General features: G+C 42.9%; 1 protein-coding gene, 1 long non-coding RNA gene and 3 other non-coding genes across 6 annotated transcripts; 3 read left to right on the top strand and 2 right to left on the bottom strand.

The window, feature by feature from the left end:
• The first annotated feature begins 4,770 nt into the window (after window positions 1-4,770).
• On the top strand, window positions 4,771-4,842 carry trnap-ugg (transfer RNA proline (anticodon UGG)). Its single transcript has one exon. It is a non-coding gene; the product is annotated as a tRNA-Pro (tRNA).
• Window positions 4,843-5,151: 309 nt separating this feature from the next.
• trnap-ugg (transfer RNA proline (anticodon UGG)) lies at window positions 5,152-5,223 on the top strand. The gene has a single exon. It is a non-coding gene; the product is annotated as a tRNA-Pro (tRNA).
• Window positions 5,224-5,450: 227 nt separating this feature from the next.
• Window positions 5,451-5,522, bottom strand: trnap-ugg (transfer RNA proline (anticodon UGG)). Its single transcript has one exon. It is a non-coding gene; the product is annotated as a tRNA-Pro (tRNA).
• A 13,502-nt stretch (window positions 5,523-19,024) lies between these two features.
• Window positions 19,025-221,148, top strand: LOC137380181 (calcium/calmodulin-dependent protein kinase type 1-like). Its single transcript, XM_068051945.1, has 12 exons — window positions 19,025-19,170; window positions 19,487-19,607; window positions 145,703-145,834; window positions 165,352-165,426; window positions 193,833-193,971; window positions 194,558-194,684; window positions 196,730-196,805; window positions 200,751-200,863; window positions 204,579-204,657; window positions 204,999-205,086; window positions 207,480-207,618; window positions 210,226-221,148. The coding sequence occupies exons 2-12, from the start codon at window positions 19,525-19,527 to the stop codon at window positions 210,336-210,338; spliced, it is 1,164 nt and encodes a 387-aa protein (XP_067908046.1). The 5' UTR covers window positions 19,025-19,170; window positions 19,487-19,524; the 3' UTR covers window positions 210,339-221,148.
• Window positions 122,656-157,105, bottom strand: LOC137380182 (uncharacterized). Of its 2 annotated transcripts, XR_010976990.1 has the most exons (4): window positions 156,984-157,105; window positions 154,931-154,976; window positions 125,668-125,799; window positions 122,656-123,767 (listed from the first exon to the last, which is right to left on the bottom strand). It is a non-coding gene; the product is annotated as an uncharacterized lncRNA (long non-coding RNA). The 2 variants fall into 2 exon arrangements; XR_010976991.1 differs by lacking the exon at window positions 125,668-125,799.
• Window positions 221,149-238,735: the final 17,587 nt, after the last annotated feature.

The raw sequence follows: 238,735 nt of genomic DNA, 5'->3' as shown, positions 1-238,735 counted from the left end.
GGCTCTCCGAATGAACAATTCACCCAGTGCCGTTCCCCCGCCTTCTCCCCGTAACCCTGCACATTCTTCCTATACAGATAACAGTCTTAATTCCCTTTTGAATGCCTCGATTGAACTGCCTGCACAACACTTAGGCAGTGCGTTCCAGACTTTAACCACTTGCTGCCTGAAATAGTTTTTCCTCGTGTCGCTTTTCCTTCTCTTGCGAATTACTTTAAATCTGTGTCCTCTTGTTCTCTTCTTTAACAGTTTCTCCAAATCTAGTCTGGCCAGACCCCTCATGATTTTGAATACCTCTATCAAATCATCTCTCAGTCTTCTACATACATACGCATTAGGAGCAGAAGTAGGCCATAGTTCTAGCCTCTAGCCTGCTCCGCCATTCAATAAGATCATAGTTGATCCATTTGTGTCTCAAATTCCACACTCCCTTCTACCCCCGATTCCCTTGATTCCCTTGCCTAACAAGAATCCATCTACCTCCACCTTAAAAATATTCAGTGACCTTGCCTTCACCACCCTCTGAGAGAAAAAATTTCTCCTCATCTCTGTCCTAAAAGGGCGACCACTAATTTTAAAACAGTGCCCCCTAGTTCTGGACTCGCCCACAAGTTGAAACATCCTTTCCACATCCACCTGGTCAAGACCATTCAGGATTTTATAAACTTCAATCAAGTCTCCCCTCACTCTTATAAACTCCAGTAAAAACAAGCCCAGTCTGTCCAACCTTTCCTCATAAGACAAACCGCTCATTCCAGGTATCAATTTAGTAAACCTCCTCTGAACCACCTCCAACGCATTTACATCCTTCCTTAAATAAGGAGACCAAAATTGCACACAGTATTCGATATGGGGTTTCACCAATGCCCTGCATAACTAAAGCATAACATCCTTACTTTTATTTTCAATTCCTCTCGTAATAAAGGATAACATTCCATTAGCCTTCTTTATTACTTGCTGTACCTGCATACAAACTTTTTGTGATGCATGCACTAGAACATCTAGATCCCTCTGCATCTCGGAATTCTGCAGTCGTCCTCCATTTAAGTAATATTCTGCTTTTTGATTCTTCCTGCCAAAGTGAACAACTTCACATTTTCCCACATTATATTCCAGCTGCCAGATTTTTGGCCACTCACTCAACCTATCTATATTGGTCTGCAACCTCCTTGTGTCCTCTTCACAACGCATATTCCTACCTATCTTTGTGTCATCTGCAAATTTACCTACCATGCCATCGCTCCGTTCATCTAAGTCATTGATATAAATTGTAAAAGTTGAGGCCCCAGCACAGACCCCTGCGGGACTCCACTCGTCACATTCTGTCAATCAGAAAAGGACCCACTTTCTGTTTTCTGTCAGCCAGCCAATCTTCTATCCATGTTAATATGTTGCCCCCTATACCATGAGCTTCTACTCTGCGCAATAACTTTTTATGTGGCACCTTGTCAAATGCCTTCTGGAAATCCAAGTACAGTACGTCAATAGGCTCCCCTTTATCCACAGCGCATGTTACTCCTTCAAAGAACTCCAATAAATTGGTTAAACATGATTTCCCTTTCACAAAATCATGCTGACTATTCCCGATTACCCTGAGTTTTTCTAAGTGCCCAGCTATAGCCTCCTTAATGATCGATTCTAACACCTTCCCCACGACAGATGTCAAGCTAACTGGCCTATAGTTACCTGTTTTCTGCCTCCCCCTGCCCCCCTCCCTTTTTGCTACTTTCAAGGCTTCTCCAAGGAGAACAGACTCAACTTCTCCAATCTATCTTCGTAACTAAAGTACCTAGCCCCGGAACCATTCTTGTGAATCTTTTCTGCATTCTCTCCAATGCCTTCACGTCTTTCCTAAAGTGCGGCGCCCAGAACTGGATGCAATAGTCCAGCTGAGGACGAACTAGTGTCTTATGCAAGTTCAACATAACCTCCTTGCTCTTGTACTCTATGCCCCTATTAATAAAGCCGAGGATAACATATGCTTTATTAACTGCTCTCTCAATCTGTCCTGTCACCTTCAATGACTTATACACATATACACCCAGTCCCTCTGCTCCTGCACCCCCTTTAGAGTTGTACCCTCTATGTTATTTTGTCTCTCCGTGTTCTTCCTACCAAAATTAATCACTTTACATTTCTCTGCATTGATTATCATCTGCTACTTTTCTGCCATTCCACCAAATTGTCTATGTCCTTTTGAAGTTCTACACTATCCTCCTCACAGTTCACAATGCTTCCAAGTTTCATATCATCCACAAATTTTGAAATTGTGCCCTGTACACTAAGGTCTAGGCCATGAATATATATCAGGAAGATATACACTGACCCCTGGGAAATTCCACTACAAACCTTCCTCCAGCCCAAAAAACATCCATTAATCACTACTCTCTGTTTCATGTCACACAGATAATTTCATTACCATGTTGTTACTGTCCCTTTTATTCGATGAGCTATAACTTTGCTCACAAGTCTGTTATGTGGCACTGTCTCAAATGCTTTCTGGAAGTCCATTACACCACATCAACAGCATTGCCGTCATCAACCCTCTCCGTCACCTCTTCAAAAAACTCAAAGTTAGTTAAACATGATTTTCCATTGCCAAATCTGTGCTGGCTTTCCTTAATCTGCATTTGTCCATGTGCCCATTAATTTAGTCACAAATTATTTCTAGAAGTTGCCCCACCACCAAAGTTAAACTGACTGGACTGTAGTTGCTGGGTTTATCTTTACATCCTTTTTTGAACAAGGGTTTAACATTTGCAATTCTCCAGTCCTCTGACATCACCCCCAAGTCTAAGGAAGACTAGAAAATTATGATCAGTGCTTCTGCAATTTCCACACTCACTTCCCTCAGTATCCTTGGATGCATCTCATTCAGTCCTGGTGCTTTATCAACTTTAAGTATAGGCAACCTATCTAATATATCCTCTTCATCAATCTTAAATCTTTCTAGTGTATTAATTACCTCCTCTTTCACTGTGGCCTGGGTAGCACCTTTTTTTAAAATTCATTCACGGGATGGAGGCGTCACTGGCCAGGCCAGCATTTATTGTCCATCCCTAATTGCCCTTGAGAAGGTGGTGGTGAGCTGCCTTCTTCAACGGCTGCAGTCCATTTGGGGTAGGTATACCCACAGTGCTGTTAGGAAGGGAGTTCCAGGATTTTGACCCAGCGACAGTGAAGGAACGGCGATATAGTTCCAAGCCAGGATGGTGTGTGGATTGGAGGGGAACTTGCAGGTGGTGGTGTTCCCATGCATCTGCTGCTCTTGTCCTTCGAGGTGGTAGAGGTCGTGGGTTTGGATGGTGCTGTCTAAGGAGCCTTGGTGCATTGCTGCAGTGCATCTTGTAGATGGTACAGAATCGATCATTACTATACACTAACCATTACCAAGGGCTTATTCATTGACAATACCCTATGATAGATCTCCAGAAGGAATAAGGCAATTTGGTTAGTAGTTGTTGTATTTGGGCGAGCAGTACAATAACCCAGAAAGGAAACAATGAAACTGTGGAATAAAAACAGAAAATGCTGGAAATACTCAGCAGGTCAGGCAGCATCTGTGGAGAGAGAAACAAAGAGAAATGGGGGGATTGGCTATGATCTCAAATTGTTGAACTCAATGTTAAGTCTGGAAGACTGTAAAGTGCCTAATTGAAAGATAAGGTGCTGTTCCTCGAGCATGTGTTGGAATAATGCAGGAGGCCGAGGAGAGAGTAGGAATGGGGCAGACAAGTAAAATGCCAGGTGACCGGAAGCTCGGGGTCACACTTATGGACTGAATGGAGCTGTTCCACAATGCGATCACCTGATCTGTGTTTGGTCTCCCCAATGTATCATGCACACTAAATTGAACGAAGTGCAAGTAAATTGCTGTTTCATCTGGATGGTGTTTTTGGGGCCTTGAACAGTGGGAAGGGAGAAGGTAAAATAAGCAGATTTTGCATCTCCTGCACTTGCAAAGGAAGGCGCCATAGGGAAGGGGAATGAGTGTTTGGGGAGATGGAACAGGATTCTGCGAAGGGAACAGCCCCTTCGGAATGCTGAAAGAGGAGGGTAAGGGAAGATGTGTTTGGTGGTAGCATCATGCTGGAGTCTAACTCGAGCAGGTAGTGCATTGTTCCTAGCAGTTTAAAAAAAAAACTTTTCATCTGTCTTGGCAGTATTTTTGTGCCAGTCGTGCCATTTACATTCCTGTTAATGTCAGAGGCAATCGTTTTCAGGTTGCTAAGCCGTTTTGACATACAGGAATGCAAATTAGATAAATTATTTTCAGAAAATTACATTTTGGGATACAGTTTATGAGTAATTTGATGTGGTAAGTGCAGCATGACTTTGGACCCACGTTTCCAAAGCTCTCCATGTCATTTCTGAGTCTGTTGTGGACTAATGTGATAGAGATTGATTGCTATGATTAGCTAACAACTCCGCTAGGATTGCACCAGGGTGGTAGAAGGTGAATTAGATGGACCTTGTCCAGCAATTCCTGTTCCTGTGAACGTTTCAATGTGCTTTTTCCTGACCACTGTCTAGCATTCCTGTTTTTGCACAATTGTCTGAGCTGAGAATAGGGAAGACAAGAAAGGTTGTCTCGTCGGTGCCCTATATGTCCCAATAATTCCTGAGGTGGATGTCAGTAAAACGCAGGTGGGTAAGCAAAGGAGTACATTACAATAAAACTATGTAGAATTCAATACAATCCTTCGATCAAAATAGTTGCTGAAGACAGTAATCAAAGTGAAATGTTGCGTTTTCTATTGCTGTAGCATTGGCTCGTTGGTCTAGGGGTATGATTCTCGCTTTGGGTGCGAGAGGTCCCGGGTTCAAATCCCGGACGAGCCCACTTTTGTCATGGAGAACTGTTGGTTACACACATGGAACTCCATGTGCAGTGACCCCCAAATCTGCTGGTGGGGAAGTTAAATTGGGGATTTCACAGAGTCATATGAAAGGTCACAGACCTGAACGTTGACTTTGTTTCTCTTTCCACAGATGCTGCCAGACCTGCTGAGTATTTCCAGCAGTTTTTGTTTTGTTTTGTTTTAAACTGGGGATTGTTTGGCATTGGGAAGAAAAGATAAACACTTTCTCGTGGGAATTTTGTTTCAAAATTGTCTTCATATAAACTAGTGTTTGTGCGTTTCTTGTGGCGGCTCGTTGGTCTAGGGGTATGATTCTCGCTTTGGGTGCGAGAGGTCCCGGGTTCAAATCCCGGACGAGCCCTCTTTTTTTTCTTAACACAGGAGAAGCAAAACTACGTTATTTAATATAATATTCTATGCACCCCGTCGTTTAATTTGGGAGTCTTTGTGGATTATAGAGAGTTGCAGCTTCTAATCCATCCATTTAAATTGTTTGCAAACTTTAGTAATAAACTCAATAATAATGATAAGTTTAATCAAGTGAAGAGTTGGTGTAAAGTAAAAAGTTTACGCTTCGAGATTAAAAAAGGGCTCGTCCGGGATTTGAACCCGGGACCTCTCGCACCCAAAGCGAGAATCATACCCCTAGACCAACGAGCCGATATTGTGATCACGTGGCACAAATTCATATAAAGTCAATTTCGAAATTGTAAATTTCTTTCAATTTTCTGTTTCCTTTCTAAGTTCCTGCCATTCTGCATTCATAGACGATCTCCTGCAAACCTGCCCGGAACATTTTGGGTCAGTGTAAATCTCATCAGATATTTGACTGACATTTTTTCACTTCCAACACCATTTGCTCCCTCATAATCAGGAAAAAATAAAAAGCAAGGGCTACAGATCAGTAAAATAAAGCACTTTATGTAAAAAAGCAAAATACTGGCAAAGCTTGAAATCTGAAATAAAACAGTTTTATTTCTAAGCTTGAAATCTGAAATAAAACAGTTTTATTTCTACTTTTAAAAAAAGCACAGGCAAGGGATCCATACATTGAACTGCAGCCTGATAGCTCCAGCCTCACTGAGTGAAAGGCTGAAACTGCAGCAACTTCACCAGGTAATGCGCCATTGTTCCCAGCAGGGGGCGCCCTGCTGCAATTGCAACATTTCATTCAAAAAAAAGGACCACGCTGGAGTCTGTCTGAGTCTGATTGGTTAAACGTTAACCAATCGTACTGTGAACCTACCTCTTATTCAAGAAGAATCTCACCTACCGTCTGCTGCAGATTTAAGCCCCTTGAAATCCCTACAAAACCATTTCATCTCATTCACCTACCTGCTTAAAGATTTCATTGAACTATATTTAGTTTCAAAAGGACAAGGTGTCCCGTCTATTAAATCTCATTCATTGTAAATGCAAATTGCAGTAAGGTGATGGGCATTGGAGTACAGAGCAGTAACAGCAAACCTCAGACAGCAATAAGGGGCGTCCTAGATCGTCCACATTAGACATCTGACTGAGCAGTTATTAATAAGTGTGTAAGATAAGTTCACTGCTAGGTTCTTTCTTTCTTTTGGGCCTCCTTATCTCGAGAGACAATGGATACGCGCCTGGAGGTGGTCAGTGGTTTGTGAAGCAGCGCCTGGAGTGGCTATAAAGGCCAATTCTGGAGTGACAGGCTCTTCCACAGGTGCTGCAGAGAAATTTGTTTGTTGGGGCTGTTGCACAGTTGGCTCTCCCCTTGCGCCTCTGTCTTTTTTTTCCTGCCAACTGCTAAGTCTCTTCGACTCGCCTCGCTAGGTGTAATGTCTTAAAATGTATAAGCTTAATTAGAAGTGATTCTGATAATTATGATAAGTGATTATGATAACAAGCGCATGGGAAAGGCTTCCACTGCTATGTCCAGACTGGCCAAGAGAGTGTGGGAAAATGGCGCACTGACACGGAACACAAAAGTCCGAGTGTATCAGGCCTGTGTCCTCAGTACTTTGCTCTATGGCAGCGAGGCCTGGACGACGTATGTCAGCCAAGAGCGACGTCTCAATTCATTCCATCTTCGCTGCCTCCGGAGAATACTTGGCATCAGGTGGCAGGACCGTATCTCCAACACAGAAGTCCTCGAGGCGGCCAACATCCCCAGCTTATACACATTACTGAGTCAGCGGCGCTTGAGATGGCTTGGCCATGTGAGCCGCATGGAAGATGGCAGGATCCCCAAAGACACATTGTACAGCGAGCTCGCCACTGGTATCAGACCCACCGGCCGTCCATGTCTCCGCTTTAAAGACGTCTGCAAACGCGACATGAAATCCTGTGACATTGATCACAAGTCGTGGGAGTCAGTTGCCAGCGTTCGCCAGAGCTGGCGGGCAGCCATAAAGACAGGGCTAAAGTGTGGCGAGTCAAAGAGATTTAGTAGTTGGCAGGAAAAAAGACAGAGGCGCAAGGGGAGAGCCAACTGTGTAACAGCCCCGACAAACAAATTTCTCTGCAGCACCTGTGGAAGAGCCTGTCACTCTAGAATTGGCCTTTATAGCCACTCCAGGCGCTGCTTCACAAACCACTGACCACCTCCAGGCGCATATCCATTGTCTCCCGAGATAAGGAGGCCAAAGAAGAAGATGATAAGTAATAATGCTTTAAAATATTGTTAAAGTAACGATAATATGTGTAAGCTGAGCTAAACATGGTTTGAGGCTGAGAAGCGAGCCTAATGCTGAGCCAAGGTTATGCTAAAAAAAACTGTCAGCAAAAAACAAACCTTGAGTTAAATATGAAAAGAATGTATGTTCGAACCCAACAGATAATGAAAAACAGCATTAATTAAGTGACAATTAAAGCAGGAGGTTTAAAGCTTCTATGATCTGTTATCACTAGAGTAAAAGACATTGCTGTAATTCATGTAACAATTGTTTGTATGAAATTCCTACATAAGGAATAACTAAGTTGCAAGAAAATGAAACAAGGTGATAGCAGAAAAATAAGCATAAATTTAATGTTAAAGCTTTAAAACTGACGATTAAAGGTAAATCAGTGTCAGAACAGTAGGAGGCTTTCAAAAGGCAGATTCAAGGGGTTCAGAGTAAACATGTTCCCACAAAGAAAAAGGGTGGGACGGCCAAATCTAGAGCCCCATGGATGTCAAGGAGCTTACAGGGTAAGATAAGGCAGAAGGGCAAGGCTTATATCTGACACCGAGAGGAGTATAGAAAATGGAGGGGTAAAATCAAAAGGCAAATTAGGAAAGCAAAGAGAGGGCATGAAAGAATATTGGCAAGCAAAATCAAGGAGAACCCAAAGATGTTCTATCAATACAAGAGTAAGAGGATAACTAAGGAGAGAGCAGGGCCTATAAAAGACCAAAAAAGTAACCTATGTGTAGGGGTGGAAGATGTTGGTATTGTTCTTCACAGAATCACAGAATCGTTACAGCGCAGACGGAGGCCACTTGACCCATCGTGACTGCACTGGCTCTCTGAAAGAGCAACTCCCTCAGTTCCATTCCCTTGCCTTCTCCCCATAACCCTGCACATTCTTCCTTTACATATAACTGTCTAATTCCCTTTGAATGCTTCAATTGAGCCTGCCTCCACCATGTTCTCAGGCAGCGCATTCCAGACCTTCACAACTGCGTCAAAAAGTTTTTCCTCATGTCACTTTTGCTTTTCTTAATGAATACTTTAAATCTGTGCCCTCTCATTCACGATCCTTTCATGAATGGGAACAGTTCCTCTCTGTCTACTCTGTCCAGACCACTCATGATTTTGAATACCTCTATCAAATCACCTCTAAGCCTTCTCTTCTCCAAGGAAAACAGTCCTAACTTCTCCAATCTATCTTCATAACTCAAATTCATCATCCCTGGAACCATTCTCATGAATCTTTTCTGCACTGTCTCCAATGCCCTCATGTCTTTTCTCAAGTGCGGTGCCCAGAATTGGACAATATCTGCATCGTCCCCGTCTTTTTTTCTAGAAGTATTTATTTATTTAGAGATACAGCACTGAAACAGGCCCTTCAGCACACCAAGTCTGTGCCGACCATCAACCACCCATTTATACTAATCCTACATTAATCCCATTACCCTCTCACATCCCCACCTTCCCTCAATTCCCCTACCACCTACCTATACTAGGGGCAATTCATAATGGCCAATTTACCTATCAACCTGCAAGTCTTTAGCACCCGGCGAAAACCCACGCGGTCACAGGGAGAACTTGCAAACTCCGCACAGGCAGTACCCAGAATCAAACCCGGGTTGCTGGAGCTGTGAGGCTGCGGTGCTAACCGCTGCGCCACTGTTCTGCTGTGCTTTTAGTTAGCTGCAATTGCATTTATTTACAACAGGCCTTTGTCCTTACTCAGAAAGTGACTAAATTATGAGCTAAAATGCACTGAAATGATGGCTCTCAAATTGGCCTTCCAGATCAATCGTCTTCATTAAAATGTGCTAATCACGAGGCTATTTATTGTGACTCATTTCTGCAATAGCACAGCCATTCCAGCTCCTTGAATACAGAGAGGCACTGGACTAAGTGAATTACGGCATCTGATTCCTGAAAATGGCCAGAGAATTTTTCAGGAGGATTAAAATTCTAAAACATCAAACTTATTTGTGCATGAAAAACTTCCCACCACCAAAGTTAAACTGACTGGCCTGTCGTTGCTGGGCTTATCTTTGCACCCTTTATTGAATAAGGGTGTAACGCTTGCAATTCTCCAGTCCTCTGGCACCACCCCCGAGTCTAAAGAAGACTGAAAAATTATGGCCAGTGCCTCTGCGATTCTTAATGAATACTTTGCGTCTGTCTTTACAAAAGAGGGGGACGATGCAGATATTGTAGTTAAAGAGGAGGAATGTGAAGTATTGGATATGATAAACAGAGAGGGAGGAAGTACTATGGGATTAGCATCCTTGAAAGTTGATAAATCACCAGGGCCAGATGAAATGTACCCCAGGCTGTTAAAAGAAGCAAGAGAGGAAATAGTGGAAGGTCTGACCATCATTTTCCAGTCATCACTGGATACAGGTGTGGTGCTGGAGGATTGCAGAACTGCTAACGTTGTACCTCTTTTTAAAAAGGGAGTGAAGGATAGACTGAATAATTACAGGTCAGTCAGTCTAACCTCAGTACTGGGCAAATTATTGGAATCTATTCTGAGAGACAGGATAAACTGTCACTTAGAAAGGCATAGGTTAATCAAGGATAGTCAGCATGGATTTATGAAGGGAAGATCTTGTTTGACCAACGTGATCGAATTTTTTGAAGAAGTAACAAGGAAGATAGATGAGGGTAGTGCAGTTGATGTGGTCTACATGGATTTTAGCAAGGCTTTTGACAAGGTCCCACGTGGCGGACTGGTTAAAAGAATTAAATCCCATGGGATCCAGGGAAATGCAGAAAGGTGGATACAAAATTGACTCAGTGGCAGGAAACAAAGGGTAATTGTTGACGGGTGTTTTTGCAACTGGAGGGCTGTTTCCAGTGGTGTTCCGCAGGGCTCAGCAGGGTCCCCTGCTTTTTGTGGTATATATTAACGATTTGGATGTAAATGTAGGGGGCATGATCAAGAAGTTTGCAGATGACACAAAGGTTGGCCATGTGGTAGATAGCGAGAAGGATAGCTGTAGGCTGCAGGAAGATATTGATGGTCTGGTCAGATGGGCAGAAAAGTGACAAATGGAATTCAACCCGGAGAAGTGTGAGGTGATGCATTTGGGGAGGTCAAACTAGGCAAAGGAATAAACAATTAATGGGAAAATACTAAGAGGCGTAGGGGAAGTGATGGACCTTGGAGTGAATGTCTACAGATCCCTGAAGATAGCAGGACAGGTCGATAGGGTGATTAAGAAGGCATATGGAATCCATTTCTTTATTAGCTGAGGTATAGAATATAAGAGCAGGGAGGTTATGCTGGAACTAAATAACTCATTGGTTAGGCCACAACTTGAGTACTGTGTGCAGTTCTGGTCACCTCATTACAGAAAGGATGTCATTGCTCTAGAAAGGGTACAGAGGAGATTTATGACGATGTTGCCAGGACTGGAAAAATGCAGCTAAGAGGAAAGATTAGATAGGCTGGGGTTGTTCTCCTTGGAACAGAGAGGGCTGAGGGAAGATCTGATTGAAATGTACAAAATTTTGAGAGGCCTGGATAGAGTGGATGTGAAGGACCTATTTACCTTAGCAGAGAGGTCAGTGCCTAAGGGGCATAGATATAAAGTGATTGGTAGAAAAATTAGAGGGGAGATGAGGAAAGACTTTTTCACCCAGAGGATAGTGGGAGGCCTGAAACTCACTACCTGAAAGGGTAGTTGAGGCAGAAACCCTCAACTCATTCAAAAGGAGTCTGGCTATGCACCTCAAGTGCCGTAATCTGCAGGGCTATGGACCAAATGCTGAAAGGTGGGATTAGAATGGGTGGATCATTTTTCGGCCGGCACAGACACGATGGGCCAAGTGGTCTCTTTCTGTGCCTTAAACTTGCTATGAATCTATGATTCTAAACAGAATGAGTGAGATAGCCCAAGCGATATGTCAGTTGCCACGTAGGCTTAAAGGAGAAATCCAAGTAAGAAAGAAGAGAATCTTCAGTCAACAGAACACAGCTAGCGAAAGAGAGACTGCGCCACAGTCACTAGGAGGGCCACCACCGAGGTTCTGCAGAACAGACTGTGACTATTGTCTTTGTTAAGTATTCCTTTTTTGCACTGAATGTAAACTATTTAATAAATCTGCTGCACTTATAACCAACATATACCTGTACCCACAGTGGTTTGTTGTAGTCACTGACAAGTCATCCTTGTTGGATTAAATTGCATCCTGAAAGTAGTAGAAAAGCTACGAGTGCAGGAGTCTAGAGGCGAGAATTTAAAAAAGGATGCAGTTACTTCAAGCTAAATAAAAGTCACATGCAATTACATTTTCCTTCCCCCAGCAACCCTGCCATCAAGATATATATAAATGTTAAATATTTACAATAAAGTTTAATGTTGGTTACAAACCTTATTTCAGATCGGTTAGCAAGTTTGGAACCAGCATACCAAATGCCAACACAGAATTGTTACGGCACAGAAGGAGGCCATTCAGCCCATCATGCCTGCACTGGTTCTCCAAAGGAACAATTTACCTAGTGCCACTCCCTCGCCTTCTCCCTGTAGCCCTGCACATTTTTCCTTTTCCAATTCCCTCTTGAATGTCTCAATTGAACCTCCCTGCACCACACTCTCAGGTAGTGCATTCCAGATTCTAACCACTCGCTGCATGAAAAAGTTGCCATTGCTTCTTTTGTCAATCACCTTAAATCTGTACCCTCTTGTTCTCGATCCTTCCACTAGTGCGAGGCTTTTCCCTATCTATCCTGGCCAGACCCCCTATTTTGTATATCTCTATCAAATCAATACCAACCACCCTCTTGGGGGAGGGGTCACTAATGAAGGATTATATAACCTGTCCAATCTAAAAATAAGATAATTCCATATTTTCCATCATCACCACACACCCACAAAAAAAAATCAACCAATGACCCCACCATCCTTGCAAACTACTATCCCATCTCTAACCTCCCTTCCCTCTTCAAAGTCCTTAAACGTGTTGTCGCCTCTCAAATCTGTTCCCATCTTTCCCGCAACTCCGCGTTTGAATCCCTCCAAACAGGTTTCTGCCCCAGCCACAGTACCGAAACAGCTCTTATGAAAGTCACAAATGACATCTTATGTGATTGTGACAAAGATAAACTTTCTCTCCTCGTCCTTCTCAACCTGTCTGCAGTCTTTGACACGGTTGACCACAACATCCTCCTCCAATGCTTCTCCACGATCCTCCAGCTGGGTGGGACTCCTCTCGCCTGGTTCAGTTCTTATCTATCTAATTGTAACCAGAGAATAACTTGGAATGGTTTCTCCTACTGCTCCTGCACCATTACCACTGGTGTCCCCAAGGATCTATCCTTGGCCCTCTCCTATTTCTCATCTAGATGCTGCCCCTGGGCGACATCATCTGAAAGCACGGCATTAGTTTTCACATGTTTACTGACGACACTCAGCTCTACATCACCACCACTTCTCTCAACTCCTCCACTGTTGCTAAATTATCAGACTGCTTATCCACATCAAGTGCTGGATGAGCAGTAATTTCCTCCAATTAAATATTGGGAAGACTGGAGCCATTGTTTTCAGTCCTTGCTCCAAACTCCATTCCCTAGCTACTGACTCCATCCCTCTCCCAGGCAACATTCTAAGATTAAGCCAGTTCGTTTGCGACCTCAGTGTCACATTTGACCCCGAAATAAGCTTCCGCCCTCATATTCATGCCATCACTGAGACTGACATTTCCACCTCTATAACATCACTCAACTTTGCCCCTACCACAGTTCATCTGTTGCTGAAACCCTCACTCATGCCATTGTTACCTCTAGATTTGACTATTCCAACGTACTCCTGACCATATTGTACCCTCTGTAAACTTGAGGACATCCAAAATTCTGCTGCCTTTGACTTAACTGGCACCAAGTGCCATTCCCCTATCACCCCTGTGCTCACTGACCTACATTGGCTCCTGGTCAAGCAACATCTTGATTTTAAAATTCTCATCCTTGTTTTCAAATCCCTCCATGGCCTCGCCCCTCCCTATCTCTGTAATCTCCTCCAGCCCCACAACCCTCCGAGATATATGTGCTTCTCTAATTTTGACCTCTTGAGCATTCCTGATTTTAATCCCTCCACCATTGGTGGCTGTGTCTTCAGTTGCCTCGGTCCCATCTCTGGATTTTCCTCCCTACACCTCTCTGCCTCTCCACCTCGCTTTCTTCCTTGAAGACACTCCTTAAAATCTACCTCATCTGACCTAATATCTTCTTATGTGGCTCAGTGTCATACTTTGTTTTATAATGCCCTTGTGAAGCGCCTTGGGACGTTTTATTACATTAAAGGCGCTATATAAATTTTGTTGCTGTTGTTTGGATCAAAATTCTTCCATTTGGGTCAATTGTGCATCTGACGCCAAGTTCTATTTTGTACCAACGCTCAACATTGCACTCATTTTGTGCAACCCTGGTGTCAATGGCGTTACCTCCCAATGTAAATGGGGCTGAGTTAAGAGCGATGTTGATACATGAATAAATCTGATCAATGCACAGCAATCAAGACACAGCAGTTATAGATCTTCCCACTTAATTGTATGATGCATACGAAAGTACTGTTTATTTAACGTTATATAAAACAAGCCGAAGAAGTCATAATCATAACATGATTGTGCATTATGCAACTTGATTCACGTATAGGCTGGAACAGGGTTTGATTGGTAGGAGTTGATGTCACTTTGGCTGGATTTTGGGACTATGGATCAGTTTGTTTTGCAGCTTATTGTGTGGGTATGCGCTTTAATTTATGCAGCGGTGCAACATGTTTTCGCGATCAAGTTGCAAATTTTACGGTCAGCGAGTTGATCAGTGTGGGAGCATAAAAGTTAACATCACTGTGTCTGAGACAAACAAACTGAAAAAAAAAAACTAAAATAAGTTCTAACAAAACTAAAACAAAGATTTTGATACATTTCTGTAATAATCGGTTGAAGTGGCTTCACAATCGAGCATAACAGATACTGAAGTTAATATATGGAGAATAATAATACCGAAGCGCCAATCACAAATATAATAACAGGCACGTGAGATTGAGAATAATAGATACTGGGAGTGTAATGTACAGAGAATAGATAGTTGGGCTGATATTGATATAGAATGATAGTTTCCCAGGAGTGAGATCTACAGAAAATAATAGATACCTGGGAGTGAGATATGTACAGATTGATGGATACCTGGAAGTTAAATGGATAGAAAATAATCGATATCAGGGAGTGAGGTATAATTCGAACTACGAAGAATGCTATAGGTGCTGTTTAAGGAGAATGGTGTCTGTGTAGGTGCTGTTTACAGATGTTGGACTTTGCGTCGATATTCCTCGTTTATAGTGGCCTCTATGTAAGTGCTATTTGCATGTGCTTAGATACTACTTATAGACTGTGGTCTGTGTATAGATGCTGCCTATATACAGCGGTCTGTGCATTGGTGCTCCTTACAGCTAGTGAGTGATCAGTGTTGATGCTATGTACAGACAATTGGAAAGAAAGACCTGCATTTATATAGCGCTTTTCACCACCACTGGACGTCTCAAAGCGCTTTACAGCCAGAAGTACTTTTTGAAGTGTAGTCACTGTCGTAATGTAGTTGTTTGTGTGAAGGTGCGGTTTATAGTTAGCGATTCTGGGTAGGTACTGTTTAGGTACAGACTCACTGTGTAGATTACTTATGTATAGTACCTCACTCTTGGTGCTATCTAAATACAATGGTCTCTGGTAGAAGCTATTAACATACAGTTGTCTTACTGTAAGTGCTACTTACCTAGAGTAATCTCTGTATGTGCTGTTCAAATACAGTAATCTTTGGTAGTTGCTTCCTAAAAGCTATTTATAAAAATAATGGTTCCTGTGGGGCAAAGGTGGGTATATGGAGTTAGGTCACAGATCAGCCATGATTGTATTGAATGGCAGAACAGTCTCCAGAGGCTAAGTAACTTACTTCTGCTCCTATGTGCTTGTGTAAGTGGTATTTACATATAACAATCTGTATATCAAACAATCATAGAAGGCCGTTCAGCCCTTCATGCCTGTACCACCTCTTTGAAAGATCTATCCAGTTAGTCCAATTCCCCTGTTCTTTCCCCATAGCTCAGCAAGTACTTATCCAATTCTCTTTTTAAAGTTATTATTGAATCGGCTTCAGCCACACTTTCAGACTGTGCATTCAGATCATAACAACTCTCTGTGTAAAATTTATTTTCGTTATGTTACCTCTAGTTCTTTTGCCAATTCCTTAAATCAGTGTCCCCTGGTTTCTGACTTTCTGCTACTGCAAACCGTTTTCCCTTGTTTACTGTATCAAGACCCTTCCACATTTTGAATGTCTTTATCATATCTCCTCTTAACAGTCTCAGAGAAGGTAACCAAAGAGAACAACTCTAGTTTCTTTAGTCTCTCTATGTAACTGACGTCATTCATCCCTAGTACCATTTTAATAAAGCTACTCTGCATCCTCTCTAAGGCCTCAACATCCTTCCTAAAGTGAGGTGGCCAGAATTGGCGACAATACTTTAGCTGGGGGCCTAAACAGTATTTTAAAAAGCAACTTCCTTGCTTTTGTACTCTATGCCTTTCTTTATAAAGCCAAGTATCCTGTATGCCTTTTTAACAGCCTTCTCAACTTGTCCTGCCATCTTCAGAGATCTGTGTATGTACAACTCCAGGTCTCTTCGTTCCTGCACCTCCTTTAAATTTTGTTTATACTTGGATTATTTTGCCTCGTCTCTTTCTTCTTACCAAAATGAATCACTTCACACTTCTGCGCATTAACTTTCATCTGCCATGTATATGCTCATTCCACCAGTCTATGTCTTCCTGACTATCTCTTCACTGTTTATTACATTTCCGAGTTTCATCTCATCTGCAATCTTTGAAATTATGCCCTATATACCCAGGTCCAGGACATTCATATATATCAAAAAGAGCAGTGTTCCCATCACCAGCCCCTGGGGAAAACCACTGTGCACTTCCCTCCAGTCTGAAAAAGAACTGTTCACCACTACTCTCTGCTTTTTGTTCCTCAGCCAATTTCATGACCACACAGCCACTGCCCCTTTAATGGCATGAACTTCTATTTTGCCGGCAAGGCTAGTATGTGGTACATCATCAAAAGCCTGTTGAAAGTCTATATATGCAACATCAACTGCGCAACCCTCGTCCACCCACTCCTCTACTTCATCATAGACCTCAATCAAACATGATTTGCCCTTAAAATTCCATGCAGGTTTTCATTTGTTTACCCATTTTCCAAGTGCCAATGTCAATTAATTTTGTGAGGGATTATTGTTTGTAAAAATTTCCCCACCACTGATTGTTATGCTGAATGACCTGTAATTGCCAGGTTTATCCTTCACTCCTTTTTTGAACGGGGTTGCAACATTTGCAATCCTGAAGTCTTCTGGCACCACTCCTATATCTAAGGAAGATGTAGGCAGTATATGCAAACAATAACTTCTCTGGCTGCTAGTCACATGCAGTGGTGTCTCTGTTATTTACATGCTGGTGTTCTGTCTGTCTGTGCTTTTCATGCACAGATGGTACAAATGCAGGCGATCTTTACATGAAAGGTGCAGTTTACAGATGGAAAGGTGTAACTTTACAGGTGTTTTTTTTTAGATTTATTGGGCTGAATTTTCATCCCGAGGTGGAAGGGGGCTTGGAGGGGTGTGTGCTGGCAATTTTTCACTACATGCTAGCGTGCCAGTCTGCTGGCCTGTTTCCACCTCCAGCCTATTTCCAGGGGCTTCTGTGGGGTGACGACTATCCTCCCACTACTGGTGCATCACCCATTAGACCAATTACAGAGCCAATTGAGGGAACTCTTCACATTCCATCTTCATTCATCACATTCATCCATCACATTCACCCTGATGATGGTCTAGCAGGTGACCACTGTATATATATTTTTTTACCATTTACAAGTCTTCACAGCACGCCTCCATCTTGAGTCACCCTCGCATTCCCCCACCTGCAAGGGCAGTGCCCACCTTTCCCAGGGGGCTGCCAGTAGCCCAGAGGCTTGGGCACTCCTATTGGCCCTCCCGGCTGTAGAGCCCACCTGCCATCGTTAATTGGACAGGACTCCTGGAGGGACCTCTTAATTAGCCACCTCCTTGAAAATCTCCTCCAGGGTCCTGCCACTTCCAGGTTCCTGATCCGGAATGCAGATCGGCATTGGGATCAGGACCCTGGAATTAAAGTTCAGCTCATTGTGTTTGTTCCAGATAGGTGATCTTTAAGTAGAGGTGCTTGCGAAAGATGTAGAGGTGCTTGCGAAAGATGTGTAATCTCTGTTGCTGGTGCTTTATAGTCAGGGGATTGCCCTTTCCAAGAGTTTTTTAAAAAATTAGATAGTCATCTCTCTGTACTGTTGCTGATTGTGGACAGGTTGCCCACCTCCCGTACAGATGTTTTGAACTGGCAGAAAGTTTCCATACAACTGTTCTTTATGAACTGGTGATGTGCATTACATAGCTCATCAGGTAAGTGTGTATGTGCTCAAATATGACTATTGCGCTTTTGTGTAAGACTCAAAATTATACCTGTAATTTCTCATGTAGTAAATTGTTGATCTTGGCTGGGGCCAATGTGTGGGCCTTTGTACGGAGAGAGGAAAACTCAGGAGACAGTTTCCAGGATTGGTCTCCCACACTGTTCAAGTGACTAGTTAAACGGTGACAAATCATGCAGAGGCACCTCATGATCTTGAGTAACATTAAGGGGGATGGAAGACACCAACTTAAACCAATGAGGATATTAAAATAAAAAAGCAAAATACTGCAGATGCTAGAAATCTGAAATAAAAACAGAAAATGCTGGAAACACTCTGCAGGGCAGGCAGCATCTGTGGAGAGAGAAATAGAGTTAATGTTTCAGATCAATGACCTTTTATCAGAACTGAGAAAAGTTAGAGACGTAATAGGTTTTAAGCTAGTGAAAAGAGTAGAAATTCTTCAAGGTGGGAATTCCTGGAAGAGAAGTGGCAGTGAATCAAACACTAATACAAAAGCAAAATACTGCAGATGCTGGATATTAAAGTATATAAATCTTAAAGTTTGATTATTGTGATGTATTTCTACTCATATTTTCAGATTGGGACTTTGTGAAATGAATGGATGAGTATAGTTTACTGTGGCTCTTCAATCCTTCTTCCAGCAGATATTTAGATGAATATATTCGTTTATCTGAAATAAAAACAGAAGGTGCTGGAAGTGCCCAGCAGGTCAGGCAGCATCTGTAGAGAGAGAAACAGAGTAACGTTTCAGTTCGATGACCTTTCGTGAAAACTGGAAGATTCATGAATGAGACTCTCAGCCTGCAATGATCAATTTCACTCCGATGCCTGCGCCCCGCCCCCAGCTCCCTCCCTCTCTTTCAATTGGTCAATCCCTGCCGAAGTCCCGCCTTACTCGGCTCACCATAGGACGGAGCCGTCGCCAGGGACCGCCTCCCCGATTGTCTCCGATTGGTCGAGAGCGTGCACGGAGACTCCGCCCACTTCGCCTGGTGGGGCGCTGACGTCAATGCGGCAGCAGCCGAGTGCAAGCGCTGGATGGAGTGAGAGCTGTATAGAGCGATCCGAAGACTCCCATTGACACACACAGCGACCGAGAGACAGAGGCATCAGGCTACAGGCAGTCACCGTGCATCACACACACATAAACGCACCGCAGGTAAGCGACATGGAAGCTTTTGGGCTCTGAGTTGTGTTTTTCTTTGATGACCACGACAGCTTATGTGTATTGCATTGAGAGATTCTTGACGTTTCTTTCTTAAAAGAGCATTATTGTCTCTACGATTTTGCTTTTATCTACAAGCGAAACTGAGCCTGTAGTGTTTTATTTTTCTCCTTTGCTTTGGGCAGTGGTAATTGACACCCAGGCAAGATAACATGATCTTAATGCTGAGCCGCTGTTTCTGTTTTGAGGCGGATTTTTTTTTCTGTGCATCGAAAGTGAAGCCAATGTGATTCGTCTCCCTGTTTTTCAGTGGAAGAAGCTGCACTCTTTGAAAAGATATAAGATAGGATGCCTCTAGGAGAGATGGACAAAACATGGAAAAAGAAGGAGGAAATTAAAGTGGCGTACGAGTTCAAAGAAGTCCTGGGGACGTGAGTACCATTGTTATATTTGTGTTTTTCTCCCCCGTGGGAGCTGATTATATTTATTGGCAGAGGTCAGGACACCACACTGGGATCCGAATCGAATCACAAAATGGCATTTCTTAAAAATGCATATTCTGGTGGTCTGATAGCATGAAACGAACATTTCATACTCCTGTAATTTGGGGGTTGCTCTTTTGCTGGTTAATGACTTAAATCTGAAAGAGGTATACATGTGAAAGTAATTGTATGTGGTAAAAGAAGTAACATGGGACATCCCCAGATCTGTAACAGTCTATCTCTCCCTCTATGTGGTAACCAGTTACAAGAGGACTGTGCCATGCTGTCTTATGAATGCGCCTGTATGAGAAAAATGGAATCAAGCCTTGTCATTGCAGTGGTACTTCTGGAGATCTTCAGAAGACCCTGCTGTGGATGATTAAGCATGTTTTCCAGAGCTTCAGGGTAGATTACCGAAAAGTGTTTGAGAAAATTGGAGCATTTATTGTAAATAATGATTGCTTTAGCTGCACAAACCCTTATTTGAGTGGCAATACATTGACTTGTTGCTTTGTGCTGCAACTGCTTTTTCTGATCCTTCCCTCCCCCTTGCCATCCTTTTGACGGCTCAACCTGAGATATGGTTCCGTAGGGTCTTCACTCATTCTTAATGTGTAAGCCTAGTTAGTTAGCATTATGACTTTATTCTGTGGGACATTATAACCAGACCTAAAATAAAAGCAAAATACTGCAGATGCTGGAAATCTGAAATAAAAACAAGAAATGCTGGAAATAATCAGCAGGTCTGGCAGCATCTGTGGAGAGAGAAGCAGAGTTAATGTTTCAGGTCAGTCACCCTTCATCAGAACTGGCAAGTGTTCGAAATGTAATAGGTTTTCAGCAAATAAAGCGGGGGTGGGGCAAGAGATAACAAAAGGTAAGGTGTTGATAGGACAGAGGATCACAGAGAGTAACTGACCAGAGGGTCATGGAGCAAAGTTCAGGCGGAGGAGAGTGGTGGTGGATGGGGACTGGTTGGGCCTCAAGGAAGAAGCGGAGAGCCCTCAAACCATCCTGGTGGGGGATGGAGGTGTAGAGAGATTGGACATCCATAGTGAAGAGGAGGCGGTTGGGGCCAGGAAACTGGAAATTGTCAAAATGACGTAGGGCGTCAGAAGAGTCACAGATGTAGGTGGGAAGAGACTGGACCAAGGGAGAAAAGATAGAGTCAAGGTAGGAAGAAATAAGTTCAGTGAGGCAGGAACAGGCTGAAACAATGGGCCTGCCAGAACAGTCCTGTTTGTGATTTTGGGAAGGAGGTAGAAGTGGGTTGTCTGGGGTTGTGGGACTGTGAGGTTAGAAGCTGTAAAGGAAAGATCTCCAGATGAGATGAGGTCAGTGACAGTCCTGTGGACAGTAGCTTGATGTTTGGTGGTGGAGTCATGGTTCGGGGGAAGTAGGAAGAAGTGTCTAGGAGTTGGCGCTGAGCCTCTGCAAGGTAGAGGTTGGTGCACCAGACAACAACAGCACCACCCTTGTCTGCAGGATTGATGACAATGTCGGAGTTAGACTGAGAGAACAGAGTGAAGCAAGTTCAGAGGGGGGCAGAGAAATTGAGACGGCTGATGTCTCGCCGACTGTTTTCAATGAAAAGATCAAGAGCGGGTAAGAAGCCAGAGGGAGGGGTCCAGGAGGAGTGAGAATACTGGAGGCAGGTGAATGGATCTGCTGGTTGTTGGGAGGACTCCTGGTCAAAGAAGTGAGCCCGGAGGTGAAGGAAGAGCTCAATGTCATGCCAAGCATGAAATTCATTGAGGTGGGGGCATAAGGGGATATAACTGAGTCCTTTGCTGACTACAGAACGTTCAGCGTCCGAGAGGGGAAGAGGATATAGTGATCGCTTAGCTCTGTCTATTGGATGCTGCCTGTGCAGTTTGGCATGCAAGTAGTCCTGTGTTGTAGCTTCACCAGGTTGACACCTCATTTTGAGGTATGCCTGGTGCTGCTCCTGGCATGATGTCCTGCACTCTTCATTGAACCAGGGTTGGTCTCCTGGCTTGATGGTAATGGTAGAGTGGGGGATATGTTGGGCCGTGAGGTTACAGATTGCGGTTGAGTACAATTCTGCTGCTGCTGATGGCCCACAGCGCCTCATGGATGCTCAGTTTTGCATTGCTATATCTGTTCGAAATCTATCCCATTTAGCACGGTGATAGTGCCACACAACACGATGGAGGGTATCCTCAATGTGAAGGTGGTACGTCATCTCCACAAGGACTGTGCGGTGGTCACTACTACCAATACTGTCATGGACAGATGCATCTGCGGCAGGCAGATTGGTGAGGATGAGGTCAAGTATGTTTTCCCCTCTTGTTGGTTCCCTCACCACCTGCTGCATACCCTAGCAGTTATGTCCTTTGGGACTTGGCCAGCTCAGTCAGTAGTGGTGCTACCGAGCCACTCTTGGTGATGGACATTGAAGTCCCCCACCCAGAGTACATTCTGTGTTCTTCCCACCCTCAGTGCTTCATTCAAGTGCTGTTCAACATGAAGGAGTACTGACTCATCAGCTGAGGGAGGGCAGTAGGTGGTAATCAGCAGGAGATTTCCTTGTCCATGTTTGATCTAATGCCATGAGACTTCATGGGGTCCAGAGTCGATGTTGAGGACTCCCAGGGCAACTCCTTCCCGACTGTATACCACTGTGCTGCCACCTCTGCTGGGTCGGTTCTGCCGGTGGGACAGGACATACCTGGGGATGGGGATGGTGATGGCAGTGTCTGGGACATTGTCTGTCAGATATGATTCCGTGAGTATGACTATGTCAGGCTGTTGCTTGATTAGTCTGTGGGACAGCTCTCCCAACTTTGGCACAAGCCCCCAGATGTTAGTAAGGAGGACTTTGCAGGGTTGACAGGGCTGGGTTTGCCATTGTCGTTTCCGGTGCCTAGGTCGATGCCGGGTGGTCCGTCTGGTTTCATTCTTTTTTATTGACTTCGTAGCGGTTAGATACAACTGAGTGGCTTGCTAGTCCATTTCAAAGGGCATGTAAGACTACTTGAATACTCCAGTACTGTCCTGGCTGGTCTCCCATCTTGCACCCTCTGTAAACCTGAATTCATCCAAAATTCTGCTGTTTGTATCCTAACTAACACCAAGTCCGGTTCACTTACTAAGTTGGCTCCCAGTCCAGTAGCATCTCGATTTTAAAATTCTGACCCTCGTTTTCACATCCCTGCAACCCTCAGAGCTCTACTTTCTTTCAAATCTGGCCTCTAGTGCAGCCCTGATTTTCATCACTCCACCATTGATTGTTGTGTCTTCAGCTGTCCAAAGGGTAGAAAAGAGTATAACTACAGCAGGAATATGTTTTATAATCATGTGATTTGCCAGGAAGTTCCATCACTTTGCATAATTAGCCATTGAGTCTAATTTACTTCTAAGTAGGCATTGCAAATTGGAGTGAAACCAGTTTGTGAATTATTCCTGTTTTTTTTTTGAAAAACTACACAAAAACAACCAAGGCTTAAGGTAATTTTGTTTATTTACCATGTCCGTTTGCAGAGATTCCTTCCTGTCAGTCTAGTTGTGTTGTACCTACATGCATCTATTCAATCTGCCTTTTGCTATCTATATCATGTAAATCACCTGTTTTTTTTTATTTTATTTATTTTTATTTAGAGATACAGCACTGAAACAGGCCCTTCGGCCCACCGAGTCTGTGCCGAACATCAACCACCCATTTATACTAATCCTACACTAATTCCATATTCCTACCACATCCCCACCTGTCCCTATATTTCCCTACCACCTACCTATACTAGGGGCAATTTATAATGGCCAATTTACCTATCAACCTGCAAGCCTTTGGCATGTGGGAGGAAACCGGAGCACCCGGAGGAAACCCACACAGACACAGGGAGAACTTGCAAACTCCACACAGGCAGTACCCAGAATTGAACCCGGGTCGCTGGACCTGTGAGGCTACGGTGCTAACCACTGCGTCACTGTGCCGCCCATAACCACATTCAATTTTCCAAGAAATTTACACAGTAAAATCAGTCCAAGTTTTTGCTTGCTGTTCTAGGATAAGCTCCTTTGACAGAGTTGTGGATCCTGTACAGCGAGTATATCCCATGAGCAACTTCAATACCATTTTTATTCCAAGAATCTGCCAGATTTCACAAGAAGGGATTCTTGTTTTCAGTTACCAATGTACAATGCTCATTGTGTATTTAAATTAAAGTAAAAACAACTGATGCACCAGCACAAAGGTGAAATAAATATTGACCGAGGGAAAAAGTATGCTGATAGGACTTGCTCAATATGCATTTAACCAACAGCCTCTCACTCAATCTGGAAATAAGCTTCATGAGGTGGAATTGCCACTCCAGGTAATTTAGAATAATTATTAGCACTGACATTTGGTACAGTTCTGAGAGCAACAAATTTTAAATCTTTTAAAATCCAGCTTTAGGTTAAAAATGAAAGTTATAAATATTTTCCTCATGAACAAGATAATTTTTATTTTTGCACAGTAGAGGAAAATAGCTTTTCTACTAAAGTCTATAATCTAATGTACTCTTAATGTGGTATTTACCAGTATTTAATTTGGTAAAAAGCAGGCTGTGTAATATAAAAACAGCATCCCATCTAGGGTAGGTTTGAAACAAATGTCAGCAATTTTAGTTGAATCTTTGCTGTCTATCATTTCTTAGATGTTAGGTTAAGATGAAAATCCTAGGGTGCATGAGAAAATTAGATTGAAATCTGATCAAAAAATTGATAGTTGAGAGCTGCTGACATGCTTTGCAAGTTTATTTTAAAACTAGCTTCTGTCTTTGCTTGATGAAGACAGTTGAAAATGGCCTGCAAATGGACAGCTAAACCGACAAGCTGGCATAATTAAAGGTTGCATAAGGCTTATGTGCATTCTTTAGTACGCAATTCCAGGCATTAGCTGGGGAAACATACATTACAAGTTAGAAGTCAGAATCTGGAGTAAAAATAATGTTTTCAGCAACTACTTTCTCACTGGGAATGTTTACTTGGATAGTTTGTTAAATGTGAAGGATTGCTAAGTCTATGAATAGATTGTCTTTGCCTGTTCCCAGTGCTAAATGTTTCCAAAATTCCTTTTATTTAGATCATATCTCTGTAAAAATAGAAAACTTTTCACTTGATCTGCATTAAGTCAATATTCTTAACATATCTGGTAATTTAAAAAAAAATTCTCTCCCTCTTTCCTGTGCACGTGCTTTTTCTCTCTCTCAAAATAATCCAAGTGATAATCTCCCGTGTTTTAAAAAAAAATAAACATCTATAGGACTACAATATAGTCCAAAACAGAATCTGATGTTTACTTAACAAGGGCATCTGATAATTTTTAAAGATTATTTTCTTTTTCCCCTTGCTTGGGTCTTGCTGAGCTTACACATCCAAAGACTACCATTATTGTTGTGCTCCCAGGCTTCTGGCATTTCTGGTCTTTGGCTTGCCACCTGGAGTAATATGAGAACAGACAGGCAACAACTCGCTCACTGTTCACTCTTCCCTCCTCTCAGCATGTTGACCAGGTAACCTGGTTCCACCTAGTTTCCTCACTCAAGATGGCTGAGATCAGGAACTCACCAGAACATGTGATTAAGTCTTCACTATTCTGCTGTGTGCAACTGACGAGTAGTACTCCACCTTGACTAATTTGAATTTTGATAAAATGAATTTGGAATAATAAACTTGTTTGCACTTTGATCAATATTTTAGTGATACATATATCATGGACATTGCTCTGTTTCTGAACTCTGATCTAATTTCCTGTGCATGCTCAAGAATCATAAATCAAGATGGGGGGAGGGATCTACAAGAAACATAAGCAGCCTAAATGTAAACAAAACAGGGAAGGAGAGAATAGGAAAGAATAAAGTAAGGGAGGACCTTGATGGCAAGGAAATAAAGAGAGTTATAGAACAGGAGTCTAAAAAGATAGTTAAACATAAAGTGAAAGGAAATTCTATTAAAAAATAGTTAAAATGTCTGTACAGCAAAGCACACTGTGTCCATAATAAAACAGGAAGCTGGAGGCAATCATGCATTTGGGAGGAACCAGACATAGTGGGGATGGCTACAGAAAACTCAGGACTGTGAATTAAAGAATGCAGGGTGTAACATATTTAGAAAAGATAGAGATGGAAAAAGGGGGATGTGGAGTAGCTGTACTTATTAGGGATAACATAATGACAGTAGAAAAAAGGGACGCATCTATTAGCAAGACAAAAACAGAGTCCACACGGATAGAGATTAAAGATGATAAAGGATCAATCACACTAATAGGTGTAGTCTACAGACCACCTAATCGTGGAAGGGAGGTGGAGGAAGAAATATGCAAACAAATTAGGGAACTGAGTAAAAAACATTGAATAATAATCATGGGGGATTTCTACTACCCCGGTATTAATTGGACAGAAGAGGTAGGTAAAGGGGATAAGGGAATGGAATTCCTACAATGTGTACAGGACTTCTTTTTAACCCAATATGTAAAAAGCCCAACAAGGGAAGATACACTGTTGGATCTAGTAATGGGGAATGAACCAGAGCAGATAAGAGAAGTAAAAGTAAGGGAACATCCAGGCAGTAGTGACCGTAATATAATATGGTTTAAGATGACAGAGGAGGACGTAAATATGACAAAATCAGCTTAAGATTGGAAAAAAAAGCTGTTTTTGAGGGACTGAGAATAGAACTTGGGAAAATAAAATGGGCAACAATATTGGCAAAGAACCATGTAGAACAACAATGGGAAACATTTAATACACTGTTCAACAAAGTGCAGGAAAAATATCCACTAAAAAGAAACAAATTACACACTTGTGAGACTCCATGGATGAACAAAGACATAAGGGAACAATTGAGGGTTAGGAAAGAGGCATACATTAAGTACATAGATAGCAGAGGAGTGCATGATAAGAGAGAATGCGACAAGGTTAGGAGAGAAGTCGGAACAACAGTTAGGAAGGCAAAGAGGAACTATGAAATTAAATTATCAAGGAACAGAAAACAAAATAGTAAAATATTTTACAGGCACATCAATAAAAAAAAGGAAGGCTGTGATGGGAGTAGGACCATTTCGGGACAGATAGAATAATGCGACAGATAACAATAGAGAGATGACAGAAATATTAAATAATTATTTTGCTTCGGTATTTACCAGGGAGATGGACATGACATTGAATGATGAGCTGAGTAATTAGATAAGTACATTTAAAATAAAAAAGGGATGTATTGAATAAACTAGTATTATGAAAGTGCTTCTGTTTTTGATTAAAATATATTTTTTAGAATTCATAGTCAAACTGAAGAAATGTTGGAGCATTTCTTTTTTCAAGAGGATCATCAAGAGGACACTGAAAAAACTTACTTGACAATAACATTTACTGGTTGTCACATGACTCAAGTTAAAAATAGAACAGAAACCCTGGTAGACTGGGAAGGATGTGTGCAGAGAAGTGACAGGTCAGAAGTTGGACTTTCTGTTTCTGACTTCACTTTTGAATTGTTTGAAGTTAGGAATGAACTGTTTAAAAGGAGTTGGAGTTTTATAAAAAACTGAAGGCCTGTACCCCAGCTCAGCCCAGCCTGTTCCAACTCTTTAAAAAGCCTGCAGAAAAAGAGAGAACTTCCAAGGAGAGAAGAGAATTCCCAAGGAAGAAGAGGACACCACATCCCAGCTCAACTTTCCAGCACCTTTCTAAAAGACCCTGAGAAGTCCACTGTGTCAACTCATCTCATCTCCTGTCTTTGAAGAAAAGCCTGCTAAATTAATTTTCAACGCCGCCTGAAAAGAACTGTTCTAAAAGATTCCAGTGACTCATCTATGTGTACTCGGAGGCCAGACTATATGCCAGTTTTGGAACACAAGACAAAGGTAATGCAGTAGATGTAATTTATCTGGATTTTCAAGAGACTTTTGATAAGGAGCCCCATAATAAACTAATGAATAAGGTCAGAGAATGTGGAGTCATGGGACAAGTGGCTTCAAGACAGAAAGTAGAGAGTGGGAATAAAGGGTAATTATTCAGTGTGGCAGAAGGTGGGAAGTGGTGTTCCACAAGGATCAGTGCTGGGTCCACTACTATTCACAATTTACATTAACATTTCGGATTTTGGAATCAAAAATGCAATTTCTGAATTTGTGGATGACACCAAATTGGGGGGCGATAGTCAATACTGAGGGGGACTGCAACAAATAGCAGGAGGACATTAATACATTTGCAGAATGGGCAAATAATTGGTAAATGAAGTTCATCGTGAATAAATGAGGTAGTACATTTTGATAGGAAGAATAAGGAGGTCACTTATTACTTGTAAGGTGCAAGTTGAAGTTGGGTAGAGGAACAAAGGACTCTTGGACTACAAATGCACCAATCACTACAAGTTGTGCCACAGGTTAGCAAGACCATAAAAAAAGCAAACCAAGCACTAGGCTTTATTTCTAGGGGGATATAATTGAAATGCTAAATCTGTATTGAACCTTGGTTAGACCAGACTTGGAGTACTATGTGCCGTTCTGGTCGCCATAGTATAGAAACGATATTGAGGCACTGGAGAGGGTGCAGAGAAGATTTTCAAGGATGATACCAGAAATGAATGGGTATACATATCAGGAAAGGATTGATAGACTGGGTCTCTTTGTTTTTTTTGAGATAAAGAAGGCTGAGAGGTGACCTAACAGAGGTGTTTAAAATTATGAAAGGTTTTTGATAGAGTGGATACAGAGAGATTGTTTCCTCTTGTGTGGAAAAGCATCCATCAATAAAAGATGGTCACCAAGAAATTGAAGAGGGATAGAAGAATTTTCTTTACCCTAAGAGTGGTGAGAATGTGGAACTCGCTACCACAGGGAGTGGTTGAAGTGAATAGTATAGATGCACTTAAAGGGAAGCAAGACAAGCATATGAGGGCAAAGGGAATGGGGGTTACGATGATAGATTTAGATGAGGAAAGATGGGAGGAGGCTCAAGTCACACATTAATGCCAGCGTAGACTAGTTGGGCCGAATGGCCTGTTTCTATGCCATACATTCTATGTAAAGTACTAAGAGAGGCAATTAACTTAAAATAAAATCACATGAATTTTAAAATTGAAACTGAGGTGTTTCTTGCAACTTTTCTTCAGATCTGGCCTGAAAATCATTATAAACACACATTTTTAGAATAAATGGGTTGCAGTTGCAACACAATAGAAGCCCAGGACCTTAACGCTTATGTTTTAATTTCAAAACAGCTTTATCCAACCCATAGCTCCTTGCTTTCTTTGGCAATGCATTTTTATTTTGTGTATATAGGTTTTATGGAGATTAGTGTAATGGGAGTTTTATTGATGTACAATTCTCTTGTGTATTTTATACGGTACCCAGGAACATAATAGGTGCTATATAAATGCAAGTTTTTTTTAAACAGAAGAGGATGTTGTATTCTCTTCATACCTCCCCATATCCTGTCTAAATGATAGAATAATGTATGTAAAGTTCCCCTCCAGTAGGCCACATTGCTTATTACCTTCACTCTACTGTTGTTCGAGACGAAGTTGGGTTTCAGATTAACAGTGAGGCGGTGGCATTTTTAGTCTGAATTACAGCTTTGTGATTCCACTTTCTGTTTGCTTGCAGCTGGTTTGTAGAGTTTAGTGTCACTGTCCAGCCGGACAACTGATCATTTCTTGAGGTGGGGGAAAGGGATTGAAGAAATGTTGTTTTATTAATTACGACTGGTGTCTTTATTTAGAGTTATGCATGAGCATTTCTTTGAGGAGGGAAATCTGAAAGGAATTATTGAGCTTATTTCACAGAGACAATTCCAGGGAGCTGCAGCCAATCGATTCAGAAACTCAGTGGAACCAATATCAATGGATTAATTGAAGACGTTGCATTGGATTATTATTAAAATGGTAGTTCTCATTTCCTAAGGTGCTGGGGTGCATGTGTAGGTGGATGAAATACAATGAGTAATAAATTTGGACCAGATGCTCAGCAGTAACAGGTGGTAAAAGCACATGTAGCTGCTTGCTACAAACAATCAAGCATGATTTTCCCCCCTTTAGATGATTGAAGCATTTGGTCCTGAATTTCATGTTCAAGGGTTAAACTTTCTAAATTCTAGTACCATACAACAAGGATCATTTTATTCCAGATTGACAATTCAATCTGCTGTGGATATGGAAGAGAATTCAAAATGAGTATCTTTTTCTCTTGCCTCTTGCTGAGCATCTCTCGACATTCACAATTAACTGAGTAAAGAATCTTCCTTCCAATGCACCTGAAGGTTTAGTGTTCGAGCAGAGTATGTTGGGGAAAGGATTTCAGACAGGGACAGTAGCTGTTTAAAGGGCTCATAAGTCCTGTATAATGCACGAGTCACAATGGATGAGTGTCCCAGTCATTTGCAATGTGTGCTGTTCTTTCTAATGTATTGTGAAATTCCTGCAACATGCAGCTAAAAATAGCTCCAGTGTAAAAGAATGATTCATAAAACCATAAAATATGAATTATAAACAGAAAATGCTAGAAATACTCAGGTCAAGCAGAATCTCCTCTCTCTATATCTATGAGAGGCTTTTTTTAAAAATATGTTTTAAAGGACTCGTATTTAAATTGTGGAAATGGATTCATTTGGAAGCCTGAAGAAACACTGGACTTTGTTTTTCTCACTGGAATCATTGAAAGGGTTTGACTGAAAATGCTTACTGAAAGAAACGAATCATTCTAAAATCAACCTCTACTGGAGATTACCTCCTTTAAGATAAATAAACAACAGGAACCTTGGACTAAGGGGAGATGTTTATAGAGAAGCCACAAGTCAAGGTTTATGGAGGTCAAGAGGTTGACTTTCTGGGGTTTGGATTGTTTTCAGTTCAGTTGGGGTGTGAACTGTTGATGGTTTAGCCTGCGAATAAAAAAAGAAACCCCCAGCTCATTTTACCTGCACCTCTCTGAGACCCTGGGAAGACCAGTGTGTCAATTCCTCTTTCCTCCTGTCTTTGGAAAAACCCCGTGATTCAAATGTGTGCTGCAGAAAACCTCAATGCCACATTTCTTTTGGAAAGCCTACCAGCCAATTTCTTGATATCTCCAGAATTAACTGCTTCTGAAAAGATCCCAGTGATCCGTCACTGTATACCTGGATGCCAGACCAAAAGGGATAACTGACATTTTTCCATATCTTCTCTTTTTTTCTTCAAGAATTACCAAGTATTTGGCCAACATTTTTAAAAATCTTTTTCTTGTAACAGACCTCTGCAGAGAGAATTTCTGTATTTTTTTCAGTGTGTGAGTTTGTGTGTGTGGGATTTTAAAAGGGAACTTTCATATTTCAATCTGTGTGTTGATGCTATGCTCTTGTTTTATAATAAACTGATAATTTTATTGTTTATTAAAGAAACCTGGTTGTGTATTTTATTCTGGGATAAAGAGTATAGTATATGATTGATCGAATTGGTAACTGGGTAAAATTTTGTGAAAATATACATTGTGACCAGTGGAGAAGTGGGACAAGAAAAGACAGTGCACTCCTCTCACCTCGTTCGTAACTATATGTGTTTGTATACATATAAAACCCTCCGCTGGCTGGAGTCATACCTAGCACAAAGGAAGATGGTTGTGGTTGTTGGAGGTCAATCATCTGAGCTGCAAGACTGCAGCAATGTGTACCATCTACAAGATGCACTGCAGCAATGCACCAAGGCTCCTTAGACAGCACCTTCCAAACCCACGACCTCTACCAACTAGAAGGACAAGGGCAGCACATACATGGGAACACCACCACCTGCAAGTTCCCCTCCAAGTCACACACCATCCTGACTTGGAACTATATCGCCGTTCCTTCAATGTCGCTGGGTCAAAATCCTGGAACTCCCTTCCTAACAGCACTGTGGGTGTACCTACCCCACATGGACTGCAGCGGTTCAAGAAGGCAGCTCAACACCACCTTCTCAAGGGCAATTAGGGATGGGCAATAAATGCTGGCCTGGCCAGCGATGCCCACATCCCATGAATGAATTAAAAAAAAATATATGCATGCATGTGTGCATTTATAGATTAGAACCTGGACTGAAATGGTGGTATTTGGGCTGCTGTACATAATTTGATTTTTTTTGCACAACTTGGTTTGTGCTATGCTCACTGTTCTCACTTTTTAATATATATTTATACACACATCCATTCATATATTAATATAGAATATTAATGTTTGTTTTATAACCAAATGTAACAATTATTCAAACAGTTTGAAGATTTTGTTCTAAACATACTTGGTTAGCAATGCCAGTCTTCAGGAGAGTAGATTGTTGCACACTCTCCGAAAGGGGTTCTAAAGCATCTTTGTTGGAGACAGGCCTTTGCTATAAATCTCCAATTGGGCTTCAGTTAAAGTTTAACGGTTGTCATGGAATTAGTACTGGCCTGCTGGTCCCACAAGTTCAGAAGGAATTAAGATAGTTAGAACAAATATATATTATATTATTAGAACCATCTAAACAAAGACTGGTTGGAGGATGGAGGCAGGAGAAAAATATAGAAAGACGCTAAGGCCATTATTGTTCTGTACGATGCAGAGCTGGATTAGTGAAGTACAGTCCATTTCATGATGTCTTTGTCCAGTAGTCCAAATTATCACTAACCAACTGATAAGTGCATTTGAAGTTAGCAATCTTCTATATTGCTGATTTCTTGATTGGCTGCTTGGAACTCACAAACACTTGCAAGTCACCTGTGGCTCAATGGGGTGCACTCTGAGTCAGAAGGTAGTGTTCAAGTCCCAGTCCAGAGACTTGATCATGAAAATCAAGGCTGACACTCCAGTATAGTACTGAGGGAGTGCTGCATTGTTGGAGGCACCATCTTTCAGTTGAGGTGTTAAATAAACCGAGGTTCGGTCTGTTATCAGATGATCCCGTAACAGTATTTTGAGAAAGGAAAGGGGAGTTCTCCATGTCCATGCCAAGAACAGCGAGGAAGGCAATATAAAATAGAGGATACAATTATAAAGTAGGTGCATGAGCAGAGAGGCCTGGGATTTTATGTGCACAAATTGTTGAAGCAGATTGAGAAAGCAGTTAATAAGGCATATGGGATCCTGGACTTTTTAATAGCGACATGGAGTAAAAAAGCAAGCAAATTATGGTGAACCTTTATAAGACATTGGTTTGGCCTCAACTGGAGTATTGTGTCCAATTCTCAGAAAGGATTTGAAGGCATTAGAGAGGGTGCAGAAAAGATTTACGAGAATGGTTCCAGGGATGAGACACTTCAGTTACATGGTAGATTGGCGAAGCTGGGGCTGTTCTCCTTACAGAAGAGAAGGTTGATAGAAGATTTGATAGAATTGTTCAAAATCATGAGCGGTCCAGACAGAGTAGACAGGGAGCAACTGTTCCCATTGGCGGAAAGGTTGAGAGGGCACTTATGTAAGATGATTGTCAAATGAACCACGGACAACATGAGGAAAAACATTTTTTATGCTGTGAGTGGTTAGGATCTGGAATGCACTGCCTGACAGTGTGATGGAGGTAGATTCAATTGTGGCTTTCAAGAGGGAATTGGATAATTTTCTGAGGAGAAAAGAATGGCAGGGGAGTGGGACTAGGTGAGTTGCTCTTATAGAGCTGGCAAGGATACAATGGGCCAAAAAGCCGCCTCCTGTGCTGTAACCATTCTAAAGATTCAACATTTGTCCCTCGATCAACATCACAGAAAACTGACTATCTGGTCAATCCCACATTGCTGCTTGTGTGAACTTGCTCAGCACAATATGGCTGCCCCATTTCCTACATTATAACAGTGACTGCACTTCAAAAGTAGTTCATTGGCTGTAAAGCACTTTGGGACATTATGAGGTTGTGAAAGGAGCTATGTAAATGCATGTTTTTCTTTCTTTAAACAATTGATTGAATTGTTGCTTGGCTTCTTCTCCAGAATGCTATTGCTATAGAAATAATGGCAGTTCTTTTGTTTTGTTCGATTCATTGTTCTTGAGCCCAAACCAACATTGAGTGCAGCACTGCGCAACTATTTAAAGTGCTGGTGAATTTTGAGCAGTGCAGCTCAATCGTGCAGTCATGAAGTCATCCATGGAATCCTTCAACAATTAACCAGTTAAGGATAATGAGCAGCTTATTAATATCATTGTCCATTCTTGTGCTGACTATGATGCTGTAGCTGGGCCAATTATCTTCCAATAATGGGAAGCTGTCACTAAATTAACCATGACAACTGAACTCTGCACTGATCACTGTAAATGATTGCAATAACATAGCATCGGATGGGTTGGGGTTTGAAAAATCCATTTTGTTATAAACAACTGGCTACTACAGATGGTGATCGATATAAGAAGACTCCATAACACTAGGATGGTTCTGAGACTGGATACTATATTTGGTGTGCATATGTGCCTCTGTCTGGATTCATTCTGTGCCTCTCTGAAGGCCTGGAGATCTTGCGCATGAACCTAAACAGCTATGGTTTTACTTCTGTGGGTTAAATGCCATTTGTTAGTAAGACTTGGGTAGTAATTCCTTGCTCTTATTTTATCCTATGCTGTGGGTTTAATAGATCAGCTCTATTTATATTGGCGAGCAGCTCAACTAATGGAACTACGGTATTTTTCATAATAAAAATGCACATGAGTGTGCCTCTGAAGTTGCACTACACTATAACAGCTATAGCCACTTAAAACTGTTAAGTGGTTATCTTATTCATTGAGCACAACTGTCAGTTTAGCCCCATTCATTATAATGAGAGAAACAACAAGTTAATTATAAACCTTTTCATTCAAGGGTTAGTGAATGTGTGCTTTACTTTCATTTATACTAGCATAGCTTATTTTCAATTTATAGAAGGGTCCGTAGGCTCAGAACGTGGTACAAATGGGCAGGAAAAAGAAATGGCAACCAATTTATATCTCTGACCTAGATTGTAATTCGGAGGCATGAGTTTGGATATATCTAAATGTGCAGAAATTATGAGAATTCTCGAGTTCTGCAGGAGGAGGGTGTGGTGGTTCAAAGAGATCTTGAGCATGATCCTAAACAGCAAGATGACTTTTATGGGCTAAATGCCATTTAGTAAGACTTGGGTAGTAATTCATTGCTCTTATTTTATCCTGTGCTGTGGGTTTAGTAGATCAGCTTTACTTACATTGGTGAGCAGTACAACTAATGGAACTATGATATTTTTCATAGTAAAAATGCACATGAGTGTGCATCTTTTAACATCTCCTTAGTGAAGTGGTAGGGAAGCCTCTGTAGGAGGTTGGAAAGGATTCAGATGGTGCTCTGTGATGGATAATGCATGTTGGTGATAGTGCTGCAAAAATGGGAAGTTTTGAGACTGAATTTGCTGCACGCATCCCTCAGTCTAAAGTTGGCAACACTTTCTGTGATCATTCTGAAGTCTGGAAATTTAGGTTGTCATTGAATTATTCATGAATATTCGTTAATACTTTGTGTGGAGTGACATCTATTGACATGATTTATCCCAAAGTTTCAGTAAATTTAACAGGTTGGGGGAGCTTTCTGAAGTCCTACTGTGGGCGTTGAGGTGTCTCTGATCTACTAATGGACAAAGTGCAGCTACGAGATATTTTCATGTTTCCGGTGGAGGCAAGAGCAAGGAAATCTCTTGGGTCCCTGGAAGGAGGGGGTGTGGTGGGAGAGTACTTTACTTCATGGATCATTCTGTACCAGGAAAGTTTTTGACTTATAGGGTTTCCGTGGTGAAAACATAGACTTATAGTCCTTATTTTGCAAAAAGTGCATAGAAAATAACCAAAGTCAAAAGGAAGGTGATTCTCCCTCTGTCAGATTTCAAAATGGATGAAGGGTGACAATCTGGGAAACCAGGCAGGTTTGATTTGGAAATGAGCCAAGACTAAGGGGCTTAGTTCTAAGTAGATGCTTGATTGTAAGCTGTAAAGGCCCGAGCAGCTGCTTGGACATACAGCAATCTCTATGTATTGTGCCTTTGATTATGAATGAAGGCGCATGGGGTCCAAGGTGTACTAGCTAGATGGATAAAGAACTGGCTGGGCAACAGGAGACAGAGTAGCAGTGGAAGGGAGTTTCTCAAAATGGAGACGTGTGACCAGTGGTGTTCCACAGGGATCCGTGCTGGGACCACTGTTGTTTGTGATATACATAAATGATTTGGAGGAAAGTATAGGTGGTCTGATCAGCAAGTTTGCAGACGACACTAAGATTGGTGGAGTAGCAGATAGTGAAGGAGACCGTCAGAGAATACAGCAGAATATAGATAGATTGGAGAGTTGGGCAGAGAAATGGCAGATGGAGTTCAATCAGGGCAAATGCGAGGTGATGCATTTTGGAAGATCCAATTCAAGAGTGAACTATACAGTAAATGGAAAAGTCCTGGGGAAAATTGATGTACAGAGAGATTTGGGTGTTCAGGTCCATTGTTCCCTGAAGGTGGCAACGCAGGTCAATAGAGTGGTCAAGAAGGCATACGGCATGCTTTCCTTCATCGGACGGGGTATTGAGTACAAGAGTTGGCAGGTCATGTTACAGTTGTATAGGACTTTGGTTCGGCCACATTTGGAATACTGCGTGCAGTTCTGGTCGCCACATTACCAAAAGGATGTGGATGCTTTGGAGAAGGTGCAGAGGAGGTTCACCAGGATGTTGCCTGGTATGGAGGGCGCTAGCTATGAAGAGAGGTTGAGTAGATTAGGATTATTTTCATTAGAAAGACGGAGGTTGAGGGGGGACCTGATTGAGGTGTACAAAATCATGAGAGGTATAGACAGGTTGGATAGCAAGAAGCTTTTTCCCAGAGTGGGGGATTCAATTACTAGGGGTCACGAGTTCAAAGTGAAAGGGGAAAAGTTTAGGGGGGATATGCGTGGAAAGTTCTTTACACAGAGGGTGGTGGGTGCCTGGAACGCGTTGCCAGCGGAGGTGGTAGACGCGGGCATGATAGCGTCTTTTAAGATGTATCTAGACAGATACATGAATGGGCAGGAAGTAAAGAGATACAGACCCTTAGAAAATAGGCGTCATGTTTAGATAGAGGATCTGGATCGGCGCAGGCTTGGAGGGCCGAAGGGCCTGTTACTGTGCTCTAATTTTCTTTGTTCTTTGATTTGGCTGCACCATCTTTGAAGGCTGTTACAACTGTGTTCGGTAGTCCTTAGTTCTGTTATTAAAACAATAAACTTCATGTGTGACCTGAGACTTGTAGAATCCCACTACAGCTTCTCATCTTGAGTAATAAAGTAGTCAATTGCTTTCCAATAGACTGCAAGAAGTCGATTATTGAACAAAGTACAAAGCTGAATCTGCTAGATGCTAAAGCATCTGAAGTGGAAGTCAGTCATGGAAGTGCCAAACAAAACCTAGAGGTTATTCCAGGGAAGGCCAAGGTGAGAAGGAGTGACAAAATGACAGGAAACCAGTGGCCACATGCTCACATCTCCAGCAGGAGTGCCATATCTGCAGGGATGGCAATCACTCATATTATTCAGGGAATTAACTTACTGACTTACACCACTGAGATAGCTATAACCAAAGAGGTACCGAGATGTAAACTCAATGGGCCGATTTTGGTTTTGGTACTGTTCCTGTTTTCATACTTCCTCCAGCATCATCTTGAAAGTGCTGACTTCTTCAACTCAGGTAAAACAAGGTTTAGGAGAGGGAGAAGCACCTTTGACAAATTGCTGTGACTCTCTGAACACATTCTCTGACATTTAACAAAAAACAGTGTCCATGGTGGAGTTTCTGTATGTGGAAAAGATAATCACAGAATTGTTCCAGCACAGAAGGAGGCCATTCAGCCCATTGTGTCTGCACTGGCTCTCCAAATGAGCAATTCATCTAATGCCATTCCCCTGCCTTTTTCCCGTAATCCTGCACATTCTTCCTTTTCATATTACTGTCTAATTCCCTTTTGAATGCTTCAATTGAACCTGCCTCCACCACACTCTCAGGCAGTGCATTCCAGACCTTAACCACTCGCTGCGTGAAAACGTTTTTCCTCATGTTGCTTTTGCTTCGTTTACCAATCACTTTAAATCTGTGCCCTCTTGTTCTCGATCCTTTCATGAGTGGGGACAGTTTCTCCCTATCTACCCTGTCCAGACCCCTCGTGATTTTGAATACCTCTAACAAATCACCTCTCAGCCTTCTCTTCTCCAAGGAAAACAGTCCCAATTTCTCCATTCTATCTTCATAACCGAAATTCCTCATCTCTAGAACCATTCTCGTTAATCTTTTCTGCACCCTCTCTGATGCCTTCACATCCTTCCGAAAGTGCGGCGCCCAGAACTGGATGCAATACTCCAGCTGAGGCCGAACTAGTGTCTTATACAAGTTCAACATAACCTCCTTGCTCTTTTACTCTATGCCCCTATTAATAAAGCCCAGGATACTGTATGCTTTATTAAGGTTTGATTCAATAGGTTATGATATACCTTTTCCCAGATCAACATCTGCAGTGAATTAATTCAGTAGATATCATATTTCCAGGCAGAATGCAGAATCGGTGCCTGAATAGACACAGCAATCTCCATCAGGATTTGCCCAATTGCAGGAATTCCTCAAGTCTTGATCCTCTGCCACTTATTCCTGACTTATTACAATGATATTCTATTTTAACATCTGGTTAATGGACTAAGTCTTGTTTGCCTCCATGAACGAAGCTGTAGCATTACAAATGCTGCAGATGTGCCTGGATGATCTGCAGAAATGCTGATGGCAAATTCTGCAGAAACCCCGAAACTCCACAGCTTGTTATTCTCCAGAATAAGCAAAAAAGGAACCGGATGTGAGGATTGAGCAGCTGTCAAGACCAGCAGACAGCAGAAATTCCAGGGAATATATTTCTGAGTAATATTTCTTGGATACAGCACACAGGTTTCAGATTTAGGATATCGGCCAAGCTGTTTAATTATCTTCCTTGTAAATTAATTTGATTATTAGCTTTCACTGGAACACAATGGCCTGATAACATATTTTGTGCTTTTAAAACCGGATAAGCAACCCATGTGATCTCTAGTGAGTGATGCCATGGTATGATACTTGCTTGCTCTGTGGCTTGCTGTCTCATTCATGCCGCACCCAAAGTTGCACGTTTGGTATTTGGATTCTGAGCCTGAATTACTATGAACAGTAGTATTGGGAGAGGACTCAAACTGTAGCGCATCCCATGTATTCTCCAGTGAGCAATCCACCATGATGGGAGGTTAATAGTTAAACCTGGGCAGGCTAACCAGTACATGTCAGGGAATAAAGCAGCATATTTCTGTTGGCAAGGGTCTTGGTTTACTTATAGAAGTTGCCACCTTGGCATTAAAGTAAATAAATGTGATGGGGAAAAGCCCTGGAAATTCTGTCTGAAGGGCCTCCATTGAGCCCAGTGGGACTCTGGTCTGCTGAGAGAAGGTATGAGTCCAATTCTGGGCTTTAAGTAGAGTCTACAGTGGAGACGACAAATGTTAATTGATTCTAGATTTTAGAAGGATTAATTGTCCTTTTATCCCCTTCAGACGATCCAGGCTTTTGGCTCCTATTTTCAGAGGACCTCCAACAGCAATGTGGGATTGGAGCCTCTGCTGTACCTATGAACATTGTAGCTGGCAGACTGTTTCGGTCAGGTTTTTGAAGATGTAGGCATGCTGCATGTGGGCGATTTGATACAAGAACACTCTAGAATCCAAATGAGAAGAAATAACACTTCCACAAAAACCCAAACAAACTTGAATAGATAAATTTGTTTCTCAGATTGCACAAGTCCAGTTGTACCTGAGACCACGCTGAATAGCATTAAATACATTTTGCAATAAAATTGAACTTGAAAGTTAGAAGAGCTGTGTCTAACCAGTTCCTTTAACAAATTCTTTTTAAACTACTTTGAAGAGTGCATTTGAGGGAATAATTTAAACAGAAGGCAGCCCCTTTCTGTTTTCCTTCCCATTTAAGTTAATTTCCAAAGTGACCCCCAGTTACTTTCTTGTAGGATGATGGCAAAGTAAGATTTCAGCTGCTATGTTATTGTAACATGTCTCCAGAGTGCCCAATTTCCATTTTCATTTAAAATTTCTGTTTAGGGTAGTTTTCCCCTGTTCCTGGTTCTTGGTATTCCTGTGCTACACACCATCCCTAGGGTGGGTGACTGTGTCCAGGTTAACCAGTGTATGTAACCACCTGGTAGGAGGTGCCATGGACATGAGATCTGATTATGAATGACTGCCTTTCAGAGTGAAGTGAGTCTTTTGGTTGGTGCATCTCTCAAGTGATATGGGGAAATCAGTTGGAATTATGATGATGAACCTGCCTCTTACTCACTTTATGACACAATAATCTCATCGTCATCCTCCAGAGTTAGGATATCAGCCAGGCTGCTTATTATTTTGTTTGTAAATAAATTTGATCATTAGCTTTAGCCTGAACACAATGGCTGATGATGTATTTTATGATCTCTAATGAATGATGCCATGGTATCAGGAGACTTGCTAGCTCTGTGGCTTGCTGTCTCATTTATACCCCACCCAAAGTTGCATGTTTGATATTTGGGTTCTGAGTCTGTTTATAGAAATTGCCTATTTTACTATGAACAGTAGTGCTGGGAGAGGTCTCAAACTCTAATACATTCTCAGTATTCTCTAGTGAACTATACACCATGATGAGAGGTTAACAGTTAAACCTGGGCAGGCTAACCAGTACATGTCAGGGAATAAAGCAGCATATTTCTGATGGCAAGGGCCTTGGTTTACTTAAAGAAGTTGCCACCTTGGCATTAAAACGAATAAGTGTGGCGGGGAAAAGTTCTGGAAATTCTGCCTGAAGAGCGTCCATTGGTCCAGTGGGAATATCGTATTTAAGTATTAAATCAACAGAGTTTCAATGTAAAGTGAACTATAGCTAGTGCATTATTAATATTTACTTAAGTACTTGCTTGGCAAGTGCGGCATTGCTGAATATAAACTAGCTCCATTGAAGATTTGACCTTTTCTGTTTCTCTCGAACGATACTTTTTTTTTGTTTGAAGTGTTGTTTATTTAATTTGAGATAATTCAATTGCCTAAGTTGTGATATTTGGGGACCGTAACTTAGTGACTGATCAGCTCGAAGAATGATTTCAAATCAATATATGTGCCCTGAACTGAAGTATAACTATCAGAAATATCCACTGATTGCACTTTTGCAGTTGTTAGCTTAATTGTGTTTCCTTTTTTAAAGTCAGTCTAGTTCTTTTTTGGGCACCAAGACAATTCCAAATAGACAGTAACAGCTGTTTGTTGAACGGATCTGAAGATCTTTAATAAGAGAGAACACAGTTTAACATGGTTTGACTCCCAGATGATGTCAATTCTTCCAGCTGTGCTAAGATTACAAAGTAAGCAGTTTGATAGATTTTAAACCTTTTCCCACATGCAGTGACCATTTAAATTCCACGCACGACTTTCTTTACCAGATTAAAAAAATCTATGTCTGATTGGTTTGAAGAATTATCAGTGAATGGAACTGAACATGATCAGTGTGTTTTCTTCATATGCTAAATAAAACTTTGATATTTTAAAAGGCCAGTCAGCCTGTCTTAGCTTGGTTCAGTAGGTATTCTGATGTCAGATGTGAGGTGTCAAATTGACTTATGATTGTTTTAGTAACTTGGTAGAATTTTCATTGTTGAAAATGATTTTGACCAGTGGAATCTCAATGATGATCGATCATTGCAAGTTGTCAATTAGTAGTAGCATCTCTCGACCTAGGGTAGCAGGGTCATTTGAGACCTCAGCGGGTGGTCGACCCTGCGCTTTTGGAAGTCTCCCCAGGCCCAGGTAAGGGTCCCATTCGCAGGGTTACGAGCCATGGCCAATGGCGGAAGCAGGGAATTTTTGAAGACGATAGTGGAAGAGCTAGAACCTCGAGGGACAATGGGCGCTTACAGGCAGAGGAGACTTGTGTTTCATTTAAAGGACGCTTGAGGAAGGTAACAGGAAACTATCTCATACCTTTTCCCTAGCCATATTGCTCATTTCTCATGGAAGTTTAAAAGAAAATGGGAAGCTCATGAGCAACTGAAGAGGAAAGTGCAGGACTGTGAAGTGTGGAGAAATGAGCAGAGGATCTACCCTTCAGCAGATCACCACTACAATCTCTCGACCATTAATCTATAAGGGCAGAAGCAATTGATGAACTTTCCAACATAGCTGGTGAACTTTCCATTTGGATCTCAACATGTGGGGAATTTCCTAAGCTGTCGTATTTGGAGTGCCATATCTTAGTGACTGATCAGCTAAAAGAATGAGTTAAAAACAAAATGTGTGCACTTTGATCTTGTGTTTCTTGAGTGTAATCTCTGATTAAAATAGGGCAGGTTGTGTCACATGATTTCTTAATTGTTTGCTGTAATATGCATCGTCTTCAAAGTGATTGATATTGGTGCTGGGAAATGGAGCACTTTACATTTTTGTTTAGTTTAGTTTAGAGATACAGCACTGAAACAGGCCCTTTGGCCCACCGAGTCTGTGCCGACCATCAACCACCCATTTATACTAATCCTACATTCCTACCACATCCCCACCTGTCCCTATATTTCCCTACCACCTACCTATACTAGGGACAATTTATAATGGCCAATTTACGTACCAACCTGCAAGTCTTTTGGCTGTGGGAGGAAACCGGAGCACCCGGAGAAAACCCACACAGACACAGGGAGAACTTGCAAACTCCACACAGGCAGGACCCAGAATTGAACCTGGGTCGCTGGAGCTGTGAGGCTGCGGTGCTAACCACTGTGCCACTGCAATAGTAAAAGGTAGTGAAAATATAAATGCAAAACTTCAAATTATATCTAGTGTTAGCATTAAGCACTCACGGGTCAGATGTGGTACAGTTCAAAGTAAAACTCCCTCTACTTTGTCCCAACAATATACTTCAGTCTCAACCGAGAACAGCATCCCCTAATACACCGGTGTGGTGGCAGCTTTCATTTCTAACACCGGTCGTGATAAGACCACTATTTGTAGGAGTCAGAAAAAAACCATTACCACAACAAATCTAGCTCATTTTCATAAATCAACCCATGCTTTCACCTTCTCACCAAATTCTTCAATTCCTTTGCTTTTCAATAAATCATGTTTCACTTTCTTTTAATATGATATATATCCTCTGCTTCAATCACTATCACAGTTAACTTATTAAACAAAGGTTTTGCCTGATTTCCCATCTTGTTCATAACTTCTTAACTTTTTACTTGTGTTCTCTGGTATTTGAAACCTTCACAAAAATGAAATAGTTTGCCTGGGTCATTTCTCTTTATAAGCTGGAAACTTTAATTAGGTCACCTCAAAGTCTTGTCTTTTCCAAAGAAAGCAAGTCCTACATCCTTAACCTTTACTTACAACTCAAATTCCTGATACTCAGAATCATCATTTGGCTCTGTACCTTTAGTTGACCAGAACAGCACACAATATATCAGACTGAGTTTGGCCAATTCCTTATATAGCAACAAAATCACCTTTTTTGGCTTGATGTTCTAGTTTTGACCTTTTTTTTGTCTTTTGTTCTTCAGTTTTTTTCCCCGACCTCTAACATGTTGGCGCAGTTGCAATCTCCATCTGCTTTTCCTGCACTCATTGAATATCTTGTTTCATTTTCTAACTTCTCTTACGAAGTATCAGGCTCCACTGCATGCCCTCCCTCACTGGCTGTGAAATATAAACCATGCCTAAGAAATATTTGGAGCACTCTGATTTCTGAGTTTGACATTATTTCATTGAAAGACTTCCAAATTTGCTACCATTGGTAACTGGCATTTTAATACAGCATAGGGAGGAGTGCTGTGGAGTACTCAGTCTGTGTTCAGTAAGGTTATTGTTCACAGATCTGTGAACTAGACATAAATGGAGGCCAGGAAACCAAACGTGTTGAAAGATTTATAAGTATTTGCATCAAGCTAGAAAATGAGAGATTAACTTCTGCCAGCTGCAGGGATCAGAAATTGCGTTGGCTTGCTGATTTTTGGATCAGTGAAATTTTGTGAATATGTATGTATATGTGCTTGTGTGTGTATATATGCGTGTGCATATAATTCTAAATCTTTAGGGTAACTTGCCTTAATGGCTGAAGACACCATTCTTCATACCCTGTAGGTTGAATTCCATCACTGTCTGAGGTTTTTCTTTTTCTCCCCTTACTGCCTGCTCTTAGAGCCAGAATGGGGAATCCATTGAATTTGAACAGATATGAGTTTAAATATTTTATAGATGGGAAACGTGGGAGAAGGATAACTGAATGCAACAAATTTCTGTGTAGAATCAATAATTCAGTATCCGCTTTCATTCAGAAGAAGTTAACATTGATTTTTTTTCGACTATCATGAGAACAGAAATGTACAGTGATAATATACTGAAAGAAAGTTATGAAACTAACACGCTGCAACAGGGCCAGAGTCTCTTTATCCAATGCATTAGTAACAGCTGATTAAATCAGAATAGGTATAGCATTGTTTACGTTACTATGTACAGTCTTGGTTAGGTCCTGTAGTGATAGGCTGCACAGAAATAAAAACAGGGAATGCTGGAAATACTCAGCAGGTCTGGCAACATCTGTGGAGAAAGAAACAGAGTTAATGGGCTGGATTTTATTCCCAGCCTGACGTCGGGTTTCATGCTGGGGAGGGCCAGAGAATTGGAGTGGCAGTGGTCCGCCACGGAGCCCGATGTCGGGATTACAGGGCCCGATCTTCCCGGTGGCGGGGGAAGCTCCATGGCGGTCTCTATGCCACTCTGCGACAGGACCCTGGTTTAAATATTTAATTTACATGTTTTCATTCATCAAAATCTAATCTGCAACCATCTTATCTTTGGTTCCCGATCCTCAGCATGATGTGCGGCACTCGCACCTTCGCTTTCCCATCCAGGGAAAGCTGGCACCACGGAGGTGGGGAAGGGGGTCAACTCTACACTATATGTATAGGGAAAGGGGTCAAGGGATCAAGTCTGCACTTTGTTGAACTGTCTGTGAGGCTGGAAGGCTTTTAAAAATGGCGGCAGCACCTGCTTCCGCATCGGTGATGCTGTGAACGGTATTGCCAATGCTGGCCCCACAACATGATTTTGGGGTGGGGGGGGGGGGGGGTGCAGCTGCTGTGAATATGTAAAGTGGCCCCCCACTGCAGCATTGCGGCAGAGCAGGTCTCGTGGGGGATGGCCGCCATTTTCCGTGCCTGCCACAGCTCCCAGCAGCAGGACTACAAAATCCAGCCCAATGTTTCAGGTCGATGACCTTTCATCAGAACTGGTCCCAATGGTTATCTCTTCCCTCCATTCCCCACAGCACCTATCTCTTCTGCCCAACAACCCCCCAACAGATATCCCTCTCTCTCTCTCTCTCTTCCCCTCCCTGCCTCCACTCTGCTCTCCTGATGCTGCAGGGTTTTGCACTCCTGTCCAATCAGATGGGAAACTTGGTTCAAAAACATTAAAATATTTCCTGCTGTTAATTTTGACAGGATATCCAGGAAATCCATACTTCCGGGTTTTGAATCTGGGGCTTCTCCCTCCCCATAAATCTGGGGCCTGTGCACCTGCACATAGATTAAGAGACGTCCAGAAATGCCTGCACTTTGGCAAAAATAGTAATGTAACTGTGAGAGGAAGGACTCTATATGGTTTTTGTATGGGGGCAGTTAAAAGGTCAGGGTCCTTTTTTTTACCCCTGTTTATGAACATACCAATTAACAGAAGTAGGCCATTTGGCCCATCGAACCTGCTCCGCCGTTCAATAAGATCATGGCTGATTTGTTTGTGTCTCAAATTCCCCACTCCCATCTACCCCTGATAACCCTAGATTCAACAAGAACCTATCTACCTCCACCTTAAAAATATTCAGTGACCCCCACTTCCACCACCTTCTGAGGCAGAGAGTTCCAAAGTCACACAACTCTCCGAGAAAAAATTCTCCTCATCTCTGTCCTAAAAGGGCGTCCCCTAATTTTAAAACAGTGCCCCCTAGTTCTGGACTCACCCACAAGAGGAAACATCCTTTCCACATCCACCTTGTCAATACCGTACAGGATCTTATAAACTTCAATCAAGTCTCCCCTCACTTTTCTAAACTCCAGTGAAAACAAGCCCAGTCTGTCCACCCTTTCCTTATAAGACAACCCGCTCATTCCAGGTATCAATCTAGTAAACCTCCTCTGAACCACCTCCAATGCATTTACATCCTTCCTTAAATAAGGAGACCAAAACTGCACACAGTATTCGAGATGTGATTTCACCAATGCCCTGTATAACTGAAGCATAACATCCTTACTTTTATTTTCAATTTCTCTCGTAATAAAGATTAGAATTCCATTAGCCTTCTTTATTACTTGCTGTACCTGCATACTAACTTTTTGTGACTCTTGCACTAGAACACCTAGATCCCTCTGCACCTCGGAGTTCTGCAGTCGTTCTCCGTTTAAGTAATACTCTGCTTTTTGATTCTTCCTGCCAAAGTGAACAACTTCACATTTTCCCACATTGTATTCCCTCTGCCAGATTTTTTCCCACTCCCTCAACCTATCTATATTGGTCTGCAACCTCCTTATGTCCTCTTCACAACGCATATTCCTACCTATCTTTGTGCCATCTGCAAATTTAACTACCATGCCATCGCTCCCCTCATCTAAGTCATTGATATAAATTGTAAAAAGTTGAGACCTCCGCACAGGCCCCTGCGGGACTCCACTCGTCACATCCTACCAATCAGAAAAGGACCCATTTATGTATACTTTCTGTTTCCTGCCTGCCAGCCAGTTTTCTATACAAGCTAATATGTTAGCCCTACGCCATGAGCTCCTACTTTGCGCAATAACCTTTTATGTGGCACCTTTGCTGTATTCATAACCATCATGACAACGAATGACTGACTAAAAGTTCAGAGTATCTGGGATATTCTGAATACACTGAGACACCAGACTATCTATGGTGTGTTGAACTTTCCTTTACCTTTTGGCCTTCAACGCCATTCCAACATTTTATAATGAAGTGATGGCTTGCACCAAACATATCTGTTCAAAACTACTTCGTTTAATGACATTTTACCTCAAAACTGGGTTAAAATGCAGCCCAGATGAATTGACAACCGTCTTCTTTTCCCCTTAATGGTTTCCTTGTTCTCTTCCCTCACTTTTCTGCCATTTCCTGAATACCAGGGGGCCTCAACATTTCCTGCTGCCTCGCAAAGTGACCATTTATTGTCCTTGAACCTTGGCATTAGTGTTGACAGGCAACTTAACCACAGGGAGAGAGAACCATTACAGCAGATCTTAATCTAGCCTTCATTTGGTTTTTAATAGTCATGCTGATACATACGAATATACAAAATTGATGGATAGGAAATATCCAGCTGGTCCATCAAGCCTGCCCCACACCATGATGGCTAGACGATGGCCATCACAGCTAAACACATCTTCCATCCCCCGATCTCTTCTGTTGCACTACCACTCCATCACCTCCCACCCTCCCCACCCCCCTACCTCATCCCTGCAGCCATGTAATGTACTGGGCAAGGCAAAAGAATTTAGAAAAAAACCCAGTGCCAGTAGTTTTAAACTGCAGATTATTGGCTAATTATAATTGGCACAATTCTGTGTCTCTGAATGTCTTTCCATAACCATTTTGATTATTAGCTTTTGAGATTGTCCCAGTTACAATTTTGTTTGCTAAGAAACTTGTAGCAGCACTTTCCGTAAAGTGTAGATTCTGCACAGCCATTTCTTAACGATCTTTATCACTAGTTAAACAGTTTCCCACACAGTTTAGAGCCCAGTTTAGTTACCCATCTGAACTGGGGTGATCTTGTGTTTGTTTTGTTATTTAGCTTCACACTTTGGAACTTGTAATCAGTTTTAGGTCCCAGTGGTGCACACAGAAGCTGAGTTGTTCAGTTTGAAAAGCATAGTGACAAGTGTTGTGGGCAAGGCGCTGTTTGCTTTGTATTCGAGTAGCTTTCAAATGTTTTCCAATCCCATCATGGCCTCACCCCTCCCTATCTCTGTAATCTCCTCCAGCCCACAACCCTCCGAGATCTTTGCTCTCATCTAGTTCTGGCCTCTTGAGCATCCCTGATTTTAATAGCTCCACCGTTGGTGATTGTGTCCTAAGCTGTAGAATTCCCTCCCTAAAACCCCTCTACCTCTCATTCCTCTTTTAAGACACTCCTTAAAACCTACCCCTGACCAAGCTTTTGGTCATCTGTCCTAAAATCTCCTTATATGGCCCGGTGTCAAATTTTACTGTATAACATTTCTGTGAAGCACCTTGGAATGTTTTATTGCAGTAAAGGTGCTATATAAATACAAATGGTTGTTGTTGTGGCTCTCTGCTGCTGATGCATTCAAATTCCACAAGCACTTCTGTGTCACTGATTGACTGTGGATGAGCAAGTGGTTGCTGGTGTGTGTCTCTAGGGTTTGAAGCTCTTTCATCACCAGCATTTAATAACATATTTCATGCAAACCGAATTCAAGGAGTTTCACAACGAGGTATGCTCTACGATGAAGAAAATGATTGACTCTCCTGTGAGAATATAAAGGAAATTATTTTGATATCGAGCAAAACAAAGCTTGATTTGAAGGGCCTGCAGGGTGGCAGTAGGTTTTGTTGTGGAGACCAATTTTTGTTTATTGTGTTGCTCTTGTGCTTCTTAGTTACTACTTAATTATAAAAGTGAATATTATGAATTTGTTTTTGGATGTGCCAGCTTTGCACAGATTTCTTGCTTAGTCTAAATGTGCCATAACTCAAGTTTACTAGCAGCTATAAGGATATGGGGTGGGGGGAAGAGGGGGTCAGTGGGGAAAGTCTCTGCAAAGGCTACTGTCGCTGTTTTGATGCTGAGATATGAAGTGGTCAGATAGTCCATGGGCAAGAACAGGAATTTGAATGGTGAAGGTGCTGAGTATCTGCAGTGCTCTGCTTTGAGGGTAACATCTTCCATTTATTTTTATTTCAAGAAGCCATCAGTTTTTGTGAAAGCCATTAAGTGTTTTATTCAGATTGGAGGATTCACTGCCAATATTACCATATTCCCAGGGATCTTCTTTCTCATCAGCATTGCAAAAAAAAAACATTTATTAGCATGCACAGAGAAAATGATGGGGGATAAATTAGAAAAATTCAGTCTTTCAGATGAGATGTTAAACCTCTCAGGAAGGTGTAAGATATCACACGGCAGGATAGTTCTTCTGATGTCCTGGCCAACATTTATTCCTGTGCAGAAATTGGTTGAAGCATTTTCTTTCCTACATGATGACAGTAACTACACTTCAAAGATTTTTCATTTGCTGTGAAATGGGACATCTTGAAAGACATTATTTAAGTATAAGGCTGTCTCTGTTATTCTCCAGAAAGCCAGGCGGTGAAGGATAGGACTGGAGCCAATCCTGACACACTTTCATAAGTATTTACAGAGATACACTGTTATGGACTTGTATTATTTTTTCTCCTTGGATAAAAAAAATTGCTTTCAAAACTGTTTTAAAAGAACAGAGCACCTTTAAGGGAGAGAAGATTCTAGAATTCTGGAGACACGGGGCAGAATTTTACGACCCCACCCAAAGAACGGGAAGATGGTGCGGGGGTGGGGGTGGGAGGGTGAGGGGGCGTTAAATGGAACGGGAGGCTAGGGAGGCCTTTCCCGATCCGCTCCCACCTCTGCCACCACTTTATGCAGGGCGGTGGCAGCAAAAAACAGCCCGCACACCCCAGGCCACTTAAGGGATTTTACCCTCGGCAGGCGGGTGTCCCAGGCCCGCGAAAAGCCACCTGACAAAAGCAGGCGGCTCTCTGATGGCCTGTGGGGCGGGGGGAGGGGTGCCCTCCTGATCAGGCACCCTGTGCCCAATGGCCGCCCCCGCTGCCCAAACCACCCTCGCTGCCCCATCCACCCTCAACATCCAACACACACCCTGTCTGCCCAAACGACCACCCTTGCCTCGCCGGGGCTCAACCGATCACCCCGGCAAGGAAACAAAAACTTCTGGGGCTCCCCGACATCACTATCTGTGTGCTGGGCTGCAGTCCCACCAGTGGCCACCGCTCCCGGTGGTGGTGCTGGGATTAAGAGCTGTCAGCCTGCTGATTGGCCGGCAGCTGTATTAGGCAGGACTTCCTGCCTCAAGTGGGTGAAAGTCCCACCTCAGAACTATTAAAGGCCGGGGACCCACAAAATACAGGTCAGATCTCCAGGCCAGATGGAAGCGGTTTGCCACCGACCTTTCAGTCGGTGGATGGCTCCTGTCCGCCAAGGGTAAAATCTCGGCCCCAGTGTATCCCAGCTGCATTTTTGGTTACCCTGAGCAACAGCAGATCACATGGTCTGATGCGTATATGTTGACTGTGTGTGGGGTTGGTAGGGACCTGTTTGAAGCAGTTGGTTCTGAGAGACCTTTCCAGCGAGGCGATCTGAAGAAGGGAGCTGTTTTATTCTCTCTCAAGAAAAATTCTACAAAGATACAAGGCAAGTTAATTCCCTGAGTAAGGAAGAAAAGCTTTTCTTTTTCAACAAATTATTTGTATTACTGTGCTTATCGTTGAAAGAACTGTTTAATGCTACTGCAGCCGATCTGTTTGCCTAACAAGAACAGAGTATTTTCATCAAATCCGAATAGAGATTTCGAGTGAACTTTGATTATTTTCACATCAGAAGACCTCATTCATCAGGAATGTAAAACGCAAAGACTTTCTTGTTATAATTATTTCTCAACAGACAGCTAATTTTAAAAACTCCACTTTAAAAAAATAATTAAGTGTTATTTCTGAATGTATGTCCGTGAATGTGGGAGTTAGATTAAATTAGGAAGTTATAAGATCTTTGGACATAGGTTTATTTTAATAGTGTTGAAGATTTAGTATTTTTTAATAGTTAATTTGTTGTCTAAAGATACCTGGTTTGGTCTATTACATTCTGGGGATACTAGAGTGTTTAATTTGGCTGTTTTTCTGACTTTGATAAAAATTAATAAATATGCTGTGACCTGTGGAGTGATGGAACTGAATTAACAGTGCGTTGCTGCCACCGCGGTCATAACAGCACATTACAAGCATGCACCTCCTCACCCAACAATCACAGTTTCAGTCTGTTCCTTTTTTGTAGGGGCACAAGTGAAACCCCAGTTAATGCCACCATCTGCATACAATCAACAGACCCTCCCTCACAGAACAGGATGACAAAAGTTTGATGACCTTTTTGCCTTCTTGGGATTTCCCTGTGGACCCTATTTCCTAAATGTAAACTTGAACCGAAATAGCATGGAAAATCTCAGTATTCAGTACTGACATCTCTAAGCCATAACAGTCCAAAGGAGCACTTCAACTTTTCAAGGGCTATCATCGTACATTATCAATAATGAGATGTGATGGAGTGTTGTTTGACAGTCGGAACAATCTTTCTAAGGGCATATCGGATGAGGGCATGGCTGTGATACACCAATCTATGGAAAAACAGCCATCCTCTAGTAACATAGGAGATTTTTTTTATTCGTTCATGGGATGTGAGCGTCGCTGGCTCAGCCAACATTTATTGCCCACCCCTAATTGTCTTTGAAAAGGTGGTGGTGAGCTGCCTTCTTGAACCGCTACAGTGTTTGGGACTGTTAGGAAGGGCGTTCCAAGATTTTGACCCAATGACAGTGAAGGAGAGATGATATAGTTCCAAGTCAGGATGGTGTGTCGCTTGGAGAGGACCTTGCAGGTCGGTGGTGTTTCCATGCATCTGCTGCCCTTGCCCCTTTAGGTGGTAGAGGTGATGGGTTTGGAAGGTGCTGTCTATGGAGCCTTGGTGAGTTGCTGCAGTGCATATTGTAGATGGTACACACTGCTGCCACTGTGCGCGTTGTTGGAGGGAGTGAATGTTTGTAGATGGGGTGCCAATCAAGTGGGCTGCTTTGTCATGGATGGTGTCAAGCTTCTTGAGTGTTGTTGGAGCTGCACCCATCCAGGCAAGTGGAGAGTATTCCATCACATTCCTGACTTGTGCCTTGTAGAAGGTGGATAGATATTGCGGAGACAGGAGGTGAGTTACTCACTGCAGAATTCCCATGGTAACCCCCAGGAGGTTGATAGTGGAGGATTCAGCCATTGTAATGCCATTGAACATCAAGGGGAGATGGTTAGATTACATAGAATATAGAGCATAAAACAGGCCATTCGGCCCAACTAGTGTATGCTGTCTTTATACTCCACACTAGTCCCTTTCCATTCCATTTACCTCATCTCAGCCTTTTTATTTCTATTCCCTTTTCTCTCATGTACTCGTCAATTTCCTTTTGAAAGCATCTAAGCTATTTGCCTCACCCCACTTCCTGTGGTAGTGCATTCCACATTCTACAATTCTCTGAGTAAAGAAATGTCTCTTTATTTCCCTATTGGATTTATTAGTAACTATCCTGTACTTATGGCCCCTAGTTTTGGATTCTGCCACAACTGGAAGCATTTTCTCCACAGCTGTCCTGCCCAACCCATTCACAATTTAAAAGATCTCTATCAGGTCACCTCTAAGTCTTCTCTTTTCTAAAGAAAAAGGTCCCAAACTGGTCAATCTTTCCTGTCAGCTATAGTCTCAGTTCTGGCATCATGCTTGTAAATTTTTGTTGCACTTTCTCCAGTGTTTCCTTGCCCTTTTTATAGTATGGAGATAAGACTTGTGCATGGTACTCTAAGTTCGGCGTGACCAGGATCTTTTACAAGTTTAACTTTGTATAAGTTTCACCTCTTTTGAATTCTTTACCTGTAGAAATGAATTCCAGCGCTTTGTTAGTATTTGTAATACCTATTCTGGCCCACGATGCTGTTTTGAATGACTTGCTTGTCTGTATCACTAGTCTCTTTGCTCTTCTTCCCCAACAAGTCGTCTTTATTTTCTAAGGCAGAGGTGATGTTTCTATTTTTCCTATCAATGTGCAGCATCTCGCATTTGTCAGTTAAAGTTAATTTTCCACTTAACTGTCCATCCTGCAAGTTTTCTCATGTCGTCTTGTCATATGTTGTATTCTTCATTGTTAGCTGCACCCTGCCTTCCCACCCCAGTTTGGTATCATTTGCAAATTTTGATATTCAGTTACTTGTGCTTAAATTTAAATTATTAATGTAAGTTATGAATAACAGTGGTCTCAGCACTGATCCTTGTGGAACTTTTGCTTTCAACCTACCTCCAATCTGAATAATTAACCTTTACCCCATCTCTCTGTTTTCTACTTTTTTAGCCAATTTGACATCCATTCAGCTATTTGTCCTCTGACTCTACATGCCCTAACCTTTGTTGTGAGCCTACCATATGCTACCTTATCAAAGGCCTTTGGAAAATTCCTTTTTATGACATCACATCCAGTTGACTTTAGGATGTGTGTCTAGGAATTAGACCAGACATTAAAAAAAAGACCAATTTATACATGGTTCTCCGTAAGAGAATGTTCTAGTGGGAATTTCATGGTATAGAGCCAGGCAAGTCCTATCCACAATAAAACTAGGATAGGGTGATAATTGACTGGATTAAACTTATCAGCAAAGTGATAAAGCAATCAATAGTTCTATCCCGCAGCACCTATTCATCAATAACTTGCTCACTGACGCTCAGCTCAGCTTTCACTAAAACCATGCATTTCAAGACCTCATTACGGCCTTTATCCAAGCACAGCCCTAAGAGCTGTATGCCCTTGAGATCAAAGCAATATTTAACAAGCATCAAGCTGCCCTTGCAAAACTGAGAGCACTGGGGGGTTGGAGTTATATCTGACACAAAGAAAGATAATGTAGTCAAAACAGCAGTCATCAGAGTCCCAGGATCTCACTGCAAGAGATCCTCAGGGAAGTGTCATTGGCCTAACCATCGTCAGCTGCTTCATCAATGGCCTTGGTTCTGTCAAAATCAGGAGAGGAACTGCTTGCTAATGACTCCACAACGCCCAGCTCCATTCACAGCTCCTCTGATAATGAAGCAGTCCATGCCAGCCTGCAATAGAACTTGGATAACATCTAGGTAACAAGTAATCATTCACCTTCATGTCTCATAAGTGCCAGGTAATAAACCTTCTTGAGCAAGAAAAAGTCTATCCATTTCCTCCTAACTTTCCAAAGGCATCACTAGTGCAGAGTTCCCCATCATTAAAACTTTTGGGGGAGGGAGTGGAGGAAGATTAACTGGACCAACCACATCATCAATGTGACTACAAGAGCAGGGCAGAGGCTGGATACTCGATGACTGATCTCTGACCCCTCAAAGACTGTAAAGTATCTACAAGATTTAAGACAGAAGCATGATGGAATATTCACCACTCACCTGGACAGGTGAAGCTGAATCCCCACGCGACACCATCCAGGGTAGAGAATTTTGCTTGATCAGTATTTCTGCCCCGAACTCAATATCCATCCCTGGCGCACTGTGGCTGCAGAATATAGGCTATAGCAATTTATCATGCTTACCTCAACAGTACCTCCCTTCCCTGAAACCTTTACGAAGCAGAAATGTGGGAATACCTTCACCTCCAAGTCAGTCATGTACTATCCTGACTTTGACATATGTCACTGCTCCTTCGTTAATTGTCCGGTATTCTGGAAATTCCTACCCAATACCATGGTGAGAGCACTATCAGCACAGAGGTGGCAGCAGATCAACGAAGAGACATCACCACCTTCTCAGGACAACTTGGCTTGGGGAATAAATACAATATTGCCAGGATTGCCCACACCTCAAGAAAGAAATGACAAAACTTTGAACCGGTTGACAAGTGAGAATGGTAGGTCAGAATGATGGCTGAATTTGAATTGACTGAATTCTGGGGTCATCCAAATCTTGATCACATCTGAAAATTATTCTTTACTGAAAAACAATGACACGGCTTGGTGCTCCTTAGATAGAATCTTTTTTGTATCTAAAGAAGGGTCTTTAAGACATTATCTGGAGAATCTGTACACAAACACGAGGGGCAGTGGGACATAAGAAATTATTTGAGTAATATTGGCCGGCTGCAGGAGAAGAGGATTCAGTAATTCCTGACATTTTGAGTTGGAATTATTTTCCCGTATCCTAGAGGTTCTCTTTAAGCCAGACTTGGTGATCTTAAATAAAAATCATCAGGGAGTGCCGTGTACAGATAACATTCAGATGGTGTCTGTCTACAGAAAGTTCAAATACCTACAGTGCATTCCAGAGCAAGTAACCAATCCACAGGAAATGCATATCTGATGTTGGAAGGTAAAAATTAAGACAAAATCTCAAACCCATACCAACCCACCCATTTCTGGTTTTAAGGGGGCGGGGGTGGGGTGGAGGTGGATCAGTCACTCAAATCTTTCAATAGATGCTCAGTGCCACTATTTTAACAGCATTTTTATTTTTAACAGAAGGAGGCCACGATTCCAGGGCCTCAGGAAGGCAAGAAAGGTCGTAATCTCAGGATTACTACCAGTGTCATGTGCTGGTGAGAGCAGAAATAGCTGGATATATCAGATGAATACGTGCCTGGAGAAATAGTGTAGGGAGGAGGGATTCAGATTCCTGGGACATTGGGACCGGATCTAGGGAAAATGGGACCAGTGCAAGCTAGATGGGTTGCACCTGGGCAGGACCGGGACCAATTTTCTCGGGGTGGGGGGTTTGCTAGTGCTGTTGGGGAGAGTTTAAACTAGAATGGCAGGGGGATGGGAATCTGAGCAGGGAGACAGAGGAGGGGGAAACAAGGATAGAAATGAAAGACAGAAAGGTAAGAAGCAAAAGTGGAAGGCAGAGAAAACAAGGGTGAAAAACAAATGGGGCCATAGTGCAAAATAAAGCTAAGATGACTAACAATGTTAAAAAGACAAGTCTAAAAGCATTGTGTCTTAATGCGCAGAGCATTCACAATAAGGTAGATGAATTGACAGTGCAAATAGATATAAACGGTTATGATATAGTAGCGATTACGGAGACATGGCTGCAAGGTGACCAAGGATGGGAACTGAATGTCCAGGGTATTCAATATTAAAGAAGGGCAGGCAAAAAGGGAATGGAGGAGGGGTAGCGTTATTAGTAAAGGAGGTGATCAATGCAATAGTGAGGAAGGATATTGGCTTGGAAAATCATGATGTGGAATCAGTATGGGTGGAGCTAGGAAACACCATGGGGCAGAAAATATTGGTGGGGGTTGTCTATAGGCCCCCAAACAGTAGTAGAGATGTAAGGGATGGCGTTAAACAGGAAATCAGAGATGCTTGCAGTAAGGGTAGAACTGTGATCATGGGTGACTTTAATCTACATATAGATTGGTCAAACCAAATTAGCAATAATACTGTGGAGGAGGATTTCCTGAAATGTGTACGCGACAGTTTTTTAGACCAATACATTGAGGAACCAACTAGAGAACAGGCTATCCTAGGCTGGGTATTGTGCAATGAGAAAGGATTAATTAACAATCTTGTTGTATGGGGTCCCTTGGGGAGGAGCGACCATAACATGATAGAATTCTTCATTAAGATGGAGAGGGAAGTAGTTGAATCCGAAACTAGGGTCCTGAATCTAAATAAAGGAAACTACGAAGGTATGAGGCGCGATTTGGCTATGATAGATTGAGGAATTTTACTAAAAGGGTCGACGGTGGATAGGCGATGGATAATATTTGAAGAACGTGTGCATGAATTATAACAATTATTCATTCCTGTCTGACGCAAAAATAAAACCGGAAAGGTGGCTCAACCGTGGCTTACAAAATAAATTAGGGATAGTATTAGATCCAAAGAGGAGGCATATAAAATTGCCAGAAAAAGCAGCAAGTCTGAGGATTGGGAGCAATTTAGAATTCAGCAAAGGAGGATAAAGAGGTTGATTAAGTGGGGGAAAATAGAGTATTGGAGTAAACTTGCGGGGAACTTAAAAACTGAATGTAAAAGCTTCTATAAATATGTGAAGAGAAAAAGATTAGTGAAGACAAATGTAGGTTTAGGGAACCAAAGGTCTAATGAGAGGGAGGAACTGAAGGAAATCAGTATTAGTAAAAAAAAAGTGCTAGGGAAATAAATGGGGTTAAAGGTTGACAAATCCCCAGGGCCTGATCATCTACATCCCAGAGTACAAAAGGAAGTGGCCCTGGAAATAGCGGATGCATTGATGGTTATCTTCCAAAATTCTATGGACTGTGGAGCAGTTCCTACAGATTGGAGGGTGGCAAATGTAACCCCATTATTTATAAAAGGAAGGAGAGAAAAAACAGGGACCTACAGACCTGTTAGCCTTACATCAGTAGAGGGGAAAATGCTAGAGTCTATTATAAAGGATTTGATGGCAGAACACCTAGAAAGCATAAACGGGATTGGGCAAAGTCAGCATGGGTTTACAAAAGGGAAATCATGCTTAACAAATCTACGGGAGTTTTTTGAGGATGTAACTAGTAGAATAGATAAGGGAGAACCAGTGGATGTGGTGTATTTGGATTTTCAGAAGGCTTTTGATAAGGGCCCACATAAGAAGTTAGTGTGCAAAATTAAAATACATGGGATTGGGGGTAATATACTGGCATGGATTGAGAATTGGTTGACAGACAGGAAACAGAGAGTAGGAATAAACGGTTCCTTTTCCGGGTGGCAGGCAGTGACTAGTGGGGTACCGCAGGGATCAGTGCTTGGGCCCCAGCTATTCACAATATATATTAATGACTTGGGTGAGGGAACTAAATGTAACATTTCCAAGTTTGCAGATGCCACAAAGCTGGGGTGGGGGGTGGGTGGTGGTAATGTGAGCTGTGAGGAGGATGCAAAGAGACACCAATGTGATTTGGACAAGTTGGGTGAGTGGGCAAATGCATGGCAGATGCAGTGTAACGTGGATAAATGTGAGGTTATTCACTTTGGTTGTAGAAACAGAAAGGCAGATAATTATCTGAATGGTGATAGATTGGGAAAGGGGGAGGTGCAACGAGACCTGGGTGTCCTTGTACACCAGTCGCTGAAAGCAAGCATTCAGGTGCAGCAAGCAATTAGGAAGGCAAATCGTGTGTTGCCCTTCATTGCAAGACGATTTGAGTACAGGAGCAAGGATGTCTTACTGCAGTTATACAGGGCCTTGGTGAGACCACATCTGGAGTATTGTGTGCAGTTTTGGTCTCCTTACCTGAGGAAGGATGTTCTTGCCATGGAGGGAGTGCAGAGAAGATTTACTAGGCTGATCCTTGGGATGGCAGGATTGACGTATGAGGAGAGATTGGGTCGACTAGGCCTATATTTACTAGAGTTTAGAAGAACGAGAGGGGATCTCATAGAAACCTATAAATTTCTAACAGGACTAGACAGTCTAGATGCAGGGAGGATGTTCCCAATGGCTGGGGAGTTCAGAACCAAGGGTCACAGTCTCAGGATACGGGGTATGCCATTTAGAACTGAGATGAGGAGAAATTTTTTCACTCAGAGGGTGGTGAACCTGTGGAATTCTCTACTGCAGAAGGCAGTGGAGGCCAAGTATTTAAATATATTCAAGAAGGAGATAGATATATTTCTTAATGCCAAAGGGATCAAGGGATATGGGGAGAAAGCGGGAACAGGGTACTGAATTAGACGATCAGCCATGATCTTTTTTGAATGGCGGAGCAGGGCCGAAGGGCCGAATGGCCTACTCCTGCTCCTTGTTTCTATGTTTCTATGTTTAAAAAGGCTGGATAAATGAGGTAAGTGCCTTTTATTGCAATGCTTGTGGACTGGGGAATGTGTGTTTTTTTTCTGCCATTACCAGGCCCAACAATCTTACCTTCACAGTGTCGGACTCCCACAATTAGTTGACCCCACCTCGATGTTTTATTCACTGCCATCAGCACACCACCCCCCCTCCCCTCCTCCATCCGATAGGTAACTAGCCTGTCAATCTGGCTGGCTGTTTGGTGGGAATGTGTTGAAAAACTTTAAAAGACACACTGTGGTTAATTTTCCTCAGGACGTCTGGGCTATTAGTCCCAGGTTTCCTGTTGGAAAATGTTACCGTCTCCTGCCCCTCCCTACCCCCCAACCCTCTTTGTTCTCAGCACCTAAATATCAGAGCCACAGTGCCTGTAACGTTTTTCTCCATATGTCAGGGCTTGGCCTTTCAGAATGTATGTCCTCTGTATCTCTGCATTACCCTGCAGAACTGAACTTCAGCCTGGGTCCTTGCCCCGACAGTGCTTTTGACACAGAACTTGTAAAAGCTGATGTTAATGTTCAACTTATTGAGAAAAGAAATAGGGCTTTAGTTGAGAATTCACCTAAGCAGGCCAAGCGTAAAGTGTCAGCTAAAAAGGCAAAATGTTTGAAATAACTGCAATTGAAAGTATTTAGGTTCATGGTAATTTGACACTAATTGCCTCTTTTACCAGAAAACTAATTATACTGGCAGATTAGGGAACACAACTGATGTGGTGGAAGCCAACTTGTGGAGAGGAAGTGATGATAATCACTATTTTGAGTGTATATTTTTTTTAAAGTGTGTTTGGGCTTGGGCCAATTCCATTCATCAGTGTTAACATCAGCTTTAGTTGGAAAGAGGTTGGGTTGTAAAGGAGCAGAGACTAGTTCCAGTACACAGCATCAAAAATGCTCTTTAGATTTGAGAATTGCACTTATGGATTGGAAAATTGCAAATGTCACCCTGTTATTGAAGAGGGGAGGAAGGGAGTAACCAGAAAACTACAGACCTGTTGGTTTAGCGTCTGTTGTAGGGAAATTACTTGAATCTATCCTCTGGCAGAATGACAGAGCAGTTGATCAAACATTAGCAGATCAAAGAAAGCCAACATGGATTTGTGAAGGGTTGGTCAATTCTACTAATCTAGTTGATTTTATTTGAGGCAGTCACTAACCAGGTGAACAGGGGAGTGTCTATGGAGGTTATCTATATGGACTTCCAGAAGACATTTGACAATGAGATTATTAGCCTAAATGAGGAATAGGAGATAGTCTTAGGTCATTGCTTGAAAATTGGTTGAATGTTAGGGGACAGAGAGTAAGGATAAAGGGAATATACTCTGGCAGAATGTGACTAATGGTGTTCCTTTGGAATCTGTTCTGGCGCCTCAGATTTCCATCATGTATCTCATTGATTTGGATGAAGGAATAGAGTTGTATATCCAAATTTGCAGTTGGCACTAAATTAGGAGGAATGATAGGTATGTAAATAGGAGCAGGATGATAAAAAGGGACATAGATGGATGAAGTGAGTGGGCAAAACTGGCAGATGGAGTTCAGAAGGGACAAGTGTGAGGTAATCCATTTGGGACCCAAGAAAGACAAATCAAAACATTTTCTAAATAGCAAGAGACTAGAAACCATGGAGGGCCAAAGGAATTTGGGTGTCTGGATATGCAGATTACTAAAAACTATTGCACAGGTGCAAAAAGTAATCAAAAATGACTAAGGGAATGTTAGCATTTATCTCAAGGGTTGAAATACAAAGACACGCTTCAGTTGTACAGTGTCTTGGTCAGATCCCATTTGGAGTATTGAGTTTAGCTCTGGGCATTGCACTCAGGAAGGATATATTGGCTTGGAAGGGGTACAGTGCAGGTTTAAAGGGTTAAATTATGAGCACTGATTACATAAACCTACTGTATTCCCTTGAATTTAGAAGGTTGAGGAGTGGTCCAATTGACAGAGGAGATACAAAGAAGCTATTACTGTTGCTGGGGAATTCAGAACAAGGGATCACAATCTTAAAATTACAGCTAAGCATTTCAGGAGTGAAATCAGGAAATACGTTTTCACCCAAAGGATAGTAGAATTGCGTAAGTTATCTCCCTCAAAAGGCTGTGAAAATTTCTTATTGAGTTGGGCATATTTTTGTTAGTTAAGGGAATAAAGGAATATGGACAAAGCAGGGAAATGGAGTTAAGGTACAGATCAGCATTGATCTAATTAAAGTAACAGGCTTAATGGGCTGAATGGCCTACTCCTGTACTTGTGTTTATGCAAATCTGCAATGTCTGATTAAACAGGCAACTTGCATTTATTTGGCACTCTTACATGGAAGAACATCTTGTATAAGGGAGAGAAAAGGATGCTGAACAAAATGCGAAGCAATTTTTCTGAGATCAGAGGAATAATTGGAGATAAGCTTTAAGAAGACATTTAAAAGTGCGAAAGGGAACAAGATCTGGTTATGGAAGAGAGTTTAAAGGCAGGCAATAGTGCTTTTGAAGTGGAGAGAGGAGAGAATGAACAGTAATCCAAAGGAAGAAGAATAGAGGGTATGTGGTGGATTTATGGCTGGAAAATATTTCCCCAGTAGGGTGGAGGGAGATGGTGGCGGGAATTTAAAGTAAGGATAACTACCTTGAGCTTAGTTTTCTATGTGCATAGGGAAAGAGCAGAGTTTGATGATGATTTGGGTGATGGGTGTGCCGGAGAGGGCTTGAGTACAGAATTTTGGATTAACAGACGTTTATGAAGGATGGGTGCCGGCAACCAGAGCATTTGAGAAATCAGTCCTTGTGGTGATGAATGCACCAATTAGCAGCAGGAAAATGAGATATGTAAGCAGGTAACTTTCTGGAGCTGAAAGGGGATTTTGGCAATGCAGCTTAATAAAGCCCAGCTCGGAGTAAGAGAGAACATTGTGGATGCACATCACTGGGCAACCTAAGTAGGCAGTGAAGCAGCATGATAGAGTCTGAGCTGGGGCAAAATAGGTGCTGGCAAGAGTTAAATATGATGGCTGCAGTTTTGCTGATGTGTATGATGTTTGGACTTACCTAATTTTAGTTCCTGACAGGCAATCAGAGTACAGCAATCTTGGATTCAGTAGTGACTGTGGTGAGGTAGAGTTACAAGTCATCAGTTTACCTGTGGAAGCTGACACCATGCTTACAAGGAATGTTGAGGATGATTGTGCAAGGGATGAATAAGAGGGGACCAAGCAGGTTACCCTGGTGCTCCTTCATATCCAGCAAGTTCAATTTCATACCTTCCTCAGAAATGTAGATGAAACTTATTCTGTTGAACAAAAAAGAAAAGAAATTGCATTTATATGGCACCTTTCATGACTACAAGACATTCCAAAGCATTTTACAGCCAATGAAGTACTTTTGAAGTATAGTCACAGCTGTAATGTAGGAAAGGCAGCAGGCAATTTGTGCACAGCAAGCTCCCACAAACAGCAATGTGATAACGACCAGATAATCTGTTTTTGTGATGTTGGTTGAGGGATAAATAGTGGCCAGAACACCAGGGAGAACTTGCCTGCTTTTCTTTGAAATTGTGCCGTGGAATCTTTTACATCCAGCTGAGGGGCCAAACAGGGCCTCGGTTTATCGTCTTATCTGAAAGACGACACCTCTGACAGTGCAACATCCCCTCAGTACCACACTGGAGCAACAGCCTTGATTTTTGTGCTCAAATCCTAGAGTGGGACTTGAACCCATAATCTTCTGATTCTGAGGCAAGAAAACTACCAACTGAGCCAGACTGACAGGCTCAGTAGTGGAATTCTGAGCTGATAATCAATAATTAATGGATTTCTGCAATAATGAAAAACTGAAGAGCCACTTGGAGGCCATGGCACTACAGACATATCTGCTAAATCCTGGTGAATGGATTCTGAATCTGCAGTGTTTGTGTTTCCTGCGATTAGTTGGAGACTTGACAGCACAAAGCTGGTTGTGGTATAGAAGGCTGAGCTGTTTGTGTGTTAGTGAATTAGATGTTCTGTTGCATATTGCAACAGTTCAATACATTAGATAACGACATATGTGATACATTCAGTGCACTTGAATTGCAAATGTTTAATGCTGAGGTTTAGAAGAATTACAGGGCTGAACAGTATTTCTCTTTTCACAGTGTTTTAATTCCATTTTTAAAAAAAGGGTGACCTCCATGTTCCGAGTGTACAGAAAAAGCTCTTCTTTCAGTTTATCTCTGTCAGTGTACTTCCTGTTATGAATGAATCAATCAGCCCATCTGTTCCCTGTCTCTCTTTGGTAGCAGTCACTTGGTTAGAGTCACAATTCCTAACTCTGCAAGTTCTCTAATGTGATTTAACTTCTCTTCATTTTGCAAGAGTTACCAAAGCTGGGGAAACCCTTATGTGTATTTTATGATCTTAATAGTTTTGTTTATTAACTTCCCAGTTTCAACATGGATTCTAAAAGCCATCCCAACAGTAACAGGGTTACTATCGTTCACTTTCTTTCATTTTACTGCCCTAATATTTAATTCTACTTCTGTTATGCAAGTTTTTTTTGTTTTTAAGGATGCTTGCAAGCTTTTCAGAGTGTCTTGTAAGGAGGAAAGTGACTTGTTAATAAAGGGAAGAGGAGAAAGACGTCTGAGTCAAGAGGAAATCTAGCACAGGGCACAATACCCTCATTAAAGATGACAGTTACCGCATTTTCCACTGTGACTATTATAATAAATGTATCATGCCTTCTAATGTTTGAGTGTGTTGGAAATCCTGAATTTCCACATCTCCTGGTTGTCTTACATAGAAATTACATTGGCCTTTTTCTGATCTGTAAATCCTTTCAGTCTAATTGGTCTAGGCTGGTGTTTTTGCTGTACATAAGCTCCTCGCACTCTATTTATATCCTATTCCTGAACATAAAAGCAAAATCTCTGGATGCTGGAAATCAGAAATAAAAATAGTAAATGCTGGAAATACTCTGCAGGTCAGGCAGCATCTGTGAAGAGAGGGGTTAATCGGCTGGAATTTAACATTGAGGCGGTGGCCCCACCCACTGGCTGGAAAACTAGGGGTGAGCCTGCCTCCACTGGGCCTGAAAGCCACACTGCTATTTTGCGTGGCTCAGGCCCTTAATTGTCTGCAGTTGGGGCTTCTGCCGAGATAGGATGTCCCGTCTCCAAGAGCTGCCGGCCAATCAGAGAGCTGGCAGCTCTTCAGTCCTAGCTGCACTAGCGGCGGTGGTTGCCACTGCTGGGACTGTACCAAGCAAGAAGAGGATCGTGGCCTCCAAAAAGGTAAATGGGGATCGGACCTCGCTGGGGATAATCGGCCGGTGGGGGCAGAGTATACGGCAAGAGGGTTTTTTTTTGGTGGGGCTGGCCTGTGCTGCTGGGGTGTATGTTCCCTCCCACCCCACCATCTCCCATCCGATTTTGTGCCCTCCCTGCCTTCGATCCCACTCCTGGGAGGTAGAGGTTAAATTCTGACCAATGTTTCAGGTTTGTGACCTTTTCAGTTCTGTATCTCTCTCCACAGATGCAACCTGCGAATTTCCAGCATTTTCCATTGTTATTCCTTCTGTACCTTTCTCATGTGCTTATCTAGCTTCCCCTTAAATGCTTCTATGCTATTCACCTCAGCCACTCCATGGGGTAGTGCGTTCCACATTCTCCTCATTCTCTGAATAGAGAAATTTCCGCTGAATTCCTTATTGGATATATTAGTGACTGTCTCATATTTATGGCCCCTAGTATTGGTGGAAGTTTGCACATGTGAAGACATCTTCCCTATGTGTCCCCCATTGAACCCCTTCATCATTTTCAAGACCTCTATCAGGTTACCTCACCGTCTTCTCTTTTCTAGAGAAAGAACCCCAGCCTATTCAGTCTTTCCACATAGCTGCACAGGCTTAGTTCTGAGACCAACCTTGTTACTCTTTTTTGCATTTGCTTTCCATCAGACTAGTTCCTTTGCAATACGTCTCTGATCAGCTGTCAGTGTAAATGAAATCCCACTGTAGTAATTTTCAGCTGTTGAAGGGAGTTAGCTGTAATCAACTCAGCAAATGGAAATTACTGTTGATTTTCTGGCCTGGAGCCAAATGAGAGTTTAAAAGCACATTACCAAAGTTATTTATTATCACTTTGTGGTGTTGGCAATATATTCCATTTAATAGGAAATTTCCTGAGATGGCCTTGAATCAAGGCATAGGCAGAAATAAGGAGAAGAATTTACATTTTTATATTGCCTTTCTTGGCTTTGGAATGGCATAAAGTGCTTCACAGCCAACTGAGTATTTTTGATGTGCAGTCACTGTTATGAATTAGGAAAGATAGCAGCAAATTTGTGACCAGCAAGGTCCCACAGAAATAACGTCATCATCTGGTGGGATCCAACAGCAAATGAATAAAAGCCAACTTTTGAAATCGCATGGAAATATGAAGTGTGCTATAAGACCCCAGTGAGGCAAGAACCAGATCAGCATCAGACCCACTTTTACCTCTGGAGCTTGCTGAAGAATGCTGTTCAATCAGCTGTAAGGATTAAGATTTGAAGAAATTCTGCCATAACAAATTGGGAAAATTTCAGGCTCAGTTTGAGAAAGTTCTAACTTTGACTTGTTTGTGTAAACAATCAGCTTGGCTGTGCAACCATGAGGGCGTATATTACCTGCAGTTAATGTGTGATGGTTATGTTTCACTGGGGAGATTTCATTCTGTAGAGAACCCCTCAAAAACTTTTGTTATGCATATGGGTTCTAGGACAAATTGATTTTGAGCTCATGGCCATAAGGATGCCATCTATAAAGCTGAGTGGTATTGACATCAAACCGAGACTGACATCAATGCAATTAGTGTGCCAGTTCTAGGCATCTTTGAGCTGCCCAAATTTCACTTTTTTTTTTTGAAGATCAAAAGGTAAGCATTAGTTTTTAACACTACATGTAACTTTTTAAATGGGAGGTAAAATAAATGAAAATGTGAAAGTCCCTTCAAACTGCTATTGGGATATTGTTTCCTGCATTACAACAGTAACTTCATAAGTACTTCATTGTTGTAAAGTGCTTTGGGATAACCTGAGGTTTCTTTCCCTCTAGTAAAGCATTTAGGTGGAAATTTAACCTTAAATCCATTCAAACATGAATCCAGTTACTAGCAATGTAAAACTAGTTACCACAAGAAATATGATGGAGTCGAACTTGCTTTCTCCTAGATACCACAGTTAGAATTGTCCTACGCTATTTAATCTTTTGCCTTGGGATTACTTTCTTCCCTCTGAAACCGCTATCAGAGTAAAGCAGTGCTAAGTTATTCTGCTGCTGGTATGATTTGGTGTTCGTGTGCTTGGGATGTAGGGAGGGAAAAAAATCAACCAGAGTTTTCAATCCTGATTAATGCCCGAGGACTTTTGCTGGAAAGTGGAGGTGTGTAGATGTCCAGTTGGGATCAGGATATGGTTATCAAATAATAATTCTGTGTTTAAATAGCTCAGTGACCCTCACTGACCCTGCATATAGGAGAATGGCCATTTGACTGAGATATTGGGAAGGCAACTGTTTGTAGAATTGTACTCCAGCACAACGCCAAAGTCTTCAGAGGAAGAGGGGGAAAATGGCTCACGAGGTAGACCACAAAGTGACTTACAGATTGCCTAAGTGGACACACTAGTTTCTGGTGATCCGCAAAATAGACCACCTGCTCTCACATTGCCCTTAATGCTGCAGTTGGTATGACTGGGGAAGTGGGGGTGCGGGGATTTATGAAATCTGACCTCTGTTGACTGTCATCTGTGACCAGAACTAATTGTAAATTAGCATTAGTACCAGCGAGACGCAGGTAGATTTCATGCTGCGGATGATTTTGGGTGCTTTCTGATTTAGACTTGTATAAAATGGCAACGAGAGTTTCACCCCAAATCTCCCCGCCTCTCCTGTTTCCCTTCTGCTCTTTGTGCGACTGTGCATTAAAATGAAACAAAATTCTGCATGTGTGCACTGTGTTTAGTGTGCAGCCTTAAATGTATTGAGCAGAAAATGCTACTTATTAGTAGAGGTTATGGGTTAGCATAAATGGAACTGGGTCAGTGGAATTCAGAGCCTGAAATCTCAGGCTGCACTCATTTGCTATCAGAAACGCCAATGATAGTTGATATGTATGTCCGGGATCTTGTTCCTCTGCCGATGTTGGGCTCTATGGTGGGAGGGGGAGGCTGGAACACCGAGTGGCAGTGGCCCGCCGCAGAACCCAACACCGGGATTGCCGGGCCCTATCTTCCCAGCGGCGGGTAAGCTGCGTGGTGGGCCCTCCACCGCTCTGTGACAGGACCCGACTTTGCATATTTAAATTACTTGTTTGCATGAATTAAAATGAAAACTAGAGTGATCTTACCTGCCGTTCCAGATCTTCAACGTGACGTGCAACACTCACACGCCTTCACTTTCCCATCCAGGGAAAGCTGGTGCCACCGAGGTGGGGAAGGGGTCAACTCTGCATTTGTTGTGTAGTTGAGGGGAGGAAGGGGTCAACTCTACAGTTTCTTCGCAGGGCTGGCAGCCGTTAAAAATGGTGCCAGCGCCTGCGCAGAAACGCTTGATGTCGTTCATGCCCTTGCAGGCCGGCCGCCATTTTTTGCGCCTGCCACCACAAGATTCAGCCCTATGTGTGTGCTCTTTAGAAGCTAACAGCCTGTACTCTTAGGGTCAGCTGTTGACCACAGTGTGTCTTATTTTTCTAAAAATATATATTCATAAAAATTTGTAAAAAAAGTACATTACAAAACAGTTCAAATTTGACATTTCGCTAAGTGCAAAAGAGATCCTTTCATACAGAACATGAGGTGCCTCACAAATCTTTCCATTCCATTTTATATGCAATGTACATGTATAGAGTCATAGAGTCGTACAGCATAGAAACAGGCCCTTTGGCCCACCGCGTCCATGCCGACCGTAATGCCTATCTATACTAATCCCACCTGCTTGCATTAATTCCACATCCCTCTATGCCTTGCTCATTAAAATACCTGTGCAGATGCCTCTTAAATGTTGCGACCGTTCCTGCCTCCATCACCTCCTCTGGCAGCTCATTCCAGATACCCACTATTCTTTGTGTGAAAAATTTACCCCTTTGATTCCCTTTAAACCTCCTCCCTCTCACCTTAAATCTATGCCCTCTAGTTTTAGTCACCCCTACCTTGGGAAACAGACTCTGGCTATCAACCCTATCTATGCCTCTCATAATTTTATATACCTCTATGATGTCCTCCCTCAGCCTCCTTCGCTCCAGGGAAACAGACCCAGCCTATCCAATCTCTCTTTATAACTCAAGAGCTCCAAACCAGGCAACATCCTTGTGAGTCTTTTCTGCACCCTCTCTAGCTTAATCACATCTTTCCTGCAGTGTGGCGACCAGAACTGCACACAGTACTCCAAGTGCGGCCTAACCAACATTATGTACAACTGTAACATGATGTCAAAGCCCCCCCCTCGCACCATCTTCCCCCTGCACCCCCTTCCCCTGCACCCCACCCCCACCCCCTTACAGCCCCCTTCCCAGCTCCCTCTCGCACCCCCTTCCCTCCACCCCTCCCCCTCGCACCCCTCCTCCCACCGGCATCATCCTACACCTGTGTAGGGGCCTTAACAACCCCACTGCCTTGTGGGGGTCTCGGGTTAGACCAAGGCTAAGGGAGTAAACCCTAACAGAAAATCCGGAGCGGAATCCCGTAGGCAGTCATGTGTCACCTTTGGCATGTTTCCGGCAGTTCCTGCAGCCATACCGGTGCCAAACATCGTGCTCTGCACTCCTTTGGACCCCACCAGAAAGGCCGAGAGGGGGGTTTTAACGACTGGGCAACTCTCAACCTCCATAAATTCGCCCAGGCTTGCGCCATGGAGAGGTCACTCCATAGTTCCCTCACAGCGACTGAAACAACACGGAAGGCAGCAGTTACGGGTTATAAGTCCAGATAAATTGGCATAGAAACTGGGCGCCACGGGTTGCCTTTGTTGGTGGGAGAGGTCATCGCACCTCACTGGACAGCTACCGCCCGCCTCAAACCGGGCAGCCCCCGGTCAATAAGGTTCTGTCCCGCCACAGTCTACCTGCTTCAATGGGTGCTTGGAGCTCAGGGTCATTGCCTGAAAGGTGGACTGAAACACCGCACCAAACAACACGAAAATAGGAAAGAAGGTACCAGCCCTTCGCTTTGCAAGCTGGAACATCAGAACTATGTGGCCTGGCCTGTCGGAAGACCTTACACAAATCAACGATTCTCGGAAGACCGTCATCATTAACAACGAGCTCAGTAGACTCAATGTGACATTGCAGCACTTCAGGAGACACGCCTCCCCGCGAGTGGATCTCTAGCAGAGCAAGACTACACCTTCTTCTGGCAGGGCAGGGATCCTGAAGAACCAAGACAGCATGGAGTGGGCTTCGCCATCAGAAATTCCTTGCTCAGCATGATAGAGCCTCCCTCAAATGGCTCGGAACGCATACTGTCCATCCGACTGCTCACCACCTCTGGTCCAGTACACCTACTCAGCATCTATGCTCCAACAGTCTGCTCCCCACCTGAAGCTAAAGATCAGTTCTACGAGGATCTCCATAACATCATTAGCAGCATCTCCAACACTGAAAACCTATTCCTGCTGGAGGACTTTAATGCCAGGGTTGGGGCCGACCATGACTCATGGCCCTCCTGCCTTGGGTGCTATGGCATTGGAAGGATGAATGAGAATGGACAGAGACTGCTTGAGTTGTGTACCTATCATAACCTCTGCATCACCAACTCGTTCTTTCACACTAAACCCTGTCACCAGGTTTCATGGAGGCACCCAAGATCGCGTCGTTGGCACCAGCTGGACCTCATTGTCACAAGGCGAGCCGCCTTAAACAGTGTTCAAATCACACGCAGCTTCCACAGTGCGGACTGCGACACCGACCACTCCCTGTTGTGCAGCAAGGCTAGACTCAGACCAAAGAAGTTGCATCATTCCAAGCAGAAGGGCCACCCGTGCATCAACACGAGCAGAATTTCTCACCCACAGCTGTTAGAAAAATTTCTAAATTCACTTGTAACAGCCCTTCACAACACTCCCACCGGGGTTGCTGAGACCAAGTGGGCCCACATCAGAGACGCCACCTATGAGTCAGCTTTGACCACCTACGGCAAAAGTGCGAAGAGAAATGCAGACTGGTTTCAATCTCATAATGAAGAGCTGGAACCTGTCATAGCCGCTAAGCGCATTGCACTGTTGAACTACAAGAAAGCCCCCAGCGAGTTAACATCCGTAGCACTTAAAGCAGCCAGAAGCACTGCACAAAGAACAGCCAGGCGCTGCGCAAACGACTACTGGCAACACCTATGCAGTCATATTCAGCTGGCCTCAGACACCGGAAACATCAGAGGGATGTATGATGGCATTAAGAGAGCTCTTGGGCCAACCATCAAGAAGATCGCCCCCCTCAAATCTAAATCAGGGGACATAATCACTGACCAACGCAAACAAATGGACCGCTGGGTTGAGCACTACCTAGAACTGTACTCCAGGGAGAATGTTGTCACTGAGACTGCCCTCAATGCAGCCCAGCCTCTACCAGTCATGGATGAGCTGGATATACAGCCAACAAAATCGGAACTCTGTGATGCCATTGATTCTCTAGCCAGCGGAAAAGCCCCTGGGAAGGACAGCATTACCCCTGAAATAATCAAGAGTGCCAAGCCTGCTATACTCTCAGCACTACATGAACTGCTATGCCTGTTCTGGGAGGAGGGAGCAGTACCTCAGGACATGCGTGATGACAATATCATCACCCTCTATAAAAAAGCAAAGGTGACCGCGGTGACTGCAACAACTACCGTTGAATCTCCCTGCTCAGCATAGTGGGGAAAGTCTTTGCTCGAGTCGCTCTAAACAGGCTCCAGAAGCTGGCCGAGCGCTTCTACCCTGAGGCACAGTGTGGCTTTCGTGCAGAGAGATCGACCGTTGACATGCTGTTCTCCCTTCGTCAGATACAGGAGAAATGCCGTGAACAACAGATGCCCCTCTACATTGCTTTCATTGATCTCACCAAAGCCTTTGACCTCGTCAGCAGACGTGGTCTCTTCAGACTACTAGAAAAGATTGGATGTCCACCAAAACTACTAAGTATCATCACCTCATTCCATGACAATATGAAAGGCACAATTCAACATGGTGGCTCCACATCAGACCCCTTTCCTATCCTGAGTGGCGTGAAACAGGGCTGTGTTCTCGCACCTACACTTTTTGGGATTTTCTTCTCCCTGCTGCTTTCACATGCGTTCAAGTCCTCTGAAGAAGGAATTTTCCTCCACACAAGATCAGGGGGCAGGCTGTTCAACCTTGCCCGTCTAAGAGCGAAGTCCAAAGTACGGAAAGTCCTCATCAGGGAACTCCTCTTTGCTGGCGATGCTGCTTTAACATCTCACACTGAAGAGTGCCTGCAGAGTCTCATCGACAGGTTTGCGGCTGCCTGCAATGAATTTGGCCTAACCATCAGCCTCAAGAAAACGAACATCATGGGGCAGGACGTCAGAAATGCTCCATCCATCAATATTGGTGACCACGCTCTGGAAGTAATTCATGAGTTCACCTACCTAGGCTCAACTATCACCAGTAACCTGTCTCTAGATGCAGAAATCAACAAGCGCATGGGAAAGGATTCCACTGCTATGTCCAGACTGGCCAAGAGAGTGTGGGAAAATGGCGCACTGACACGGAACACAAAAGTCCGAGTGTATCAAGCCTGTGTCCTCAGTACCTTGCTCTTTGGCAGCGAGGCCTGGACAATGTATGTCAGCCAAGAGCGACGTCTCAATTCATTCCATCTTCGCTGCCTCCGGAGAATACTTGGCATCAGGTGGCAGGACCGTATCTCCAACACAGAAGTCCTCGAGGCGGCCAACACCCCCAGCTTATACACACTACTGAGTCAGCGGCGCTTGAGATGGCTTGGCCATGTGAGCCGCATGGAAGATGGCAGGATCCCCAAAGACACATTGTACAGCGAGCTTGCCACTGGTATCTGACCCACCAGCCGACCATGTCTCCGCTTTAATGACGTCTGCAAACGCGACATGAAGTCCTGTGACATTGATCACAAGTCGTGGGAGTCAGTTGCCAGCGTTCGCCAGAGCTGGCGGGCATCCATAAAGGCGGGGCTAAAGTGTGGCGAGTCAAAGAGACTGAGCAGTTGGCAGGAAAAAAGATAGAAGCGCAAGGGGAGAGCCAACTGTGTAACAGCCCCGACAAACAAATTTTTCTGCAGCACCTGTGGAAGAGCCTGTCACTCTAGAATTGGCCTTTTTAGCCACTCCAGGCGCTGCTCCACACACCACTGACCACCTCCAGGCGCTTACCCATTGTTTCTCGAGATAAGGAGGCCAAAGAAGAACATGACGTCCCAACCCTTGTACTCAATGCCTCGGCCGATGAAGGTAAGCATGCCATACGCCGCCTTCACCACCCTGTCTACCAGTTTTGCCACTTTCAGGGAACTATACTTGCACCCCAAGGTCTCTCTGCTCAACAACACTCCCCAGGGCCCTGCCATTCACTGTATATGTCCTGCCCTGGTTTAACTTCCCAGAATGCATCACTTTGCACTTGTCTGCATTAAATTCCATTTGCCAATCCCTTGCCTACTTTCCCAGTTTATCTATATCCAGTTGTAACCTTGGACAACCTTCTTCACTGTCCACTATACCACCAATTTTGGTGTCATCTGCAAACTTACTAATCGTGCCCCCCTACATTCACATCCAAGTCATTAATATATATGACAAAGAACAGAGGGCCCAGCACCGATCCCTGCGGCACACCACTGGTTACTAGCCTCCAATCTGAAAAACAGCCCTCCACCATCACCCTTTGCCACCTATCACCAAGCCAATTTTGTATCCAATTGGCTAGTTCACCCTGGATCCCATGTGTTCAAACCTTCTGGAGCAGCCTACCATGCGGGACCTTGTCAAAGGCCTTGCTAAAGTCCATGTAGACAACGTCCATCGCCCTGCCCTCATCAATCCTCTTGGTCACCTCCTCGAAAAACTCATTCAAATTCGTGAGACATGATTTCCCACGTACAAAGCCATGCTGACTATCCCTAATCAGACCATGCTTTTCCAAATGCATATAAATCCTGTCTCTCAGAATCCCTTCCAATAACTTTCCCATCACTGATGTGAGGCTCACCGGCCTGTAGTTCCCTGGCTTATCCCTGCTGCCCTCCTTAAATAAAGGCACAACATTAGCTATCCTCCAGTCTTCCGGTACCTCACCCTTGGCTAACAATGATACAAAAATCTCTGCCAGGGCCCCAGCAATCTCCTCCCTTGCTTCCCATAGCATCCTAGGATACACCTGGTCAGGCCCTGGGGATTTATCCACCTTAATGTGCTTCAAAACCTCCAACACCTCCTCCTTTGTAATGTTGATATGCTCCAGGATATCGCTGTTCCCTCCCTTGAACTCATTAGCTTCCATGACCTTGTCCATGGTAAATACAGACGAGAAGTATTCATTTAAGACCTCACCCATTTCCCGTGGCTCCACACATAGATTACCACACTGATCCTTAAGGGGACCTACTCTCTCCCTAGCTACCCTTTTACTCTTAATATACTTATAGAATCTTTTAGGATTTTCCTTTATCTTATCTGCCAGGGAAATCTCATGGCCCCTTTTCGCCATCCTAATTTTCTTCTTAAGTGTACTCCTACATCCCCTATACTCCTCGAGGGACTCGCTTGATTCCAGCTGCCTATACCTGACATATGCCTCCTTCTTTGTCCTGACCAGACCCTCAATATCCCTCACCAACTAAGGTTCCCTAAACTTGCCAGCCTTGCCCTTCCATCTAACAGGAACATGCCGGCCCCAAACTCTTCCTATCTCACTTTTAAAAGCCTCCCACTTGCGAGACGTCCCTTTACCTGTAAACTGCCTCTCCCATTCAACTTTTGAGAGTTCCTGTCTGATGCCATCGAAATTAGCCTTCCCCCAATTTAGGACTTCAACCTGAGGACCAGTCCTATCCTTTTCCATAACTATTTTGAAGCTAATAGAGTTATGTATCACATAGCAAAAACATTTTTGGTGCATACAGCCCGAGGGGTTTTACACGGGTTCCAGCCCCTCGGTATACTATGGTGGGAGGAAGTTACACAGTGGTTTTTCTCCATTTGAGCCTTTGCCACAGCTGCTCCAAGCTTTAGTGGGACTCTGGGCATGCAGGGAGGCTCTGAGGGGAGGGCCCTTCTCACCACCAGCCAAGCTACGTCTTGTTGCTTGTTCGAAAGTTCTGGCAATGAGGCATTCTACTTTGAGAGTCTGCTCGGGGAACCACCTGACAGGATCCACCATCTCCTTTTCCCACAGGGCCTTGAGGACATTCTGTGCAGACCACTGCCTGATGAATTAGTGGTCAAAGCTGCTTCTCTGCACAAACTTTTCCACGAAGGATAGGTGGTATGGCACGGTCCTACTGAATGGAGTGTTCCGCGGCAATGTGGCCAGACCTATCCTTCGCAACACCATGTGTTACTGACTTTAACAAGTCATTGTAGTCAGACTATGTTCCCTCCACCTTCACACAATTGATGTCCTTGAGTAATAATCACTTTTATGTGGTTATAATGAGGGCGACCATTTACTAAAATAGCCTGAAGATGTCGTGAATATTGCACAGTATGTGCAGTACTGCTGTTGTGTGTATTAAGCCTAAAGTGGAAGCAATTATTTTTGCACCGTTGTACTTCAGGTGTATTTAAGGATTAAGTGATTCTTTTGTTATAGATTTGCATGAGCTACTGACTTCCATCTAACTCAATGACTGCCTTCTGCCAAGACATGTTAGCAGTGTTTTGAAAGGCCTTTTTGGACCAAGTGGCCTTTTCTTTTCTGAGATTTGTATGTTCTCACAAGAGGGCAGGCAGGCAGGCAGGCAAAGAGTTAGCTTTTTGCAAATACTTCCATTAAGAAACTTGTACTTGTCTGAAGGGCAGAATGTTTAGTTGGCCTGAGAGGCTCCTTCCAAGCTGCTTGCTTGGTTCAAACCAACAACCTTGTTCTTGCACCACAAAACAAATGTATGACTTAGTTCAAACACAATCACATGGTTGAGCTGTAATAAACTTTGTGGAATTGCCCTGGTAAATACACTGCAAAATATGTACACTGTTTGCCATTGACCACTTAACCATCTTGCCCCATGTGACTGTTGGCTTCTTGTAATTTTACAGATCAATGAACAAACTCATCCTCCATTCCTTAGCCTCAACTGTACAAGTCACAGACGCATTATTAAACTCGCGATTTGACATTTTTTTTCTCTGCAGTGGTATCATGATCATAATCTTTTCTTGTCTATTTCTTGGAAGTTAATTACTCTTGAATATAAGAAAACCATTTATGACTGCTGCTCTAATTGGCACTCATGCGTGTATGTACACATTGAGGCATACTTTAAAATACAGCAAACTTCCTGGAGCACTTACTCAGAAATAGGGAGTTGTCTGCCAGCTTTGCATTCTATCTTGTGTTAACCCTTGTACCTATGATGATTGGTAGTACAGCCTGGTCTGATCCTTCACTTTGGCTGAGGCTGCTTGAACCCATCGGAAAGTTTAATGAAAGATACAAGCCGGAATTTTATGTTGCGGCAGTGGCCTCACCCACTGGCTAAAAAGTCAAGGGAGAGCCCACCTCTGCCGGGCCTGGAACCCATGCAGCAATTTTACGTGGCCCCGGCCCTCAATTAGCCTGGGTCAGGACTTCCACCCCTCCGAGGCAGGAAGTCCCGCCTCTAAGCTGCCAGCCAATCAGGTTTGTCACCTGCCCTGCCTGGTAAAACAGTAATGGGGGCAAGTAGGTGATGGGAACAACGTTCTCCCCACCTCACAGCCTGCTCCCAGGGGCAGGGGGTGGTGGTACATAAAATTCCGGCCACAGTGTCTAACTTTTCTTCTTCACCAGTGCTGCTCTTCTGTTTTAGGTTGCGTGAGTTCATTCTATTCTAGTAATTGTCTATGAGCTCCCATTGTCACATGGCAGCTAGTGGTGTGATTAAACTGCATCAGAAGCTAAACGAAATTCCCTCGTCGTTTTTATTTTTGATCAGTATTCAAATTTTGTTGAAATAATTCAAACCAAACTCCTTTTTCTTTTTTCTCAGTATGATTTTTCTGCTAAGTCCTGGTCTGTAAACTAGATGTGGGAGCTGCTTTGCCAAGTTTGATTTAACCTGTGAGGTGCAATGGTCTAGTGCATTGGTATGCTGTGATGTGTCGGGAAAGGGCCTTGCACTAATTCTCTGCACTACAAGTTTCCAATCTTGGCTACTTTAGACCATTGGTTATAAATATGTGTTGGCAGAGCAGTGGGGAAGGTTGTCTGTCCTGTCTGAGAAGCTTATGTACTGTAAGATACTAAATTTGAGGGAGTTGAGGAATAAAGTGTGGTGGGGAATAAACTGGTCAAGAGGCTTCTACTGAAAACGATCCAGTGAGTGATGTTCAATTTCCCCAGTGTGTCCAGGGAGTAAATAGAACTGCCAGCACCACAACGAGCCAGAACGGACAGGTATCTCCATGAGACCAAGTACTCTTCCCCCAACAAGTTCTCAACCTTGAGCCCCAAGCCTTCTGATCTAGAGGATGAGGAGAGGCGAAAGGACATGCAGTGTCCTGAAGAGGCAGAGGAGGAATGAGTTGAAGGATTGTCCATTGGCTCTTCAAGGTGCCGGAGCCTTCAAGAAAAGAAAGGCCTCAGAAGTGGTCATCTTGAGAAAAGCAACAGAGTATATTAGCAGGCTGAAGACAGAACAACAGAAACTGAATGCAAGAGGGAGAACCTTCAGAAAGAACAGCAACAGATGAGATGCAAATTCTCCGAGTAAGAGTTGTCAGAACACCGAGTTGATATATAGACTTCTGCGCCTCTATACTTGTAACGTTCATAACCTCTAAACCTGTGTAAATAATTTTGACATCTAATTTTATATGTTTTTACTTTTAGCATACGAGACCTATCTTTGGAAAGAAGGGGAATGTTGTGAGATTGCCTTTAAGAGTGATGTCCCGTTCAGATCTTGGTATGCTAATGAGCTGAGTACCAGGATGCAGTCATGTGACCACTTGCCAGTCTCACTCTGTAACCAAGAGGCAGCTTCTGTAAATTGTTAGCTCTGTGCTGTATATAATAGTTAGCTGTTAATAAACCTGTTTGAGATCTTCAACAACTGAACTCCACATGTCTCATTTATGTTGCATCAGACAACATAAAAAGCTTCTCATTACAGTAACTTATTTTCCTATTGCACAAGGGGGTGTAGTGGATTATTTCTGTGTTATGGTTGTTACGGTGCATATGAAGGTGAAAAATGTTGGTGGGAGAAAATGGAACACTTCTTCCCAGGTCAGGCGTAGCACAATCTGAAGCAATATACGGCACCACACTGCATCATCTGTACTTCTGTTTTGAGCGTGTCAGTTCAATCCTGAATTTTGCCGAATTATAGTGTGGTGTTGGCCTATTTGCACTAATTGTTGGATTGAAATTGCACAAACACAGTTCACATCAGGCCTTTATAGCCAACAGAGAGGAGAGTTAAAACAGAGGGCAGGTGCAATTTAGAATATAAGGCACCTTCTTTATCTAGAGAGTGGTGATGGTTTGGAATTCACTTTCAGGGTTAGTGGTTGAGGCAGAAATGATGTCACATTCATAATTAAATTGGAGAGGTGATAAAAGAAAAGATGTTGAAGGGATATGGAGATAAGGTGGGTAAATGCTGATATGGACTGTTTGTGTTAAATTGCCAGTTTGTGTTGTAACTTCTGTATTTATCTAACTTTCATTCCTTTGTTGTAAATTAGGTTTAAACCTGGAATCAGATATGAAAGCAGTGTGCTAACAGATGGTACTACCCAGAATACGTTCTTATTGGATTGTGAAGAATGATGCTTTGATTTACATAATGATGCTTTTGATTGTATTCGACCTGTACAATTAATTTTCCTTTAGTTTGACCTTTCAGACTTGGCTCGAAAGGTTAACTTCTATGGTATTATTGGATCTAACACATTAATGTTAGTGCCCATACTCATACTGAATGCATTTTGTGTGTTGCGTTTATTCTGTGAGACTCTGCTCCATCTTTGAGTGAAACAGTAATGCAGTGTGGAGTATGTACTCCCAGGGAATTTTAATGATTTCATCATTTTATTGCTATGAAGCAAGACTGCTGCATTCCTCAGAGGAAAAAACGGTAAGAACTGGGATGGGATGATAATCAATCGATGATCATAAATGTTTAACTAAGTTGATTATCACAATCTAGTTAATAAATTATAAATAAGGAAGGTGGCTGTATAAGGCTGCCAACCTTTGAGAATGGAAAGGTACTATCTGGAAAAATGATGAATCTCAACATTGTATGAAGTCAGATTAGCAAAATGGACAGAATGTTCGAGCAAAAGACAAAAATGTTACTTGCCTAAAATGTGTGATGGGACTGTGAAGCATCAAGAACAGAGGTAAAGGATTAAGGGACCAGTGGTACTGATCCAGTGAGTGGAGAATGGGGGAGAAGAGAACTATAATTCCTTGTGGATTTAAATGCTCAATCTAACATCACAATTTATTAAGCACATGGAAAAAATACATTTGCTTTCTCTGTGTTCAGTCACAAGCGTTTGCTCTAGTGAAAGAGGAGCAAGGAGAAAGGAGTGCTCTGGATGGACCTGTGGAGAACAGGTTTTATCTTTGAGCGGCTAAGTGCATCCTGGAATTAGCATTAGCTGTTCACAGCAGCAACTTACATTTTCTAGCACTCATCATATATAAGGACATCTCGCAGGCTTTACATTAAGGATGAAGAAGCACAATGGATGCTGAGCAATAGGGAAAAGATGAAATATGTGTTTTGGGTGGGGGTTGAAGGCTTTGTCGAAGAGGTTTGATGAGATTTTGGAAGAATGAAGGAAGTGACAAGGCAGAAGGACAGAGGGAAGTAGGCAAGTAGTTCTAGAGGACTGGAGTGTAATAGTGGAATAAGTGTTGACCAGTGGAGGAGTGGATAGAGTGAGGGACAAAGTCGTTGAGTGTTGGTTCCTTGCACACATCTAAGTCTGGAGGAGATCACAAAGGTTAAGTGATGTGAGGTGAAATGATAGATTGATTCCAGTTTTGAAAATAATTTGCAGGGTCATGGAGAGGCAATGAAGCTTGCAGAACAGAGGGGTGACAGGAGTGGACCTTTCGGGGTGTGGTTGTGGACTGCAACACCTTGAATAAGGTATAATGCATGAAGGATTGTGGTAGAGAAGCCAGCTCGGAGAGTGTTGGACAAGTTGCACCTCCAGATGATAACTGCAGAGGCCAAGATTGCACTAGTGAGGGGACAAAATTAAACAGAGGGGGGCAACATTTCAGAGGTTGGAGAAAGTGGTCTTGTTAATGGAGGGGTTGGGTGAAGAAATCTGAAATCAGTGTTGAGCAGGATATTAAGGTTTCACTCTGGTCAGTTTAAAATGGCATCCAAGGAGGCAAATGGAGTCAAGGCCAGAAGCAAATGGATTGATAGTCTTGATAGATCAGCTGGTTAAATCCCTGCCTGCCAATTTTGTATGCTTGTAAGTGCTAGCAAACAGGATGGCTTTAGTTTTGCTCACATTAGGCTGATAGAAATTTTGGCTTCCAGGTCTTGATGTTGGGAAGGCTGTAGCACCATCCTTTGGTTCATTGGAGGAGGTGGCGAGATACAGTTAGAATTAGAATTAGTTGGGTGTCAGCAGTATATATGTGGACGTTGACCCATTCTTCTGGATGGTATCACCAAAAAATGAGAATGGAATGAAGGATGGATCAGAGGTGACTGTGCTGGCAGAGGAGAGGAAGTCTTTATGAACAATTTAATGATTGTGCTGCACAACTATGAGCAAAACCATAGGAACAAGAGGAGGACATTTAGTCCCTCAAGCCTGTTCTGCCATTCACTGCGATCTGGGCGGATCTGAGACCTAACTCCATATACCCGTCTTTGTCCCATATCGTTTCATACATTTGGCTCACAAAAATCTATCAATATCAGTTTTAAAATTAACAATTGATCTAGTATCAATTGCTGTTTGCGAAAGACAGTTCCAAGCTTCTACCACCCTTTGCATAAATAAGTATTTCCTAATTTCACTCCTGAAAGGTCTGGCTCTAATTTTTAGACTATGCCCCCGTCCTAGACTCCCCAACCAGTTTCTCCAAATATACACTATCTGTTCTGATTAATATCTTGAAAACCTCAATCAAATCACCCCCGAACCATCTAAATTTCAGGGGACACAACCCTGGTTTGTGTAAGCGCTCCTCATTACTTAACCCTTGGAGGTCAGGTATTATTCTAGTAAATCTACACTGCACTCCCTCTAAAGCCAGAGGCCAGAATTTTATGCCCCACGCAGGAGCGGGCTGGTGGTGGGGGGAATCGTAAAATTGGGAGGTGAGGGGTGCTGTTCCCGATGCCTTTCCGCTCCCTCTGCAAATTTATGAGGGCCGGCGGCAGCGACAAATGACCGGCCCACCCCAGGCCAATCAAGACCCTTAAGTGGCCAATTAACTGCCACTTAAGGGTAAAACCTGGCTGCCTCTTTGTGGGCTGGCGGGCCCTCCTGATCGAGCAGCCTGTGCCCCAGAGAGGGCACCCCCTCCCACATGGCCCAACTGCCCCCTACTACACAACACTTTTTCTACCCCTCCAACTGATCACCCCCTTGCCTCGCCAGGACCCAGTTGATTGTCCCCGGCAAGGCCCCAGACCCTCAGTGTTTCCGGGCCGACATCCCTCGCCACTGAAGCTGGGTGCAGTCCCAGCAGTGGCCACTGCTCCTAGTGGTGCTGCTGGGACTGAGCTGCTGGCCCCCTGATTGGCCGGCAGCTCTTGGAGGCGGGACTTCCTGCCTCAGACGGGTGGAAGTCCCATCTGAGGCCAGTTAAGGGCCTGGGAGGCGTAAAGTCCTGGCGTAGCTCTCAGACCTGGTGGAGGTGGGCTGGCCCATGGCTTTTTGTCCAGTGGGCAGGTCTTCCCGCCCAACATAAAATTCCAGCCCATATATTTTTCCTATGGTGTGGTACTTAGAACTGCTTGCAGTGCTCTGAGAGTGGTCTAACCAGCGCTTTGTATAGCTGAAGCATGACTTCTACCCCCTTGTATTCTGTTCTGCTGGATATAAAGGCCAGCATTTCATTAAACTCTTTGTTTATTTTCTGTACCTGTTCATGATATTTTAATGATCAATGTACCTGGACCCCCCAGTCTCTTTAAATCTTCAAAGTTTCTAGCTTTTCACCATTTAGAAAGTGCCTATTCTATCCTTTTTAGGTCCAAAGTGAACGGCTTTGCATTTGCCTACATTGAATTCCATTTGCCACATTTTTGCTCATTCACTTGATCTATCAATATCACTTTGTAATTTTATGCTTCCTTCTAGACTGCTTACAATGCCACCTATCTTTTTGTCATTGGAAAATTTTGATACGTATCTTTTTATCCCATCATCTAAGTTGTTAATGAATACAGTGAATTGTTGCAGCCCATCACAGATCCTTGCAGGATACGACTAGTCATGTCCTGCCAATTCGAGTACCTGCCCATTATCCCCATTCTCTGTCTCCTTCTGCTCAGCCAATTTCTGAACCAGGTCAATAATTTGCCTTCAATTCCATAAACTTCAGCTTTATCTAATGGTCTCTTATGAAGAGGGACTTTATCAAATATCTTCTGGAAGTCCATATAAATAACATTCATAGGCATTCCCCTGTCCACTGCTTTAGTCACCTCTTCAGAAAATTCAATCAGGTCGTCAGGCATGACTTGCCCTTTACAAATCCATGCTGACTCTCTCTGATCAGCTGAAAATGTTCACAGTGTTCAGTCACCCTTAATTATAGACGCTAGCAGTTTCCCGGCAATCGATATTAGACTAACTGGCCTGTAATTCCCCTGGTTTCCCTCTATCACCTTTCTCAAATAGCAGAGTGAGCAGTAATAGGACAGTATTTAAAAATACTGTTTAGATGTAACCCAAGTGTTGTGGCTGCTAAGAATGATGACTGTAGTGAAACATTTCACACAATGTGCTGCCGGGTAACACTTTGCAAAAGATATCTGCTCCATGCTCCTGAAGGGACAAATCAATTCTTGAGCACTCAGCTGATGAAACATCAAACTGCCACTTCTTTAGTGTGCATGCAATCCCCCTACCTCCCAAAAGAAATGCGACAGGTGTACAACTGATAGCAAGCAGCAGGAATTTTTAAATGGTGCGGTTAACACAGCTGCATTGTTAATACAGCACACAGTAACCTGTGACTTTCAGTTCAGACATTGATGGCTGATTTACTGAAATTTGTTGTGGCTATGATAATTAGTGATCTTGTTAAATTATGAATAGGCTTCTGTGAGGGCTCCGACTCCTCATCGCCATCCAATGACCCCTGCCTGATTGTTAGGTGGGAATAGGGTGATGTTTAGTTTGTGATGCCCTCAGTGTTTGTCTATCCCTAGTCATTCACTCTCTAAGCTCGCATATAACCACTAGGGCGAGGTACCAGAAAGTTACTGGCACCTGTTGAATTGCTACCTTCAAGAGGAAGGGGAAAACAAGGAGGAAATTTGTGTGGGATTGCAGGAAAAAGTGTGCACTTTGAAAAATGTAACATCAGCAATGTTCCTGTGTACGTGCACTGGTCTTATCAGCAAAAGCATCAAGATAGTATTTATTATAAAGATTCCACACAGTACTGAGAAGAATTCTGACAATTATTAATTGGCCATTTCATTAGCATAATCCCAGAACAAGTTGGGAAGGCAGAAGAATGTGGCGTGCTGGCAATGCAGGGGATGATGAGAATATCTTGGTAGTTACAACATTCTGGCTTTTACATTGGTTGGAGGAGTTTGTAGGCTCGAACTTTAAAGATGGTAGATTGATACTTTTATAGCGTTGGTAGCATGGAAATAATCTCTCTCCTCCACCAATTTTTTTGTTCTCCTTCCAGTGGCCTCTGTCCAGTCTCCAGTAGCTTGCGGTCATTAGAAGTCTGGCCTTTTTTTGAGCCTGGTGTCCATACTGCTACGTTGCTCATGTCTGAGATATTGTGGGCAGATGGTTAGCATCAACTGTGTGTGATCTCTGGCTAAAAGATAAGGCAACGTGTTGGCTGATAGTTTAAAAAGTAGTTTTGCTTTTCACATTTGTTTGCATCAGAGTTGCTCAGGAAACCATTTGGCTATGTGGTTTGATTAAGGCTGTGATGGCTTGGGGACCATGTGACCAGCCAAATAATTAAATTTCACACATCATAAAACTTGCAGCGGCACTGAAACAGTTTGCAGAGCCTAGTATTAAACAGACTAGACTGATGGCTGTAAATGTGGGCTCAGGTTTCACAGCTATCTAAAGTGACAGTAGTTATCAACTCAGTCATCATGTTTCTCTAGCATCACAAACATTTTATTTAAAAACTTTGCTTTTTAAATTTCTCCTAAAGAGTCTTTTACCTTGATTTTCCTCCTCCTCTCTTAGCAAAACATAAAACCATAATCATGCATGTTCTTTTGTGTCTGTCCCTGTCAGGATTAACATGGTTAACATTAACCTTCCTCAAAGTGTTACGACTGAGGCGGGAGAAGTGGGACTGAATTAACAATGCACTCCTACCGGACGTGTCCCCAATTAAATATGGTACAACCAAGGCGAGAGCAGTACACTGTTAATTCAGTCCCACTTCTCCACTGGTCACAAATTAAAAAAAAAAATTTCCCACTTGCTGAAACAGTCAATCAGATACATTATTTTCCCCAGAATAGAACACACTAGCCAGGTTTCTTTACAGAACAACAAAATTAACAGTTTAGTATAAAATAAGTCTTAACTAGTAATTAAGTAAAATAATATCACATAGATCAAATTTTTAAAAATCTAGCATTAAATTTTTAAAAGTCCCCTTTTCACCCTAACAAAATTTTAAAGTCCCTTTTTACCTTTGTCCCTTCACACGCACACGCGCACTCATATACACACCGTAAAAATAAAAAAGGATTTTTAGATCAGAGCTCTGTTACAGACAAATAAAACACACCCGGGCAGGTCACTTGCCCACCCCTGAAAAAAAAAATAGCAGATGAGACATGCTGCACCAAACTGGCACACCGTCCAACCTCCAAGCATTAGCAGAGAGGTCACTAGAATCTTCTAGAATAGTTCTGTTCAGGCGGTGTTGAAAAGTAATTTAGCAGGCCTTTCTCAAATACAGGAAACAAGATGAATCGACACAGTGGACTTCACAGAATCTTTAGGGAATTGCAAAAGCGAGCTCGGTTGTAGTCTTCTCTTCTTTCTTGACCTTTTCTTCAGACTTGACTTTATCTCCTTCCAGAAGTTATAACTACACACACACTAACTCTCAACCAGAAAACTTGTCCGTTTTTTTTACCGCCCCTCCAGTGCTCTCTGTTACTACTGGGCTTGTCCAATCAAAGGAGCGCTTGTCACTTTTCTGCCCCTGTTACCAGGGTTTCCGCTCTAAGCCTAACCCGAGTCATCTGACAACAGCAACACTGTTGCCAATCCGGCTCCCTCAGTCCTCTTGATGTCTTCCTTTAAAATAAAAACTGGTCCAACATTTATTCAGCTTAACCATAAATTACTATAAAAATATTTTTTAACAAAGAAGAATCACATTCATAACAAAGACCACAAAACTATCCTGGTTCACATGACGAAGTTCAAAGAAATATTCCAGGTTGAGTCCGAAGGCTTCTTAGCTGGTCCACAGCTGCCAGGACAACGTGCTGCTTGTGGTTTTCACTGGAACTGTAGAGTATGCTGGGACCCAACGCCAAAAAGAGGATTGTTGTGTTTCCCCCACATCCAAAACCCGTGAGAGAAAGAGAGGAGCCAGAGCAGCCCGAGGAGCAACAGGACCGGAGGTTTCAAAAAGCGCGCCAAAACCCGTGAATTACCTTTTGTTTTGGCGGACCAGGGGACTGCTGGGTAAGTAAAAACCTATATATTTGGGCAGTGGCTGAACCCGAGACACTACACGTGTAGTGTCTCCCACCCGCCCTCCTCCTCTAACCAAAAAAAAAAGAACTCTGGTGTGTTGATTAGGTAAGCTTTTTTATTTCTTCTGTATCGTGTGATTGGTTAAAAATTTACTTTCTTTTTTTTACTTTCTTTTTTTGATTTATCTATTAATTGGTTATTTGAAAAAGACCATAGCAGAGAAGTATCAGAAAGTATTTAACTCATAAATTTATATCAAGTAATAAAGTAATTAACTAAGTAGAGATGGCTGGCAGGTATGTGCTGTAGCTGTATGATGTGGGAGCTGGCTGACCCCATTGTGAACGGCAGGGACCACATCTGCAGCAAGTGTTGGTTGCTGGAAGAACTCCGGCTCAGAGTTGATGATCTGGAGTCTGAGCTTCAAACACTGCGGCACATCCGGGAGGGGGAGAGTTACCTGGACGTTTTGTTTCAGGAGGCAGTCACACCTAGGAGATTAAGTAATTCAAATTCAGTTAGTGATCAGGGACAACAGGGTGTGATTGCAAGTGAGGCAGGTAGGGGGATCCTGAGTTCAGGAGTGGGGGAGCCTCAGCCTTTGACCTTATCCATCAGGTACGAGATACTTGCTCCCTGTGTGGATGAGGAAAAGGGCTGCGGGGAGGATGAGCCAACTGACCATGGCACCATGGTGCAGAAGGCCATTCAAGAGGGGGGAGCAAAAAGACAAATGGTAGTTATAGGGGATTCTATAATTGGGATAGATAGTATCCTTTGCAAGCCGGATCGGGAGTCCCGCATGGTGTGTTGCCTGCCCGGTGCCAGGGTGCAGGACATCTCTGACCGGCTTGAAAGGATATTGGAGCAGGAGGGGGAGGATCCAGTTGTTGTGGTCCACGTTGGGACTAACAACATAGGCAAGGCTAGGATGGAGGACCTGTTTGGGGATTATAAAGCACGAGGAACGAAATTAAGGAACAGGTCCTCGAGGGTCATAATCTCCGGATTACTGGGATTACTGCCCGAGCCACGTGCAAATTGGCTTAGGGATAAGAATATTAGGGAAGTAAACACGTGGCTAAGGGAGTGGAGTGGGAAAGAGGGGTTCCATTTCATGGGGCACTGGCATCAGTTTTGGAACCGGGGGGATCTGTACCGATGGGACGGTCTCCACCTGAACCGATCTGGAACCAGTGTTCTAGCGAAACGGATAAATAGGGTGGTCTCTAGGACTTTAAACTAGTGACTCGGAGGGAAGGTAAAGTGAAAACGACAGGGAGTATGATGGTAAATAAAAAGGTAATCAGCAGGTTAACGTGTGCAGGAGGGTTTAAGTTCAAGGCAGACTATGAAAGAAGCAGAAAGGAAGGATAACTCAGGAGTTATTATTAGAGATGTTGGAAATCATGAGGGTAAGAAAGCTAGCATAAAGGCACTTTACTTGAATGCTCGTAGCATTCGTAACAAGGTTGATGAGTTAATGGCACAAATCATCGCGAATGAATATGATTTGGTAGCCATTACGGAGACATGGTTACAGGTTGGTCACGACTGGGAGTTAAATATCCAGGGGTACCAGGCTATTCGGAAGGACAGACAGGAAGGTAAGGGAGGTGGTGTAGCTCTGATATTCAAGGACGACATCAGGGTGGTGCTGAGAGATGATATAGTTTCTATGGAGAATGAGGTTGAATCCATTTGGGTGGAAATTAGAAACTCTAAGAAGAAAAAGTCATTGATCGGCGTAGTCTATAGGCCACCAAATAATAACATCACATTGGGGCGGACAATAAACAAAGAAATAACTAATGCCTGTAAAAATGGTACGGCAATTATCATGGGGGATTTTAATCTGCATATAGATTGGTCGAACCAGCTCAGTCAGGGTAGCCTTGAGGAGGAGTTCGTTGAGTGTATCTGTGATAGTTTTCTTGAACAGTATGTAATGGAACCGACGAGGGAGCGAGCTATCCTAGATCTAGTTCTGTGTAATGAGACAGGAATAATTAATGACCTCATAGTTAGGGATCCTCTTGGAAGGAGTGATCACAGTATGGTTGAATTTAGAATACAGATGGAGAGTGTGAAGATAAAATCCAATACCAGGGTCCTGCGCTTGAACAAGGGGGACTACAATAGAATGAGGGAGGACTTGGCTAAAGTAGACTGGAAACAAAGATTTTATGGTGGGACAGTTGACGAGCAGTGGAGGACTTTCAAAGCAATTTTTCAAAGTGCTCAGCAAAAGTATATTCCAGTGAAAAGGAAGGACTGGAAGAAAAGGGGTAATCTGCCATGGGTGTCTAAGGAAATAAGGGAGTCTATCAAATTAAATAAATAAAAAATAAATAAATAGAAGGCATGCAAAGTGGCCAAAAACAGCATGAAACTAGAAGATTGGGAAAACTTTAAAGGTCAACAGAAAGCCACAAAAAGAGCTATAAAGAAAAGTAAGATAGAACATGAGAAAAAACTAGCACAGAATATAAAGACAGATAGCAAAAGTTTCTATAAATATATAGAACGAAAAAGAGTGGCTAAAGTAAACGTTGGTCCTTTAGAGGATGAGAAGGGGAATTTAGTTATGGGATATGATGAAATGGCCGAGGCATTGAACAGGTATTTTGTATCGGTCTTCACAGTGGAGGACATTAATAACATGCCAGTAATTGACAAAGAGACGAACGTAGGTGAGGACCTGGAAACAATCATTATTACAGAAGAGGTAGTGTTGGGCAAGCCAATGGAGCTAAGGATTGATAAGTCTCCTGGCCCTGATGGAATGCATCCCAGGGTACTAAAAGAGATGGCGGGAGAAATAGCAGGTGCACTGGCGGTAATTTTCCAAAATTCGCTGGACTCTGGGGTAGTCCCAGCAGATTGGAAAACAGCAGATGTGACGCCACTGTTTAAAAAGGGAGGTAGACAAAGTATGGGGAATTATAGACCGGTTAGCTTAACCTCTGTAGTGGGGAAGATGCTTGAGTCTATTATCAAGGAAGAAATAGCAGGGCATCTCGATAGAAATTGTCCCGTTGGGCAGACGCAGCATGGGTTCATGAAGGGCAGGTCATGCTTGACAAATCTTTTGGAATTCTATGATGACATTACGAGCAAGGTGGACAATGGGGACCCAGTGGATGTGGTGTACCTAGATTTCCAAAAGGCCTTCGACAAGGTGCCGCACAAGAGGCTGCTGCATAAGATAAGGATGCATGGCGTTAGGGGTAAAGTATTAGCATGGATAGAGGATTGGTCGACTAACAGGAAGCAGAGAGTGGGGATAAATGAGTGCTATTCTGGTTGGCAATCAGTCACTAGTGGTGTGCCTCAGGGATCGGTGTTGGGACCGCAATTATTTACAATTTATAAAGATGATTTGGAGTTGGGGACCACGTGTAGGGTGTCAAAGTTTGCAGATGACACTAAGATGAGTGGCAGAGCAAAGTGTGCAGATGCCTGTGAAACTTTGCAGAGTAACATAGATACATTGAGTGAGTGGGCAAAGGTCTGGCAGATGGAATACAATGTTAATAAATGTGAAGTCATTCATTTCGGTAGGAGTAACAGTAAAAAGGATTATTACTTGAATGGTAAAAAGTTGCAGCATGCTGCTATGCAGAGGGACCTGGGTGTCCTTGTGCATGAATTGCAGAAGGTTGGTCTGCAGGTACAGCAAGTAATTAGGAAGGCAAATGGAATTTTGTCCTTCATTGCTAAAGGGATTGAGTTTAAAAGCAGAGAGGTTATGTTGCAGCTGTATAAGGTGCTGGTGAGGCCGCACCTGGAGTACTGTGTGCAGTTTTGGTCTCCTTACTTGAGAAAGGATGTTCTGGCACTGTAGAGGGTGCAGAGGGAGGTTCACTAGGTTGATTCCGGAGTTGAGGGGGTTGGCTTATGAGGAGAGACTGAGTGGATTGGGATTATATTCATTGGAATTCAGAAGAATGAGGGGGGATCTTATAGAAACATATAAAATTATGAAGGGAATAGATAAGATACAAGTAGAGAGGATGTTTCCATTGGCAGGTGAAGCTAGGACAAGAGGGCATAGCCTGAAGATTAGAGGGAGCAGATTTAGGACTGAATTAAGAAGGAACTTCTTCACCCAGAGGGTTGTTAATCTATGGAATTCCTTGCCCAGTGAAGTAGTTGACGCTTCTTCAGTAAACGTTTTTAAAGCTAAGGTAGATATCTTTTTGAACAATAAAGGAATTAAGGGATACGGTGAGAGCACGGGTAAGTGGATCTGAGTCCACGAAAAGATCAGCCATGATCTTATTGAATGGCGGAGCAGGCTCAAGGGGCCGGACGGCCTACTCCTGCTCCTAGTTCTTATGATCTTATGATCCAGTGTTGGAGATTACTCAAAGATGGCAGCCCTCCAGTAAATGCTGCAAATATGCAGCAGTCCATTATCAGCTGAGGGGAAATGACAGGCCAGTGCTTGGAAGTTTACAGCTGTTGTTAAAACAAGTCTACGACTGAGATATCAACCTATTTTTCCTTTTAACAGTTGTTGATAGAAGTGCTGTATATTCCCTGCATTTACTATTTATTTTTCAGTTTTCCAGCATTCACTGTTTTTGTTTCAATCAAAATCTTGTTTGGGATGCTGGTTGTTGCACACTGAGTTTTTATTTTCTTTTACAAATAACCTTATAAATTCTTTATTTTTTTTAAAGAGAAAATTGGAAATGGGAGATACTTGCCACAATTACCAAGAACAAGGGCTGTATGGGACCTATTTATGGGGTTTTTCTTTCAATGAAATACTTTTGAGAAACACAGTGGAAGCTGTGATCCATGTAATCTGTTGCTATAGTGACATGATGTTCCAACTGTTGGAGAATTTACCTTCCATTGCTGTCTGAACCAAACTGGCAAAATGACTCTTCAGGTTTCACTTAGCTACAAGGTGAAATAGACTGCTTGCTTCACCCTCTCTCCACTTCCCTCTTTCATTAGAATTAGATAGAACTATAGCCCTGTTAGATCTCAGGGTTGAAGATTTTACCTGGGAATATTTGCAATTTTACTTCAAATCCAAACTATTGTATTTAGGAGCCAAAATAGTACATTACCCTTCTATAAAACCGTCCTATTCTGTAACCTGATCCCACATAGTGAGCTGGCCTTTGCCTAAAGTCAATGTCAATATGGGGAAGCAAGCGGACCTTGATTGAGTTAAGCAACAGGTGACTAGCTGAGCATTTGTATGTACTAGTTTTATTTTAGGGCAAGTGCCAACCTATGAGACTGGACAGTTTTCATCAGAATTGCTTGCTTCAGAATGTAGAAAACCCTTGGAAGACAGAGAGCTGCTTGGAATGTTTGCAAACCTATCATTTGTCTCCATTACTCTTGCCTTGTGCTTTTCTTAACTAACTGTATAGGGAAGTCCTTGCCTTCATAATATGAGTTCCTCTTTTCAACCACTACCTTGCACTATATTTATCTATATATTACTAAAAAATCTTATGTATGATGCACTCTTCCTGTCCACGGACACTACTTCCTGTAGGTTATGCTGATAGGGTTAGATAAAGAGGGGTGGGAGGAGGCTGATGTGGAGCAAAAACACTGGCATGGACAAATGGGCCTGCTGGCCTGTTTCTATGCTGTATATTTGTAGAAATTCTATGCAACACTTTTCCTGTTAATATTTTAATGGGAAAACTGTATAGAAACATCTAATGGGGAAAATGTGAAGGAAACAATTGCATTTAATGATTTGTTGCTGAACCAAACCACTCATTTTTCCCCATCACTTGAAATTTCTAGTGTTCAAAATAAAAAAAAATACATATTTCACAATAACAGTTAAATTTACCCAGTGAATTGGCTTTTGTGTCTTTTAAAACCTTCCTCAAAGTTTTCACTTCAAGGTATCTACTTAATAACATGGGCTTTGGCTGTGTATTTTTACCTTTCAACAATTGAAGAGAGCATTTAGTTACACCTGTGCGTTCTTTAATTCAAATTCTTTAATTTGCAATCATTGGCCAGAATTTTACGCCACTCCAGTGAGCGGGATGGTGGCGTGGGGATGATGTAAAATTGAGCGGGAGGCTCCGGGAGACCTCCCTGATCCGCTCCCGCCTCCAGCCCCCTTTATGTAGGGCGCGGGTCGCCATGGGGGCGGGGGGGGGGGGGGGGGGTGGTGGTGCAGGGCGGAAAACGAGCTGCCCACCCCAGGCCATTCAAGGCCCTTAAGTGGCCACTTTACTGCCACTTAAGGGCCTTTGCCCGCCTCCATAGGGATTTTACCTGTAGCAAGCAGGTGTCCTGGTGGCGTGAAAGGCTGCCTGGTAACACCTGGCAGCCTCAGCACACCAAAGGGGTGCCCTGACAATCAGGCACAGTGTGCCCGATTGCGGGCTGCCCCTGCTTCCCCAACCACCCCCAGGACCCAGTAAGCCCCCTTCACCTTAAACGAGCACCCTTGCCTCACCCGGCGAGGCAACCCAATCTTACTTGCAGTCATGGAACCATGTCTTCAGCTGGGCTGCAGTCCCAGCAGTGGCCACTGCTCCTGATGGCGCTGCTGGGATTAAGAGCTGCTGGCCGATGATTGGCCGGCAGCTCAATGAGGCGGGACGTCCTCCCTCAAGTGGGTGGAAGTCCCACCTTGGAACAATTAAAGCCCGGGGACCCGTAAAATGCGGGACGGATCCCCAGGCTAGGCGGAAGCGGGTTCGCCACTAACATTTACGTCGGTGGCCAGCTCCCGTCCACCCTACATAAAATCCAGCCCAATGCATCAGCAGATTTGAAGGGTAAAAGGTTGTATCCTCACAACACATGAGAAGTAGAGAGCTTCTTTTGCTTTTTCTAAAAGACTTCAAACGAAACTGGAGATTGGATTCCCAAAGTTTTATTACAGGCAATGCTTTAATAAATCTTGTTTTCTGTGCCTCTGATCAGCAGCACTTGTGATCTTGTATTTCTTTATTGATGTTTTGCAAGCAATGTAGATTAGTTTTAGGCAGCCTTCTATTTTAGCTGTATATTCAGTAGGGCTCTCAGTGTGGCGCATTTGCGTGTACTGGAAGCTACATGTATTAATACATGGGGCCCTGTTCTTTGCAGACAGAAAAAACATGTAAACTCATTGTGTGCCTGTTTCAGCTAAACAAAATAAGTGACAGCCATTCGCTGGTTCGTTCCTCAGGGCAATGTCTTGACCAATCAGAGTCAAGCTGCCTGGTTTAAATTTCAAACAAAGCTCGACAGTTAACTATCAGTCACCATAAACTGGTGCATTCTCCATGGCAACGCCTCTACCAATCAGAGTTCACTTGTCAACCAGTCAACACTCTCTCCTCATACAGTATAAAGTTTTTGCTTTCGCTTACATTGGTATTCTTGCGTATTGTCCTGATGAGTGCAAGATGAAAAGCTTCGACAACATGTCTCTATTTTCAGCAATAAACTACAGGTAAGCAAACTCACTACTGGTGCATTGAAGCATTTGCCTTTGTGCCCCTGGTGCGAGCAGGAATGCATATCAGCAAAATACAGACTCCAACCTGTGTTTATCTGCCCATCAAATTACAGATGCAAAAAATAACTATTTTAAGTGCTTTGAGATAGGAACATAAAGACAGCAATTGGCTGACAATATTGAAAGTAATGACAGGGACAGCAATACCTGATGGCACAACGGTCTGTGGACAAGTTTGGGAATGGGGCATCCAGGCAGGAATATGGCTAGGGGTGGAAGGGAGAGATGAGCCTACTGGTTTGAAAGGGTCAAGCGCAGTTTGGTTCCTGTTGTTGAGAGCTTTTTCCCCCTCTACCCTCAGCTTCAAGGCCCCAGGATTGCTGCTCCCAAACCCATTGCCTGCATTCCTATTGCTCCCTGATCTCAGAACAATGCCTAGATTTCAGGTCTTCTCTCCTCGCGATTCCAGGTCCTAAGACCTGCCCGTGTTTTCTCGGACCCCCTTCTGAGTCTTTCTAAATCCAATGTTGATGCCAAAGTCTTTGGTAATACTACTTGGTATAACAGCCTGCTCTTATGAAGCGCCCGACTCATTTGAGCAACACCACAGAAGCTCTGCTAGTTATAGAAATAATTGCTTCCCATGTGCCAGTAACTCTTGTTGTTCAATGGGCAGACAGACATACGAGGGACTTAGTTACCAATCAGCCACGGGAGAATTTCCCACCTACCTATACCCATTTATAAAATCTGTATGTAGTGCTTGATGCCATCTGTCATGTAACTTTTCTCAACCGCATCATGCTGTAGTTCCAAAATTAATGAAGCCCTGCAAGGCTGCATTTTTTTGTCACTTAATGTTTGTTCCATGGTGACCCTATGTACAATGACACACTGCTAATACACATTTGATTGCACTTTCAGTCAGATGAGCCAGGCTCATGCGTCAATGGAGGCTGTTTTTAGAGCAGCTTTACATCATTCATCTTTTACAGATACCTCAAACCTGGCTCTCAAGTCTGACTGAAGATCCTGGTCCGTCAAACTGTTCCGAGTCCCATTAGTACAACTGGGGTAAAAGGCTGGTACATCAGGCAGTGCAGTACTTTAGCCCAGATGATTAATGATATATATAAAAAGCTTCATTCATTCTGTTACCAACAAAACAGATTTTCCTAAGATGTGGATTATGATTTGTTACGGGATAGTTCCACTTTGTTGAAATGGTTATATGCCTGGTTGAGTCACGGAAAAGGATTTCTTCCATTGTTAGCTTCCTCATCTCCCTCTTGTACATTGGCATTAGTGTTTCAGTGGGTTGACTGGCAGATAGCAGTGTGAAGGGAATGGCAGTCAGATAGAGGGCATCAGGACAAGGGGAGGGAAAGAAAGCCTAGAGCATGTACACAGAAAATTTGAGAATCATCTGTGAGTGAGAGAAAAGAAATTGCAGCATAATGTATTTGAGGGAGCAATGGAAAGAAGAAACAAGAGGTGAGGTACGAGAAGGAAGGTGGGTATGGAAGGAAGTGAGAGTGATCTGACCAGAGATGGAAGGAAACATGGGTGAGAGGGGTTAAGGTTCAAAGGGTCTTGGTAAAGAGGTTAGAGAAGCTTAGATGAATTGGGAATATTCTATAACCCCAGTTCTTGCTTGATCAGTGCTTGTTCCCTTAGGTACCTTTCATTTTCAATAGGAACTGACTAAAAGGGAAAGGAATTAAATGATATATTTTTTCTTCCCACAGTTCAGATGCGATGACCGTGATTTTGTTGGTGTGTTAAGATTTCATTGTGCATGTCACTGGAACAGTTTCAGGTATTAACATTGAGGGAGGGAAGTGGAGGCTCAATTTGAGTTCGCAATTAGTCGAGCGACTTCAGATTTGAGTAGGTTCCTGGGGAAAGCTCAACTGAGCTTATTCTGTGCATAAATTTCACACTCGTCCCACAATATGCAGCTCTGAACTTTACTTGTTTTTATGTCTGTATTTGCCCAACCAATATTGAACTGTAGTAAAATGGAGATTTATCTTGAAGACCACAATGCAGTCGGCCTGAGAAAGATTTCTGTTATCAGTCCATCTGTTAAAATTGTGTTTTATGCTTTCTGAAGTTGTCCAGGAAATGTTCAGTAGGGTGTTGGCCACAAAGCACAATGGTAGGACGACAGCTATAATTCTTTAAAGTGTTTGGAATGTTCCTGGATTGAGGCGATATTTTTACAGCTGCAGCCTAGGTGCAGAGAGCTGCTAAGCAAAGTTTTACTCCTTGGGGCTGTGTAGGTGCTTCATGTTTGAATGATGTAAATAGAAAAACAAACCTCCAGTATTGGCTGTTAGCATTGGAAATTGTTCGAAGCTCATGCAGTTAGAAGAACCGACAGGTGAAGATGGGATAATTTAGTGATACAGTACTCACAGCTGCACATGGTGTATTTGTGGACAGGCAACCAACCTCTGGCATATGCAAATGGATTTGTATGCCTGGTGAACATTGCTGTACTCCTGAGTAAACTGCTTAACTTGTTGATGTCTGCCAGCTCACAGTCCTCTTGAAAATAAATTGCTTGAGATAATAATGCCACTAGATTACATAGTGTGAGGGAAGCATGGCTTAGTGTGAAATTATTTGGGTGGGGGGGGGGGGTGGTGGTGAGGGTGGTAGGGGCTATATGAACATGCAAATAAGTACCCTTTTCTGGTGAGATGTTGGCCTGCTTTACATTATTGTATTTACTGTCTGTTCCTGAACCTTTTTTTTCACTTCAGAATGTAAATTCTTTCCTGGTTGCCCACTCCAGTTTATTTGAAATAGGCGAACTTTGAACTTTTCATTATGAATTCCTGTACTCCAATGCTAGGAGTTATTATTGTGTACAGTTGAGATAACATGAAATCAAGAGCAACTTAGATTCCAATACTGTGTTCATCAATGGTCTTCCGGTACAGAAATATTTTTTCCCCATGGCATGTTAACAGTAAATTAAACCAAACATTTCCAGCACATAATTTGGAGGGGAAAAAAATCCCCAGTACAAAAGCTTGCTGAACTGCATTGCCATCTCACTGTCTTGTAAACCATTCCTTATCTAACCATTAAGCCGGTGAACACAAAAGTCCGAGTGTATCAGGCCTGTGTCCTCAGTACCTTGCTCTACGGCAGCGAGGCCTGGACAACGTATGCCAGCCAAGAGCGACGTCTCAATTCATTCCATCTTCGCTGCCTTCGGAGAATACTTGGCATCAGGTGGCAGGACTATATCTCCAACACAGAAGTCCTTGAAGCGGCCAACACCCCCAGCTTATACACACTACTGAGTCAGCGGCGCTTGAGATGGCTTGGCCATGTGAGCCGCATGGAAGATGGCAGGATCCCCAAAGACACATTGTACAGCGAGCTCGCCACTGGTATCAGACCCACCGGCCGTCCATGTCTCCGTTATAAAGACGTCTGCAAACGCGACATGAAATCGTGTGACATTGATCACAAGTCGTGGGAGTCAGTTGCCAGCATTCGCCAGAGCTGGCGGGCAGCCATAAAGACAGGGCTAAATTGTGGCGAGTCGAAGAGACTTAGTAGTTGGCAGGAAAAAAGACAGAGGCGCAAGGGGAGAGCCAACTGTGCAACAGCCCCAACAAACAAATTTCTCTGCAGCACCTGTGGAAGAGCCTGTCACTCCAGAATTGGCCTTTATAGCCACTCCAGGCGCTGCTTCACAAACCACTGACCACCTCCAGGCGCGTATCCATTGTCTCTCGAGATAAGGAGGCCCAAAAGAAAGAAAGAAGCCGGTGACTATCAAGTGTTTTGAATTGGTGAGAATTGGCAGAGTGGGTGAGCTCTGGGAAGGGGCTAAATGTGAGGAAGGGTTAAGTGTAGGCTTTTTGATGCACTGTTACGGAGGAAGTTCCTTCCCACCTACCTGTGCACCCACTTCAGTGGAGAACGCATTTCCCCTTCATTTGACCCTCACTGCTTATCCTGAATGCTTCCTGTCATTTTGCTCAGGAATCGAACTGTGCTGCAAGTGAATTCCTGGTCTCGCAAAATTATTGAAGCCTAGGATCATGACTATGTGCAGCGCAGTTACTTTCTTAAGTACAACAGAAGCAAAAATTTGGAAACAGCTGTAAATGACATTGAGGAGCAGAGGATGATTATTTGAGCAGGGAGAATTTCACAGTCTGGGTTTAATGGCTTCCCAACTTGTTCCACCATTTGAATAGCTCAGCTGTATATGATATGAAGTATCCAATTTCCCTGTTTCAGTAGGGGTTGAGCAACAATTAAGTGTGTTTCTCAGTTTTCTTTTACTGGGAGGGAAGTGAGAGTGTTGTCCATATTTCTCCTGGGAGGATTAGGCAGGGGTATGACTGGATTTTGTTTTACTGGATTGTGATGAGAGGGTGTAATGAGGTTCTAAGCACTGTTCACTGTCCTTTTGTGAAATACTAGTGTTAACTGCAGCCTTACGAAGCTGCAGCCGTCAAAAATGTGGATTTTATTTTAAAAAGGAATGGAGGCAGAAGCTGGTGCCTAAGCATTTTTGTTGTAAGTGTAGACAAGTGAGCAGCATATGATGTTGGAAAAAGCACGATTGTTTGTTTTATTTTAATGTCACTTTTGGGTCTGAGTATTTCTAGCCCCGGTTACAATCCGCCCTTGAGTTTGTTGAGTTTGCTCTTTTACCTAAAGCCCACAAACCTCAGTAACCCTAGAAATGAGGAACCGCTGAGTCAAGTAATATAGAGAAGAACTTCTCTTTGCACTGTCTTCAAAATGAACTCTTTCAAAAAGAATGGACATAGTTAGGACAGATTATGGCATAAGACCATATATATGCACATGCAAGGAACATGAATAGATGCAAGGCCTATGCTGCAATGGGAAATGAGTGATTGAAACAAGGTGACAATAAAAGCTTATCCTGGAATGGGAGTGTTATCTAACATCTTTTTAAACTTTCTATGCTGTGGCAATAAGGTACTAACCATAAATAGACTTGAGTCCCCTTTGAGCCAAAACCCTCATCTGTGTACATGCTGAGATAGTAAAAGAAAGAACTTGCAATTATGGAGTGCTTTTCATGACCTCAGGACAGTCCAGTGTGCTTAATGATCAATTAAGTACTTTTGAAGGGTATGTCAGTGTTGTAGAGAAAGGCAGCAGTCAATCTGTGCACAGCAAGGTCCAAGAAAGAACTATGAGGTAAATGACCAGATAATCTCTTTTACTGATATGATTTGAGGACTACTTATTGACCAAGACACAGAGAACTTCCCTGCTCTTTATCTCACAGTGGTGCACTGGAGTGTCACTCCAGATTATGTGCTCAAGTCTCTGGACTATGGCCAGAAGGAGGAGAAGCAGAGATCGGTGCCAGGGGAGTGTGGGTGAAGTGATGGGGATAGGGGGGGGGCATCACCCCATATATTTTAAAGGCACGGTCAGGAGGATCACTCCTGCTCTTCCTGATTCCAGATATCAGGTAAGTAAATTTCAAAAAGTTACCTTTTCAGCTCCAGATAAATCGTTTGAATCTGCTTTATTTGGCAAATGTTTTTGTGGTTTTTTTTTTGCTTTGGGACTAAATTTCCTCTCTTGTTTCCTCTCTTGTGAATGTTTGTGAAATGTATTTCAAGGCTGCCAGTAGTATTGAACCAACTTGAGGCTGCAATGTTCTTATTTACAAAAATATTTAATAATCCAGCCTTTGAGAAAATGTGCAGATATTGTTCAGTGGGTCCCAGATACTTCCTTGTAAATTTGATTCCCTCTCTATTTAGGGATATTTTCAAAAGTTATTCATCTGCACTGCCCGCCACCCTATCACAGACCTTCCCTTTTGCTGTTCTTTCCCCCATCCTCCACCCCTTTCACATGCTCAAAACCTATTACATTTCTACCATTTCCCAATTCGGATGAAAGGTCACAGACTTGGATCATTAACTCTGTTTCTCTCTCCACAGATGCTGCATGCCTGCTGAGTATTTCCAGCATTTCTGTTTTTGTTTCAGACTTCCAGCATCCGCAGTATTTTGCTTTTGTATTATTTTTGTTTTCCTTCAAATGCTGGGGACTGGTTTCTTGGTGTCCAAAGGTAACCTGAATGTAAATGATGAACAGAACTTAAGGAAATGGATAATTTATTGAATTCAAGGACTGGGTTTCCATGCTGGCTCCTGGTTTCAAATCCACAGTTTCTATTTTCTACTTTCTATTGTTTGCAGGAGTTCAATGTGAAATGACTTTGTGTAGCCTTAATCCAGTCCCTAATAGGTGCCGTTTCATGACATGAAACTACCTCTAATTTCACTTTAATTTGGCAGTCACAGTCCCAAAAGAAAGTACAGGTATAGCTGGTGAGATGGAAACGTTTTTTTTTAATATTGGGATCTTCTTTTCTGAAGTGGTGGTTAGGATACATTGTTTGAGCAGAGTAAAAGGAACTATACTCCTTGTAACGCATGAAAATCATTGGAAAAATATTTCTGTCTCTTCCTCCTCACCTTAATGGACATTCTGCATCATCTAACACAGTACAGTTCTGCAGAGGGGACTTTGTGACAAAAACGATTTTGATGCTTGTCTGTCTTTGGGGAACAAGGAAAGGAGTTTCTCTTTTTAGAAAATGCCACCATCTCCTACTGAGTTGTTCTAATTTAAAGCTTGCTGTGTTAAGTATGTAACTCTGAAAGGGTAACATTCATAGAATAAATTTCAAATAGCTTACGCAGTACATTGCTCAGCCCACTCAATGTCTGCACAATGTTTTCCTTGGTCATAGATGTTATTAACTGTATGTTAGATTGCAATTTTGATGCAAAGAAACGATTACTGTGGAATAATTTAAATGTATTATAGAAACGTTGTGGCTGGAACATATTTCAGAGCCTCCGGGGCTCTACTCTACGTTGTGGAGTATTAACTTGCTAACAAAAACCATACGGCTGTGTAACTGCTCCGTTTTCTAAAGTACCCAGCAGTTTTAGATCATTGCATTTTTGAGGCCATTTCGATCCGTGTTTTACCAGATGCGCATTTTAAAGCTGCTTTTCCTAATCATAGTTACATTGAATTTCCTACAGTGGGGTTAAATCCTTAGAGTTTCTGGCACAGCACAATTGATCAGAGTAGGTCCTCAATGTTGATGATTTGTGCCTGTACCAGAGTTTGGATTGCAGCAAAATGATTTTCTAAAACTTGTGCAGTCTATTTATTTATTTAGAGATACAGTACTGAAACAGGCCCTTCGGCCCACCGAGTCTGTGCCGACCATCAACCACCCATTTATACTAATCCTACATTAATCCCATATTCCTACCCCATCCCAACCTTCCCTCGATTCCCCTACCACCTACCTATACTAGGGGCAATTTATAATGGCCAATTTACCTATCAACCTGCAAGTCTTTGGCTGTGGGAGGAAACCGGAGCACATGGCGAAAACCCACACGGTCACAGGGAGAGCTTGCAAACTCCACACAGGCAGTACCCAGAATTGAACCCAGGTCGCTGGAGCTGTGAGGCTGCGGTGCTAACCACTGCGCCACTGTGCCGTCCAAGTCGTCTGAACTCTCAATGTATTACTGCCTTGCAACATGCCCTGGAGTGTGCTATTTTGCATAATTCCAGTAGATCTCTTTGGTGTTCCTCATGGGAAGCCTGCGGTCTGAAGCACTGCTAGCCCAACCTGCTCTTTCAGTGTCACTGCTCAGGTTCAGTCCTTGAGAAAGTGGTCTGAACCAGAGGTGAGGTGAGAATTTATTTTTCGCCCAGCGAGTTGTTATGATGTGAAATTCACTGCCTGAAAGAGTGGCAAATTCAGCTGTAACTTACAAAAGGGCTAGGGGAGTGAGTCTAATTGGAATGTTCTTTCAAAGACCTGGCACAGACACGATGGGCTGAATGGTCTCCTTCTCTGCAGTATTATTCTATGATTTTATGATAGGCAGATAACGGTAGCTTCTGTAAATTCATGAGGTCACTCAGTAAAGTTTTGCAGCTGTAACTGTGTGATGTTTGGAGTGTGATGGATGCACGCAAAATGCAAGACATGTTTTATATGTTCCAGCACGTTTTTATGGAATTGCACAAATCAAGTCAGAGACTAAGGTGCACAGGGAGGGTTACCATCCCAAATAAAATAATTTAGAAAGATGTTTGTAAACATTTTGTATAGGGACAATGAAATGAGTGTTTGGATTGGATCCTGGAAAGTAATAATTATTTTCCTTCTCCCCTGCAGCTAGAATAAATAGATTCCACTGCTGCATAAATAAACCTGTTCTATGAACAATTGTTTCCAATTCTCAGTATTAACAAAAAAGACAGCTAGTTTAACTACTTTCTGAACTTAGCCAAAAAAAAATGTACATAGTTTTCCCATCAAAGCTTCCCTCTAAAAAGGATCTAAAGGTAATGTTTCAACTTGTTTTGAAATTGTTTGGAAAGACAAATTAATTGATAGTTAGTTAGTCAGAGGAAAGACACACTTTATACCTGAAATTTGTGTTGATGCAGACTGGGATAATTCTGCAAGTGCACATGTTCTAACTGCAGCCACTTGGGAATTGCAGACGCAGGTGCAGTTGTTAACATTTCAAGATGGGAAAAATATCAATTCAAATCCTCAGCTTTTCAGAGAGCTTGAGACTCCTGAATGAAAACATTGATGAAACACCGACACTTTTAGGAATAGGAATTAGCCATTCAGCTCCTCAATCCTGTTCCACCATTCAATTAGATTATGCTTGATCCATACCTAAAATCCATTTACACACCTTTGTTCCAAATCCCTTTATACCCTAAACTAACAAATATCTATCAATTTCAGTCTTGAATATTTCAAATGTCTGAACAACTAGAGCCTTTTTGGGGCAGTGAGTTCCAGATTTCCATTAGCCTTTGTGTGAAAAACGCTTCCTAATTTCACCCCTGTATGTCCTAGCTTTAATTATAAAATTAGACCAGAGGAAATCGTTTCTCTATTTATCCTGTTGAATCTCTTAATCATGTAAAATATCTCTATTAGAATACCTGCCAGCCTCCTAAATTCAAGTGAATACAAGCCATATTTATGCACCCTTCCCTCATAATCCCAAAAGATGCTGGCCAGGACATTATCATGTTCTTATAGAGAAGTTCAATCAAGTTATCGTGAAATGTAGTATTTTATGTCTATGAAGTTACAATATTTTTGCCTGAAGAAAAAGTGGTGTTCGAAAAAAATTTGGAAAAAATAATTGTTTTGCTCAGTTTCCGCCAATTTTATGTGTAGATTTTCCTCATAGTTGCACTTCTGATTATGAAATTTGAGTGAATCTGCTTTAATAAATTTACGTATGAGGAAGCATGATGCCTACAATGAGTGAGATGGACTGAATTATGAAGGTCAAATTGTGCACCAATGTGCCATTTTAAAGATATCATTAGTTGATCTTCTGCAGTGTTATGAATGGAGAGTAAAAACTAAAGGCTGAATTTTACTGGTCCTGTGGTGGCAGGAGCGGAGGCGGGGGGACCGATAAAATGCTGGGGTGCCATGTAGGGATGGCCCCCTGATGCAGACTGGGTAGGTTTCGGCAGACTGTGTGCTGGACTGGCTGCCTGCCCCATGGAAGAAGGCAGCCAATTGAGGCACTTAGTGCCCCAATTATGGGCCATTAAGTGGGGCCGCTGGCATTTTACCAACTGCGGGGCAGGCCCCCCACCATATGGGAAGGCTTCAAGCTCGACCATCATCTGCAAGGCACAACTCAGGAGTGTGATGGAATACTTTCCACTTGCCTGGATGAGTGCAGCTCCAACAGCATTCAGGAAGCTTAACACCATCCAGGACAAAGAAGGCTACTTGATTGGCACCCCATCCACCAGCTTAAACATTCACTCCCTCCACCACCGGCATACAGTGGCAGCAGTGCATACCATCGACAAGGTGCACTATGGAGCTCAGCAAAGCTCCTTCAACAGCACCTTCCAAACCCATGACTTCTACCACCTAGAAGGACAAGGGCAGCAGACGCATGGAAACACCACCACCTGAAAGGGCCCCTACAAATCACACACTATCCTGTCTTGGAGCTATATCGCCATTCCTTCTCTGTCGCTGGGCCAAAATCCTGGAACTCCCTCCCTAACACTACTATGGGAGTACCTACACCACGTGGACTGTAGTGGTTTAAAAAGGCAGCTCACCACCACCTTCTCAGGGGTAATTAGGGATGATCAATAAATGCTGGCCTAGCCAGCAATGCCTATATCCCATGACCAAATAAAAAAAAAGTTCAAGATGTGATATCTGAAATGAGTCAGACACAGGCACATGATAGGCACTTTATTTATATATTATGCATCATATACATATTAAAAACACATTTCCAGTGTCAACCTTTTCCCCTATAATTCCCATGTTCCTATTTATGATGGAAACTGGCTATTTTAAACTTATCACATTATAATTATACTCTCCTATAAGTGGAGGTGTTGACAAGTGCATGCAGATGTTTTTAATAGATTATTTAATATATTTAGTGACTTTCTATTTTTAAAACTATATTCCATATTTTGGTTAATTTGGTGATGATTCAGGGAATATTACAAATGTCATATTTTAATATCCATTCTACTGTGTATTTCCTGCATTATCATGTAAAAGCAGTGGATAATTAAATCGCTACTTCAGTCTTCACCGTGTTCTGGCAGAAATGACATTTCACCAGTTGGATGAGTTAACTATAGTGAGTCTGACAAGTAATATTCTTTTGCAGTTAGGTCTTTCAAGGTCTTCAATTTAAACCTGTCGCACTGCATGGTTTCACCATAATTGTTTCCAGCAGCTAAAGAAGACAATTTGTTTCATCCTAGTGTCAGCTCAGTTCTTTTTGCAGAGAGAATTCTGTTTGTCCATCTCGGGAGGTCAGTGATGAAAGGGACTGCTGCAGACAGATGTAAATTTGGCCATTGCTACCACTGCTGGGAGCTCTCAAAGTGGCAGACAAGGCTGTAATATAGAATATGGCACCACTGCTGACAAGCCTTTCAGTCCATCAGTTTCTCTGGTGTTTTTCTGCATACCAGATTGCTGATTCAATCCTAATCTTTCTGTTCACGCCTTAAATGCTCCTCTCTTTCAAATAACTTTCTAGTTCCTTTTTATAATAATTCATCAATGGTTTGTGGCAGGGAATTCCACATTCTAGCCATATTCAGTGTATTTTAAACTTCTCCCTTAGTTCTTTCTGTGGTTATCTTGCATTTGTGCCCTCCTTGTGATCTTCTCGGCCACCAATGGGAACAACCTATCTCTGCTTACCCTGCTTTATACCCCTTAATCTTGAAGAAAAATGTCAAACATTGCTGCTATCCTCTCAACAATTCCATTAAGGCTTCACCCATCAGAGAGATCGAGTTTTAATTTCCTTGGTTCATTAATCCACATACATAAGGATTTTAAAGAAAATACTCTAGCCATCTATTAAAGATGATTAAATACCTGACACCAGCAAAGGAAAGTCTTTTCTGCAGGAGTTCTTCTTACCGTAAATGCTCAGTTATGCATATTGATAACCCTCATCATAGCAAATATGTACTTTGCCAGAGATGAGCTGGCCAAAGCAAAATTTAAAAGCAAATTGATCCTGTCTATTTAATTTTGTATAAAATATAATTCAGAAATCTTCTGTTTTGTTAAATTACTGAGGAAGCTACATGAGAAAAATAGTGCAGTATAATACACTAATTCAGTGGAATAAATGGCAGATTAGCAATGGATTTTGAAGCTGGATAACAGTAGAGTCTGAGCTATAGCAGCTATAACACAATTGGAGTTGGAGAGTTGGGAGAGGGGGCATTGGTGGGAGGAGATTGATGAAGTTTACCTTCCAATGCACTCTCTCATGTGCACAATGTGCAATAACCTACAATATAAATCGGCCTGAGGGTGATCGGGCACTGCGGGGTTTTGGGGATCATGGGACTGTTAGCAAAATGTCACTTTCTTTTAAAAACTTTTGTTATGACCAAGTGAGAAATGTGTCTAGGGGTCTTTTACTGTCTTCAACTGGTCTTATTGTAACAGGGTTTAATTTTACACACATTGTGTTTTGAGATCCCCCTTGGTGAATCCTTGTTCACCACTTTCCAATTATCAGGCGAAGAAATGAACACAAACAGGTTTTCTCAGGTTTAAAGAAGAAAAGTGAAATTTATGAAACTTATTTAAAGTTTAATTTGGTTAACACCTACGGACATACGACGTGCCCATGCTAGTATGCATACGCGATACACACATGCAAATAGGGAAAGAAAAGAGCAGAAGAAAAATAAGTAGAGAGGTTTGAGGCAGTCTCTGAAGGGGGTGTCTTTTTACTGTTTCTGTGTTTCCAGCTCACCGTAGAGTCTGATTGCAGACAGCTCTTACTTTTCGTTGGGGCCCAGTATTCTTCTTAAAAGTTGTTCACATAGGAGACTTTTCTCTCTGAGTTCACGTGTCTTCAATGGGTCTTCCATTCCGTGAGAAAGAGATGAGAGCAGACAGGAGAGAGGTGTTCTCAGTCCAGGAGCAAACAGCTTTCTGAGTTCAAAATTCTGTGGCCAGTTCAAATTCAAAAAGCCAACAGCCAGCCAGTCACATGACTAAACTGGCCTGACCACTTCTTCTGTGTATTGGGGGAGGAAGGACTGGGTCCCTTGTTCCAACACGTCTGCTAGTATGCAAATGTCTTTCCAGTCAGGGGACTGGCAGTTCCTTGTGCTAGGCCCTCTTTTCTTCCCAGCCACAATTTTAAGTTTTAATGTTCATATGGTGAAATAATGTGTGCCTCAATCTTGGCAGGTAGGGAGGGGGGCTTGCCTGACACATCCACACCCAGGGGAATGAAATGCAATTTGAAAAAAAAGGCGCATTTATTTACAGGGTTTGAGAGAATATAAGATACAGAAAGAAAAACCATGCATTTTGCTCATTCATTTCCATTCATTCATCAATCTTAAAGCTTATTAATATGGTATTTTCTGGGTGCCAGTGCTGCTTTAATTTCCCCCTTTATTTTTCCAGGGGGCTTAGTAGTGGGTGGGTTTAACCTGAACTCTGAGCCCTGCAAAGACTTGGCTTCAGGGGATTGGTTGTTCCCTTTTCCTCTGACTGTTGGGGAGGATTCTTTGTTAATCTCCCCTTTGCTCTCTGGGACACTGCTACCTGCAGGTATGTGTGCAGACTTGACTGCCCTCTCCTGTGGCACTTTGACTAGGTGAGGCATCACCCTTACGGTTTCTGTGCCCCCAGAGGTCTCTCTTTGTCTCTGCAGGTTCCTGAAAAGGCTGCTAGCAACTCTGGTGGGGTGCTCCTAGAGTCTGTATTTACATAGCAGAATGTGGACTCTAACTTTTCACTTTTATCGGGGTCGGCTGACCAGAGAGTAGGGGTTTTCATCCAGCATTCCTCCCAGACTTCCTTTAACTTGCCTTCTGTGCCACTTTTTTCCCTTCTCTTTCTAAACTTTTGCTAGCCGTGTGCCTGCCTGTCCCCTTTTGCTCTCGGTTGGAGTCTCTTACAGTTCACCAGCCCTCTGCTGGAGGGTTCTCCTAACACCGGTACAGGACCTAGGGGTGCAGGTTTTACTGTAGTTTGGGGTTTCCCCTCAACCTGGCACATGTACTCTTGCAGTACTCGACCACATCTTTGTGGAGTTTTGGCCAGTCAAACTGCTGTGTTATGCAGGCTTTGATCTTTCATATACCGGCACGCACAGCCGCTGTAGTCTTGTGGACCCTTCTTAATATCTGTCCCCGATACATCTGTGCCACCACTAATTGGTGAATTACTGCCCACTCCTTGCTCTCAGGTCTGTGAGAAGAACTCCGTTTCCTCATCAGTACCTCATTCTTTAAATAGTAGCAGTCAGGGACTCCCTCTGCTTCCCTTTCAGATTTGGCAGCCTGTGTTAACTCTCGCAATACTGGGTCGGCCTGCTGAGCCTCAGCTAGGGAAAATCCATTTAATTCATTCCCTGGGTCTCCTAACTTTCCAAAGAAAGTCTCAGACAGGCAGACCTCATGGTCATTTGCCTGTAGTGCCAATACAGTCTCCTGTGGAGGAGCTAGTTTGATCCTGGCCTGATCCATTACACATTCAGGGAACTTGCAGGGGACCATCTCCTGCTACTGCCCGGTCTCTCTGACCTCTTGCAGTCTTTCCTTCACTACTGGGGGGCTACCACCTTCACCCCCACCAGATCATTGCTTAGGAGCAGGTCAACCCCATCCACACGCAAACTGGGGATAATCCCTACAGTCACCGGTCCCAAAACTCCAGGTGCACCCGGTGTATAGGTACAGGCATACACTGCTCTCCAATACCATTCACCACCATTTTGGTGTTCACTGCACTCGCTGGGGGAAAGGTCAGGCCTTTTCCCCGTAAAAGGGATCTAGTTGCCCCTGTGTCCCTGAGAATTACTATGGGCTTGCTTGCTCCACTCGAGGGATATGGGGTTACTTTCCATTCAAACACAAAACCCTGATAACCTTCAGGAATCCTATTAACTTTTCCTGCACTGGCCGTCGTAAACTTCCTGGGTTGCACTCTTACTGCAGCTAAAGCCATAGCATGTTCTGTGTTTTCCATCAGGGTCCTGTCTTCACTGAGCGGGTGTGCCCTGATTAACCCTACCGGTTTTCCCTTTAGTTTCCAGCAGTCAGTTTTTAAATGCCTTGCCTTATTACAATGGATGCACGCAGGTCTCTGGGTCTCACTCTTACTCACAGCACCTTCCTTTTTGGCTGGAGGAGGGCCTCCTGTGTCTCTTGCTTTCCTTTCTCACCCAGGACTGCCTCGGCGGATATCACCTTCCCACCCTTTGTCCTTTTCAGATTTATGGGGGTGTTTAGGAAAGGTTCTCCTTTGGGAAACCAACTGTTAAATTAAAGCAAACTCATCGGCCAGAATGGCCGCTTGCCGAGCTCCCTGAACCCGCTTCTCCTCTACACGGGTCTTTATTGAGAGTGGGAGAGAGTTTTAAAATTCTTCTAAGTGAATTACTTCTCTGAGAGTCTCGTAGCTGAGTTGCATTTTTAAAGCCCACAGCCATTGGTCAAAAGCCAGCTGCTTGCTTCTTTCAAACTCCATGTAAGTTTGATTAGCTTGCTTTTTGAGGGTTCTAAACTTTTGACGATAGGCTTCGGGTACTAATTCATATGCCTCAAGGATAGCATTTTTGGTCAGTTCATAATTTGATAAACTCTCATCTAGCAACAAGGAATAAACCTCATGGGCTTTTCCAGTTAGTTTGCTTTGTATTAAAAGGGATCAGGTCTCAGCTGGCCATTTTAGCTGCCTTGCCAGTTTCTCAAAAGACACAAAAAATTCTTCCACGTCTTCCTCAATTTTGGAATTAATTGAGCGAGTTTTAGCAATTTTGTACCCAGCCCTGAACTATGCTTCTCCATATTGACCATGCTTTCATTGGGGTTACTCTGTTGCCCCCAGTTAACCCAAGCCGCTTCAACTCTCTCTGTTTGGATTCTTTCTGTCTTTCTTTCTCTCTGTCCTCTCTCTCTCTCTCGTTCCTTCTCCTATCTGTCATTTTCTTGCCGTCCCTTCTGGAAGGCGCTCTTTTTCTCCCTCTCCTGCCTCTCTCTTTTTCTCTTTTGTCTAATTAAAGTTTCTTCTGCTCCAATTGTATCTTTGCTAACAATACCCTGTCGGATTCTGCTTCTAAGCCTGTTTCTATTTCGTCAGATTCAAGGGAAAAATGGTTGGCCACTCGCCTTAGGAGTTCAGACTTCCTAGCCTTGCCACACTGATCCCACACTGCTCAGCCATTTTTCTCAACTCCTCCATAGACAGTGCTTTTAATTTATTCCAAGTTACTTCATCCTGGCTTAGAGAGCTACTAGCTTCAGTTACAGACATGTTAGTATTCAATCACACACAACCACAAGAAAACCTGTACTAATCTTGCTCTTTTCTTTTTTGATTGGGAACAATTTGGCTTCCCACTTCCAATTTCTCTTGTTTGTCTGTGGGTACATATGAACATGCAAAGTAGGCCACTCGACCTTTGAGCCTGCTCCACCATTCAGTAGGTTCATGGCTGAACTGATGACTTCACATTTCCACCTACCTCCAATAACCTTCCACCCCTTTGCTTATCAAGAATCTATCTACCTCTGCCTTAAAAATATTCAAAGACTCTGCTTCCACTGCCTTTTGAGGAAGAGAATTCTAAAGACTCACGACCCTCTGAGAGAAAGCATTTCTCCTAATCTCTGTCTTAAATGGGCGACCCCTTATTTTTAAACAGTGAACCCTAGTTCTAGATTCTCCGTCAAGAAATCCACCCTGTCAAGACCTGTCAGGATTTTATATGTTTCAATCAGGCTGCCTCCTACTCTTCTAAATTCCAGCAGATACAAGCCGAGCCTGTCCAATCTTTCCTTGTAAGACAGCTCGCCCATTCCAGGTATTAGTCCAGAAAATCTTCTCTGTACTGCCTCCAATGCATTTGCATCCTTCCTTAAATAAAGAGACCAGTACTGTACACAGTACTCCAGATGTGGTCTCACCAATGCCCTGTATAGCTGAAGCATAACCTCCCTACTTTAGTATTCAATTCTCCTCGCAATAAACGATAACATTCTATTAGCTTTCCTAATTACGTGCTGTACCTGCATACTAACCTTTTGCGATTCATGCACTAGGATACCCAGATCCCTCTGCATCTCAGAGCTCTGCAATCTCTCACCATTTAGATCATATGCTTTTTTATTCTTCCTGCCAAAGTGGACAATTTCCCACTTTCCCACATTATACTCCATTTGCTAGGTCTTTGCCCACTCACTTAACCTATCTATATCCCTTTGTAGCCTCCTTATGTCCTCTTCACAAGTTACTTTCCTACCTATCTTTGTGTCATCAGCAAATTAAGCAACCATATCTTCAGTCTCTTCATCTAAATCATTTATATAAATTGTAAAAAGTTGAGGCCCCAGCACAGATCCCTGTGGCACACCACTCATTACATCTTGCCGACCAGAAGATGACCCATTTATGCCTACTCTCTGTTTCCTGGTAACTAGCCAATCTTCTATCCATGCCAATATGTTACCCCTTACAGCATGAGCTTTTATTTTCTGCAATAACCTTATCGAATGCCTTCTGGATGTCTAAGCACAATACATCCACTGGTTCTCCTTTATCCACAGCACATGTAACTCCCTCAACGAACTCCAATAAATTGGTTAAACACGATTTCCCTTTCACAAAACCATTTTGACTCTGCCTGATTATCTCAACATTTCTTCAATGCATTTCTGCTTCTCCAGGCTGCTAGTGAGTTGGGATACTGGACCACTCCGTAAATATTCTATTTCACATCTAAACCTTGCAGCATGGATACTGATCCAAGGCAAAAGTAACATTACACAGAATGGCCAGATCTTCAAGAAGTTTTCTCATTTTGTAACAGACTCTGTGAGCTGTGTAAGAAATACTGGGACTCATCTATCAGCTTTGTTGTAGTTACATTGCTCGACTAGTAATTCAGAGGTCTTCAATAACAATCCAGAATGCATGTTCAAATTTCACCATGACATTTTGAGAATTTGATTTTTTTTATAACGTAGGAATAAAACCTGACCCAAAAACTGTTGGATCAAAAAGTATCAAACCACAAAAGTCGCACCAATTCAAGAACTCCACTGTCACCTTCTAAGGGCCAGTAGGGATGGGCAATAAATGCCAGCCTTGCCAGTAACACCGACATCCCGAAAATGAATTCTATAAATTAGATACAAAGCTTGGTATTTACCGTACCAGTGTACACTATAAAAGCTAAAGATTATTGTTCACTTTGAGCATGTTATCCCCTAAATTACTTTGTGCAGAGGATCACATTTAGGTTCATATTAAGTGTGGACTTTTCCACAGAAGTGGTCCTTTAATCTGTGTAAAACAAGAAGTATTTTGGAGAACACTCAAATCAGAAAAACCATCTAACCAGTTCCTGGTATTTAAAATCATTACATACTTTAAAATAAGGTCTCAATTTCATTAGGTTGAAGATTTCTTCCGAAAGCGATAATTTGTCTTTCACCTTTTCCGTAAACCATTTTTTTCTAACCATACCTTTCTACCTATCTTTGTGTCATCAGCAAATTTAGCAACCATACCTTCGGTCCCTTCATCTAAGTCATTTATATAAATTGTAAAAAGTTGAGGCCCCAGCACAGATCCCTGTGGCACACCACTCGTTACATCTTGCCAATCAGAAAATGACCCATTTATGCCTGTTCTCTGTTTCCTGTTAGCTAACCAATCTTCTATCCATGTCAATATGTTACCCCCTACACCATGAGCTTCTATTTTCTGCAATAGCCTTTGATGTGGCACCTTATCAAATGCCTTCTGGAAATCTAAGTACCAGTTCCCCTTTATCCACAGCACATGTTACTCCCTCAAAGAACTCCAATAAATTGTTTAAATTACGGATGATACCACCCAAATTTCTGTTACAACCAGGTGAGAAATATGTAGGGGTCTTCTACTGTCTTTACCTGGTCTTATTGTAACATGGTTTGATTTTTAAACACTGTGTTTTGAGCTCCCCCTTGGTGAATCCTTGTTCACCACTTTCCAATTACAAGGCAAAGAAATGAGCACACCATGTTTTCTTAGGTTTAAAGAAGATAGGTGAAATTTTATTAAACTTATTTAAACTCTAATTTGGTTAACGCCTACAGATATACGACACGCCCACATGAGCGTGCACACGCGATACACACATGCAAATGGGGACAGAAAAGAGCAGAAGAAAAATAGAGAAATTTGAGGCAGTTTCTGAAGGGCGTGTCTTGTTACTGTTTCTGTGTTTCCAGCTCGCTGTAGAGTCTTTGATTGTAGACAGCTCGTACTTTCAGTTTTGGGCCCAGTATTCTTAAACTTTGTTCATGTAGGAGACTTTTCTCTCTTTGAGTTCACATGTCTTCAATGGGTCTTCCGTTCCATGAGAAAGAGATGAGAGCATACAGGAGAGAGGTGTTCTCAGTCCAGGAGCAAACAGCTTTCTGAGTTCAGAATTCTGTGGCCAGTTCAAATTCAAAAAACCAACAACCAGCCCGTCATGTGACTAAATTGGTCTGACCACTTTTTCTGTGTATTGGTGAAGCAGGAACTGGGTCCCTTGTTCCAACACTGTCTGCTAGCATGCAAGTGTCTTTCCAGTCAGGGGCCTGGCAATTCCTTGTGCTAGGCCCTCTTTTCTTCCCAGCCACAATTTTAAGTTTTAATGTTAATGTGGTGAAATAATGTGTGCCTCAGTCTTGGCAGGTGGGGGCCTTGCCTGACACTTTGTATATGGAGCAGTTAACATATGAAATGTACTGATACAGAAAAAGGTAGGTTGGGTGAATGCGGTTAAACAACTGTAAAACACAAAGGAAAGATTCATAACTTAAACAGGGTTGCAAGTGTTTTTGCTTGGCATCAAAGCAGGGGAGAGTTAAATGAAGTCTGAACAGTTAATGTAAAGAACCTGAAAGATAGTGTGAGTGATGTAGGTTATGCAGCTGTTGAGGTTTATGATCTGGCTCCTTCCTCCTGCATAAGGTGACCTATATAAAGTAGCACAAGATCTGTAGGTGCTCATATTAGAAACAGAAAGTGCTAGAAATATTCAGCAGGTCTGGCAACATCTGAGGAGAGAGAAACAGAGCTAACATTTCAGGTCGATGACCTTTCATCATTATTTCAGATTTCCAGCATTCGAAATAGTTTGCTTTTGTCTGTAGGTGCTCATCTTTGTTTAGTTGTAGGCTGTAGTCAGGAACATAACAGTAAATACAGTAAAGGTAAAGATTTAAAGAATTAATACACCATTTTCAATGAATATGCATTTGGGATAGGGTAGATAGAGAGAAACTATTTCCGCTGCAACAAAAACAGAAAATGCTGACAATACTCAGCAGGTCAGGCAGCATCTGTGGAGAGAAAGGCAGAGCTAATGTTTCAGGCCAGTCACCTTTCGTCAGTTAAAGATAGTACTAGATCAAAGGAAGAGGCTGATAATGTTGCCAAAAATAGTAGTAAGCCTGAAGATTGGGAGGATTTTAAAATGCAGCTAAGGATGACCAAGAAATTGAAATAGAATGAGAAATTAGGATGTAAGAGTAAACAAGCTAGAGACGCAAAAACAGATTGTAAAAGTTTCTATAGGTATGTAAAAAGAACGAGATGAGTGAAAGTGAACATACGTCTCTTAAAGGTGAGACAGGAGAAATTATAATGGGGAATAAGGAAATGGCAGACTTCAAATGAATACTTTATAGCTATCTTCATTGTAGAAGACACAAAAAGCATTCTGGAAGAAGTGGGAAGCAAGGGTCTAGTAAAAAATGAAGAATTTAAGGAAATAGTACTGGAGAAATTAATAGGACTAAAAGCTGACAAATCCCCTTGGACATGATGGCCTACTTGCTAGGGTTTTAAGAGGTGGCTACAGAGGTCATGGATGCATCAGTTTTGGTTTTCCTGAATTCCCGAGTTTCTAGAATGGTCCCTGCGGATTGGAAGGTAACAAACCTAACCTCACTATTCAAGAAAGAAGGGAGAGAAAAAACAGGGAACTCTCGGTCAGTTAGCGTGACATCAGTAGTTGGCAAAATGCTCGAATCTATTATTAAGGACGTGGTAACAGGGCACCTACACAATGATAATATGATTGGGCAGTGTCAAAAGGTATTTATGAAGGGAAATTGTGTTTGGCAAATCTATTCGAGTTCAGGATGTTTATGGGATAACAGTGGATTTAGTGTATTTGGATTTGCAAAAAGAATTCAATAAGGTGCCACACAAGAGATTATTAAACAAAATTAGGGCTCATGGGATTGGGGGTATTACCATGGATTGATTGATAGACAGAAAACAGAGAGTAGGAATAATAATGGTGGCAGACTATTACCTAGTGGGCTACCATAAGGACTAGTGCTTGGGTCTCAGCTATTTACAATTTATAGTAAGGACTTAGATGAGGGGACTGAATGTAATGTATCTAAGTTTGCTGACGATACACATTTACATGGGAAAATAAGCTGTGAGAGGATGCAAAGAGGGTTTTGAAGAATGAGAGGTGATCTCATCGAAACCTAAATTCTTAAGGGGCTTGACAGGGTAGTTGCTGGGATGTTGGGGAGTCTAGAACTGGGGGTCACAGACTCAGCATCAGAGGACTGAGATGCGGAGAAATTTCTTCAGTCAAAGGGCTGTGAACCTTTGGAATTCTCTACTGCAGAGAACTGTGGGCACTTAGTCATTGAGTATATTCAAGTCAATGATCTATAGATTTTTAAATACTAAGGCAATCTAGGGATATGGGAATAGTGTGGGAAGGTGTTGCTAAGATAGAAGATGAGCTGTGATTTTATTGAATGGCGGAGCAAGCTCGAAGGGCCAAATGGCCTACACCAGCTCCTATTTCTTATGATATTACTTTCTGGATTTGATTCAAAATACCTGGGAAATGTCATGCCAGGCATGAACAATCCAATTAATCCTTTCCATCAAAAGACAAGGATATTTAAATTAAATGCAATTGAAAAACAGCACTACCCCAACAACTGAACTGTGGAGAATGTTATTTGTCTCCGTTTCTGAACCGTAACAGCGGTTTTGTATCTTCCCTAATTGTATGTGTCCATATTCCAATAGTTTCATAGAATTTATTAGTCTAATTTATGACCCATTATATGAGAGTCTAGACAGCTTTATCACCAGAAATTAGATTTAGTTATTTATGAATTTTTATTAACTTGATATTGGCACTGAGCTCCCTGAATGGTCTCTAAGAACTAGGAAATTTATATAGTGAAAAGAAAATTACTGTTTTATAGCATTTTCACACAAGCTGCAAGAATCCTACACCTTAATTTGTGTTAAGAGGTTTGCACATACTGGGTAAAGAGGAATGATGTATATGCCTATTGCAAACTGGAGAAAATGTGCAATATTTCATAACTTGGTGCACATTTATGCCTTGTTCTCGATTCTGTGCAGCGTTTGATATGATTGGCCATATCCCCACCCCCTACCCTCCCCCTCCCCTCCCCCTCCTCCAATGCTTCTCCTTCAACATCCAGCTACATATCCTCCCCCTCCTCCTCTACCTCCTGCACCTCCTCTTCTCCCCCTCCTCCACCTCCCCTTCCTCCTCCAATGCCTAACCCTCATCATCCAACTGCATGGCACTATTTTAGCACTGTTCCATTCTTATCCATCCAATCACAACAAGCAAATCTCTAGCAATGACTTCTCTTCCACACCGGAATCAAATCCCCGAAGGATCTATCCTTGCCTCCACTCCCTTATCTACGTCCTGCTCCTCAGTAAACATCCACAGGCACTGGCCAGCATTCACATGTATGCTGATAATTCCCAGCTCTGCCTCTTCAACATTTCTCTTGACACCTCAATTGTCACCTTGTGGTCAGACTTACTATCTAAACATTAAGTCTTTGATGATTCAAAACTCTCCAGCTGAACATTGGAAGACCAAAGCCATTGTCTGCCACAAACTCTGATCCTTTTCTGTTTCCTCTTGCACTGATTCCATCATTCTCCCTGGTCATGCTGTCAGGCTGAAGCAGGCTATTCATAGTCTTGGTGTCCCATTTGACCATGAGCTGCACTTTAAACCCCACAAAATAAAAGCGAAATACTGCAGATGCTGGAAATCTGAAATAAAAACAGAAAGTGCTGGAAATACTGAGCAAGTCTGGCAGCATCTGTGGAGAGAGAAGCACGTTAACTCTGCTTCTCTCTCCAGAGGTGCTGCCAGACCTGCTGAGTATTTCCAGCACTTACTGCTTTTACTTTAAACCCCACATCCTATTTATTACCAAGATTGCTTGCTTCCACCTTTTTGAAATTAGCCTGCCTGTTTGTTCCAGCCCATTCTTTGCTGAAACATTTATACATGTCTTTGACATCTCCATATTCAACTATTGTATTGCACTCCTTGCTAGGTTTTCACCTTCTGGAAACCCTAACTTTTTACATCCAGGCTGTTTTCAAGCCTGGTGGTGAATTAGCTGTTCCTATGTTATAGACACGACCACTGTCTTTGATGCAGGTTCAGCTGCCAATGGATTCTGCTCACTCCTGGAACAGTTCTATCTCCAAGCAGTTGTAAATGAACTTGATGGAAATTTGATTTTATAGATCAACAGGATTTATAACAGCATTGAAAGCAGATGTTTCCACGGATATTGCTGCTCATGCAGATCAGGTGAAAAATGCCAGGGTGGAATTTTATATATTTCCTTTGTACATCATAGCTGTCATTGTGGGAGACTGGGCGTGGTTCCACCTAGATGATTAAGATTTTGTGACTTTAATTTAACAAGAGAGATGGCTCGGTGTGTCTCTGCTTCTTATAGTTACACATTGAGAATGCCCCTGCTGTTTGCACAGAAGTGAGCATGAACAAGCTGTTTTTCTAAAAGTGCAGCTATGCAGTTGTTGCTTGTGTCCTTAGCCATATAGTTTCACGCTTACTTACTCCATTGTTTTCCCTTTATATTGAAGATGGTGTATTATGCGGTCCTCAAAGCTTGCTCTGGCACAATGTTTTACATCAATTGTATTTCATTATATGCAGGTGGAGGACATTAATTGGGGTTTCACTTGAGGACATATAAAGAAACTAACTGAAACTGTGGTGGGTTGAGTTAGGATGTATATGCTTGTAATGTTTCAATTTGTAAGTAAATTTACGACTAAGTAAAGATTAGTTTCAGTATCATTCTTCATCAACTGGCTTTCTGGAGTAGAAAAAAATGGGACTGTTTCTTTCATTCTTGCACCAACTGAGGTACATAATCTAAAACAAAAGTGGGGTTGGCATAAAAGGAACCAATGAGGGTGTCTCAGTTCTTCAGTAATTTGGCTTCTTCTACATCTTGTTTATAAATGCGTCTGATGCTTCCAGAAAATTGCCTGATTCTGGTTGTGTTGACCAGCAATATAATGCAAATGCTGAGAATAATGATGAAAGGTCACAGACCTGAAACATTAACTCTGTTTCTCTCTCCACAGATGCTGCCTGACCTGCCGAGTATTTCCAGCACTTTGTTTTTATTTCAGATTTCCAACATCTGCAGTATTTTGCTTTTATCTCAGAGCAATCAAGGTCGCTGTGTTAAAGTGTAGCCCACCACCAGCCCACCTGGCCCCAATGGCAACTGAATGCCCTGCTCAATGCAAAACTAAGTAAGATTGGCTAGAAAGTTCTGCGGTTTACTGCTTGGTCTATGCTGAGTTCGCTGATCTCAGCGGTTGGAGTGTTGTGATAGATGAGTTTCATTCTGATGCCCTTTATAACCAAATAGCATGACACTTGCTGCCTAGACTTGCGCAAAGAAAATTGCTATTTGGTTGATTTACCTCCTGAAATTATACACCTTCGTGTCTTTCTCTTCAGGGAAAGAAGGGACTGGTGGAGTGTATGTGAAAGGAGCCTCCCCAGAACCAGAATCAGTAATGTTCTGTTTAATGAATTGACTTGCACAAGGTAGGCTGTGTCTCTACCTGCCAAAATAGCTACTTGCTGCCTCTATTGCCATGGGCTGATAGCAATCACGAAATTAGGCATGGCTATGTTAGCACTTTATATCGGAACTGGCCTGTCTATCTCTTGAATGGAGGAACATACATTCAATACGTGTGCTGACATGTAAAGCCAAACGTGAGGCTGCCAAAGAATTTCCTCCTCTTTTAGACTATAAACAGAGGTTCTGCGACTCTGGTGTAAATCTCTCCTAGGTTTCTCTCACCATCTCCACTAATGCTGGGGCCTGACTGCAAAAACACTGGTGCCCTTTTAATACCATGCCAAAATGGGCTGTTCTTTATCTTTGAATCCAGGCTGTGTTGCCAGACCCATTGTGCATGTGTATAGATTGTGTTAACTCTGGATTGCCAACAGTGCAGCCGAGCCTGGTTCTCTTCACCTGGCAGTCACACACATGTACTATCCTGTGTGATGAGGAATGGAAGCTCTGGCCCATTTTCTTTCTTCCCTGGTGCAGTAGCAGTGGTTGTTGAACTCCATGCAAATCAAGGGAGTGACCGGTGCATTTGTTTTAACAATTCAAAGTTTACATTTTTAATCAGTCTAACTTTTAAGTATTGGAAGAATCTAAATTGTTTTTTCTGTCCCAGTTCTGGCATGTGTCCTTGGTGCTAAACACCAGCGACTGGAAAACTCATTCTGCTACACTTCCGAACCATCTGCTGAGTTTAGTGTATTTTTATAATTCACAATGCAGCTGTGTCAGACATAGAAATTGAGAGGAGCAGTGTGACATGTTATTAAAATATAGTTTTCTGAGTAAGAAGTTTTGGGTTATTGGGACTTGTCAAGACCTGCGAATTTGAATACATTATGCAAACAAGGAGTGGGTGAATAATAAATATTATATCATAGTATATACTTTATAAATAGTCTAAATTTAATTTTTCACATCGGCAGTCGCTATGCTAAGTTTTCCCAATAGTTCTGCCAGGATTAAGACAGTGAGTAGGCAAAGTATAGACTGTGAAGATCCTTGATTCCATTCGCAGTCTGTGCTGCATTAACTGGTCCCAGCTGCAGCAGCTGTTGAAGCCTCAGCATCTGGGGAGAAACATGGAGTGAAAAAAGATCATTCAACCCCTGTTGTTTCCCAAACATGTGCAATTATTCCATCTTGGAGTCTACAGCAGCTGCTAAACTCTAGAAGAAAGGTTCTGTACAAATGTTCCCTGCTTTCCTAAATGTTTTCCAGCGAAGGGTGAAGATTATCTATCCACCCCACATTCCCAATTTTGGGCTGAGCTCTACAGTTGACTGTCCCTCCCCAGCCTAGTGCCTCTACAAATGCTTTCCTTAGCCCCATTGCCACAATAGGAATTGAGCCGTGTGGTGTACTGTATTTGGTAATCAGAGTCTGTGCTAATTCCTGTAACTACTGGAAATACTTAGCATCCAGGTAATATCTGTAGCAAAACAGAAGTCAGTCAATCGACATTTGCGATCAAAAACCTTTCCCCAGCATTAATTGCTTTTGCTGGGACTATGTTCCATGAAGCCACTGTTTGGTTGTGGATGAGGTGGGAGAGTTCTTTGAATCTCTTGTCAGTTTCAACCTCAGTTCTCTTAATTCTGCACTTAAAGTTCAAGTAACTTCCAAATGTGCGTTTCTACGTCTGAACAGTTTAAACAGTTGTCAGCCGTGCCTCAGTGATGAGCACAAAATCTAGGCTGACGCTCCAGTGCAGTAGTGAGGGAGTGCTTCACTGTCAGAGGTATCATCTGTAGGATGAAATTTTAAACCGAGATCCCCATAGGGAGGCATAAAAGATCCCATGGCACTATTCCAAAGACAGGTGATAGGTTGGCATCCTTCCATCTGTGAAAGATGATGGACACACAGCAAACAATCCATTTAGGTGTGGTGTCTTCACTTGATGCACCTTTGCTGATGGCTGTAAAGGCCAATCCTTGAGAGGCAGGTTCTGACATAACTGCTGCACGTGAAGCTGCCAAGTGATGCTGTGAGTTGTTTTTGATGTTGGTGCCTGTTGCCAAGCTGCTGTAGCAACTGGTCGTCATGGTAGTGCACATCAGTCCACAGGATGTGTTGCCAGTTTCCTCTTATGCCAGCTAGTGACTCCCAAGTGCAATAGTCGACATTTAGGGCCTTCATGTCATATTTGCAAGCATCCTTGAAGTGGAGCTTTGGGCGCCATACTGGTGGTCAGGCCTCAGCTACCTCACCATGCAACCGTCTTCCATCCTGCGGACCTGTCTGATCCACCGCAGCCGCCTCTGTTTGATTGTGGTGACACAGTTGTGCCTTTGAGAGGACTGCTGCATTTGTGATTTTGTTCTGTCAGTATATACCCATAATGCGCCACAGACAGCAAAGATGGAAATGATTGGGCTTCTTTTCCTGATAGCTGTAACTGGCCCATGTTTCGCAGCCATACGGCAAGGTACTGAGAGCTAGAGGCCTGCTACCTGACCCAAACCCGATGGGACCCGATGGCGTGTCTGGTTTGGGTTTGGGTCGGGTCCGGCGTTTGTGCTTGGGTCGGGTCAGGCTGAGTCCAGATCGAGTCGGGTCGGGCCGGGCACGTAGGGGAAGTGCTCTGCTGGTAAGTGTTGAAATTTAAAAAACTTACCTGGCTGAGAGTCCGGGACGAAACTGAGCCTGCACAGTGAGCGAGTGACGTCACTATGATGTCATCATGCATGCGCTGCAGCTTCCTGCGGGTTCAGTGTCAGGAAGGTAAGTAAAGGGATGAGCGGGTTGGGCTCTGGTCGGGTCGAGTAGGGGTGGGTTTGGGTCGGGTTGGGCTCGGGTCCGCGGTGGTTCGGGTTGGGTTCTTTTTCCCGACCTGAGCAGGCCTCTACTGAGAGCACAGGCCTTATAACCATCAGCTTGGTCCAAAGGGTCAGCTTGGTGTTATCCCATGTGCGTTTTGCAAGTCAACCAAAGGTTGTAGCTGCTTTCCCTGTGCGTGTATCGAGCTGTGCATCAAGGGACAGATTATCTGTCACATTGAACCAAAGGTGCAGAATTTGCTAACCACTTCCAGTGGGGCATTATTTAGTGTAATCAGGGGTGGAGATGCAACACCTTGTCCCATGACCACGTTTTTCTTGATGTTTATAGTCAAGGAGAACAAGTTACAGGCATGGGAGAGACAGTCCATGAATCTTTGTAGCTGATTTTCCATGTGAGCAACTAGCACAGCATCATCAGCGTAGAGGAGTTCTCTGATCAGGATGGGATGTGCTTTTGTCTTCGCTTTCAGCCTTGATAGATTGTGGAGTTTGCCGTCTGACCTAGTGTGCAAGTAGACTCCTTCCATATCTGCAGGGAAGGCGAAGGTCAGGAGCATGGAGGAGATGTGAAACAAGTGGAGGAGCTAAGACACAACCCTGTTTCACTCCGTTCTTCACTCCAAAACTGTTGGAAATGGAGCCAACAAACTGTGCAGTGCAGTGCATGTTGTCATGCAAGGAGCAGAAGAGACTGAGGAGCTTCGGTGAAAAGCCAATTTTTCCCAAAAGCAAGGGAATTCTCCTGCTGTCCTGCCCCTGGGCAATGTTTATCTCTCAACCAAAAGCAGCTTATCTAGTCATGGAAGATGGCAGGATCCCCAAGGACACATTGTACAGCGAGCTCGTCACTGGTATGACCCACCGGCCGTCCATGTCTCTGCTTTAAATATGTCTGCAAATGTGACATGAAGTCCTGTGACATTGATCACAAGTCGTGGGAGTCAGTTGCCAGTGATCGCCAGAGTTGGTGGACAGCCATAAAGGCGGGGCTAAAGAGTGGCGAGTCGAAGAGACTTAGCAGTTGGCAGGAAAAAAGACAGAAGCGCAAGGGGGGAGCCAACTGCGTAACAGCCCCGACAACCAATTTTATCTGCAGCACCTGTGGAAGAGTCTGTCACTCTAGTATTTGCCTTTATAGCCACTCCAGGCGCTGCTTCACAAACACTGACCACCTCCAGGCACTTACCCATTGTCTCCCGAGAAAGATAGAAGAAAGAAGTCATTATTGCATTATTGTTTATGGGACATTGCTGTATGCAAATTGTAGTTGCTGCAGTTCCTACATTACAACAGTGACTACACTTCAAAAGTATTTCAACGTGTAAGGCACTTTGGAGTATCCTGAGGTTGTGAAAGGTGCTATGTAAATGCACATTTTTTTCTTTCTTTTCTGTTGTGCCTGAATAATGAAGTTTGTATAAATACAATGCAGACCTGATTGAGAGTATGTTATTACCTATTGTAAACACATTGCTTTAATTTACTTTTAAATGTACTGGTTGGTCAGTTCTAGATTATCTAGCAGTTTTTTGTGAGCTTTGTAGATGGGATTATGAAAAGTGGATCTGTGTTCAATGACCACTTGCATATATCTACTGATCCAATGTGAGCAGTATTACCATACAATTTCCAAGTTCAATGTGGAACATTATAATCTTGTTATGGGCTGGATTTGCTAAAAATAGATAATTAGTAAGTGGGGACTATGATAATGAGGAACAATTGTGTTGTGTAAGTTACCCTGGAACCTTATGTAATGGGCTGTCTGCCCAGATGCATCTTGGAAGCCATTGAGTGTCTGTTTTCCCAATCTGGTGTAATGCAATGGAACCAGCGTTAGATCATAGAAGTGAAGATGTGCCAGGTACATTGATGTAGCATTTTCCTGGCTTCTCTGTGAAGTAAAAACAGATCTTTCAGATTTCCCACTCGCCTTCATTTCTCTTTCTCCGTGATCTTGAGTATGGTTCCATGGGGACTGGCTACAACAACAGTTTGCATTTAACATACTCAAACATCCCACAGCTGCTTCACAGGATTGTAATCAGACAAAACTTGACATGGAGCCGAAGAAGGAGGCATTAGGATGGGTGATCAATACTTGGTCAAAGAGTTCAGCTTTTAGAAGAGTCCTCCTTTTGGGACAAGAGAGAGGTGGAAAGGTTTAGAGAGGGGATTCCAAAGCTTAGGGTCCAGACAGCTGCAGGCGTGGGCAGCAATGGTGGGGGGAATGGGCAAGAGGTAAAGTTGGATGAATGCAGAGTTCCTGCAGGGCTGGAGGAGGATACAGAGATAGAGAGGGGTCCAGGCCCTCGAGAGTAATGATTTTAAAATGGAGGAATTTGGGGACTCACCCAATGTCTTCTACACTTGCATACTTTCCAGCAGGTGCCACTGAAATGATAGGGGTAGGAGTCCAGTCTGATTTTAATTTTGTTTTCTGATGGGGGCAATGAGGGCCATTGTAATGTTTCCACTGCCACTCCAGCTGATGGCTAACTCAACACAGGCCAGGAATCAATCTGGCCTCACCTTGGCTACGTTGTGTGACTGAATCTCTGGGCAAGCTCTGCAAATTTTTGAATTGGGCAAAAAAGAACTGTAGACGAGATCAGCAGGTAAAGTGTTGCTTGCTTTCTGCTGCTGTGTGTGTATATGTATATCAATACCAATTTCTAACAGAATCAGGCAAGTGATATTCATTTTTGTCCCCTCAGTGCACTGCACATTGGAGTGATGGACAGGAATGCTGTGATTAAGGGTATCTCCCGGAGTGGGTGATTGACCTCCCGAGCACTGCTACTGGTGACTCGGGAGAAATGCACGCGGTTCATGCGTGCTAAGTACCCTGACTTGCAACCAAACAGCGTTATCTGAAGCCTGCTGCTCCACTCCACTATTTGGAAACACAGCGCTTTGCTACTGATTGTGAGGATAGTGGCAGAGGGACCAACAAAAATCGCGAGGAAACTCCTGAGCAAGCAGCTGAGACAGGGAGGGAGGGAGAGTTCATGTCAGTCTGTGATGTGCAATGTTGTATAATGTGTTTTGTTCTGGGAGTCAGACAGCTTTGGTGCTTTCCCCGAGGACTAATCCTCACCACCCTGAAGCTGGGCTTCAGCGCTCAGTGTGGGAATCAGTGAACTGAATTGGGTTTGGTTTTATTTGTTATTTGCATGACTTGCTGTGTATTATAAAAAGTCATAAAATTGCACAAACACTTTAGTTAGAAATTGTCACAGAATTGTTGCAGCACAGAAGGAGGCCATTCTACCCATCGTGTCTGCACCAGCTGTCTGAGTGAGCATTTCACTTAGTGCCAGTCCCCTGCTTTCACTGCACTCTCTGGCAGTGCATTCCAGTTCAATGATATATCAATGATATTTTTGTTGAATCAGTTGTATTTACTTGTTTCTCATTGCAGTCAATACTGTGGAAAACATCATAGCAGTAGTTTTTTTTATATTTAAACATTCCTTAATCTAAAATCTTTCTATTTTGTGTTCTTTGTTTGACTTATAAATTATAAATGGATTGTTTGCTGCGTGTCCATCATCTTTCGTAGATGGAAGGATGCCAACCTAAATTATGTTATTCATCCCACTTATAAAACGAGATGTCCAGTTTTATTTGGGGCTTGATGATAATGAGACACTTAGCTAAGGTAAATACAATAACATTTGCAAACATTGGCAAATGGCATATGTTTAACTATCACAAGTGGTGTACCTAATCAAAGGTCATGCCATAAAATATTACATGACCAAATCTGCTGGAATATGTCAAACTGGAGTTGGCAACCCAAGCTGTGATGCATGCTGGAACAAACCAGGGTTAAAGATCTATCCAATGTATTATTTTGCCAGCATTCCATACAAAAGAATTATTTACTGTGGCCAGCTGTCCTTGGGGAAGGCTTGCGGTTGTCATAATATTGGTTTCCAGGGAAGCAGGTTGTGTATGATATCCTGTCTCTCGCAGTTCATGAACTATAGGTCAATGGTCTTTCTTTTTTTAGAAAAATCGATTTACATGCTTGTTTTCAATTTTGCTGATTTCTTAATCAGATTAGAATAGTACTGGCTAAGTGTTTCTATTCTTATTCTGGCTGAAGTAAAGCTTTCTTTCATAGCTGCCTCGTTGTTATGGTGCAGGCCAGGCACAGTTGTTTGAATTCACAAGTCTGAACCATGCTGCAGTGAAATGAAGCTCCATTTTGGATAGCATTTTAAAGCCAGAATGGAATTATGGTTAGGTAAGGCTGTTTGCCTGTTCTAACGCACGCTAAAAGAAAAGAAAGGAGTTTCATTGCTGAAATAACTGTGCAAAGAACTGCTGGCACAGCTGTGCATCCTGCCACTTTGAGGTGAAGTGCAGTCTCTCTCACTCAACGATCTCACATTCATGTAGAATATCACAGAATATTTTCCACAGCACACTAGTTGAGGTTTTGTTTGTTTCCATTGTTCCAGAGCTGGCATTAGTGAAGCAATTTGCACCACTGTTTGTATTTTGAACAACTCCAGATGCTGTGAAGTGGGCCTTGCTGCATTAATATTACATTCAAAATACTAAAGGGAAATTCAGGAACATCTGTAATAAAACACATAACAAATGTTAATGGACTCAACATCTGGGTGGGTATCTACAATTGGATAGGAGGTAACTGGAAAGCATTTGCTTACACTTTCCATTGAGGCAGCCACATTGAAGGTTTGGGATCTTGAGTCAACAGTTTTCACCTAAATTTTAGGGACAGAGGTTGAAAAGTGTTGACGACTGTACCAGCAAGAACTTTTTTTTCATTATTGGAGATAGCTTAGTAAAACTAATTTTACTTTTGCGTCTAAAGTTAATTCTATTATGGCGAAATTAGAGCATTGGTAAGGTTTAGCAGTATTGGGGTGGGGAGTGGCACAATGGATTTGCACACTATCCTTTTTATGTTGGATGTCTAGGTTTGAAGTCTCTGCGGAATGAAGGAATGGAAATCTTTTCTTCTGTTTGAAAGGGTCTTTTGTGAAATTAACTTAGGGCTTTTAGTATTAGTGCAAAACAATTTTGGTTTTGTGTTGGTGCTAAATTGGCGTGCTGTAAATTGGCTTGCAATTGTCATAATATTGGTTTCCAGGGAAGCAGGTTGTGTATCATATCCTGTCTCTCGCAGTTTGTGAACCTGACCTCACTCCAAGTGAGCTTCCCTCCTTAAGGGTGTATCCACATACTTTGCCTTGGTGCCAAGCTGGGGCCCTCTTCCAGATTCACTCTGTTTATACCATAACTACAATTGTCGTGTGAATGTATTGCAGACAGTCTTAACCTATTTTCTAGTAGATGTGGGTACACAATACAAAGCTATATCTAATTTGGCACTGAATTGGCCATCTCCCTCAGGCCAAAAGGATATATGAGAAATGGAAACTTCACCTTTTGGTTAAGGTAATGATGAGGGCTGACTAGATAAAGCTTTATCCTACATCTAACCTGTGATGTATCTGATATAAATTGCTTCATGCCAGCACAGTACTTTAAATGTAATGTGTTTGATTCCCTGGTCTTTAAATTATTTACCTTAATGAACAACAAAAAATATTAAAACTGGCAAAAAGGACTACCAATTATTCATTCACCAAAAATTCAAACATGACTCATGGTTTCATCATCCTTCTTAAATGCTTGCGCAACTTTCAACCAACAATGCACACATCCTGTTTGGCCTTGAGCTGAGCTTCAGCCCCTTCATCCTATTCATCACAAGACTATCTATGTCCACCTCCTTTACCTCACCCCTGTGCTGTAGAAAGCGTCATCTATATTACATCACCTTGAAGCTTGATTTCCCCAACACTTTAATTGCAGCGCCCCAATACTGTCCCATGTGAACAAGCTGTCTAAGAATTTTTTGTCTACGTCATTCCTGTACCCCTCACACCCTGTTGCCAATCTTCTTTGGTTCCCTGTTTTCCACTCCTCCTACACGCATCCTGCATTGAATTCAAAATTCTGACTTAAAAATGCCTTTCCACAGCCCTGCCCCTTCTTACCTTTTCCATATATGCTGATGTGTGCTGGATGCTCCTGTGACAATCTCCTGGGTATCCTCTCAAATGTTACTCCTCCTCACTGGCAAAGCCTTCATCTTTCTTACCTCTATCCTCTGAAATACTTTCTCCAGACCCCTCTGCCTTTCCACCTATCACCTTTTCTTTGACTGTGTTTTAAAGGAGTAGTTGAGGCAAATAGCGTAGATGCATTTAAGGGGAAGGCACATGAAAGAGAATGGAAAAGCAGATGGTATAAAAAGAGTGGTATTGGATCAGCTGCCCTTTGTCCATCTCTACTGATTAAATCGGCAGCTCATTTTCACTATCATCTGTATTGTACTTACACGCAGTACAAAATCTGCCCCGGTACCTTTTAAGAAATGAGTGTGTAGAAGTAGGAAGACGTCTGGAAACAATAAGTAATCAATTTGTCAGCTTCTTTATTCTACCTGAATGGGAGCTGTCAAAAAATGCCTTCAGTCTGCAGATCTATCTATGTTGTTGCTGTCTTGTGTGATTTAAAACTCTTCTCTTCTCCCCTTTTTCTGAAGTCTTGTTTCAGTTTTTTTTGTGGATGGACGCTGTAGAAGAATATGGCAGAGGTTGCATAAAATTCTATCTCCAAAAGCCAGTCACTTATTGTAGATAAGGCTTAGATAAGTTAGACAAGGAAAATCTGTTCCCATTAACTAATGGTTCAAGGACAAGGGTACACAGATTGGAAGGTTGGGACGCAAAAGATGCAGGGGGAATTTGAGGAAGCACTTTTTTACGCAGCGGGTGGTAATGACCTGGAATTCGCTGTCCACATGGGTGGTGGAAGTGAAGACAATCAATGATTTCAAGAGGAAGTTGAATGGCCACCTAAGCAAAATAGACTTGCAGGGCTATGGGGCTCGGGGGAATGGGATCGGCATGATAACTCCGTGGAGAGCTGGCATGGACCGGATGGGCCGAATGGCTGCCTTCTGTGCCGTAAATGACGCTATGACTCTGTAATATATTCTATAATATATATTTTAATAGTATGTATGCCACACATTCCTTACTTGGACGTCACCATTCTGTTGCACGTGACACTTGCAGTAGTACACCTTTTCCCATTAGATGGAGGTTCATAAGCTCCTGAAGCTGCTGATCCGCACACCTCAACCTGCAGCATCACTACTGCCTGGGGTGGGGGTGGTGGGGGGGAGGGGGGGGGGGGAGGGGGTGGAGTTTCCTTTGTAATGACTTTGTGTGGTCAAAGCCATGGGAAATACCAGTACATGTTAGTATAAAATGCTCCCCAATACAATGGATGTACAAAGTGACTGGTGTGGAGAGGAAACAGACGTGAGATAATTTTGTCGGAAAAAAATCTACAAATGGTTGTTCGGCAGTTGAACAGCTAAGTCGAAAAGAATGCTGAACTGACAGGTGTGCTGATACACCAAGGAATGAATATTCATGTGAGACCTTTGGAAAGAGCACAAGTAAAATCCACTGAAGTTTACAGTACAAGGTGAATTAATATGTGTTTATATAGCCTTGTATCCTTTGCTATTATTTATCATTCTTTTTTACTCATTTGTAGGCATTGCTGGCTAGGCCAGTATTTATTGCCCATCCCTAATAGCCTTTGAACTCAGCCATTTCAGAGGGCATTTTGAGTCAACCTCATTGGTGTGCCAGACTAGGTAAGGACGGCAGATTTACTCCCCTAAAGGACATTAGGGAACCAGGTGGGTTTTTCCAACACTCAACAATGGTTTCACCATTAGACTAGCTTTTAATTCCAGATGTATCAATTGAATTCAAATTTCATCATCTGTTATGATGGGATTCGAACCTCTGTCCCCAGAACATTCGCCCGGGTTCTGCATTATTAGTCCAATTACATTACCACTACACCATCACTTTTCCCTTTAAAATACACTTGACTATTCCAATGCAATCCTGTAAATAAAAGCAAAATACTGCAGATGCTACAAATCTGAAATTAAAAACAAAAAGTGCTGGAAATACTCCGGTGTGGCAGCATCTGTGGAGAGAGAAGCAAAGTTAACGTTTCAGGTCTGTGACCTTTCATCAGAACTGGCAAATGTTAGAAAAGAATTAGGTTTTAAGCAAGTGAAGGGGAGAGGGGTGGGGAGAGAACAAAGGGGAAGGCGTTTGATAGGGCAGAGGGCAGGAGAGATTAAATAACAAAGCTGTCCTGGGACAAAGGCAAAGCGTGTGTTAATGCTTGTGGTGAAAGACAAAGCAATAGTCCAGAGAGACTGTTAATAGCAGAATAATGAGCAGCTCTGACTACATGAAAAGCAGACACATGGTTAAAAAATAAAATATAAAAAAAGGCCAGTTATGCTCTGAAGTTATTGAACTCAATGTTCAGTCCTTAAGTCTGTAGAGTGTCTAATCGAAAGATCAGGTGCTTCTCCTCGAGCTTGCGTTGATGTTCACTGGAACACTGCAGCAGGCCAAAGACAGGAGACAGGCTAAAGCAGCGATTTACTTGTACTTCTTTCAATTTAGTATACTGTATTCGCTGCTCACAGTGCAGTTTCCTCTACATTGGGGAGACCAAACGCAGATTGGGTGACCGCTTTGCAGAACACCTTCACTCAGTCCGAAAGCATGACTCCGAGCTTCTGGTTGCTTGCCATTTCAACATTCCCCCCTGCTCTCATGCCAACATTTCAGTCTTTGGCCTGCTCCAGTGTTCCAGTGAACATCAACGCAAGCTCGAGGAGCAGCACATGATCTTTCAATTAGGCACTCTACAGCCTGAGGGACTGAGCATTGAGTTGAATAACTTCAGAGCATGACTGGCCATTTTTTAAAAAGATTTTATTTTTTAACCATGTGCCTGCTTTTATTGTAGTCAGAGCTGCTCATTCTTCTGCTATTAACATTCTCCCTGGACCAATGATTTGTATTTCACCACAAGCATTAACACAAACACCTTCCCCTTTGTTCTCTCCCCCACCCTCTCCCCTTCACTTGCTTAAAACCTAATTCTTTTCTAACCTTTGCTAGTTCTGATGAAAGGTCACAGACCTGAAACGTTAACTTTGCTTCTCTCTCCATAGATGCTGCTAGACCTGCTGAGTATTTCCAGCACTTTTTGTTTTTATTCCAATGCAATGCTGATTGGTCTTCCACATTCTACCCTCCATAAAGTTCAAGCACAGTCTCCCCCGAAGCAGCATCCACAGTCCTCTTTCCTGGTGGGTCAGCTTAAACACATGGCTAGGGAAGCCTAACATCTCAGAAAAGTAATCAGGTGTCTCCCTTTAAAGGTGCACCACCACTCACATTTTTGGGGTTGGCTCATCGAAACTCTATATTTTTTAAGAAACAAAATGATCTAAAATAACAAATGAGATGAAAGCAGCAAAATCTGCTAAAATCAGAATACAAGTTCTATGTCATGTTCAATGCTCACAGAAGGCATCCAGTGAACCAGTAGGCATTGCACACTGCTTGCTGGTGTTCAGTGATCACATGGATATGAACTAAAGCTGGAAAAGTGAACAAGCTGTTGGGAGAAACCTCACAGGCATCCTGCACCTAACAACAGATGGCCCCACAGCAGATCATTTGATCTTAGAAGCCGACAAAAAACTTACAGCACAGAAAGAGGCCATTTGGCCCATTGTGTCCATACCAGCCGGAAAAGAGCTGACCAGCTTAATTTTGCCTTCCACTCAGTCCGAAAGCATGACTCCGAGCTTCTGGTTGTTTGCCATTTCAGCCCTGTAGGTCACGGCACCACAAGTAGATATCCAAGTGTTTCTTAAATGCTTCTCGTCCTAAGGACTTGATGAGGAAAAATAAACAGGGTCAGGGGAAAATTAGACCAAAAGAAGTAACTGTGGTGCCCAAGGATAGAATGCAATATCTTAGTACTTGGCTGTTCTGATGTAGCTATCTAAAGTCATACCCTCAGAATCAAATAATGAACCATGTGGGCAGCAATAAAATCCAATGAAGTGATATAAAAATAAATCTCCTCTCTTCTGGTTTCTTCTTCTAATTGATGTGACCTTTTCTGACATTTTTACCTGATTAAATTAAAGTCTAGCCTGGCCTTTTATGATGGGTTTTCCCTATTATTCAATTTTAAAGTGATATTCTTAATTCCCTACTTAAATATTTAGAGAAGCTAATGTCTAAGTACCTGCCAATTTGTCGGACAGTTGATCTTGTCACTCAGATAAGGGATTCTTAACTTGGCTGACCAGAAAGAGAAAGATTTGACATTGGAATGCTGTTTTTCTTAACAACAGCACTGCTGTTACAAGTTGAAAACAGGTTATACAATTCAGCATCAATATTAAAATAATTAGCACCAGAATTTGACTATTCCAACAGCCTGGGGATATTTTTTTATGAAATTTGCACAGCTAAGATCTGAAGGATGATGTGGCAGCAACACCTCCACTTACTGCTTTCATCTTACACAGTAACTAGTATGTCTTTCTTATGTATATCTGTACAAGTGCATACAGCAAGTACTGGCATCTGTCTCTGCCTGCGCCATTTATGTTTCCCTGTATGTCATTTTCATTCTCTCATTTTTATTCTCTTTATTTCTCTCAATTTCATTCTCTCTCCCTCCCCGACCCCTACACACAATGCACGATGCATCTGCATATCGCCCTGAACTAGGAACACCCAATACTGGACAATGTTATAGAGATATAGTTCTTTTAAATACTTATCTCTAATATATGTCCATCATGTATATAACAAAAGCCTTGTGTTAAGTCCTTCTGACTGTTCATTTGTTAAACTACTTAAGTAGAGTTCATCTCTGGGGATACCATGGGTGAGAAATTGGGTTCGTTAGTGCCAGTCTTTTGGGCACTATGAGTGCCCTTAACAATCTGAAGTGGTGTCCATGGCACAAGTGCACATTTGGGGATGAATCGCGCTGGATGCCATATTGGAGAAGGCATTAACGGGTACAAGGCATGTTCCCTGGAAGTATACAGAGGTGGCAGATCATGGCATGCTGCTTTGATGCCAGTGGTGTATTTTGGAGCTCAATGCTCCAGCTATAATGCCCTTTCTTAGCTTTGCATTAATTAACATGCCTTCAGCTGCAGAAAGAACCACCCCCCCCCCACCCCCAGCAGTACTATTTAAGGCATTATCAACTACTTGCAGGTTAATTGCTGGTTGATTTCGTCAGGCTGATGTTTTGATTCTACAAATGCTTTCTGTGCAAGTTTTGAATTGCAAACGTCTGCAGAGGCTGATGTGACAGGTGCTGAGGGAGTTTTTGCTGACTCCAAGGCTCTGCATTTACCAGTTGCTTCCAGACTCCCAGGTTCATTCCCCTTGGAATCAAACATGACTTGGAGAATAAACAGAGTCCACACAGAGCAGAACAAGCTGATAAAAGAAGGAGGAGGAGAAGTCAGCGAGTCATGCTGATCAATGGCCAGTTTCCTGACACAGTCATGATGCCTTCATTCTGCAGCAGTCCACTGTGCCAGCTGCATTTGAGCCACCACGGCAAAGTAAAGGATGGCTGCTGGGTGACGAGGGCTATCCGCTGACAACATGGCTGATGACTCCAGTGTGCAGCCCTCGCACACATGCAACAGTGGTGGTGGCGGACCTTCGTGGAGACTGAGCGCAACAATGTAAAGTGGGGGAGAGAGCCTCCAGCGAAATCACCAGCAACAATGGCACCATCTGAAAAACAGCTATAGTGATACCATAACCAGGGAAGGAGTCAATCGGTGAGTAGCTGGTAGGTGTTTCTAGTTAGTAGTCTAGAAAGTAAAAGCATGGCAGGGCACCTCAGCCCTGTGGAATGCACATCTTGTGTCATGTGGGAAATCCTGGATATTTCTCATGGCCTGGACAGCCACATGTCACCGGCTAGAGCAGCTCCAGGTTCCGGAGTTTGAGCGGCGGCTGGAATCACTACAGGATTCAGCAAGGCTGAGAGCTTCATGGATAGGATGTTTCTGGAGGTGGTCACTAGGCAGCATAAAAATGTGCAGGCAGAGAGGGAATGGGTGACTGCCAGAAGGATGAGGAGTATCAGGCAGGCAGGGCAGGGATCCCCTGAGTGCATTTCACTTTCCTGCTGGGAGTAATGGTTCTTTTGGGGAGTGCAGGTAGAGCCAGGTCCACAGCATGATGGGTGGCTCAGCTGCACAGGGTGGGGGGAAAAAGAAGAATGGAAGAGCAAGAATGGTAAGGGATTTGATCGTGAGGGGAACAGACAGGTACTTCTGCAGAGCAGACATGACTCCAGGATGGTATGTTGCCTCTCTGGTTCCAGGGTCAAGGATGCCACTAAGTGACTACAGGGGCTGAATTTTACCGACCCCCCCCCCCCCCCCCCCCAGTGTCCGGGATCGTGACAGGACCCCTGGGGTGGGGGGGGGGGGGGGGGGTGGTGGGAGTGGGTCGGGTTAACTTTGTTTCATTTTTTAATTTCCTGTGACTTTAAAAATTTAAATTAAAAATGTAAGGGCTGGAAACCCTTTTGAAAAATGGCATCAGTGCCTGCGTAGTGGCGCTGGACGGAACGCCCGCCCCCTCCGCGTCATCGGGAGGCATTTTCTGCCCCCCCCCCCCACCACGACCCCTAACATCGGGTGGGGGGGGGTCGGTAAAATTCAGCCCCTGTAGTCACTTACTGACATCCTCGACCCTGGAACCAGAGAGGCAACATACCTTCCTGGAGTCACGTCTGCACTGAAGAAGTACCTGTCTGTTCCCTTCACTATCAAATCCCCGGTTCTGTGGAGTAAAGTCCACGCATGCGGACCGCCATCTTTGAAGCTCACCACCAATTCTAAAATGCAGCCCCAGGGCATTCTGAGAAGGGAGGGTGAACAACCAGACGTAGTGGTCCATATTGGCACCAATGACATAGAAAGAGGGATGAGGTCCTCCAGGCAGAGTTTAAGGAGCTAGGAGAGAGATTGAAAAGCAGGATCTCAAAGGTAGTGTAATGCCCAGGTGGGTGATGGCGTGGCTGGTTTCCACTGTTCACCTCCGAACTGACTGCAGCAAGAATTTTTGTTACTAGTATTTTAACCCCTTGTGTTTTATTTACAGAAATAAACAGAAAGCGACAAGTTTTCTTGTAGGTTTAAAACAGAAAATTAAATATTTATTAAAGAATACTCATTCCCCGAAAATGTTAGCAACAAAACTCACGCACGCATTCACTCTCACACACATTCTCAAGAGAAGATAGATAGAAACAGGATAAGAGGTGTTCAGGTTGTGCAAACTTGTTTCAGGAATAACCTGTGGGATTCCCCTAGGAAGGTGAATTTTAAAGTTGCAGGCCTGTTTCCTGGTTGTCTGGCAATCATTGGGCTGTTGCAGTCTCCTGGCAGTTCACTTTGGGATGAAGGTGATGCTGATGTCTTGAGTCAATTCTCACTGGTAGAAGAATAGTTTTTACAAAGTCTCTGCTGTGGCTAGCTTCTAACTTGTCTCAGCAGGGTTCAATTGTGTTGGCTGGAACTGATCTCTCTCTCTCTCTGCCTTGCTGGAATTCAAAAATGGCTTTTTTGTTGCACTGTGTGACTGAGGACAGACCAGACTGATGATGATATCCCTAGTTCTGTCCTGAAAAGACTCCCCACTTTGTTCCTTAAATTGATGACCTTTTAAGGTGAATTTTTTTTATAAGGGTTGGTTTTGCCCATGTGACTTCAGGTTGCAGTCCTAATTGGGCTGTATAAAGGCCTTGCTGATGGCCCCATTCTGAGGAGATGAGGGTGGTTCAAACTCCATTGTAATAGAGGCTATTCACAGACGAGAAGTCTGAGGATCCTGTCTCATTGTTTTTGACTACAACTCGCATCTAGGTGTGATTATCTGTCACTTTTCCATGCAGATGGGTCTTAATAGGCACGGATGTGAATTTGAGTGCAAGGTCATGTGTGTTTTCCTCCATTTTGTTGACAGCACATGTATCGGTCATTTAAAAATTGTTCCAATTTTTTTTATAACTCTTCGGTTTGGTTCTGCATTTTCATCACTGCACTTCCCGCGAGTGTGACAGTGGTAATCTCCGGATTACTCCCAGTGCCATGTGCTAATGAGTACAGAAATAGGAAGATAGAGCTGATGGATAAGCGGCTGAAAAGTTGATGCAAGAGGGAGGGCTTTAGATTCCTGAGGCATTGGGACCACTTCTGAGAGAGATGGAGCCTGTATAAATTGGACGGGTTGCACCTCAACAGGGCCAGGACCAATATCCTTGCAGGGGTTTTGCAAGTGGTGTTGGAGAGGGTTTAAACTAACTTGGCAGGAGGATGGGAACCTGAGAGTAGATTCAGAAGGGAGAGAAGAAAAGTTGGAAACGGAAGGCAGAAAATGAGTAAGTCTGTTTAGAAGGCAGAGGAAACAAAGGCTATAAAACAGACAACAAGGGAGTTTGGCACTGCTAAATAGTAAAAACTGCAGTGCAAGAAGTCTAGGCAATAAGGCAAATGAGCTGAGAGCACAGATTGACACAGAGTATGATATTATAGCTATTACCGAGACATGGCTGAAAGAAGGGAAAGAATGACAGCTCAACATTCCTGGTTACAGGATTTTCAGATCATAGAATCATTACAGGAGTTTACGGGACTTCAGGTGTATATCCAGACAACTTTTAAATGAGTTGAGGGTTTCTGCCTCCACTACCCTTTTAGGCAGTGAGTTCCAGACCCCCACCACAGTCTGGATGAAAAAAAATGTCCTCATCTCCTGTCTAATTCTTCTACCAATCACTTTAAATCTATGCCCCCTAATCACTGACCCCTCTGCTAAGGGAAATAGGCCCTTCCCATCCACTCTGAGACAGGGGGATTAAAAAAACAAGGGGGGAGGTTGAAATATTGATTAAAAAACAATTATAACTGTGAGAAGGGATGATATGATAGAAGGATCAGCAAATGAGGCCAAATGGGTTGAACTGAAGGACAAAAAAGGGGCAATCACACACTATTGGGAGCATATTATAGATCCCAAACAGTCAAGGGAGATAGAAAATCAAATATGTAGACAAATCTCTGACAAGTGCAAAAACAATAGGACAGTAATGGTGGGAGATTTCAAAGACCCTAATATTAACTAGGATAGAATTAGTGGCGAAAGGCACAGAGGGAACAGAATTCTTAAAATGCATTCAGGAGAACATTTTTAGCCAGCACATAGCAACAAGAGAGCATGTGTTTGTGGACTTAGTTTTAGGGAATGTAGCTGGGCAGGTGGAAGGGATATCAGTTGGGGAGCACTTTGGTGGAAGTGACAATAATTCAGTTAGGTGTAGGGTGGTTATGGAAAAGCACAAAGATAGACCAGGAATAAAAGTTCTCAATTGGAGAAAAGCTAATTTTACTAAGCTGAGATGTGATTTAGCTAAAGTGGACTGGAAACAGCTACTTGAAGGTAAATCAGTGCCAGATCAGTGAGGGGGCATTCAAGGAAATCAGGAAAGCAAAGAGAAGGCATGAAAAAATATTGATAAGTAAAGTTAAAAATCATTGGGATTTTCTTAATAAATACACCAAGAGCAAGGGGTTAACTTAAGAAAGAATAGGGCCCATTAGGGACCATAAGTGTAACCTGTGTGTGGAGGCCAAGGATGTCGGTATGATTCTTAATGAATACTTTGTGCCTGTTTTCACCAGAGAGGGATGATACAGACATTGTAATTAGATGAGTTGAGTGAAATATTAAATGAAATTAACCTAGTGAGATATGAAATATTAAGGGGTTTAACATCTTTGGATAAATCCCCAGGCCCGGATGAAATGTATTCTAGGCTGTTGAGGGAAGCAAGAGAAGAAATAGCGGAGGCTCTGACCATCATTTTCCAGTGTCTTTGGCTACAGGTGTGGTGCCAGAGGACTGGAGGACAGCTAACATTGCACCATTGTTTAAAAAGGGACAAAGGCATTCACTGAGTAATTACAAGCCAGTTAGCCTAACCTCAGTAGTGGGAAAATTATTGGAAAACATTCTGAACGACAGGATAAGTCTTCATTTAGAAAGAACATATTAATCAAAGACAGTGAGCAGGGGTTTGTTAAGGGAAGCTTGTGCCTGACTAACATGATTAATTTTTTGAGGAAGTAACAAAAAGGGTCAATGAGGATGGTGCATTTGATATAGTTTATATGTATCTTTAGCAAGGCTTTTGATAAGGTCCCACTTGGCAAACTGGTCACTGTAGTAAAACCCCATGGGATCCAAGGCAAAGTGGCAAGATGAATCCAAAATTAACTGAGGCAGTAAGCAAAAATGTAATGGTCAATGGGTGTTTTTGTGACTGTAAGGCTGTTTCCAGTGGGTTCCACAGGGCTCAGTACTAGGTCTCTTGCTTTTAGTGATATATATCAGTGATTTGGACTTGAGTATTGGGGGGGATGATTAAGAAGTTTGCAGATGATACAAAAATTGGCTGTGTGGTTCATAATGAAGAAGAAAGCTGTAGCCTGCAGGAAGATATCAATGGACTATTCAGGTGTGCGGAACAGTGGCAAATGGAGTTCAATCCGGAGAAGTGTGAAGTAATGCATTTGGGAAAGGCTAACAAGACAAGGGAATACACAAATGGTAGTGTATGGGAGGCAGCAACCTAGACTGCCCCTTTCTGGCTGGGTTGTCAATGAAGAACTCAACGGAGTGCGCTAGCAAGTAAGTGCAACCCCCTATTCTCTATTCACCACCACACCTTACCTTCTCCCATCACTGACCATTCAGTGTCTGCCTGACCACAGTGCAAGAGTTAAAAAAAAAAAAAAGCCACCACAAAATAAACTTTTCAAATCAAATTTTTAAATACAATCATGCCATATTGCATACAAAATCAATTAATCATTCCTGTACATTTCTTTGTGCCTGCTTTGTGGGTGCCCTTGCCAGTCCTAGTCCTCCCATGCAGGATTGCCCCAGTGGCTGCAGCATGGCTGGTCTTAAGCTGTTGATTTTCAGAGGAAGAAGGCTGCGGATGGTCTTAGAGGACACTGTCCAGCAGCTCTGGGCCTAGAAGGCCTGTCTGTGGGCTGCACCATCTTGGCCTGGGTGGCAACAGTCTTGACCGTCTTACTGATGGTCAACAGCAAGGGCACTGGTGGAGAAGCAGAGGTGGGAGGATGAATATTGTCATCCTAAGAGAGGACAGCAGTTTCCTGCTCGATGGAACCACTGCTGTTCCCCTCCCCAGGGGGCACCTCAGCAATCCTAGTAATCAATTGGAGGACAGATTGCTGGACTGCTGTGACGCAATGCAAGCCCCCATGCACATTGTAAGCCACAGCCTTGATGGCAATAGTCTGAGCTTCCACTGGAGCACTCAGATGGGTGGCTGTTGCTTGTGCTGCAATGGAAGCTGAGACATTGGCCATCGGATACAGAATCATGGTTAGGTCCACAAGTGTGAAAACGGAGTTGGCCACCTCTTCCAAAGGATGGGCTCCAAGCTCTGCGCAAAGCTCTGTACCAAGTTGGAGCTGGGCTCCTCCATGCTTCTTGACATTGACCACAAGCTTCCCAATGCACCAAACATTTTGTTTTGCATACCCATCAGAGTTCTTTTAGGCTGCCCCCGCAAAGTTTTCATCTGAGTGCTCTGCAGCGGAAACCTTGTGCTACGTCACCCTCTGGCCAGCTGGCACATGTACTATCCTTGCCCCCTGCCCTGGCCGCAGCCCATTCATGCCCAGTGTCTCTCACCACATGCAGATCCTCCTCTAATCTATCCTCTAAGATACGTGCAGTTGTCGATGTCTTAGCTGGTGGCTTTGAGTGTGAAATAAAGAGACAGTGCTGTGTTTTCATCATCACTCCCTTCATGGTGTTTGTCCACTGCTGGCCAGGGTATACCTCTTCAATATCTGAAAGGAAAAAACCACAAAGGTAATGTGGTGCAGGGAAGGGGAGAAAGTAAGAGGTGTATGCTTACACCATCTGCAGCTTGTAAATCAGGAGACTGTGTGGGATGAGGGGTAATTGAGATGTGAGAAGGAGGAGTAGGTATGAAGATACTGTCACCTTTGATGGTTTCAGCCCTGCTGCTGGCCAGAGCCTCAGGAAAGGGTGTCCCAATAATGGCCAGCACTGCTCCTCCATGGGCGTTCAGACTTGCAGTTGTGCCTGTTCCCCTCTGGTTAGGTACTTCTCTGTCTAGTTGTGCATTGCCTTGTCCTGTGAGAGAGAGGGAAGTGTGTTGTGTAATCTGTTTGACTGATGTGGCTGTCATGATTAAATAGCTGGCAGTGTGTGCCAACTGTGATGTGTGGCTGTCAGGCTTGTAGCAGTATTAAATATGTGAGGGTTAAGTGAAGCATATGAATATTAGGTATGAGGACTGATTGATAAGAGATTGTTGGCAGGTGAGTGATGGGTGTGTGGTGATTTGAGCAGTGGCTGAGGCTACTAGTGTAGTTGGTAGGATATGGCATTTGAAGATGCCTTCACTGACCTTGACCAGTCGTGTGAGGTCATTGTACTACTCGCAGCACCGTATCCAGCTCCTCGGGGCTTGACTCCTGGCATTGACCTCTATGGCTATCTGCTCCCACAGCCTTTTGAACATGCCTGGCCCCTGCATATAGAGGACATCTCTCCTACTTTTCACTTCCTTCACCAAGGCCTCCAGTGCAGTGTTTGAAAACTTTGGAGCCTGCTCTGTCCCATATTGTGCCTTCTTCACAGTTTCACGGGTCAGATTCACTTCCTGGACGACTGCCAGTACCTGCTCCAGCCACGAACCACCACCTGTTTAAGACCTGCTAGCTTGCTTTAAGCAGGGCAGGCAAGCTTGAACTGGTGCCAGCAAGTTACAATTCTGGGCCCCCTGCTGATGCATGCAGCCAGTGTTAGGCTCTAATTGTACACAGCAATCACTTAAATGATCAGGCAGCACGGAATTGGTGTGCTGCTTGCATTACATTGAATGGGCGCGGGTTAATTGCGCATTACGATCCCCGTGCCTTTTTTCGGGACTGTCCAATTTAACCCCCCAATTTTTGACTAACAAATTGAATAAACGCCTCATTTTAATATTTTAATAGTGTACGGTGCCTATTCTGCAATTTCTTCAAATTCAGGCCTACGGCTTAGCCTTGGGTTATTCAGTCAGAAACCTCCACGATGCAAAATGCTCTTGTGTTCCAAGTAGTGTAAGCAGTGTACTCCACAAAAGTAGAAATTTTAACACTTCCATTCTGACAATTATCATTCCTTCAGTAGGCACAAAGATATGGTTTTATGAAAGTTTGGTAAATGTATTTAAGAGGGTGGCAGTTTTTTTTTTAAGCAGAAACTACATTGAAGAGCCAGAAAGTTACATTCCTCCCACATAGCCTTGTTAGGGCATGAATGGAGCAGTAATCTGTTTGGCATCTACATTTCCTTAGCGAGCATGTTGCAGCCAAATATACAACTGCCTACTAACAGAAATGATTTGATGGTCAGTTATAATTGGAATTTCACTTTCAGAACCAAGATACTTAGGTGATTGAAAGAAAATACACAAAGCAGCACCTTGTTACCATTTGTGGTCAAAGGATGCTGCTATTTTATGAAGCATTCCTGTTGACTGATCCAAACGAGCTAAAAGAGTGAAGTGGTCAGTTGCGGGGTGCGGGGGCAGGGGTCAGTATAGCTAGAAGGGAGACGGTGGAGTGGTAGTAATGTCACTGAACTGGTAATCCAGAGGCCCAGGCTAATCCCACCATGGCAGCTGTTGGAATTTAAATTCAATTAATAAATTTAATTAGTGAAAATCTGGAATTTGAAGCTATTCTCAGTTTCATTGCTATCATCGATTGTCGTAAAAAGCCATCTAATGTCCTTCAGGGAAGGAACTGCCATCCTTACCTGGGCTGGCCCCCATGTGACTCCAGGCACACTGCCCTCTGAAATGGCCTACCCAGCAAGCCACTCAGTTGTCAAAGGGGATTAGGGATGGGCAACAAATGTTGGCCTTGTCTGCGACGCCCACATCGCCACGAAAAGAATAAAAAGTAATACAATATACTTTCTTGATCCTACCTGTGAAACATGAAGCCCAGGGGGTATATTGATTGGAATGTTGGCAATAGATTAGATTAGAGGTGGATCAAGGTGGCTTGGCACCAAACTCATTTTAAAGCAGCCTCTTTCATTGCAAATTTTGAACCTGAGATAACCAGCTCAGAATACTTTTCTTTAGTTCTTTGCATCACTGGTGCACAATATATTTTATGTTTTACTGCTTTGGCATTTGATTTCTTGAGAGATGTGAGTTGGAGCAAGAATGAAGACCACTCTCTTTTCCCTTCATTCCGAACTTAGAGAATAGGAGCAATTCCTTCTTTTGAACCTGCTCTGACATTCACCAAGATCATGGCTGATCTTCCACCTCAACTCCACGTTCCCGCACTATCCTCATATCCCTTAATTCCCTTATATCCATTAATCTATAGAAATTGAGGATTATTTTCATCATACCAGCAGAAATAATATTTTATCTTAAATCCATGAATCTGAGGCATCCTCCACAGGACACTATGACCTTAGGAACAGGAGTAGGCTATTCAACCCCTCAAGCCTGCTCCTGTACAATTAGATCATGGCTGATTTGTATCTTAATTCCATCTACCTGTCTTGATTCTGTAACCCTTAGTACCCTTACCAGACAAAAATCTGTCAATTTTTGGTGCGTGTCCAGTGCGGACTTTGCAAGCAAATCCACCCTTGTATTGCTCTGTGGTAAAACAGTTTGAATTCATTGCTACATGACCAGGTTGAGGCATGTGTATTGAGGCATTTGAAATATTTATGTTCTCAGATATGCAGCTAGAAATTTGAAACTTGCTGTGGGTCAGAAAACCAAATTGGTGTTTTAAGATCAGCGCAAATGGGAGGACAAGCAACGGCAATCCGATCTGGTCCATTGAGAGCAGTTGACATCGATAATTGTATCTTATGATTTTCTTGGTAATTTTTCACCCCTGCCCCTCCCCCCTCTGTATTCGGATTGAAAGTGAAACGCAATATTTGTAATCAAAATATTTTGGAGGTTAATCAGCAAGATCATTTTGGATAGTACATATTGAATATTTTAACTAAATAAAATGCTTTTTGGACAGTGTTTAGAAAGTGCAATACTATAAGCAGTTCACATAGGCATTGACCATTGAGAATGGAGCTTTGCTCAGTTGTCAGTGTATGAATTTTTTTTTAACTGAAGCTGGTGCTTCTGCATTGAAGAAAAGATCAGTGATCCCAGTCCCCAACTTGGAAAACAGCCACATTTGCTGCACTAGAATTGCAGTAGGCTGGGTTTTATTGGGTTTAACCCTAGGATTTCATCTTTCAAGGAGTAATTATCTGGCATAATAATTACAAACAGGAGACTTATCAAAATAAAGGGACGGCATCATCTATACTGCCTGAAGTTATGATGTCACATTCAGTTCCACTTTCCTTAAATTAATTACTTTTTCTATTTAAAGATATTCACACAACAATTCTCTCTGCTCTCACCACGACTGCACAACAGTAGGTCGATTGCTCTCGGTTGCTCCCTGATTAAAGTGGAAAGCAGATTTTCTTCAGGTTGGCCAGAGGGAAATTAAATGAAATTGGCCAAATGCCATCCGGCTGTGTAGAAGGGTTAAACCACATCTAGACTTCTTCTTTCCCCCTGTCTCTTGTCTTTAAATGAATGGTGTTGAAAGCAGTTTGTTATCAGCAGATTTTCTTCATCCCAGTTCAGAGAGGACTCTTCCATGTCCCTCCAAAGACTGATCAGGCTCTTACAGCTGGAATGTCCATTGGGTGAAGGCGTTGAGCCCTTGACCCTCTTATAGTAGGAAACTACCTGCCCAAATACACAGAATAATCCCAAAGTCCAAGAGATTATCAGAAAATTAGAAAATTCATTGCCACTTTTACTGTGTGGCACATTGGTTTAATCTTTCATGGCACTGACAGCTTCATTGCATTGTCTACTTTTAATACCAGTCTGTCACAAAGAGCCTGGAGGTGCATTTTAATGAGTGTTATAGATTATGGGTATTACTGCAGGAGACACTTGTTAGTTTATAATGAGCATTCCAGAATGTTATGCTACAGTATTTTATGGTGGCAGCAAAGCAAAATTACAGCCCACTTCAACATGAAATATAGATGTGAGTTATTTCTAACTATTAATAGATGGGACAAGTATTAATGGAAGCCAGTATTGTGTGTGTAAATTCATGTAACACGTGCTACTTCTAAACTTGGCAGGGTCCAGTCCCTCAATTAACATAGTCGCTCCTTGACAATCATTTCCCTGCTAATGTATATCATAAAATGTTAGATATAGGCCATGTTGGTATAACAGAGTTGCATTAATCAGTTTGTCTGTTATAAGATCAGAAAAGCAGGAGTAGGTTCTTTGAGCCTGCTGTGCCATTCAATAATGTCATGGCTGATCTTCTACCTCAGCTACACCTTCCCACACTTTCCCCATATCCCCTAATTCCCTTAAATACCTAAAAGTCTGCTGATCTCTGACTTGAACATACTCAGCAACTGAATAACCAAAGCCCTCTGTGGTAGAGAATTATAAAAGTTGACAACCCTTTGAGTGAAGAAATTTTTCCTCATCTCAGTCCTAAATGGTCAGCCTCTTTTTCTGAGCCTGGGTTCCCCTAGTTCTAGACTGACCAGTCAGGACAAACATCCTCCCAGCATTTACCCTCTCAAAACATCATCCTGATGTTTACCATTGACTAGAAATTTAGCTGGACCAGCCATATACATGCTGTGGCTACAAGAGCAGGTCAGAGGCTGCGATGAGTAACTCACCTCCTGACTCCCCAAAGCCTGTCCACCATCTACAAGGCACAAGTCAGGAGTGTGATGAAATACTCTCCACTTTGATGAGTGCAGCTCCAACAACACTCAAGAATCTCGATACCATCCCACTTGATTGGCAACCCATCCACCACCTTAAGAAACAATTCCCTCCACCACCAGCACACAGTGGCAGCAGAGTGTACCATACACAAGATGCACTGCAGCAACTCACCAAGGCTCCTTTGACAGCACCTTCCAAATCCACAACCTGAGAGAGGAAGTACTAGAGGGTCTGATATCCTTGAAAGTGGATAAATCACCAGGGCCAGATGAATTGTATCCCAAGCTGTTAAATGAAGCCAGGAACTAAATAGCAGATGTTCTGAGGATCATCTTCAAATCCTCACTAGATACAAGCGAGCTACCAGAGGATTGGAAGTCTGCAAACATACCATTGTTTAAAAAGGGTACGAGGGATAGACCAAATAATTATAGGCCAGTCAGTCTGAACTTGGTGGTGGACAAATTATTAGAATAAATTCTGATAGGATAAACTGTCACTTAGAAAGGCATGGATTAATTGGGGATAGTCAGCATGGATTTGTTAAGGGAATTTCATGTCATGCTAACTTAATTGAATTTTTTGAGGCGGTAACAAGGAGGATTGATGCGGGTAGTGCAGTGAATGCTGTCTACATGGATTTTAGTAAGGCATTTGACAAGGTCCCACAAGACAGACTGGTCAGAAAAGTAAAAGCCCATGGGATACAGGGGAATGTGGCAAGTTGGATCCAAAATTGGCTCAGTGACAGGAAACAAAGGGTAATGGTTGACGGATGATTTGCAAAGGGAAGGCAGTTTCCAGTGGCATTCTGCAGGGCTCAGTGTTGGGTTCCTTGTTGTTTGTGGTATATATTAATGATTTGGACTTAACTGTGGGAGGCATGATTGAGGAATTTGCAGATGACACAAAAATTGGCTGTGTAGTTGATAGTGAAGAGTATAGCTGTAGACTCCAGAATAATATCAATGGTTTGGTTGAGTGAGCGACAAAGTGACAAATGGAATTCAATCTAGAGAAGTGTGAGGTAATGCATTTGGGAAGGGCAGACAAAGCAGGGGAATACACAATAAACGAGAAGATATTGAGAGGGGTAGAGGAAGTGAGAGACCTTGGAGTGCATGTCCACAGGTCCCTGAAGGTGGCAGGACAGGTAGATAGAGTGATGAAAAAGGCATATGGAATGCTTTCCTTTATTGGCCGAGGTATAGAATACAAAAGCAGGGATGCAATGCTGGAACTGTATAAAACGCTGGTTAGGCCACAGCTGGAGTATTGTGTACAATTGTGGTCACCACATAACAGAAAGGACATAATTTCTCTGGAGAGAGTACAGAGAAGATTTACAGAATGTTGCCAGGGCTTGAAAATTGAAGCTGAGGAAAAATTGGATAGGCTAGGGTTGTTTTCCTTAGAACAGAGAAGGCTGAGGGATGGTTTAATTGAGGTAGACAAAATTATGAGGGGCCTAGATAGAATAGACAAGAAGGACCTGTTTCCCCTAGCGGAGAGGCCAATTACCAGGGGGCACAGGTTTAAGGTAGAAGGATTAGAGGGGACATGAGGGAAAACGTTTTCACCCAGAGGGTAGTGAAATTCAATGCCCGGATCGGTGGTGGAGGCAGAAACCCGCAACTCATTTAAAAGGTACCTGGAACTGCACCTGAAGTGCCGTAACCTGCAAGGCTACAGACCAGGTGCTGGAGGGTGGGATTAGATTGGGCGGCAATTTTTTTCAGCCAGTGCAGACACGATGGGCTGAATGGCCTCTTTCTGTGCCGAAACTTTTCTATGGTTCTAACCACTACCACCTAGAAAGACAAGGGTCAGCAGACACATGGGAACACCACCACCTGCAAATTCCCCTCCAAGCCACTCACCATCCTGACTTGGAACTATATCACCTTTCCTTCACTGTCGCTGGGTCAAAATCCTGGAACTCCCTTCCTAACAGCACTCTGGGTGTACCTACAACAGATGGATTGCAGTAGTTCAAGAAGATGGTTCACCACCACCTTCTCGAGGGTAATTAGGGAGGGGCAACAAATGTTGGCCTTGCCCGTGATGCTCACATCCCATTAAAGAATAGGGAACAAAAAGCCCCTTTAGAATTGTATATGTTTCAATGAGGTCACTTCTCGTTCTTCTAAACTCTAGGGAATATAGGCCAAGTCTTCTCAATTGCTCCTCATAGGACAATCCCCTCATCCCAAGAGCCAGTTTGGTCAACATTTGATGCACTTTCTCTAAGGCAAGTATATCCTTCCTTAGGTAAAGAGACCAAAACTGTTCACAGTACCACAGATGTGGTCTCACCAAGGTCCTATACAATTACCTCAAGACTTCTTCCCTCTTTTCCCTCAAACCCTTTTTAAGAAAGACTGACATACCATTTCCTAATTGCTTGCTGTACCAATATATTATATACACCATCCAGAATTTACAGTTTGCAATGATGACATTTCTCTGTTTACTACAGCATTGCGTGTTTATCTGCGAATATCAACAAACAGCAATTTCCATGGTTGTATCTTAACCACACATCATCCATTGTCATAATGGTGATTCAGCAGCTATCTGTTGTTGCAGGCAGTTGTGTAAATCTTCTTTATATTACACTTGTGGTATGTGAACATGCAACTGTAAACATAAATTTAATGTTATTTTGAAGACTAATTTTCTCCTGAAGGTGTCTTGTGTTGGGTTCCACCAGCTGTCTCACCCAAGTGACCATTTTGTCATGTGTGAATGGTCAGTTGGTGTCTTTGGGCTGTTCAACTGTGGAATGTCATAACAGCTCAATCGGCCAGCATTCATACAAATGAACTTTTCAACAGGAGTCACTGAGTAGTGATCAGGGGTATGAACCATGGCATTTTTTTTGTTAGTCTTCCTCCATTCCTATCCCAGGGACACTGGAATTAATTGTAGTGACCCCACCATTGTGCCAATTAAACCTCAATAGAATTAGGCCTTGTAAGAGGGGGCATTGCAGCTTGTAACAGCTTCCCCTATTCACTTAGCCTGCCAGCTGCAAGGATGTCTCCAAGAATCATAAAGCACAGAAAGAATCATAAAGAATCATTTGGCCCATCATGCATGTGTTGGCTCTTTAAAAGCGCTAACCAGTTAGACTCATTCCCCTGCTCTTTCCCCATAGCCCTGCAAATGTTTCCTTTTCAAGTATATATCCAGTTGCCTTTTGAAAGTTATTGAATCTACTTCCACCATTCTTTCAGGCAGTGTGTTCCAGATCATCACAACTGGCTATAAAAATACCCTCTCATTACCGACCCTGCTGCCAATGGAAATAGTCTCTTACCTACTTCGAGGTCTTCTGCAGGAGATTCCCTCCAGGTTACTAGTGCACCCAGGCAGTGCCCAATACCTCTAGCAACAGAGAACTTTCATAAGTCGCATGCTTGACAATGCTGCTTATGCACCCCTGCTTAAATGTAACACTTGTGTCTCATGATTGGGTCAGTTTTCTGTTGGCTGGTTGCCTAACTAGGTTTTAGTTAGGATTCAGTCTTTGTATTCTGTCCCATAACACAATAGTATGTCAAAGAACGAATGGCGCTGTATAGCAGCGAAGTGCTAATGTGTCTGCCTTTTTTTTCCAGGGGTGCGTTCTCTGAAGTGGTCCTTGCCGAGGAGAAACAGACTCAGAAACTGGTCGCTATTAAGTGTATCCCCAAGAAAGCTCTGGAGGGAAAGGAGAACAGCATTGAGAATGAGATTGCTGTCCTTAGGAAGTAAGTAGTGAGGAATGTGCAAGTGAAAATGAAAATGGATGGGGGGGGTGGGGGGCGGAATAATCTGTTTCCAATTATAGTCCAGTTAAAAGAAATGTATTCCTCTGCCAATTATAATTTTGATCCAAGTATGAAAAATCTTGCCATATTAGTCATTTTGTACATTTATCAGGATTACACAGTCTAAGCCTGTCTGCTTTCATTCAGCTAAGTAAAAGATGGCATTTTAGCATTGGGTCCATAAAACAAATATCATTTGAATTTTTCCATATTTAAGAGTGTTGCAGGGGCTTTCCAATCGTTTACTGCTGATTAATTTGCTCTGCGTTGTAAATAGATATTTACACAAAGATACTTACAAATCCTTACTGATGGTGTGCTTTGGTATGGAGGGAGTCAGTTGCAGTGGAGCACGTTACATAGTGCTACATAGTATACATTCCTGTTTACCTGCATCTCATTTAGTGGGTCCTACGCTTGCTGTAAAGCAGTCATGCAGTCAAAATGTGGTTCAGTGTCCCTCAGTTATCCAATCAGCGTCAGCTTGGCAGCACACTCACTTTATTGTGTGTTACAATTTAGGTCTAGCTATTTTGACATAACTGTAAAAGTATGGTTGTTGCAGATAGCGCAGATTACTGTATCCTTGTTATGTTGCCATGGCATTTGATGGCCCAATGTTCCTTTTGTTCTTCAGTACATTGTTTTGTAAGTGACTAGCTGATATAATCGCAGTGGGGTGGGTCTTGTGAGAGTCTTTCAGGGTCATAAAGGGCCAGGCTAAAACTAACCCTGCGGGAGGTATTTTCTACATTCAAGGTGTTAAGGTTGCATTTATTGCGCATCGAGGTGGTAGGCCTTCTCTTTGAACCACTGAAATCCTTGTAGTGATGGTGCTCCCAGAATGACAGGGAATTCCAGAATTTTAGCCCAAATCTTTAGGAATGCTTATAGCACAAATAGGATTTGTTATTTCCTGCTGGCACCTTCACATCTGCATGAAGATCAGAGAATTAAAGTTGGGCATTTCTGTGACATAATTACTTGTCTTGTGTGCCCGATGTGGCTGCCTGTTAAACTTAGTTGCTTAACGTGGGACTTGAAACATGTTCCCGTCCATCCACAGTCAGGATTCTCCTGTTACCTATCTCTTCAGATGGTGTATTTCTCTAAGTTATTGTCTGGTTCACCAATCTCTACTGTTGGGGCACAAATTCCAACCACAGGTATTTGGCTGAACTTTGCAACCGTGGAGATTTCTGATCTTGTCAGATGATATATACATTAGTGAATATACAAGATTAGAAAATCCCACCTCTACCATACTCGATTAGATATTGTAAATGTGACGGCTTTACAGGTGGAAGAGGTAAACAACAAGAGAGTGAGTGGTAGGGTAGTATTCCTGCCCTAGGGGATGTGGAAGGGAAGGTAAGATTGTAAAATGGAAGAGAAGGAATGTTTCAAGGAATTAAAGTATCTAGAGGGAGAAGCAGAAGTCATTAAGATTTTGGAAAGGCCATGTAGGATCTAAGATGTGAAGTCAACAGGTAGATGTTGACATTGCGCGCTTGGGAGGCAAAGACCGAGTGATGGCTATCTTGTAAAGTCTGCATCACTTTCCAAGCTTTGAGAAGTCATTGTTGGGAATGAAAATGATCTTCCACACTAATCATCTGGTCTCTTACCTTAGAAAGGTAATTTGCTATGAGCAACCTATTATCTATAATCTTGTTATAGACTTCTATTACGTTATCCAGAGAGAACGTGTGTGGTGAGAGGAGATAGATGCAGATGTAAACTACTGCCATCTGGACTGGTTTTGGGACAGCTATTATTTTCTAGTTGAAATGTGGACATTTCTTTTTGCCTTTTGCTGCTCCATGGGTGTCAATGTGCAAAAGCCAAGCTGATGCCTTTGGAACAAGCACTGGCTTAATAAATAAAAGATTGGAATGATGAGATTCATGGATTAGCCCTGTGAAGGACAGAATAACAAGGAATAGGGTAATCAGCAGTTTCAGATCCTGACTGATTAACAGACTATTTAACAAGTGATAGATGACTGGCAGTGAGACCGAAGGCAATAATCCAGAAGACACTAACTGAGACAAATGGTTATAATGACATTGTAAGTGGTGGTATTGATTTGTACTTTAAATTTAGAGAAATACGTTTCCCCTCTAGTGTCTCTGATTTATCACACTGCTCATCCGATATCCAGTACTGGATGAGCAGAAATGTTCTCCAACTAAATATTGACAAGACCAAAGCTATTGTTTTGGGTCCTTGCTGCGAACTCTGTTCCCTAGCCACTGACTCCATTCTCCAAAATAATAATATAATAATAAAAGCAAAACACTGCCGATGCTGCAAGTCTGAAATAAAAACAAAAAGTGCTGGAAAATACTCAGCTTCTTTCTCCACAGATGCTGCTAGACCTGCTAACGTTTCAGGTCAGTGACCTTTCATCAGAACTGGCAAAGGTTAGAAATGGTCTTAAGGTTTTAAGCAAATAAAGTGGAGGTGGGACAAAAGAGAACAAAAGGGAAGATGTTGATTGGACATAGGGTCACAGAGAATAACTGACAAGGAGGTCATGGAGCAAAGGCGAAGAGTGTGTTAATAGTGTGGTGAAAGACAAAATGTTAGTACAAAGAGGGTGTTAAATGACAGAATAATGAAAGCCCTAGCCAAGAGCACAAACATGAAAAAAAAATTGGGCACGCACATGGTTAAAAAAAAAAATTGAATGATGAAACAAACTAAAATAAAATAAAATGAAATCAAAAAATAAAAAGTAAAACTAAAAAGGAGGGGGGGTGCCTGTCATGCTTTGAAATTATTGAACTCAATGTTCAGTCTGGCAGGCTGTAGTGTGCCTAATCGGTAAATGAGGTGCTGTTCCTTGAGCTTGTGTTGATGTTCACTGGAACACTGCAGCAATCTCAGGACAGAGATGTGGGCATGAGAACAGGGGGGTGTGTTGAAATGGCAAGCAACAGGAAGCTCGGGTCATGTTCCACAAAGCGGTCACCCAATCTGCATTTGGTCTCTCAAAAGTAGAGGAGACGGCATTGTGAACAGCGAATACAGTATACTAAATTGAAAGAAGTACAAGTAAATCGCTGCTTCACCTGAAAGGAGTGTTTGGGGCCTTGGATTGTGAGGAGAGAGGAGGTAAAAGTTCAGGTATTACACCTCCTGCGATTGCATCAGACGGTGCCGTGGGAAGGGGATGAGGTATCGGGGATAATGGAGAAGTGGACCAGGGTGTTGCGGAGGGAATGATCCCTTCAGAATGCTGACGGGAGAGGGGAGGGGAGGGGAAGATGCGTTTGGTCGTGGCATCATGCTGGATGTGGCGGAAATGGCAGAGGATGATCCTTTGGATGTGGAGGCTGGTGGGGTGGAAAGTGAGGACAAGGAGAACTATGTCGCGGTTCTGGGAGGGACTCCATTCTTCTCCCTGGCAACTGCCTAAGGCTGAATCCAACTCTGTCATACTTGACCCCAAGATCAGCTTCCAACCACGTATCCGCGCCACTACCAAGACTGCCTATTTCCACCTCTGTAGCATTGTCCATTTCCATCGCTACCTCAGTTCTTTTGCTGCCTAAACCCTCATCCATGTCTCTGGACTTGACTATTCCAGTGCTGTCCTGGCCAGCCTCCTCCATAAATTTGAACTCATTTAAAACTCTGCTGCCCATTTTGTAACTCTCACCAAGTTCCACTCATCCATCACCCTTGTGCTCCGTTCTGGCAGCGCCTCAATTTTCGAATTCTCATCCTTGTTTTCAAAAGGAACGGCCTCACCCCTCCCGACCTCTGTAACCTCTTCCAGCCCTACAACCCTCAAGTCTCTGCGCTCCTCCAATTCTGTCCTTTTGCACATCCCAAATTTAAATCGCTCCATCAGCAGCAGCCATGCCTTTAGCTGCCTAGGCAACAAATCCTGGAATTCCCTCCCTCTAGCTGTCCGCCCCTCTACATCTTCTCCTTTATGACCCTCCTTAAAACTTATCTCTTTGACTAAGCTTTTGATCATCTGTCCTAATACGTCCTTAGGTTGCTTAGGTTGTTTTATTATGCTTATGTGATGTGCCTTGGGACACTTCACCACAGTTTGTCTTTCAATCTTTTAAAATGTTTTTGCCATTATAGAACAGGTGTATGGGGTAGTGAAAGGATCAAATGATCCAAAGGGCAGGTGATGTCTGTGCTTTCACCTCTGTCTAAGCATAATGTTACAGGGCACTCTAGAAAGCAGGAACTGTGACTGGGGATACTTGGTGTTGGAGTTGGGCCCGTGGTGCTGAATCTGCAATGCTGGATATTCTGTTTTGTGTGGAATCACAGGCCATTGAAATTCTGCTCTTTAGCAAAGAAAGTATACTTCAAGAATAACTTATGCCTGTGAATGGCATCAGCTACCTTGAAGGTAATATCCTAGTCATTTTTTTTTTACATAGATTACCTTTTTAATTGTTATGCTGCCTTAAATTATAGCCTCCAAGGAGAGAATGCTGAATATCACACCAGGTAATAATAGGATGTGCATGGAAATGAGGTCCTGTTTGTAGTCCTCTGAAGGAAATGGAGCATTGTAATTATTTGGTTGTGATGAAGTAACTTCCAGTGCCAAGTTTAAGGATATTTTCGTGGATTTAATATATAGTTTTATTTCTTCTTTAAATTCCCCTTAAATGTTCAAGGAAGGCAAATTAATGTTCTTTTGTGTTGCTGGGTTTGGTTATCTGCCAGAAGAGTGCTCTTTTTTTTTTTACTGGATGTGTTTGGAGGGAGCCCGGGGTGGGGGTAGGGGTACGGAGGGGACGGTATGAAGCAAAGGAGGAAGACTTTGCAAACCAAATTTCCAGGGGTTTGTACAATGCATTTTGTCAGCATTGTGTTGTGCCTCATCGCAATGTGCCTACCTTTCAATACTTGGAATTATTATATTTATGGTTTATTGGAGCTGCTTAGCAACAGCTGAGCCCCATTGCTGGGTAAATGACTTTTCCTCCTTCTATTTGCTCATTCACTTATGTGTAGAGTCATGGAATCATTTATGACAGAAGGAGGCCATTCAGCCCATTGAGTCCATGCCAGCTCTCTGCAGAGTGGTCCAGTCAGTCCGACTCCCCCACTTGATCTCCATAGCCCTGCAGGTTTATTTCCTTCAACTGCCTATCCAATCTCCTTTTGAAATCATTGTCTCCATTTCCACCACCCTCATGGGCAGCGAGTTCTAGGTCATTACCACTCACTGGATAAAAAAATTCTTCCTCACAGGATGAGATTATCGGACACATCGTCCCTTAGCAATCTGAGTTCCAATCTGGTGGAAGCAGATTGAATGATACCTTTCAAAAGGGAAATGGATATATGCTTGAAAAGAAATATTTGCAGGGCTATGTGGAAAGAATAAGGGAATGTGTCTACATGGATAGCTCTTGTAAAGAATCGGCACAGTGCGACAAGCCAGACGGCTTCTTGCTGTGCTGTGTGATTCAATGGTTCTTTATACTCACCCAGGGAATCAGGGTTCATGCTCTGTTGTCCATTTTAATCAACGATTAATGACATTTCTGACCAGCATGACCTCAGTGAATGGAAATCAAAATTGCATTTTTGGAGCTGATGATTTTTCATTTTGTCCTGCTGACTTGTGTTTGTAGAACCGTTTGGCTGTGGCCCAAAGGCCTGCTCCTAAATACTTTTCAATATTATTTCCTGAGTAAATTTTAGTTGTTTAATATGAGCTCAGAAATGAAAGGATCAGTGGTTATGTTACATGTTATAATTGTATAAAGGTGAAATGCAGGGACAATACGTTTGCACTGCTGCGCACTGTGCTCGCTTTACGCCCGTGAATTCCCAAAAGTGAGTTTTAGGGGGAGTCTTTCTGAGTGACATATGCATTGCCACTGAGCAGTTTCTCAGCTGCTTCTCAAAAAGCTTGTAGATTGCATACGTGGACTCTCATGGAGATAACAGCACTGGAAGAGATAGAGCAGAAAGTCACTGCAAGGTAAGTGCAGCTTTGCTTTTTGATTCAATCAGTTGTGCTTTTCTAATCTGTTTGTCAAAGATTGCAGTTGGCTCCCTTTACTTAACTTGAGCAGTTTTCACTTCAAACTGCCATTTGCCATTTGCACTGGTGGTGAATGTTGAAGGTGTTGGATGGGGTTGCAATCAAGTGGCTGCTTTGTCCTGGATGGTGGCGAGCTTCTTGGTAAGTGGTGAGTATTCCATCACACTCCTGACTTGTGCCTTCTAGATGGTGGACAGGCACTGGGGAGTCAGGAGGTTAGTTACTCACCGCAGAATTCCCAGCCTCTGACCTGCTCTTGCAGCCACAGCATTTATGTGGCTGGTCCGGTTCAGGTACTGGTCAATGGTGACCCCCAGGATGTTGATATTGGGGGATTCAGCGATGGTAATGCCATTGAACTTCAAGGGGAGATGGTTAGATTCTCTCTTGTTGGAGATGGTCATTGCACTTGTGTGGCGTGAATGTTACTTGCCAATTATCAACCCAAGCCTGGATGGTGTCCAGGTCTTGCTACATCTGGACATGGGCTGCTTCAGTATCTGAGGAGCTGTGACTATTGCTGAACACGATGCAATCATCAGTGAACATCCCCACCTCAGACCTTATAATGGAGGGAAGGTCATTGATGAAGCAGCTGAAGATGGTTGGACCTAGAACACAACCATGAGGAACCCTTGCAATGATGTCCTGAGACTGAGATGATTGACCTCCAACAACCACAACCAAGTTCCTTTGTGCTAGGTATGACTCCAACCAGCGTAGAGTTTTCCCCCTGATTCCCATTGACTCCAGTTTTGCTAGGGCTCCTTGATGCCATACTCGGTCAAATGCTGCCTTGATGTCAAGGGCTGTCACTCACACCTCACCTCTGGAATTCAGCTCTTTTGTCCATGCTTGGACCAAGGCTGTAATGCAGACAGGAGCTGAGTGGCCCTGGCAGAACCCAAACTGAGCGTCAGTGAGCAGGTTACTGCTGAGCAAGTGCCACTTGATAGCACTGTCGACGACCCCTTCCATCAGTTTGCTGATGATCTGGAGTGTAGGGGAGGCGGTGGCATAGTGGTAATGTTGCTAGACTAGTAATTCAGAGCCCAGGCCAATGCTCTAGGGACATGGGTTCAATCTCCACCACGGCAGTTGGTGAAATTTGAATTCAATTAATAAATCTGGAATTAAAAGCTAGTCTAATGGTGACCATGAAACCATTATTGATAAGAACCCTTCTGGTTCACTAATGTCCTTTAGGGAAGGAAATCTGCCATCTGCTGTCCTTACCTGGTCTGGCCTACATGTTACTCCAGACCCACAGCAATGTGGTTGACTCTTAACTGCCCTCTGAAATGGCCAAGCAATTAGGGATGGGCAACAAATACTGGCCTTGCTAGTGATGCCCAGATCCCATTTAAGAATAAAACAAAAAGACTGAAAGGGCGGTAATTGGCCGAGTTGGATTTGTCCTGCTTTTTCTTCACAGGACATACCTGGGCAATTTTCCACATTGCAGGGTAGATGCCAGTGTTGTAGCTGTACTGGAACAACTTGGCTAGGGGTGCGGCTAGTTCTGGATCACATGTCTTCAGTACTATTCCGGGAATGTTGTCAGGGCCCATAGCCTTTGCAGTATCCAGTGCCTTCAGCTGTTTCATGATATCATGTGGAGTGAATCAGATTGGCTAAAGACTGGCATCTGTGATAGCTCAGAAGGAAACTGAGATGGATTGTCCACTTGGCACTTCTGGCTGAAGATGGATGCAAATGCTTCAGTCTTGTCTTTTGCACTGATGTGCTGGGCTCCCCATCGTTGAGGATGGGGATGTTTGTGGAGCTTCCTCTTCCTGAGACTTGTTTAATTGTCTGCCACCATTCATGACTGGATGTGGCAGGACTGCAGAGCTTTGATCTGATCCGTTGGTTATGGGATCACTTAGCTCTGTCTATCGCATGCTCCTTATGCAGTTTGGCATGTAATTAGTCACATGTTGTAGCTTCAACAGGCTGACAACTCATTTTGAGGGATGTCTGGTGCTGCTCCTGACATGCCCTCCTGCACTCTTCATTGAACCAGGGTTGGTCTCCCAGCTTGATGGTAATGGTAGACCGGGGGATACACTGGGCCATGAGGTTACAGATTGTGGTTGAATACAATTCTACAGCTGCTGATTGCCCACAGCACGTCATAGATGCCCAGTTTTGAGTTGCTAGATCTGTTTGAAATCTATTCCATTTAGCATGGTGGTAGTGCCACACAACACGATGAAGGGTACCCTCAATGTGACGACGGAATTTTGTCTGCACAAGGACTGTGAAGTGATCACTCCTACCAATACTGTCAAGGACAGATGCATCTGCGACAAGTAGATTGGTGAGGACGCGGCCAAGTAGTTTTTTCCCTCTTGTTGGTTCCCTCACCACCTGCTGCAGACCCAGTCTAGCAGCTATGTCCTTTTGGCATCAGCCAGCTCAATCAGTAGTGGTGCTACCAAGTCACTCTTGGTGATGGGCATTGAAGTCCCCCACCCAGAGTACATTTTATGCCCTTGCTACCATCAGTGCTTCTTCCAACTGGTGTTCAACATGGAGAAGCACTGATTCATTAGCCAGGGTGGCGGGGTGGAGGCAGTAGGTGGTAATCAGCATGAGGATTCATTGCCCATGTGTGACCTGATGCCATGAGACGTGTGAAGAAGTTACTTTGAGCGTACATGGTGTGAGAAGGTAAATAAACTGGGGAGGGGAATATTCTCTAACATACCCACCCATCATCATCAGTACCGAGTAAAACCTGTCAACTTCTTAGGGGAGGAAATTTCTACAGGAGATAAGGCAACAACTGCCAAGAAAATGGGAAGAAACCATGAAGTCGCTGAAAATGTTAGGTGAGCACAGAGGGGAACACGTTTGATTTAAATTACTTTTAACAGAAAACAGCCTTTTAATGATCATTCGCACAACATCTTGCTCAATGGAGCTGTTCTCCAGTATTCAGCCCTGGAAGTTAACCAATTGAGTGAGAGAATGGAAAATTCAATACTCACCAGAAATCCAGTGTCCAGTCAGCAGTGAACGTTCAGCCTCAGACACCTGTCGGTTAGCATTAGGAACAAAGAGGATCACTGGATTTACAACTCGAGTGAACTTACCATCCACAAGGCCTTTTCAAACAACCATTCATCATTAACTCTCTGCTTTCTGTCCCTTAGCCAATTTTGTATCCATGCAGTGACTGCTCCTTTAACCTCAGGGCTTCAATTTTGCCAACAAGTCTCTTATGTGGTACTTCACCTTTTTAAGCCTATATACACAATCTTAACAATTTCCTCATCCACTCTTTCCATTACTTCATTCAAAAACAAACTTAATTGAAATTGTCAAACTGCCATGGTGGGATTTAACCTCGTGTCTTGGATTATTTGTCCAGACCTCTGGATTACTAGTCCCAGTAATTTACCACTAGACTGCTATACCCCTTCTGAAGATGGATTCGCATGTTCAATTTCTGAGTCGCAAATCTATAACGTGCATGTTTTTGATACAGGGAGACACTGCTGGGTTTTAATGAGGAGGTGGTAGCCCCACCCACTGTCTGGAAAGCTGGGGGCGAGCCCATCTCCTGTGGCCCTGGATGCCACGATGCCATTTTGCATAGCTCAGGCAATTAATGAGGTCGTGGCTTAATGCCTCTCTGAGGCAGGATGCCTCCAAGAGCTGCAGGGCAATCAGAGGGCTTGCAGCTCTTCAGCCACTGTGGCGCCACTGGGAGTGGTGGCCACCTCTGGGACTGCAGCAACCCCTGGATCCGGGCAACGATGGAGGCCAAAGAAGAAGGTAAGTGGGGTCGGGGCTCACTGGGGCCAATCAACTGGCCATGGGAGGGGGTTGATCGCAACAGCAGGGGTGAAGGTCTTCCAGTGGTGGAGGTTCATGCTGTTGTGGGGGGGGGTGGGGGCCCTCCATGGGGCATGCAATGCCCAATCAGGAGGGACAACCCCCAGCCCACAAGGAGGCCGCCACTTAACCTGGCCACTTAAGGGCCTCAATTGGCCTAAGGGTGGGTGGGCCACTTGCCACCTCCCCCGCTGCTGGTAAGATACCAGCAGGGACAGGTAGGCAGTCAGCATGGCCACCATTCCCCCACCCCGCCCCACCCCACCACCATACTACCCAGTTTCAGGCCCCTCCACCAGCTTGCTTCTCCGGTGGGTGGGGGGGGGGGCATAAAATTCCTGCCAATGGAAGAAAATATAACACCTGCTGCAATAAACAAACACTAACCCTTAAGAGTTTTCTCTTTCCCTCCACTGGTCTCAGATTACTTTTCTGTCTTGCCTTCTCCACACCACTCATTCAGTCTCACTCTGAAGTGTCGTGCCAGTTTATCAACATGCAGCAGAATTAATGGTGAACTGGTTGTTTTGCCACAAACTTTAACCACGCACAATATCTAGAGTTCCTGACTGGGCAGAGCCACAGGAAACCAGGCAACAAAGATCATACAAATGGTAGCATCTTGACGACCAAAATATGACTGCAGTGGGTGCCAACACAATTTAATGCCATCGTTTTCCTCTGGGCTCTGACAGTTTCTAAGAGGTTACAAGAATAAACATAGTTTCCAGACACTGCTAGGAAGACTCGTATATCTAATGGCTGACTATCATGGTAAGCAATTGGCTGCATTATGTTGAGGTAGTTTTGCAACAAAAGCGCCCTCTTGGTGCATGAGTTTGAAACTGCAGCTTCTTCCATTAAGTTGACCTGATAACCATGGTGTATCTGGTAACCAATGCAACTGAACTGTGATGGACAGTGTAACTGGCGTTTTATTTCTCCTTACAGATAATATGCTGACTAAAACTAACCACCATACTGACCCTGTTCTACATTTTGTTCTGACGTGTAGTGAGTGGAGCTTCCTCTCTATTTCTCTCAGCAGTAGTTGTGTGTAATATGTGTATTTTTAAGCTTCATTTAAAAATACGTTATTAAAATTGAAAAATTCCTCGCTATTGACAAAGGCCTTGCACAGTCAGGTGATTCGCTCCCACCCCCGCCACCCATGCCCTTTGGCATCAGCATGCCCCAACATACCATTCCTGGAAAGCTAAACTTTAAATCAGCTAAGATTCCTCTGTGGTTGTGACAGCCAGGAACTCAACTTGTGGATTTATATACGTAATATTTCCAAATCCTTGAGATGCGCTGTTTGGTACTGAACAATGATGACTTCCTCTGTATGTGTCTGACAGTTTCTTCCTTCCTGACCTCAGTATAGTTGTGAATCCTCCTGAGCATTAACCAGAACTCGAAAACCGAGCTGTGTTAGTTTCGATTTGAATAGCCATCTATAATAGTGAGGTTTTTTTTTAAATCCTCTCAGTAAATTGTGCTTCAATTGATGCCATAATTCTGCTGGGATATGCAAGTTGCCAGTTGGGCTTTTTTATACAGAATCTCATTTATTTTTTGCTTTTCTGTTCTGAATTGTTCTGAGGCCTATGATTCATATAATTGTAAGAGAAAGTCAGTGTCAAATTGATTTATTTACAGATACACCAATCACTACTCAACACAAAGCACTAAAAATGGATGTGTTCTATATCACCTAGTTTAAAAAAGGTGCTTTCTAGTGCATTTTAAACTGCAGCCTGCCGATGCCTGGACATTGAGCAGCTCCTCGGCTGTGTGCAGAAAGGAAAAAGTGGTGAGGAGGATTGCATGCCTGTTAGAGTCCACTGGATTTCATTCCACTCATTGCAATGGAAAGGAAATTCTGATGGGTTTTGTAAGAGGCGTGCAATCATTCTCACCAGTTTTTCCCTTCTATCCCTGATCTTTTCAGTGTGGAAAGGAAATGTCTAAGAGTTGAGTTGTGTAAGATCGTTAAGGTTAAGGAAAAGATGACACTTTCAACTGTGAGAGTAGGACGAGGGAACACAGCTCAAACTGGTATTAGGTAAATTTAAGATTATATCAGTAATTTCAAAGAGCGGTCAACACACACAATGTGCTTCATATGAAGTAGGAATCATTCAAGAAACAATTAGATGCTGCAGTAAGGTGAATTTGCAATCCTTCTACTAGGATAAATTAAGATGGGCTGAATAGCCTTCCTCATCTTTTGATCTTGTAACAGTTAGCACTGTTTTAGGGGAAGGCCCACCTTGCAAGAGCATTGAGGAAGGAGTTGTGTTAGCATTGTGAGATTTGGCAATATCAGTAGAGAAACCCGTGCAGGTAGCATGCAGCGGCACTGTCTCCACCCTGGGGAAGCAACGCAAGTCTGTGTAGTGTCACCAGAAGCAGTGCTATGTGAACAAATTTTTTAAAGAATAATTTGAATGGTTAGCAGCTATTGAAACAGATAAAAAGATGAAAGTGTCCATTTTTCTCATGTTATTCGAGAAAACAGTTATGATGATTTCAACTTTGAGGAAAGAAGGAATCCAGTACTGACCGACAAGCATGTACACAAAATGTGACACATTAAAGGCATTTTGTGCATGTAGAGGAAATGGAAACCATTGATCAGTATGTAATTAAATTATGGATTTACTGTAAGGTAAACTAACTGGATCAGTGGTATTGGACAGGATCATTGTGGAATAATTCTCTAAGAGTGGCTGCTATTGGAGGGAAATTGGATGGTAAATGAACAGATTTGTACAGCAGCCCTAACTATGAAAGAGCAAGTCAATAAACTGCAGTTTAAGAAATTAAACCAATAAAGCAATAGTCAAAAAAGAAATGAGGAAACTAACATATGAGCCATCAAAAAAGCAGTCATCAAAGGTAAAGGAGCTGGACAATGGAATGCAGCGTAGATCTAAAAATTGCCCAATCTTTGGAAAAACAGAGAGAGACTGGGTGCTACCATTAGTGAGAGAATCAGTCATGATTTAACCAGGGTAGAGAAGCACAGCTGAGCAAGATTACAGTATAAGAACAATTTGTGGTAAGTCAAAATAAAAGTGATGGGTATTTGGAGTGAGACATACCAGTGAAAGGAATATGTCTTGCCAGCTTTCCATATAAGGGCACCAAATATCAGTCATCATTGCTGAAGTTACCAAATGATGAACAGCCAATTTTAGGTTGATGCGCTGTAAGAAACTTGATCTTGTGAAAAGAGGACTCACAGTGAATACCCAGCAGGGTAAGGAGGTGTAGAACAGTTCAAGGTGCTTGTTCAAGCATTGGATTGTTTGCCAGTGTACCCATTCAGAAAATCACCAATTGCACTTGCAGGGAAAATATTAAAATGGCACTTGAAAGAATGGAGGATTTAAATGTCATAAATAAATTATATCAATCAGCAGAATGAGTGAACTCATTAGTAATTAATGTTATTTTTTAAAATGATAAATTACAAATTAATTTGCATCCCAGGAACCTAAACAGGATTATTAAAGGGGAGCATTTCAATCTTCCAATTTGATGAAATTATGATTCAGTTTGCAAGTTTGATGTATCTGCAAGTTTTGGCAACTGAAACTAAATAAAGGAATCTCCAGTTTTATGCATTCAGTATTCCTATGGAAAGTTCCTCAAGTTTCTCTTTGTTATTACTTCAGGAGCTGAATCAGTATCATCAAATCATCCAAATGATACATGACCCCATTGACAGCATTAACACATAGATGGATGATACAGAGTGTGATCCAAAGAGGAACATGAGGGCTGCCTTTGGGAAGTACTTGAAGTTAACTTGAAATTTTATAAAGGCAAAGCCCATCCAGGTGTTTCCTCAAGATATGCTCCCACAGCCTCTTTAATGGTAATTCCAAAAAAGCATACATAAATAAATGAAACAAATAATTTGAGGGTCATAGGGACATATAGATTTTAAACAGTAATAGGACGCTGTGTATTGGTCTAGGATAATTTAGAACATTGCTAATTTATTTTTAAAAATTCTTCATCCTGCTGAAGAGACAAGACCAAGTCCATCATCATGTGAACTTCTGGAGTAAGAAGATCTAATTATGAGATTAAATGCTTGTAAGATATATTGAAAAGCTTAAGTTTCTGTTGCAACTAAGCACACGTAAATATTAGTTTCAAGAAATACAAGTCTATTACAGTACAGTAAGTTTGAACATAAATGAACAACAGTAAGTATTATAAATAATTACATTTGAACATAAATCAGTATGAATGTTTCTTTTAGGATGCAAGTTATAATGATAGAATGGGTATTATAGACGTTCCGAAATTTAGTAACTTTTCTCCTTTGTATTAGGCTGATGGATGGTAGAATTGTGTGAAGCCCAATTTTGAAATTGGTGTCAGTTAACCAATTAGTAGTTGTAGTACTGAATACCTGTGCTCCAGAACTACCTGCGCCCCTGGTCAACCTGTTCCAGTGCAGCTACAGCATGGCATCTACCCGGCAATGTGAAGAATTGTCCAGTTATGTCCTGTCCATCAAAAGCAGGACAAATCCAATCCAGCCAATTACCGCCCTATCAGTCGACTCTTGATTATCAGCAAAGTGATGGAAAGTGTCATTGACAGTGCAATCAAGCAGCACTTACTCAGCACTACCCTGCTCACCAATGCTCAGTATGGATTCTGATAGAGGCACTCTGCTCCAAACATCATTACAGTCGTGGTCCAAGCATAGACAAAAGAGTTGAATTTCAGAGGTGAGCTGCGAGTGATTGCCCTTAACATCAAAGCATCATTTGACCGAGTGTGGCATCAAGGAGCCCTAGAAAAATTGAAGTCAATGGAAATCGGGGGTGGGGTGGGGGGGGGGGTGGTAACTCTGCACTGGTTGGAATCATACTTAGCACAAAGGAAGATGGTTGCCATTGTTGGAGGCCAATCATCTCAGCCCCCAGGACATCGCTGCAGGAGTTCCTCAGGGTAGTCTCCTAGGCGTAGTCATCTTCAGCTGCTTCATCAATGACCTCCCCTCCGTCATAAGGTCAGAAGTGGGGAATGTTCATTGATGTTTGCACAGTGGTCAGTACCATTCACAGTTCCTCAGATACTGAAGCAGTCTGTGCCCATATACAGCAAGACCTAGATTACATTCAGCCTGGGCTGATAAGTGACAAATAACATTCGCACCATACAAGTGCCAGGCAATGACCATCTCTAACAAAAGAGCATCTAACAATTTCCCTACGACATTCAATTGTATTACCATCGCTGAATCGCCTATCATCAACATACTGGGGGTTACCATTGACCAGAAACCTAACTGCACCAGCCATATAAATACTGTAGCTACAAGTGCTGGTCAGAGGCTGGGAATTCTGTAGCGAATAACTCACCTCCTGACTCCCCAATGCCTGTCCACCATCTACAAGGCACAAGTCAGGAGTGTGATGGAATACTTCCCAGTTGCCCAGGTGAGTGCAGCTCCAACAACACTCAAGAATCTTGATACCATCCAAGCCAAAGCAGCCCACTTGATCATCACCCCATTTGCCACCTTCAGCATGCACTCCCTGCACCACTGGCACACAGTGGCAGCAGTGAGTACCATCTACAATATGCAATGCAGCAACTCTCCAAGGCTTCTTAAACAGCACCTTCTGAAACTGCAACCCCTACCATCTAGAAGAACAAGGGCATCAGATGCATGGGAAGACCATCACCTGCAAGTTCCCCTCCAAGTCGCACAGCATCCTGACTTGGAACTTTATCACAGTACCTTCATTGATGTCAAGGGCAGTCACTCTCACCTCACCTCTTGAGTTCAGCTCTTTTGTCCAAGTTTGAACCAAGGCTGTAATGAGGTCAGGAGTTGAGTGGCCCTGGCGGAACCCAAACTGAGCATCACTGAGTAGGTTATTGCTAAGCAAGTGCCGCTTGATGGCACTGTTGATGACACCTTCCATCACTTGACTGATGATTGAGAGTAGGCTGATGGGGCGGTAATTGGCCAGGTTGGACTTGTCCTGCTTTTTGTGTACGGGACATACCTGGGCAATTTTCCACATTGCAAGGTAGATGCCAGTGTTGTTGCTGTACTGGAACAGCTTGGCTAGGGCGCGGCAAGTTCTGCAGCAGAGGTCTTCAGTACTATTGCTGGAATATTGTCAGGGCCCATAGCCTTTGCAGTATCCAGTGCCTTCAGTCGTTTCTTGATGTCACGCAGCGGACTGCAGCGGTTCAAGAAGGCAGCTCACCACCACCTTCTCAAGGGCAATTAGGGATGGGCAATAAAGCTGGCCTAGCCAGTGACAATCACATCTCATGAATGAATAAAAATAATTAGTGTCCTGTAATGCCTGCTGTTTGGGAAAACTAACAATTGTTAGACATTGCATGGGAAAATACCAAACATTGAATTATATAGTTCAATGGATTTCATGGCCCACCATGAGGAATTTCTGATCTGCTCATCCTGTTCCTTGGATTACCAAAGATAAACACTCTGGAGGAAAAGTGTAACCGAGGTTAAGGGGCTGTATCTTCAAGGAGTAAAACTGGGACTGCACCCTCTGGCACTATGTATAAATATTGGAAATAGTTTTGACCTGCCTGCAAAGTGGAGAAGGAACCAGACATTTGTAAAATGGCTCAGGTACTTGTTAGGATGTCACTATGTGGTGCAGTACTCTCCATCCAAGGTACCCAGATCCTTTAATAAGTGCCATTGCTTTCTATAGGTTTGTGAATGTAATTTTGAGACATGTCCTTAATGATCAGTATCTGGTGATGCCCACTAGGACTGTTGATTACTTTAGTCAGAGTGCTGAAGAGGGAGCTCTGCAAGCAGAGGCTAAATTGCTCTTTGGAATGTTTATTAAACTTTAATGAAGTCATCCTTTTTCTTTGAATTTTGGATAACAAAGACCCTTAAAAGTTCTAAGAACTTTACTTTGTTGACTAAATATACTCTGATAGCTTTAGCCACTGGTACAGGAGATAAAACCAACAGTCCAAGCTCAACTTTGTAACTGATTAAAGCATTTAGTTTAGTCGTTTAACCCATAACCTTGAGATTTGTGTGTTTTCAATAGATTTAATCATCATGATCTTATCACCTGATGACGTGACCTAGAACATTTCAGTATGACAATGAGTTACATTTCAGGGATATTAGCTGAAGTTGGTTTTACTTTGACCTTAGAATAGTGCTAGTGAGGCTTTCTGGCACACAAGTCTTGTGTAACTTACAAATTCCCTAACTCTGGCATCTAAGAGGTCCTGGTTTTAAAGAAAATAATGGTCTTTCCAACGGCTGGACTTGTAAATTGTGGCTTGTACCTGGGACCACCTTAGCATCCTTCTCAGGCTAATGTAAAAGCAACTTCAGTTTACATACCTTTTACCAAAATCACTTTTTCAGTAGAGTTCTTCCTTCTTGACTGAACCGTGCTCCTTCAGGCTGTTACGACCAGGTGGGAAAGCGGTCTAGGATTCCCTTTCAGCCTTCACCTGGTCTTACTGTAACAGGGTTTTATTTTTTGAAACAGTGTTTTTAGCTCCCCCTTGGTGAATCCTTGTTCACCACTTCCCAATTATTAGGCAAAGAAACCAGCACACACACAGGTTTTCTTGGGTTTAAAGAAGAAAGGTGAAATTTTATTAAACTTATGTAAACCCTAATTCGGTTGACGCCTACGGACATGCAACTTGCCCACGCTAGCATGCACAAACATTACACACATGCAGATGGGACTGTTGTCAGGCTAACTGGCCTGTTGTTCCTTTTTTTCTTTCTTCCCTCCTTTCTTGAATAGTAGTGTTACATTTGCTAACTTCCAATCCGCTGGGGCCATTCTAGAATGTTGGTAATTTTAGAAAATCATGATCAGTGCATCCACTATTTCTGCACCTACCTCTTTTAGAACCTATGGATGTAGGTGATCAGGTCATGGGGATTTGTCGACTTTTAGTCCCTTAAGTTTCTCTAATACTTTTTCGCTGCTGATATTAATTACCTTAGGTTCCTCACTCTTATTATCCCCTTGGTTACCCTCTATTTCTGGGATGTAATTCGTGTCCTTTACTGTGATATTTGTCAATATCTCTGCCATTTCCTCATTCCCCATGATAATTTCTACTATTTTTGCCTCTAATAGACCAACGTTTACTTTAGCTACTCTCCTTTTATATAGTTATAAAAACAGACTTTTACATTCGTGGCTAGTTTACTCTCATTCTATTTTCTATGTTCTATTTTCCCACCATTATAACATTGCCTTTGTTACAAGCTCTAATTATTTCTTGCTTAATGCTTTGTCCAACAGCATAACTATTGCTAGGGAGCTACTGAGGAAATGATGCTTGCACAAAATGTATTTGTTCCTCTTCATGTTTAATCCATTGTTGTAAACGGGCATTAAAACTGCTTTTCACTGACTAACTTGTTTTCTGATACAACAAGACTTGCCTTAACTTGCACAAGATTTCAATGGTATTACAGAACTTCCTGATACTGCCTCGATCTGTCTGAGCTCACTCTTAGGCTGGTGAGCAAATGTGCATTGAATTCATCTGTTAACTGTTGGTATTCTTTTTGTGTGGCTTTCTACGCACTGAACGTAATAGCAGCTGATTACTGTAACATGTTCTGCTCACCTGGCACAAGATTCTTTTTAAAACGGGTAGGAGTCTGCATAATGCTTCTAAAATCTGATGAAAGTTAAGGAAAATTTTAATCTTCCTCCACTTTCTTGACTCCTGCTAATCAAACAAACTGTATAGGAAAAAGCACCCCTTAGCAACACCAGAAAGAAACTTGTCTGTTCAAAGTTGTTTACATTATATCAAAGATCAGTCTTAATTCTTTGCTAGGTTAATCATGATCATAATTGTGGACTGCATTTTTATGTGGGAGGGTGTCAGAAATTGGATTATATAAGCTGCAGGATCTGTGAGTCAGTGTGGCGTGCTGTTTATTTGTTGCAAAAAAAAAATATTTTTAACTCCTTCAATGCTGACCTCTTGAGAATTGCCTCTGCCATTCCATTGCTTAAGATTGCTGCAGCCAATGTGCTGCTTTTCTCTGTAATGATGCAATTATAAAATGTAGCAATTATAAAATCAACAGGGATTACAAATAAAATGACTTTCAAAGCATAGTCATCCTGCACAGCAGGAGCAGCAGAAAACTTTTTGCTTTTGAATGCCCATGCAGAGAGAAATGGCATATAATGCCCCAAATAGGATGCAAGTGACACATGATTGAGATGTAGTATTGGGCTGTTGGTTAGTAACACTTCTGGTGGAATGTTGAGCTACCTGTGCTTGAACCTAACTTCTGATGCACTTAACTAGGGTTGTCCCTCATAATTACAGCGTTGCCAACTATTTGTGGTATAAATATGGAAAACCGCTAATTATAATGTGGAGGCATCTACCCCAGTGCTTGTAATGCCTGGTGGGGCATTATGGTTAGGGAATGGGGGGAGCTTCATGCAGATTTTTAAATTTATTCTTTAGGGTCAATGGAAAGGGACTAGCTCTAATTAAATTTCATTGCTTCTTTCAGAATCAAGCACCAAAACATTGTGTCACTGGAAGACATTTATGAGAGTCCAACACATCTCTACTTAGTGATGCAACTGTAAGTATCGACTGCACATTTCACACATCTACATAGTAATTCAGTTGTAACAATCCATCTATTATAAGCAGTGTTTCACATTCAGTGCTAGCTGTTTACTATACATGGACCTAGTAATACAGCTATAAATGTTTATCCAGAGCTAAACATTAATTCAGCATAGACCTGAAGATACAGCTGTAACTATCTATCCAGTGCAAGCTCTCTATTGTATATTGAATCAATAATACAGATGTAACTATCTGTCCAATGCTGAATGTTTATTGCAAGTGTCAATCTTTCCCAGGATAGGGTGTAGAATAACTGTGGAATCAATAATGGACTATGCATGGTATATATTTTAAATAATTTATGTAAACTAGATAATAGGGTGAAGTCAAGGCTGAAGTATGCGACAAGCCAGAAACACACGTGAGGCTGGATGATGCTCTTAAACCATTAAAACATCTTTGTTTCCTACCTTGCTTATGTTATCAGTGTGCACATATTTGAAAGAAGTATTACTGTATTGATACTGACAACAGGTTTCTGTGATGATAGATTGCAGTGCTACTGAACCATATAATTAGGCTAACAGTGATGGGATTCATTTTATGACTTTGTGTAAGAGAATGACTTCCAATATTTTCTGTATTCACAGTTTGTATTTTTAATATAGCTGCAGTAGAAAGAGCTGAAGGTCTACCCACGTAACTTGATGGGCTTCCCAAGCCAGTTTCCAGGAATATAAAATTGCCTCAAACATCACAAATGAGCATTCTTTATTTTCCCTCCTTGCTCCCACAAGATCTGTTTATGGATATGGTGGGGGGATGTGTGGTGATGGGGGTTGGAGTGGTTGACAGGCCCTCACAAGTATGATTTTGGTAGATTATCTGAGATATGAATGATCTTCATTGTGTCTGCTTTAGAGCACATGCACCCACTGGGGTAGATTTTGACTTTGTGCGATAGTGTAAAATGGTTGATAACGAGTCGGCAGCCAGCTTTACATTACTCCCGATATTTCTTTTTAATTTCCGATGACTTCAATGGAAATAAAAATCACTATCGCACAAAGTCGAAATCCACCCCAGTGTGCACGGAGTAGACACGCCCAATTCCCCAACTCTTCTCTTGCCACTCATTTCATCCTCACTGTCAGTAGATACAAGACAAGGTACAAAGCTGCAGGCTGGATCTGGAGAAGCTCCTGCAAGTTTTAGACCCCTTTCAATGGTTATTCTTGGCACCTGGTCCTTTTTTGTGGACTCTGTTAGCTTATACTGGTTTGTCGTTAGCTGGTGCATTGCGTCTCGGGAGCTATAACGAGAGATTGATTCTCCAGCGATGTTCTTCTGCAGTTAGCTGACCTTTTTGGACCCCACTATATGTTTTGGACTGCGCTCTGCCTTTGGTTGAGTTAGTTGTATTGTAAGTGGCTCACTAATAGGTTGCTGTAGGTTCCGTTTCATTGTTCACATGTTTTGATACTGTAAAAATTAGTGACCAACATACCCAGCAGCAGTTTGAAAGGAGCAGATCTGCATTAATATTGTGTGCAGGTTAATGTGAATAATATGAGCCCTTACTGTAGTTGGGGAAAGCTCTGATCTCTGATATTCATGGGCTGTTTGTTCATGTTGTAGGAGTGTGTAGGTTGGGTAGTGGGGGTCGATGTCATCTACTTGTGTGCTGCTCCACAGGGAGAAAGTTGGAATCTATGACCTCTGCTGGCTTGTGAGTGCTGCTGACAACTAATTACAGTGTGGGAGAGCGAGCTGTAGACAGCCTGTACTGTACATGTTGACATCTGAGTCATTGGCCCCATGTGACTTAGCAGAATCAAAAAAAGTCTACTTTTGAGTGTTTTTTGCCATTTCTTTGACAGGTTTCATTATAAATTTCCACTTTTTCTCCTAACAAGAATCTTTCCTTCCTTGGACTGCATGGACTAAAGTGCAATCAAGAGAGCTCCTTTAACCCTGCAAGGGGCTAACTCATGTGAAGCTTTGTTCCCTGTCAGGTACATGCTCCAGTGGCGCTTTATAATCTCACCAGGGCTCTCCAAGTGACGCTAACAAAGGGAGCTTCTTTAGCCTTGTGCAGGACTTGGTGCAGTAAGGTACCAATGATCGGTGCTTTGTTGAGGCTTCATAATTCTAAGGGAGAGGGGGAGCTTTCTTAAAAAATAGTAACGCATAAAAAGTATGAGAAAAATGTATGTGTTTTGGGATGGTATTATTTGAAGGAGGAATACTCGGAGAATTCCCTATTCTTTCAAGCCATGGGCTCATTAATGCTTACGTGATAGATAGGACCTCATAATCTCATCAAAAGTTGACACCTGACAATGTTACACCCCCTCAGTATGATGTTGCATTGTCAGTCCAGAATCCTGGAGTGGAACTTGAGCCTACAGCTTTCTGGCTCAGAGGTAGAAGTGTTACATGTACTGAGCCAGGGCTGAAGACAATGTTTAGTCTTAGCCCTTGAATGTTTTATCCGCTCACTTTTAGAAATGCGAGTATTGGTTAAACGTATTACCCTTTCATTGTTAGCAAACTTAAGGTTGCTCTTTATAATTGGATGGGTTTGCACATCTTAGAACCATAGAAAAAGTACAGCACAGAAGGAGGCCATTCAGGCCTTTGTGTCTGCGCCGGCCGAATAAACGATCCACCCAAACTAATCCCACCTTCCAGCACCTGGTCCATAGCCCCGCAGATTACAGCACCTCAGGTACATGTTCAGGTACTTTTTAAAAGAATTGAGGGTCTCTCCCTCCATCACCATTCCTGGCAACGAATTCCAGACACCCACCGCCCTCTGGGTGAAAAAGTTTCCCCTCATCCCATCTAATCCTTCTACCAATCTTGTTAAATCTGTGTCCCCTGGTAACTGACCTCCCCACCAGGGGAACAGGTCCTTCCTGTCCACTCTATCTGGGCCCCTCATAATTTTGTACACCTCAATCAAGTCACCCCTCAGCTTCCTCAGTTCCAGGGAAAACAACCCTAGCCTATCCAATCTTTCCTCATAGTTGCAACCTTCAAGCCCTGGCAACATTCTTATACATCTCCTCTGTACTCTCTCCAGAGAAATTATTTCCTTTCTGTAATGTGGTGACCAGAACTGCACGCAATACTCCAGCTGTGGCCTAATCAACGCTCTATACAGTTCCAGCATCACATCCCTGCTTTTATACTCTGTACCTCGGTCAATAAAGGAAAGCAATCCATATGCCTTCTTCACCACTCTAGCTACCTGTCCTGCCACCTTCAGGAACCTGTGGACATGCACTCCAAGGTCTCACTTCTTTTACCCCTCTCAATATCCTCCCATTTATTGTATATTCCCTTGCTTTATTTGCCCTCCCCAAATGCAATACTTCACACTTCTCTGGATTGATTTCCATTTGCCACTTTTCCACCCACTCAACCAAATCATTGATATCATTCTGGAGTCCACGGCTTTCCTCCTCACTATTAACCACATGGCCAATTTTTGTGTTATCAACAAAACTTCCCAATCATGCTGCATTTAAGTCCAAATCATTAATATATACCACAAACAGCAAGGGACCCAACACTGAGCCCTGTGGAACACCACTGGAAACCACTTTCCATTCACAATAACATCCGTCGATTACTATGCTTTGTTTCCTTTCACTGAGCCAATTCTGGATCCAACCTGCCACCTTTCCCTGTATCCTATGGGCTTTCATTTTGCTGACCAGTCTGCCATGCGGGACCTTGTCAAATGCCTTACTAAAATCCATGTAAACCACATCCACTGCACTACCCTCATCAATCCTCCTTGTTGCTTCCTCAAGAAACTCAATCAGGTTAGTAAGACATGACCTTCCCCTAACAAATCCATGCTGACTATCCCTGATTAACACATACCTTTCTAAGTGACAGTTTATCCTGTCCCTCAAAATAGATTCTAACAATTTACGCACCACCGAGGTCAGACTGACTGGCCTATAATTACCTGGCTTATCCATCGCACCCTTTTTAAACAATGGTACAATGTTCACAGACCTCCAATCATCTGGTACCTTGCCTGTATCTAGTGAGGATTTGAAGATGATCCTCAGCGCATCCTCCCTGGCTTCCTTTAACAACCTGGGATGCAATCCATCCGGTCCTGGTGATTTATCCACTTTCAGGGATGTCAGGCCCTCAAGCACTTCCTCTCTCATTATGCTTATCGTATCTATTATTTCATACTCCTCCTCTTTAACTACAATGTCTGCGTCAACCCTCTCCTTTGTGAAGACAGAGACAAAAACTCATTTAGAACTCTGTCCACATCTTCTGCATCCACGCATAAGTTCCCTTGTATATCTCTGATAGACTCTACCCTTTCCTTAGTTATCCTCTTGCTCTTAATGTACTGATAAAACATCTTCGGGTTTTCCTTGATTTTTACCTGCAATCATTTTTCAAGTCCTCTCTTTGCTTTTCTAATTTCCTTTTTTACTTCACCCCTGCACTTTCTATACTGCTCTAGGCTTTCTAAAGTATTAAGATATTTGTGATCGTCATAAGCTTTCTTTTTCTGCTTTAACTCACCCTGTAAGCTTCTAGATAACCAGGGGACTCTAGATTTGGCAGTACCACCCTTTGTCTTTGTGGGGACATGCGTACACTGTGCCTGTAGTATTTTGCTCTTGAATGCCTCCCACTGGTTTGCCACTGATTTTCCTTCAAGTAGCTGTATCCAGTCCACTTTCGCCAGGTCACCTCTCAGTTTCTTAAAATTTGCCTTCCCCCAACTTAGAACTTTTACTCCTTTTTTAACTTTGTCCTATTCCATGATTATGCTAAAACTAACTGTATTATGGTCACTATCTCCAAAATGGTCACCCACTGTTACTTCATCCACTTGCCCAGCATCATTACCAAAGACTAAATCTAGAATAGCGCCCCCTCTCGTTGGGCTTGTTACGTGCTGGATAAAAAAGTTCTCTTGAATGCAGTTCAAGAATTTTGTCCCCTCTGTGCCCTTCACACTATTTGTATCCCAGTTGATATTGGGGTAGTTGAAATCCCCAACTATTATTGCCCGAAAGCTTTTTCACTCAGAAGTTTGCCTACATATTTGTTCTTCAATCTCCCTCTCACTACTTGGGGGTCTACAGTACACTTCCAGTAATGTAGCTGCCCCCTTTTTATTTCTGAGCTCCACCCATATGGCCTCGTTTGATGATTCATTTAGCATATCATTCCTCCTCAAAGCTGTTATTGATTCCTTAACTAATAATGCTACACCCCCTCCTTTTTTATCTCCCTCTCTATCCTGCCTGAAAACTCTATATCCAGGGATGTTGAGCTGCCATTCTTGCCCCTCTTTAAGCCAAGTTTCCACTATAGCAACGATATCATGTTGCCATGTGTCTATCTGTGCCCTCAACTCATCGGCTTTATTTATTATACTCCTTGCATTTAAATAAATACCTTTAACATTGCCAAATTCCTGTGTTGCACACTTTTTAAACTTTTGCTTCTTCTGCCTTTCAGAGTGACTCACTAATTTTGCTAATTTTCTGCATCCTGTTCCCTGCCCTGAAATTGTCCTATCCAAGACTGCGCTCAGGTTCACATCCCCCTGCCAATCTAATTTAAACCATCCCCAACAGCACTAGCAAACCTCCCTGCAAGGATATTTGTCCCAGTCCTGTTCAGGTGTAGACCTGTACAGGTCCCACCTTCCCCAGAACCGGTCTCAATGCCCCAGAAATCTGAAGCCCTCCTTCCTGCACCATCTCTCCAGCCACGCATTCATCTGGTGTATTTTCCTATTACTATACTCACTAGCGCGTGGCCTTGGGAGTCTTCTTTCTTTTGGGCCTCCTTATCTCGAGAGACAATGGATACGCGCCTGGAGGTGGTCAGTGGTTTGTGAAGCAGCGCCTGGAGTGGCTATAAAGGCCAATTCTGGAGTAACAGGCTCTTCCACAGGTGCTGCAGAGAAATTTGTTTGTTGGGGCTGTTGCACAGTTGGCTGTCCCCTTGCGCCTCTGTCTTTTTTCCTGCCAACTACTAAGTCTCTTCGACTCGCCACAATTTAGCCCTGTCTTTATGGCTGCCCGCCAGCTCTGGCGAATGCTGGCAACTGACTCCCACGACTTGTGATCAATGTCACACGATTTCATGTCGCGTTTGCAGACGTCTTTATAACGGAGACATGGACGGCCGGTGGGTCTGATACCAGTGGCGAGCTCGCTGTACAATGTGTCTTTGGGGATCCTGCCATCTTCCATGCGGCTCACATGGCCAAGCCATCTCAAGCGCCGCTGACTCAGTAGTGTGTATAAGCTGGGGATGTTGGCCGCTTCAAGGACTTCTGTGTTGGAGATATAGTCCTGCCACCTGATGCCAAGTATTCTCCGAAGGCAGCGAAGATGGAATGAATTGAGACGTCGCTCTTGGCTGGCATACGTTGTCCAGGCCTCGCTGCCGTAGAGCAAGGTACTGAGGACACAGGCCTGATACACTCGGACTTTTGTGTTCCGTGTCAGTGCGCCATTTTCCCACACTCTCTTGGCCAGTCTGAACATAGCAGTGGAAGCCTTACCCATGCGCTTGTTGATTTCTGCATCTAGAGACAGGTTACTGGTGATAATTGAGCCTAGGTAGGTGAACTCTTGAACCACTTCCAGAGCGTGGTCGCCAATATTGATGGATGGAGCATTTCTGACATCCTGCCCCATGATGTTCGTTTTCTTGAGGCTGATGGTTAGGCCAAATTCATTGCAGGCAGACGCAAACCTGTCGATGAGACTCTGCAGGCATTCTTCAGTGTGAGATGTTAAAGCAGCATCGTCAGCAAAGAGGAGTTCTCTGATGAGGACTTTCCGTACTTTGGACTTCGCTCTTAGACGGGCAAGGTTGAACAACCTGCCCCCTGATCTTGTGTGGAGGAAAATTCCTTCTTCAGAGGATTTGAACGCATGTGAAAGCAGCAGGGAGAAGAAAATCCCAAAAAGTGTGGGTGCGAGAACACAGCCCTGTTTCACACCACTCAGGATAGGAAAGGGCTCTGATGAGGAGCCACCATGTTGAATTGTGCCTTTCATATTGTCATGGAATGAGGTGATGATACTTAGTAGCTTTGGTGGACATCCGATCTTTTCTAGTAGTCTGAAGAGACCACGTCTGCTGACGAGGTCAAAGGCTTTGGTGAGATCAATGAAAGCAATGTAGAGGGGCATCTGCTGTTCACGGCATTTCTCCTGTATCTGACGAAGGGAGAACAGCATGTCAATAGTCGATCTCTCTGCACGAAAGCCACACTGTGCCTCAGGGTAGACGCGCTCGGCCAGCTTCTGGAGCCTGTTCAGAGCGACTCGAGCAAAGACTTTCCCCACTATGCTGAGCAGGGAGATTCCACGGTAGTTGTTGCAGACACCGCGGTCACCTTTGTTTTTATAGAGGGTGATGATGTTGGCATCGCGCATGTCCTGGGGTACTGCTCCCTCGTCCCAGCACAGGCATAGCAGTTCATGTAGTGCTGAGAGTATAGCAGGCTTGGCACTCTTGATTATTTCAGGGGTAATGCTGTCCTTCCCAGGGGCTTTTCCGCTGGCTAGGGAATCAATGGCATCACTGAGTTCCGATTTGGTTGGCTGTATGTCCAGCTCATCCATGACTGGTAGAGGCTGGGCTGCATTGAGGGCAGTCTCAGTGACAGCATTCTCCCTGGAGTACAGTTCTGGGTAGTGCTCAACCCAGCGGTCCATCTGTTTGCGTTGGTCAGTGATTATGTCCCCCGATTTAGATTTGAGGGGGGTGATCTTCTTGATGGTTGGCCCAAGAGCTCTCTTCATGCCATCATACATTCCTCTGATGTTTCCGGTGTCTGAGGCCAGCTGAATATGACTGCATAGGTGTTGCCAGTAGTCGTTTGCGCAACGCCTAGCTGTTCTTTGTGCAGTACTTCTGGCTGCTTTAAGTGCTGCGGATGTTAAATCGCTGGGGGCTTTCTTGTAGTTCAAAAGTGCAATGCGCTTAGCGGCTATGACAGGTTCCAGCTCTTCATTATGAGATTGAAACCAGTCTGCATTTCTCTTCGCACTTTTGCCGTAGGTGGTCAAAGCTGACTCATAGATGGCGTCTCTGATGTGGGCCCACTTGGTCTCAGCATCCCCTGTGGGAGTGTTTTGAAGGGCTGTTACAAGTGAATTTAGAAATTTTTGTCACAGCTGTGGGTGAGAAATTCTGCTCGTGTTGATGCGCGGGTGGCCCTTCTGCTTGGAATGATGCAACTTCTTTGGTCTGAGTCTAACCTTGCTGCACACCAGGGAGTGGTCGGTGTCGCAGTCCGCACTGTGGAAGCTGCGTGTGATTTGAACACTGTTTAAGGCGGCTCGCCTTGTGACAATGAGGTCTAGCTGGTGCCAACGACGTGATCTTGGGTGCCTCCATGAAACCTGGTGACAGGGTTTAGTGTGAAAGAACGAGTTGGTGATGCAGAGGTTATGATAGGTACACAACTCAAGCAGTCTCTGCCTTGGGAGTAATCCGGAGATTATTACCCTTGTGGTCCTGCTTGCTAATCTCTTTCCTAACTCCTAAACTCAGCTTGTAGGGCTTTATCCCTCTTACTTGCTATATTGTTGGTACCAATATAGACCACAACCTCTGGCTGTGCACCCTCGCCCTCTAGAATGTTCTGTACCCGCTCGGTGATATCCATGACCCTTGCTCCAGGGAGGCAACATACCATCCTGGAATCACTATTGCTCTCTTGTCCTTTTTCCTCCCTCCCTGCACAGCTGAATCGCCCATGCTGTTCCGGTCATGACTCTCACTGCACTCTACAGAGGAACCGTCCTTCCTATTGGTACTCAGAACTGAATACCGGTTAGAAAGCGGGATGCCCTCCGGGGACTCCTGCACTACCTGCCCCGATCTTCTTGGCTGTCTGACAACTATCCAGTCGCTCTCTGGTTCATGAAGCCTCTCCCACAGAATTATAATGACCTTCTTATATATACTCCACAAACCACCCCCCTGCCCCCAAAAAAAACTATGTGATCTCCTGGGAGAGGCAAGAAATCAGATTAAAATTCCAGGCCAATTTGGGGGAGGCGGAGGAAATCTGGGAAATTCCTCTCCGACCTCCTTCGATCCAAGCTGTGATTGTATGGGCTCGTGGTCACTGTTACACATGATTCAATACTAATTGCATTTTAGTTGTCATCTCATTTAGGGAGGACACAAGGGTGATGATGTGGGAAGTGCATAAAGCTCTCAGGGGAGGGAGATTGTTAGGAGGTTGTAGAGGGAGCTTGACCATCTGTGCAGGCTGTTCCAGACCTGGGAGTACATAATGCCGACACTGCCTTCTGAAAAAATGGAAAAGCATTAAGGGAATAATGTTGTCTGGCTCCACTTCCAGCACAAAGCCTTGCAGGTGGTAGTAGAGATGGGATTACACAATTGTGGCCTCTATTTGCCAACTTGCACTTACCACTAGCAAAGCTCCACACTGGGAGCGGAGGCTGGCAAAATTATTCTTTCAGTATTTTTGTTTCCTTCGTGAGTACGTGAAATCTGTAGGATAGGTCCTGTCCAAACAAATCACTTTGTAATCATCAGCTTTGGTATCTTTAATAACCATTGCATTTTGCCTATAATATTGCTAACTACTTATTATAGTAATGTTTTTCCCATTAAATTCCTAGCCAATCTCACTGCTCTTGGTGACATGGATCAATTTGCAGCCTCGTTCACATTAATTAAACTGCATGCGATGTTGGTTTTTTAAAAGATTGTATTGAATTGAATTATCAAAGAGTAGATGGAAGTTATGATCAGGTGCAAACCATTAATCTGCTTTTAATAATTTAATGAAGTCTGTCTACTTCAGCTCTCAAGAGTGGGTTTGAACTGCAGCCTGAATTAATGGAGGTGAATGGCTATTATCTTCAAGAGGGGCTTATTCTGGAGTCTAGTCATGCAGTCAGTGTGAAGGGGAGACTGAAAATAGAGACTGGGCGAGCAGTAAGTGTGAAGGGGAGATTGGGTGCAAGCATGTCTAAGAATGGCAAGACACTGAGGTGAGTTGGGTACAACCTGTCCATTCCACATTCACTTTCCCTTGCTCCCTTGCAAATGAGGTTCCTGCTACCTACTATCTCATCCTTGACCTAACGATCAACATCCTAATTTATACAGCAGAGAAGGAGCCCATTAGGACAATGGTGTCCGTGATGGGACTTTGCAAAAGTTTTCTGATTAGTACCACTCACCTCCTCTTTGTTCACAGCCCTGCAAATTTCCTTTTGCAAGTTATGATGAAACTACTTCCACCACTTTATTTTCCCAAGTAGAACATTCCAGATCGTAACAAGGTCCTTATTGGAACTTGACTCACAGACTTTGGCTGCACATTCCTCATCCTAGGAGTTGTGGAGGAGGATTGGCTTTCACTACCAGACCCATTCTTGACGTACTCTTATTCCACTGTAACCTTCTCCGCCTTTGAGCATCTAACCCCCCTTATTATTTTCCGACCACTCCTCTAAAGTCCTCATTTCAACTACCCTTTAAACTCCCTTGGCAGCATTCCTACTGAAATCTTATCCCTTTTCTCAGAACTTCTGCACCAAACAATGCCTCATACTCAACAATTTTAGCCATCTAAGTTCCTCTAATTCCGTGTCCTCCTCCAGTTTTTCTCCTCTCCTCCAATGTTAAGTTTGTGGAGCTCATGGATTGCCACATTTTCAAGATCAAAACTATCCACCTGGCTGCCTCCTTCCTCTAACCATTCTGTAGCTTCCTGATCCTTCCCCTGTATTCACTAGGCACATCTCCTCAACCTTTTTATTCACTTGTGAGATGTGAGCATTGCTGGGAAGGCCAGAATTTATTGTTCATCCCTAATTACCCTTGAGAAGGTGGTGGTGAGTTGCCTTCTTGAACCACTGTAGTCCATGGCAGGAATTTTGCATTTGCACCCCTCCCCCTCCCGCCATCAAGGAGCAGGCTGGGAGGTGGGGGCGAGGTGTAAATTCAGGTGGGATGGCGGGGTGTGCCGTGCCCATTTCCTACCTGCCACCACTGGTATTTTACCAGTGGCAGGGAAGGTGGTGGCTGGCCTGCCCATCCTTTAGGCCAATTGAGGCCATTAAGTGGCCAACTAATGGCCACTTAAGAGCTGCTTCCCGCCATCATATTACCAACAGCAGTAGGGCACTTCACCACCTGCGGGTGCTGTCCAGTTAAACCTGACGGCCTCCCTGTCGGCTGGAGGGCGATGGGGGTGGGAGTGCCTCTTGATGGAATCATCACATTCCTGATTTCTGCCTTGTAGATGGTGGACAGGCTTTGGTGAGTCAGGAGGTGAGTTACTGCAGAATTCCCAGCCTCTGACCTGCTTTTGTCACAGTATTTATGTGGCTGGTCCAGTTATAGAGGGTGATAATATTGGCATCGCGCATGTCCTGAGGTACTGCTCCCTCGTCCCAGCACAGGCATAGCAGTTCATGTAGTGCTGAGAGTAGAGCAGGCTTGGCACTCTTGATTATTTCAGGGGTAATGCTGTCCTTCCCAGGGGCTTTTCCGCTGGCTAGAGAATCAATGGCATCACTGAGTTCCGATTTTGTTGGCTGCATGTCCAGCTCATCCATGACTGGCAGAGACTGGGCTGCATTGAGGGCAGTCTCAGTGACAACATTCTCCCTGGAGTACAGTTCTAGGTAGTGCTCAACCCAGTGGTCCATTTGTTTGTGTTGGTCAGTGATTATGTCCCCTGATTTAGATTTGAGGGGGGCGATCTTCTTGATGTTTGGTCCAAAAGCTCTCTTAATGTCATCATACATCCCTCTGATGTTTCCGGTGTCTGAGGCTAGCTGAATATGACTGCATAGGTGTTGCCAGTAGTCGTTTGCGCAGCGCTTGGCTGTTCTTTGTGCAGTGCTTCTGGCTGCTTTAAGTGCTACGGATGTTAACTCGCTGGGGCCTTTCTTGTAGTTCAACAGTGCAATGCGCTTAGCGGCTATGACAGGTTCCAGCTCTTCAATGTGAGTCCGAGTCGCTCTAAACAGGCTCCAGAAGCTAGCCAAGCGCGTCTACCCTGAGGCACAGTGCGGCTTTCGTGCAGCGAGATCGACCGTTGAGATGCTGTTCTCCCTTCGTCAGATACAAGAGAAATGCCGCGAACAACAGATGCCCCTCTACATTGCTTTCATTGATCTCACCAAAGCCTTTGACCTCGTCAGCAGACGTGGTCTCTTCAGACTACTAGAAAAGATCGGATGTCCACCAAAGCTACTAAGTATCATCACCTCATTCCATGACAATATGAAAGGCACAATTCAACATGGCGGCATCTCATCAGACCCCTTTCCTATCCTGAGTGGCGTGAAACAGGGCTGTGTTCTTGCACCCACACTTTTTGGGATTTTCTTCTCCCTGCTGCTCTCACATGCGTTCAAGTCTTCTGAAGAAGGAATTTTCCTCCACACAAGATCAGGGGGCAGGTTGTTCAACCTTGCCCGTCTAAGAACGAAGTCCAAAGTACGGAAAGTCCTCATCAGGGAACTCCTCTTTGCTGACAATGCTGCTTTAACATCTCACACTGAAGAGTGCCTGCAGAGTCTCATCGACAGGTTTGCGGCTGCCTGCAATGAATTTGGCCTAACCATCAGACTCAAGAAAACGAACATCATGGGGCAGGACGTCAGAAATGCTCCATCCATCAATATTGGTGACCACGCTCTGGAAGTGGTTCAAGAGTTCACCTACCTAGGCTCAACTATCACCAGTAACCTGTCTCTCGATGCAGAAATCAACAAGCGCATGGGAAAGGCTTCCACTGCTATGTCCAGACTGGCCAAGAGAGTGTGGGAAAATGGCGCACTGACACGGAACACAAAAGTCCGAGTGTATCAAGCCTGTGTCCTCAGTACCTTGCTCTATGGCAGCGAGGCCTGGACAACGTATGTCAGCCAAGAGCGACGTCTCAATTCATTCCATCTTCGCTGCCTCCGGAGAATACTTGGCATCAGGTGGCAGGACCGTATCTCCAACACAGAAGTCCTCGAGGCGGCCAACATTCCCAGCTTATCCACACTACTGAGTCAGCGGCGCTTGAGATGGCTTGGCCATGTGAGCCGCATGGAAGATGGCAGGATCCCCAAAGACACATTGTACAGCGAGCTCGCCACTGGTATCAGACCCACCGGCCGTCCATGTCTCCGCTTTAAAGACATCTGCAAACGCGACATGAAGTCCTGTGACATTGATCACAAGTCGTGGGAGTCAGTTGCCAGCGTTCGCCAGAGCTGGTGGGCAGCCATAAAGGCGGGACTAAAGTGTGGCGAGTCGAAGAGACTTAGCAGTTGGCAGGAAAAAAGACAAAAGCGCAAGGGGAGAGCCAACTGTGGAACAGCCCCGACAAACACATTTTTCTGCAGCACCTGTTGAAGAGTCTGTCACTCTAGAATTGGCCTTTATAGCCACTCCAGGCGCTGCTCCACACACCACTGACCACCTCCAGGCGCTTACCCATTGTCTCTCGAGATAAGGAGGCCAAAGAAGGGTCCAGTTAAGTTTCTGGTCAATGGTGACCCCCAGGATGTTGATGGTGGAGGATTCAGCAATAGTAATGCCATTGAACGTCAAGGGAAGTGGTTAGATTCTCTCATTGAAGATAGTCATTGTCTGGCACTTGTGTGGTGTGAATTCTATGTTCTACTTATCAGCCCAAGCCTGAATGCTGTGCAGTTCTTGCTGCATGTGAACATGGACTGCTTCAGTGTCCGAGGAGTTGCGAATGGTACTGAACACTGTGCAATCAGTGAACATCTCCACTTCTGACCTTATGACAGAGGGATGCAGCTTATGTTAGTTGGGCCTAGGATACACCCCTGAGGAACTCCTGCAGCAATGTCCTGGGACTGAGATGATTGGCCTTAGACAACCACAACCATCTTCCTTTGTGCTAATTATACCTCCAACCACTGGAGAGTTTTCCCCCGATTCCCATTGACATCAGTTTTGCTACGGCTCCTAGTGCTGCCACACTCCGTCAAATGTTGCCTTGATGTCAAGGGCAGTCATTCAAATCTCACCTCTGGAATTCAGCTCTTTTGTGCATGTTTCTATGTCCCCAACCCTAGTCCTGTCAATATAATGAAATCCCCTAAATTGAATACTCATTGATAGGGGTGAATGCTCCCTTTCTTTGGATTCCATTCCACCCGGCTGTCAACTCAGCCGTCATCATTATAAGTTACCTTGACCCTCTCTTTTCTCCATCCTACTTTCAACGTCCATGGGACTAACTTTGTTCAGTTCCACTCCCTTTTTTTCAACTTCTAACTGCCACCATTCAGTCAGTCAGGAATATAGGAGCAGGAGTAGGCCATTCAGCCTATCGAGCCTGCCCCGCCATACAAAATGATCATGGCTGATCATCCACTTCAATGCCTTTTTCCCACACTATCCCCATATCCCTTTATGCCATTAGTATTTAGAAATCTGTCAATCTCTGCTTTAAACATACTCAATGACTGAGCTACCACAGCCCTCTGGGGTAGAGAATTCCAAAGATTCACAACCTCTCTGGGTAAAGAAATTTCTCCTCATCTCTGTCCTACGTGGCTTCCCCCTTATTTTGAAATTGTGTCCCCTGGTTTTAGACTCCCCAGCCAGGGAAAACATCTTAGCTGCATCGACCCTGTCTGTCCCTCTAAGTATTTTGTAGGTTTCAATGAGATCACCTCTCATACTTTGAAACTCTAGAGAATACAGGCCCAGTTTCCCCAATGTCTCTTCATAGGACAGTCTCGCCATCCCGGGAACAAGTCTGGTGAACCTTTGTTGCACTCCCTCTATGGCAATAATATCCTTCCTAAGGGACCAAACCTGCACACAATACTCCAGGTACGGTCTAACCAAGGTTCTATACAATTGAAGCAAGACTTCACTCCTCCTGTATTCAAATCCTCTTGCAATAAAGGCTAACATACCATTAGCTTTCTTAATTGCTTGCTGCACCTGCATGTTAGCTTTCAGTGACTTATTGACAAGGACACTCTTTGTACATCTACACTTTCTAATCTCTTACAATTTAAGAAATACTCTGCACATCTGTTACTCCTACCAAAGTGGATAACCTCACATTGTTCCACATTATATTCCATCTGCCACGTTCTTGCCCACTCACTAAGTCTGTCCAAATCCCCTTGAAGCTGCTTTGCATATTCCTCACAACACACATTCTCACCTAGTTTTGTGTCATCCGCGAACTTGAAAATGTTACATTTGGTCCCCACATCCAAATCATTGATATATATTGCGAACAGCTGGGGCCCAAGCACTGATCCCTGTGGTACCCCAATAGTCACAGCCTGCCAACACGAAAATGACCCGTTTATTCCTACTCTCTGCTTTCTGCCTGTTAACCAGTCTTTAATCCATGCCAGTATATTACCGCCTATCCCATGTGCTTTAATTTTGCTAACCAACCTCCTGTGGGGGACTTTATCTAAAACCTTCTGAAAATCCAAGTATACCATGTCCACCAGCTCCCCTTTATCAATTCTGTTAGTAACATCCTCAAAAATCTCAAACAGGTTTGTCAAACATGATTTCCCATTCATAAATTCATGTTGACTTTGCCCAATCAGATCATTATTATCCAAGTGTCCATTTATCACATCCTTTCGAATAGATTCTAGCATTTTCCCAATGACTGATGTAAGGCTAACTGGTCTGTAAATCACTGTTTTCTGTCTCCCTGCCTCCTTAAACAGTGGGGTGACATTTGCCACCTTCCATTCTGCAGGAACCGTTCCAGAATCTATAGAATTTTGGAAGATGATTACCATTGCATCCACTATCTCCATAGCTACCTCTTTCAACACTATGGGATGTAGAATATCAGGTCCTGAGGACTTATCAACCTTCAGCCCGATCAATTTCTCCAGTCCAACCTCCTTACTAATACTATTTTCCTTCCTTCCTCTTTGTCCCTAATACCTTGGATCTCTAATTCTGGGAGATTTCTTGTATCTTCCTCAGTGAAGACAGATACAAAGTAATCATTTAGCTTCTCTGCCATTTCTCTATTCCCCATTATAATTCTCCTGACTCTGCCTGTAATGGACCAACATTTGTCTTAGCCAAACGTTTCCTTTTTATGTACCTGTAGAAGCTTATACAGTCTGTTTTTATGTTTTTTGCTAGTTTACATTCATATTCTGTTCTCCTTTGCTGTATTCTAAAATGCTCCCAATCCTCCGGTTTACTATTATTTCTGGCAACTTTATCGGCCTTTTCTTTTAATCTTATACAATCCTTAACTTCCTTTGTTATCCACAGTTGACTGCCTTTACTTTGGGGATCATTGTGCCTTGAAGGTATGTGTAGTTGTTGTAAACTATGTAATTCTTCTTTAAAGACTATCCATTGCCTATGTACTGTCATATCTTTAATGTATTTTCCCAAACCACCTCAGCCAATTTGCCTCTCATACCTTCATAATTTCCTTTGTTCAAATTTAACACCCTGGCTTCAGATTGAACTACCTCACTTTCAAACATAATGTAAAATTCTATCATATTATGGGCACTCATTCCTAAAGATTCTTTTACAAAATGATTATTAATTAGCCCTTTCTCAATTACATAATACTAGATCTAAAATAGCCTGTTCTCTAGTCTGTTCCTCAACATACTGCTGTAGAAAGCCATCCCTAACACATTCCAGAAACTCGTCCTTCGCAGCATTAGTGCTCATTAGGTTTACCCAGTTTATATGCAGATTAAATTCATCCTTGATTACTGTATTACTCATGCTACATGCTTCTCTAATCTCCTGATTAATACCATGCCCCACACTGCCACTACTGTTTGGTGGCCTATACACAACTCATACCAATGTTTGCTGCCCCTTGCTGTTTCTTAGTTCCACCCAAACAGATTCCACATTTTGTTCTTCTGATCTGTGATCCTCCCTTACTAATGGATACCTGCCTCTGCCCCTCTATCACCACCCTCAGCCATCACTGTGTTGTGCAATTACTTATCCAAAAAAAACTTGCACCAAATGCTCACTGACAAGATTGAAACCATCCTGCTTGCCTCTCACCAAAAACATTTGCATGCTACCCCTAATTCAATTGTCTCCTTGGCTACTCACTCTTGCAGAAACTATTTCACCATGAGCTGAGCTTCAAGTGCCATATAACCACCACTAAAAGTCCATCTTTCACCTTTGTAAAATCACCTGTCTCACAGTATTAGCACTGAAAGCCACACCTTTGCACTTCCAGACTTGGTTTCTCCAGTACTGCGCTTGCCAGGTGCCTTGGTTCCATCTTGTATTAACTACCAAAATTCTACTGCCTGCATACAGTCCTTAATAAAGTGTGGCTCCCATATCACCCCAGTCCTTGTCAACCCTTATTGGCTCCCATCCTGAAACTTATTGAACTCAAAATCCTTTGTCTATAAATGCCTTCATGGCTTTGTTGCTTCCTACCGTTGCAATCTCCTGCAGCTCCACATGCCAATGTGCACAATTCTAACTTTCTGACTCGAGCCCTCTTTCCATTCCCTTCAGTTGTTTTGGTCCTACACTTCGGAACAATGTTTCTAAACCTCCCCACCTTGGTCTACATTTTACAGACCCCCCTGACGTTGGGGGTCGTGGCGGAGGGGTGGGGGTGGGGCTGGTAAATGCCTCTGGGAGAGTGCCGCCACGCACCCTGATGCCGTGAGGGCCCGGCCCGATATTGCTGGCGGTGACAAGGCCTCGTGGCGGCCTCTCGGCGATGGGACCGCCATTAACATATGTAAATAAATTTAAATCGCTGCATTAATTACCTTTACGTCCCCACCATCTGTCCCGGTCTGATATTCGTGCCAGTGGCCGGCACACCCGTGCCTTTGGATCGCTATCCGGGGAACCAAGGCGTAACACTGGTGGGGAGGTGGGGAAGAGGTAAGTTTCTCAGTGCGGGGGTGGGGGACGGGGTCAAACTAATATCATTGGTGTAGGGGATGATGGAAAGGGTTATAGTGTAAAGTACATGTACTCTGGTGGGGTGGGGGGAAGGTCAGTTGGGCAAGGGAAGTGTTTTGGGAGGGGAGGGCAAGAAATTAATTGAATTGTTAATGGGGGGTTGGGAAAGGGGCAGAATAAATGAATTTAACTTTTTTAATTAAATTTTTCTTTAAATATGTACATTGAAAGTTAGGGCTCGATGCCCTTTAAAAAAGGGGACAGCGCCTGTGCACAGGCACCTGGCGCCATTGCTGGGGCAGACAGTCCACCCCCTCCATGTCATCGGGTGGGGGGCAGTCCGCACGGCTATTTAAATGAAACGTTGTGCTGAATATCGTGACGGCTACACGACGTGCCGCCCAAGCGGGCGGACCACCATTGTTTTCGTCCGCTGCCAATTTCGGTGGCGAGATTATAAATTTCAGCCCCTTGCTTACCTCTCTGCCATTATTCAAAACCTTCCTCAAAATTTATTTTTTTGGTCTTAGCTTTGTTCCTGTTCCTTCCCTAACTGCATTCCTATCCCTCCTTTGAGTCAATTTTTCATTCCTCTGATGTGAATGGACTTTCTTGTTGCATGTGCCAAGGGGGGAGGCTGTTGGCAGGACGTGGGTAAGCAGGAGGCTTGGGAGACACAGGAGATTGAGCCTGAGTGGATATTATGTTGAGGGGAAGTTGGAGAGTGTCACTGGACAGATACTGACAACTGGTAAATCACATTGCAATGAGCCTCCTTGGTTGTACAATTGAGGTACAAAACCTGCACCAGAGGCCATTGTCTTTCTGTTTTTAGTTTTTTCCTGGATTAGTGAAAGATTAATTACCCCATCTCTTCCCTTCACCAACTACCCCGACCAAACCATCCCAGCCCCCATTCAATAAAATAAAATTTCAATCTACTTCTTTCCTATTTTGAGAAGGAATTTGCAATTTAATGGTTGTTGTAGACATACCATGTTGGTTTCCAGAATGGATGTCTGCTCTTGTAGATGTCGAGACCTACATCAGACTGTCTGGTTGCTTAAAAACAACTATTGGCTTTTTCATTGCTGCTCTTGGACACTGATTCCATAAGAACGTCATTGGCAGTCAACTGTTAAAATTGAGAATTTCTGAGCTCATCCAATGGTTTGTAAATAAGTACACTGCCTGTAGCGCAGCTCCATCCTATAAGAGTGGAAAAGTCACAGATCTGAGGCCTGGTCTGAGCTCAGTTAGCTGATCTCAGCTGGGGCAGTAGTAGGGGATGCTGGACTAAGGAGAGAGCGTCTCACCTTTTAATCCCTATTTGGCGAGCTCTGCTGGATTGTGCATGTGTGGGAACATCAGGCTAAGAACCGGGTCAGACTCCATGTGATTTTCTCCTGTTGGCAAACAGTCTCCAACACCCTCAGTCCGAGCTGATGCATGAATACTGATTTGATGAGGTATAAGATAGCTACTAGATCCCATAGAATGGGGAATGGTTTCATAGCAGGACTCCTTAAGAAGAGGTGCCGAGAAAATTGAAAAATCATTTTCCTCTAAAGGCTACATTGAAAGTCCTTGCTGCTTATTGCCTTTAATACACCGGGAGCTGCTAATACATTAATCCTCACTGAGGCTGTAGAGCTCTAATCGGTTACATGTCAGCAACTGTTTGCAGTGATCCGCTCTATTAAGATTACAGTGAAGGGTTTTATATTTCACTTTGGAACACAATGAGAGTGAAAGGGCTCAGATATTTAAAAAGTTGCTGTTTTAAGATGTATTTGATTAGAAATCCTGACCCAAGCACAAAGTTTTGTTCAGTCATCTAATTGTGTGTTCCTGAGCCTGTTGGTAGCAATAAATTTGTTGCATTTTAAGCAGAGTCTTGTTCAGGTCCTGGCCACACAAATGCACTGTCACATGCTGCCGCTGATCATTGTTACTGCAGCTGTGGTTATGCGGGCTGTTCTTTAGACAAATTCATTTGCATGCAGATTGCATACGGACTTACCTGACAGTTACAGTCCCACCTACAGGATACAGTCCTAATGTTTACAATCATTTACTAAATATAACATCTTGGCTTAGTGCCCTTTAATTAATCAACTTATTCCGGTGTTGATCTAAAGAGGTAACAAGGTGAACTATGATGCTATCATTCCATGAGATCTTCTGGCCTCACCCTGTTCTTCAGTGATGTTTTCTGAGTTGCAAAGGGTATTCGTTCAGTCCTCTTAATATCCTCTTCTTTAACATGCAGGTGAATTCAAAGGGCCTAGCATGGCCATGGTCACGTTAGTTGCTTGAAGATATAATTTGGCTTCTTCGTAATAGCGTTGCAGGAATAGGTTGTTGTATTTAAAACTGGCAAATAATCAAGATCTTTTGTGTTATTGCACTTCAATATTAACTAAAATAATTAGCCGTTTATAATATCCTTTGCATAGAAGAACATTCTTCAGCACTTTACAAAAGGTAAAGACTGACTTTGGACAGGACACAGATGGTTAAAGTGTAGGCTGAGGGTGGGGAATAACTAGAAATACAGTTGAGGAAATAGGCTTAAGAGTTGTTGAGTGTAGGAGAAAGATAATGAGTTAAAACAGCTTCATTTAAATGTTCTAAAGAGCTTGAAGGAGCAGCCACCCCCTCATGAGGTGGAGCTGGTGGGGAATGTGTAGTAGTCTGGTATTGAAGGAGCAGAGTATATGGCTGGGTTATACAACTGGAGGAAATTGTTCAGCCGGGGTGAGAGTGGCAGAATTTAAAGAAAAGCAGGATCATGAAGTTAGTGTTGGCAAGAAAGTGGGTGCTGGGTGTAAGGGAGTTTGGTGCAAGGTACAGAAACCACAAGCTAAATTTAACTTAGGTAATTTATGCAATATATTGCTGCTGATGAAGTGAATACAATGCCAGTATAGCTCAGCAAATGTGGACTCAGCCAGAATAGACTGTCTCAAAACTTGATTAAAGCAGATTTACCTGAAGCAATCGCAATGCAAAAGGACAGATTCGTGATTTTCAGGAGGGAGGAGTGCTAAGAAACAGAGGACTAATAGCAAAACTGGAGGAAGATGACAATGGTCTCTGAGCCTTTTCTTATTCTCACCTTCTTTAACTATTCAGTGAAAACTTGAGATTTTATGAGCTAATTAATATAAAATATTCTATGAGTTTTTTTCGTAAGATAATTATGGATAATGGAGACTCATTCTTCGTTCATTCACCAGAAAGATCCTAAAATCCCCTCCTTCAGCATTCAGTTGTTTCTTCAAAGATATGATGTTTTCCCCCTCCTGGGAGTCTATTCCATATGTTCTCTACTCTTTCTGCAAAGAAACATTTCCTAACAACAGTCCTAATTTACCTTTTACTGGATTGAATCTCCCTTTGAACTACTCTGACATGATAAGGTGCTGCAAAAACTGACGTGTTACTTATTGTGCATTCTTTTGGGCCTCCTTATCTCGAGAGACAATGGATACGCGCCTGGAGGTGGTCAGTGGTTTGTGAAGCAGCGCCTGGAGTGGCTATAAAGGCCAATTCTGGAGTGACAGGCTCTTCCACAGGTGCTGCAGAGAAATTTGTTTGTTGGGGCTGTTGCACAGTTGGCTCTCCCCTTATTGTGCATATTGTATTGAAATTAATTCAACACCAAAGTGGAAGGAATAAGCTGTACAATGCTTTTATTTTTATGAGTGAAATTTCCCCCAGATCAGAAATACCAGAAAGTAATTTTAACATTGATGTTTTTAGGTGTGCTTCGGTTTGAATAATTTGTTTTTATTGTAGTGAATTTTCCTGTTATTTTTCTGCTCCATGAAAGCCCCCAAATGAACAATGGTATGTTTTACAGGCTGCTAATGTGAACCATAGGAAAACCCTTTGCAGGCTGGAGAGTCTTCAGTCTCCAGAGGTGAAGTGAGGTTCATTTTGCCTTTGTGCCCAGTATTAGATGTGGAAGTTTGTTTTTAATTTGTTCTGAATGCGTGGATGATGCTGGCAAGGCCACATTTATTGACCATCCCTAATTGTCCTGAGAAGGCGGTGGTCGACATTCTGGTGATGATGCTATTCCCTCAGTGGTGTAAGGCAGAGAATTCCAGGATATGGACCTGATGATGAAGGAGTGGTGATATATTCTCAAGGGCAATTAGGGATGGGCAATAAATGCTGGCTTTGCCAGTGATGCCCACTTCCCATAAATTAATTTTTTTTAAATGTCCACGTCCGGATGCTGTGTGACTCGGAGGGAGCCTTGGAAGTGATGGTATTTCTACAACATTGATGCTTTTGTGCCTTTTGGTGGCCGTGGAGACTTAGAAACATAGAAAATAGGAGCAGGAGTAGGCCATTCGGCCCTTCAAACCTGTTCTGCCATTGATTATGATCATGGATGATCATCCAACTCGGTAACCTGTTCCCACTTTCCCCCCCATATCCTTTATTCCCTTTCACCACAAGAGCTATATCTAACTCTTTCTTGAAAACATACAATGTTTTGGCCTCAACTGCTTTCTGTGGTAGTGAATTCCACAGGGCCACCACTCTCTGGGTGAAGATATTTCTCCTCATCTCAGTCCTGAAAGGTTTACCCCATATCCTTGGACTATAACCCCTGGTTCTGGACTCCCCCACCATTGGGAACATCCTTCCTACATCTACCCTGTCAAGTCCTGTTAGAATTTTCTAAGTTTCTATGAGATCCCCCCTCACTCTTCTGAACTCCAGCGAATATAATCCTAACCGACTCAGTCTCTCCTCATATGTCAGACCCGCCATCCCAGGAATCAGTCTGGTAATTCTTTGCTGCACGCCCTCTATAGCAAGAACATCCTTCCTCAGATAAGGAGACCAAAACTGCACACAATATTCCAGGTGTGGCCTCACCAAGGCCCTGTATAATTGCAGCAAGACATCCCTGCTCCTGTACTCGCATCCTCTCGCTATGAAGGCCGACATACCATTTGCCCTTTTTACCCCCTGTTCCAGCTGCATGCTTACCTTCAGTGACTGGTGTACGAGAACACCCAGGTTTCGTTGCATATTCCCCTCTTTCAGTTTATAGCCGTTCAGATAATAATCTGCCTTCCTGTTTTTGCTACCAAAGTGGATAACGTCACATTTATCCACATTATACTGCATCTGCCATGCATTTGCCCACTCACTCAACATGTCCAAATCACCCTGAAGCCTCTCTGCATCCTCCTCACAACTCACCCTCCCACCCAGTTTTGTGTCATCTGCAAATTTGGAGATATTACATTTAGTTCCCTCATCTAAATCATTAATATATATTGTGAATAGCTGGGTTCCTAGCACCGATCCCTGAGGTACCCCACTAGTCACTGTCATTCAGAAAAAGACCCGTTTATTCCTACTCTTTGTTTCCTGTCTGCCAACCTATTTTCTATCCATCGCAATACACTACCCCCCAATCCCATGCGCTTTAATTTTACATGCTAACCTCTTATGTGGAACTTTGTCAAAAGCCTCCTGAAAGTCCAAATGAACCACATCCACTGGCTTCCCCTCATCAACTCTACTAGTTACATCCTCGAGGAATTCCAGTAGATTTGTCAAACATGATTTCCCTTTCATAAATCCAAGCTGACTCTATTCTACCACTGTTCTCCAAGTGCTCTGCTATAAAATCTTTGAGAATGGATTCTAGAATTTTCCCTAGAACCGACGTCAGGCTGACTGGTCTATAATTCCCTGTTTTCTCTCTACCTCCCTTTTTCAATAGTGGGGTTACATTAGCTACCTTCCAATCTGTAGGAACTGTTCCAGAGTTTATAAAATCTTGGAAGATGACCACAAATGCGTCCACTATTTCTAGGGCCACTTCCTTAAGTACTCTGGGATGTAGATTATCAGGCCCTGGGGATTTATTGGCCTTCAATCCCATCAATTTCCCCAACACCATTTCTCTACTAATACTGATTTCCTTCAGTTCCTCCCTCTCACTAAACCCTGTGTTCCCCAACATTTCTGGTATGTTATTTGTGTCCTCCTTTGTGAAGACAGAACCAAAGTATGCACTTAGTTGGTCAGTCATTTCTTTGTTCCCCATAATAAATTCCCCTGTTTCTGACTGTAAGGAACCTACATTTGTCTTCACCAATCTTTTTCTCTTCACATACCTATAGAAACCTTTACAGTCAGTTTTTATGTTCCCGCAAGCTTGTTCTCGTACTCTATTTTCCCCTTGGTCCTCCTTTGCTGAATTCTGAACTGCTCCCAATCCTCAGGTCTGTTGTTTTTTCTGGTGAATTTGTATACCTCTTCCTTGGATCTAATGCTATCTCTAATTTCCCTTGTAAGCCATGGTTTGGCTACCTTTCCCATTTTACTTTTGCACCAGACAGGAATAAACAATTATTGCAGTTCATCCATGCGCTCTTTGAATGTTTGCCATTGCCTATCCACCGTCATCCCTTTAAGTAACTTTTCCCAATCCATCATAGCCAACTCGCGCCTCATACCTCCATAGTTTCCTTTATTAAGATTCAGGACCCTAGTCTCAGAATCAACTACGTCACTCTCCATCTTGATGAAGAATTCTATCATATCATGGCCCTTCAAACAGGGTCACAGTGAAAAATAGTGGGAAGGAGACTGGTAATGTTTACAAGGCATTCCCAAGGGGTCTCGCACAACTATATTGTCAATTATTCCTCTCTTATTACACAATACCCAGTCTAGGATGGCCTGTTCTCTAGTTGATTCCTCAACGTATTGGTCCAGAAAACCATCCCGTATACACTCCATGAATTCCTCCTCTACGGTATTGTGACTAATTTGATTTGCCCAATCTATATGCAGACTAAAGTCACCCATAATTACAGATGTTCCTTTATCGCATGCGTCTCTAATTTCCTGTTTAATGCCATTCCCAACATCACCACGACAGTTTGGGGGTCGATATACAACCTCCACTAACGTTTTTTGTCCCTTCGTTTTTCTCAGCTCTAACCATACAGATTCCACATCATCTGAGCCAATATCCTTCCTCACGATTGTGTTAATTCCTCTTTAACGAGCAATGCAACTCCACCGCCTTTTACTTTTTGTCTGTCCTTCCTAAATACTGAATACCCCTGGATGTTCAGTTCCCATCCCTGGTCACCTTGCAGCCATGTCTCCATAATCCCAACTGTATCATACCCGTTTACATCTATTTGCGCGATTAATTCATCCACTTTATTGCGAATGCTGCACGTGTTAAGGCACAAATTGGGCAAATCATCTGGAATCATCAACACTTAGCCCCACTCCTGACTTTATGACAGAGCAATTGATTTGCAGGTGCAGGTGTCTTCAGGGAAACCCATCCTTATGTGCCACCTGTCAACCTTGGGTTCTACCCTTGCTTCCGAGAAGATTCCAAACTCTTTTTCTATCCCATAAGGTACAAACTGCTGAACCTATATGAGATTCTTTGAAAAGTCTCCTTTAAGGTCCTAGTAAAATAAATGTAAGAAAATTGCAGGCAAAAAAATAATAGCAGTTGTAATAAAGGGTAATTCCCAACACTGTCCTGTAGCTGATACTCTAGGTCACAAGTTGGGTTTGGATAAAGGAAGCTCATTTGGTCTTATAGAATACGGACAGCACTATCCCATTTCAACACCTAGTCAGGTATCCTGGCCTTAGCAATCCTTCTTCTCACCGTGTTCAGCTATTGAAACCAATTCTTTATATAGAGGATGATAGTTTAATAAATCTGCTGTTTTTCACTCTGAATCTGTGACCTCTTGTCCTACTGTCTGGCATGTGCAGAAGTATAATTTTGTGTATGCTTTTTCTGCCTTGTTAAGTATCTTACACTCATAATATCCCCTGTAAGATGTCTCCTTTGTTTAGTTTAGTTTAGTTTAGAGATACAGCACTGAAACAGGCCCTTCGGCCCACCGAGTCTGTGCCGACCATCAACCACCCATTTATACTAATCCTACACTAATCCCAGATTCCTACTACATCCCCACCTGTCCCTCTATTTCCCTACCACCTACCTATACTAGGGGTAATTTTATAATGGCCAATTAACCTATCAACCTGCAAGTCTTTGGCATGTGGGAGGAAACCGAAGCACCCGGAGGAAGCCCACGCAGACACAGGGAGAACTTGCAAACTCCACACAGGCAGTACCCAGAATCGAACCCGGGTCCCTGGAGCTGTGAGGCTGCGGTGCTAACCACTGCGCCACTGTCATTTTGAAGTTGACCCTACCAACGTATTCTGATTAACTGTTTGCCATCCTCTGCATTGCCTCTGGAATCTGGATGGCCTCCTTTTACCACAGTGACTGAAATGGTATGCAGCACTCTGGATGCAATGATGAGTGCTGGGCACAGTTTCGTGTCCTCTGGGGAGTTGAACTTGATGGATTTCAGAATATAACCCAGCATCGTATTAGCTTTGTTTCTTGCATGGTTCAGCTATTGTGAGCAACAAGTCAACTAACTATCCTGAATCTCCTTCAAGCTCCTCTTTGCTCCCCTGACATCAGCTTATTCCTTGAAGGTTTCACAATCTGTGACTGCTCTTTTTATGAACAATCCCCTTTCTTCTGCAATTGCGACGCATTACCACCTCCCTCTCTGCGGTCAAAAGCATCCTTAGAACCCATCTCTTTGACCCTGCTTTTAACTTTTTGTTCCTTTCTCCCATTTTGCCCTTGACTGTTTAAAACCGTCTGAAGCATCTGTCTGTACATGAGGAACACTGTAGAAATGCAAGTTGTGTCCTGGAGATGGTGCTGTGACTTTACAGGTTGGACTCGCTAAATATGCCCCCTAGGTGGTGCTGTGCCTCTATGTATCCAGATGGTGTTTTCTTTGAGCAGGAGGTTTACATAGAATTACGTAAAATTTTACATCAAGAAACCAGGCCATTCAGCCCAACTGGTCGGTGATAGTGTTTATCCTCCCACCTTACATCATCTAAACCCATCAATATACTCTTCTGTTTCTTTCTCCCTCAAGTATTTATCTAGCTTCCCCTTAAATGCACCTTTGCTAATAATCTCAACTACTCCTTGTGGTAGCGAGTTCCACATTCTAAACAATTCTAAAGAAGTTTCTCCTGAATTCCTATTAGATTTATAAGTGACTATCTTAAATTTATGACCCTAAGTTTTGAACAGCTCCCTCAAGTGGAAACCTCTCCTGTGTAGTTGATGTCTTCTAGGCGCGATATTTACTGTGATTGTAAATAAATGCAGAAAGATTTGTTTTACTCGATTGCATAGATTGGAGGAAATCCCCTGCACTGATGTATTTAGTGGTGACTTTTTTCGTTTTCTCACTTTGCTTGTTTTCAGTATTTCCTGGTCTGCGCTGCAACCTTCTTCGCTGCGAGATCTTGTGTCACGATTTGTAAATTCATGGGGGTCTAGTTATTTGTGCGGCTAGCAATTGTATCATTGGATTAGCACTAAAGACATGGTAGTTGGGACGTTCCCTGATACTGGAGCATTCATCATCCAGATGTAGCTGATAGTAAAACCTAAAGGAACTTGTCACTCTGTTAACTTCCTGCAAGACATGCAATTTTTTTCTTGTAGTTAAGGAGCCATGCCGTGAAGCGCATGTGTGGTGCTATGAATTATTTAAATTTTACTTTCGGTAGAAATAGATCCAAATCTGAAAACCACATTGTCGGTAAATCTGTAAGCTGTGAAGAAGGGTCACTGGCCTGAAACATTAACTCTGCTTCTCTCTCCCCAGATGCTGCTAGACCTGCTGAGTATTTCCAGCATTTCGTGTTTTTATTCCAGATTTCCAGCATCCGCAGTATTTTGCTTTTATATTATTGTCGGTAAATCTTGTAGTTTGAGCTTTTTCAGCAGCCAGGAAAGTGTCGTATGAAGAAAGATTTCTAAGAGTTGTTCTGGGATACAACATAACCATAAGCATCACAGTGTGTTGACGATGCTTCCTTGTAATGGCTTGGCTTGTGCTGTGCACTGCACTGTCCATTTTATACCTGTCAGTAAAGGTGGTTGTTTGGAATTTTTGTACTGTAAAAGAAAACTTATAGATTCTTAACCATTTGAAGCTGGATTGTGTAGGGAGAGAGCATTTTGATCTATATAACACTGAAGTAGCATTAGGTGCAAGTCTCTCATTGTTGCTGAAAGTGGTGGAAGGTGGTTGAATTAAGAGCATCAGACAAGTAATACCAATATTCCAAACCCTCCTGGTGACAATACTTCATGGTGAAGGTAAATCCCTCTAGCTAGATTGCATGAGTTCGTATTACTTGGGAATTGCTTAAACATTTGTTCTGATAATCCTAAGCACAGGTCTTGTTCTCATCAGTATGAATAAGAGTTTCCACAGTGCCTCATAGCAATAAATTGAGGTCAATTCCTGAATTGTGCCACTATCATTGTGTTCCCTGTTTTGACTTTCCCAGCGTGTCTGGTGGTGAACTGTTTGACAGGATAGTGGACAAGGGCTTCTACACAGAGAAGGATGCCAGCATGTTAATTCAGCAAATACTGGATGCTGTCACGTATCTACATGAACTGGGCATTGTACATAGAGACTTGAAGGTACGTGGGCGCTGAAGCAATAAATTCCAGGTGCTCCACTTCTACGGATTCGAAACACTAATTTAACTTCCCCCATTCGTATGAAGAGATGTACACCACAAAAAGCATATTTAAGTGTCAGATTCACAAAAAGAATGACTTGCATTTGTATCGTACATTTCACAACCTCAGAGCATTGCAAAGCGTTTTGCAGCCAATGACATGCTGTTTGAATTGTCATCACTATTGTAATGTAGGAAACACAACTAATTTACACACACAAGTACATGTGATGTTCTCAGGACTGGAGCAAAGTTTAGCCGAGTTTAATAAGAAATATGAGGCAAAGACAGAGACAGAAGCAGCATGCTGCTTAACATAATGGAGTCTTCTTTATTCTGTTTTGCTTTCGCTTTCTCTTTCAGCTCCGTCTGCTGGCTCATGTGTGCATGGTGGCATCAAGTGAACAAAATGTACAATGTAATTCTCAAAATACTACAGTACACACACTTTTGCACTAATTGGCCTGTGTATTATCCACATGGAGACTCTTGTGTATTCAGTGATTGAAATGAATATTTGTTTTTCTTTTGCATTTTGCCTCCAGCCTGAGAACCTGCTGTATTACAGTGTCGATGAAGATTCCAAAATAATGATCAGTGACTTTGGCCTGTCTAAAATTGAGGGGACCGGGAGTGTGATGTCAACAGCGTGTGGTACACCAGGATACGTGGGTGAGTCCACAGGACAACTGCAAAGCAGATTGAATGTTCTGCAGCTTTACTATTAACTTACATTTGCCCAGAGGGGCCCAGAATGAAGGGGTATAGGGATGCTTGGAGGGTGGTGCACTAGGGGAGTACTTGGATAGAATGCAGGGTTTGAATCAATAAAGGAGTACTTGGGCTGAAGCAGTAGCAATTAGGTAAATAACAACTGGTATTACTGCACTGATTTAAGAGTACAAAGGTTCTTTCCCCAACCCCTTACCTTTGGAACTAAATTTGGATTGAGTTCATGGAATTAGTTTTTTTAGGCCTTGAAATCTTTGACAAGATTGCATGGATGGAGTAGATGAGCAGGATTATTGCAATCCCTATGGAAATATATGTAAATCGTTTGACTTGAACTGATGCTCAGACCACATTTCTGGTTTAGGAAAGAGCCACAAGTGCATGTGCTAAGTTGAGGAAAGCTTTATCTGTTAAATGCTGTACAGAAACTACATGTAGTGCATGATAGACAGACTCCATATGTAATGTGTGCGTGCCGACATAGACTGGCATGTAGTGAGAATGTGGTAACAGAAGCATGTCTAGGTGGGTGATAGAGAGAAGGCACATGTGAGAGGAGGGCCCGTTTCTTCAGACTCACAATTTCTGCAGCTTGGAAACTTTTCTAAGTAAGTTGGAAGAGAATTTTATTTGTAATTCAAAGAAACAAATGGAAGAAGACTCTTGGGGTTATTGTATGTACAGGCATCGGGCTGGATTTTAAAGAGCCCTCGACATCGGGATCTGTGGTGGGGTGGCCTGAAGATGGCCCCGGATGAGGCCCGCCACAGACTTCAACGCCGGTGGGGCCCGGTCCTATATTACCAGCGGCGGTGAGACCTTGCGGCGCCCCCTGCCGCTCAGCGATGGGACCGCAATTTAAATATTTAAATAAATTAAAATACTTGAATTAATTAATTTCACATCACTTCCTGATGTTCCGCCGCAATCTTCACCCTGGCAGCCGGCGCTACTGTGCCTTTGGATCCCAGACTGGGGAAATGAAGTGGAACACCAGTGGGGGTTGGGGGGGCAGGAAGGTAAGTTTATCAGTGCGGGAGGAGGGGGAATGGGGTCATGGGTGTAGGGGATGGTGGGAAGGGTTGAAGTTGAAATTTTGTGCAGTTTGGGGGGTGGGGTAGGTCATATTGTAAAAGTAAGTGTTTTGTGGGGGGAAAAGGGCAAATAATTAATTTAATTGTTATGGGGGGGTTGGGAGAGGGGCAAAAAAGATGTATTTATTTATTTTAATTCAATTTCACTTCAAATATTTAAACGTTCCCGTAGGGCTGACAGCTCTTTAAAAATGGCGTCAGCGCCTGTGCATAGGCATCTGGCGCCATTGCTGGGGACGGACACCCCAGCCCCTCCATGTGATTGGCAGGGGGCCCGCCCCAGCTATTTAAATGAGCCACTGCACTTGGAATCGCGGCAGCTCTCTGGCACGCAAGCAGCCATTTTTTCGCCCTTCGGTAGCAGACTTATAAAATTCAGCCCATTAAAACCATTTGGGATTCAGTGAATTTGTCTCTACATTTAGAGGGTAGCTGGGAGAATGGGAAATATGTCTGAATATAACAGTGGGTCACCAAGTTACTTGTTTGATTGCCTTCAGGGTTCAGAGAAGAATTTATCTCGAGTTTTTTCCTCAGTTGATCTAAGATTTATTTCCTGTTTTCTTTTTCTCCTCACATTTGCAGCAGATCGTGTGCCTCAATGAAGGAGTGTGAGGATGTTAGCAGGGATGCATTGGATGGCCAACTCTTTTTTTTTTTGCATGTTCATATGAGTTTACATTAAGATGTAATTCACTGTTAATGAAGGTCAGACACACAAGAACAGAACTAACGGCAATGGAAGTGGGCGAGTTGTTTGAATTAGAAATGGGCTTAGATTTGCACTAGAGATGATGTATTGTCACCATGGGTCATTTATGTCTGCTGTCTGTCAGAGGAATGACATGCTGTTCATTCTGCTAACCCGTCTTCCTTTGATTTCTTTCACAGCTCCAGAGGTTTTGGCACAGAAACCTTACAGTAAAGCAGTTGACTGCTGGTCTATAGGAGTCATCTCCTATATCTTGTAAGTTACTTTCATTGAATCTGATCTTGAAGAGGAGCAAATGGACCACACAGTTCAAATCTGTTAATGGTGGTTTGAGATTAGCTAACCCGGCAGAGACTAGGATTTAAATCTTCTTTGAATGCCTTTAAACTAGATTCACATCCAATCTAAGTTAATGGGATGTCTTGGCTCTGCTGGCTGGAAGGTCCTATGTGAAACAAGTAAGGACAATCACAAAAGCAAAACACTGCAGATGCTGAAAATCTGAAATAAAAACCGAAAATGCTGGAAGTACTCAGCAGGTCTAACAGCATCTGTGGAGAGAGAAACAGAGTTACATCAGAACTGGGAAAAGTCAGATATGTAATAGGTTTTGAGTAGGTGAAATGGGAGAGGGTGGAAAAAGAACAAAAGGGAAGGTCTATGATAGGGTGGAAGGCAGGAGAGATTAAATGACAAAAGAGTTAGTCATGCAGGGAACAAAGGACAAGTAAAGAAACATAAAAAATTTTCTAGAGGAGGTGTGAATGACTGAAGGATGAACAGCTGCCGTTTGAAAGCAAAAACAAGAGAAAGACCAAAACATGCACTTTAGATGAGTACTTCAGATGGGTCAGTTTTTGTCCAGTGTGTGCAGGAGGGTTTTCTGACACAGTATGTAGACAGGCCAACCAGGGGCGATGCCACATTGGATATGGTACTGGGAAATGAACCCGGCCAGGTGTTAGATTTAGATGTAGGTGAGCACTTTGGTGATAGTGAACACAATTCGGTTAGGTTTACCTTAGCGATGGGCAGGGACAGGTATATACCGCAGGGCAAGAATTATAGCTGGGGGAAAGGAAATTATGATGCGATTAGGCAAGATTTAGGATGCGTAGGATGGGGAAGGAAACTGCAGGGGATGGGAACAATCGAAATGTGGAGCTTATTCAAGGAGCAGCTACTGTGTGTCCTTGATAAGTATGTACCTGTGAGGCAGGGAGGAAGTTGTCGTGCGAGGGAGCCGTGGTTTACTAAAGAAGTTGAAGCGCTTGTCAAGAGGAAGAAGGCGGCTTATGTTAGGATGAGACGTGAAGGCTCAGTTAGGGCGCTTGAGAGCTACAAGCTAGCCAGGAAGGATCTAAAGGGAGAGCTAAGAAGAGCAAGGAGAGGACACGAGAAGTCATTGGTGGATCGGATCAGGGAAAACCCTAAGGCTTTCTATAGGTATATCAGGAATAAAAGAATGACTAGATTTAGATTAGGGCCAATCAAGGATAGTAGTGGGAAGTTGTGTGTGGAATCAGAGGAGATAGGGGAAGTGTTAAATGAATATTTTGCGTCAGTATTTACAGTAGAGAAAGAAAATGTTGTTGAGAATACTGAGATTCAGGCTACGAGGCTAGATGGGATTGAGGTTCACAAGGAGGAGGTGTTAGCAATTTTGGAAAGTGTGAAAATAGATAAGTCCCCTGGGCCAGATGGGATTTATCCTAGGATTCTCTGGGAAGCTAGGGAGGAGATTGCAGAGCCTTTGTCCTTGATCTTTATGTCGTCATTGTCGACAGGTATAGTGCCGGAAGACTGGAGGATAGCAAATGTTGTCCCCTTGTTCAAGAAGGGGAGTAGAGACAGCCCTGGTAATTATAGACCTGTGAGCCTTACTTCGGTTGTGGGTAAAATGTTGGAAAAGGTTATAAAAGACAGGATTTATAATCATCTTGAAAAGAATAAGTTCATTGGAGATAGTCAGCACGGTTTTGTGACGGGTAGGTCGTGCCTCACAAACCTTATTGAGTTTTTCGAGAAGGTGACCAAACAGGTGGATGAGGGTAAAGCAGTGGATGTGGTGGATATGGATTTCAGTAAGGCGTTTGATAAGGTTCCCCACGGTAGGCTATTGCAGAAAATACGGAAGTATGGGGTTGAAGGTGATTTAGAGCTTTGGATCAGAAATTGGCTAGCTGAAAGAAGACAGAGGGTGGTGGTTGATGGCAAATGTTCATCCTGGAGTTTAGTTACTAGTGGTGTACCGCAAGGATCTGTTTTGGGGCCACTGCTGTTTGTCATTTTTATAAATGACCTGGAAGAGGGTGTAGAAGGGTGGGTTAGTAAATTTGCAGATGACACTAAGGTCGGTGGAGTTGTGGATAGTGCCGAAGGATGTTGTAGGGTACAGAGGGACATAGAAAGGCTGCAGAGCTGGGCTGAGAGATGGCAAATGGAGTTTAATGCGGAAAAGTGTGAGGATTCACTTTGGAAGGAGTAACAGGAATGCAGAGTACTGGGCTAATGGGAAGATTCTTGGTAGTGTAGATGAACAGAGAGATCTTGGTGTCCAGGTGCATAAATCCCTGAAGGTTGCTAACCAGGTTAATAGGGCTGTTAAGAAGGCATATGGTGTGTTAGCTTTTATTAGTAGGGGGATCGAGTTTCGGAGCCAAGAGGTCATGCTGCAGCTGTACAAAACTCTGGTGAGACCGCACCTGGAGTATTGCGTGCAGTTCTGGTCACCGCATTATAGGAAGGATGTGGAAGCTTTGGAAAGGGTGCAGAGGAGATTTACTAGGATGTTGCCTGGTATGGAGGGAAGGTCTTACGAGGAAAGGCTGAGGGACTTGAGGTTGTTTTCGTTGGAGAGAAGGAGGAGCAGAGGTGACTTAATAGAGACATATAAGATAATCAGAGGGTTAGATAGGGTGGATAGTGAGAGTCTTTTTCCTCGGATGGTGATGGCAAACACGAGGGGACATAGCTTCAAGTTGAGGGGTGATAGATATAGGACAGATGTTAGAGGTAGTTTCTTTACTCAGAGAGTAGTAAGGGCGTGGAACGCCCTGCCTGCAGCAGTAGTAGATTCGCCAACTTTAAGGGCATTTAAGTGGTCATTGGATAGATATATGGATGAAAATGGAATAGTGTAGGTCAGATGGTTTCACAGGTCGGCGCAACATCGAGGGCCGAAGGGCCTGTACTGCGCTGTAATGTTCTAAAAATGCAGAGAACTGGTAACAAATTGGGGGCAGAGATTGCACCCTGAAATTGTTGAACTCAGTGGTGAGTCTGGAAGGCTGTACAGTGCCTAATTGAAAGTTGAGGTGCTGTTCCTCAAGCTTACATTGAGCTTCATTGGAACAATGTAGGAGGTTGAGGACAGAGAAGGTCAGTGTGACAACAAGGTGGAGAATTAAAAATACAGGTGATCAGAAGCTCAGAGTCATGCTTGTGGACTGAATGGAGGTGTTTCGCAAAGCGGTCACTCAATTTGCATTTGCCCTCCCCAGTGTAGAGCCGACAGCATTGTGAGCAGTGAATACAGTATACTAAATGGAAAGACGTACAAGTAAATCGCTGTTTCACCTGGAAGGACTGTTTGGGGCCTTAGACGGTGAGGAGAGAGGAGGTAAAAGCGCAGGTACTTGCATGGAAACGTGCCATGAGAAGGGGACGGGATGTTGGGGGTGATTGAGGAGTGGAACAGGGTGTGATGGAGGGAAAGGACAATCAACAAGTTGGTTCAGAAGCTTTGTGGTCCCATTTAAAAAATAAACAGTTTCCAGTTGGCACTAAATTATTAATCTCACTGATTAATATCAGTGATTAAAATCACAAGAGGGCCTGTCTGGTGTGAGAAACTGATGCAGTTGGGGATGCTCTTCAGAGGTTGAGGTGTGGTGGACTGGAAACACAGTGCTTTACCTCTGCAGCTGGCTTGACTGCCTAAAAATAGAATGGGATGCTCCATTCGCCAGCCTTGATATTTTTTACCATGGCAAGTGGAAAGATTCATTAAAATTGTAATTTAATTTCAAATTATTACTTTTCAAAACTGTCAGATACTGTAATGGTGGATGGAGGGGCAATTGCTTATCTAGCAGTCTCCTTTCCAGCCGTGTTATCATTGTTCTGGCCCTAATAACTGTGTGGGTTTCCTGAAGATTGCTTATTTGACATTCACTTTTATCTCTCTGTCTTCTGCAGGCTGTGTGGTTATCCTCCATTTTATGATGAAAATGATGCAAAGCTCTTTGAGCAGATTCTAAAGGCTGAATATGAATTTGATGCTCCATACTGGGATGATATTTCGGACTCTGGTATGGGCTGGACGCTACATTATATTGACATATGGAGGTGCTCAGATCCACTCATTGGACTTTCGCAGATTAAGGTTATATGCAGGACAGTAAAACTGTTTGCTATCCATTCTGCAGGAATCAGGCTCCCGTTTTGTTCCCCCGCCCCCTCTTATATTTACATTTAACTTTTCTCCTTGTGTATTGCCGAAGCTGTTCATCTTGCACTCATCAGGACAGACACAAGAATGCCAAATTTCAGAGAGACCAACAATTTATACTGCATAAGAAAGGGATGCTGGTTGGTTGGCAAGTTGACTTTGATGGGTCAAGGTTTTGTCATGGAAAACTATTGTCCCCCATGCTTTTGTTTAATTAAAAAATGGCACAATGCATGGGCATGTTCCCTTTGCCTGCAGAGGACAGGACCCTGCATATGAATGTATGTAGCTTCTAGCAGCTATGTAGTAAAGCACGTAATTAGGAAAGCTAATAGAATGTTATTGTGTATTGCGAGGGGAATTGAATACAAAAGTAGGGAGGTTATGCTTCAGCTATACCGGGCATTAGTGAGACCACACCTGGAGTAAGGTGTACAGTATTGGTCTCCTTATTTAAGGAAGGATGTAAATGCGTTGGAAGCAGTTTACTGATACCTGGAATGGGCGGGTTGTCTTATGAGGAAAGATTGGACAGGTTAGGCTTGTATCCGCTGGAATTTAGAAGAGTAAGAGGCGACTTGATTGAAACATATAAGATCCTGAAGGGTCTTGACAGGGTGGATGTGGAATGGAAATTTCCCCTTGTGGGAAATCACTGTTTAAAAATAAGGTGTCGCCCATTTAAGACAGAGATGAGGAGAAACTTCTTCTCTCAGAGGGTCGTGAGTCTTTGGAATTCTCTTCCTCAAAAGGCTATAAAAGCAGAGTTTTGAATATGTTTAAGGCAGAGGTAGATAGATTCTTGATCAGCAAGGGGGTGGAAGGTTACCAGGGGTAGGTGGTAATGTGGAGAAATCAGTTCAGCCATGAACTTATTGAATGGCGGAGCAGGCTCGAAGGGCCGAGTGGCCTACTCCTGCTCCTAATTTGTATGTTCGTAAGTGAGTCACATTGTGACCCTGTGATAATCTTAAATTGGTTGTTAGTGTAATTCATAGCATGCTCGGGATTGTTCAGTAAGGGCTGTCCAATTGTGGAGTCACATCTAATGTTCGACAATGTGTTCTGAGTTTTGCAAGTGCAGGCTGGTTAAGTACGGTCAGTACTCTGCTTATTGCCTTGTCCTTGCAGCTCTTACCTCCCTGTAGAGAGAATGGTCCAGCGTACATCTTTATCACAAATATCTGCCTGGGACATATCATCGTTACGAGTGAGAGAAAGCAGGGTGGTGGGCTCATTTGTACTTGGATTGCTTTGCGTAGCTCCTGGGGCAATTTTGATAAAACATGGGAATTATGTAGAAAAAGCTGCCTCCTACTACTCTGAGGCACATCAAAACTACTCCATACTCTTTTGAAAAGGAGAATGAAGTAGCAGTATTCACAATTTTCGCAATACGCTCTGCCAGTCCCCAGGTCAGAGCGGGTCCTGTTCCTTGCCATGAGCTCTGATCCTGCTTCCACCTGAATCCAGGTGCCAATAGTCTTGGAATCACCGAAAGAGGCCAGTAGACCAATTATGTTTGTGCTAACTCTCCAACTAGAGCTGTATTCTCTAATCTTACTTCTCTGCCCTTTCCTCATATCCTTTTCAAGCACTTAATCAATTCCTTTTTAAACAATCTCTTAGTTTCCACCTCAGTAGCAACGTGTGGTAAAGTATTACATATTCTAATACCATTTCAGTTTTCCTCTTCATTATTCTGGAGAAAAATCCTGAGTTAATGCTCCCTTGTTACTGATTCGCCAGCTGGTGGAAACAATATTTTCACTGTTTGTCCTCTCAATACCTTTTGTCATTTTGAAATTCTTTTAGATTCCTATTCTCTAAATTCTCTATTATTAAATTCAATAATAACTTGGATTTGTATGGCACCTTTTAATGTAGAAAAATGGCCCAAAGTGTTTCACAGAGGTGTAATCAAACAACAATTGATCCCTCTTACTTTCCAGCATGCTGGTGGGAAAAAGTCCCATTTCTTGAGATTGTGTTCATAGTGATAACTTCTCAGGTATCATCTGGTGAATCTTTTCCCAGCTCTAATATCCTTCTTGAAACGGGTTGGCAAGAATTGCTTGCAGTACTCCAGCTGTGGCCTAACCAATGACTAATTCAAATTCAACATCATTTCCTTTGTTTTTATATCCCACACTCCAATGTATAAAGCCCATAATCCAGGTTGCCTTTTTACAACTTTTGTATTCTATGCTCCCACCTTTTAAAGATCTGGTTATCTGCAACACTGGATCTCTCTTGAGTTTTATTCCTGGGTTATACTGCCTTTCCTTGTTCTTTTTCCCCAATTCACAATTCTCTGCACTGAACTGCATCTGTCACTTCTGTATCTCCCCCTGCAATCTTTGGAATGCTTCTTCACAGCTTGCTATGTCCCCTCATTTGCTATCAGCAGGCTTCAATATCATTCCTCTTGTGTCTACATCAGCTGGAAAACCATCTATTTACTCCTACCAGTTCCGAAGAAGGGTCACTGACCCGAAACGTTAACTCTGCTTCTCTTTCCACAGATGCTGCCAGACCTGCTGAGTGAATCCAGCATTTCTTGTTTTTGTTATTTACTCCTACTGTTTGCTTTCTATCTCTGAGCCATCACTCTATACAGCTACATTCCCTTTAATACATGTGCTTTAATTTTAGTAATCAATATCTTTATGTGGCACCTTATCTAACTCTTTCCAAATGCCCGTATATACATTCATTGCATCCTATTTAGTTATATGCTCTAATTTCCTCAAAAATGCAATGAAATCAGTGACGCATGACCGGGCATTTACAAAACCATGCTGATCATACCAATGAGCTATTGTAAGTGTTTGTGGATTTCATCCGATAAATTATGAACTGCAGAAGCTCATCTACAACTGAGGTACAAATAATTCACTTATAAGTTTCTTGGTTATCCTTGCCCTTTCTTGAACAGAAGTGTAGTATTTGTCATCCTCCATTTGCATAATTCCTCTTTCCAAAGATTGTGGGATAATTATATGGTTAGTTTATCTGCTATCTCTTCCCCAACTGTCTTTACTGGGATACATATCATCTGGATCTAATGTGTCATAGCCTAGCTGATTCCAGATGTTATCTCCCTGTAGATTTCTCATCCTGTCCTTTGCCATGAGTTATGGTGATGGTGGCAACCATTCTGAGATACAGCTATCCTTTGCCTCAGTTACTGAGAGATGCAGATGCATAACCTAGAATGATTCATCCATCAGTTTTCCCCTTGCTCCTATGAAAAAACATCAATCCTCTGCTCAGCATCTGCCCTGACAGCATAACTGGAATCAGAAACTCCTTGGTTGGATTGTAGAAAGATCGTCTGGTACACTTTCACTGGCACATCAGTATGCTGTGCCATTCTCTATATAGATTTAGTCCAAAATGGTACCTTCCAGCTCTGCTGTAACTAGAGGGCAGTGTACTGGCTACCAAAGCCCCTTATCGAACTCTGAGCTTGCTTGTTCATGGAGAATGTTTAGTTGGGTTACGGATAGTGACAAGCTGTGAACATCAAATAACTGCTGTTTTCATTAATGTTTAATTTGGTTTCAATCCAGCCAAAGATTTTATTCAACATCTGATGGAAAAGGACCCAAGCAAACGTTACACCTGTGACCAAGCTTTGCAGCATCCCTGGTAAGATTTGAACTGAATTGGATCTATTTGCTGTGCCAATGGAAGTTTTATAAATAGAGTTTAACAGGAAAAAAGATGTGGGGGAGGGGGTGTTGCTGTTTAAATGTTGAATGGACTTTGTTATAGCAGGAGGGAGATAAAAAATAGTCTAAATGAGTTCTGCACACGGGCCCAAATGACAGTGATCTGGATAGACCATGTTTTACCCTCATTCCTGTCTTGTATTTTTATGTTCTATTGCCTAGTTCTGTTGGGCAATAGTCATTGTGCTCATTTATTATATATGGTACCAGTTTGTATTTGTTTGTTCTCTTATACTGATATCTTCTCTTATCCTGTAGGATTGCTGGTGATACTGCCTTAGATAAGAACATCCATGAGTCTGTCAGCGCCCAAATCAAAAAGAACTTTGCAAAGAGTAAATGGAAGGTAGGTACCTGGGGGACACTGGCATGTTTAGAGTTTGTGCAGTATCTTGTTAAATTGCCAAGTATTCTCATTTATCAATACAGATTTAATCCCTGTGTCACGCTCACGAAGGGAACAGTGATGAAATATGAAATAAACAGCAGAAATTACAAAATAAAAGGCAACTGTTGAACTGAACCACAAAAAAGGACACATTTGTGCCACAGACAAAATGGAGTAGCGGTCAGGTGACCCCTCCTGTACTGTCAGTAAACACGTTTGTCTGTTGAAACTGAAACTGTTATCCACATCTGAATTAGCTTTGGAAAAATACATTGAAATGGATAAACAGCCCATTCCATGCGAACAACTCTATCTGCAGGAATAGAGCTAACAAATGCTTTTGCAGACAGACTGACTGTGAAGCCAAGGCCAAAATAATAGGTGTGAAACAACACCTATTTATCAAAATGGACTACATTCAAACACCATCATGTAACCATGGTTCCCATATCCTGGAACTTTGTATGAATCACCCCAGGGGAGAGAGTCCTTAGTCACCCTACCAACACCCCAACCTGGCATGTTTCTACCTTATAAAGGTATCTCTCTGGAGAGAGAGAATCAGAACAGCCAGAGTAGGTCTTTTCCAGCCTGAACAGCTGTGAGACAGTTCCAGATAAGCAGGAGCCTGCTGATAACATATTTTAACTACTGTAGCAGAGAAACTTCAAGGTGACTTTGGAACTCCCCATCTGCGAAAGTGAACCAGGATTTCCCCCATCGACTTCAGATTGAGGCTTAACCACAGGAGCCTGCAACACTTCATCCTTTCCAAGACAAAGAACATTCAGGCCTGCACCGCTGCAAGATTTCCTCCCAGAAAGCTTCTAAACACCTGGAGTATTGTATACAGCTTTGGTCTCCTTACCTAAGGAAGGATATACCTGCCATAGAGGGAGTGCAATGAAGGTTCACCAGACTGATTCCTGAGATGACGGGATTGTCCTATGAAGAGAGATTGAGGAGACTGGGCCTGTATACTCTCGAGTTCAGAAGAATGAGAGGTGATCTCATTGAAACATACAAAATTCTTACAGGGCTCGACAGGATAGATGCAAGAAGGATGTTTCCTCTGGCTGGGAGGTCTAGAACCACGACACTGTCTCAGAATAAGGGGAAGGCAATTTAGGACTGAGATGAAGAGGAATTTCTTTACTCAAAGGATGGCGAATCTTTGGAATTCTGTACCCCAGAGGGTGGCAGAGGCTTAGTTACTGAGTATATTCAAGACAGAGATCAATAGACTTCTACATATTAAAGGCATCAAAGGATATGGGGATAGTGCAGGAAAATGGTGTTGAGGTAGAAGATCAGCCATGATCTGGTTGAATGGTGGAGCAGGCTCGATGGGTCGAATGGCCTATTTGCTATGTTCCTAAATGTTTTTTTTTAAACGAACTCTCTTAAAACAATTGGACTCTAATGGCTTGATACACTCTTCTCTCTATCTTGTGTGTGTGTCAGAATGTGTGTGTGAGAATGCGTGAGGAGATGAACTTGCGAATATTTTTCAGTTATTGTGCAAAAATAAATATTTATCTTTTATAATCTACGAGAAAACCTGTCATTTGCCTATTTAGTTGACCCTTAAAACACTCGGGGACTAAAATACTATTTTTTTAAAACACTGTCTGCGGTCTGTTGAGAGGTGAAAAGTGGAAGTCACCCACACCACTTTGCATCTCTCCATAACACCTGATGCTTTACGTTCAGGGGTCGTGCTGCGGTCATTTAGGCTAACACCAAGTTACAATATTTCAAAAGCCTTGGAATATCTGCTTGACAGCACAAATGATATCTCTAGGCTGTGTATTAGAAATGAACAATTTAAATGAAATTTCTTTGATTCCCTTTCTTCTTAATCCATGTGGATCCACTATCTCAAAAAAGATCTGACAGGAAATCTTTATTCTCCAAACTCTTTATTGTACATGACATGACACGCGCTGTGCAGATGTGTAGAATGGAACCATCATCTGATCAACAGCTAACCAAAAGCACTAAGAAATTTTTAAATCTGTGAAGGATAGTGAGATTTCCAGGAAGGTGCAGTAGCTACAGGGAGTGGAGCCTTTGGCCTCAATGTCTTCATTTTACTACAGGGATATTGTTGAAAAGGCCCCTTGTGACACTACTGCATAAAATAAAAAAGTGATCTAATTGAGAGCAGCATCGTATCTTTGTGCACTAATTTTCTCATCCATTGGAGTGTGTATATTTTCCCTCACCCTCCGTAGAGTTCCTCAGTGTGTTTGTGTCTTCCTCTTGACCTCTCCTCTCCCTATGCACCCCCTATACCGCGCCCCCACCACCATTTGCGTCACTCAGATATTTCCATTTTTTTCTTACAGCAAGCTTTTAATGCCACAGCTGTTATACGTCACATGAGGAAACTGCAATTGGGCACCAGTCAGGAAGGGTCAGTGCAGAACACACCAACCAGTCCATGCCATGGGACACTGCTGGTACCAGGAGGAGATTCAAAAAACGGTAAGGATTTGTAAAGCTTTGATACTATACATGAAATGTGCTGCAGGTTGCACCTATGCTCAGGTACACGCCACCAGCTTGATCAAGTTTGATGGGGGAGGGGGTTGCAGTCTAGGCTTTGAACTTCTTCCACCTCCATTATTCATGCCCTCTTTATGGTGTAGAACAGATCCCACAAGATTTACTGGCAAACCAATGGCTCTGCATGCGTGGTCATTCAAAAATCACACTCATTGTACTGTGGCAACCTGGCCTCCCCCTGCAGTGCCTCCAGATCAGTTTCATAACGTTGCTGAAATCTGGGTATGTTGGCAGTGGAAGCACTGTAAGATTAGGTGGGTGGGATTAGTTATTCCGCCATCAGACAGTAAAAAGTACTGTTCAAGCAGGACAAGATGGATTAAGCCGGTTAATGTCTTCCCATAGAAGGAAAACTCACTACCAGATTTCATTTCAGTAGCCTTGGGACTGTGGAAAGGGGCATCCTAGTGTATGGGTGGAGAGCTGGAATTGCGAAGGCCAGTTTCTTTTAACTGAAGTCTAAGCATGTTCCTGAAAATCCACAATTTTATGCCAGGATCATGCCAGCTCCTGGTACCGCTGGAATACGTAGAGCCACTGGGACAGCACCTCATTTGAGGTTTCGACTCTAGGTGATTCTCTGATACCTGACGTCCCCTCTTGCTGCAAAATTTGCTTGACAGCCTCAGCTGCAGAAAGACTGCCTCCACAGACCCCCTTGCAAGGGGATCCAGGACTGGACCCCAAGGTGGATCCTATTTCTACATGCGAAGCATCCAGTCTGTCCTTTCTCACGTTTCATACTGGCATCCAAAGGTTACCCAACCTGCGTGGTTGAGATCATGAGGACTAGCAACATAGGGAGGCCGTGTTGTCCCACCTTCCTACTGCATCGCTGCCCTTTAAGAGGCATAGGCTTCATACTTTACAGGATCCTGTGGGAACTCCCAGCATATCTAGATCCTGGTCTATTTTCTGGTTCTTCCAGACTTATGCTAAAAAAACTGAGGATTTTCAGCCTTCAATAACCTTTAAGGAGAAATGACCAGCAGTGCAATACATTGCAGTTCAGCGAGCTGCATTTGTCATGGGATGCAGCTGTGGTTCCCAAATGACGATGCTCAGCTCAGCCATGCCATGGTTGTGAGGTGTGGAGTGCACCCCTGGTGAGGAATGGGAGTGAGTTTGAAAGAGTTGCTAAACGTAGATTATGTACACTTCCCAGCCTCAGGACAAAATAGTTAAAGGCCTGGGACCAGGTGAAGCCCTGCCTCCTCAGCTTGGCACGGCTGGTGGTGTGGGTGGACTGCTGAGCAAGGAAGGGGAGAGGAAACACTTTTCAGACTTTTCTTAATTCTTCCAATAATTGATGGCCATAAAAGTGTTCAAATCTTCAGATGTTTCCACCTCTGAGGCAGAAATGCAAGCCATCATCCTGTTCAGTTGAAGGCAGGTGGGGGATACAAGGGGAATTTTTAAAATTTCCCAACATCTGCGTTCATTTGAGAGAATTTTTTGAATCAGCTGTCCCCAGTATTGGAAGTACTGGCAATATGAAATGACTGTGTTCAATTATATCACCGCATCTAAAGAGGAAGTCACCGCAATAGGAAGCTCTTTATTCTTGAAAGGCTAGTTGATCTGGGTAGAGCTTAAACTCCTTGTTGCATTTAAGCTTGACACAAACCAAATTCCCTGCTACCATGATACCTTATTTTGAAAGAAGTCCTGAATTTAAAAAACCCTTTTACAGTCAAAATGTAGATCTACCTATCGTGTCTTTGTATGGAATTGTTGCCCTGCACTTTTAAGTTTTTTGTTTTGTTTTGCTGGGTGTCTGGCAAATGTGGAAACCCAAGTTTACGAGTCACCACACAGATGTGGAGTGGACAAAGTCTCCCCATGGGGACATCCTACAGAAATTGAGTGATTTGTTGCAGATTGGCAAAGCAAAGGTTTTGGAATGCTCAAGTATTTGATGGTGTACTGTTTTGAATGTAACTAGCTAAAACTGTATACCCAGCAGCATGGAACCACTGATAAGCTTCCTGTTGTTTGCCCAGCAACAGATACCCTACCTGTCAGTGTTTGGCTGCTAGAGTTATCTGCAGCTGTATGAAAAGAATTCCAATCTACTGCTCCCCATGTAGTGTTAGTTAATCAGGCTGGCTGGTCAAGCATTAACTGTGCTCTGCAATACTGCCTGGTTCAGATACAGGATTACCAAATCTGCTAGAGCATTTACTTAGTTCTAAACTTCCATCACCAGGTGTGTCATCTTGAAGCCACCTCAATCTCAAAGATTCTCTGTTTGGTTATTAGCAACTCTAATCATGTGATAGTGGAGACAGTAAAGAGCAGGTTTATTTTCTCAGGGACTAGATGTACATTGTGCTGTATGGGTCAACGTCATGTTTTACATTGAGGCTGAATGAAGCCCATATCTAAGATCTGACGATTGTCTTTTCAAAGCACCCATGTTGTGTTTTATGATGGTCCAATTTGTCTCTGGTCGGTTCTCAGTATTTACTGTCTTATTGGGCACTGTCTTTCCTGCCTCTAACAGTGTCCTATTTCTTTTCCAAGGTTCACCCTGTGATGAATGCCCTCTCCCTTCCTCGCCACATTCTGCAGTACCAACGGAACAAAACTTGCTGACCAACCATTCTCACAGCTGCCACTACTCTAACCGGGTCTAAGTCCAAATAGAGACCATCAACATGCTGGTTATTGATGGCGTGGCCTGGGCTCAGAAGCAGATTTTAAATGCAACAATCATTCCATTCTCAGTACATATTATCTGAGAGCCTTGTGCTTGGGGCCCCTTCTGAATGCTCTTAAACCTTCCTGTTCGCCAGAATGTTGAACCAGTAGATCTGCTGCCTGTGATGTGATTATTGCTTCTGGGTGTGAGGGGGTGCTACAGGCAAGTGACATTCGGGAGTGGTGAGATCTCAATCACAGCTTGTATTTTAAATTCTCTATCTGGAAACTGGTTACTTGCAAATTGGAAAGAAATTACAGAACAGGTTAGAGGTCAAATCTTTGTGACAGCTGAAAAGTTGGGACAGGAATCTAAATATTTTAAATTTTTTAAATTTCCAATTGAGATATTTTTTAAAAAACTCAAAAATATCAGTAAGAAAGGGCTCAATAAATTCACACACTGAAATCTAGGTGAGCTTGAGCCTGCATTCTGTTTCTTTATATGATGATTCCGTGTCTAAAGGTCATCCTATAGATTACTGCTGGTGATGTTTTAATGTTGCTGATACTTTGAATCCTCTCCCTAATATCTAACGAGGATTGTTCCAGGTATCATGGAAAGTGCCACATAGGTTTGACCTGATAGCAAGACTGTTTTGCGCATTTATTTATGATAAATTTAGTCAAATTATCTCTTGTATCGGGAACAAGCCCCATCCACCATTGGCTTCTGGATTCCGGCATCATCTGAGTTTGCAGATTGCTTAAGGTGGTCGCAAATGATCCATCCGAGATCACAACTTATTTGGTTTTTTTTAATCGTTAAACCCAAATAGTAATTGGATCAACATTGCTTTGTACTTGCATGAAATGCTTCATGAACCTCTACTGTGAGAGCCAGAATGTTGTCTGATAAATGAAGTACAGCTTCTGCTGCTCCCACAAAGCAAGGAGTCATTTTAACAGTTGCTTAAAATTGTGCTGCTATGGGAATTATTCAGACTTGCCAACTAGTACCATTTGATTAACTCAGTGAATTTTATTCAGTTGAAAGATTTTAGACAGAAAAATTGTGGCTTTTATTGGGCCTTTTGTACTTTTCCTTTTTACAGATCTTTAGTAGATTACACCATCTAAGAATGCTGATTGGCTGAAACTTTCATAGTTGAATGTTGGATAAAGTACTAGAAGAATATGATTGGCTGCTGTAGTGTCGCTAGATTTTCATCTGATAATACAGGTGATAAAAGAGAAGTTAACTAGATAGGCAGGTAAACTTCATCAGATCAGGTGTTGAGTTCAATGGTGTTTATTCCATTCTATTTTTTATTATTTGATATTCACTTCCATGAAAAGTAATCCTTTCCTAAAGCTAGATGACTCCTAGCTCTGAATATTTTTACATTATTTAGTGTGGTTTTAATTCTAGTCAGTTGATAAAATTGCACGCTTCAAGTTTGAAATACTAAGAAGGGCTAAGTCATGGAGTTATGCAGATAAAGATCAGTCTTAACTTCCTGTGCAATTTGTACATTCAAGCACACACACTGTGGTGTAAGTTGGATTACAACTTCCTACTCTGTTGGTCCAAAGGTGATTCTATATAATAGGATCTATTCTGGGAAAGAAGACATCTGTAATATGTGGGGCTTCATTCATAGTCTACTCCAATTACTCAAACACAACACTTCTTTTCCTTCCAAAGTCTTTTTTCTGAGAGTGAAAAATCTTTATGCAGCTGCCATCCCCTCTGCTCTGGATATGCTGGATTGGACTTGCTTGCAAATTAGTGAATCAGACATTTTCTATGATGGTGACTCACTTACCATCATGTGACTCTGCTGGTGGACCTGATAGCTGCTGTCATATTGGCACCTTGATGACCTGCCAGTTCTAATACACCTATAGGTACATACTGGGTAAAAGGGCCCAATGCACTTATACCTGGAACTGTATAGTTCTGGCAAATTCCAGTGCCATCTCCTACATGTGTAATGCTATTAACTGGGTAAATTGGATCCTCAATACAGCAGAAGAGCTGATGCTTAATTGAGAAAACCCTAACGATGGAAGATTCAATTTTTAGTTGGTTTGTGTTCTAAACTCCATAAATCCAGGAGTTTCTCCAGACTTGCTAGTCACAGAGCTGGCATAGGTTGGCACTCAGTAACACTGCCAGTGTGACTCAGTTGCATGTCAAAGTTCTAGCCATACATCAGCCTGCCTCAACGATATGCCAGTCACACTGCTGCTTTGCTGCAGTGCTCAGGGACTAAGAGTAAGGACTCCCATAACTATTAAAAAAAAAATGTTTTAAATATTTTTTGTTTAGATGAGTTAAACCTAAGAATGCAATTTTATATATGGGTGTGTGCTAACCTTCTAATGCTCTAAATAAGTGAATCTTGCATCTCATTATTGAGAGAGGCCTCTTCTCTACATTTAAATGGACCAATTCTGTGGTGATCTAACATTGTAGCTGTTCCTGAGCCATTGACAGCAAACAGTTGATTTTGGAAATAGGTTTTTTTTTATATAAAGTATAAGTTTAAGATAAAACTGAAGTTCTTGCAATGCATACTCACAATGTGTGCTGCCATAAGCATTAGTATTGAGCTGAGGGGAAACCTGATGATTCAGAATGTTTGACATTTTGTTCATTTAAGAAATTAAATATTTAATACCACCTATTGGGCCTTGTAGCCCTCAACTGGTCAGCAAACAAAGTTAAAATTCGGTAATGCCCCAGACAATGTTGTGTAATGCTAGAGTGAGGTGCAGAAGTGCAGATTCTGACCATCATCGGTGAGGGTGACTAATGGAGAAATCTGAATGGGTGTAGACTCTAGGAACAGTCAGGTTAAATACTAAAATATTTATTCAGGAAATTTGGTCTATTAGGATTGATATTGCAATGCTGTAATGCTGGTGTCTTTGTGGGGTTCGTTTAAAATTCATGGAATTTAAACTGTCTTTGATTTTTGTCCTGGCTAAATGACTTCATGTTAGGTAAAAAAGCAGTGATGGTTGAGCTGGAGTAACCTTTAAGTAGGCCACTGGTCAGTAGAATATCGCTGCAGACAGCTCAGTTGTTTATTCAACCTTTTGAGTATAGTGGACATCTTTCAGTAATAAGCATTATTCTAATGGGTCAGTGTGACAAAGGTGATTCTTCTTCCCATTCCTTCTTATACCAATATATTTACCTCAGTCTTTTGGGAGTGTATGATTCATTATGACCATTCAAACTGGTAAAAATGGAGAGGGCGCCGTGGAGAAGAGATCTGAAATGGGAACAAGGTCTTTCTTAGCATCCACTTACCAATGCTCCGACATTCCGTAGCTTTACTGAAAAATGTGTTTTGTGTGATGTTGCCTCTATGCTGAGATTTTATTCAAAGATTTCTACTGTGCTTTTGGTCTTGTAAAAATGGCATGTCCTGGCAGTTTCCTACATTTAACTACTGGTACATCCTTTGTTGAGAGACAAACTACAATTTGGTCAGCCTGCCGTCAGACAGCAAAAACTGAGCACTGCAATAGCATCTGGAATATTCTTCCATTGATTGGATGCTGGGCAATGTCCCTGGCTACACCAATTAGTGTAACCCTAGATTGTACAGTTGGAAAGTAGTCACTTTAGATTAAGAAGCATTCATCCTGTTTCATTTAGTCACCAAAAGCTTGAACATCAGTGTCTGGGGCTCTTCAGGACTACAATCTCAGCCATGGCTCGTCCTATTTTACTTCAGTAGATTGCACTCTTGGTATTTTAACTGTCTGTTACGTTCTGGTAACTGTTTTCGAGTGGATTTCTGGGCATGAAATAAGATGTTAAGGTGGTATAGAATTCACGTAATATTTGACTTTGGTAGGTTTTAAATTCCATAGAAATTAAATTAAATGAAAAAGCTGGGAATGCTGGGGACCTGAAATAAAAACAGAAGATTCTGAAAATACACCTTAGCAATAATAGGAAAAGGTGGAATAATGTTTCTGGTGAAGACCCTTCTTCAGATGTCAGTTTTATGTCTGTGAAGACTTTACACCTGAAATGTTAATCAGTCTTTTCTGTTCACAGATGCTGATGGGTCTGCTGTGTATTTTCTGTTTTTTGTTCTTGGCAACCAGCAGTTACTGGGACTATAAACTGTCTCTTCATGTTGTATTTCAGCCCAATGTTCCCTACTCTGCTAAACTGCTTTCAGTTGTGACTTGTTGACATTTTGGACCAGTCCATTTTGAGTTGGATGCCCAGAAATCTCTAAAATATCAACTGGCAACAAAAGTGTTTTTTTCAAAAAAGAATTAAAAATTAGATTTTTACTTTTAATCATTCACAGGATGTGGGCATCACCTGGCAAGGCCAACATTTAGTGCCCATCCATAGTTGCCCTAACAAAGTGGTGGTGGGACTTGAGCTTCTCTAGTGGTTTGATACAGCGGGCAGATTGGTGAGAGTCTGGAGTCACATATATGACCAGACTGGTTAAGGGTGGCAGGTGTCCTTCCCTAAAAGACTTTACTGAATCAGTTGTGTTTTTATGACAATTTGATAGCTTTGTGACTTTTTTTACTGCTTACCAGCTTTATATTTGCAGATTTTTTTAAAAATTGAAATTCTCAGACTGCTATGACTGAATTTGAACTTGCATTCTCTGGATTATTAGTCCAGTAATATAACCACTACACTACACTGTGTGTCCCTTCTGTATCCTGACTTAGAAGCTTTGGTTAATCAGAATTGGCAAAGCAAACATCAGAATTCAGGCCATGCATCGTGGCCCCTTCCACCCCCACCCCCCTCCACCGCCCACATCCCCCCTTACTGCCCACACCTGTCCCACTCTCTAATATCTTGTTCCATTCTTTGGTTTTGGCATAGGCCACCTTGGAAGCCATTTCAGTGGAATGTATGGTCAAGAGATCCCTTTTTCCTGCCCAATGGCATAGTGAAGGATTGAACTAACTATTGAAAGTATGACATGGCTGTATGTCCTACCTTTTGAATGTGACTTCCTGTTTCACATCCATGGCTATTGTGCCACTGTGCCAGGCATCTACAGGGCTAGGCCTTTACTAGAAAATGCAACAGTATTTTTTCAAAAACCGTTGTTGCTGTTCGTCAGCAAGTCTTGATTGACGTACCATTCAGAGGCTGTTATTATCGCGTCTAAAAGGTGGTGATTCGCTTTCGTAAATAACATGGTATTTTGCTTCTGAATTGTTGAAATTCAACCTTGGGTCACTCCTCCCTAGCATAAAAACAATTGACTGTGGTTGATAGCAATCGTTGTCAATAAGAATAAAACTACTGGTAGAAGTAATAAAACATCACAGTCTGATTGCCACTGATTTAGGATATTGGGTAGGAATTTTTGTTTTGGGTCGGGCCGCAATGTCAGAATCAAATGCAGGTCCTGATCCCACACCATGTTAGCAGCAGTAAACCGACATTGATTGTTGCTGGATTTTTTTTAAAATTCTTTCACGCGATGTGGGCATCACTGGCAAGGCCAGCATTTGTTGTCCATCTCTAATTACCCTTGACAACTGACTGGCTTGCTGGGCCATTTCAGAGGGCAGTTAAGAGTCACATTGCTGTGGGTCTGGAGTCAAATGTAGGGTAAGGATGGCAGATTTCCTTCCCTGAAGGATATTAGTGAACCAGATGGATTCTTATGACAATGGCACCATTACTGAGACTAGCTTTTAGTTCCAGATTTTTATTAATTGAATTTAAATTCCATCAGCTGCCATGGTAGGATTTGAAGCCATGTCCGCAGGGCATTAGCCCAGGCCTCTGGATTACCAGTTCAGTGACATTACCACTACGCCACTGTCCTTAATCAGTGACCAAAGGGCAGGCTTGCCATCCAATTAAGGACAGTGGGCAGGCTCTCAGAGCTGGAGGGACAATAGGAAACCCTGCAGAACTAAAGGAGCTGCAGCCTGCCGTTGCAGGTAAGGGAGAGAGAGGGTGCCTCCATCTCAGCATTTTTATCATATTTGAAATTACAAATGGCCACAGCTGCTTGTCCACCATTGTGGTGGGGAAACCCCTCCACAGGGTGGCCTGTGGCCAGGTAGATATGGCGGATGCTGGTGGGAGGCTCCTCAAAGTGATCGTGGAATGTTGGCCCCCCCCCCGGGATGCCACCTCCAGGCATCTGCTGTGCTCCCGAAGACGGGGGGGGGGGGGTGCCCGCAGGCCGACTGGAAATTTCCATTTGGCCTCAATCCGTGGCCTTAATTGGCCTTTTAATTGACTTAACAACCTTAACCACTTGTGGGCGGGTAGCCGTTTCTCGCCCGAACCAGCCTCCAGAAAAATGGCCGAGTCAGGACCCTGGCGGAGAACTGGCATGCCAGTCGGTGTCAGGAAATTCCGTGCCTGCCTGCCTCCGTTCCCACCCCCCCCCATATTGGAGCCAAAATCCTGCCCAATGATTCTATTAGTATTTAATGCTGTAAGGAAAGCAATGCTACCTAGGACCAAAGTACAAATGATAAAGTCAGTTCAATTACATTGTTTTGGAGATGAGGTGGAGCAATACTCTGGAAGATCAATTTGAGACAAGAAATAACAATGATCAAATGGCATGCATTACCCATTGCTCTAACAAGAAAATAATAGGGTGCCTAACATCTTAGGGTATTTTATCTGTCTATAAAAGAATTAAACAAGAGTTTAACATGAAATCTAAAGACTGGTTTGACCCTTTTGTGTTGTGTTCCCTTTTAAACTGTTAATCAGATTTTGTTAGTGACTGGTATTTGGGTTCGTCCAGTGTAAGTGACAGAATATCCTAATGCACCAAATGGACAAGTTAAATGTTCATCTTGCACTCTGTATCGTGGTAGCTCCTCTGTACAGGCCGTTTGTGTTGTCACGTTGAGTAGAAGTGGCGTGTATAGCAATATAATTGTGTGGAAGGGTTTTGCTGACAATCAATAGTTTGTATTCGTTGAGGGGTCGGTGGGTGGGCGGGGGGGTGTTGGTGGTGGTCACGTTCCCAGCAGCTTCCTTGCTGACCAGTGTTCACGGTGACTGTCCTGTTAGCCGCATCCGTCTCCACTTGTGAAACAGCTGCCAGTGCAGTCACTTGTCCTTTCTACCCACTGCTGAGTCTGGTTTAACATGTCCTGTGGATGTAACAGCTGAAGTTGCATTTGGTTTTTTTTATTTGTATGAACTTGGCAGCTCTTTGCATGATGGGCTACAATATATTTCAGCAAATTTCCAGGTTTCTCTGTTAAAATACTTGAAGGAAGATGCTTGCTAAACATAACTTTATTTCTTAACTCCAAAAGTACAGTAATTCAAAGCAAAACTGATTCATTGCAGCAAGGGCTGAATGTTGTTAAACATTGTTTGCTAATTGATTCGAACCCTACACTTAAATTTGCATTACATCAGTTTATAAATGGTTATCCTGCTGTCATCAGTATTTCTTGTACTCGAGGAACAGGGACTAGACATTATGCTATTAACTTCACTTTTGTAGTATATCTGCACTGGCTCCCAGAATGTATATCAGTTCTATGCAGCCCAACACTGTTGCCAACATCTATAATACATTAATCTTGCATCTACATGTACTGCCTGTCTGGAAAATCTTGCTTCCTGTTGTAACATTTTTGTCTACTTTTTGCACATTATAAATTTCAATGACCACATTTATAATGGAAACCATTTATGTAAACCCATCTACTACATACTACTATCGTATGACAGGAAAATCTTATAAGGGGATGTGTAATTTGTCTAACTATTCAGTGGCCTCCTGAAATGCCGAGTGGAGAAATGAGGTGCCTTCCACCACAAATCTTAGCAGACAGGTTGATGTGATGTGTTCGTGGTCTGGGCTGAATGGCCATAATCACTTCAGGTCACCCTTGTCTTCCACTTGTGAGCAGATGGCTGCATCACCCATGCCCAGTGCAGATTCGGTGAGCACTGCCCACTGTCTTCGAGGGAGTTCAAAGCTAGGGACCTCTGCAGCTGGGTCAGTAATGAGCAGTTGCTTTTTTTTATGCTGCATACGTCCCACAGCTCCATCCATCTGGACATTCAAGAGGGGATTGGATTGTTATCTGAAAAGGAAGAATATGCAGGGCTACAGGGAGAAAGCAGGGGAGTGGAACTAGGGTAAATTGATCTTTCGGAGAGCCAGCACAGATAGAATAGGCTGAATAGCCTCCTGTGCTGTAACGATTCTGTGGATAGTGGGTTGATATCAGCAGAGTGAATATTAGCTGCTGTTTCCCAGAATGGTCAGTGTAATTTTTAAATGCTTTTGTGATGGTTTATTCAAGTCTTTGTGAATGGAAAGGTGGGTGTTACTCATGCTTTTTTCCATCTCACAGAGCACGATGGCATTGCAGAGCAGTATGGGACAACACCGGGAATACTCAGTTTGAGAGGACTTAAGCATCCCTGACACCATCCTCATGATGGTGTTTAGCTGCACGTCCTCGATCTTTGTGTGGTGGCTGCAGGACCATGAGGCAGAGCCTCGTTAGATTAGAGAGATACAGCACTGAAACAGGCCCTTCGGCCCACCGAGTCTGTGCCGACCAACAACCATCCATTTATACTAATCCTACATTAATCCCATATTCCCTACCACATCCCCACCATTCTCCTACCACCTACTTACACTAGGGGCAATTTACAATGACCAATTTACCTAACAACCTGCAAGTCTTTGGCTGTGGGAGGAAACCGGAGCATCCAGCAGAAACCCACGCGGTCACAAGGAGAACTTGCAAGCTCTGCACAGGCAGTATCCATAACTGAACCCAGGTCGCTGGAGCTGTGAGGCTGCGGTGCTAACCACTGCGCCACTGTGCGTCATTCTATAGCAGAGTCGACTTGGGCCACTGTTGCAGTTCAAAGTGTTCTGGCTGTGCTCCCCATTATATTTCAGCAGGTTTCTGGGCCAGGTTCACCCTGGTTTTTACTGTTTATCCAATGTTGATGAGATGAGGTTGGTAGGTGAGGGTCCTATCCTGGGTGACTCCCAGGTATTTGGGTGAGGGTCATGAGTAAGTCATCTTCTACAGAAAGAAACGGTGAAGTCTTTCCTGGTGCCTTTGTTGTTCAGAAGGAATGCCAACACAACAGTCATCTCTGGCTTGGGTGGAGGTGCCAGGTCCAGGAGTAGCATTCCAGTAGGCTGAGGTCAATGGGTGAGCATCCTACTAGCATCCTTTAGCATTGACGCCTGCTTCAGCAGTGCTATGTCATTGGCATAGATGAACTTCCAGGATCTGATGCAGGGCATGTCCACTGTAGAGAAAGGCTGGTGCGAGTACCAACCCCCTGAGGCAGACCATTGTTAAGCATCCATGTTCAGCTAGTCTTGCCACTAAGATAGACATGGAACTTGCGATTGCTCATTAGATTGTTTTATAAGTGGAAGAGTTTTGCGGCATTGAATGGTAGTTGAAAGGTTTAGTAGCAGGCCTTCAGGCAAGGCGGTGTTATATGCTGATGACAAGTCCATGAGGGCAGCTCCTGTTGGCTTCTGGAACCCCCCTCAATGTTGGTAGTGAGTGTAAGGACCTGGTAGTTAATAAAAATACAACATTTCAATTGAATTTAGAGAGCTGTTGTTTCATACAGAAAAATTGGATTAAATAAGTAGACTGATGTATCTTTCCTGCAACTTTCCCTTGAGGATCTCATGTTTCTGATTTTGAGACCACAATTATAACTAGTAATAGAAGAATTAAATTTCTTTGTAATTGACTAGTTTCAGATGTCTTTAGGTGCATTCAGTGGAACATTCAAACGAACCTTTACTGTGGTAAACAGCTGTGAACTTCACACCAGGCATTCTTACATTCCAAATCATTAGTTCAGATTGACATCCATGCATCAGATCATTTAACTGGCAGCAGAAGTCTTGACTTTATTTTTCCTTCTGTAATTCTCCCACCGTTATAAAGAAGCTACTCCTGGTACAAATGTGAGGAGCTGACAAAGTGGCATTGCTCTTCTGAAGGTTGATCCAGCACGAGTGTAAAAGTTACCTACAGTTACTCTGTGTAACCCTTATACTAGTTGCATCAGTTGGAAGTAGGTGATTATTGGGCTGCCATGGGATCAGTGCTAAGGCCATTATCGTTCACATTGTACATAAATGATTTGGAATTTTAATGGAACAAAATGTATGGGAGGACAGGAGGCTGTAAATGATGAACAAGCAAAGTACAAAGCCATCTGGAGTGATTAAGGGAGATATTTGAAATGGCAAATAAATGGGGGAATTAAGCATTTCCCCCATATAAGATGAATGATGGTAGACTGCCATGGGAGATGGATTGGTGAGTGTGGTGGATAATGGGAGTAAAACAGGCAACAAGATTTTAGGTGTAAGGGATAGACTGGAAATTCTGTGGGGTAGTGAGCTTTTATAGAGCTCTGGGAATTGGTTTGGTTAGGCACAATACTACCTTTACATAGCTGAATGAACACACATAGTAAAAATCACTTGCTTGTCAGTGGTACTGTTTTTATTTGTTAATATTAAGCGTAACTATTTTTAAATGGGTGAGAGGAGGAGAGGTTGTAGTATTTGTGTTATGTTGAGCAAACATCTTCCCTTGCAAATGCTTGTGTTGTGTTCTCTCTGCTAATTTTTATGAAGACTGCACTAAACTGTAAGCAGCTCTGAGCTCTGTTGGTATGGATGCAATGCATCGTGGGTAATATTGATTATGCTAATGGAAGCCATTGATTTGTACCTTTTTTTGAAATTTGTTATTGACCAATAAAATTGTTTGTCTACCCTCGTTTGTATCTAAATACAACCGTGTTGTGTGTCTTTTAACATGAATGAGTAATTTTACAGTTTCTATCACCAAAACTGTAATGAAGGTTGACTGCTGTGATCTATAGTGTTTCCTTGATGAGTCCCATTGAGCCTAGAGCTGATTAAAATCAGCACAAATGTGTGTTAGAGATGAATAACTACATCAAAATCAATCCTGTGTGCTTTTAAGAAGATATACTGTGGAATTGATGGAGTATTCTTTTAAAAAGTTTATAGCGATATATTTTTAATTTTCTGTACACCGATATATTGTATGGACACAATAGGCATGCTTTTGTATGTTTTCACTTCATTACAACAAATAGTTTTCATCATCAAGCACACATCTTCACTTTAGTAGAAGAATAATCCACTTATAGACCACAATTAGCAACTTCAGGCAAGGGACAAAGTTGATGTCCAAGTTGTGCTGGTCTGCCATTAGCTTTGTGAAAATGGCATCTCACTGTCTGCCTCACCAGTGAAATGCATTGAATGGCGTGAAGCTGCTGTACTTGCACTTAGATATGACCTAAACGTGCCACAGAATATTAAGTCTTGTAATTTCAAGCCTAAGTACCCTTTTAACGAACTGATGTTAATTTCTGCCAATCAACTTGTCTGGCACTGAAAATTAACCATTACAAATATGGAGTCTCATTCCTTCAGGTTTTAATTGTTGAAGATTTTAAAATTGTAAAATTTTAAATTTATATTTGTCTTTTTTCTCTCTCAATCAAATCTTTCTTTCCATCTCTCTTTCTGGACCTGATTTGACATTGAATTCACCCACTCCAATTTACACTTCCTTCTCTTTATTTCCCAATCCTTCAATCTGATTAGTTAAATAGATGCATAGTTTCTTGCCCTGTTCACTCAGGTCACAGATGCCTTGTTTACCTTGCTGCGACATTATCAGTTTGCACTTTCAGCAGCTTGCTACACAAATAAATTTAAAAACTTAAACATGTATGGGCATGTCTAACAGATGCCATTAGATGCCAGGCTACAGCAAATTATGGCCCATTATGTTTTACGTGAATAATTTTCTTGTCCTTCATTCCTAAAAAGCATATGTTTTCACATGAAGTGTGGGAGATTTGCTAGTACAATATATATATTTTACTTATTTTTGACTTCAAATTGATAAACCTAATGATTATATCATAGTCATTAATATTTCATTGTAATCATCCTTCAGCTGGTTGCAGCATCCTGACCAGAAATATCCAAAATACCACTCAGAGCACTAAACTTGTCCTAAATATATTTATAAGCCACCTCTCTGTTACTGTGAGCATGTTGCATTATTGAATCACAAAGGTAGGTCATTCAGCCCTTGGTGCCTGTGCCATCTCCTTGAAAGAGCTAGGAATTAGTCTCACTGCCCTGCTCTTCCCCATAGCCCAGCACTAAGTGACCACCAGCAGAATTTTCGAGGCTGTTCCTAACCTCTTGCCTCAACCTCATTCTCCTTGACCTATGTTAATGGCACTGAATAAATGCAGTGTTTTCAATTTTATTTCTTCAAACTCAGAACGAACCTGCTCTCTTCATCAAAGTTTCCTTCACCTAGGGCAGGTATCCCCCCTGAATTTTGAGAGTTCCTTTAGCTGGGTTCTTACATGCCTCATTTCCATATTGCTTCTTGCCTCTTGGACACTGCCCCTCTCGGTCTGGTTGAAAGAAGTCTTTCTAGCTGGCCAACGGTTTTCGGGGACTAAAGATACTGCAGTAGAAATGCAGCCACCATATCAATTTTGCATCCTGTTCTGTGATATCTGTAGCACTGGGCTTTCCATAGGTTGACAGTTGGATAAGCAGAATGCCTGTGACAGTGCCACTTTCAGTGCTGCTTGGAAGCAAACTAGTCCTATGAGACCAAAGTTGAATGATCCAGTCACTAGGCTGCCTTGTGGCATAGTGCTCACAACACTTTCCTTGTAACACTCTGCCCATGTCACAGAGTTCTTAATGTCACTATCTTTTGTCATCCAGTTATTGCATATCCTAGTGCTGAGGTGGATATCTCCATGTCTCTCTTCAGTAGCCTGAATATAGTTATGCAGTGGTTTCCTAACTTCACCTCCTAGTTATTCTATATATTATTTGCAGAGCAGCTAAACTATTCTATTTTCCTCCCTTACTGTCTTGGGGATGGGCAATAAATCCCCTCTTTCCCACTACCTGCACCATCAACCACCCCCACTCCCCCTCCCCTGGTGTATACCTCTGCTGAAGTGATTATTTTTCTCTTCTTCCCACCTCACAGCCATGGTTCTGTTTTCCACATGTGGTATTCAGTGTGCTTTTAAGTCTAAGTTGATCAGTGTTTCATGAACCGTTTTATTTATGCAAAGGTATGTTTTGTCTAAACTGGTTTTAATTTGCATCGAAATCCCTGAAAGTACATTGATAACAGAAGTCTACCATCTTCCACACTCTCATCCCGAAACGATTCATCTCACTGCTGCCTACTGCTTTCAATCACTAAACAAACCTCAAGCATCACATCTAAATCCATCACATATGCCAACAAAAATGTTTGGAATTCCATTAAAGGAGTCATGTTTCTGTTTCAGTAACAATGTAAATTGTTTACAGAATCCATTTGAACATCAGCCACTTTTTTTTTAAGCATTCTTATCCAAACTAATTTTAAAGCTTTTGTACATCCCTTCTTTCACCTAGAAAATCTCTGTGAATGGTACTAATTTGAGGGGGTGAGTGTGGGGGTTTAGTGCAGTTGCTGTTCATGAATGTGGAGCAATGGACAGTGATGGACCCTATTTTAAGCCCCTGAGAAAAGGAGGAATAGACGATAAACCCAGGCTGTGTGGAGAAATGCCTCTAAAAATCCTAGGGTTTGAAAAGAATTGCAAATGAAAGTGAATGCAATTTAAACACTTGACTATCAGATGAGAAAAGCCTATTTCTTGGGACATATCACACTTCATTCATCTGAAACCAACAAACCAGAATCTTCTAAGCAACACAACAGCTTTAAAAACATTGAATTAGAGGCTGATTCCTCAACATTTGTTGAATACAAACTAGAAAAAAATGACTGCAGTGAAAAGTCATGTCTTCCATCATTCCACAGTGCCCAAAATTACCTGACAATGAATGTGATTGATATAGCTGTTGATAAACCATCGGCTGTGCCCTAGAGCTAGAGCTAAAGTGTTTGCAGAAAGTTCACTGATATTTGCAGTAACACCTCATCAAAGATGCCTTCTGCCTGTGAGCCTCCTCTTCAGTAGTAAATGCAGCAGTAGCATTAACGTAGTTTTATTTATTTAGAGATACAGCCCTGAAACAGGCCTTTCAGCCCACCGAGTCCGTGCCGACCAACAACCATCCATTTATACTAATCCTACATTAACCCCATATTCTCCTACCACCTACCTATACTAGGGGCAATTTACATTCGCCAATTTACCTATCAACCTGCAAGTCTTTGGCTGTGGGAGGAAACCAGAGTACCCGATGGAAACCCACGCAGACACAGGGAGAACTTGCAAACTCCACACAGGCAGTACCCAGAACTGAACCCGGGTCGCTGGAGCTGTGAGGCTGCGGCGCTAACCACTGCGCCACTGTGCCGCCCTAACACTACCAACACTAGTGACTTTTGACAGCACTAACAGAGCATTGGGTTGTGAGGCTGGGCCAGGCTACAGGGAAGGTTGGCACTGGTCATGCTAATCAACTGTTGGAATTTAAAATGATATTGATTCTTGTCCTGACCCCAACTCTGTTGTGTTTTTACTAATGTGCCTCAACCGTATGTTCATAAGGTAGGCCATGCAAATTATGCCTGACCCCAGAGGCTCAATAGTTGCCCCCTCCCCCCCCCCCCCCCCGCAAAGGGGTGACACCATTAAACTTCTGGACAATCCAAATAGTTTTAAACCAAGCAAATTACACAAAAATAACAATTGCAAAATAAAATCCTAATGCTATAATATGAAATGGTTGAATGTGAAAAGATCTCCATTCGCAGAAAGGATTTTGGAGTAATAATTGACTATAATCTGAAAGCATCTGATCAGTGTGAGGCAATAATTAATAAAGTTAATTATGCATTGGGAGAATCCTAGAGTACATTAGATTACAGCTCAGAAGAAATTAAAGTGGTCAGAGCGCTAGTTTGATTGGAGCATTGTTTATCTTCCCTTTAAAAGGACATCGATGGATTGCAAAACCAGCACCCATGTACCACAACACAATACAAAAAATTGGTCATGTAGTTGACAGTGAAGAGGATAGCTGTAGACTCCAGAATGATATCATTGGTTTGGTTGGGTGGGCAGAAAAGTGGAAAATGGAATTCAGTCTGGAGAAGTGTGAGGTAAAGCATTTGCGGAGGGCAAACAAAGCAAGGGAATACACAATAAACTGGAGGATATTGAGAGGGGTAGAAGAAGTGAGAGAACTTGGAGTGCATGTCCACCAGTCCATGAAGGTGGCAGGACAGGTAGACAGAGTGGTGAAGAAGGCATATGGAATGGTTTCCTTTATTGGCTAAGGTATAGAAAACAAAAGCAGGGATGTAATGCTGGAACTGTATAAAACACTGGTTAGGCCACAGCTGGAGTATTGCATACAGTTCTGGTGACCACATTACAGGAAAGACATAATTGCTCTGGAGAGAGTACAGAGGAGATTTACAAGAATGTTGCCAGGGCTTGAAATTTGCAGCTATGAGGACAGATTAGCTATGCTAGGGTTGTTTTCCTGAGAACAGAGCAGGCTGAGGGGTGACTTAATTGAAGTGTACAAAATTATCAGGGGCCTAAATAGGGTAGACAGGAAGGACCTGTTTCCCCTCGCGGAGAAGCCAATTACCAGGGGGCACAGATTTAAAGTGATTGGTAGAAGGATTAGAAGGGACATGAGGAAAAACTTTTTCACCCAGAGGGTGGTGGGTGTCTGGAATTCACTGCCAGGAATGGTGGTGGAGGCAGAAACCCTCAACTCATTTAAAACATACCTGGACACGCACCTGAAGTGCTGTAACCTGCAAGGCTATGGACCAGGTGCTGGAAGGTAGGATAGATTGGGCAGCTGGTTTTTTCAGCCAGCGCAGACACGATGGGCTAAATGGCCTCTCTCTGTGCTGTAACTTTTCTATGGTTCTATTTTTGCATTAATATTACGATTAGTTGTAGTAATCACTTCAGTGGCAATTCCCCTTTGTTAAAAGATAATCACCCCATGTGAACATCACTTAACCAAATAAACAGGATTCAGCTGTATCGTTCAACAAGGGATGTATATATTTTGGCTATTGTGCAAACTTCAGAGGCAGTAAATAGAAGTTTAGAGAAGACAAGAGGACAACATCAATGCTATAGATTGGCTCAAGGCAATTAGTCAGCTGACAATGAATAGATTGCCAGTGGCTATTCCATTCCACAGTTTCGTTAGGAAAGAAATTCTAATAGTTCAGCTGACAACCAACAAACAACAGTGCGAGCTCACATCCCTTTCCGTTTTAGAGAAAGTAAATCATGTCCTTTGGTTTATCATCATTTAGCTTCAAAGTTTAATAGTCATTAAATAGAAAAGCAATTTGACCAGACCGTGGAATCCTGATCAGTCCTCCTAGAACAAGTGAGAGAAGTGCAGTAACTTTCGATGTTTTTCACAGGGATACATCGATGTGCAGCACCCGAAGAGACCATTACGACCCGCCTGTGGGGTTGTCCTTTTTTGATCCGGCCGCATTATTTTATTGGCCTCCTTGAGGCAGTCGCAGTTTCAGTGGGTCTGTTTCCCTATAGTCCAACTGTTTATTGAGCTTTTGGTTGAGTCGCCGCAGGTTTCGGTGCAATGAATAACAAAAAAACCCACATTATTTGTTCTCTTTCTCCTATTATTTTACCGTGCGCATTCAGTTTCGGGTGGTTGTATAATTTAAACAGAAACATGTTTCTAAGAAAACTTTTATTAAGCAGTAAAGTTCGGCATATGTCATATCTGTATCCACAACTGCTGTTGGGCGTCAATTCGCTTCGTTTCTTTCTGGAATGATTAACTGCATGAAGAAAAGACTTTAAAAAAGCATTTAATAAAGCTGTATTATTCCGTCTTCACTTTGTTACTAACTCAAACCTGGCCCCGTTGTACTGTACAGTCACACAGTAACTGACCTCTATACTGGATGAAATGTCTTGAGAGTGACAGGAAACAGCCACTTTTTACTCAACTGGGTTCTATAAGTAGAACTATTTCAAGATTCATTCTCCCTATGTTATCTTCACTATATTCGACATCTTAGTTATTCTCTCAAACTTTCTCTGCGGATTGAACTGTTAGGAATTTGTTATAACTTGCACACACAAACGGAACTACAAGAAAATCCTCCTCACAATTCGTGCGATAACCTCTGCTTCTATTCCAGTGTCTGCAGTGCGCTTTGGATGGTTTGTAGACTCAACATTCAACGCCAGCCTTTCATGCCTGGTATTTCTGTTTATTACAGGGTTAGCAATTCGGGTGTGAAGACTGCAGGTTGATACAGTGATGCCCAAAAATGTGTGTAGCTGAAACTGGTCTCTCTTAAAACCATGTTCCTAAACACATCAGAAACACGTGTATAAATGCGCCATATGTGTGTTATCTTTAAATTGACAGTTGGGTTTAGTTCTGTTTCAACTTCTCCAGGAATAGAAAACCCAGACTGATGACCAATAGTTTCTTCGTGTCTGGTAAAGTCACACGCGCACAACAGACCAGTCAACTGGTTCTGAATTGCAGGAGGATAAGTTACAATCGTTATCAATTCTGTTCAAAGAAATTGACTGTCCTTTTATACAGAAGGTATTGAAACTCTTTGACCCAGAAGTTTTAGAGACATATAATTAACTTCTTGCCTGAAGACTCTGTTGCCTCATAACAGGGCTCGAAGTACATCTCATGTCAGCTAAAAATGGTCCTTGTCACAGTATCTACCTTGTTCTCTCAAGCATACTCACTTCCACAAACATACCACCAATACCATCCCCACCGTACATACACACTAAAAAGAATATTATAATTAGAGATATTAAACAAGCTTTGGCATGTCAATAAAGGGGAACCAGTAGCTATAGTATACTTGGATTTCCAAAAGGCGTTGATAAGGTGCCACACAAAACGTTAATATGCAAGATAAGGGCTCATGGAGTTGGGGGTAATATATTAGCATGGATGGAGGATTTGCTAATAGACAGGAAGCCGAGGGTAGGGATAAACAAGGCATTTTCAAGTTGGCAGGCTGTAACTATTGGAGTGCAGCAGGGATCAGTGCTGGGGCCTCAGCTACTTATATTAATGACTTAGACAAAGAGACCAAGAGTAATGTATCTAAAACAAAAACAAGAAATGCTGGATTCACTCAGCAGATGTATCTAAGTTTGTTGATGATACAAAGTTAGGTGGAATGTAAGTTGTGAGGAGGTCACAAAGAGACTGCAAAGGGATATAGTCAGGTTAAGCGAGTGGGAAGCAATGTGCCAGATGAAGTATAATATAGGGAAGTGTGAGGTTCTTCACTTTGGCAGTAAGAATAAAAAAACCAGAATATTTTTGAAAAGGTGTGAAGCTTTAAGTTTGATGTTCAGATAGACCTGGGTGTATTTGTACAATGAACAAAGAAAGTTACCATGCAGGTATGGCAAACAATTCGAAAGGCAAATGGCATGTTGACATTTATTGCTTGGGGATTGGAGTACAAGAATAAGGAAGCCTTGCTACAATTGTATAGGGCTTTTGTGAAACAACACCTACAGTACTGTGTACAGTTTTGGTCTCTGTATTTAAGGAAGGATATACTTGCCTTGGAGGCAGTATAGCGAAGGTTCACTAGATTGGTTGCTGGGATAAGTTCTTATGAACATATGGTGTTATTACCTTTTATATGGTAATGTCACTAGAAGTGTGAAAAATCAACTTCTCCTAAAGAGTTAATGATATTTCACAATTGTAAAAATCATACTGACATAACCAACTTTTTCTTCTTCCACCTATTGCTCTTTAACCTGCCATATCTCCCTTGGGTTCATGTTTTATATCTGCCTCTTCTGTGACTTCAAGATAGCACCTTCTGGTGTAGCTGTGGCTCACTCTAAGTCTCTGTACAAGGCCTGTTTCAAACCACTACTCCATGGTTCTCCTTTTCCTTTTCACTCTGTTACTGCTGTTTCTTCCTCTCGTTGTTGCCATGGTAGAGAGATAGGCTGGACTATCTTCCTATTCTCCTCGAAGTAATAATGTTTAGGAGTTTGGGACACACCATTTCTTTGCAGTCCCCACCACCATGTAACCGGCTGCCATGGAATAGGTTCAGCAGAGGCTGGGAGGAGGGTTTGAGTTTGGCATTGGAGACACGCAAACCTGATATTTCCCCACATTACAGCAATGATTACATTTCAGAAGAACTTCATTGGCTTTGGGATAATCTCTCCTGAGGTCATGAATTGCCCTGCCTGCCTGTCTGAGATGGGAGGTGCCAATGTAGGTAGGTGAAAGAGAGGGCACTCCAAGATGGAAGCAGCCTCTAAAGACTTCCTTGAAGCTTTATAAACAAGAAGTGGCCACAGCTGCGAGACTGTCATTGTGGAGGGGGAATCCCTTCACAGGGCAGCCTGCAGCCATCTCGGTATGTTGGTTGCAGGGATTGAGGGTGGGGGCGATGTTGGTTAAAAAAGTACTGGAGCGCTGGACCCCATGGTCTGTCGCCGGGAGACTGCCTCCATGCATCGGCCAGGCTTCTAGTTGGCCTCACAATCTTGGCCTGAAATGATCCGGAGCTGGGAATATGCCGCAAAATGGCACACCGCTCCCCGACACCAATTTTAAATCCCTCCCCTTCCGCCTCTGGTCCCGCCTCTGACACCATTCAAAAATTCTGCCAATTATGTGACACTCAGGTGTAAGTTGTTGCTGAGATACTCGATTTTTATTTTGTGTACAATCAGGTAGGGATATACCTGATGTAGTAGAGGTGTCTTCTTGCTTACATCTTAATTCCCGAATTGCAGTTATTAAGAGAATAAACCAAGATTGTAAATTGTTAGGCATTAATAACTGCGGAATGTGAAGCTCGGAGATTATCACCAGTCGAAAAGAATTAGCCCCAAGGGACATTCCTGATAAGAATCTAGAGAGACATAAATACTACTCTGCAACCACTTCAAAGGATTCATCCCAGGGCAAGATGTGTCTTGCAATGAAGAATGAAGTTTTACCAACAGAGGCAATAGGGTGTCAGACAATCCTGACATTTATGAGGAAACTACATCTGTTTCTAACAGGGTTTGAAGGATGTAGGTGCTGCTGAATTGGATGTAAGTGCCAGATTTTAACACCTGTTATTATGTATAAATCTGTCACATAGTGCCGTTATTGGATAACCCTTATATTAATGTAACTGAAGCATTAGAATACAATTTGTGTAATATTCTATAGTTGAGGGAATGAAAGAATATTCTGCAGTATTGCAGCTTCACCTCTCTGGGGGTCCAGCACTAAGGGCTATGTAGTATAGAACAATTTTCAGAATGGCACCTTCCTATTCTACAACTTAATTAAGAAATCATACCAGACATAGGAGCACTTCTTGAAAAATTGCCATGGATCTTTAGCAAATTCTGATTGTCTCCATCTAGTGTGACGAAACCACACCTGCCAAATGGAAACATATCAATTTTGTCTCATGGAACACTATTTGAACTTTTACTGGGCATTGAACATAACTTGTTTCAAAAGACCACAGAGCTGAACAGCTGAAAACATGACTGCACATTTGCATTCTGAGAGACAGTTGAATGGAGAGACAATGGAAGTACTCCATTATTCAATGAGCAAGATTGGACGAGGCAACAGTGATGATCCACATCTTGTCTGTATAAAAGGCAGGACTCCACCTCCCCCATCCCAACGAGTGTGACTAGAAAGCTTTGAAGAATCAACAACCCTTGCAGGTGATGCTATTTCAAACAAAGAGCTGGTCACATGACTAACCTGCTGGCTAACCTGGGAACTGTTGAATTGTGCCTCACAGAAAAGTTTAGGACAGACTGCAATTGAACTTCAAGAAGAAAGCATCCCTCTCTCTCTCTGTCTCTCTCTCTCTCTCCAGCAAAGTTCCAGGGACCCATGGAAACAGCTTAAGCCTCAAGACAGAGAACTTCTTCAGCTTTCTGGTACCAGCAAAACAAGTTTGAAAGTGTGTACTGGGCCCCAATGAGAATTGCAAGACTTATCTCCAATTAAGCTCTTTACATCCAAACCAAAGACAGTAACTGAATTCCATTTCTACTCCACCCCCCTCCCTTTTTTCCTTCTCCCCCTCTGTATCTATTTGTGTGTGTGTTTCTCTCGTATGCATGCTGGCTTGGTTGCATCGCATATTTTTAGATACCTTAACTGAGTTACAGTTTTAAGGCTAATAAGCTTACACTTTTCTTGGTTAAACCTAAGGAAGCCTGTCTGATTGGTTCATTTACAATTACAATTAGTGAGCGGTGAGAAAGGACTCACTGAGGTGAAGCTAAAAACACTGTGTTTTAAAAGTTAAACCTTGTTATAGCCAAACCACGAAAGGGGCAAGAGGGGAGACTGAAACCCCTTCCTCACCCGGTTGTAATACTAGTTTCACGTTGCTTTGGGCCCACCATGCCTATTTGACCTGCAGTAGGCTTACTAATATGGAGCTAGATCTTTGTTGATCATATGTGTGATGTTAAGGTATGGGTTATATTATAGAAGTAACTACAGACTCAGTGCACCTAATGGGTGTGAGCACAGGTACATAATTAGTATTAGTCCGTTGCACACCTAATGTGAAAATGGAGCACTGAGAAAACTGGCATGTGTGGGCCTGAAGGACATCTATAAGCTATGATCTCAGTAGGGCCAGTAGTTATAAACCACTGTAAATATTAGGTCTGCTGGATGCCTATTGAGGGTATTAATCAGCATAGCCAGTGAATATTGTACCACAGCACCTTTAGTAACTGTCTGCCTTTGAAAAGCTCACTGGGTAGAGGTATGCAAAGCACTTATTGGGTATGGGATTCACATACCTAGTGCATAGGACTCCAGCAAATACTTTCATGTCACATGGCGGGAGTGTGACTTTCTCCTCATCTAATGACAGTCCTCACCTACCAGTCTCTCTTTCTGTTCTACCCTCCAGTCTTTGCTGATGTGTAATGCTACAGCCCTGCATACAAACTTCAAGTGAAAATTCCTCATAATATAACCCTCTTAGCCTTGGTATTATTCTGGTGAATCTGTGCTGCACCCTCTCCTAGACCAATATATCCTTCCTGAGGTGCAGTGCTGGAACTAAACACAATGCTCTAAATGGGGTCTGACCAAGGCTTTGTCACTGGACTCTAATCTTTCTTTAATCTGTCTAATCTCTAATCTGTCTCTAATCTTTCCTTATTCTATGGCAGCTACATCAGTCAGAAATAAACCTGGACTCTGGCCATTAACGCCAAGCTCAACATACCAAGACTCAAAAAGGCTCCGTGGTATGATTTCAGAAGATAACATAATCTACATTACCTATTTACTTGTCTTCTTTGGCCTCCTTATCTTGAGAGACAATGGGTAAGTGCCTGGAGGTGGTCAGTGGTGTGTGGAGCAGCGCCTGGAGTGGCTATAAAGGCCAATTCTAGAGTGACAGGCTCTTCCACAGGTGCTGCAGAAAAATGTGTTTGTCGGGGCTGTTACACAGTTGGCTCTCCCCTTGCGCCACTGTCTTTTTTCCTGCCAACTGCTAAGTCTCTTCAAGTCGCCACACTTTAGCCCCGCCTTTATGGCTGCCCGCCAGCTCTGGCGAACGCTGGCAACTGACTCCCACGACTTGTGATCAATATCACAGGACTTCATGTCGCGTTTGCAGATGTCTTTAAAGCGGAGACATGGACGGCCGGTGGATCTGATACCAGTGGCGAGCTCGCTGTACAATGTGTCTTTGGGGATCCTGCCATCTTCCATGCGGCTCACATGGCCAAGCCATCTCAAGCACCGCTGACTCAGTAGTGTATAAGCTGGGGATGTTGGCCGCCTCGAGGACTTCTGTGTTGGAGATACGGTCCTGCCACCTGATGCCAAGTATTCTCTGGAGGCAGCGAAGATGGAATGAATTGAGATGTCGCTCTTGGCTGACATACATTGTCCAGGCCTCGCTGCCATAGAGCAAGGTACTGAGGACACAGGCTTGATACACTCGGACTTTTGTGTTCCGTGTCAGTGCGCCATTTTCCCACACTCTCTTGGCCATTCTGGACATAGCAGTGGAAGCCTTTCCCATGCGCTTGTTGATTTCTGCATCTAGAGACAGGTTACTGGTGATAGTTGAGCCTAGGTAGGTGAACTCTTGAACCACTTCCAGAGCGTGGTCACCAATATTGATGGATGGAGCATTTCTGACATCCTGCCCCATGATGTTCATTTTCTTGAGGCTGATGGTTAGGCCAAATTCATTGCAGGCAGCCGCAAACCTGTCGATGAGACTCTGCAGGCACTCTTCAGTGTGAGATGTTAAAGCAGCATCGTCAGCAAAGAGGAGTTCCCTGATGAAGACTTTCCATACTTTGGACTTCGCTCTTAGACGGGCAAGGTTGAACAACCTGCCCCCTGATCTTGTGTGGAGGAAAATTCCTTCTTCAGAGGACTTGAATGCATATGAAAGCAACAGGGAGAAGAAAATTCCAAACAGTGTGGGTGCGAGAACACAGCCCTGTTTCACGCCACTCAGGATAGGAAAGGGGTCTGATGAGGAGCCACCATGTTGAATTGTGCCTTTCATATTGTCATGGAATGAGGTGATGATACTTAGTAGCTTTGGTGGACATCCAATCTTTTCTAGTAGTCTGAAGAGACCACATCTGCTGACGAGGTCAAAGGCTTTGGTGAGATCAATGAAAGCAATGTAGAGGGGCATCTGTTGTTCGCGGCATTTCTCCTGTATCTGACAAAGGGAGAACAGCATGTCAACGGTCAATCTCTCTGCACAAAAGCCACACTGTGCCTCAGGGTAGATGTGCTCGGCCAGCTTCTGGAGCCTGTTTAGAGCGACTCGAGCAAAGACTTTCCCCACTATGCTGAGCAGGGAGATTCCACAGTAGTTGTTGCAGTCACCACGGTCACCTTTGTTTTTATAGAGGGTGATTTACTTGTATTTACTTTTTACTTGTACAGTAATGAATAAGCATATAGATGCTTCCATGAGAAGATTAGAACTATCCAGGGTTATTTTATATAATGACAGTTACAACCTAATAGATTTGTTGACATTGGATAGGTATCGCCTGTTCCAGCAAATCTCTGACGAAGTTAGCCATGCGGTTGATTGTGAGCAAGAAAACTGTAGACTGCAGGAAGATATCAATGGACGGTCAGGTGGAGAGAAAAGTGACAAATTGAATTCAATCTGGAGAAGTATGAGGTAATACATTTGGGAAGAGCAAACAAGGTAATGGAATACACAATAAATGGTAGGGTACTGAGAAGTGTAGAGGAAAAGAGGAACTTTGGAGTGCATGTCCACAGATCCCTGAAGGTAGCAGGACAGGTAGATAAGGTGGTCAAAAAGGTATGCGGGATACTTTCCTTTATTTGCTGAGGCATAGAATGTAAGGGCAGGGAGGTTATGCTAGACTGTATAAAGCACTAGTTAGGCCACAGCTAGAGTATGCATACAGTTCTAGTCACCACATTACAGGAAGGATGTGATCGTATTAGGGAGCAGAATTACGAGGAAGCTGCCAGTAATGGAGAATGATAGCTATGAGGTAACATTGGATAGGCTGGGAATTGTTTCCTTTGGAACAGAAGAGGCTGAGGGGAGGTGTATAAAATTATGAGGGGGCTAGATAGCATGGATAGGAAGGGTCTAATTTCCTTAGCAGAGTGATCAATAATCAGGGGGCATTGATTTAAGGAATTGGTAGCAGAGTTGGAGGTGAGTTGAGGAGAAAGTATTTCACCCAGAGGGTGGTGGTGACCTGGAACTCACTGCCTGGAAGAGTGGTAGAGGAAGAAACCCTCGGTGCATTTAAAAAATACTTGGATATGCACCTGAAGTGTTGTAACCTACTAGGCTATGGACCAAGAGCTGGAAATTTGGACTCAGCCGGATAGCTCTTTTTTGACCCACACAGACATAATGGGCTGAATGACCTCCATCTGTGCTGTAAATTTTTATGATTTCTAAGTTGCCTTTAACCTACAAAATGAAGTCTTTAATTCCAACATTTAGCTACAGAACCTAATATAAATGAATTATTTTCACAAAATGATTTCTTAAATATTTCTAAATCTTAATCCTTAACACTATGGAGAAGTAACAAGAGTGGATAGGGTTTAGGTTCTACTTACATTTGGGTTGTAAAGGGTCACAGATATTAAATAACTGAGTATTGACAGCGTGAGGGTAAATTTTTGGCAGCTTTAAATTTTTCACTTCCATATTCTTTTTGTTGCCTATGATTTTTACCCTCCACTGATAATTAACACCTTTAAAAACATTCTTCCCCCCCCCCCCCATTCATTTACTTTCCTTAACTGCCCACATCTATATCAATGGCTGTTGCTGTCCTTTAGATGACTGTGGCAGTTCTAGAATTTCTGACTCCCACTAGTGCAAGCTCCTAACAGTGTGTGCATTCTATGCCAGGAGTTCAACGTAAGTGTTAACTAATGTTAACCCTGGAAGATCCAATGGTTTTTTGCTTGGTGCTATACATGTAGTGCAGCAATAAAACATTGACCACAGAAAATGATCCGTCCTATTCTGATTACTATCCTTCCTTATTATCCTCTGTCTTTATTCACAAAGGTAACTTTTCCTGGAAGATGCAGTAATTGTTATACACATGGAAATACTGTGGAAATGTTTAATTTTTCTTATGTACATAAATGGTTAAAACTCTTTTATCAGAAATCTCAGCTGAACCTCACAGGGCCTCCCCGCCAATGGATGGATAGCAGACATAGCATAGTGCACTCTAAGAGACAATCTTGTTATAATACACAAAGCAAGTTAACTAATATATCCACTCCTGGTCCTTATTTATGTCACTTCTTTTCTCATAATATGGAGTACATCCTTAGTACGTATTCTCATACTTTAGCAAGTAATGTACTTCAGCATGTAATGTTAGCCTAGGGCTCTGGCAAACTAACCCTAATACATGTGTTGTATGAGGATAGGCCTCCTTGTGTACTTAGTGTGTTGGGAACAGAATTTATGAGCCCGAGTGCCCCATTGACATTCTTTAGTGTGGGCTTGAGTCCAAGCACACAATACATAATGTAGATCAGACATGGGCATCTGAAGCCCAAATTCTTTGCATATTGTGGGCATAGTAGCTTTTTCCACCCTTGGTAACATCTGTGTTTTGACCTAGCTTTTGGCCATCTGCTCTGTTATTGCCTTATGTGGCTTTATATTGCTTTATAACGCTGCTGTGAAGCCCCCTTGGGACATTTTATTATGTTAAAGCTGCTATATAAATACAAGTTGTTGTTGTATAACAATATGGGAATAACTCTAAATAGCTGGCTTAGTAACTAAGATAAGAAAGGTCTACAGTTTATTTTCATACATAGTAAGTAGTGTTTTTAGGGAGTTCTGTAGTTACGAGGATCAGGGAAGGAGGGCCCCAGAGAAATTGATATTATTTGATAGTAAGCATCTTCCAAAAGGTTTAATTTAAAGGGTTAAGTCATGGCAGGAGAGTTCAAAGCCGTGGTGTGCTCCTCGTGCTCTATGTGGGAAACCGGGAACAATTCCCAGTGCATGTGTGCAGGAAGTGTCTCCAGCTGCAGCTCCTGGAAGCCCGGGTTTCAGAGCTGGAGTGGTGGCTGGGGACACTGTGGAGCATCCGCGTGGTGGTAAGTGTCGTGGATAGCACGTAAAGAGAGGTGGTCACACCGAAGGCTCAGACTCCACAGGCAGGAAGGGAATGGGTGACCACCAGGCACAGCAAGAGGACTAGGCAGACAGTGTAGGAATCTCCTGTGGCTGTTCCCCTGCAAAACAGATATACTGCTTTGGATATTGTTGGGGGGAATGGCCTCTCAGGGGAAAGCAGCAACAGCCCAATTCGTTGCACCATGGTTGGCTCTGCTGCACAGGCAAGGAGTAAAAAGTGTGGGAATGCAATAGTTGTAGGGGATTCAATTGTGAGGGGAATAGATAGGCGTTTCTGTGGTGGCAAACGAGACTCCAGGATGGTATGTTGCCTCCCTGGTGATAGGGTCAAGGATGTCTCAGAGCGGTTACAGGACATTCTGAAGGGGGAGGGTGAACAGCCACTGGTCGTGGTACACATAGGTACAAACAACATAGGTCAAAAAAAAGGATAAGGTCCTAAAAGTAGAATATAGGGAGTTAAGGAGTAAGTTGAAAAGTATGACCTCAAAGGTAGTGATCTCAGGATTACTACCAGTGCCACGTGCTAGTCAGAGTAGAAACAGCAGGATCTATGGGATGAATACGTGGCTGAAGAGATAGTGTGAGGGGCAAGGTTTTAGCTTCCTGGGCCATTGGGACTGGTTTTAGGGGAGGTGGGACCAGTACAAACTGGATGGGTTATACCTGGGCAGGACCGGGACTGATGTCCTAGGGGGAGTATTTGCTAGAGTGGTTAGGGAGGGTTTAAACTAAAATGGCAGGGGGATGGGAACCTTTGAAAGGAGTCAGAGGAGGGGGGATCAAAGACAAGAATAAAAGACAGTAAGGGGAAAAAGAAAAGTGATAGGCAGAGAAATCAAGGGCCAGAATCAAATAGGACCACAGTGAAAAATAGTGGGAAGGGAACAGGTAATGTTAAAAAGACAAGCCTTAAGGCTTGGAGCATTCGCAATAAAGTGGATGAATTAATTGCACAAATAGATCTAAATGGGTATGACGTAGTAAGGATTACGGAGACATGGCTGCAGGATTACCAGGGATGGGAAATGAACATTCAGGGGTATTCAGTATTTAGGAACGACAGACAAAAGGTAAAAGGCGGTGGAGTTGCATTGCTGGTTAAAGAGGAAATTAATGCAATAGTGAGGAAGGATATTAGCTCTGACGATGTGGAATCTGTATGGGTAGAGCTAAGAAACATTAAGCGGCACAAAACGTTAGTGGAGGTTGTATGTAAGACCCCCAAACTGTAGTGATGATGTTGGGAATGGCATTAAACAGGACATTAGAGACGCATGCGATAAAGAAACATCTGTAATTATGGGTGACTTTAATCTGCATATAGATTGGGCAAATCAAATTAGTCACACTACTGCAGAGGAGGAATTCATATAGTGTATACAGAATGGTTTTCTGGACCAATACATTGAGGAACCAACTACAGAACAGGCCATCCCAGACTGGGTATTGTGTAATGAGAGAGGAATAATTGACAAGATAGTTGTGCGAGACCTCTTGGGGATGAGCGACCATAATATGATAGAATTCTTCATCAAAATGGAGAGTGACGTAGTTGATTCTGAGACTAGGGTCCTGAATCTTAATAAAGGAAACTATGAAGGTATGAAGCACGAGTTGGCTA

The sequence above is a fragment of the Heterodontus francisci genome, chromosome 19 (assembly GCF_036365525.1).
Source record: "Heterodontus francisci isolate sHetFra1 chromosome 19, sHetFra1.hap1, whole genome shotgun sequence".
In the NCBI taxonomy this organism is placed as follows: Eukaryota; Metazoa; Chordata; class Chondrichthyes; order Heterodontiformes; family Heterodontidae; genus Heterodontus; species Heterodontus francisci.
The sequence above is the reverse complement of the archived record's forward strand: the minus strand, read 5'-3'. Positions and strand labels throughout refer to the sequence as shown.

Excerpts from the sequence above, each read along its gene's own strand:
- LOC137380181 (XM_068051945.1), top strand. The coding sequence starts at position 19,525 with ATGCCTCTAGGAGAGATGGACAAAACATGGAAAAAGAAGGAGGAAATT. Across the intron at positions 193,972-194,557 it reads TTGTACATAGAGACTTGAAG|CCTGAGAACCTGCTGTATTA; the intron begins GTACGTGGGCGC and ends TTTTGCCTCCAG. Across the intron at positions 207,619-210,225 it reads AGGAGGAGATTCAAAAAACG|GTTCACCCTGTGATGAATGC; the intron begins GTAAGGATTTGT and ends TTCTTTTCCAAG.